Below are 288358 nucleotides of genomic sequence, written 5' to 3'. Positions count from 1 at the left end.
CGGCAATGCCTTTAATAGACTGAAACCTTTCCAAAACTGCTGCGTACTAACCGTAACGAACTTGCCTCAAAAATCAGTTGCGGTTGCCAAAACCAACCCGTAAAAATGGCCCACATGTTCGTTTGCATCTCTTAGGATCTCACCTGTATGCTGATGAGAACTATAATTAAGTGGAAGCATAGCACCCCAGCACACAGAACTGAACAGTGCCCAAAGCCTGGAAAAGGTTAGTGTTTGGTCATGCGTTAACCAAAGCTGAATTGGAAAGCGAATGTTTGATAAAATCTTCTCAACCGTTAACGACGACGGAAGGTGTATTTGCAAGCAAAAGCAGTTTCCGTTTCTGCGCGAAATGCGGCAGGGGACGTTAGGGGGACGGAGAAATGCGGTAAGGGGGACGAAAAAAAACTAACCAATGAGAACCAAAAATTCTGCTGACCATGGAACCATCGTTTGGCTCCATCATTTGGTTTGTTTGATTTGATTTTGATGCCAGGCGTTAGCTTCGAAATGTTTGCCCTTCGGAAGCCTTTTCCTCTTACAACAGTGTAAACAAATGTCAATGGAAATGGTCAAAGCGCAACAAGAAATAATAGTGTAATAGTGAAAATGACAAGATACATACGTTAAGCATTTAATTTGCAGATCAATCGTAAAAAATAGTTATTTCCTTTAAAAACAATTGAAAACGAATATTTCAATCCATGAATTAATAGATATACACATTTCAATATTGAATGCTACTAATTCCAGAAACATTTTTACGAATTTGATAAAGTATTTATAATTGTCCAGAATAAATGTAAATCAGTGCAACAGACATTTCCCCGTTGGATATTAAAGATCAATAGAAAATTGTAAGGACTTGGGCAGAGAATGCCAGGGATGATTTTTTAAAATGTTTCGCAATGTTATGTGTGGGAACCTCACCTCCCACATTTTTTTGTTTTTTTTTCTTTTAGCATTTTGTTTTTTTATTATTTATGATGACCTATCTAGATTTCTGCCCCACTCGAAACCGTGCTATATTCTTCAAGCATTTGACAAACCGTGGAAAACTATTTCAAGCATTTTCCCGTTTTCAAACTCCCCCGCTTTATCATCTTCTTCCGCTGGTTCAATGTTTTGCTTTTACAGGTTGTGAATAAAGTCGACTCGACTCTTAGTGTCACGGATCGTCGCCGTCGGAGTTCGTATACTAGCATAGGAAGAAAAAAGAACAAAACCAGATTTATATGTTTGTTTATCGGTACAAGTGCAGACTACCACTTTGCGAGTGCGAGAAGCGATTTGGGAACCGATTATGAAGCATGGCGCGATGTCAGAAGGCAACATAAATCCATTCTTCTCAGCTGCATTCCCTTGCCCTCCCCCCGTCCTTGAACCAACACTTCCTTGCCCTTTCTTTCCCCAGCGCAGGTCAAAAGTAATAGCCACCACCAGTCTAACACATTCAGTAAATTGTTCGCCTCACGGGAATGCACACTCATACACCAAGTGCTGTGAGTAGTAGTTCGGAGAGCAAAAATGTCACATCGAAAGTGATGTAACAAAGAGCGACCGCTTAACGAACGACCACCAAAAACAACGCACGTCCGAGCGAATCAAGGGGATCCCGTAGGGCACTTCATTCGATTTCAATGTGCGCTGCACTTCTGCAGTGACTTGGCATCTTCTTAATTCGATTCTTGTGGACATCATTGTTTGAGTGGAGATTTTTCTTGAAGAGTTTAAGCATACTCGAAAAGCACCGTGTTAGTGGACCCACCAAGATCGGAAGGAAACATTTCGTTCGATTGTTCTGATGGAACTAGTGCACACTTTCACATGGGAACTTTCTAATAGCCGTTGGAGATGAGCATAGATACAAAGATTTGCCCGAATTCCGCGATTCTTATGTATGTATTGTAATATTTTAATTTCCTCATGCGTATTCAAATCAAGTGAACCTTGAGGCCTTGTGTCAATTCTCTGTCGAAACGTTCCCCCTAGGACTCTAGGACTAGGTCCTACAATCTCATGGCATGTGAAAAAGAAATAAGCACATAATAATAAGTAGTAAAATAAAAAGCAAATAAAAGAAGCAGAAAACATTGAAAGCAAGATCTAGTACATCATAACCAAAAAGAGAGTATTGAGGAGAGATTTTAATGGGATTTATAGCACAATGCACAAAACCGTAAGTAAATATTACGATTTAAACAGAAATGTTACTGGGATTTTAGCAAATGAATTAACTACAAATAAACAGAGGCCCAAGACAACAAAAACAAGAAAGCCGGAAGCCTCAAGTATTCGTTTTCACGATCAATTCTGTTCAACGTACAATCAACAAAACATCATTTTTCTCATCCTTTCCATTCCATCAACAAAGACGGCATCAAATCCAGCAATCATAAAACCAACAAAAAAAATCATAAAATGTTTAACGCAACTTACCGTCGGTCAGAATAAATAATAACACCTGACGAATGAGGTTGCCTATTTATGTTATTTTCTCCCAAAACTCCCAAACGCGTCCACTGATCTTTATACAAATTCACAAAAGAAATCAATAACTTTCCTTCCGCGTATGATAAATCGTTTCCCCGTTCCCGGAAGAATGCTGGCAACTCTCCTACCACTGGCGAAGCAAAGATTTCCTTAAAAGCATTCCGAAAGGCACGCTTCAACAAAAGAACATGCCACGGGACCAACACACGTACGTTACACACATCTGGGTGAAGGTGACCTCCCAGCTCGTAAATCATTTTTTCCGCTTGCTACGAAGGAAATGATACATATTTTGCTTGGGCATCCATTTCCGCCCCATACTTCCGGTGGGATATGAAGCTATCGCTTGTTATTTTTTCCCAGGATCAACTACGATTGCTCTTATGGCGAAACGAATGTTGTTGAAAATAATGACACTAGAAGATCCCGCATCGGATCTGATCTGTATCGTTTGCGAAAAGAATTTCCTTTTTTTCCATGTGGACAAGCAATGAATTCTGATGAATTTCCGTATAATCAATCCATCTTATAGGATGTGATTTTTCCAATCAATTTCACTCATTCTTTCAAGGGCAGTGATTAAATTTCACCCGATACCAAAGTTCAGATACGAGTGCGATGGAAAATAAACAAAAAGTCGCTTCAAGCGTTACTGATGTTTTTACACACCCCAAACGTTCGCCTGGTAACGTCCGATCGACGAATTTCCATTTCAAGCGTGTAATCCGATCCTAAGTCTTAGTCTATGCTGTTCCAAAAACATTTCCCAACTATCCGGTCCAGCTTGGCCCATCTCACACCACTATCCATCACGACATCACGGGCAGCGTCCCGGAGAATCTTTCACCAGACATCCCCGATCCACCTCGGCGAGGATTACGGTGCAACCGAAAGTTCTCCCGGAACAACAATTAAACATCCGTCAAACTGTCGGATTTTAGATGGATGCTCGACTTGCCGAAGGCTTCATTGCGATCCCGGCACTTCCACCGACCACCGACCACGTACGGCGGCACGTCCATGACGCTCACCCAGTGAACAATTCGATGGGATTTCATTTCGACTCACGTTTTAGCAATCAACTTGATGTTTTGTGTAATGTTTCGCATGCATGTGCACCCTGGCTGGGATGCTACGGAGCTGCACACTCCATGACAAACGGGATTTACTTGCTGTAGAACGGCTCGGGCTTGGCTAGATTCGACTAGGCATCTCATACTGGTTAGTTAAAGCTGGAGACCATCGAAGGAAGGTTTCTCGGTCCAGAAGTTGCATTCATCAGGTTTGGAATCAAGGATTTGCCTCACTAAAGCTGTTGCATAATAAATTCACTCCATGTACACATGGAGATTCTGTGATAATTCTAGCTGTAGAGATTAAATTTATACGTTCCAGTAGTAGCTCGTATTTCCCATCTGATCCCTGCTGAGGGTATCGTCTTGTTGGAGATTAAACTAGTTTGAAAAATAATCAACAGGACACTTTGTGTCTTGTTGAATTACAACAGCACATCATGTTAGTAACGTACCTTATTTGAATTCATTTGCAAACATTAACACTCGACGCGTGAGCGTTATCAGTGGAAGAAGCCACTCCAGGCCATCCGCACTCGTCAATCTTTTTGCTTGGTTTGCTTGGCAAATGCTGGCAAGCCAACGCTTGGATGGATTTAAAGCTGGCATCATAAAAGTACTCCACAACACTCGCCCTAATCGCGTACTGCCCCGGGAGGGTTACAAATTACTGTTTATTATCAATTCCAATCAACCCGCACCGGAGCACTTTTTTGCGTATTCCCATAGGCGGTTCGGGGTAAGCCTTTGTCCAAAACTTTGCACGTCGGTGCTTTGCGTACGATGATGATGCGCCAGCAGTTCGTATACCGAACGGTTTGAATGGGGTTATTAAATTTTGTTTCAACCAACCGTAAACATCAAACGCATACTCCTTGGCTGAATCCGGGACGTCGTAAACGTTTTTAAAACCACCGAAACGAACAACTGACGGAAATTGTGAAAAATGGACACATTTGCAGCAGGTATCGTACAGGTGTGTTCCAACTTAAAGATGGAACTCAATTTCGAACCTAAAACCGGGCCGATTCTCCGGGGTTTTGGGGAAAATTTGAGCAAAGAGTTAAATGAAAGAAATGTGATAGAAATTCCACTCCTCAACAAATAGCTTTAAGGCATTCGGTCTTAATTACAAACGTTAAATGGTTTCGAGTAAAACATGTTCTGCTCCCTTTGGATTACAATTTATGTCACATAAAACATTAAACAATCCTATCCATATTGTCTAAAGCAAATGTCGCCACCCGTTATCGAACGGTCGGTATTTCTTGCTGGAACAAAACAAGAAATCATTTCCGTCCCACACAATTTCTCCCAGTCCACCCAAGACCAGGAAACGAAGCCATTCGTGCAATTATATTAAATAATAAACGGCCATAAAAATCACGAAATGAAAACACACACACACTTTATTGCCAACTAGGCAACTGCGAGACGACTGCGAGGAGTCGAATATCCACAATCACCTACACCATACACATCCCTTTAGTAACAGGGCAATAAAAGTATCTAGCCCACCCCACCGGCACCCCATGCACGCATTCCAGCTAGGTTTACACTTCAACAGTGTGCGCCAGCCTAGCACCAACCATTCACAACCAAAACCGAGCGACATCGAAAGCAGAAAAGTGAGTGTAAAGACAGTTATTAAGGTAATTAAAATCACCCCTTTTTCTTATCACCCGCGAGTATGACCTCTCGCGCATCATTGTCGCCGACACTGTTCAAGATCTATGGGACGGAGGGATTTTTAACGCCCTGGTGCACATTATCATCGACTCCTGAACCGCCTGTCTCCAACAAACAACATCGGGTGTCGTCGAATCATCGCTCCAGTTTTGAGGGGAGCCTATCGCTTCATCTTCGAACGGATTCCATTTCCTGTACCTAACAGTGCTTGGGGTATTCTCATTTTTGTGCCGGTGCTACTTTTCGCCGGTGATTTATGCTCCGGCGTTTTATTGTTTATGATTATTATTACTTTTTAATTGATTTTGTGCTCCACCCAATTGGGCCGCCCAGGGAAGTTCTCACCCTCGGGTTCATACCCTCGACCCAGGAGTGTGCGGACCTTTTGAATCCAACAGGCGATGAGTTCTTTTTTTCTCTTCGCCTAACGAACTTCAGAAATTCACTGTACATTACGACCAACTTTCTTCGGTCCCATCAAGACTAGCAAACAATTCTGAGCACCTCCAACCAACCAACCGAACCAATCGATCGTCGTCGTCTACCTCTTACCAGCAAACAGCATGCCCGTAATGGTGATGATCATGATGATTTGATTCTTTTCATGGCTGTCACCGAAATCATTTATGATTTATTTTCTCGCACCTTGTACCGGTGCGGCATACTTCTGCCGATAAATAACACACCAAAAAGGCAGCAGCCATTGGCACCATCTGGTATTGGTTGTTGTTCAAACTTCGGGGGATTCCTTCGTTATTCAGATATTCGGTAACTTTCCAACAATGCCATTTTCTGGCGAAAAGAAAAAATAGAATCACAAAAAAAGGGTACATCGAACAAACCTTACCGTTTGGCGCATTGATTTGACATTGATCCTTGGCAAAGAAACAGATTTTCGTTCACGTTTTCACCCGTATCGACCTTGGATGATTGAAGACGAAACAGCAAATCAATAAAGTACCCTGATTTTATCACGAGCTTTCGGGTTCATCACACTTAATAGGATAGTATTTGTTGGTCCAGCTCAAGTACTCTACGCTCCATCTTTTTCCCGCAGAACCTTTTTACATTTTTTCTTCGTGTATCCTTCGAAGCACTAACTATTCACCGTTCAACACAAACGGTGGGCTTAAGGTGGTTGTAAACTGGAACCTGATTCGCTCAGGTCTGATGACAATTCCTTTTTTCGATCTTATCAGCTAGAATGTCATCGAAAGAGGGCACTTTTTCAGCTTAACAACTATTTCGATGAATCTTGCATGTGGGACACTTCGTAAGGGTATAAATTCCTTTTTCATTTCCGTACCATAAACCGTTTCCGTTTGTACACCGGATAGGGGTTTGCGGCGAATCGTAAAAACATAAAATGTCATTTGGTTGAAGTGAGAACAGGAAGTGGTTGAAGTAAAAATGGAGTCTCAAATGAAATCTGCTTTAAATCAACGTAGAAACTCGTACAGATAAGAAATCATTCATTTTTTGCACCAAATTTAAGGTATCACTTCCACTCTTCTTCTTGTGCTGGAAAAACAAGCGTTCTCTTTCAGCTAAAAAAATAAATATTTCTCAATCAGATAGATCTTTTACTGGCCATAAACGGAACCAACCTAACAAGGTCTTTAATGGTATGGGAACATGTAACGTTAAGAAGAAAACTATAATTTTTGGCGGCTTTAGGAAATCTTTTGTTCTGAAATAAGATGTTTCGCTTTTAATTTCGCCCCATCTCCTAAGTAACCGTGTGTTGCTCCAGAAATTCCCAGGTCTTTATCTGTCGTTTAAAACATTAAATGCTGTGGAGCCGCTGTTAAAGCTTACTTGACGCTTTGTATAGCGCGTTACACGATTTCGGTTGATACGGTCAGCCGATAACCATTAACATCACCCAAATTTGGGCGATGGGGCGTTGAACGTATTAGACCTCATCAAAATTTGTGTTAAATAATATAAAAAGTATTTGACTCATTGAAAAAATTATACGAAGCACACCCGTTACCAAGTAGCAGACCAAACAACTCTAAAGTGTTTTGCGCAATTGCAAGCTGGAGATTTCAATTAGAAAGGACACGAACTTTCCTATTGATGCATTAGGAGAGTATGGATTTTTTTTTTTTTTTTTTCGTTAGAACGGCCTGGCCGTATCGACTATTTTACCACGTAGCCGGATAGTCAGTCCTTCCTACGGGGGATTGGCCCGGATGGGGTTTTGGTCCGGTCCGTTCGTGTGAAGACCGGCGTCGCTACCATCATGCCACCGGGCCGTCCCAAGAGTATGGGATTGTATGTAACACGAAACATAGGTAATAGAATTCCAGTTTCTGCAAACTTGCCTTTGAACAATAGTACAATAATTACAAACAATTATGTGTTGGGTGGCAAAAATTGTTCGAGTAATCTCAGTAAAAGATAGATATTCAACGTAAGAAACTGATTACACATTGTATACATTGAGAGATTAACCTACGATTCTTTATTGCAAGCTCCTCAAATCTAATGAAACTAGCACATTAACTTTTTATATACTTTAATAAATGCGGTTGAATCCCCGGACTAAAAATATACGCAGTGCTTGAATAGATATGGCCACATAAAACCATAATCATGAAAATGCATGCACATTTTTACTACACCAAGAAGTTTACTCGGATGTTAACATAGTCACTGAAAACAAAATCTATATCTTTCGTTGGCGCCACTTTTGCCAGACCAGTCCTCCCACAATAAGGAGAGAACTGCAAGATTGATAATTTGCATTGCAAAAAGGCATCCCTATCCAAATTCTAACCTTTTTCATGACGATTTTTGTAACCTTTTTTTGTAAAACAATTGTGTATATATATATTTACGTAGATTGAACATGATAGGGAAAACAAACAAAACAAAGGTAAACTACGCGTGTAACATGTGTGTGATTAACCAATTCTTACTATAGTATAATTTAACAAATTAGACGAAACCACATTGCCGACATTTACACAAATTGCAACACCGTTATTGCTAGTGATTTAGATAATATGATTTGCAAACAACTTCCAAACGGCTTGTACTGTAAAGTGTAGCGCATTGAAGTAATGGGTAGCGAGTTCCTAATCAAGATCATACAAGATAATCGTACGAGATATAATGACTTATAAAAATGTCAAGTGTATTAAACTGCATTTTTGATACATTTTACTACATGTGTCACGATTAAAATCATTCAAACTCAATATATTTTATTCATTACATTTTTCTTCATTTTTTTGATTAATTTAATTAATTTTCTTAATTGCATTTTGGTGTTTTAATAAAACTACGTGCTAGTTTTAAGATCTAATAAATCTCGAATAACTATAATACTTTTATACCTTAATAATACTTTAATTTTCATGTATTTGATTCATTTACACATTTATTATTATTCATTATGTATTGCGAATCAAATTCAGTTTTAAACAACCCTTTTATCGGCTAGTTCAAATAACTCCAAAATGCGATATTTACCAATCGGAAAAGCTAACGAATGTTTCAATATCCCCCAGATTTCGCAGTGGCCGGTCGGAACACGGATTTGGCACAAAGAATACGCACAAATAAAAACAAAGCAACCCGCAGCGAACATCCAGAGCAGGTCAGTATGTTCTGATTAAACATGTTCCATCGAGAATCTGGCTCTTCATAATTAAACATGCAACACAAGATCAGCTGGCCGCGGCTGACACCACCCCCACATCCTGTCCCACCCGGGAAATACACGTACGTTATTTAATCTGCACACCAAGGACCCATAATCCCAGCAGCATCGGGAGCAACAGCAGCAAGTGCAGGAGCACCAGCAGGCAGAAAGGCTTCAATCGGCTTTACCCATGCCGAATGGGCACACAGCTTTAGCGGGTGCGAACCGGTGGCCACGAAGCGATAATTTAATTGAAAGCAGATTTCATTCCGTAAGCGATTACGGAATGGCCGGTCCATCTGCCGGGCGGGAAAACGGTGGGAAATGAAATATCACACCCATATTAGCAACCGCATATAATTGAAATCGAATCACAGCTGGAACAGAAAATCCTTCGTACGAGGCTGCATTTCATAGTGGTGCAAAAACAAATAGTGGTATTATTGTGAAAACGGTCAAAAGTAATGGCCGATCGTGATGGTTCACTAATGACACTCCATCACCATGCGTGAATTATTTAGGTTTAAATTTTCCACTAGTTGCCATTTACGAGCAGACAATTAAAGAGTGCTTATCCTGCCACAAAACTCATTGCTATTTAATCACGTTTGGTATGTGCAAATGAAATTTAAAACTTACCTTAGTATCATCGTTTCTGTTTTGTCAGGTTCTCCTCGTTGGTTAGAATGTAGTTCTGTGGTTCAGAAATTTTTCTCGCTATCGAAAATGTGTCAACTATTTCACCTGCTGTTGATTCTATTTCACTTGATCGGCAAAAAACGCCTTTCGTTTAAAATTAATTTTCACCACTGTCATCCAATCGAGCGAATTGCAATCGGTTGGTAAGCACGATGGCACTGGAAACCGGGAGGGGGAAATTTAACGCTGGAAAGTTTTCCACAATGGCACACAATTCACTTTTTTCCGAATGACACTTCTACGTCCATTGAAGGACCATCGCCGCTGGGCACATATCGACGGGCCACTCCGGAATATATTAAATTTTCTCGATCACTTCACTTGTTTGGTTCTTTGCACTGTGACGGTAAATAAAAACATCCAACTTGATTATTTTACCAATGCACGATACTTGAACGGATAAATTGGAACGAAATTAAATTCGCTACTAGTCAAAATGGATAGCTTTTCCCGCGCGGGGGATTGAGGAAATACTTGAGAAAACTTTTTTCATTTCACTTGTCTTAAATTGTTTCTCACGTTCTGGACTACCAAGTTAAATAAAATTATCCTACTGTACACAACACTAATTTAATAGTATTCGAAACAAGGTTGACATATTAGGTGATAATGTAAAGCCCAGATGTAAATGGAATATGTTTCAACATTGTTATAGGAAATATAGTCATCCTTTTTGTTACAAGTTTAATCCGTTAACGAAATACTCGTAGTGCCGGAATTTTTTTTGTTCTACACAACTTGTGTGATGACACGTTCCAAATCGAAATAATTCTCAACAACAGTTTATACAAGATGATAAACATATCATCTTATAAACTAGTAAACTTATCCAAATCTATTTTATTTAGTGAAATTATTATCGTGATGCCCTAATGGAACGTTAAAAAAATGACTAAATGATCAGTTTTTCCCAACCGAGCATGCCCGGTATAAGGCAATAGACAAGTAGGAAATGCCTTGAGAAATTTGTACTCTCCGTAATCAATATATGACTGATAATACGGCTAAGAATTGTTATAATTGTATTAAATAAATGATCAGTTTATCTGTTTTTATATGTGTATATCTATTGGTATTCGTTAAATATTTGTTAAATTATCTTAAATATCGCTTCGTTTTTCTCAGTCGCATGCAGGTGTAAGAGGTGGGAGATTATCATACCAATGAGAATGAGTCTCATACATGTTATTCCTTCGTAAAGCCACTGCATCGTCAGAAACATGTTTGCTAACATACGCAAAAAAAATCCCAGTCTTCAGTCCCAGTCTATAGTCTCAGGCGATAACTTCGGAATCTCTTTGGATTGATTGAGAATTTGTCTTCTTTTGATTGAGAATCTTCTGCTGTAGATGTAGTTTCCTTGACATCTGTAACTTCAAAAGTTCTTCGGGGGATTTTCTTATAACTTCTTCGATGTAAATGTATTCAATCATAACTTTTAAACAGTTAACCAACGATACAAGATCATTAACTTGAAGCATTAACTGCGGCCCGGTGGCATGATGGTAGTGGCGCCGGTCTTCACACGAACGGACTGGACCAAAATCCCATCCGGGCCAATCCCCCGTAGCAAGGACTGACTATCCGGCTACGTGGTAAAATAAGTCGATACGGCCAGGCCGTTCTAACGAAAAAAAAAAAAAAAACTTGAAGCATTGCTGTGAGCAGCACCTCAACATTTCATATCAGGCCAAAGTATCTTCAATGTTTCAACTTTGGCACTGAACAACAAAAATACAAGAGTTACAGAAGCCCTAATGCTCGTGATGGCTAGCAATTGCTCATTGAAAAGGGTAGTTTTTGAAGCATTTAGATATACCAAAAATTGGTTAAAAGGTGTACTCGTTATGAGGGTTGGGTTGACTGTATTAAACTTTATGGACGTTAATACCAATATTTCCTTTATAATGCTTATGCTGATAGATTCTAACGCCTCGCGATTGAATTACGAGATAAAAATCAAACATTCGTTCTGCATTCCTTGCTGCAAACCAGGAACTGCTACAACCCCCGGACACACCTTTTTCTATGCGTGATTGGTTTAACTACCGATTCTAACGCAGATGGCCTAGATTCTCACCGGCCCATTTATGCTCCCAATTCGAACATCCATACCTGTCGCTACTGACGCTATTCGCTGATTGTCATGACGCTTCCTCGCCCAGGGATAATAGGCCCGGCAGCTGCAGCACAACCGTACGTACCACCCGATGCATGTCTAGCCGAGATTCATGGGTGATTATGATAGCTCTAACTAGCGTAATACGGTCTATTTTGGTAAAGCTCAATGGTGCGTTACCGATAAACCAAACTAAACACCCGCGCTGGATGGCGCGTTTGGGACACTCGCGGCAACCACAACAATGGTTTACGAGGCCCGATGGAAGCTGCTGCCCTTCCAAAAGAGTTGGCTGCAAAAAAGTAAAAAAACCCCGCGCAGAACCAGCAGCAGCGTAAAATATAACAAATAGTAGCGATTGACAATCGATCCCAATCGGCCAACAGTGCGTCAAAGGGGGCGTTGGCGAACTCGCAACGAACACAAGTTAGCAACCCACCGGTTACAATATATTCACCAAATTAATTGACTGTGATTAATTGTGGCCACGCGAAGAGCTATTTAGTTATGGGAAGTGAGCACTGCTGGGTTCGCATTCCCCCGGCCGGTTGCTGATGTTCAAGGTGCCCATCGTTGAGATGGGCCACGGCACAGTAACATCAGCAGCAACAACAGATATAAAACACCAAAACCATATGCTACATAAACAAAAATTCGCCATTCAGTCACGCACGCATTTACTCGCTAGAACTTTGGCGATTTCGTTTTTACTACGCTTATCGAACATGAAACGAACTCGCTGAGCCGTGTTTGGATTGGTAATATTGTAGCGATTCGGAACACAAAAGCAGTCAACAATATGCACAGCACATAGACAAACCGTGAAATTTGCTTATCTTTACGCGGTTATTATTGCAAACATTCGCCGTTTTACGACACTTGGCAAGTTATTTAGTGATTTTCTTGATTATTCACTGTCCACCGGTTACTTTTTCACATGCTTAGTCATGCACACTTCAAATAGAAGACTCCTTGGGTGGAAATCAAAGGACGCCACGGAAGAACAGGAACACAACAGTCGATACGTACAGAAACAACAGTGAAGCGTCGTCAATAGATGACATCATATGTCGCGCGAGATCAACTCAACTCCCAAAACTACGCAAAGAAAGTGATGATCGGAAAGCTACAGCGCTGCCATTCACACGCTACACTGCACGCGGCGAGATTTCAAACATAACTAAACGCCATCAGCCGCAGCATGGTCTTACGGAGCGGAAAACTTCCCGCCCGCTTTGAATTTATGCTGTGCATCGTTCGTACGGCAGAAGACAGGCCGGAACCAGCTGATGTATGTATGGCAATGTAGCGTGGCGTAAACTATCCGCATCGCGCGGGTTATCGCAGTGACGAAGCAACATCACCGTACGGTCGCACAAACTTGCCAAATATTGTTTTGAAATCTAAACTTTTTTTTTTGGTTACTGGAAAGTATGCTGATGCGTTCTTTTCTTAGCTAAATAATTAGTTAATAATATTCTGTGCTTTCCTAAAATCTCATCCATCGCTAACGCACGCAACTTGGCGTGTATATATCATGCATATTTAAAACGCTAACGCAAACACTAACTTATAAAAAAAATAGTAAAAAATACTATTTGGTACACCCCATTTATGAATGTAGTGCAAATATGTCTACCTGAAAATTAAAGATTCTAAAGCCGTTGACAGTTTTCTCTACAGAATGCAACGTATTCTTACCCATGCCTAAACAATTAGTCCTCTATATCCTGGACGATGCTTTTCCGAGGTTTATAGTTGAGCTTATTTAATTTAGAATTATTTAACTAAATATCCAAAGATTATGTTTCACCATACAATCAATCGAGCATGTAACCCGGACATGCCAAATGTAAGGAGGAAAACTTTCTACTAATTGTACAAAATTCAACACAAGCGTTGTTTATAACACGGCAAACGCATATTGGATATATAAATAAAACAAATGATAAATATTTTAACCGGAATTTCAATAGACAATTTGAATAGTACTTAAAAATGAAAAATGTAGAAAACTCTAGCCAATTTCTTTAAGAACTTCAAACTATATGTGTCTGTTATATATGTTATATATGTGTTATATGGTTTAGCGTTAGCGGTACGAGCTCCTCACATGAGAAGACAGCCGCGAGACATAAAATAGAATTTTATCCGATTTTCGGATTTTCAGATTTTCGGAAGATGTTAATAATTGCAATCATAAAGATTACAATAATGGTTTGTGGCAAATTAATTCCGTTTTTGTGATCATTACTTAAGACATTAACAACACAAGTAGTACAATTTTGTTGTAGCGATTATAAGTATATTAAAATGCTCAGCTGATATCTAGGCAGTTGTATAATTGGCTTATTTGTCGGTATTCAAACACGAATCCTCAATTATGCTTCAGTAGGAGATTCCTCTCTTGTTCGTAAACTGGTTCAATTTTCTTCCATGCCTGCACTACCAAAGGTGTCAAAAACATTATCGATTTTACACATCAAGCGTGGTTACACCTGAAGGGAAATTAAGAGGTAACACTCACGGAACATTACAATCCTTAAAACGGTACCTTTCTGGGGCTGCTCTGCTGTGGATCATATCCGCATCTTGATCTCATTTTGACTCATTCCCATCTTTAGCAGATAGTTCTTGTGCTGCTCTTCGAACACTAAAGTTATCTGCATGCGTTTATTGGCCATTTCCTGCAGGCGTTGATGTACAACATGATCGGCGGGAAATAAAGTTTTGAACGCCATTCGTTCAACCACGTACACTTGTGTGAACTCTACCGCAACCACACTGACAATGCGCTTCATGATGAACGGAGAAATCGCAGAAGCAATTATTTATTGTCGGCTAACACCTGCCAAATATCGGTCTGAGCGTACTTACCTTCTTACGAGTGAACATCGACACTTCACCAAAGTTATCGCCATCGGACAAATGACAAATTTCTTTGCGACTGTGCGTATAAACCGCCACCATGCCGACAATAATGAAGTACATCTTGTCCCCGAAAGACCCCGCTTTGATGATCTGCGGAAAAAATAAGAGCCTAAAATATATTTCTATTAAAAGCGTGCATCGGATTTTACCAGATCATCCTGGAGGTATATCTCTTTGGTCATTCTTTCCATCAACGGAAGTAGGGTATCGATTGGAATTCCATCGAATATTTTCACTGTTTTCAAAAAATTAGCTGCACTATAATCTGTGATTCGTTTCTTAAGAGTATCTGCCGAAAATAAAAGAAATAAATGGCTGGATATGGTTTCTTTCTTTTTTCTTCCGCATGGACATTACCGGACAAGCTTTCCATTATGATGTCCTCTTGGAAGAAACAATTCTCATACCGTTTGGCATAGTAGAACAAGAGTCGTTGTTTCATATCGGCTGTGTAAAGCTGTTTCGTACGAACATACGTTTGAAGTTGATTCGTTACCTCTGCGTACTTTCTATCCATGGAGCTCATTATCTCGACCAGCTTGATTATTTGCACTGCGGGCATATTTTGTTTAAATACGAATTCTTCCAGAATAATTCTCAAAATAGCATCAGCATGTACTTACGGAAGATGAAAAGCTTAAACATGTATCCGATCACGATGCAAGCCGCACTGAATGCCTTTGATCGAGCATCCGTGGGAATGTCTCGATCAATGAAGCTGTACGCAAACATGAACCAAGACACTGAATAGAGACACACCACATACTGATTGAACGCTTCCATGTACGACAAACCACCTTCAGTCACTTTGGCATCCCAATCGAATATCACAATTTTGTAGATGCATATGCACCAGTGCACTATCAGTATAGACGTCAGAACGATTCGAAGAATGTAATACTTCAGAAGATCTATTTTGTAACGCTAAAACGAAAATCTGCGTTTTAGTTGTGCTGCAGTTCACATTTGAAGGCAAAATACCTCAAAAACATTTTCCAAATATCCCCAAATATGTCTCAGAGAAATTATTTTCAACATGAGCGTGCCGTGAATAATGTCCATAAGCACTGTGTCAGGTACGGCGTGGTTAGAATTTTGGTAGTACACTCCCACTAAAAGCGTTGCAGGAAAAAATACTAGTATGTCGACGATCATATCACTCTTCATATAATTTCTGGAATTAAATGACAAAACAGTCCATAAACTGAGGCTCTCGGAAACAGCAGTACAACATTTACTCACAGCAGAATCTTTCCGTGGTGCAGGACGACTTCTCGTTTCGACCGATCTTCCAGGTAGCCCGTACAAGCTCGAACCGCAAAATCCAAGGTACCCATGAAGTTTAGAATCATCGAAATCACGTAGGCTCTGCCACGAACTCGCACCAGTGTGGTGAAGGAGAACAAGAAGGGAAATAGCGCGGCAATGGCGTAATAGTACACGATCAACCACATATCCCAGTAGAATCGGAACTGGCTGAATGGATGAATGATGTACCAGTACTCGCTGCGCACTTGGCGGGCCAGCTCGCGTCGATATAGGAAGTGCGAACGGAAATGCAGCGCGGAACTCGGATGATGTCTATCTATTAGAAATAAGCGGCGTAATCGATAGGCTAAGCTCTTTCGATTGGCGATGCGTTCTGTTAGTACGTGATCGTCATCTGAAATTGACAAGCATATTATAAGAGTTATATTTTACTAGAAGGTATCAACAAACTAATATCAACAAGCAAAGTTACCTTCTAGCTGATGTTCCGACACGTCGAACGCGGTTGAGTCGCAACGCTGAGATATTTGTTGATCCATGGAGATGTGTTCAGGAAAGATGTAAGCAGATACTCTGCTGTACCTGCAGATGTTCTGTTGCCGCATATTTACTGCCCATTAGCTTGTTAATCAAAATCGTAGCGAATTAGCTTTATAGCATTATGTTGAAGTGAAGATTTGCTCCAAGACACATCTTCAATTTCACCATGGTTACTATGATTATTGGAAAGTTCCCTACATGACTACAGAAAAAGAGGAATATTTGTTCACATCTGTTTTGCTCTTTTCTTTACTAATTTCAGATAACTTTTAGCAAACACTGCTATAAAATTGTCCGCAAGCATCCTACGCCTTTTTCCAACGTAATCCGATTTAACTGATCTTGGTTAGCCAGGTTCTCTTGACCAACGGGAACCGCTAGCTGCAGTAGGAAAGGCGCTGTTAATAAACTCAAAGAAAAATAAACGCACTAAAAACGATGCTCGTACACTTTTTCCATCCGCTTGTTTCATCGCGGCAACAAACTAAATTGCAATGACACCAAGTACCTCCAAGCAGCGGCGGTCATTAGAACTGCATAGCATTCTGGCAACAAAGACGTACTCCAGTTAAACACGCTTCTCCCCCATCATGATGCATTATGTATCGAAAGCAAACAGAAAAACATCGATCGTAATAATATTTCAATTACAGTTCCGGAGCTACCATCAACTACTATAAAAACATCGATGTCGCCTCGCCGCAGTTTATTGTTTCTGGCCGTTCATTACAAAACCTTCTGTTTTCCTGGGTCAGTCAACACAGCGCACCGTACCCGGGTCATCTAGGTCAGCTTGAACTATTTTTCCCGACTGCGCACATATCTCTCCCAAGATTGAAAACATTAATCTGTGAGGCTGAAGAACAGCAACCAGGCAACAAATCGACCTCAAAATCTTATCTTGCACTGCCGCCGGGTGAGGAAATTCAAGTCTCAAACATCTTGGGATCCGTTTGCAGTGCGCGCAGGAAAGCAACGGGTTGCACACTCGCACAAACGTACATAATTTGTTTTAAGATAAAAAGTGAAAACTACGCCACATTAAGTACATACATACAACCCGCGGGGTGGTGTGGTTGAGAGTTTCATCATCGACCGCGGTGCGATAGTAACGCCTTCATCATGATTCACACTCAGATGGAAGATTCTCAGTATGAAATCCGCCAACAGGTGCTGAATCCGAACCAGCGCCAACAGCTGGAGGACAGACGACGGATCAAGGAGCAATTACATCAGCTCGAGCAGGATAACGAATCCCCAACGCACATGTACCGGCGCAAGCTGAAAATATCGACCGATGTCGACTTGCTCGACAAGCACGATTCGTTCTACCACACCACCAAGAGCTTGCTGGTGTTGTTCCAGATCATGGGTGTGATGCCGATTATGCGCAGCCCGAAGGGTGTTGATATGCCCCGAACTACCTTCACCTGGTGCTCCAAGGCATTCCTATGGGCGTACATTATCTACGCCTGTGAAACGGTCGTCGTGCTGGTGGTGGCTAGGGAACGCATCAACAAGTTCATCTTTACCAGCGACAAACGGTTCGATGAGGTGATCTACAACATAATCTTCATGTCGATTATGGTGCCGCACTTTCTGCTACCGGTTGCCTCCTGGCGCAACGGTTCTGAGGTGGCCAAGTTCAAGAACATGTGGACCGACTTTCAGTACAAATATCTTATCGTCACCGGGAAGCCGATAGTTTTTCCCAAGCTGTATCCCATCACGTGGGCCCTCTGCATCGTGTCGTGGTCGTTGAGTTTGGTAATAATCCTGTCACAGTATTACCTGCAGCCTGACTTTCAGTTTAGTCACACCTTTGCCTACTACCATATCATCGCCATGCTAAACGGGTTCTGCAGTCTTTGGTAAGAAGCATCTTTCCCTTTTGAAGTTATCCACAATCAACTTCAACGTTGAATTATTCACAGCTTTCTCTTTATCAAAAAACGGCACTTATTTTACGACTGGACACGTTCATATACAATTATGATTCAAATTCCAACAGGTTTGTCAATTGCACCGCATTCGGTACGGCTAGCAAGGCCTTCGCCAAGGAGCTAACAAACGTACTAGCGACTGAACGGCCAGCAGCGAAATTGACCGAATATCGTCACTTGTGGGTGGACTTGAGTCACATGATGCAACAATTAGGTACGTACGCGTATGGATCTAACACATTCATCCCCATTCCTGGATTGGCAACGCATGCACAGAACTGACCTATTCGTTCGTATCCCATTTCAACGGTTCCATGCTATGTTTGTCCCACAGGTAAAGCCTACTCCAACATGTACGGTATCTACTGTTTAGTCATATTCTTTACTACCATTATTGCCACTTACGGTTCGCTGAGCGAAATTATCGAGCACGGTGCCACATATAAGGAAGTGGGTTTATTTGTCATTGTTTTCTATTGCATGAGCCTGCTGTTCATCATTTGCAACGAGGCCCATCACGCATCCAAAAGGGTATGTATGTGTGTGGTGTGCGTTTTTTAAGGGCTTTTTGCCCACATACGGAGTTTTGTCGGTCGGGTCATCGAGGCACGAAGACGCATGCAATTCATGTCGAAAAAGGTTAAACCGTGGGGCTGATACATTTTTGGTTTGGTTTGGTTTGCATTGCTCGCAACGAAGATACGTAATTACTGTAACATAATGTATCCTTTACCATCAGGCACAGAGCTCAATTCATAAAGCTGCATCTCCATTTACAGGTTGGACTGAACTTTCAGGAACGATTGTTGAATGTTAATTTGACGGCAGTCGACAAGGCTACGCAAAAGGAAGTGGAAATGTTTCTTGTCGCCATCGATAAAAATCCTCCCACGATGAATTTAGATGGATATGCCAACATTAATCGAGGGTTGATCACATCGGTAAGAAAGTATTTGCAAAGAAATTACAATCGAGACGAGAGTAGCAACTTTGTTGTTTTTCACAAAACTACACAGAAGTCTTTTGCGTATCGTTGCGTGTCGACTATCAACGATGTTAAAAAGATTAATTCACTATTATGATTTTTTCTTTCTTTCGCAGAACATTTCCTTTATGGCTACATATTTGGTCGTTTTAATGCAGTTCAAATTAACCTTACTACGACAAAGCGCTAAAAATGCTTTCATTTCTTCACTAAAAACTAACTTGTCTAGAATTCGCACTCTCGATGCAGAAAAACATAACACCTAGATGAAGTCGTTATTCTAACCGCACTAAAGGATTTGTCGCTATTGCTGTAATGCATAAGCAAATAATCAATAGAAAACACACTACAAAACTGCATACGATTTTAGTTGGTTTTCATCCTTTATTCCTTCACTCCAAATCATCCATCCATTCCTTGACGATGAGGCGAACGAATACCACACGCCAACACAGCATTAACCTTAGAATTTGCTGAACTTCTTCTTAGATCCGGCCATTTTGCTGACCTTCAGCACGTTGAAGCGCACGGTTTTGGAGAGTGGCCGACATTCACCAACGGTCACGATATCTCCAGCTTCGACATCACTGTAAGAGTGGAAAAGAAATTAAAACAACTATTAGCATTTCTGCAATCAAGTACAAGTTATTTGAAATATCATATCGAAAGTTTTTTAAATAATTAAAAAACACAATTAAAAATAAATGAAAACCGCTCAAATAGGTGAAATAAACTGATTTAATAAGATCTGTATCTGTGGAACAATAATCATTTGCTATTTTAAACCATACCGAAAATGTGCGCCTTGTTAAACAGACTGTTCAAATAAATGCATTGCGTAATAGCCCTTTCTATAATTTTAACAGGAATAGTTTAGTATTAGTTTTTCTTAGAGGATGTTGACTTTGATAGTTGAGTATCCATCCTTTCCTCTATATATCTGTCTTTGGGCCATCTTTTTTTTCTGGGTATGGTAGGATATGGTACCGATTATATTGTTTTAATGTTAACCCTGCTATGGCCATAGATTCCAATTGAATTATATAAATTAGTTTTAGTTAACTATCCAATTCTTCATGTGAAGGACCCCAATTGAATCAATATTTGCCAGAATGCTATTATAAAATATATTTTGGAACTGGTTAATCAACTTAAATTACGGGAAGAATATTGATCTTCAATCAAGATGTTCTGCTTCCTTCATTTTCTAGAAAAATTACAATCAATGAAAATCAGAGCGACAATTTTGATTTGATTGGTTTGACAGACATGACCTATAAGATCCTTTTGTCAAAAAAAAAAATGAATGTAGCATTTCTATTGGACAATATATCGAAACAAGAATAGATTTTAACAATTGATGACTAAATTTATCACATAGCCGATTATTGAGTCCTTGCTACGGGGATCGGTCCAGATGGGATTTTGTCTCGTTCCTATCGTGTGAAGACTGCTACCAAACTATGCCTTGTTTAGAGATGACAGAACTTTAAAAGCAGAATATACCTTCCTTACATTGCTGAGAAGAGGGAATATTTAACGTATGTATATTTTTGTCAACTGAAACAATTACTTTATCTAAAACAATCTTAAAATTCTTTGTGATACTACAAAGTAAAAAGGCATTGACATATTGTTCTCTTCTTCTTGGCGTAACGACCTACTACGTCATAACGATCATTTCTGGCTTACAGGGTTTCGTTTCATATAACATTTCAACCCTAAGGTGGTGTTTTGCAATCCATTGAAGGAAATTTTCAGTCGATGAAGAGATATTTGCAATCATAAAGGAGAAATGTGCAAACATACAGAGGAATTTTTCTAAAAATGTTTGGGAGAGCTATTTTTCAATTTTCATCATTACCACGATTGAAATGTTCCCTTATATGATTATATTAAACTCTGTACTAGACTTATTTTACCACGTAGACGAATAGTTCAGTTCTTGCTACGGGAGAAAGGCTCGGACGGTGGTTTTGGTGGTAATTGTGTCGCTTGAATACTGGGAAATAGACGATTTGTTTTTTTTACACAAAAATAGTTCATTTAAACAACTATATGCTGAGCACGGAATAATTATCGCTAAAAGGCAACGGAAAACAATCTGGATTGCTCGCTACGGGACAACTTTTGGGCAGACAGATTCCGTACATGTAATGTGAACCGTTTGAAACGAAATTTATGACATGTACGAATTTGGTGCATCTGAAGCTACGTTTCGTGAACGTCTGCCTATGCATTCCATGATTGGTCAACTCGTCTCGTTAGATACGATGTAATTCTGTTCGATAATAAGACACTTCCATTGAAGTATTCTTTAAGACACTTGTATGTTTGATGGACTATACGAAATATTGAATATAATAATAACAATAATACTATAAGTAAAAATAAGATCTTGTCCACCTTTCTAGCTAACTGATTCAGCACGGCATACAATATAATAAATGACCACATTGTACTGTAGCGACTTTTTGCAACGGTGCTATCACATGATAACACCGGGAATTAAATGCCGCCATATATTCACTATTGCAAGACTTAAATGGCATCAATCTATCCTAAGTTACGAAAGATGCGAAGTGCACTTGCGAACAATAAAAGCTGAATAGCTTACTACCAACAAGCAGTACGGCCAGCGCACTAAGTGTGACACAACACTTACCGGAAACAGGGAGACAGATGCACGCTCATGTTTCTGTGCCGCTTCTCGAAACGATCGTACTTGCGAATGAAGTGCAAATAATCACGACGAATGACGATAGTACGATGCATCTTCATTTTACGAACTACGCCGGTCAGAATACGACCACGAATGGAAACGTGTCCAGTGAAAGGGCATTTCTTGTCGATGTACGTACCAGAGATGGCCTAAAACAAAGTAAAAGGAATATTAATTTAACATTTTGAGCATACGCACACATATCACGCCATGAGCTTTGCACTTTCGGCTCAGATAACATGAATTGGGTTAAGTTGAAATGGTTTCCTCATTTTTGTATCGGAAGACCATCGTGAAAAGGTATCATCAAAGGGTGCGTCAGTTGATTCGATATTTTCCAGCCACCAAGGATGTGATACATACCTCTTTCGGGGTTTTGAATCCGAGACCAATGCTGCGGTGCATACGCAGACCCTTCTTCTTGGATACATTCTTGCGGTTTAGGTTGATACCCAACTGCTTTTGGAACGCGCGGATATTTTGCTGTGAAGAAAAGGGAAACAAAAAGTTGGGTTAACTTGGATGCCACTTGCTTGGAGGTAAACAAGGCAGAGTTGCCGCATAGTGTTGCGTTTCAATCGCGTTGTTCAAAGCACTGTCAGAAGCGATCATTATAAATTGGGTTATAATCTGACAATCTTCACTTTTGTCTCAGCAGACCGTCATGATTTTTTCATCAATTCAGTGCACATAACTCTATCAACGTTTCATCCAAAACTCACCGCAACCCGACGGCCGCCCTACATAGCACATCGGTTTGCCCGTCAAACAATCCCAACACATGGACATAGGATCCGCATTTTTACGCCGAAACTACCACAGCCAGTTGGGTTTCTTTAGCAATCTCAAACACTGCCGTTGTTGCTGAATGCGATGCACATCGGAAAATTTTGCTGGCAACTATTGTTCAACGAAAATAACGCTTTTCTTTGCCTTCAGCACAGAAACCTACCTGATCAGCCATCTTTACGTCGCGAAAAAGAGAGAAGGAAGACAGGAAGCGTGTCAACGAGAGTCGTTTGACGTTTGTCAATCTTGCGGAAATTGTAAACCATCCGAGTTCGGAACCGCTCCGATGCGGAACATACAAACTTCGCTATTCAAAACTTCTGCATTTTGAGACGTTGCATATGAGGAAACTATTTATGAATCTTAATTGCTGGACGTTCTCTTTTTGATCATTTCTATCGTTTATGCCAAGAACGCATTTTTTACGCAAGCTATTTTTATGCCATACCAAAATATCTTTTTATTTTGTATTATTGATGCATCCGTAGCAAAACTTCATCGATTATCGAAATAGTTCAAGGCATTAGTATTGTTTGAAATGTTTTTTTAACTATCCGAAGCATTGTTTTACGTAATTGTAATTGATTTTTGTTGGCTAGATTTATGATTTAGTGTTTAAATCAATTCTTCCTTTACCAACACACTAGGACTGTTTTATTAATTGCTTCAAGTTTAGTGTTGCAATTATTATGTATTTTTTAAAAATTGTTCATAATTGCTCTATCACAATTCCATTAATTTTATTTCTTGTCCTAGTTTACCGTTTATGAAAATGCGATTTCTTTCTTACTTTGTGTCCAACTATCTTTGCAAATTCATGACTGTGCGTTACGCATAGCTTAATAAAAAGTATTTGCGGCTCACACAGCATTTTTCTCCATTTAACCAAACGAAGAAAACACCTTAAAACAATACAATCATTTTAATAACTACATCGGTAGGGTTTATTTGACTATTCGCGCTTCACAATCATGTTTACGATAGCTACAACACTTAAAACAAATTAAACTCGTGTGGCTCGTGGATGTGCGATCGACATAAAATGATACTTTAACAAATTAAAACAACTAAAGCTGCCATACACCTTGTTTCGCTAAGGTGTCTTCTTGCTCAAACGTAATCTATTCGACGGATAAATTATTCTTACAGTAGTGTTCAACACGTGTTTACCTCTCTTCAACGAACCTAATTAACTGTTCACGGTCGAATGATGATCGCAATGTCGATAAGATAATCCCTATCAGAGCTCAGCCCCTTTGAAATGCTACTAAATGTTGCTTGCGGTATAAATGCAGTACCCTTATGGTGCATTAGTCCTTCTTCTTTTCGGCTATCGATTTGATTGCCTTGATGGGGTTATCTTTACATTCCTTGTATAGATTATTCAAATCAAAAGCAGCTTTCACGTTATCGGAAGAAAAGAAGAACTTCACTAGTTTGCCCTTGCTGTCCGCGTACGGCCGACGAGCGACTTCTTTGCCCTGACGAAACAGGATCACGGTGGGTAATTGACGGCTGAAGGAGCTGTCGGAGACGTGGTACTTTTCGCCAATCTTCGGGAACCTTCCGATGTCCAGCTTGCCAAATTTTAAGTTCGGCAAGGCGTATTCATTCGATAGTTCCGAAAAAACAGGAGCAAACGTCACGCACGCAGGATTCCAAACCGTGTAGAACGTTACCAGCCAAGTAACGCGCTTGTCTTTCTCGAGCTCCTCCTGCAATCCGTTCTCGGTACGGAAGTACAGCACATTCTCCGGTCCGGTGTACGTTGGTTCTGGCAATAGCAGTGCAACCAAGATGAAAAACACGAAGTAGATCATGCCCAGACGGATATCGTTGTAAAACCACAGGCCCAGGTTTGCGATTTTCGTGTACATGAAGCTGGAGGTAAGATAGTTGATCATTGTCACACTGCCTGTTTTCCTCGTCCGGATCATGACCACAATCAGCAGAAAGAACAGGATTTCCGTTTCGCGCCCATCGAGCTCGCACTGGTCCTCTTGTTGAAACAGATTAGTCCATAAATAGTCACAGATGAACGGTGCTCGTTTTGCGACGATGAACGAAATGCTCATCAGAATGTTGATCCAATAGTAGGGTTTTAGCAACAGCAGTAGGTCTTCTTTGAACGACATTTTTCACTTTCAGGCATCTACGGATGCCGTTGATTACGTTAACTTGGACTGTGATTATCACTAAACGTATGCTAATTAATGTTTCCTCCTTCGGCGGCCTTCTGCTTTTCTTGGCTATTATTGACTTGTCAAGAACTGGAACACGAAAAGACAATTGATTTCAAAGGGATCTAAAAAAATGCTGTCACAGTCAAAATGTCATTCGCAATGTCCGTTCAAATAACAAAATACAACCGTCTTCTTCGTTTGAATTTTGCACGAAGCGTTGCGTAAAAATGTATTTCATCTTATATGCAGATAGATTTCTTGTAACAAAACGTGATTAAATAAACTCAAACTTGCTTGTTACTACGGAACGATAGTTGCCGATAACTCGTTGGTTATTTTATCTTTAATCTCTAGTTCCACCAATGCTTTTGCTTGTTCCACAATATGCGCATTCCTTTCCATCAGAAATGATTTTTGCTCAAAGTATTTGATGATCGCTTTATCGAATGCTTCGGTTTCGGCAATGTAATTATCCACTGTTGGACTGTCAGCAGGATATCTTCGCTGCTCATCGCTCAAAATGGATGCATCGACTTTGTGGGATGATGCACGTAGCTGCTGTAATTTATGAGATTTGGTACGAAGCAAACTAGTCCATTGTTTTATTTCCAGCCGGAGCTGCTTCTGATATCTGAAACATAAATATAGATGTAATTCGTACTTCATGGAAAGCTATTTTTACCCCGTAACGTTTCCCGGCGTTAAATACATTTTCTTACTTGACTAGTTCATTCGAGGTCGAGCCGGAATCGCTAGCTGATGATGCAGAAGAACACATTAAAAACTAACCATATCTACGAGATGTTTGCCGTTCTTACCTTGATTAATAGAAAACAACGATGAGCGTCGACGAATAGAAGGAATTTCTTCCATGGTTAATAATTAATTTTTAATGTGAAATGCGAAATTACACCAGCTATGCGTGAACAGTGATGCCGAACCGCGCAATGTTTTGTTTATGTTGATGCACTGACAGCTGGTATATCTATATTATGAAAGCGATCTAAACATATTAGATACATTTCAGCCATTCTTGATGAATGTTTGGAACGGAAAAAGGTTAGCAATTATTTTAAATTTTATATACGAACAGAGTATTCAAGTAGAAATATTCGATAATGTTTGAACAAAATAAACGCGCTTTAATCTAACCAGCCAACGGATTCGCATGTATTGTTACACTGTTAATTTTTTTCTCTGCTAAAGGTCGGTAAGTTTTGGGATTCACGGTCAGTTTTTCCAGCTCATCCAATGCCTCAAATCCGTCAATGACCCTGGAAGTATGTTACGTATCGTTGTTTAGCACTTATTTGATAGACAGCAGTCTGAGAAATATTACCAACTCTATGTTACTTACTTGGCGAACAACGTATACTTGAGATCCAGGGCAGGCTGTGCGGCATACGTAAAGAAAAATTGACTTCCATTTGTGTTAGGTCCACTGTTTGCCATCGATACCATGCCGCGTTCATTATGCTTTAGATTTTCTTTAAATTCGTCTTCGTATTTCCGTTTCCAAATGGACTGTCCACCCTTTCCTGTGCCTGTAGGATCACCTGTTTGGACGATGAAGCCTTTGATATTTCTATGGAACAGATTCCCATTATAGTAATCGCTCGCACACAGGGCTAGGAAGTTTTCACATGTTTTAGGACAATCGTCGCAAAACAACTCTAACTTTATGTCCCCGACATCAGTGTGTAATGTTACGCTCTGGAAAACAAAAGCATTTGAATTAAAGCAAGGAATTAGCTTTGAATAATCTATAAGCATTTACCATTTTGCAGATTTTACCGGTGTTGTATTCACGGTCTGGAACAATTCTTCTGTTTGTTTACATCTTATCTGACAACTAGGCATCCAAACGATTCTGAATATGTAGCTATGTTTACACTATTACCAATCTTAAACATTTATTCCTACACCTACAGTGCATACATTTTTTACCGCCAGATATTAACATATTTGGCTTTCGTATTGTTCCATATTTTTATGAAATATATATGTTCCATGAGATTTTATGAAATTATTATGAGCTTTGGAACCTTCAAAAGTGCTTTAGAACCATGATGTCAATAAATCAAAGTAAATGATTTTTTCTGTAATACCCATAGCTTATTAAGCTATTAATAAGTGATAGCCATTTTTGCTTATAGGATCCACGGCCCAGTGTACTATTTGAGATTCATCTTCTTCATCGGCACAACCTCAAGAGGTCTAGGCCTGCAGTTTCTTACTTTCTTTCACTTTATTTACCCGTAGCCGGAAAGTCAATCCTGCATATGGAGGTTTAGTTAGAATAGAATTTTGGACCGGTCCTGTCCTGTAAAGACCGGTGCCCCTACGGTGGTAATTAGGACATCAGACATCAGGAAAACACTTGCTCGTCCGACTTTACGAAGCTGCGCTCCTGGTGCATCTTGTCCTGGAAGAACTGGGTTTGGAAGAGACGAACAACTTCCACAGCTAAAACGCATTCAATGTCATAAGATGATATGAAGATCCATTATAATGATCGACAGTATAAGTTTACCTGAAGCGTTTTACTACCAACAAAGCAATTAATCAAGACGTGCATGGAACACACAAGACATTGCTAATATTTTCTTGTACGATGCTTTTAAAAACTGCTGCCCTTTGCATTTCATTCGTCCGGAACCGAAGGACGAATAGCTTTTCCATTAGCCTCCATTACAGTAACATCCAGCCATAAACTTTAGCATTAACTTTTTTGCGCTACCCCGTCTACTTACTCGTGCTTTGGCACCAGAAATATGCACTCATTTTTATCAACCCAGCTCATCCCGACTACACCGCCACCGGGGCAATTTAAAGTTTTGCGATAGTTTCGTTCCTAGGTCTGTCGGTCTAAATGTACACCGAACCCGCTCGATCGAACAGATGCGGGAGATATTAAATATTCCTGTCACGCACCACACAAATCTCGCCAATATCTCGCCACCAGACAATCTCAACAGCGGTGTATGTGTGTGTGTGTGCATGTTTAGCTGACTTCACTCAGCAACTTTCACTACCGCTTCCGGTAAAGTAAAACGAATAAGAAGAGAAAGAAAAAAAGAGCATCACACGGCGCATGGGAAGAAAATATAAGCGCGCGGAAGCATGACGGATGGGAAAGGATTTGAAAAGAAGGAAAAAATATATAATACATATGAACATGAGCACGTGTATGCATGTGGGTAGTGCAGTCTTGTTGATGATAGGATGGCACTTTGCAAATCGTATGCAACGACCGAGGACGAAAGAAACGGATCAACGGTTGTGAAGCACAAACGGTCCGGGGATGCACATTCTCACCCCTTAACCTCAAACCACTGGCCGAGATCGAATGATTTATGCTTCAGCGAAATTGTGCACAAAGTAAAAGTGACGAGGAAGCTGGTGGGTGAAATGAAAGGTGGGGAAAAAAAATATCCCGATGCATGGCGTCGCATGACGACAGGTGAATAATGCAACTCGGCGTGATCCATGGTACGGTAGGTCAGTTGCTCTCAGGCACCTACATTCGACCTCCACCGTTTTCGAGCGAAAAGCGGATGATGGAGTGACGGAGATTAAGATGGACCATCTGCAATGGCGAAACGGCACAAATTTTTCACTCCTTTTGCTCGAAAAATTTGCAACCTGGTGTTAAGGTGTAACTTTTGCTGGCAAACATTTAATCTACCAAAAACCCCGCCGTGCTGTCGGCTAGGCAAGCATGGCAAGCAGCAAGGAACAATAAAATATGGTATCCATTCATTTTGTGCCCTCTTCTGCCCCAAAAGCCGGTCACCAAGATGAAGAACCTGCGATGTGCACCAATTTAAAACGTTGTTTAAGCAGTGCATAGTTTTATCAGTTGTAGCTACACTTTCTTGTGTCGATTTACTTCCACATGGCGCGGGGAAAACCCTACCCCATTTCATCCCCTTTCTGTCCCCCTCCAATGGTGGCCTCACATTCTGCATTTTCGGTGCATCCTTGCAACAACAAAAAGAAAAAAACGACGGCTGCCCGCTTTCGGTTGGGTTGTGCTGGCAAATTACAAACCACCCGGAACAGCACCGAACCACAACCGAAGAGCAAACTTTTGAACTTTTCCCATTGCAACGTTCGCTCATTTATCAAATTGTTAGCCACCAAAACAACGTACTTTGGCCAAGGGAGGAGAGAGAAAAAAAAACAATAAAAGAACCTCGCTTTAGATGGGAAACGGTGCCATAAAACACTAACACACATAAAAGGTCAGCGAGTGTGAGTGTACCGGTGTGGAAAAGCTTCCGCCCGGAAAGCAAACCGTCGAACGGACGGAAGAAGCTACAAATTGAGCGTTTTTGCAGCGAGACTGCCCCCACACAGCAGAGGCAATGAATCGGATATTCAATATTGAACATAATAATTTCCGCTATCGCATTGTGAAGTTGCTTGGCGAGACGGGATGGAAGGAGCTAACCTCGGCAGGAGTGTGACTGGAGCTGTTTCGCCCAGAAATGTGTTTTCAATTTGCTGGCCCACTGAGAGCAATTAAACTTTAGCTAGATGAACGGACTATCCTCCAAATTCGGGGTATTTGCGCTTACAAACCCACCCAGCGTCACAGATGCCAAGAATCATATCGAATGCACTTTTCAGCACGTAAGTGCACCGGAATTCAATATCCTTTAGCTGAGCGGGTGAATGGGGTCGGAAAAGAAGCGAGAGTGTGTGGCACAATGCATAGTGATCGTGCCCTTTTACTACACCCTAATAGATGTAGTGGATGGATTCCGGGTGTGGAAACAGTGCTATTTGGGTTTTGTGCAAATGGTGTGCATAAATTTTAACCCTTGCCCTTGCCAAATGGTCGGAATGAATGGTGCATCCGAAATGGACCCACCAGTAAGGTGAGCAATTTGGGGTGAGAGATATGAAGCAAAAGAAGAAGAAGTAAAAAAAGGTTCAGTCAGTAACGGGTAAGGAAAAATACCCAGATACATAATACCTGAAGTGTTGCTCAAAAGCGCAGGACCGAAAGGATCCTGTCCCTTGAATGGTCTACGAAATGGGACCTCCCAGGTTCGGACTGCATGGGAAGCACATCCGGGAAGGGTAACCACTGACAGAAATGAAAAAAGTAACGGAAAGATGCACAAAAAAGAAGCAGAACAAGAGCAAGGCCACTAAAAACGGATAAGCGAAATGGCAAAATCTGGCAGTGGTGCATTTGGTGGGACCAGTTTATGGCGTTCATGGTTACGTTGTTGGTTGCACTCTATCACTTGCTCGCGTATTCATTTACTGCCCGTCAGGTGATGCTTTCCGACGGTGCACAAAAGGACCATCGCCAACAAAAGGTTGATGAAGTGTGAACGTTTGAAAATGGTGAGTTTGGCCACAATCGCTCCACTTGTTCGTGCTTTTGAGGATAAAAAATTAGTTAAAAAAATCAATCTGACTGTTTTTAAAACTAGTCTGTTCATTCTGTCATTGTAGCTCGGGTATCATTGTTTTCCTTTGATTAATATTACATCTACGATTCACGTACACCTGTGGTACATTTGTCATAGTTTTGGATTGCAAATTGATACGAATTGGGGTTTTTTATTGGCTTTTATTTTTAAAAGGTTTTTGGTCCATAAATAGAATTTCAAACTCAGAAGCTAAAAACTGCAATATTGATCTCTTCTTCTGCTTTAGTGGTACTACAACCTCAAGAGCTCTAGGCCTACCATTTCTGGCTTCTTTTGACTTTATTTTCCCGAACCTGGATAGTCTGTTCGGCGTACGGGTGATTGTACCGGTTCTGTCGTGCGGAACCGGCGCGGCCATCAAATACTGCGACAAGCGATAAATACTCGTAAAATTTGTACATGTAATTGTAATTGTTAAATTAAACTAGAAAACGCTTTTGAAGACCCGTACAAAACTGTTGTTAATGTTAACTGTGGGATACTCTAAAGGAAATTGTGAAAAAAAAACCTCGAGGAATTTTATTTAAAAAAACTTAATTCAAATGAAGGAAAAATACAGAACTCAGGGAAAATTGTACGATATTCTGAGAAAACTTAAAAAAAAAATTGTGGCAAATGGCATTTAAACTCTAAACTCTAAGGTGGAAATAAGAAAAAATTCTTTACAAAAAATCCTTAAAAATTGCGGAAAAACTCAAATAATAACACTGGAAAACTAATGAAATGCAATGGAAATGTCGGCCCGGTGGTGTATTAGATAGGGACACCGGTCCAGTAGAATGTCATTTGAATGAGATATGTTGATTAATTAGCAAATTAGTCATTAATTAATATCTTTCGTTATTGTATTATATTATTATTCCGCAGTTTATTCATGATGAATGGATTTAATTGTTTGCTATACATTCAAGGCATTAGCATGGTTTTCTGTCTTTTATCTTTTATCTTTTGTGACAGTCAGCATTTTTTGTTGCTTCTCTTTATTGCCTAAAAGTTATATTTTGCGTTGTTAGTATCCATGATGCGATTTAAGTTCTTTTTTTTTGTCAAACGCAGACAATAAAGTCACGTTGAACTTACGCATAACTAGTCCAAAAACTGTACGCTCCAATCAACATAACTGCAACCGCATATTAACTACAAGCTGTTTTGTTTCACGATAGTACACCCTCGATGGAGCCGATACTGCCGTCCACCAGCCGGATTAAGTAGATGCAAATTGAGAAGGAAAGTAAACTCGATCAAACAATGCACGCGGCATGGTTGTATGCCATGCGCCACCAACCATGCATGAGTAACGCTAATTCAATTTTTATGTACCCACGCATGAACGATGGTAAGGACGCCAACAAATGGTTTGTGTTTGCACTGGCAAGATAGAAAAAAAACCGTTTAGATCGCATTACTCTCAACACCGAACGCTCATTCATTTCGTCACGACACAAAGATGTAACGGCGAACGCGGGCTCCAGCAAAATAGAGGCGCACAAACAGCATTGGTTGTAGTTGAAACTGTTGCTGCTTGCAGTTAGCTTCTCCTGGCTTTACTCAATATGTTTTTCTTTCTCGATAGAATAGAAGCTACAAAGAGCAAATCCGTACGGCAAACGCCCTTCTATTGATGGCTATTTCCATCGTTCATTGGGCCAGCGTCGAATGTATTTCTCTCGCATTTCTGGGCTGGTGGCGTACTCGTATGTGCAGCTTTCGTACGTACGGTGCATTGTACTGCCTCGGCAGCTCGTCAAAGGTAAATAGAGTTCGATCTGGTTGTGCGATCAAACGTTGAAAATACTAAATTGGATTAAAATAATCCATTTTCCCAGCGCTTCCGCTTCGTATGCACCCACACAAACACTGTGCAGATGCATACAAATTTCTCACTGGCGTCTTCGCCATAGAAATTTGCTAACCACATTAAAGCACGCACACAAGTAAAGAGTAAACGCCTTGTGCGATGCTAACCATTTACGCTAATTCTCATGTGCGGATCATATACATTCATGACTATTAGTGCGTAAATTCCTCGAACCGGATAACTCATGTGTTTTTATAAGGCATTAAAGCAAGCCAAAGGTTACCAACGCATTAAAAAAAAAGAAAACTGGTTTATCGAAACTTTCAAACAGTAGAAAAAGTTTACATACAGTAAGGAAAACTTACATAATTGTAGTATTTTCTCTCTATTTATTCTATTTTCTAGTACAATCATTTCCCGTGATACGCGACATTCAAGTTACGCGAATTTGAGTTAGGCGATTCTTAAAATTTTTACGGTTCGTGAGATTTTTTATGTGGAATAAATTTTTTTTATTTGACGATTTAAAAATTTCTCACAAGAATACGGAGCATTTTACTATTATAACAAATACTTTTGGCAAAATTGTGCTATAATTGTAAAATAAACGAATAAATGCCAATTGTGAATGTGCTTCGTAACGTGTAAAGAAGTAGTCGAGCCATAAATTCTATATAAAACCAGTATTATTAAGGTATAATCCGAGTTACGCGAATTTCTCTGGCACGCATTATTTGCGTAACTCCGGAAAGGACTGTAAATAGCAAATACGCAAAAAGCATTCATATTTTATATCAGCTTTTACAGCAACGGCACACACAAAATATATTAAAAATGTTTTTTGACAAAGCTGTGACACATGTCACGAAGCATAACATGTTAAGTGAATATACTCTTCCATTTTCATTAAATCTGTTTAGCGAATGGCCATTTCATCACATTATTCGCGTCATACTGCTACCATCCACATTCGAAAATGTGCATCGTGCAAATTTTAACGGAGTACCTACCAGAGAGAAAAAAAAGCATACTATCTTCTCATTAAGCAATGCCGGACGGTATGTTTTGTTAATGATTCCCAACGGTCTTCAGGAATCGTACCAGGTGTCTGTTCAGGAGCATCCCTTTGGCTATGGATCCCACTCGTAACGGTGGGCGAGAAGTATGCTATCACTGCGCTGTACTCCGGCTATTTGCTGGAAAGCTGTCCAACCCCCCGGGCAATACATCAACTAGGGACCATGTCCGAAAACGATGAGCCTTGCGATTTTGCCGTGACCGTTCGAGCGACACATACTTCTCATTTTCCCTGCATGGAGTAACGTTCCCTGTGGCCACAGAGTTTAGCCGGATGAGAATGACAAAGTTGGTAAAAGCTGTAAACAGCCTCGTGCCGTAAAGTGTAAAATTGATCTCCATGGATCGATCGAAAACCGATCGATCAGAATTGAGCTTCTCTGTCCTAGTGGGCGGTGAAGAGTTTGTTGACATATTGTTCGAATCCTAGAGTTTCATCGATATGGTCATTCAGTTATCATTTAGCTAGCTGTTTACACAGTAGAAACCCTAGATCTTTCTTTTCAAGATGTTTTTTTTAACATTAAACAAATTCTATCTAATTTCTATTAAAATAAATCTCTTGAAACAACTTTCGTATCTTAACCTCTAAGTTACGTTTTTATGTTGGGAATGTTTTTTTTTTGTATTTTTGTTTGTTTTTCCCTCGTTGATGTAATATAAAACACATTTGACCTTTAGTAACGTTGCTCTACTGTTTTATTGAGTAAATTGCACCTGTCGCCAGTTTTATAAGGTGAAAAGCATTCATTATTTTCACCTCCGGTTGTTTTACAGCACAGCATTACCCAGGAGACCGTTGAAGCTGTCGACAGTAACCATACCAAGTACAAAACCCTCGTATAAGCGGCACTAGCGACACATCGGTTGGATGGCCACAAAGTGGACGGTGTCATTTATTGGAAGCACTTGAACCCATAAAGCTTGACTTTCTGACATGCTGTTTTCAGCCGTGTACGATGCGGAAGTGTATCAACATCGACGACAGTAAGGTTATTTTATCACGCTACATCTGCGCTGGTATACAGAGGTTTTGTTGCTCTCCATGCACTATAAATGTTAGCTGCAAAGTGGTCACAATCGCCGAACAGCTACAAACAAGCAACACTTATACGAAAGGGAAAATGTGAAGCAGTTTGTTGACGAAAGCGCACTCTTACCTTTTGCACTACTTCTTATCCGTGCACTAAGAAGAGTGAACAACAAAATGACCACCAATCGAGTTTTGCCGGGTCAATTGGCACGTCTCCATCATTTTATGGAGTTGTTTTTGTACTTAAAGCTTTTTAGTAAATCGTCGTGTTATTGTGTTTTGCTACCATTTCTATAAGAAGAATTATATATCGAAACTATAGTAAATCTCTTCTGCGATTATACTATAACCTAGAAACTGATAATTATAACTCGAGGTGTGTAATGCTCCTCTTTAATTTTATACAATTTCATACAGCAAACCTTTAAATCTTGGTCCCAATAAATTTCTATCGAATCAATCCTTATCTTCGGTGGCCCACATGACAGCATTAGTGGTGGTTGTTGTCGGCCAATAGGCATTAATTCTCTTATGATCCCCGTGGTCGTGGTTCATTTGCCTGCATTCGAACGAAAATTGTATGCGGTATGCATCGACAACCACTACGCGCTTTAACCAATTAATTGTTAATAACGTTTATCGCCTGCGGTTCAATTATTTGTCCTCTGTCGTAGATGAAAAAAGGAAGGATCGAATTTAAATAAACAACAGCATGAGAGCTTTACTGTGGGGAACGGAAAAAAAGAAAACCCAAATACCAACGAAACCAATGAAACTGGAACAATACCGTACACGATGCTTAATTTCCTTCGCGCCAACTGCAGCGCACTGTGGGTGGGTGAAAATTTGACAAAAATAAAATGCTCCCTTGATTGATTTTGTATCGCTGCATCATGTTCTGATTATATTGCTTTATTTGATCGCAAAATGTTGCCCGATCGTACTCAATTTTATCCCCGAGCTCGGTTTTCAGCTTACGCTGTAGCGAAATTCCAGAACGAAGAAAATCGGAGAATAGATTAAATCCGTCCAAATAGTCAAAAACAATTCGCTCTACAGGTCGTAGTCGTGCATGGCCGGCAGGGCCGTGCATTTTTGGCGCTGCCGTTCACAACCGCTATTGTATGCATAATGTAAGGCCAGCAGGTATGGGTTATTATGATTTGAGATGGCAAACATTGTGTTCGGATTCCCCTTGCTCCACTCAAATTATGATCGCACCGAGGACAAAGGAATTTCCATGCCAAATAAAGAAACGATGTAACGTGCCACCTTCCTTGGCGCATAATTTAAACCGCACACCCATGTTCGTGCTGAGGTTGAACGTTTCACACGCGAAATGGAGCTATTATTATGAACGTTTAATACTTTTTCTGAGTTCATAAAACGATTCCATAGATATAAGTCCCTCATGTCTATCTGTGAGGGTAGTAGTTACAATGCGATAGCAATGTTTGCATTGCTAAAGTAAAAATGCTTATATCTGCGTTTGCTAAAATACTAAAAAGTGATCTATATCTCTGGTGTGTTCCCAACCGGAACAATAGTTGGTCAAACTTAAGCGTTGTCATGGAATTGAGTGATTTGATGCTATTTATATGTAGCTAGCATTATTAAAAAAGATGTATTTTATTACAGACTACGTAAACATTGAAAATGCCTACGAAAAAATGCCGAATAAGCAATTAAAATTATTTATCGACATGCCTATTGGTCTCAGTTGAACGCCAGAAAGTATCAAGGAGTTTGTTTATGACAGATAACACAATTTTACTGTAGGCTCCGAAATCTAAATCTCTGCTATTAAATTAAACGAAGAAAGCTTTATTTCTGTACGTAAAAATTTAAAACAATCCATTTTTTCCCAAAATATACCCCAAAAGTGCATGAAGCAATGATTATTTTTTTTTTTATGATCCACTTGCAGGAACTCTTAAAAATGATACTATGAGACTTTTCCCCGTGAAAATGACTAACCGTGAGAATGATATGAGGATTGTATGAACTGAAACGAATCTAAATCATTATTTGTGGGGAATTCTTGAGTGAAAATATTGATGTAATTCAACACTATCCACGATAGGTTCAAGAAGTTTACTCATGTGCTTCATTTGGAGTGAAGCAATTTTCTCGAACGTGTGAGATTTTTCCCCGCAAGAAATGACTAACCGTGAAAAATATGTGAGGGTTAATAAACTGAATGAACTAAACCCAATCTAAATGAATGGTTGCGGAGCAATTGTGAGTAAAACTGTTAACCTAATTCACGTTTGGTTCAAGAAGTTTACTCATAAGCTTCATTTGGAGTGAAGCTATTTTCCTGAACGTGTGAGAATTTTCCCCGAGAAAATGACTAACCGTGAGAGTATAATGAAGATTGCTAAAATGAATGAACTAAAACCAATCTAAATACGTGTTGCTGGAGAAATTGTGAGTAACAAGTTTACTCATGCGCTTCATTTGGAGTGAACGAATTTTTCTCCAGATTCACTCGAAAACTCACTGGATGTGAATGAATCGATTTCATTGTAAATTACTCATTGCGCCTTTTCACATAGACAGTTTTCTTCGTTTACATTCACTCACAAGCCTTTTCTCACGTTTCTGCCAGACTATTTGAAGTGTGAATTTATTTTCTCCTTCGAACAAACGCATGCGCAATATCCCCTTTAAGCATATTAAATGAATCAGGAATGACGGTTATAAGCTTCACAGGTACAAATTTAAAAACGTTTTTAAGATTTTGTTTTGTTTTGTTTCAATTTGAACAATGGTCATTTTATTTGATCGGATTTTTTAAACTAATTAAGTAAAGTTGAATTAGATATACGGCCGGGCCGTTCTTCAGATAAATAAAAATAGGTAAAGCTGAATTTTTCCAATTTCAAATAAATTATTGAATTTTTGTTTCACAATAAGTAAACTCTATTCTATTTTATTATAACTGTTTCTATAAACAACTATTTTTTTATTTTTCAATTAGTTTATAAATGTAGGATAAACTCCCAGTTTATTTTATTTATTTTGTTGATTCTATATTATGAAGCAATAAACATCTAAAAAACAACATTATTATTTCGCCCTTATTTTAATACAAATAAGCTACATTAATATTAAAAAAAAATCGTTATTTCATCATTGTTTTCCATCCTCATTACATCTTATTTTATTATATTCTTTAATAAACAATACGTACGCTTATAGACAACGACAACGCTTTACGTGTACTCTGTTGTGTCCTCACAACAACGTATCATTGCAATTGTACATCTATCCTTTCTTAACCCAATCCTGAATAGCGGCTTTCCGGCCATCATTTGTCTCGCTACCGGAAGATAAATTCGCAGATAATTTCTACCACACACGAGGTGAGGTGTAAATCCACAAAACCTGACACACGATAAGAAATGAGCACTGGCAGACATGCCTGCCTCACTCTCGAATAAGATTTCTTGGTCGTGCCTGCACGGTGTCAGTCATTGTCGACTAAAATACGATCTCCGTTTCGTTAGGCTTGTATGAATCATTCGGCTATGTTAAGCAAATAAACCCCCAGAAGCGCGTGATTCCTGGCACGGTCAAAAGTAACCCAGCGCCTTTCCGTCGAATGGCCTCACGATTCTGCAAGAGGCGGTGTGATGGCTGATGATTGTACGACTGGGTCGAAGCCTCACGGCGGACCGACAGGAGACTGATAATTACTCTCCCATTAACTAACGCTACCGCTGTCGACCCTTGGTGTATCGCATAATATTGCACGCCCGGGCAGGAGCATTAGCTTCAAAGCAGACGCGCAAAGCAGTCATTGGGTCGTGGCCCGGCACGCGGTACCGGTGAACGAAGCTGTTGTAGGATAATTTGCTTTTATCTAAACTGGAAACCCTTCGTTGACTACCATTTTTCAACCACGACCGTACGACCGCAGCACGTTTCTACCTTTCATCGTCCGTAATGATGTTGAGGGATAGTGATGTAAATTCATTTCATTTCCCTGCTTACCTTTTTTTTTACACCCCTTCAACCACCATCATTAAATTGGCACATTTCCCACATAGATGCTGCGTTACTTTCCTTTCCATATTTGCTTATTCGAAGCATGCTGAAGCTCCGATCACGTATCACTGGAGGGAAACCAACATTACAAATCTGTAACGTTTGGTTTACAAACAATCTTCATTCTTTTCAATCTTGTTCCTCGATGATGGAGACGCCTGGTTGTTTCTGGGATATTTCTTGAAGAAGGGCAGTGTGAAGAGAAAATGCAATGTAGTAGATATTAGACCGGGCAGTGTATGCCTATCGAACCATTCATTGTGCATTGCAGTATGTTAGCATCTAAAAGATTGCCATTTTCTAAATTGCTCTCGGTTGCTTTTACACGTACTATTTTTCAAATTCTTCGGTAGCCTGCATAAGGACAACCTTATTGTTGTTTGAATGATGAGGATGGTGCAAAATCTGTTAACTGTTCAACAAATGAAATCATGGGTGAATCTATTTTTCTTTAACATTGCAAATTATGCTGTGAACAAACAATTAAAGCTATTTCAAGCGCTGTTCAGGTAGGAAAATCTATCTCTGATAGTGCAAGGGTAAATAAATGGTAGTTCTGAACATGTAACCAATAATTTAACTAATCGTTTTCATTTTTTATAGAAATTTAAAGCTTAATTTAAAGTTTGACTGCTCAATTATAATCAGTAATGCTATCGCTGCGTATTTAATTCCATCTAAACAAAATATGAAACTATTTAAATATGCATTTATTTAAATTTGTTTTTTTTTTCTCCTAATCCTGTGGATATAAACTACCGACGCAATATTTGCGAATCTATTAGCTGGTTTCACAACCAACTCACCATATTTCAATTATATGCGTATCATACTGTTTTTATATCATAACTTGCTGTACCAGCGGGTTTTTTTCACTTCTATCCAACGCGTACAGAATGAGCGCACGTTTTGGGGAATGAGAATAATGGCAACAGCAATCAGTCAAAGAACCGCATTGCAAAACCACTAGCATCCAATCCGGTTGTTGTTATGCCGGCTAATAAAGCAATGCAATAATCTACACCACGCAAACAAAACGATTGAATTCTATTGACTCATTATTATTCCGTCAGTAAATTTTGGATCGCCGGGTCGGCTTTACCCGCTCCGCCAAGCGAGAAGCAAAGAGTAAACGTGTATTTCAAGTAGAGCCAATTAGTGGCCGAAATGCAGGCTAAAAATATGCGAATCAAGAATGTTGCCCTTTTCACCCAATATTTGACGAGTCTGATCATATATGATTATTTCCCGATCGAGTGCGGATGTTGGACATGTTGGATGTAGAGCATGTTATTTACTAGGCTAGGAAATGAATTCATCCTATCAGAACCTTCAAATTCTCGCAAAAGCTGATATTAATTGATAGTAAATTGAAACGGTTTCAGCAGATACATAGATGCACTCTTTGGTGCGTATACAATACGACGTGGGAGGATATGCGCTGCAAGGAATTTTCCCAAAAACCCACCATCGCAAGTCCGCTAGCCCTCTAATTCGATCAAGCTAACTGGAAAATTTCATTAATTATTAAATTGTACAACATGATACGAGTACGCCAGAAGGCCGCCACTCGCACACAGGATCACATCGGATGCAGAGGATGCAGTTTACACAACTCTGTGCCACTGCAACTAACTGTTGCAACCAATTTTTACCACCAACACACCATGTACGCACCGGGACGCGATTCTGCAGTGCATTATAAAATTGTCGGCAGCGAACAATTGGTGCATAATGCCGGCTTTTCCATTGCCGATTGACAACGGTGGCCCGTGGGTACGCATCGGGAATTTAATGAAAAATCATTGCAAGCAGACATAATGTAACGTACCGATCGGGTCCAATATTGTCCAACGGAACGTCCGGTTCGCAGGATTCAACGTGCGACAGGCACAAATCCTCTACAGCGAAAGATTCATGGCCCGATGGCCGGTGGGATTTGGTTGGTTTATTAGAATCTTCTGCTTATTTCCCGCAGTGCTGAAAGCTAAGCAATCATTTTCCAGGCGCATCAACCTTCAGGGGTAGTACTCGTTACATGCGGTTTTGATAGTATTTTTTCTGCTTGTTGTTTGCTTTAGCACACGAGGCTTTCCCATCGCCATACATCATGTCGGCGCAACAGCTGCCATCGCCAGATGGGAAACCGGACCACCGCCGGGAAGAGAATATTTGGCTTTGTACCGAAAGCAATAATATCGATGGGCTATTGAATTATCCCACTGACCCACGGCTATGGCCAAACGCTCACCAACCGATGGTGAATTAGATTATAAGCAATTGCGTTCATAAGAGACAATTTATGCGAAAATCGCAACTCTCATACTCTCATGTCAGAAGTATAAATAATCATGAATTCAAATATGATTCGGTGGATAATAGCGTGATTTACTACAATTAACACACTAGGTATTGTAAGAGTAGCATATTGGGATAGTTTGAGTTTTGTTGTATAACCCGTTCAGGCATATAATAAATAGATTTAAATTACATTACAAAAATAGGTTCAAAATTACTTCTATTTGCCTTCTGATCGTCTAAATCTCTCTAGCATCATACTATTCGTTGTGCATAGCATGTTTTAATCGAAAAATATATTTGAGGATTTGTATTGCATTATAAAATATTAAAGAAATATACATATCTGCCATCAGATAACGTAATACAAATCAGAAAAATGCACCAAATTATAAACAAAGCATGACACAATCTGTGTCATGAGCACTCATAAGTTAGAAAAAAGTCTTTTGAGAATTTTTAAAGATAAAAACATATTGGGGGAATCAAAAGTCTTCCCATGTGAAAGTACATTAATTCAAGCGTTCGTAAAAAGACATGCAGTGTAGAAAAAATAAATTAAGGTAACCCAAATCTATTCCTTATGCAAGAGGAATTTTAGAAATGTTCATTCCACGACGAAATGGCGGATGTTTAAAGTTAGAATGCAATTTTTATTCTTCTGACAGCTGTCATTACTCTTCCCATAAAATAAAGAAAAACAGTTTGAAAAACAAAAGCGTACGGAAGGCACTAGTAGATTATACGAAACATATATAGTGATAGTTTTGTATCAAATCTATACAATGGTCTTCTAGAAATTCTTAGTACTGATTTAACCTTAAAATACAAAATGTATTTGATCATTAGGAGTTTGCGTTTTCGTGAGGTAAAGAGTTTGCGCTCAGTGAATTGTAACTTCAGTGCATGTCTCAATTTTTCTTTTTTTAACGAACGACATAAAGAACGACAAGACTATTGGAATGTTAACCAAACGTACAATTCACATTAGTTTGGAGACATTTTCATCTCCAAACAGTGAAAGGGCGCTGCCGATATGACATGGCCGATATGTCTTCAAATAAAGATTTAAATTATTGAACAAGAGTTACTAAACTGTAAGCTTCACGAATTTACAATTTTTCGCAATTTTTAAAACACACTGACTGTGTAACTCCCTTAAAAGATGTTATGAACTTTGTTAAATAATGCAATAACATCGAGTTTTGAAACAATATACGAAAATCGAACTAGGTAATAAAAATCTATACCAAACGTGAAAATGGATCGAAGAATATAAGCAAAATTTTAAATGTGACACCAAGAAGTCTAAAGGTAACCTTGATGGCGGTAAGCCTTAGCTTAGCTTCAAGAAGCAGAAAACTCGTATTAAATATACAATCAGTAGGTACGAAAGAATTGGTGCTTCGTTCGTTGCGTTCCATCCATTCTTGACAAAAAAAATGATAATTTTGTTTCCGTTGGCCAAGCTTGCAAGCTGGGGAACTGCTCTACTTAAAATGAGTCTACATCACTTTGTTGCAAAATTTATTCCATGATTAAGCGTCATTTAAGTTGTGTGTCACCATTCAAAACATTAAGTAAATTTTGAAATCACATTTAGTTTCTTAACCATAAAAGTCAATTTAATAAACGGTTCCATCTTCACCAGCTCTTTATGCACGAAAAAGTTGCATTATTTCACCGATTAAATCCAAACAATGGAATTTTCGCAACCCACCATACTAAACGGCGTTGTTTCCATCAAACCGAACACTATAACGCTATTTCATATCAACCATATCCACATCCTGTCGTACGTGTCCTCCACGTACGAACATTTGTGCTCGACGAACAGTATCTGTTGCTGACCTAAAACCCGGTCTCTACCATCCAATTTCGGAGCGTCTGATAGTGAGACGCGACATAGAAAATTGATTAGAATCGATTAACCTAATGTGCCCCAAACCCAATGGTCCATACCATTGGCATACATCATGCGCGGGGCCAAAGGATGTGGCCCCTTTTGTGTATGTGCGTTTGTGTGTCTGTTTTTGTTTGGAACTATTTGCAGGGTTGCGGTCTTTTCGAAGGTTTGCTGTTTTTCTGCGTCTGTGCATGTGTCGTTCGGCGTGGTAAATGATGCAGATGGTTCACATGACCGAAGCAGCGGTGGTCGGGCATGACCAACCCAGAATGGACGCCGGATCGGTCGGTCGGTCAGTCAATGGTCCCATTTGCATCGTAACCGTAGCAAATATTCGCAATACCGATGGCTCTCTCGACGGAATGGAAAACAATTAGCCTTGGTCGGGAAGTTTTTCGTTTTTATCCAACTGTCTACTACCGGTAAACTCCGACACACGGGACATACGAGAGGAAGCGTACTATTAGAGGATATTTGAATGTAGTGCAAGAGGTACGGTACGTGTCTTGTTGATGCAAAGGATGATCATCAAATGGGTAGGATGTTGTTACTGGCAAATGGGCAAAACTGCATCATTCGGCACATTACAAACCGGTAGCCGGTCGTGCAGGCTGTGCCATTCGGTAGTAAAAGATAAACCAACTATCATCACGTATTATCACGAATGTGGTACTTTCGTGTCCCGGCACCGTTTGCAAGACTCTTTGCGTCAAACTGTTTTATACAGGACAGGATCGCTGCCTGTTGTACAGTCCCAAGAGAACCAGTACGGATTAAAAATAATTATGGTTTATCTTAGTTTCGGTACGTTGTGATGATAGTGTTGATTGTTGCACATTTGCTTCAGCAACAGATGAAAGATGAGATGGTACCGATGCATCTAGTGTTGGGTGTTGTACTTTGCATAGACTTAGGTTTCAAGACCTTGTGCACTGCACTATAATGAACTTGGAATTATTTACGCTTCTGCAGCTTCACAAAGGAAAACATTGAAACTATGAAGATTGAATTGCTGCAGGATCTAGTTTTGAAATGCAGATATTTTATTATTTATTTTGTCAACCGGAATCACAGAAGTGAAGATATTAAATATTATAGAAAGCTGCGCAATATCTCTAATATCACCGTGCAGCTAATGATAATAATAAATGTTAGATTTTTTTTTGAATTTGAATTTGATCTTGGATTTGCTCGCTCGATGTGTATTATAAAAGTGTTCTTGGAAATATGATCCATCTGCTTTTAATACAAAATTCTAAAAGCTATTTGATTCTTGTTCTTCAGCGACACAACAATCTCACGCGGTATACGCCTACCATTTCTGACATTCTTTGACTCTATTTACCCGCAACTGGATAGTCTGCCTTGTGTGCGGCAGATTTTTCGTCGTGTGAGACAGTACCTACCAAACTACCAAACATCACCACACCACCAAATCCGGTGACCTTTTTAAGCACTACATTAATTAAATGGAGGCGCCTAGCCTTCGATTCTCACTCAATATAAATATTATATAGCTGTACATTTTTCTTTATTCATGAAAAGCGACCCCAAAAGACAGTGTGGCTTAATATTAAGTTTTATTCAATGTATTATTCAATTCATTGCTTTTCATGCATATATAAGAAATAAATTACTTTAGTTTAAAAATGCCCCAATACGTAATCCACATTTACTACACCTCAGCGTTGAAGAAAATTTTAAATTGTAGTGTCCATTTTAATTCAATTGAAGTTCAGGTTTTTTGTAAGATCTTCAATACTATGATATTCCATACATCTACGTAACATCTAAACCATACATCTATAAAGCATTCACTCCCGAAATATGCTTAACTTAAATCGAAAAGCACAACACTTTATGGTAAAAATGCAATTTCCATTGCTTACAGATGGATCACCCGGTACTAGAAACTTTCTCGCAGGAAGCTTGTAAAAGCTCCATCTCTATGAATTGATTTTTTGGAAGCTCTTGTTGTAACTAGAACTTGTATAGAATGCAACTTTCTACATTTCAATCAACGAAACGTTCCACTAAGAGTATATCTGTGAGGAAAATTATTTGAATGTGAAGGCTTAAAGACTCTCACTCATTTGTGTTGCTGTTAATTGGAAATTTTATGTCAATTCTTATGGGTCCTTTTTAAATTATGTTCAATTAATTATGTTCGCATGAGTCGTCATATTATGCGTTCATAGTTCTAAAATTTTGTCCTGTACTATTATTGCCTTTCTTTGAGTAAGAGTTTTCCATGAGTAAATTGAAATAAACATACAACGGTCTTTATCGAAAATCAGGCAAACGTAGAAAAACTTCCCACCCAATTAAGCGCATTCGAAAGCAAATGAGCGAAAGAACGACCAGACGAACGGTTCTAAATGGCCGTGGTAACCGCTATACCTTTATACCGAAACGGGCAGTAAAATCTAAACCAAGATCACGGAAAAAGTTTTGTTGTTATCGCTCACACTTACATCGCAACCCTTCCGCGTTTCATCGTGCGCCTGCCTCATCGCCCCTATCGCTTCCGGGCAATGCGTCCACTTTTCGCTTGCATGAGTGTTTGTGTTCTACTGCGCTGGGATGTTTACAGAATGCTCGTTGACGAAAGCGGCACGGGTGGAACAGCAGAACACAAAACCTTCTGCATCCTTTCGTGTGGGCGCGTGAGTGTTCGATTGTTGACAAGCGAACGTCATCGCAACGCACGGGAACGTTTTGCCGGCTTTCCAGCGACGGCGCAGTAACGATGACGGCACACTTCACACAACTACAACGATTCTTCGGCAGGACGGCTTCGCAAGGATCTACCGAAGTCGGTTCGTTCATTCGTAGTTCAACGTTTTCCCGGAGCAGTTCAGTCACGCAGCTTCTCTGGCCCGCGATATTGGCCACTGTAAAGGGAAAGGGAAGATTTAAAAGTGAAGGCTACTAGAAAAAAAATACTCCAAAAGGATACACGCACACTGTTACCACCAGCAGTGCATTCATCGTTGAAAGTGCGACATTGGATAACACTGTGACCGAAGAGGAGTAACAGCAAACGCGTAAGAAAAAAAAATGCGTGTTCTTTGTTGAACAAAAGTGGTTTGAAGTGCGTTGTACTCTTGGCATAAAATACTCGAATCGTGAAGAATGGTTTATGATTACATAAAGAAATAGTTGCGATAAGCAAAGGGAGGTTAGTTGGTAAAATAGTGTGACTTACAGCTCTTCTATCAACATCATAAGAATACCACTTCGTTCTCAAACTAAGCTAGTATTTCATTTCTTTATTGTGGATTTTTATAACAATCTCTTAGCAGAAAGTAGATGCTAAAAGAGAACAATAACAAGAGCAGAGAGTTATTTTAGTGCTCTGTTATTAGTACACCGCGATATCAAAGTTGGCAACCGTGAAATTACGTCTTTCTTTTTGCGCTTGCACAGACGAAAGGTCACGAGGCAAGGAAACGCCAAGAATTTATCGGCAGCAGATTGAGAATGCCATCCGCTAGGACCAAACATTGTGTGGACTTTGCGTCTCCAGCTGCACAAACGTACCCGTCGCGGCCATCGCCGTCGTCGTCGTCGTCGTGGCAGCTAAACATGCGTAAGAGTGTGTACGTGCCTTTGTTTGTCTGCCTGCCTGCTCGGTTGGGCTGTGTTTGTGTGCGAGCTGTGTATGTAGTGACATAGATTGCGTGTACGAAAAATTTACCTTACCACGGAGGAGCAAAAAAAACTCTACAGCCCAAGCAGCGCACAGCTCTGCCTCCATACGGTCGGTGCTATTATCAACATCAACATCAGAAAGCTACGGCTTGCATGCCTTCCGCAACACAGGAAGTGCCGTGGAAAATAGTTCGTTTGTTTCAGAACACCATTCACGTGTGGGAAATGTGATGGCTTTGCGAAGAATTATGGTGCACACCAAAATAATGTCGGGCGTGAAAAAAGAGTACGGCGAGAAAATAGCGCCACACTACACCGTGTAGCCCTTCACGCGGAAGTGAAACGCCTTGACGAAGGTGTTTTGAAAGGCAATAGCGAGTGTTACGTGGCTTTGTATTTTGTTGTTGTTGTTGTTCACTTAATAAAGCAGATGCTTTTCCTTTCTACAGCTGGTAGTTTTAGTGCTTTTGAAGTGCGGTGCAAGTGCGAACGAAAATGGCGTTAGTGCAGCGAGGGCGTTCGGTTTAAAGCCACAAGCGCGTACCGTCCGTGTGTTTGCGTACGGGGAAAAAAAGATAATTTAAAGCGTCAAACCGATACGTGCCAGCTAAGCCCACACGATGGATCAGCAGCATCCGCTACTGATCGCTAGCGAAAACATCCACGACAGTGGCATCATCGAGGATGTGCACCAGGAATCGGAAGACACCGGAAACGAGGATTATGGTGATGAAAGCAACCTCGAGTCGAATCTGCGTCGGCGGAAAGGAAAAATTATTTCCTGTGTCGAAAATGGTAAGACGAAGCTCCGACATGGAGCGGTGATTATGCGTTTGGCGGGCAAAATGGCTCGCATACTCCCCAATCTGACGTGACGTTAGCTAACTACGAAGTAGTTTAACCGCGTGCATTCCAACGCGACCCGCGCTGCTGCTTCTGTGCATTATCGCAACACAAGCTAATATCTTCCGATGGCGTCGTGATCGAACACTTGTGACACAATCAGCGTACCAGTGCGTGTGAGGCAGCGAGAAACAGAGTTCGGAAAAGAAATATAGAGACCGAGTGTCAGAATAAACTGCTGACCAAGGCATGCCAAATTTACATAATCGATTCCAAAGTCATTATCCTTTCGCAGCATGCAAGAGAAGATGCTGCCGTGGGGGGTTTCTTTTTCTCACAGTTAGTTCACACGACACAGAAAAATCTGTCACACGGTTGGGTGTTCTTCTTGGGGAAATCTCGAGTGCGTGGTTAGAGTCCCTCGCGAACGGGCCGGCACCTTATCTGCCACCACACAAAGTTATCGATTTTTCCTAAATCGGCACTGAACGCCTGGCCCTGGCGTTCCGTACGTTCGCTGGTTTGTTGTTATGTAACTCTCCTCGGCTCTCCCGGGTACGGACGGGTTTGCGATACGATGATACGATGCTCCCCTGGTAATTCTCTTCCCGTCTTTTTTCGTTTGCCTTCCACGCTACATTGCAACGAGGTCGGGCTCGATGAGTATGTTGGGTTACACTACTGTTGCACAATTGCATTATTGCATGTGCCCGGCAAACTTTCCGCAAGCGCCCGATATGAACCGGTAAAATACTTTGCAGTTTAGTTCAATTTTCTAGCCGTTCGCTTCGCCTTCTGGAATCAAGCGGAATGGTTATTATTTCGTTTTTGCTCACCAACTCTGTTCAAATCAATGTGTAACAATTCCCATACTTTACGACTATGCTCCTTATTTTTGGTGCTGAAGATATTTGCTCTTGTTTTAAGAAGCACCAGCAAATTGGACAAACGAGAAATAACATAAACTGTTTGAAACTAAATATGCTGGCAAACATACTTTCTATCCTCCATCCGCTGCTAAACAAGACTTCGAAAAGATTGAATTCGAACCGTTTTGCTCTCCAATTGGATATTTCAAGCCGCACAAGAAGATACGCCGCAAATAATGAGGGAAAAGCAGATGGACACCGTGCCATTGGCTTCCTGAATTATGTTTACGGCAGGGTGAAGCACTCGCAGCAGATTGTCGCTTTGTTTCGCTGGCGTGTTTCGGTTTTCCCAGGGTATTTTTTTCCGGTGTACATTTCTTTCCGAACACTTTTAGCGGTTGTTCATTTCGACCCTTCCGCTCGATTATGTCAATTGTGCTTGACTATTCTTTTTAAAATTTTTTGCTCCTTTTGAAGGGAACATATTTACCTTGCGGTAACCGCAACCGCTAGGTACCAGAGGTGGTAAATTAATTCTTAAGAAAGCACAACATCACAAAGACGGGGACACCGTTCAAGCGTAACAAAATTCGATTGATTTTCAACGAAATTGTGTTTGCTCACCAAACAGAGCGTAGTGATTAGATTTGTTTGGTGATCGGGCGACTCTTACTGAGCGGACGCAAAGCTTTGAGAAAAAAAGAAACATAATGTACACAAATATCGAACCTTTTCTTAATTTTCTTTTTTCAATGTTTCTAAAATGTATATTTCGCGGGTTGTCGTTTCACCACCGTCAAAAGGTGTATTCGGATTCGTACAGAGGTGAAATAAATAAAATACTGGAAAAAGTGTATTTTCTTCATTGAGTCATTTGAATAACCTTTTTGCTGATTGTGCACCACATTTACAAACTCCGTTTCCATTTGTATTTCTGCAACATGGAACGAATTTTAATGAGGAGGACGCGTTACTCGAAATGAGCTTTCAACCCTTACACGACTAAAATACTAAAATAGAGCCATCAAACATTCACCCCCAATCCTGTCAGCCGAGTACGAGCCCAATCGAACGAACAGGTAATATTGAACCGTGTGTATCGGACGGTAAACATTCGTGCATAAAATTGATGGAGAAATGTTGTTGCGCATTTTATGCTGCATTAACAATTTCATTCGCCACCACAACAGCCACCATTCGTTTACTGCCACCTTTGATAAAATAATCGATGCCGGTTGGGAATCGGAGTGAACAACAATCGGTACCGGTTTTAGCTCCAGTTTTGGAGTGATTCTAAGAATTTTAATCCAATTCTGTATTTTTACAATGCCATCATAAGAAATGAACGTTTGTCCATTAGTTTTGTTTGCGATGTGAAACAACGGTATCGTTCGCAAGAGAAGAAATGCACGAAGAAACATTTCGGTATCGTGTAAAGAAACGGATTTGATTGGTCCCTTGCAAATGGTGACATTGATTGAACGATAGGGAAAACTTTTACCAATCGAAAAAGCCAGAAAAGTTGCCTTCCCAAACATCCATCCGTATTTCTCGACATAGTTTAGCAGCTATGGAAACCGACGTAAACTGTATGTAACACTTAAACGAGCACTTTCTCTTCCTTTGCAAGCTTGCTCAACGTCGAAAGTTTACTGTGCACGGTACGCGCAATCCTTCATCCTTAATGCTGCTGCATTGATCAAACATGAATGAGGGAAGGTTTGTAAATTTTGGCACATACGTTGATTATGACACCCACGGGAAGGAATATTGATGACGGGCTATTGTGCAACAAGCAAAGTGAAAATAAATTGTTGAAAAGATATTGTTCTCCAGATAGCAGTTAATCAATCACATTTGTAAACCCCTTTTCTAACATTTAAGACATCAATCGATCAATTTAAGTTAGTTATGGATTAAACTTTATAAAACGCACAATACTTCGCTATTCTCAAAACAGCTGTTCGAATGAGCGTCTTTGCCTACCTGGCGTAAAGACCAAATAGATCAGTGTTTGGCAAAGTACTCGAACTAAAGAGCATAGCATGATCTCGAACGTAATAAATATTTACTTTATTTTTGATAGCCAAATTACATAATTAATCATTAGTTTGCACTGTGATAGCAGAGTATTGGATTTAAGTGGATAATTTCTTGACAGGAAAAGATTCTTCAACATATTTGTACGTACTTACATTATTACTAAGTCTTAATCATAATTCACTGAAGTTTCAAAATATGACATAATCTAATCCATTCTTTCTTTTATTTTTACCGAGTTACATTGCAATTTCTTAAATTCTTAAAAAAATAAGGTAGAAGATTTAAGGTAAATGTATAAGGTATAAGGTTGTTGTTGCTTATATACCCCATGGGGGCTTCGACTTGTTATCGTGCTCACACAGTAAGTCTTCGTTCAATTGTCACACGTGGTGTTTAAAATTTTTTTTCACTTCTTAGACCACTTTTATCTCTTAACTATGACATTATTGCTGGATTTGTTTATATTTTGTTTATTTTAATACTATTATTTTCGTTTTAAAAAGAGGTTTTGTGGATAACCTTGATAGGTTTAGATAAAGATAAAGGACACTAGAAAAAAGAGAATTTAAAATATGAAACCTTTAAGCCTCGAGTGCATCAGACCAAACAAAGTATTGTGCGATATTTACCGTTTTCCCGTGCATAAGTTGCTGCAGTGTATGATACTGCAGAACTGACTTCGCTGTCTAACTTCAAAAACCTATTATTCCGAATCCGCAAATAAGAGTTACCAATTATCTCGGGGAATACTTTATTGTCTTCTTCGCGTAACGACCTTCTAGGTTATATCCCATTTCTAGCAATATTTTAATACGCAGCCCGATAGTCAATTATTCCTACGGAAAATGGTCCGTGTGGACTTTTGATAGGTCACGTCGTATGGGACCGACAACAGGTAGACCGTATTGCTAACTTTGTAATTCTCCTTTATTTTCATAGTACGTGAAATTAATGCTTATCAAAATTAAATTAATTATCCATTATGGTTCATCCGACTTATTTTTATATTTATATTGCCACTGAGGACATTGAGATATTCAAAGATTCGAACTGATTCCTTGTGGCGTTGTAAGTCGGAGTTTAGACCCTCACAATGAAGCAAGATCACTGTTGCAAACAATCATGACAAAAACAGAAACCAATTTAACTTTTAAAAGTTCGGTTTGCTTTTATTAAAGTAACATTCGTCCGTTCCAGTATATCTTAATTTAAATTTGTTTATAATTTATTTATATATAAACATTTATATTTATATATATAACATATTTATATAAACATTTATAATGTTTTGATGCTCACTGCTGACTTCAATCCTTTACTAATCCTTTCAATGGTTCATTTTCCATTTTACAAATCAAAGAATGATAACCGCAAGTTGCATATTTTTACAGTTATCATGGTTCCAAATAATCCATGTACAACAATCCAAAGTTCTGTTATGCACACCAGGCAATTCACCTTACAACATAATACAATTTCCGTTACACGTCACTGATCGGGGCGTTGATTCAATAAAGCTGCTTAAAGTCATTAACATGCACTTGATACCTCGTTCATATTGTCTCGTGCTGTATAGCGCAATGAAACCTCGGAGCAGGCAAACCGGAAGTCTGATATGGGCATGGTTCCACAAGACACTGTTGCATGAACATCATCCCACACGGATACGAGTGGAAGGAGAGAGCGTACGTGCGGTAGAGCATGGCCACCGTTTTGCTGATTTGCTAGCAATTTGATTATCTAATTAGCTGCCGATCATTCTCGCCAACGCGTTGCCGATGGTGTGTTCCCAAAATGCTTGTTGCACGACTTGCTGCCGTGCCGTTTTTATTGATTTATATGAAATAATAATCACATGAAAATTCATGCTGTCTCCACTGGGCCATTGATTGACGTGTCGGTTTGCCTATGGTTCCTGCTGTTCTACCCATGGCATCCAAACACACCATATTCACACAGCAATCACGCCGACAGACATACGTACGGACGAACCGTGTACGATCCGAATGGAAAACGGAAGTAGTGCACGGAAAAAAGGGTGTAAATAGCCAGCACAGCCAATTGTTATGGGAAGCGGGATCATGTTTCGGGATTTACACTTGGTTACTTGCCGAACGCGATGGCAAATGTGTGAAAATTTATGGCAAAAAAAAACAAGCATACACAGAGAGCGTTGATCGATTCAAGTGGAATAACATTCACAGTTTGCCATCGGGTCTCTGTGTCTTTACGTGGCCTACACTTATGCAGTTCTACTTAAATCGATTAACATGGTTTCGGAGCTTCTTTCAATTATTGACAATTTTCATATTCATATTGGACATAGTACTGTTTTAAACAGAAATCTAATTTTGTCTTTCCCTTGCATAACAAACGATAGGTATGTGAAGAATGTGCTTGCAATGTAGCAATTTGCTGGAAAGTGAAACCAAAAATCAATCTTCGTGGGGCTCTATAAATAAACTCTTCCGTAAGCCAATTTTCTGTAACCTACAACGAGGCTTAAAAAATGAGTTTTTTAAGCTAGACTAAGGCACAACCGTTCGCCTTCCACTTCTGGCGGAGTCTTTTCAGGCATTTGATTTCGTCGAAATGGATACCCGATGTACCTGATAAGTCTCTATTCTGAGTTTCCACTGTGTTAATTGCTTAAAAAAAGCGATTCTATTTCCTCCCACAACCACAACGCAACCGATGTAATAACCCTGGCCGTTGGTCGGTTAGCAGCGAACAATTTGGTTTCCTTGAACGATTTTTTTTTCGCTCGGATAGAGGGTGGAGAGTGCAGTTCGAACCGGTGTGCGTTGAGAGGTGTAGATGAAAAGGGATCGTCGTTTGACGTCAGCGAAAAGCGAATCCCGAATCGATTCCGACGTTAGTAGGTAACAGCTTGTGTGTCTATATTTTAGCGGTACAGACCACCGAGACCAACAGAGGTCCCGCCGTTGGTTCTATCGCGATGGTACGGTTCATAACACCGATTTTCTACCCAGTATGCCTTTTGCTTCAGCATAATATAGGGGCCACGAATCAAAGCGTTTAGACGCTGATGAGAGTGATGTTTATTAATTTCATTCGCTTCACGGTATGCTTCGCAAGATTTGTGGTGCGATTTATTAGACATCTTGTTGGTTGCGGAACCTTTACCTTTTAACCTTTCTCAAGCAGAAATTTAGTTTAATTTGTCAAACATTGGAGCTGAAAGTGATGCGGTAAATATTATTTGCTTTCAATGAGTGTGGAATATCCAATTTTTGGAACAAAATTGGAAAATATGACATTGTTGTCTGTCCCAAAACTCAAGACAGTTGCGACGGTATGAAAACAGTACTGCAAGAAAATGTAGATAAAGAAAGCACAGCAAATGATTAAAGCTTAGTGTGCAATAATAGTAATCCAGCGGACGGTCTCTCAATGTAATGGTTGCCTCTTGAAGACGGCACTGTAGATTGCACAATCACTGTGGAACGTTAAAGATTTTTTTGGTAGATTAGGCAATATGATATCCGTTTGCTGACACTTTAAAATAATGGTTTCTGAAGACTAAGTAAACCGTTTACTACTTAGCAGGTGTAATTGGAAAACGGAATTGGAATGAAGATAAACGATCGTTCGGTTGGTACAGGCGATCAAATGTTATTAATATAGATTAGATATATCTTTCTATGACTTGTATCTATTTACACAAACAGCATAACAGCTTGGATCCATAGCAGAGTTAATTATCACACATAATTAACGTTCGGTTATATAAATATTTATTTAACATTCGGTTAAACGTACAATGAAGTCATTCGATAATTCAATATAAAAATCTAATAAGAACTAAGTTATGACGATATCAGCAAAGATCAACAAAAAAGGTATTTTTATTGTATTTACCTAACCTAAACCGACAATAATTGCCGTATCAGATACGGCAACGGTCCGTCCATCGTCCGAGTCTTGGTAATAAATGTGACCGCATTTTCTTCATCATTGCCGTTCCGCTTATTTTTTTTTTTTGCCAGCCTCGAGATTAATTCGCAGACGTGTGCCTTGTGCTGGCCATTTGATGACACCTCGACGGCTATGGTTGAACAAAATTCCGACCCAGTGTGATGTGGTGATTGAATTCCCAGGTAAATACAATTACGACCCAAGCAACCCACCATCCGCCACTGTTCGTTCTCGTGTATTGGGTAAATCCCTCCTCTCTGTATATATCGTCGACAGAAGACGCCCCAGATGATGCGCTACGGTGGTTGCTAAACAGGATCAAAGCGAACCCTCCGGAAGGGTTGGGACTTTCGGCGATGGTACGAGCACACGAAAGCACCAAGCGTACCGCATTCTACATTACCGCCCCAATGAATGTGTAAGTAATCTGTCCCCGAAAGTCTTTTGTCTGACGGTTGTGATCTACAACAACAACAACAACAAAATACTCCACGTTTATGGCAAAAATGCATCCCAAGCAGTTCAACCGATAAGACAAGTGTTGTGAAAAGTCAAAAACTAAAACTTTCCCATCCCCTTTCCCAAACGGCATCCAATCTTCTGAAACTCGTTCCGTTTGAAATTGCTATCGCACGAATGTCGCCATTCGTAACCTCCCGCCCGTACGTCCATTTCACTTGCTCCCTTTTGCTTATCGCACCATAAAAGTGCTGCTTGGCCTCGCGTGTCGGTTTGATTGTTCCGTCCCCCTTCATAGATTATTTAAGGCAGCCGAAGATGCTCGCCTGCCAAAGCGACTGCGAACCGACCTCGGCGGGGCATTGAAGGAGTTCACCAAACGAGAAAGTCATTGCTTCGCCCAAACGAAGGACAACGAGGGTGCCAACAGTCTTTTCACGTCCCAGGAACGACAGTGGCTCGTGCTACAGGTAAGCGAACTCATCAATATGAGATGCACACGCGCTCGGCAGTAGAATGTTTGATGGTACGAATCCTGGCATTTCTGTCGCGTATCAGCTGATTTTGCTACCGTTCTGTCACGCTTTTAAGCGGTAAGGTGCCTGAGATCGATATTTTACTAATACGCTTCCATTACTTCCATCTATCATTGTCTGACGTTCTACAGGTCCTGCAGGGTCTGAGGGCTGGAACGCCAGATCTGAAAGCACTGCAAGGAAAAGCCCTGGTAGAGGAAGGCCAGAGCATCGGTAAGTGGAAAACGGAACAGGCGGAGACTTTAGGGACTGTTACTGAAACGTTACCATCATTAAAAGCACTCATCGTCAACTGTCATGTCAAATCATCATCATCAACACCATCGTTCTAATCTTTTGTCGTAATACTCTGGTGAAGCTGAACTTGACTGCAGCTCAGGACCGCAGGGTTTGGCTGGCACGAGCAAATATATTTGCCTTTATTTTCCCTTGAACGTTGTATTCTTTCTCCTGTATTTGAGCCGACACCACGAACCTTTATCCATCCAGCCAGAAAAAGACCACCATCGACGAACGGAAACTTAAAAGTTATGCCAACCAAGTGCTAGCAATGCTTGCACCATGTATACACACTTACTCGGAATGCTGTTGTTGTTGCACTGTGTACGACTCCTGGCCATTCTAACCTTTCGCATGCCACATGCTTGCTCGAGATGCCCGGAAGGTCTCTGGCGAATCAAACTTTCGCCCGTGTGTGTGTTTGGTTGGATCATATCTTGCAATAACGCCACTCGCCTTGGTTTAGAAGTGTTTTGGGAAGGATTTTGTTTGCCCTACTTACATGTGGTTCGTTTGTGCTTGCATGGGCTTTGCTCAACATGTGTTCAACATGCCTCAGGGATGTTTGGTCCGTTACTTGCACGATCGCCCACCTCACTAATCTGCTTTCCAGCAGCACCGAGTCCAGCTGGACACAGTCGACCACTCGGCGAAACTTGTTCCGAAAAAGTTTATTGTTGGCCAGCAAGTCAGGAGTCGTCTTTGTTGGGCGATAAGAAGCGTAAATGGGAAAATAAACCATCATCACTAGGATGTGCTTGGCGCTGCGAAAATGCTATTTGTAACAATTTATAATTCTTTTTACACAGGGATTTATTTACATTTTGTGCTTCAGACGGATCGTTAGATCCAGCTTATATGGATAACGATTTGAACAATGTAACAACAAGTAGACAAAAGAGCCAGTTTGGAACCAACCTAGAAGTATACTTAAACGTTTATGATAGTTTTATAAATGATATTTGATTTATTAAAGGATTCATGAATCAAAACATTGTTACCATTAAATGTTATTTTACTTTAAATATTTTCCATTACTTTGATTTTGATTTTGAGTTTATTTAAAATATTTTGATCGGTTTTTATTAAAAAATATTTGAACTTTGTTGAATTTGACCCATCATTTTATATTCACAATTTTATTTCTCCTTTTGCGCTACTCGTGCAAACTTCTTTACATGCGAATGAACATCGCGAACTTTTTCTGATAAACTTGTTATTCAGTTTATCACCAGTACGATGACATTCAACAACACTCAACAGAGTAACAGGACGTACAACACAGGACGTTTATGTTGCCACCTTCAGCCTTCCCAATTATGCTGACACCCACCTTAGTGCTAATCGATGTGACAGAAACAAGCGCCCGCGAATAGCACAAAAAGGGGCATGCAAACACAACACAACTTGTTGAAGATTGCTGTCGCTAATACACGTCACATTGTTTGGTAATGCGAACAAACCGCTCATAAACATAAGCGAAACAACAATCGACTAATTAGCACTAATCGATAAAACATTATGAAGAGCATAGTGTCACTTTTACCCGATCCTTAAAAGAAGGCAACTTTGAGAGCACTTTGAGGCTATTTTTGTAGAAGGAGAAAATGACTAGATCTTGCCAACTTGCTTGCACATTAGAAAACCATTTATAACACGCTTGAAGAGGACTTTGGTCTAGTACTTGAAGACTCGTTAATCGATTTTCAATTCAAATTTCATTGTGGATAGATATTTTGTTATCTGCTGCTTCTTCATCGTAGTGACCTTCAGGGTCATATTTGGCTACAGTCAACAACCTCATAGCAAGTATCTCTTTTAACGTGGTTTTCTCATCACTAGTGAATCTACATGCTATGAAAATTCCCTTTCAACGAGTAAGATCTCGCACAACTAACATTTTGGATCGTAGCAGTCTTTGCTTTGCTTTTGTAGCACTGGTCGAAGCTTACGTTGGAATTTTGAAGAAACTTTAGCTTGAAAAGAAACAGTTTGGAGCTGCTCAGATCAATGAACCACCAGGTATTGAACTTGCGATGTTGACAATAGTTTAAGATTGAGCATTAAAAACAATAACATCGAAGAATAGCTAGAACATGTAGAGTAAGTAATGTCAATGAAAAACTATGTGCTGCAATAGATACTTAAAAGAAACTTCTCAATCAACCAAAGACATTCCAAAGCTGACAACACTGAAACGAAATAAACTCGTTATAAGAGGATTAACTGTTAATGTAGAATTATAAAAAAAATTATAATTTATCACATATCAGCCATAAATAGCTACATAGAGGACGTGATCGGTAAAGATTAGATTCGAACCCATATCGTGCATTGAGTCTCAGAAAACTTCACCTACAACAGCTATTAATGTAAAACTGTTCCTGGAATATCTGAACAGTATTTCCATGCATGCACATGGGTATGGTTCACGTTATGCGCATTTAATGGTGTATCTCATTAGGTCAGGTGCACGTTCACTATCTCCAGTGTCGTATGAGCACATTTTTCCAGGACATAATTACTTGGGAAACATTTCAGGGTTCGCAGGTGAGAACGCGATATTACGTCGAATGTTAATTAATCTAAGACCCATGATATTATCTCACCGACTTTGGGATGGTACACAATTTAAAATCTTTGCTCATAAACTAACGCTCGACATTCGTGTGGTTTCAGTGGCCGCATGGCAAGAGCTGGGCCTCATAACGCAGGTTTTTCCGCTCCACGAGACGACCGCACTGCAGCAACTCCAGTCTAGCTGGGTACGGAAATTCTTCGCACCGCAGCCCCTAGGTAATAATTAATGTAGCTCGTTCCGGTGCTTCCACTAACCGGTGCCGGTATATTATTCCTCACTGAGTGGTAGCACAGGAAGAAAATTGTTATCCTTTAATTTGTCTACTCAGTGTTTATGTGTAATTCTTTTTTCGTTTCGTTTCTGTCTACCGTTTATATCGTTCATATTTATACTGTTCATTTCCAGACGATATAGCGGCATACTTTGGAGTTAAAGTGGCGCTTTACTTCGCCTGGCTGGGACACTACACCTGTGCTCTATGCGTACCGGCCGTGCTAGGCACTATTCTTTACGCTGGGCTTTGGGGTCGAGGACAGGTAAGGTAGCAAAATGTGCCGGAAAATACTCCCACAATAATCGACCAAGAAAACAAACCAAAAAGAAAGCAAACGAACCCGTGCCATGTACGCCGTGCGATCGATCAAAACGGATGTACTACAATACCTTTCACTAACCTCGACACGGTGTCCATCGGGTGACGTTGGACACATTTCCTTGACCGCTTATGGCTCGTTTCAGACGGCTCAAGACATTGGACACGTCATTTTCTCGCTCTTCAACGTGGCCTGGGCGTCACTCTACCTGGAAGCTTGGAGGCGGTACTCGGTCGAGCTGGCTTTCCGTTGGGGCACTTTGTCAACGCCACCCGAGCTCCTGGAACCTCCACGACCACTCTACAAGGTCTTTACATCCCATTGGCCCACTGTCAAGGACTTATTTAGCCATCCACCTTTCGAGCCACTTCACCCTTTTTACACAGTATCTCACGGATTTTTTTCTTTGTGTTTGTCCTTCTCTTCCTTTCTATTGTTTTCTTGCTCTCTCGTTAGGGGCCACTCGAGGAAAGCTCCGTAACTGGGCGGCTGGAGCCGAAGGAAGCTCCGGCATGGCAGCGGCGAGCCTTCCGTTATCTAGTTAGCTTTCCAATTATAGGGCTCTGCCTGGTGCTGGTGTTTATTGTGATGTTCCTGATGTTGAGGCTGCAGGTATTTACACGCACTCCCACGCCCTCGTTAACGAATCCTTTCATTTGGAACGCAAGCTTCGGCAAATATCCCGATCCGACATTTCGGTCGCGGTATTACGGTCTATGCTTTTTTTTGTATTGAACTTTTTTATGCGTTTAGCTTCTTGTTTTGATCATCATGCCTTTCCATCCCAACAGCTCTATACATTCTTGTCCCGTGTGTTTGGTGACACTTTATGGACCCGATTTCCACTAAGCATAAACTTATCCACTCATGAATATTCATACGCGATGACCACGATCTTTCCGTGTACATATATCCCTTTCTTCCCCCCTCTACATCTGGCATCACATTAATCACTTTGTTTTCCACTTCGTAGCCGCACACAGATACACAGAAACGTACACCTGCGAAGAACGCTCGCATTACATTTCGTTACTACTAATTTACAGGATTGGCTCGATCAACACTTACCCTATAGCAGTGCTGGCCTGTGGGAGTGCATGTGCATAGTGTCTCAGGTCTGAAATTTATGTTCTTTACGTTCTTTACCAACCCTTTACTGATAGCCTTCCCTTCCAAAACCCGTTTTCCTTCAAATTCATACCGCCTATGTGCCATACCATATGTGTTCCTCCGCTATCTGTCTCTAGTTAGTTGCTGTGTGTTTCAATGATACGTTGCGCTTAAGCCCATTACACTAGCACCGAAATCCAATAAATGTTCCACGATAGTGTAGTAGTGCTCCGTTGCACGAAATTCAATGAACTATTACCATGCGGATGACATCCTCATCATCATCATCATTATCATCGGCAGTAGAAAGCAGTCGTATTAGCAACGAGAGCTTTCGGGATGTGTACACATTGGCATTGATTTAGTGCTGTGCTGTGTGAAGCGACCGAACTTCACTTCTTGTAATCGGATATCTGGTCTTGTGCAGCGCAATGTTGCCATTCCTGACATTTATTGATCGTACTGGTGAATGGTACTTTTTCCGAGGGAAGCACTGAAAATCAGTGTCGTCTTTCCTTCGCCTTGCCTTGTTAAGACAATACACAATACACTGCCAATATGGACAAAGTAATAGGACTGTCAATATACTGTTAAACACGATAACATTATGCTGTACGTATTGCTCGTCCAAATATAGAATTCTTCAGCGCTCAATGATAACTTACAATGTGTAAAGTACAACGAGACGCTATTTTTCTGATGCTCCTTTTGTAATTCACGTATTTTTGATTTAATCTTTAATTATATTATTCGATGTATTCTTAATTACTGTAGCACAAAAAAGATTGTAGTGCTACACCGATTTTTGTTTGACACGCAGGTTGCGAGAATTAGGCCTCTATGAAAATATTACAAATAATTAGAGATTTAGATAAACTTATAACACTAGTTTCCGTGTCCTAATGGTTTATATGTTACGGATATATTAGTACGGATAAGTTGCCAAAAATGTTTTTGAATTGAATGAAACAATAATCTACCCCCAAACGATAATTCCTTCGATTTCAAATACACTGCTCGAAAAGATATCCTAATTATAATATCCCCCAAAACAAAACTAATTATTTATATAATTTTTAAAGTGTTATAACTATCACAATCAACAAACAAGATAAGTTAAATATGTGCGGCTAAATCTCATCTCAGTCAAAATTACATACTTAAGCAGAAAAACCTTTGAATCCAACGTGAATACGTATTTTATATTAGTATATATGTGAAGAATGCGTAAATTCTTGAATAAATTTCCCTACTATCACAATAAGTTATAAATAAACTTTAAAAAATATTTTTAAATAATAGTGTGATTAAGTCACCTATTTTGCATTGTTAATCATCTTATTTTTCACAAATAATATGGTTCTTTAAAAACACTTTAGACTCGCACTGCACAATGTGAGCAAATTAGCATATTAAATGTTCTACGTAGAAGGACACTTTATGCTATCAAGCGATTGGAGAAAACAGCGATTACAGTACAACTAAAAAACCCCTCATGTGTCTTGCCTATGTACAGCCTGGGCTACAATTTCAATCTAACAGAACAAATCGATTTAAAATTGAAGTTACACGGTTGCAATCATATTTTCATTCCATTTTACTACCATCACTATCTCTATGTCTTTCTCTCTTTCTCCCTCTTTCTTTCTCTCTCTCTCTCTCTCCTTCTTGCTCTCGATCAATTTTGTTCTCCATTTTACTCTGTCTGCTTGTGGTTCGTCCCTTGTCCTAACTCAACCCGTCGCAATCCGACCTTTACCCTTGAAACCTCATCGATACGGACCGGCGTCAATGCGACATCAACACGGCTAGGACTGGTGGGATGCCAAACTCCCGGAGCAGGGCGTTTTCAGCTGTTTGAGCGTGATACCGAAGGTCCTGCTTGCCGGCGCCATTACACTAATGGACGAAGCGTACTACAAGCTCGCCGTCTGGCTGAACGATAAAGGTAAGAGACCGCAGCGGCGGTGCAGCGATGGGCAGAAGTGCCCCGGACGCGCCAATTTATACAATTTATTGCACAACTATCGACAGAGAACTATCGGCTGCAGTCGAAGTACGAAAATCATCTCATCGCCAAGGTGGCCCTTTTCCAGTTTGTCAACAGCTTTCTTTCGCTCTTTTACATCGCCTTTTACCTGCGCGATCAGGACAAGCTGAAAGAGGTAAGTGTGCGTGGGAGGGCAAAGTTTTCCAAACCTAATTTTCTTATGTACGAGCCAAGTGAAAAACACACTGGTTTTTTTATTTCATGTTTTCCACCTTTAAACGTTATTTGCTGGCTCGTGTTTCGTGCTTGTGGCAAATTAAATTGCTAATATGCATCAATCGGCTTCTCTGGTATCGTGCCGTATTATTCTTGCGCTGACAGCAACTGGCTGGCTTGCTGATATCGCGACAGATCATCGGTAATCTTCGCGAGTCCGCCTGGCCGTACCTGGTGGAGCAATGGCGCCTGGCGAAATTAAGCTTCAAAATGTGGGGTGCGCTCAGCCCAACGCAGGAGCACCCGCCAAACATTACGACCTCCGCTTCCATCAGCTCCACCAGCACCGTTAGTGCTTTGCCTAGCTCATCATCCACGATGGGTGCCGGTGATGGGAAGCAGCTGGATGAAGGCAAAAGTCCCTCCGAGTACTCATCCTCCTCCACCAACACACCGAAGCGATCGATCGGGCAAGCTGAAATTGAAAGCTCCCTGTACAAGGTAAGTTGCCAAGCAGTTGCCAGCAAGACGGGAGAGAACATGTTCGCAATTGGATAAATTGTGGTGTTTACTCAACGGATGCGACGAAAGGAATTTAATTTGGAAAATGCTTCTCAATCATCGATTTATTAGCGACTCAGCTCACTGATTAGGTTTAAGTGTAATATTCTGTCGGTAAATTTTTAATTAAGTGCCCATGTGATGGGACTTTTATTTCAACAGTACGATGGGACATTTTCTGATCATTTGGAAATGTTAGTACAAATGGGATATGTAGTGCTGTTTTCCGCCGCATTTCCTCTAGCCGGGCTGTGTGCTTTGGCGAACAATCTGCTCGAGATACGATCTGATGCTTTCAAGCTGGCCCACGTGCACCAGGTAATAGCAAATTTCAACCAGCACCGAATACGGCAATCAACATTTAACGGATTGTCTTTTGGCCGCGATACTACTTAAATCCTTAGCGTCCATTTGGACAGCGCGTAGCAAACATCGGCACTTGGCAGAATGCTCTCGGAATGCTCGGACTGGCAGCTGTCATCGTGAACTGTGCCCTGATTGGGCTCTCCGGCCAGGTGTCCCGTCTGTGGCCTGGCCTAACGTCCACTCAGACGGTCATACTGATTGTGGCGCTCGAGCATGTCATGCTGGGATTACGGTCTGCCTTGACGTGGCTACTACCGGAGCTACCTTCCTGGCTGGCGGCCGAAATCGCCCGTGCAGAACACTGTCGACGCGAGATGCAATGCAAAGGACCGTCACCACGCCAAACGCCACCGTCACCACCGTCATCCACTTCCATCTCGCACCACGATCAAGATTTCAACAGTAATCAGGACATTTTCGACAAAACCGAACAGTCCGTTGGCAGGTAAGTGTGGAAATTCTATGAAAATTTAAAATCATGTTTCAAACGCCTTTCTGCGTGTGTGGCCCCCAATCGCGCAAGCGTGTCGCACGCAACTAATCGTCTTTTTAATCGTTCCCAAAAGATTTCACATATCTCCCAGTCACGACAATAACAAAGACAGCGAACTAGAGCGTGCCGCCAAGCTGGACAACCTCAGCATTCATCCCGTGTCCACGGTAGCGCAGCAATTGCGCCAAGAGCAGCACCAACAGCACAAAAACTCCCAGAGCAGCTGCGATAATATGGACATTTTTGCCATGGACACCCGTGACGTTTCACCGGATTCGCCGATCTCACAGGTAGTAGAATGTGTTTGTAGGCGAAAATTAAACGCCAACGATTCTTTTCATTTGTTCTTGCTCCCAATTCACTTTATCTTGCTCACCAATTTTGTAACAATTTAAGCTGCTCGACACATTCTTCTGTGGAAGAAATTTGTCTTCTTGGCGTTGTTTACCTTATGTCTCCTTGCAACCATGACGACTTTTATTGAATGCTTACGGACCGTAACAAAGGAACACCAATCGAATAGACTGTTTTGTTTGCCAAATGTGCCGTACTACGTTCACTTTTTTATATTATTCAAGAAGAACGACCAGGTGCTTATAACTAAGCGTAACTGAATCTAAGATACAATTCACATTCGTTTGAAAGCATTTCCTTCTCCAAACAGTGAAAGGTCACCTTATCCCGGGAGTACTCGACCGAACGACGTTAACAAATCAGAATAAAAATATAATTCAATTGTTTGAATTTTCCTTCAATAATACGTTCTTCTAGAAAATCCTTGCACAACTGCGGAACCGTAACAAAGACCGATGTAAATGTAAATAAGATCATTTAGTCTAACCAATTTTTGGAGTTATTGCTCCACTTGCAAAATATTTCAAACATATTCACTTATTCTCCACTAAAGAATCTTGAAAACGATGATGATCTTTAGTAGAACCATTATTAAACATTCCCTCTGGAAGCCCTTGTCATGGCTCAGAGTCGGGTCAGACTAAAGTACCACATCTTCCTTTGTGCCCAAATTTTCATTAATAAAGGGTGATAACTTTCAGAATTTACTTCGGACCCACGTACACGTTCCGAGATCAGCGTAAGTGCTGATGGAAACTTCATATCCTTTTTGCTGATGATCAATTCAACAATAAATCACCAGAAACACGGCGAGGAAGTTAACTACATTTATCTCCTCTGTTAAGAATTCAAATATCCCGGTCCACACTGGTCGTGCCATCGCTAGTATGAAGTAGGTCTCGTCTTCCATGAAGATCATATCGGTGGATTTCGTCGAAAAGAAATTGTTGAGCTGCACATTCAAACAACTACTTCTCAATAATTGTTTACTACTCCAATACGTCACTCAGGAATACTTTTCCATTACAATATCTAAGTTGTGTGGTTTTTAACACCGTTTCTCCTTTTGCTAACTTTACTATCGGTCTCCCTTCTTTTTTTCTGTAGCATATTGAGGACATGTCTACTACCTCAACTCGGTTGTTTACCAGAGTCGTTCGGACCATTCTCTTGAAAGGAAATATATTGTCCAAGTGTCTCGCAATAACCAACTTCTTTGCTCCTGGGTAGAAGATCGTTGTACTTAGCACAATAGCGAATCTAGAGCTCGTTAGCAACAATATAAATAGTACTTTAAGTAAACTTTTCATTTCATGTTCCTTCAATAAACAATTGTAAAAAGGACCTTTCAACAAAATCAACTGAATGTTATCGATTGATGTTCCTTTGCTGCAGTCCTGCTAAAGGGGGAGACGCTTCGAAACTATACAGCCTGTACATAGAACATTTGTACCATGCGCTCAATCGGTCACAAAATTGTTTGTAATAGTGCTCCTCCAACAAGCATCCATTTTTATCCACATTACTTTTATTCTTTTAGCAAAACATTATAAAATGAAAGAAAACCTATCGTACATCCAAACCATAGCTCTGCGTACAAGCTTCATACTTTTACTCATAACATTTTGTATTCTATTTTTTCTGATCTTCATATCTTTCCTGTTTCCTTAAACTGTTTTGAAACATTAAACGACATTAAACAAATTCACAACTTATCATGAAACAACAACGATTTAAACCTGAATTCTAATAACAAACGAAACCCCATCCTCTCTAGACAAGCACAGTATTATTACGACCTCTTCAAGATTCTCCTCTTAGTGGTCAATCTGCACAAACCGTTGCATTAGAATCGACACAAACGAATTCAGGGTATGATATCGAACTTTTTTCCCATACTACAACTACTCTCTATGTCATTTGCCAACTGTCGTTTGTTTGTGCGTTGCTCTCGTTCATTGTGTTCCATCTGTTTGTTCGACGTTTGTGTTCTTGTATTCGGTGTGTTTATTTTATCGTCATTTTTCAGTCTTTTCACTAGTCATCAGCCAATCCATCGGGATCAATAAGTGTATCTACTTTTTTCTTACTGTTACTGCTACCTTTGTTGTGCTGTAATGCATGTAACTTGTGTGTTATCGTTTTCAAATCAAATTTTCATATATTGTTGTTAGTATATTTATATGCCGTGCTTTTCGTTCTCTGTTTTGCACATTTTCTAAGTTTTAGTTAAAAAACAAATTTGATTTCTGTAACGTTTGAAGATTGGTATGAAACAGCTCGTAATTCCGTCTTCATGCAGGGAACACGCAAAACGGAGAGTGATTTGGTGCGATTGGAAGGACGGCTTGGTGAAAGGAAATACAAAACAAAACTCCACATGAGAGGCATGTGCTGCCCAAATCACTCACGTCCGTCAAGGTTTGTCGCTTGTTCCAATGCTTGCTGATGAACACACTGAACCGATAAGGTCGACATGGGAAATGACCTCAAAACCTCAAGTATAAAAATGCGAGATTTTATCGCAATAAAAAAGAAACGTTTTCCTAGAACTATGGCACAAATCAGATTATAATGATTTTAAATGCTTACTTGGATCTGCAACACTGAATAATTCAAACTATTTATAGCCAATGATATGTTTGTTTCATTTTGTTTTCCCCAATCCCACCATTTTTGCTACTCGCGTTTACCATTGCATGTTGTTTGTACATTGTTTTCTCACAATATGCTCATTTCTTCGTTATCATCGAATATGTGCATTGTTTTAGCAACACTGGTTCATTGTACTGTCCGCACAACATGTGGTTGTAAATATACTGCGATTTTTAGAAAATTTGCTCATATGTAGCGTTTGTTTCATAGTTGTTCCATAAAACAATAAAAAAAGCTTCTTTGAAAAACAAATTGAAAAAAGCCCTATCTTCGTAGCATTGTTTCGACTCCCGAACGAAGATGACGCGAACAAAGCTGAAACACACGTGTATTTTTCGATCTCTATATCATTTTTCCCGTCTGTTTTTTTTTATATTATCTTTAAATGTTTTGGTCCGCCCAAAACACGCCTTCCCACAACTTCTCACTTACTACTACCGTACAAATAGTGCATGTCTTAAGCAGCCAAGCATTAAGCTCGCCGACATACCGCCCTTCCGTGGACAAGCGATGAAGCACAGCTGTAGTATTTACGATAAGCGAAGCATCAACCTTGGGTACGGTTTGTTTTAATAATCCACCAGTTATGTCTTCCCGTCGTAGTGATCCGTGTGTTGAACGAACCTGTTTTGAGTTATTATTTCTACTCTCGCTTTTACGTGTGATTGGCATTTTTCACTCCCTTTTTCAACACTGTTTCTTTAACCAATATTGTTATGCTTTTCCAAAAATATTTTCCTAATCTCTAACGCAAAATACTTACTCTTACTTACCGTACATAGTCGTATTTTATTCCTTCTTAATAATAATTTTTAGCTTAGCTTTTCAATCTGGCAATTGGTCTTTAAACTACTTTTTTTCCATTTTCCACTGCCTAGGTTCTAGTAGTCCTGTTAGGGAGAACACACAAACATACCAATTAACAAAAAAACAAACAAAACACCAAGCTCTACTCCTTCCCACTGGTAGTAGTGTTCGGTTCGCGTTTAGCCATGGCCAATGATTTAATACCGTTGCTTTACTCTGCTCCTCTTTCCCCTCCTGCAGTGAAATATCGCAGAGCCCGCGGGTTGCTTCGAAACCGATCCAGATTCCAGAAATACCACCGTTCCGCAAACAAGCCCACTCCACGATGCACTCGCCCGTTAACCAGAGCCCGCAGAACCCAGCACACATGTCATCCGCCAATCCATCGCCACCGCGGATCGCCGAAATTCCGCCGTTCCGGCCGCGCAACCGCTCCAAGGAATGGATGCCCAACATCGAGGTGGGTCGACTGAAGGTCAGTGCTTACGCGTTCCAAGGCCAGTCGTTTGCTAACTGTGTGAATTTCTGTTCTTTTATTGACCGTTTCTTTTCCCTGCCCACCATTCGTCTTTCTCCAAACGAACAATAACGTCACTCATAACCACACTGAGTCAATCTCTTCATTTCGGTGAAAAAATAAAAACAATTCCAAACTTGTCCAAACACCTTGGGATGGGGGATTTGAATATCGGCTTCGGCGGATTCGTCCGTTTATCGCAACCGTGGGCCGCAACCGTTGAGTTTTTCATTTTTCCACTTCACTTGCATCGCTTTCATCATTTTGTTTTTTCTTATCCTTTCTGGGACACTTCACACGATCTTCACTATCATGCCGATCGATGCTTGTAACGTGTCCATCATTTCCCGCACTGGCAATACTCTCTCTTTCTCTCTCATACATCCCGTGAATCGGTATTGGAAAAATGCCCCAATGTCCTGTTCCCGTTCACCACCATTACCCTCCCACCCATTTCTCGTTTCTCGACATCATTTTACTTGCGTACATACAATGCGTATGCGTGTTTGCGTTTTGTGTTATGTCTGTCACTCACGTCGGCAATCGTAGCACACCGAGCACCATCTCACGATTGGCCCTAGCGGAGGGGCCGAATGGGCAAAACGCTTGAAGGCAGCCGATCCTTCCATCATTCACAGAAGTACCGACTGTATTGTAGCGAAGGTTGGTAGAGTACTACTTGCGCCACTCACAGGGTAGCCATCACCCATTCCTGACACTCCTCTCTCACACACGCGCGCGCCCATTTCTCACTCAAAGCCCTTTCCCATTTGTCTAGCAAACACACGATCTGCGCCGCGAGTCGCAGCAGCAGCCGTTTTGTCGCGTTGCATGAAACGATTGAAGAAAGCACAACTTTAACGATCACGTACAGATTCTAGTTGCAATGTTATGGAAGCATTATGTTTAGCACACCTAAATGTGCCCAAAAATGAGTCGGTTTCACGTTCGATAGTCGAAAGTTTTGCTGTTTTCAACCGTGCGCCCGAAGCTGTTTCGCTGTTTAGCTGTTTGTTTGCTGTTTCTTCCATTTAATTACCAATCCGGCCATCGTTTGATCCACGAGAGAAAAGGAAACTGTTTCACAATGTGTACGCAAATTCACCTGTAGCATCTTGGAACCGTTGTTTACATGAAATTCAAAAATGGAATCATCATTATCTCATTTTGAAACAGTTGCAACTATGTTAAAAAACAATCAATGTTTATGTACTGTTTGGGAGCTTTATCTAGCCTAATAATGTGCTTTTGATAGCCGTGAACCACAAGCCGTGCCGTAACATTACACTGTATCTGAAATGTTTTGTGGCTTACCTTCAACATGCTCACCCAACACCTGTATACTCACTTTGTGTCAGTAGGAACGCATGATTGCTGTTGCAAACCGGAAACATCACCCACAATCTTGTTCATTCTCCGTCCTATATTTGTTGTCCGTCCACGAATATTGTTCCTCCTGTTTAACATTTGTGTATGAAAACAAAATAGCTAAGCAAATTTTTAGGATTTTCTTTGTTGATTTTGTTTCAAAAGGTTCAGGAAAACTAATATAAACCTCAATAGAAAGTTATAAACAAGTAGAACGCAACATACTAACGATTTGATTTGAACTTAGTAATAATCAGTTCAACAGTACAACATGACAGGTGGGTAGATAGTGTTTGTCCTCAACCTATACATAGACAGAGCACTCAACGATTATCTCATCAGTAGACCAAAATTTCTTTCTAGTCAGCATACAGCAGCTCCCCGCTTTACGCTAATGTTTGGGACCGAACGCTTTAGCGTATATCGAATTTTCGCGTATTTCGAATTTCCTTAGAAAAATCGTTTATACTACATGATGAACAGTTGACATAATGAACAGAAAGAAATGACTTGTATAAGGGGTCACAGCTAATTTCGCAATAAAATTGCGTGGAACTAAGAGGAACTCGCATGTTTATCATATGTTTTACAAAAATAACTAGTAACGTATCCCTTTGTTCTATTTTCGCATTGTTTTTAGAACTGCCGTTTGAAGAATTCCTTTAATTATCTTTGAGCTGTCATTTTTCCAAAACGTCGCGTATTGCGAAATCGCGTATAGCGTAAAGCGGGGAGCTGTTGTATAGATAAAACAATACATGTGGAAACAACTCGAACCTCAAATCGTGCAGTTGCGCCATCGTTTGAACCGATTTGTTTTTGGTCGTTTGAGAGCTCACACGGCACCCATTTTGCATCCAGATGTCGAAATGTGCGTGAAGCATATGATGCACACGTTCGTTAGATATCGCAAGAGATCGTGTTATATCGTTCAATTTTATTTAACGTCGCTACGGCCACTTTTAAAGTTACAAAACCAATACTTGATATTGCAAGGTGATGGTGCAGAGTCCGGATAACACTTGTGAAGCCTTTTTTGGGGTTGAACAGTGTTTTTTCCTGTCAAAAAAGAGTGATGGATTAGCACACAAAATCGATGTTATCCAGGTTTTGCAATATTTGATATTAGTTAGTTGCTCCAAAATTTGTTGATCCACTCAAAATACCATATCTCATAATGCAATCAACTGATATTTCAAATTCATACATGTATGGTTGTATAGTTGGAGAAAAGACAACTAATTTTATTTAATTATTGTGCCGCTATTTATACATCAGGACTACAACTTATCTACCCACCTGTTAATACATAAAAATGTAAAACTTTGTGTTATATAAGTCATATTCTTCAATCCCTTTGTACTTACATCCACCCTTTGTACGTTTTTTTTTTGTTACTTTTTACATTGCGAACTTTTAGCTTACTTTTAAAATTAAGGTTTCATGGAAACGAACCACGAATGCGTACAGTGGTAGTCAGTAAAGTAAGATAGCTATATAATTAGCCAGACAGTTTTGATTTATGTTCGGAATATTTGCAATATAAATAGACAATTATATCAAATTAACAAAAAAAAATCAGTCCTACGACGCCGCTACTATCATGCCACCAGGCCGTCTCACCTTACAATTATTTTTTTTACAACATTCTAAAAAAAAGGAAAAATGTTGAAATTAATCAATTTGAAACATTGGTAGATGGTTTAATATCAATGACCACCACTGTATATCATTAAAAAGATTCCATTCCTGAATAGAGAAACAGTGCAATCGAATAATTCGCCCATTATCCAGTGATTCATGACTTAAGGTCTATAGTTTCATAGTTCTAATTATAGTTGATGTTTTACTCATGGAAAATATCACATAAATAAAATTATTTTAACAACAATTTCTTCTAATGATGTAATTACTAATTACTACTATTTTTTTATATTTTGTAACTTAAAAATGTTGTACTGTAGAATATTTGCTCTAGATCTGTCTCGTTTTTACATTTAAGTTCTAGGGTCTCCACATAACGAAACATTCATGAAATAAGAAGTTGTCAAATAACACTAGGTGTATCAATTTTACCGCGTTCAACCTACTCTCCCTTCTAACTTTATCTCGTATTTGTGTCTATTTATACTGTGAAGCGTAAAGACGTTGGTGAACATGCTGCTATATTTATTTTCTGTATTTGCTAATGTTGCCACCAGCCCTGTTAGTTTTCTGCATTTCATTGTCCGTTTTTTTATCGCTGTCTGCTGTTGCAAGCCTCCCGTCAACCGGTATCGCATGCGGGCGCACCATAATTGACCTCACAAACATTTATAATTACAGCAGCAGGAACTTGCTACCGGTTCGGATTCCGAGTTGCTCAAACCCGCACCATCCTGGACAAATGTGGCGATCAAAGCCGCTGATCAGCAGGCGGGTACAAGCAACAGTGCCCCGTCGGTAAAAGCTCCTACCGAAGAAGAAGCCAAAGGTGAGAGAATCCCTCGATGCAGTTGCCGTTGTTTCCATGTTTGATAATGTTTGATTTTCTTTACACAGCGGCCGAACTTGCCGCCAAAAAGTCGCGCCTAAAACAGAGTCTAGTGAAACGTGCCCGTTCAGTTGCCATTTTCTCGCTAAAACTGAAAGAACAGCGTGCGAAAAGGGCAGAAAAGATGGCTCTTGAAGCACTGGTTAGTATAGCTGACCGGCGAGCTAAATGTTCAATTAAAGTAAAACTGTTTCTCTACTTTTAATAACACAGGAAGCATTACCGGCACCACCACCGGGTGGGGAACTGTCGCTGATACCGATCGAGCAGTTGATCCAAGTGGACGATGTCTTAAGCCAACGAAATCATGGCAGCAGTTCCGGTCACAACAATGGCCAGTCGTAAGCTGCATCAGCACGCGTTACTTCACTGGACGTAAATTGTACTGTACAAATCTACCCTGAAGATATCCATGTTTCCAGTTCTAAATCTTGCCTCTTAACGCTAATACCCCTCACAATGGCTGACTTTTTTCTCTTTCTGATAGTATGATAGCGATACTGCAGCTAGTGCAATACCTTAGTGCGTGCCATCCTGTTCGGTACGATGTACAATTATCGTTTTAGTTCGACGTCTAACAGTGTAAAGCACAAATCTACACATCATTCGCCATACTTACCAAAACAAAAACGTTACCATTTAACGATCGAAGAAAGATGAGCTGCGATATGACGAAAAGTGTGAGGAAATTGTGCAACAATGTTGTAAGAAGCTTTATTGCTTGATGAAAGTATCTACTATTGTAACTCAATCAGTAGTACACAAGCAGACATTTGCCGACAAAAACAAAATTGTTTGTTTTAGAAGACAATATAAATCATACCAGCTTTAGTTTGTGTGCTTAAAACAGCTTCTCATAAAGTACAACTCATATCCGTTTGAGATACTAACGTAGTTCTGAAGTAGAGTTATTTGTACCCAAAACACGAAGCAAAAAGCGCAGAAGCTTCTATATTATACAATATGCATTGTTTGCTGCATTACAATCCGTAACTATGCACTGCCTTTCGGTTTGCGAGCATATTATTATATTTATTGGCGTTGGCGTTGAAACTTTATTTACCAGACGCAATGGGTATGCGCTTTAAACGAAAGATACGAGATGCTCTCAACTGAGCAAATAACCAATCAATCAATTCAATGTTGCGTATATACTACATTTACGTAAAGCGCAGCTAAAGCTTTAGTATTAGCATTAGGTTTTGTGCAGTAGCAGAGCCATGACAGCAAACTAAACAATAAAACACTTCATGTAAAACCACAACCAACCTTTACTCACAACGTAGCATTCGTTCGTTCGTTTGCGAGCAAAGTGCGATCGCCTCTTGAGTACAAAAGAGCAACAAATGAAAACAAAACATTAAACGGTAAAATTATCAGCAACTCCATGGAAACAGCAATCCGTCTTGTCAATTAGGAAACGATACAAAACGCCCGTCCAGGAGCGGGATCGATTTTACGGATAATTCAATAAAATGCGGGCAGCTTTTACAAAAAAAAATGCCCAACAGGAATCCACCCACAGGCAACACAAGTTATAGAACGAAGCAAAAATATAATTATTGTTTACAAATACCAAACTGGCACGGAACCCATTAATTATTGACAACGGAAATCAAAACTTCGAATGGCATCGAATCAAAACAGTTAAGAGAGTCAGAGAGTTTAGGAAAAATTCCCATTTTAACCGTGATCTAACGTTTGCAAAATCCATAACACTGTACTTTGACTTCGTTCTTCATCTCTAACCATTACCTTATGCAGATGTTAATCTTTCAACTAGGCGCTAACACCATCTGCACTCATTTACCAGCTTCCCAAGCCCAGGCACGCTCATTCTATCAACATTTATGCACCGGAAAAAAACTTGTAGCTAAATTGAATCTCCCAATCGAAATACCCCCGGAAAATCCGACAAAATTCTAAAGCTCTCGAAAACTTAGCTGTAAAATAATCAAAGCAAAGTGCTGCTACGTTTGTACAGTTACCCAAGCATATGCTGTTTTGTTGTTGTTGCGAGCAACGCACTTAAGGGCGTCAAGCCGCCAGTTAGGATTGTTGCAGTCTTACATACGTGAGGAATCTAGTTCAACATAGAATGCGGGTGATATCGAACGATGGAAAATACTGGAAATTAATTCCGAATCAAACCATAAACAGTAACGAACACAGTTGAACGAAAGGAAGCACAGCAGCTGCTCTGATTTTTGCATGCAGCTTCCGCTAAAGCGTTAGGTGTGTGGAACGGTTAAGTCTGTGTGTGTCTGAAATCATTAGCAACCGTTGGCAAAACGGAAGTTGGGAGCATGAATAAACTGTTCAGCTTTGAGTGGTTTTTATTTTGAGCTTGTTAGTGTAAGTTAAAATGGGTGGCCATTTACCGCAGTTTCTATAGCATCAAGCGAGAGTATGAACATGGCCGCGATGAATGGCGCAATCAAGCTGTACAAAAAAGGGGGGAAACAATTACTTGACAGCAAATCGATGAGTTATGGTTTGGTGAAGGATTTGGCAAACAATGAGCGCGTCAGCAAATAGATCTTGCTAGACACAACTGAAATCAATAAAATAATACAAACAGTGATCTTACACCATGTTAATGTTTCATGAAACAGCAATAAATTGTTTGGCGTTTTATTTTCGCATCAAAATGTACCTTCTGTAGTTCCATCCTCCCGGCCGGGCACCATTCGTCACGCAGCGTAACATTAAAGAGCACCTCATAAATTCACACGTTTCGCCATGAGACCGAACTGGCTCACAACATGGACACCGCCTTATGACCTAACCTCCCCACCGAGCTGCTTGAAGTGTTTTCCGGTGTCGATCGGTCCTACCGGGGCTCCTAGCAAAAAAAAAAACCTTGCCTTACTTATGTGGACGCATTTTTGCGTTGAAATCAAAACGATGCGCAAAATCGGCGTGCGCGCTTTTACGTCAATGTGGAGCCGTAATAAAATGCCTCTAAGCTTCCAGCTTCTCAACATGCAACCGGTGGCTCCGCTGAAAATGTGTAGTTTCTATTTAACCGTCGCCGCTATCTGGTCACTGATGGGAGAAGGACATTTCTAGGGTGCTGCTAGTCATTACAAATGCTTGCTTGCTCTGCAACAAAGCAACAAACATACATGAACAGTACGGGTGACCAATGTGTAGCGCATGCGTATACGACTTCTTCGAAGTTGTACGTAATTAACAAACAATTAAAAGAACACGGTGACTGCGACAGCAAGCACACGAACGTAGAGACGTATCGTACCCTTCCTCGGTGTGGAAAAGCAAGGGACAAACATAAAATGTCAACTAGCTAAGCTCGCACCAACCTCCGGTACCTCCTTTAGGTCACGTTCATCACCGACTGTGGACAGCCGTCAAATGCAATCCATGTGATCTCCGGGCGTACAGCACATACGAACCAGCCTCCATCTACCCCACTGTTCGTCATATTTAATGTAGAGCATAAGCAACAAAATTTCACAGCTTCCAACGGGTCCCGCGAGACCACAGTCCGGGCAACGCGGTGGCCATCCGGCTAACACATCTCATATAAATCAAAAACATAATTAATTTAATCGCCATAACATTTTAAGACGATAACAACACAAGGATTTTAATTACTCCGCAGCAAGGCGGCGCTCTCCGTTGGGTTCGGTTGGGTGCTCTGTTCAACGGGCCGGGTGACCATCATTACCTCTGTGTGTTCTTTGGGCGAAGCGTAATTCCGTAATGTTGTAGCAGCACGCAGATGCTGAACCAGAGACGATTGGACATTGCAACTAGCTCTCCCAACACGAACGTCATGCTCGCGCGACACATAATTTGTGGCAATCATAAAGTCATGCCATACTCCACACCGCGCCCAGTCAGTCTCCTCGTTCATCACCAAACGTTCTGCTGTAGGCTTATATCCTCATTCACGGTGCGACAAGTGTGCACCATTGCTACCCGTCGTCCATCCCGTACCCATCCAGCGTACGAAGATGGAGGAAAAGCTTTTCCTTCTCACGAAACGTAGCGACACCGGCCACAGGATGTCATTCGAATAGCTCGGAAAATGTGCAACGGACCCGTAACGTCTTCCATTCCGAGTGTATTCGCGTATCGAAGCTGGCTGAGATGAATGGGAAAGAATTGTCCTACAATCTAAGTTGCTTAAGTGGTGATGAAGCCTCTTGGTTCGTAGCTAAGGTGAGAAAATATTCATAAAAAAGTAACGACTGTTTGAATTTTTTTACACCGCAGGTGTTTTCATTCATACAAACTGAAATACAAATTATTTCAAATTTGAAACTAAATAAAATTGAAAACCTCAAAGTCCTGAAATTGAAAGTGTAGCAACAAAAAACAAAACGAAAGAATTTGCATTTGAGAATCTTTTTTAAAATTTTTATAATTTTGTTTTTAGATTTATTTATAATTCAACTACTTTGCGGTCTTGACATGCTTCAGCAGTTCTCTAAACCGCTCACCGTCGACTACCAATTCAATATACCGGTCTTGTTGGCGGACGCATCTATGCCTCCACTCCATCCCAATTTGGACCAACCACGCCTTCTATTGTCATGTGCACGATCTTACACGGCTTTACGGGCGACCTTGTCCGGTGTCATTCTAATGACATAACCAACTAGCGGAGCCTGGCGCGTATAATTCGCTGTACGATAGTGAGATCATCGTACAGCTCTTAGCCTTTGTCATTTCATTGTCCTGAGCTCCTCCATTGTCCTTTCAAGCATACGGGCCTCCAAATATATTTCTGAGAAAATTCCTCTCAAACGCAGCTAACATGTACCGTCAGATTTCGAGAAAGTCCATGTCTCAGAGGCTTGTATAATCTATAGGCTTGGCTTGTATAAGTAAATTATCTATAGCGTATAAATTCTAACAAAGGAATGGTTGCCATTATAAAGTCCTCTATCATAGAATTAGAGTCTAAGCTGGTGAGGAACCTCAAGGATTGGACGGTTATTCAAAGTTCATTAAATATATTCTTCCTGACATAAAGTGATACTATGCCAAAACTGCCATATACTAGCATATTAGATTTATAATTACAACGTTGGTGGATATGCAAATGCTTGCTAAGAGGCGAATGTCCATGTGATATTCGATCCACAAACTCCAATGTGTAAGATCGATCGCCAAAACCGTAACAAGGCCATTAATAAAACATAATGCTTGGTTAACGAATTATAGAATTAGTTTTTTAACGAATTATAATAAAGTCCAAACAGTGACATCAAGCTGAAGATCTAAGCTAAGATTTACCAAGTAGGTTTCCTAGACCTCATACTTCTACTGACGATAGCAAAGAAACTGATAACCACTCTTTACATGAGAGTACTTCTTTTTTTTCTTTTTCTTTTTTATCGTGCATAGTAAGATGTGCATGTAGGTTGGATACTTAAGGGGGATATTCTACTTATTTCTTTTACATTTACTGCAACTATGTATCAGCATTCAACGTATTCACCAATAGTTGAACAAACGAATAAGGCTTATGCACGGACATTTCTGGCTAATCATGATTTGGCGTTTGAAATGTATACTTGGGCTTTGTGGTTCTAATTTGTTAAAGAACAAGGAAAAACCAAGCCACAGTGCACTGCTTGTTATTTCACAGTGTTTTCAAAAGATTATTACGAACATTATGCTTTACTATTGAAATAATGACATTGACTTCAAGTCTTCCTACTATCATTTTAACGACTCCATATATTCCCTAATGCTTAAATCATGACTCGCTCCTCTAACGATCTGGACTGATCTGAATTTCTAATCAACCTCATCAAAATCTCTAACCCATGACAATTTGTCTAAAACTGTTTTTTTATCAATCCGCTCTCATGAACCATGCTTGCTGAAAGGATATCCATATCAGCCTATCAACGCGTGCGTAATCATTTGATTGGTCTTATGTGTCTCCGAGCGAGAAACTGGAAGATTGTAATCGGTGCCGGAGGTTGATTTGAATTTTGGCACATTCGGCTCGATCGGCATTCACGACAATGTTTCACTGGGCACTTTCTCTCCCACACGATCTCCCGCTCCGAAACAGTGTGTTTCGAGCCGACACATGGAAAACAGACGTGCGGCAGTGATCCAATCCATCTGTCACGCCGGTGAATCATCGGTTCCGTTCCGACAGCGTCAAACGGTACGGCACAACCGTACGACGATGGCAAATTTATAGTAGCGATTAACCCGTCTTCTTCTTCCCGTGCCGGATGACACGAATGACACTGGTCACCTGGAGAAGAAGGTAGAGAGATGGTGGTGACGATAGCAGAAACAGCAAAGGGTAGATGAAAGATCAACGTAGAGCTAAGCAGTGAGTGCTATGTGTCCATCGCTAACGAATCAAAAACATGCCATATCCACAAACAGTTAATTTATGTCTCTAGCCCATCTTCGGCGTAGGATAGGGCGGGGTGGATCAAGCGCAGTAAAAAAAAAAAAACAACCCACCCCGAATGCTTGTGTCAAACCCGATGCACTCATTTCTATGGTTCGGTTTGAAAAGCAAATCTCATTTATTCACACCACCAGCTTCCACCGTTTGCCATATCGCAAATTCCGTTCCGACGAACGCGTCAGCAAATTTTTGTCGAATCGAAGCGAATATAACGACCTATCCCAGTGTTGATATTTGCATAAAATTCCACTTCCACCGCAGATTGCGGCTGTGGCTGGCAGGGTGCCAGCAAAAGTGTGGAAGAAAGTTCTCTCTCGCTCGAAGACTTTTGCATAACTAAATGAAATAGCTCGGTTGAGGAATAATTCTATTCTCACTGCAGACAGCTGGTTGAATCACTGTCGTTGCAGATCACAACACTGCTAGCATGCGTGAAATACTCTAAGTGAAAGGCTCGGAAGTATTCTTCTGTCTGTTAAACTACTCGCAAGCTAAGAGGTAGAAACGAGCGCGGCATAATTTGTCACCTTCTGTTAAATATATGTTATTTATTCAAATTGAATTTGACTTCTCCTATTTGGAGAGACTCCCGTCCACCTTTCCAAACACCATCGAATCCACTTCCCAACACAAAGCCACAAAAGTCACCTCAACAACAACCCCAAACATTGTATGGTGATCACACGGGATCACCGATAAGTACGACCGGAATGGCTAATATTTTAATTTGAAAATAGTTTCGTTAATATTTATCTATTATTTATGACTGCGGAGCTCGTGGGCGACACGCCGATCGCGAGTGAAACAAGAACTGTGGTCGGGAAAAGTTTGGGTACGTCTGATCGGCACGAGAGGCCTGCAAAGGTCCAAATTTGAATGGAAATGGTCCACAGCAACATGACACAACGATCGCGAACCCCATCCACCGCACAGATCGAACTCGTTAAAGTCGTTGGTTCCGGCGAGCAAACGATCACAGCCCCAGCACCGTCCCGTGCGTTCGTACTCGACGGGTTTCAACGATCCCTGCGATCGACTCGCTCGCATATTACACATTACTGGACCGCGCTGGGCGGTATTGCAGCGTGCGTTATTGTAGCACGATATTTCGGGTTTCGTTACGAGCATAAATCTCTCAATTTATGATTCCCGCTTGTGCGTCCAGCCTGCGGAGATCGCATCAGTATGGTGCGATGTGCGGCAATCGTAAAACTGACATTGGGCGGTCAATCGACGATCGCCGGCGTTGATCTGGTGCGGAGTTTGCATACCTTTACCTACCACAGCCATGACGCGGACGATTTCAATGGACGCTTCCGGACCAGGAGGAAAATCCAATAGGGCGAAGAAAATCGTTTGCATGGGTAACGTTGGGCAGACATTAGGATTTGTCAGGTTGTTTTAACGCGCAGGGTGACAATGGAGCGATTGGAGAGAGGTTAAATACAGCCATATAAGAATGGAGCTGAAGAAAAAGGGAATAATACATATATGACTAACTAACGAAGACCATTTCAACTGTAGGTTACTGTAAAAAAAGTTCTTTTTTATCTTGCATTATACTTTTAATATATCAATAATTAATAACATAAGAATACATAATTTAGTGATAAACTACATAATTTGATGATAAACTACATAATGAAAAATAATCAATTTGATATTTGGTTGAAATGTTTGAGGCGAAGTTTTAAATTAAGATCGTTTTCTACAGACACCCTGTTCCACATCTCCAACCTAGACGTTCACCTTTGATTCCAACCATCCCAACCATCCCGAACCATCGTGGACTACATACTGATGTTCGAGCAAAATCTCTTGATAAGCATACGATATTTGCATAATTTGATGGATTTTTTTGTTCACGCGCCCAGTTCCTCGCTGAACCGTGTCATTCCGGCTATCAATATCGATGAGTGAAATGAAGTGATATTATAAACTAGCATTAAACATGCCTTTTGACACATTTTCCTCCCAAAGGTGGTCGTCCATTCCACGATCTGCCGTCAAGCGTCAATAGATCTATTTCATTCCGCTCAGTAGATATTTGTCCAGAGCAACTTAGTTTCGAACATTTTTTGTACAAGATCCAACAAGTGGCCATTAGTGCGACACACTGTTGGTTTGAGACACTTTTTCCCATAACAGTATTTTTACGGTGCCTCTTTTGGTGGTTTGCTTCTTCCTTGTCTCCCATAAACCAGGTGACATTTGAACTTTGGCTGCTGGATGAATTCTGTTCATTGTGTACTGGCACCATGCACCGAGAAATCAAAAGCCGTACCAGGAAGTAGACATAGCTTTATATAAACGGTAAGGTTCTATGTTCAAACATGCGTATTTAAGGTGTTGAAATCTGACCAAACGCATAAACGGATAGACACATTTATGCTCACATGGGTGCTCACTCGTTTTAGATCAGACGATAAACTGGATCTTCTCATTCGCCTGTCCACCGAGCAGCAGCCAAAAGCAGAAGCAGGGGTAATTAATTGCCACTAACCCGCGGTCGCCCTTGCCTGAGAAAACAACCCCATTTGAAGCATATCCTCTTCTGGTCGATCTGCGAACGATCGTTTCGTCCCACTTTAACGGCAGGATGCACCTGTACTGTGTGATGCTGGAATGGAACACTGCACGAGTTTGACCACACCGAGGGACGATTTTATCTCGCATCACCTAACCCTGACTTACCGAGAATTTTTTAACCTGCTCCAAAATTAGATCTAATTGCTACAAGATGTACCCGGTGGACTAATTGAAACATGAAACCTATCTATCTTCGCCTCAGGTAGTTTCAACTGTTGATGAATACTGCCCGTGGGATCATTCTACAAAGCCAGGACCTACCGCCCAGAACGAACGGAATAAGCTAACAGATGACAATCTTTGCTTCTTTTACATCACTTTTACTGTTGCGAGCTGTTGTTCACGTTATACGAAAGTTTGGTTCTACCGTCACAATATTAGATTTGAATGCAGCGTAGAAAACAATCCACCAACATAATAACGTCATGATGATGCTGATAACAAGGCCTTCACGTTGGTCATTACATTCTACTATGGGTTTGTTTGCGTTAAGCACCCACTTGTTAGGAGAACCATTTTCTATCTTTAGTCTAGACCATAAAAACAACAGGAAGTCCATAAAGAAAGGTGGAAGTTTGTGGGTCGTAAGCGTAAAACAAATGCTCACTGTACGATTAAACTGCAGTTATGTGCATTAGAAAAGCTAACAGCATAGTGTAATAAAGGCAGTTACTTACATAGATTTTCATTGGATCGACATGTATTTTAACGGGTAGCTCTGAACAATCCAACATTTTATGATTTTATTTTATAAACACACACACACACATTAGGAATAAAAGGAATAAAAATATGGTAGCGAAAAGACCAAACCGTATGGAAGGAAATTAAAAAAAGGAAACAGAATGGGTGATATTGAGAAACATAAGAAGAGCCGGACGTCTCTATAATTTCAGAATTAATTTAATCATCTAAATCTTGAAGATCGTTATAACTATTCAAAATGTGATTTGTTTAGGCAGTCAGGTAAATAGTAAGGTAGAGAAAAAACTACTTCGCAGCTTTTGACATTTCTGGCTTCTCGGTCCTTATTATCTTAATAAGTAACAGGGTCTCTGAGTGTTCTGGATTCTACTACAGCCCTCCGTACTAGACGCACTATAGGCAACACAACTCAATTACTTATCGGGCGTTAAAAACGCTTAGTGAACTTGACTTGCGACAGGATTTTTTTTTTCAATTGTTTATGGTCGATCGTCATTGTCTGCCAATTATGTATTCTCGTCTTTCTGACGGGTTTTCCAACGTTCCAACAACGTTTTCCGGAGTGATTTAAAAACAAGCTACCTTTCTTTGCGTAAAAACTCCAAGTACCTGGAGGATCACGAGGTAATTTTGTTTAGCGTCTGGTTGGTCAATGGCGTTCAATTGATCGAGATTCATGTACTGCTAATTCTCCCCCCGTTTTGTACCCCTCCAATCCCCTCTTATCGCTTCCAATCTCCCTAGCAGTTGGGAGTAACCAGGAACGTAATTGACCTTTTATTTTTGACCGTAATTGACCATCTATGGACACATTATCATTATCATTAAGTCTACAGTAATGAGTTTTCGCACATTCAGCCAAAGATTTCGAATTTTATTGTCTTCTTTAGACTTATTGTCTTTGCCCTTTGGAGCAGTTTGCCCCAAACTGTCCAGATAGTCTTATGTAGCTCGGTTAATGATATATACTAGAAAGTGCTACAAGAGTTCTTATGGGAATCATGAAAAGAAGTCTTAAAGAACTTAAAGAAGTCCTCGACATACAAGCTAAATTCGTTACACAATTTCGATCATATTTAAAATAACAGATTTACTCATGAAATAAATAAAATTGTCTTATGACAAACATTCGTTCCCAATGCACGATCAGTTGTAAATTATTCGGGGTTATTTGTTACTCACGAACATTTAAAATATATTCCAACATTCACAAGTTCCCCTTTATATCCTGTAGAGTGCGATTTGTATCTCTAATATATATATCAAGGCTAAAAATCAAGTTGCTCGTATATCAAAACACTCGTATATTTGGGCACTCGTAGGCTGTGGCATTATTGCATATCAGGACAACGATGATCTTTAGTTTCATTAATAATCTTTCGTTCACTGGTAATGTTATATGAGAACAGGTACTGTATGTTTGTATGAAAATTTAGAGAGATTTTGAAAAGTTGGAGTCCTTTTCATCTCTGAGCGAGAACAGGAACTGATGACCATCATAGAGGACGCAGAGATATCCGTTGTATTGACAAATGAATTCACAGATGTATGGCAGAGATGTATTGACTTCACTGATGCTGGGAGAAAAACTTCAGTTACGTTTGGTAATTGGTAATTTGTTGATCAGCAGACCGCTGAGCCCTCTCGATAGCACAACAAATATACATGGAACTTTACAGATCCGTCTTCATTAATGCACGAAGTACCTTAAGGTGTTTGACAAATACCGAGTTCGACAAACCAAGCTCGAAGACCTCATTGAAGATCCGGCACATGAGCAGAAACGGGTCGGACGATCCAAACGCAATTCGTCAATCCACCGGAAGAACCGCACACCTAGCATAAGGGCAGGAACGTAAAGGGTAACGGTTGAGAGTAGTGCAGGAGACTATATGCGACCATTTAAAAACCCCGCCACGAAACAATCAGCTGGCGTTAAGTACCCTTTCCTCGAGAGGCGTTAGTCCTAACATCAAAAATCTCGTCCTATAATCAGGGTGGAGATTCCAGGAGCCAGAGCGAAGCGAATAAACTTTCGCAGGATGGACTCAAGTCGTGCTAGTGACCACGAGTGGCGGTAGGACACCACATAACATTGGCGTACTCGAGCAACGAGGGGACAAGAGTGCAGTAGAGCGTCTTAGCGCAGAGAGGATCACGGATAAGATTGACAATCAAGACGATTGCCCCTGGCAAAAATCGCTCGGGCTCGCGATCCGCTAAAATTTATCTTCGCAGAACAGAGTGCCAAGGCATTACGTTTGCACCAGGAATTAAACAGCTCGAACGGATCATGTAATATGGCCTGATCGGCAGGCCAGCGAATAGAACGGAATATTTTGGGATCATCAGCGTGCAGGAGAAGGTTATTAGCTGGTAGTATTTTTGAAACGCCGTGGATGAAAATGATTAACAGCAAAGGCCCGAGGTTGCTGTTTTGTGGCACGCCTCAGGAAGCCAGTATGGTGCCAGATAGGGAATCACCTATCCGTATTGAATAGGAGCGATCGCTGAGGTAAGACCCAAGGGATGCCACTAACAGATTGGGAAACCCCAAAGCATTGAGTTTGGCCTCAAGTTTGGTATCAAACGCAACTTTTATTAGTGTAAACCGCATCAACTTGAAAGTCATCGTCCCAGGCTACCTCAATAAAATTTATATATAAATTATTCCACAATCCCCTGGAAAGACTCAGCGAAATACCTTGGTCTAACATAAGTTAAAAGACTGACGTATAAAAACCACATAGAAAAATCATGCATCAAATCTGGCAATATACTAAAATCTCTGTATCCTCTCCTAAACCGGAAATCCAAACTAAATTAAAAAAATAAGCTTCTCCTATACACTGCCTGTTTCAGGCCAATGCTCACATACGGCGCACAGATTTTTCTAAATTGCTCCAAAACTAATAAAAACAAACTACAAATAACGCAAAACTAAATTCTAAAAATAATTCTAAACAAACCAATATGGTATAGTACAAGACTACTCCATGTTAAAACCAACATGGACAAATTAGAAGAATTTATTTCCAGTATGAGCCTAAAATACTACAATAATTGCTTAGCAAGCGAAAATCCGATCTTACAACAACTAGTGCACTAGACTTGTTAGCATAGTATTCAAGTGTAAAAAGTTCTATAGTTATTGTTTAGGTTAGGTTTTTTCTTTTCTTTTCTTTTTCTTTTTATTCTTTAGTTATAAATAGAAAACAGAAAAATAATTAAGGGTTTTTTCTATCCTTTTTCCCTTACAATGTTTAATTAAAAATCACAAATAAATCAAGTTTTATTTTTGTAAAAACCAGCCAGACTGATTAGTTACACAACAATGAGGAGAGTATCAATATCGAACCCGTTATGCCATGGCAAAAAATAAAACTGTGTACCCATAACACAGAATATTAATGTAACCAATAAACACTACTTCTACTACTACTACTGAAAGCCATCGTCCATAGCACCATGACAATTTTATCAATTGAGATTAGTCGTTAAGAACTGTTTTGGCATGAAACCGATATGAGAAAAACACAAAAGACATCTAAAATCATTAACGTAAAAAGTAAGCGACAGTTAGGAAATATAAAACACATTTTTATAAATGTTAATACTTCATTATACGACCTTCAGTTCAATTCAGTTCTGTAAAAATATCAGTCGTTTGGTACCGATGGACAAATTAACTCAATCAAAGCAAACATGAAAAATCAATCTTTTATATACAAAGCATGTATACATCCAGCGATACGATACGGAAACATTTTCCACTATCCCCTCAAAGCAGTAAACCCGTCTTCGTCATAACTGACAATTGTAACCTGTTGCCCGTTCTGTGGCTGTGTATTGATTTTCCTAAAGATTCTATATGCGTTCAATCAACCGTATCACATCGATATCCTTCCCCTTGCTGGCCACACATCAGTTTGCCACACCGTTACACTAAATTATAACCTTTCCGCAGCAAAGTAACTTCAATAAGAGGAAAAAAACTCATCCACAGTACGATATGCAATTCCGCAGCACACAATCTCCACTTCCACTTGCAAGTTCGATCGCAGCCGTAGAAACGGTTGTAATTTGCACCGTCGACCAGCACGCGCAAAACGAAACCGCCCCAACCGACGCAGTGACACGGTGTGCTTTTCTTTTGCAGTTGTGTGCATTTTCATTAACGATTTCCCGTCATCGGTAGAACGATTAAGCCATTCGGCGTGTGCGTTTGCGTACTGTTTGCGACGAGAGGGTCGCATTTCGCGCACAATACGCCCGGGGGCCTTTTCGTGCCCATACAGGACACGGTCCTGCCTGGCAACGGCAACTTTACCATGCACAATCAATGCCGCAACGAACCTCGACTGGTAGAAATCGTACCTATCGATTAGAGGCTGTGAGGCTGTGCCAAGTCGACATCATGGCGACGGGCACCCATTTTTCATCATCTCCCTCGATGTCGTCGTCGATAAATGTTTACGTCCTCACCTTCGCCTTGCTGTTGGTGGATTTCAATCCACTCATACACACGCGCAACCAAAAGACTCCTAAAGCACGCCAATAGACTTGTACTTCCAATTCTCATTTGCCGTGTGGCGTTAATGGCAAGTGATGATATAAATTATTGTAATTGATCCCGAAAGCAATTACCGATCGCTCGTAATTATCGTTTCATTCACAGGTTCCCTTTTTTCTTTTGCGCGACGGCCTGTGCCATCTTTCGCGCACTTTCCTTCGCCACCGGTGTCTCGCCGGACTAGTTTCTTTTTCTCCTAGAACAAGTTACCTTTTGAGCTTCCCATTTGAATACTGCTGCAGCTGATGCTGTGAATGGGACGTTGGGGGCCCGCCGTGCGCCCCGAAGTGGCTCGGCGTTCGTGTAGTTGGTTGCTAATGATCACGATACAGCGTCAACACACCGAACGACCGGACGCATGTAGTGCCGATCGATACATGACGCCGCCACCGCGTGCCGCGCAAAAACATGCCACGCAGCATGACGATTGCCGTTCATCATTGTTGCACCTCGTGTCAGGCCGTGGGGCACTTCGGTGTACTTCATTAGTCGCCGACGTTATGCGCACAGATTCGTGTGGAAGGAACGTAATGAAGCGAGGAGGCTTGGAGGTGGGTTGGAAGGATCGTACCATCTCCAGACATCATAATCCGGGGCGGAGATTCGCCAATTGATACTACGAGCCCCGTGCACCACCGCCACTGTCGCACGGAACCCTCGACCGGCAGCGGGTGCTGATTTATGGAACGATCGGTAATCAATCATTTGCTACCGTGGCCACGGTGATGATTTGTGTGTCACCATACGCGCCGTATCGCGGGATCGCCCATCGGTAGCGCTCTTCTACGCCGTGTCTGTGTGGTTGTGAGTAAACAAATAATTTAACCTACAACCGTATTAATAGTGCGCCCAGGTGAGCTCATTAACATTTCTGTCGTTAATTTAATTACACCCTAATGGTGGTATCCTGTACCGACTGCGGGGGGATGCTTTTTGTCTTCCTCATCCTCCTCGTCTGATTTCATTTCACCACACTCGCAAACCACCTCCCCTACCACCCCATCGCCCAAGATCCTGATCACATGACAAGATCGAGGTGCTGCAAAGACAAAGTTTCTCGCATCATAGCTCGTCACCCCGTCAGCTCACCCGGTGTTCCGTTGGGTTGATTGACAAAGTACAGTTGTGCGTCTGCGTAGACGTAGCAATTTGCATAGATTCTGCAGCGACAAATGTGTGGTTGTTTGTTGCAGTTCCAGGCGAACGACGTCGCGTTCGCCGCGATGCAACGCCAGCATCTCGTCTCGGATTGGCACCAACGCAAGAAGATCGAGGCCGATGGAATATGACAAATGTGCTTGCATTCGCGTGACCACTCTTTGGTGATGTTCACTGTCTCCTGCCATCCTTCCTCCACTCCTCTTCACCACCCGGTGTTGCAACATAGTACACGTCCATAGCAGCAGCGTGCAACCTATCACCACGCCACACGCACCAGAAACGAGAAGCAATAAAACATTAAAAGCCACACAAAACTACGATGTTTGTTGGTAAGATTCGTGTGACGTGTCACGAGTGAAATCGGCGATGAAAACATTTTGTCTCATAATTAAGTGCATGATGCATGGGCCCGCTGACAAATTGTGGCGCCTTGCGGTTGAATCTGTAATGCGATATTTTGTAGACCGTTGGGCAACATGGAAACAAAACATGCGCTAAATAGCGAACTGGGAGGTTACGCTTTACGAAATGTTGTGGGTTTTTTTTCTTGCTTCCTTTTGGACACAATGTAAAAGTTAAAATTATTTTAAATTTAAAAAGCTTTAAGGGAGATGAATATACAAAATCGGCGACGGTCTTCACCTGTCAGGACCGGTCCAAAATCCCATCCGGACCAATCCTCCGTACGCAGGACCGACAATCCGGCTAAAGTAAATAAGGTTAAAGAAAGCCAGAAAGATTAAAGTGAAAGAAAGCCAGATTTTAAAACACCAGAACCAGAGAGATAATATAATATTTTAAGTAACTATAGATAATGCCAATACTCGAACCAGTTGGTTAAATTCAATGCGTAGTTCAATTAATATTCACTTTGTTTTATTTGAATATTTATCATTTCTAATTCCCCTTCTTCTCATAATGTCATAAATACTTTGACATTTTGGGTTACTAATCAAACTTTTGCATTAGAGCAGGGGTCTCCAAACTACGGTCCGAGCGCCGCATAGGAAGTTTCGTCAAAAAAATATCTGGAGCACAATATCTGAGTAAATGGCTCGTAAATTGTTAAGTAATTGCGGTTACTATGACTAATGCGTCCCGCGAGTTGAAAAGTATGGAGTATTAGCGTATAATAGCACAGAGTAGTATGTAGAATGTGTCTGTTTTTTCCTAGTTTGTCATATTATTGTATGTCAACAGAAACAAGAGTATCCGCTACTTTCGTGAAATGTCGAAATGGTCGATATTTTTGGTATAAATACTTAGAAAATGTCAGATTGTCTGGACGCATCACAATTAGCTACCTTGATTTATTAGCAATACTGTAAAAAAGCAATACAATACTGTGCAATACAATAAATACCAATTTTTATTACAATACATTGTGCATACTAGAGCATTGAAGTAGATTTTCACATCCCTGTAGGAAACAAAGGACCAATATCTACCACAATTTTAGATCTTTTGTAGGATTACTAATTTATTCTACCTCAACTTAAAACGTTGTCGGCTTACTGTCAAAAGTCTAAAAAGGTATATCTATCTGATGTAGTTGATTACCACAATGTCCACAGACTACTCGCCAAATTGAACAATATAGCAGTTCTGGGGCTTCAATCTCAGCATGCGTTTGCCTCTTTTTTAACAAACATATCTTAGTTTTCCTATGATAAGCGACCAAAGGACAAATCGTTATACTACCACCTTGAAACTAGGTATAACACGGACTCAATTTAACACGGCATAACATAATGAGTATAAAAATTCGATGGTTTAACGAGCATACATTGTAGTTAGAATTTTTAAACTATAGGTAAAAGGATGACTGTAAATTTTAAATAAAAAACAATAAACTATTGTACCTTTTTGGCGGACAGATCGAATTCTCAACCATTCACGGAACATAGCGGTAATGAATAATTCAACACAGAACTGAGAGATAACAAGTGATAAGGTATAATTGTAGATATGAGTAAGATTTGAACAGATAGTTGGTCAGGAAAAAAAAGATATTGTATAATAATTTGAATTACATTAGGAAATAGTTTTCCTCTCTTACTTTTTAAATAGTAATTGCATCTTAATCATCCTTGGTAACAGACTTACTAATACATCACGCTGAAATTGCTACAGCCACTACGCTCCCCAGTCCGCCGTATGATTAGAAACGATTTATGTGGCTTTCAAAAGCAATATTTGTTTTTCTAACCACAAAAGAAAAGCACGCACACACAAGTGTACACGCTTATTTACCCCCATGCACCTCAATGAAGTGCTGTCCGATGCAAATAGAGTTCATAAATTTGCTGCTAAGCACCGCTAGCGCCCATTTGCCAGATAAACCCCCAACGCGCACCGCGCAACTGACGCTAACGGCAGGAACCCCGCCGGGGCGAAATTAAATGTTTTATCGAACCGCCGGCACTTCAAAATTTCGATTCTGTTTTCGTACACCCATAGGACTTAACGTCCGGCAGCCATTGCAAACGGTTGGATTGCCCACCGGGGCAAGGGTGCCGCTTTTCCGGCCACGCTGACGGAAAGGTGACAAAAATCGACTTGGGTGTCAGCAGATTTTGACATCCGATACCACCAACCACGAATTTTTCGGTGACTCCCAGCACATGCTAGCACACACACGCTAATCGTGTCGTTTGCCTTCCTGTCATAATCGTAACGCTCCGCAAGATGCCCCGGACGGAATGCCAATCGGAATGGGTAAACGGGAGGTGACGGCTCGGAACACCGGAATCATCCCGAGACTTCAATAAAATAAACATATCTACAAACGTTCGGGGCAAGGTTTCACGGGTCTCCGGGACCCGCAGCTGGAGAACCCACCCCAGCAGCCCTGCTGTGCTTACGGTAGTATCATATTCATAATTTAATGTGTTTGATCGTTACCGGCGATGTTTCGATGCGTGTCAAATGCTCTGCCGGCAGCCCACCTAGCTGGAGGGATGATCTGCTCCAAAACACTACGGACGACAGATCGACGCTTCTCTTGCGGCGAATTCTCAATGAAACCGCACGGCCTAATGCTTAACATTGCGTGCAATCAAACCCAACGCACACACACACACACATTCCAAAATGTTCGATTAAGTGGGGAAGGTAGCAGCTCGCTAATTGATTGAAACGGGTGTTCTAGAGAAGTGACGGTGTCATGCTGTTCCCATAAAATACGCATGATTATCGAGTGGCATCTCCTGCACCTCCTTATCCAGATGCCTTCGCCGGACCGGTGTATAGGCGTAGAGTTGGAATTGGAAAGAAAAAATGAACAGTAAACATCTCCCTGTTCACGCGAGAAGTTATTGATTCCTCCGGGTCTCAAAAGTTTCAAAACATCGTCGAAGAGTCGATCACACCCGGCGGTACCGTATGACAGTTGAGATCGCACATTTAAGCAGCCGTTTTGACACCAACGCAGCGCTGGCTGTACCGTGTATGGAAGATGGTTCTTCCACTGATCTACATTTGCATAATCCAACCCGATGGCCAAAGCACACCTTTTCGGTTGATCTGGCTGAAAGCAAAACAGTGTACCCCGAAAGGCAGAGATCGAATAAGACGTCTTACCGGAGGCTGGTACCAACACGCATCCTTCACAGCAAACCGCACGTGTGGCATTAAAACATGTGAGCAATTCACACCGCTTACGACACCGTTTGTTCGCCTGCGCTGTAAACAAATAGAAAATAGCTAAACGGTTCGCCGTTCAAAATGATGATCCTGCCGGTTGGGTGTTTCGGATTGCCCAAAGTTCGACCTCTTGCGCGACATGCTGGGTCGAAAATTTTGGCACATTTAGCAGCTCCGTTGACCATGGACCATGCGCTATTTTGGGAAGCCACTGAGCTCCTGCATCGCGCCTAGCACAACAATCAGAACAATTGTTGCAGTTCACATAACCGCAACGGCGTGCCAGTTGGGCGTCAAGCGGAACGCCAACGTGCGTAAACCGCTCAACGCCAAAAACAAAAACCCCAAAACAACCCGTGCAGCATCATCTTTACCACCATCTCTAATTTAGTCGTCATTTTGACAGCAGTTTTAGTAGCATCACCCGCAGAAAGTGAAAGCCCCCGAACGACCCAACAGACCCACCGATTGTTCGCCCTGAGCCGGTTCGGTGTCTCACACTCAGACGGGTACGATGTACGGAATTCCGTGCCGAATGAATAGGTCAGGGCAATGCTGACAATACGGTCGGAAGAAAGGTGACAAAAATTATTTCATTAACATCGCGGCTCATCCGCGGAACCCACCAGTCGCCCGCAAAACTGGTCGATTTTTGGGGGCTCTTAGCACAATGGGGTTTTGTTTTATAGCCATTACGATGCCAGGGAATGTGGGTTTCGTTTTCGCGCTCTATCGACTGTGAAATACGATACATTCTCTCCGACCAATATCAAATTGTGCTTCTTTTTTTCTTGTCGACAACATTCCACCGGGAAAACGTATCCTTACAATGCAAGGCTCTGTCCGGTGACACGACCATATATCGGTGGCGTTCGAAACCAAATCCAGTAGGTCTTTGAATCGTAATTTTACGCAAAACGCCCCCCCCCCCCCCCAAAAGAAAATTGATCTTTCCTTTTAAGCTCGCGCTCGTTGGTACATAAGTAACACGACGGTAAAAAGGTGACTGCGCACCGCGGATCGTTCGTTGGCGGAACTTGGTGGTTCGGGTCGCCCGCCCCTGTGCCAGGTTTTGTGATTAGAAATTCCAAACGCTTGGACATTCGATAACATGACACAAAACGCATATGGGGCGCGCGAAAAAAAAAGCTCTCAAAATAAAGCTACCTCACGAAGCCAATAAATTGTGTTTAGCTACTAGATATACAAATTAGCTTCTTCACCCCAAGCGCGCTACACGAATACGCTTCCCATTAAACAATGGCCCCCGGGGTCCAAGCGTATCGGATAACCATTTTTCCACCTTCCAAGATAGGACATTGTTAACGCGCGATTGTAGAAGGTGTCAAGACATGGTCCGCCGAGCCGTGTTCCTATTAGGAGAGCGAGTAACAAATGTCCAACTTGATGTGACATCTTCTTAATAACCATTGCAAGATGGAAATATCCCTAAAACTAAACCAAACGTTCTAAAGTTTCAAAGTTAGTTAAAGAATTTTGCGTTCTTTTCCTATCAGCAACAAATTAAATCCTACCGTTTGGAACATCTGCGTCATAAAAATGCTTGCAAATATGTTACCGATGGACGCTCACCTGCACAACAGTGGCGGTTCTCCCTTCGAAGGCGGTGGCTTATCACTTATTTATTACGGTCGTTACATTTTATTTCCGTAAGCTCTTCCCGTAAGCTATCGTATAACCAGTTGCATCAGTTATCATTTCATTAACCGAGCGTAGTATCATTCGAAAGGTTTCCCTGCGGTGCGGCAAATGAGCGCAAATCGCATCACGCAAATGGATTTTTAAATAGTAATTTAATATGATCATAACTTAAAAGATCGTTTAATTGTTCACACATTCTATTTTCTACGCCGATAGACAACGATACTGTGAATACTTGCACTTTAAAATTCTGAAGCTTTTACACTTAAAGCAGCTTCGGTTCTATTCCGCGGTCGTTTAGTGTCGCGAGAATTAATATTGCTCTAGCGGCTGTCCTTCCCGATGATGACACTTTCACACTTGTTTGCTGATGCTGTTGTAAATTAAACGTAATCTTTTATCAATATGGATGACATTAATTTTTACGATGACACAGTATTTCTGGTTGTGTGGTCGGTTAAGATGTCTAGGTGTAAAATAAAAAAGAAAAACACCCCAATTCCAAATGCCATCCGAAGAAAGGCAACCACTTCCAACACAAACGCAAAAGAAGTAGTTTTGTTAAACTTTACAAACTGAAAAGATTGTTCATTTTTTTCCTATCTTTCTTTCGCTTTTATGTGTGTGTGTTCCTTGTATCAAAATTATAACGTCAAAATGAGATCATAGATCAATGGAAATATGCAAAGCGCGCGCGACGAACCGAAAGCACATGCCCGTTTGTTGTGTATACTCCACCAACAGTGTCGTAAAGCCCACGTACCACAACGGTTCACCCGGATGGATAACGCTTCAATGTAAGGCACTAAAAATCCTCGATGAGGTTGGAGCAAAAAAAAGGCACACACACACACAAACGTGCTACGATCGATCGCAACGTGTTTTCTTGATATCGTGGCCCGCGAATGGGACAGGCACACGCACCGCCAAACGAGCGTTCGATCAGGACGGTAAAGATCACCCGTCATTATCATCATCGTCACACCGGTACCGATCATCCAATCATGTTTTGACGATTTCGAGTGTCGTGCTTTCCGTTCGAATAAATTCATATTGAAACGACTCTTTCTTGCCTGCCTGCCTTCCTTTCCCCTGCTCCGTATCCAACCACCCATTCGATCGATCGAACGAACCGGGAGAAAAGCCATCATCGCACAAGAATGTCATCGAATTCGTTGACAAACGCGCACCAACGACCCACCGAATGGTCGGTTCAATCCTACGCAAACCATGTTCGTGCGCGTCAAGAGTAGAACGCATCCCCAGATATTGCTCTCACCTGTGCGCCTGTGGTCTTGCGCGGCTCGCCTCGCTATCAGCTGCAGGCGATACAAACGCGATCACGGCAAAACACCGCGAAGTGAACCACCGAACCGAAACGAATCACCGCTGTGGTGTCCAATCGTTGGGGAGGTCCCGCTCTCTGTCGGGTTCATTATTTTATTTATCCACACACAAAGTCGTGCTCTCTTTCTGCGTACGCATCGCTGTTTCCAGAAGCGAGGTGAGAAAATGACAAACGCAAAGGCACCTAGGATCCTAGAGTAAACCTCCTACAGAGAATAAATAAAGAGAAGAATAAAATAAAGACATAGTAGTAATATAAGAGTGAACAGGTAATAAAAAACACACATACAATTTAAGCACATTTTAGCTCATATTGTAGCACAGTTTAAAATCGGTTTTAACCACATCAATATAAAAAGTTACACTTATTTCGCTTACTTAATACTTAATTACACAATTTTTTTTAACCAAAAAAATGGTTAAATTATTATTTTACAAAATTTCCAAACAAATCAAACAATTTCGAAAAATTAAACTTTACACGCACTTGACATAATTCGAAAGAAAACTTACTTACTTATCCGACGCTACAACCGCTTCACGGCCTTGGCCTGCTGCAGAAGTCCTGTACACCGCTCACGGTCGAGCGCCTTCGTCTGCCAATCGCGGCCTTTCTAGCGGACGCATCAACGCAATCACTCCATCTTAGTTTGGGCCGTTGTTGTTGTGACGGTATTTTCTGCGTTGGGGCTATTGTTTATGGTGTGGTCGATATGAAACTACGTCTCTCTTTTCCGGAACCACCTTCTGTGTTCTTCGTTGATCGAGCCTTGACAACAAATCGGACTACTCGCATACAGCTATCAGTTTAGATGGACTACACGCATTCACCTATCAGTCTGCCTCCCTGTTTGTGGTTTGGGCGTTACCCTCGAAGGCGACTGTCTCCTCATCGGCCACATTCCTACATAAAGCCATACATAATTATCGACAAAAACTACATAAAATAAAGGATGGTCTACAAAGGGATATGCCAGACCGTTCTTCTTGAATAAAAAAGTTTCCTTGCCTCGTTTTAATTGATTTTATTAGTGACGGCAATGCTACCCGCAAAGAGACATGTTTCTGATCCTTGTAGTGATATAGGATCTAATCCATTCTTGTCACACGGCAAGATCCATCCTTGTCCAACAAGATCGATAAGTGGTAAAGGATATCAAATATTAGAACACAGTATAAAAGCAGTTGAATAGCAGGACATTAACTGCTATTAATCATACCTACATATGACTTTTTTCCTAAGCATTGAATTCTCACACAAAATTTCCGTCCCTCACAACACAATTCGACCCGATTGCGATACTTTTCCCCTGTACGCTTCAGTTACCAGTTTGTAGGATTCCGAGTTTCATTCATAGCGTTAGCGCCAATCTGTTCACGCGCAGCATCTTCTCTCGTGACACTTTTCTTCGTCCACTATCATCTGCGGCATCATCGGGTACGTCCAGCAGAGGCAGAACCGCGGTATCCAAACCGGTGACAGAGACAGCCATGGACGGGAGAGAAACCGATGTCCGATAATGCCGAAGGATGGAACCGACTTCATCACACGCTCGGACGTTGGACAGACAGAGCACACAGCATCGCACCCATTGTGGCCCTCCTGCGTATGTGTGTTTGTCGCGGTGATGCAAAGAAAAACCCACCGCAGCCTAACAGATGATTCGGATGGGCTTAATCAAACAGTTTATCTAGGTAAACTGACGTTAATGGTTGGACACGCGCGTATCGCTCCGTGCTCGTGTCCGTGTTTGGGTCGCTACCGGGATTGCGCCAAGCTTAAGTCACCGTTTGCGATCGTTCATTCTCGTCGATAGAGTTCAGAAAGGATGTTTAACAACGCAACAGTTTAGGTAGAAGACTTCCGAAATCGGGTTCGTCGCTTAATTCTCGCGTATGAATCTTTTGTTTTATAACACGCTTTGTTGGTGAATCATAATATCTCTCGTGTGTTTGTGTGTCCGTAGCGGCGCTGATAAATGATAGGAAACCAAGTTCGAGTGTTTTTCAGTTGATAGTGTTTCTGAGTGTGTGCGTCTGATTTTTTCGTGCCTTGCATCCGCCCAGTATGGGATTTAGTGACAATTGTAGCAAAATGAGTGATCTGAACCTATTGCCCAAAAAGCACACCAATTTCAGCATCGAGCGTATCCTGCTCAAACAAACGGCCACCTCCGCTGCCGACGGTGGTGGTTCACCCACGGCCATGTCTCACTCTCCCCAGCCCCATCTCGATCTGATCGAGCAGAAGGTGGACCTGACCGTTAAGACATGCCTGAAAATAGTTCAATCGGCCACCGACCGAACGGCTGCCGCCGGGGCTACTTCCGCCTGTACGGTGACCTCGAAGAGTGTCATCCCTGTTGTGGCCACTCCAGGCGCCGGAACTTCACTGGTGACCCCCGCTACCCAAGCACTACTGCTCGCCGGCCCACATCGGCCACTGAACCGCGTTCTAGACAACCCGTGGTGTTCACGGGGACCACTGATGTTCGATCCCAAGCTCATCAGTGCCGGGCCCGCAGCACACTTCGGTGCGGGCAGTATCAAACCGGCATCATCCCGCGGTGCCGTCGGCGATCCCGGTAGTCCCGGACTGTTGCCCACCACACCACCATCCCCCTCATCGTCCTCGACGTCGTCGCTCATCAAAGCGGAAGTCGAGAGAAAAGTGGTGCTAAGCGCGTATGCTAATAATAGTGTAATTGAACGAAACAGATTATCTATCAATTATCCTTATCCGGTTGGACTGTTCAATGCATACGCGTCGGCAGCGGCTGTCGCAGCAGCAGCCGCTACCGTATCATCGGTTCACCACTACCAGCATCATAATCAACAGCGAGTGACCCCGTCAGCGCCGATCGCCCCGTCCGATGCCCTCCTTACCGCCGGTACCGCCACGGCATCGATCGTGTCGCAGCATAATCAGCATCATCCCCGTTCTGCAGGTTTGTCCGCTGCTGCCCTATTGGCCGGCACTGGTACGGCTCCACTCGCTGCGAGTGCCGCACTGTTTAGCAGTTTCTATCAGCTGCACAAAAGCGATGAAAACCAGAACAGCATCTTCGATCAGGTTAGTGCAGAGGACGAAGGTGCATCGGACGGTGGCACTACGGTTACCTCCGGGGACGGTGGTAAGGATTCGAAAACGGATCTGCTACATGCGCACCATCTGCATCACCATCATCACCATCTTCATCGTCATCACGAGCCCGGCACGGCGGGTACTGCTGCCGGTGGCACACTCTGCACCCTCATGTTTCCCGAGTGTTCGTATCAGTGTGCGATTTGTGATAAAATTTTCGGCAACCAGGACACACTGATGGTAAGTGTTGTACTTCGCAATTGGGTAACTTCGCTGCAATTGACGTGCGTTTTGCCGAATTTGGTTTAACTCCACAATGATTTATTTTTTATTATATTATGACGGTTTTTCGCTTTATTGTGTCGCGTTTTTGGGTTGAACTGAATACAAAGAGTCCTCAAGGTATTTCCTCCTTGTATTTTTAGCTTAACATGCTCATGCTCGGTTGTGCCAGTGGTTGATGGAGTTATCTTCTCCTTCTTTAATTGACGGAGAACGTCTTGATTTTTTTTGCTCAATTTATTCTCATATTCAAACTTTTTACCCGATAGAGTGATTAAAAAGCAAAACGGTTTTGAAATGTTGTAATTATTTGAAACTAAAAATAGTATTATTTCATTAGCATACCTAAACTTAATAAATTTATTCTGACTCGCTTGATACTGAAGTGTATGATTAAATATTTCAATTTCTTTTTGTTTGATAAGTGAACTTCAAGTAAACAGAAGAATAATTCTACTCAGTCTAATTATATAGTCTTCGTTGAAACATATCAGTAACAGAACATTTTATATTTCTTTTTCTAAAATTTAATGTGTAACTTTTATTAAATAGCCTTTATTGAAGTAAACCGGAGTATATTTGTTGCAAAAATATTTTAAAAATTATTATGATTTACCTGCTTTATTCCAAAAATTTAAAATGCATGTCCCTTTGAAATCCCTTCTTTTGCGTAACTTTCTCAGGAATGAAAATAGACGCACAGTACACGGATATAACGAACCGATATTAACGATGTCACGACAATTTTACAAGACTCAAGACAAGAATTTTCACATCATGACTGATGCGTTGAAACGAAATCTTTTGCTATTGATTAATTTTGGGATACCTGACCAGACGGCGCTAGGGATTTAGTCCGGGCGATTATCATTTAGGATATAGGTAATTTTGGTTCTTAGACATAAGTTATGTTTGCCTCAGCCTTTCTTGCGCTGGAATAATTAAATAAATCCTATACATAGTAAAGTCAACAGAAGTAGAAAATGATTGTGTTTCGTCCTAATAATTCATTTGGAATCGGATTTTCTTTGGTTTCCAAAGGGCATCCATCTGATGATTTTGCCACCTATTCCAATAATTTAATAGATTCATCACTCGTTCACTATTTTAAATTCAAGTTTAGGATCATTATCGTGTTGAAATCTTCATTTTATTGATTCGTTCCAGGGAGTTGGAGGAAGTGTGCAAAATATTTTAGTAAATATTTTTCCAGGCTTGAAAAAGCGTAAAATAACACAAAGTTAAAAATAAATAATCTTCATATTCCTATGCTATGCTCCTATGTTTTGCTCCTTTTTCGAAAAAAGGCATGAAATTAAATGTAGTAAAATTTTTAAAAGTTTAGCTTAATCTTACTCTAACGAAACAATATCTTACACTTATTATCAAACATTCCATTAACGATTAAAAACGAACAAAATGTGGCACAAAGTCTTCAAACAAAGCTATGGATTTTTTATTCTCACAGATCTTACAAGTGGCACTTATTTTGACCCATTTTGTCCAATGTTATTTTACATAATATATTTAACAATCAATCTATGAAGAAAATTCACTCAGTCCTGATCCTGAAGGCTTAAACACAGGTTAGGATCATAGATCAGTGACCAAGTTAACCTAAGAAAGGGATATCAAGTCAATTTGTAGGAACATTTCAGTTTTTATAGTTTGTTTTCAATACCCACGACAATTACATGTGTCTTAACAACATGTAAACATGTTATAAAGCAGCTTATCACAAGGGTTTGGTTTTTGTTGAGTTTTATTGCACAAATAAGGAAACATACCTGATGTATTAATATAGTGCAAGATGACTGAAGAATCAGCAACATCTTCTCATTTGACACCAAAACTTAAATCTGCTATAACTTCATCTGATAACTAACCATCCAACTTCTGAGCTGTATCTCCCATAGTTAAATATCCAATCCTGCTTATGGATTATTCGAAATATTAATTCAAAACAGACGTTGTAGAGCAGTGTTCGTCCCATAATAGTATTTGATCGATCCTGAAACATTATAAAAAAATTACTTTTATGTGTTTAGATAGCAAAAGTTATAAATTTTTATGAAGAATAAAAATATTATCGGAAGTTGCTACCAAGACGAAAGAAACGCAAGAAATACTATGGAGAATTGCAACGTTCAGCGGACGTAAATAAAGGAGATTGAAAAGTGACGTACAAATTAAGAAAAAATGCAAACAACAAAGCATTGATTGAGTTGCACAGTAGTGGAACTGTGTTTCCAATATGATTAAATTACGATACCAATACAAAATTTAATAAAAGTACGCACAAAAAAAAAACACAAAGATGTACTCGAAATGTGTTCATACAAAATAAAAAAAAGACCATTGAGCTTGCTTGCGTGCTAAAAACATATTTAATATTTATTTCATACAAAAATAAAATAGTTGACTAGTAAAAAGTAATAGTTAACCGTAGTTTCAAATTATTTATATATTTTTTCTGCATAACCTATTTTCACATGTATCACCAAAGATTACATCTATAGAAGGTAAAAAACAAGTTTAAATTTCTTTGAAAAAGACAAATCTGCAAGTCTACCATATTTTTCCTTTTTTATTTCAATAAAGGTAGGCCACCTTACCTGACCCTAAGGCCTGCCATTCCTGGTTTTTACTCGTAATCCCATTTCACTCATAATATGTCTGTCATATTTATTTGTTTCTTTTTATCAATAGACACACGAAAAGAGTCACAAAACACCGCGCTTCGAGTGTGAAGAATGCGGTAAAGGATTTTCCCAGCTGCGCAATTACAAATATCACGTGTCGGTACACCGTGGGACGAAGGAATTTGCCGCCAAGTGTCCCGAGTGTGGAAAAATGTTCAACGACAAGGGCTACTTGAGCAGCCATCTGAAGATACATCGGAACAAGAAGGAATACTCATGCCCACACTGTCCGAAATCGTTCAACCAACGGGTGGCATTCAACATGCATGTTCGCATACATACAGGTATAAGCGTGTAGAACAACTTTATAAAGAAACCCCTATAACCTTATAAAATTCGAATTTGTCCTTTATGTTTTGCTATTCAGGTGTTAAACCACACAAATGCAACGAATGTGGAAAACGTTTTTCTCGAAAAATGCTTCTCAAACAACATCTGCGTACTCATTCAGGAGAAAAGCCTTACCAGGTATGAAAAAGATAAATGCACATATTTAGAAGATTCTTTCACTTTTCACTTCTCCTTCTCCTGTTCCACCAGTGTTCCGTATGTGGCAAAAGCTTTGCCGATCGAAGCAATATGACGCTGCATCATAGATTGCATTCAGGCATTAAACCGTTTGCGTGTCCCATCTGCCCAAAAGCGTTCACCAAAAAGCATCATCTCAAGACCCATCTCAACTATCACACCGGCTACAAACCGTACAAGTGTCCCCATCCGAACTGTGGACAAAGCTTCACCCAATCAAGCAACATGCGGACACATGCTAAGAAATGCCAGTTCAAACCACTAGATTCCGAATTCGTTTGATCGAATGAATTATAAGAGAGAGAAAGAGAGAGAGAGAGAGAGAGAGAGAGAGAGAAAGTGGGAGATAAACGTCCTTGCTGGTGGGTTGGCAAATCAGAAGTGATATTCTAGTTTAGCGCGATTATTTTAGTTCGGAAGATGTAGCAAATGATGCATAATTTATTTATCCGCAATAAATATATAATTGAAAATTTTTATAGTACCGTTGTGAAACACATAAAAGATGACACTCTCCCGTTTGTACGTTCCTTTGTCATAAAATGCATTTATTTCAAAGCAAAGTTCATAAAAACGAAACTGTTTGGTTGAACGGTTGAAGTTTTACTTCGTGTAATGTAAAAATGTAAAAATTGTATTTGTAATTGTAATTGTAATTGTCGTGTAAATTTAAAGGGGCACTCGCATGTACCAAGAAATAAATTCAGTTGAAACAATTTCAATTTTTGATGGCAATGAATATTCTTTTGATTTTTTTGAGCCAAACAGAAATGATGTTTTAAAGCAGTTTTTTAGATTTAAATTTAAATCTGTTTAGTTACGAAAAGGATTATTCAATATGAAGCAAGACATTTCTTTGGACACATGACTTTGGAAAGCCTGGTACGTCAGCTCCTTCGTGCTCATGCTGCACAAGTACTGCTGCTGTATGTAAATGTTTTTTTTTAAAGCTATTGTTAGTAGTAAGCTGTTAAGCGACGGCAGCGACTTCCTCCTTCACCGCTACTTCTCCATCCGAAGAGCAAACCACACCAGTGTTTGGGTTGGACAATTTTTGTTTATCCGCCGCCACTGACCAGGCAAATTCGAACGGGTATCGCATCGGTTTAAACTTTTCCGGCGTGTCGTCATCAACCATGGAGGCAATGTGGGCCGGTTCTCCCTTCATGTGTATCCGTTCCAGAATGGCTGCGTTGTGCGAGAGCGGATCCAATCCGGTTATATCGAAGAAAAGATCTTCCTTGCTTTTCACATCGCTCACGCCACGTTTAGTGAAGAACTAAAATAAATGAGAAAATTTGAGGTATCCCTAGGTGAATGATGCTGCTCGCAAAGAATTGTACTTACGGTGCTAATGTTATCGCAATCCCTCATTAAAAATTCCAGGGCGCCGGGATGGCCCGGTTCGACGGATTGTGCAACATCGATAATCCAGCAGTGATTGTCGTGCATGAGTATATTATACTCGGACAGATCCGCATGCACCAGGTGAGCCTCCTTGTACAGCTTGTGCATGATCTCTACGACCTCCAGATACGCATTGTTCAGCTGCAGATCTGTAAGCATGACCTCCTTTAGCTTCGGTGCCGGTATCATATTCTCCCCGATAAACTCCATCACCAGCACATTCTTCCTTAGCGCCACAATTTTCGGACATAGGATCCCTACCCGTTGAATGCGGTTCAAGTTTCGCAGTTCCTTCTCTGCCCACATGTTAATAACGGTGCGTGCATTTTGCTTCGAAAACCGACCCGCAAATCGGAAATCATCCTTTATGTAGCGATCGCGCTGCTTAAACTCATTCAGCGTCGTACTGAACACCTTGATGGCTACCTCCTTCGGTGGGATCGGTTCATCCTCCTTAAGGTTCGGATTGTAAGGATCCGTCTCGGCGTGCAGTATGACGGCTTCCTTACCGGTCGATATCACACCATCGATCGATTCTAGCAGCTGATTGTTAATCCACTTGTACAGTATCAAGCGCGTCGGTTCATCCAACCCCATCTCGGCGGTGGCAATGTTTTCCTTCCTGTCCTGTGCCTTGTGCTTCATTTTCGTCGTTTTCTTTGAGTGGGATTTGAGCTGGTTAAATACTTTGTTAGACAGTTTCATGTCGAAACCGGCTGCATCGCCGGTGGAAAACTCCGGTGGGAAAGACATTACTTTGCACGCGTTGCTGCGACCGTTAATGTCCAGGTTATGTTTCGTTAGCATTTCTCCTTGCTCATTCAACCGAAAGCCAACGCGAGGCAGCAGCTTCTGTTCCTTCTCGTTCGTCTCAAACCTATCCCAGTCCTCTTTTTGATCCACGGCTACATCCACCGGTTCTTCGTACAAAAGCTCTTCCGGAATCACCCGATAGTTTTTGTACGATACCTTCACCTTCGAGTCCTTGTTCCGATGATTTTCCTCGCGCTTTATTTGATCATCGTACTCGGCATCGAACTGTGCCTGCAACATTTGCGCTATGATTGCATCGGAATCGATCTCTTTCTGGTCCGCTTTTTCGATTTCCCACAACACATCGTCGGGAATATCGGCCAACCGTTTCTCCGAGTCGATTGCACGGGAACAACCGGCCACCGGTTCTTCGCAGGTATCCATCACCGGAACAGGCACACTCTTAGAAGTCGACGGCCCTGGTTCCGGTTGCGATATCGATAAAGACGATTGCGGCTGCTGCGGTCCCACTTGTGACGAAGTATATTGCTTCGCTTGTAGCTCACGGGCGAATTCTTCGGACATGATCTCTTGTAGATCCACTGTAGCGACGGGTTGAATTTTAGCCCACGGGGAAGACATTTTGTGTTGGGACGCTAAATGCTGACTTGCGATACTTAACAACGAAATAGTTACGTAGACTTATGCAAACGGTATGAATCAAATACACTATAGTTGGGTGTAAAAATGTGACGAAATAGCCTGGTACGTCGAAATGTGATGAATGCAAAAAAAGATGAAAACACTTATGACAAGATGTAAACAAAGCTATTAGCATGACACTTGTCTGGCAGCACTGTTTCCTTTTCTCGAGCTATGATTACACTACGCCGAAATGGGATGGAAACAGTTTTATAAATATGAAAATTATTTATAACATTTCATAAACGAACGCGATACAATTAACAGTAGAACCAAAAAACAAACAAGAAAGGAAAAACCAACAAAATGTAATCATGCTAAAACTTATAAATAATGGTTGATATTTTATTATTGATCGCAAAGCGGCTTAATGGAGGCTTCAAATGAAAAGATTGAAAATTTTAGAAAAGCTACTGGTTTACTAACCATTTAGACAGTATCAATCCCTTGGTAGAACATAGTACAACCGCTCAAGTCTACGGCCGTCGATAGCCAATCGTTTGTCCTTACCTTTCTGGTTGTCGCAAACACGTAATGATTTAACCTCTATTTGAACATTCCAAGCTTGTGTAATTACCACATGTTGCCAACTAGAAACGCGCTCTAATCATATAATCTAGTATATAAGGACATTTATTGTTATTAATGTTTTTTTTATATAAAAATCACTTCTACGCTTCCATATCGTTTACTCAACAATTTTCGTCCGTGTAAAATATTTTTACCACAAACGATTTGCCCATATACTTTCCTAACACTAGGGACAAACATTTGCGTTAAATTAATGTGTATGTACAGTTAAGTCAAAGTTAGTAAGAAGAATGGAAAAATGAAGATGTTAATCATAAAAGCGAACCACACAAAAGTGATGCAGTAATGCGGAGTAGTTCGACACCTGCTTCCGCGCAATTGCGCCGTGCGTGATGATAATTTTATTTCTTTTTCCGGTCCTGTGAACATTTCGGACAAAACCATTTTCCTTTCGGTTTTGTCGTCAATCCAACACACGCAAAATGGAACCATTCGATAGGGCACTGCAAAAAAGTAGGAGAGGTCGTTAGTTTTGGCGTTGGGAATAGGTCCGCCATTCATTGCACGCATACTTACGTCCGGATTATCGCAACCGATCATTTCTCCGTATGATACCTGGTGGCACAGACAGTAGGTGGGTTCATTCGGATCGACTGGCATATCCAGTACGTCGCTTGGATGTGGATTCACATGACCACCGTCCTGGGTAGCGTCATCATTTTCGACTCCCTTCTGTAAAGAAAAGCAGAACAGAATTGGGTGTAATTTTCCATACTACGTCTTGCAATAGTTGAGGATAAAATAAACTACAATATCGAACGAACCACATGCATGCAAGATGAGATGAATTTTGCCAAACCGGTTGAGCGGAGTGGATACGCTTTTTGTGTTTTTTTTTCCAAAATGCCAAATAAAGATCCATAATTTATGCCTCCGGTTTGCACAAACAACTACACCAAAAATGCTACTGTAAAGAGCACTATACCTAAACTAAGGTAATTTAAACCATTATGTACACGCCGAAAAGTTAAAAATAACAAAAAAAACAATTAAGCAACTCATACAGTTTGCAGTTCATACTGTACAAAGTAAAGAGTGTAAGTATTCAACAACAAAAAATACGTAAATCCAGCAAAGCAGTAAAGTAAAACTGATCACACACAACGTGAGAACGTGTGACAATGCTTTGCATGGGATGCGGGATGAAAGAATGATTTTACCTTATTTTGCCCTTTGCGACCTTCTTTTTCTTGATTTACCTTCTGCTTCTTCGTGTTTTTGCCCTTTCCGTTCGAGTTGGCGGCACCGCTGTTTGCCCCACTGTTGGTCACTCCTCCGTTGCCCGCTGGCTTTGTTTCATCTTCGGAGGAATGTGTTCGCTTCTTTTTCACCGTACTCTTACTGTCTTTAACCTTTTTGCGTCCCTCTGTAAAAGGCAAATAAAAGGTTGAATTGGAAGCTGATGATAAGTTCCTCATGCTCTCCACACCCTACTTACTTTTGGTAACGTTTTCTTCCGATTTTTCACGCGCATTCACTGTTTTGTCGTGAATTTCGCCCTCGAATCGAGCCAAATCGGAATCCAGGCGGCGTATATGCTTGTCCACCAGTTCGTACGTCTGTATTGCCAACTGCACCTTGTCGTCACCGTACTCCTTTGCCTTGTTGAACAGTTCCTGGATGGCCTGTAGCTTTTCCTTCTTTACGTCATCGGAAATGTTTTCCTTGGAGTTGACGAGCGATTTCAAGTATTCGTCCGCTTTTTCATCGATAGATTTCATCAGCATTTGTGCACGCGAGTCCAGATCACGCATCAGGGTAAAGTTTCGTTTCAACTCGTTCGGTAGATGCTCTAAACCTGCAAAAGGATAATTGTAAACGTAGTTGCAATCACCATTGTTTCGTACCGATACGGTATGATGCCCAACGCCAAACAAACTTACCATCTAAATAATGCTCTAAATACAATGCGGATGTCATGGTTTCAAAGTTGCGCTTAATTACACTAGCGCGTACAAGTTGTTAAACTGCACCAAGATCAAAATAACAATAAAAGATACAATTTAAATTCACTACAATACAAATGTGGTATGTGTATGTTTTTTCCAAGCACCGAAAGTGTTTTTTCTTTCTTCTCTATCTCCGTTCCCAGGTAACATTTTACTTTGACATTTGCTTTTGTGACAGTACGCACGATCTAAATCTCGAGCAGTTTCCATTTTACGTTCGAACAGTTTGGTTTGACCGTTTTTCGAGCAGTATAATTGTTTGTTTTTTATTCAAATCATGCTAAGAACTTAGCTAATAACAATCATTTTTTAACTTAACTCAGTTTTTAGAGTCTTACTTAAGGAAATATATGTTTCTTCGTTGAATGTACTTGCAGCAAGAGCCGCATCCTTTTGGCGCTCAATTTATCACACAATATTTTCGACACTCCATCTCTCAGAAGCGACAGCAAATTTTATTTTTTTATTACATTAAAAAAACATATTTAATCGTTTTTGGCCAGTTCTGCGTTGCGCAATGCCTCACGATTCGTGAAACCGTCCAATTTGCGAATGATGTACTGAAAGAACGCCAGGATGGAAAAAGACATTCCAAGTGGAAGATATGCAGCTTTGATCCAGGCCCACAAACTGTCGTAAATTAAAAAAAATACATACACACACAGCACAAAACAATAAAACGATTATAGACATGATCGTATTGTAAAAGGTTTAAACTCACTCGTAAGGATCATCTGAAACAGTAAACGTTCCAAGGAGCGGAAGATCACCACAATCGTCAATGATGACCGGCTTCACCGGATAGTCGTCCGTGTCCGTTCGCACTTGTTCCACTTTATGCACCACTCCCTGACCGTCGAGCACCTTACCGAAGATAGTGTGCTTCCCGTCCAGCCAAGGTGCCGGCATGGTGGTAATATAGAATTGGCAACCGTTCGTATTCGGTCCTCGGTTTGCCATCGCGATGAAACCCGAGCAGGTGTGGTTGATTTTCAAATTTTCATCGTCGAAATATTTGCCATACGTACTGATCGCTCCGTGACCATCGCCCGAAACAACATCACCACCTGAAAGCGAGGTAGGAATTTTTAAATTGTGTGAGCCAGAGCCTTCATTAGGATCCATTCGTTTCACTTACCTTGTATCATAAACTTCTGAATGACCCGATGGAACCGGCTACCTTTGTAGCTGAACCCATCCACATCCTTCGTACAGAGCTGACGAAAGTTGGCAACCGTTTTTGGGGCTTCCTCGCCGAACATCCCAATCGTAATGCGTCCTATTTTCTCACCATCAATCGATACGTCCAGGTAAACTTGTGATGTGACCGTAAATGTGGCTGCTTGAGCCTAAAGGAAATAAAGAATTAGTGATCATTTTCGAACCGTGTATCGCTTTGCGGCAGAACAACACGCGTTCTACTTACATTTTCCAGTAATAATGCACCTGCTGCTGCTAGCAACATTAATCCAACCCAACACCGCATTTTGAGTTTTTGCGTGTCTTTATTCTGCGTACTCCTGTAGCACACGTTGTAACACACAAACGTCTGGTAAGTAAATAGTGTGTCGTTCAAACAAACGCTTATCCATCCCGAACGAGGGATACCTTACAAGTTGTTTTCGATATTGATTTTTTTGGGCTTGTTGCACTTTAAAAAAACGAAAACGCCCCATCAACCGCGTACAGCGTGGAAAACAAGCAGAGGCCCCCAAGACCAACTGCTGGAAAAACGCAATACAAGGTTCGAGTTACATCAGGATTGCGTGTTTGCTATCATCACACTAGAAGTTATATCAGCAGCACGTGGCCGCATTTGATTTGTCGCCTTTTTCATTCATTTTCGCCTGATATCAAATGGATTGGGGACCTCATTTTGATCCCTTTACTGGATTACTTCACATTCTCTTTGATTGCTTTTCTACAGTTTGATGAGTTGATGACCGCGTGCCTCTAATCGATGTGATGTGCTCGTACCATCTTTGAAACAAGATGAAAGTCATCCGGAAAAGAAAGTTAGCGCTAGTTTGCTGTATTATCTTTTTATTTTCTGCAATTTTACTGTAATCTATATAATTAATTCATATTCATTCCGAGTTTGCTTTGTATTTTTCACCCATTACCTCCCACCTTGTATTGCAGAGATTTCCCCACCTTCACGTGCACTGTTGTAAAACGGATTCTGACGTTCCTTCCCTCTCTCTCTATCTCTGTCTCTCTCTCTGTCTCTCTCTCTCTCTCTCTCTCTCTCTCTCTCTCTCTCTCTCTCTCTCTCTCGTCGGCTTATAAAAGAAATTGCTATGTACAATATTTACAGAAAAAGGTACGTTCTTCATTTGAATTCTTGACAAATCACAATTAGTTAAGTAATAATAACAGTTATTATCCCTTTATTTGCTTCGACCAATAGCAACGGTTGAGTTCACTGATTTAACTAGCCTCTTTTTGCATGTTCCACCTATTTCGTTTTACTCCACACAAGCGTATGTTATTATTCCACACTGTTTTTTTATGTTGTGCCATTTTTATATCTTGCTTTATATGGTTTATACGTTTGTCAGCTAGTGGCATGTTATGCACTTTGCTCGCTATAGTTGTTACAGTTTAAAGGGTTCTACGGCTCTTAATTTTACTCACATCCTTTTATCTTTGTGTTTGAGTTTCCTTACCTTTGCGTATTTGTTCATTTCACTCTCTAGTTTTAACTACATTGTTCTATTATTGCTGACTTCCATATAACCACGCCACCATATGCAGAAGGAATCAATTGTTGTTTGTTTTCAATGCCCACCATCGTGCGCAAAATGGGTGTCTCCACTAAAACACATACTCATTTTGATGTAATAATTTCACTATCTAAAATCCCCATTTCCCGCCCAAAAACGCCTATGCTGCAACATTAGAGTGGGTATAGTAGCAGGAAAAAAGTCCATCCGGATTCATTCACAATGGCCAAATGGATGAATATTTTAAAATTTTATTGAAAAAACTCGCGTACACCAACCCTGCAAGAATATTTTCTATGCTTTACTTGCTAGTAAACTATGTACGCTAGTAAACTATGTACCTTTCACGTAATATGGAAGGTTTGGTTTACTACTCCCTTGTACCATTCCATAACGTTCGTGCAACATACCAAATGTAGTTTTTTTTTAAATTTATCGGCGGATGATCGTACGTTACTCTAAAGTGTATTTTAGTGTGGTTTGTTTAATGTTTTACATATTTCATTTATGCTTCCTTATATATAAGCTTATTGTTCGCTTGTTACCGTTACAGTTCGATGCTGGTTAGATGCTCAAAATCGGAGCTCATGTGGTGATGTGGCTGCTGTTTGTCCGATACAACGGAATAAAATGTTTGACAAACAATATCCCTCTCCTCTGCGATCGCCTATCTGATGACTCATCAAACATTGGCTTTCTTTCAGTTTTACTTGCCCCCGACCATATACACTTCTCTCCTCCCGCCAATATATTCCAACATCTCAACCTGCGCCCCTCCCTCCTCTCCCAATCACAATGCTCTCATTTGATTTTAGTTTTATTTTTGTGGGTTCGGATTTTATTTATCTCATCTTCGTTTAGAGTTTATATGTACAGCGAGTTTTTTATCATACGAAAGTACTTACACGTATCGCAAAACAAAAAAGGAAAATAATTATAACGAGAGTAAAAAAAAACAGGATACAGTGATCTTGCGTGACAGAGTAAAACAATCACTACCACAACAGCGAGAAACATGTTATGGTGTAGTTTTTTCTTCTGAATCGTGTTCGACACTATCCTCTGCTTCCTATAAGCTTATGTTTGCTAAGTATTACATAGTGTCTGAATATTTACGCTACGATCAAATCGGTTCTCTCCTGTCCTTTGTGCCCGGTTGTTGTTGCTGGAATTTTATGTGTTTTGTTTGTTTGTTTGTTTTTGTTTTTACCTTGCATTTACACATCAATTGCAGCTTATGCAACGGGACACGGATGCGAAGTTTCGGTCGTAATACCTCCACTACTATACCTAACCATATATCTTTTGCAGTATGTATGCGTTTTTGTGTATATTGTGTACGTGTATAAGAGTGAGTGTATGTGTGTGTGTGTTTTTTTTTTGTAAACTGCATCGGACCGTACCTGCGATAATAACATTATTATTGTGTTCAGTTTATACATTTTTATCTCCCATAACACGTGAGAATGATCGTTTGAAAGATGCAGCAGGAAAAAAAAACAAATAACTCGCCTCGTCTGACTCATACCAAACGCATCCCCCCCTAAGCCCTCTAACTGTGTGTCGTGTTTTATACAACCGCCTCTCTATCCCAACTGCACCTTTCCCACAATCTTAAAACACACGTCATAATGATATCCGTACCTTAGAAACTAGCTATTACCAATGCTTTTTGTTTTACCTTGGCCCTACTACTTTATACATTGCGATTTAAAGTTTATTTGTTGCCTCCTTAAATACTACTACTTCTTCTGTTTTCCATCGTCAACCACGTCAAAAGGTTTTGTATGTATGAGCGTAGTTTCCTTTAACTTAGTTTAGATACATCATCATCGTCATCATCATCATATACTTCGCATTGCTTTTAATGCTTTTACCCATATCTACGATGGGGTTTCTGTCCTCTTCTGTGTTTCATCAAGTTTTAGTCGTCAATCAAAAGTGAATGCGCCATTTATTACTAGTAAATGTGGTTTAATAATGATGATCATTGAGTGCATACGCATCCCACTGTACGGGAGATCTGGTGGGTTCCTCATCATCGTTATAAGATAGCAGGGAATTTGCTTTGCCATCAGTTACTATTCGTGAGCTTTACCAATCATTTCAACGTGCTAGCATTAGTAGCAGCACTAGTGAACAAAAAACCAAACATTGTTTTCTGTCCATTATATTTTAACTAACACCGCCGGTCTTTATTTATTTTTTTGTATATTTTATATTTGTTAAAACCACAATTTACAAGAAACAGCCAGTAATTCTTACACGCATTCAATGCGTCTGTCTGACTTCAGAAAAAAATCTCGTTGTTAATGTTCTATTTCGTGTCCAAACGATGATGTTATGTTATGTAGCGCAATTGAGGGTATATTTTCAGAAAAACATCCTGTGAATGCAAAACTAACAGGAGGATCATATGCATGCAGTTGCAACCAAATGGAATAATAGAAAGAAATACGTACGTGTGTCTACTCAATGTCTCAACCTAGTCCCATACAGCATTTTCTACACTGCATCACTGTTGGTACTTGGTATACTACATCGTGGAACGACAGCTGTGTCGCAAATTATGGCGTTTTAGGCCGTGGTGGGAGGTGGTTATTATCGGGAATAATACTCAAAAGATATTATGGATAAATCACATTTTGCGCGGAGGATTATCCTTTGGATTGTTATTAACTTTTTCTATGCATTTTGTTTAATAGCTACAACACTTTTCCCTTGAACACAGCTTACAAACACCTCTGTAAAAATGCCTAATAAAACCAGTTTAAATCTTCTCTTCGTAACGGCGTCACGTACTGTTTTGTAAATATGCAATTTCTCACAAACCTGCTGTTTTGTTTGTCTTTTACGAACACATGACATTTTCATGTTATGCTTAGCATGTTTTGCACTCGAAAGAAAATATATTATGCGATTATTTTGTTTGTTCTTCTTCTTGGCTGACGCGATCAGGCTCTTCTTCTTACACCGTTGCAATCACGATTAACAGGTACTGAATGTTTGCTACACGATGCATCAGATCCGGCGCAATACGGGCCAGATTTTCATTGGCAAACTCGCACGACGGGAATATATGTACGACGTACGCCGCCTGTGCGCTTCCCGGTGCTGCTATGTTGACGATTCCAGCTGCCTGTTTCTGCTGCAGGTAGGTGATAAAGCCAGTCTGCAGATTGTTCTGCTGTTGCAACACATCCATGCGATCGCGGCCACACGGTAACGCTAACAGCATGCAGTGTTCGTTGACCATCTGCATTGATACAAAAAAAAATCAATTAACAAATGTTCACTAACTCCTTGCAAACATCAGCATTAATAAACATACCTGCATCTTTCTAGCGACTCCATCGATCTGCGCCGGTTCCAAACGCATTCTCTGAGCAATACGCAACGGAGGTGTCGATCCATCGCTGTTACTCGGCAATGAGCTGCCTGCCACGTTCGGATTGCCATACACAAAGTGCATCTGTACAGCTGCGTGATCGTTTTTGAGTGCCAGCAATCCTTGCCACATCACCGGATAACGCTGAAGCAACGCGTCCAACGAGTCTTTCTGTACGGGTGGCGGTGTTGGAACGACGGTGACCGCTGGTACACCACCGCTTCCACCCATAGGCGCACCACTACCCCCACTGATCATTGGTGGCGTTGCCACTTGTATGCCTCGACCTCCAATAGCAACGGATTGTTGTGTCGCCATATTCGGTAGCATACCTCCAGTGTGAGCTGGCAGAGGTGCGGATGCAGCTACCGACGACGAACCATGACCAAGCGCAACGGGATGCAGCTGATCGGACAACTCGTGTTCAACCTCATTGCGATAATAGTACCCACTGCCAGCCTGAACCTGAGATGTTGCACGATCTCCAACCAAACGCTGACCGGAGGCTGTCTGCACAAGAGCAGCAGCTGCGGCGGCGACTTGTTGCTGTTGCTGCTGATCTCTTTCCCGTTGCATATGCAACATGGTCGCGGGAGAAGCCGATGGTGGCGGTGTTGGACTTGGCGTTACTGCATAGGGAACTCCAGGGTAAGCCGAAGTGGACAGATTGTGCGGGCGATGCGCAGGCGGTGGTTCGGTGCTCATGGCCCTCGATCCTCCACTTGCTGCGTTCGGGCCACCTATAGTTGGTTCGTAATAGCGCGCGTTCAACGAATCCGGATAGGGATGCGGAATTCGCGCGCTTCCCATATACACCTGTGCTCCTTGTGGTGAATCTAAAATAACAAAACATTCGATAGTATATCAATGAATAAAAATCTAATTTTCATCTTTATGCACAATTTTTTCATTTCAGCATAGCGCTAACTTACCGGTTACACGATCTCCAGGGCTTTGCAGACTAAGCGGGACGGCGGTTGTGCGAGGTCCGCTGGCTGGACGGCGCAATTCTAATGGTGGACTGGCAGCAATCGTTTCTTCCACTTCCATTTCTCTCATGGGAGACCTGCTAAGTAATGCATACGAAAGATTGTTAGTATCATCCCTGCTTGATGCTGCAGTAACTTTTTTCTCCTTTTGGTGAGGCTTTCCCAAGACTTACCTTGGTATAGGAATATTGTTACGGTACAAGTACTTTACATAGTCTCTCGGCATGCCACCACGGAATCCGCCATCAGGGCCCTGTTGATTAACATACCAGTGAAAGGAACCGAACCGGTATCAATCAGGAAGTGATCCGAAAGAAATGAAAGAAAGCAAAACAGACAGATTGTTATATTTATATAATGCATCTTACAAATTTTAGCATCATAAGTCGTATGTATAACTACAATTTTTAGAAACTAATTAGAACAAACTAATAAAACATGAAATAAAATGCTTTTTTCGTTAATTTCAGAACGATTATATCGTACATGAACCGGTGTTATTGGTGATGTTTGCTGATGTGCCGGCGGAGGACTCTGCCCTCGGTTGATGAATCCACTCAAATCACCACGCTGTGATATGAATGTCACACACACGAACGAAGCAAACCAGAAATATTGCAATGGCATATAACAATTTGCAGCAGCGTCCACAGATACAGAAGATAGAATACTCATTATTGATCAAACGATCATATACTAGATGATAAAATGCAACGACCAAATGCCTAAACTTTGGACTAATTCTAGTAGGTTTCCGACTTTAAAACTTACCAAATTAGCAGCTTCGTATACCGTGCCTTGCGGTGTGAGTATGTGCCGCTGAATGGTTCCTTGCGGCAATTGCGGATGTCCCGACTGTCCCTGTGGACTTATAGTAGGCAGGGCCACGCGTGTACTGCTCGCACCTGCAATATCAAAACAGCATTGAATCAGTGAATTGTGTGCTTATCATTATACTATGCAAACATACAAGCTTTCGGAAAAGAGATACATACCCGCAACAATCGGTTGCTGACTCTGAAGATGAGATTGCTTCAATGGAGGGCTTGCAACGGCACCAGTCATTATTTGTGGAGACTGATGTAGGAGCGGCGACAGCCCCTTCGTAGGTGGTTGTTGTTGCGATTGTTGCTGTTGTGCTGGTGGTGACGGAGTCGATATATGATGGTTTGTCAGCTTCGCTAAACCAATCGGTTGTAGTGTACTCGTTAGCTGTTGTTGACCGATTCCTGATGCTAGTGGACCCGCCGAGGCATTAACCGTTTGCTGAAGCTGCTGTGCTGGTACACTCGCTGTAGATTGAATCTGCACAACCTTTCCTACTCCAGTGGAAACCTGGTGGATAATTGGTGTTTTTCCTGCGATCGTATGCAAACCAATTGGTGTTCCATCGCCCGGTTTGTGCTGTTGTTGTTGATTGGTTTGTTGTACGAGTTTATGTTGGACGGTTGTAATTGCCCCTTTGTGTACGATCGTCGGCTGACCTGGTTGTTGCTGTACCGTTTGATAGTGCACAGGTATCCCTTGTGCTCCACCCGTAGCAATCTGTATCGTTTGACCTGTGGTAGGATGCTTGCTAAGTATGTGTTGTTGTACTTGAGTTACAATAGGGCCAGTACCACCCGCCGTTGGTCCTTGCTGTCCAGGACCACCCGGTACGGGTTGTTGAATCATTTTGCTACCACTCTGCAGGACAGTTGTGTAGCCAACAGGTATTTGCTGCTGGTGCAAAGTTGCAGTGGATTCGGTACCTGTGCCCGGCTTTCCACGATGTATGATTATTTGCTGCGTTGCCGTTCCGGGTGCTCCAGCCGTTTGAACTACATTGGACAATGGTTTGTGTTGTTGCTGATGTTGTGATGGCTGGCTTTGAAGTTGCTTTGCATTGGCTATTATTTGCTGCTGTTGTTGTTGCTGTTGTTGTTGCAAGCGTGGAGACATTTGCACGGCGGTTGCCGGATGCATGTTGGATGGAATATTGATCAACAGATTGCCAGTACCTGTATGCTGGTGGAGTTGTATATTATTACTAATCCCTCCAGCACTTTGCTGCTGCAGGGTTGTGCCTGTTGATGGTTTTCCGCTAATAATGGTTTGCTTAGCCATTGGATGTGACTGTGGCTGACCTGCCACTGCATTATGTATTATGATCTGTTGTGGCTGACCTATTGCGGTGGTAGTAATGGGTTGTGTTGTCAGTTTCAACGGACCCGATGTCGTTGTGGGATGCATCGTCTTCCCAGACTGGACAAAAGTGGTATTCTGCTGTTGTTGAGTTGCCAACACACCAGGTGGCGGCGGTTGTTGTCCTGGTTTGATAACAACTTGTTGTTGATGATGTTGCTGTTGTAGCGCTTGTTGGGAATTAAGAACATGTGACTTCAGTGTATGTGGTTTAGAAGCAGAAATAGTTAGCTGTTGATGCGGTGGATGTGATGACACCGCAGTAGTCGCCTTATTGGTCGTAAACAACATTCCTGCCGTAGAGGTCGGTGATGAAACGGAACTAGGCGTCGGGGCAATACGGTTCGAACCATTCGGTGATCCGCTATTACTCAGCTGTACGGGCGACGAAGGAGAACCAACATTTGATACGGTTCCAACCGATTTCAGCTGTTCTGCGGCTGCGACCGCACTTTGCACTGCAGCCGCCGCAATCACCTTTTTCAACGGTTGTGGAGCATTTGGCATTGGAACGTACTGGCCTTCTTTGCTGTGACGCACAACTGCCATTTCTCCCGTTACCGGATCGATCAAAGTGAGTGAATTCGGTTGCGAAACGTTACCTATCTCGGTAGGCGCCTTCGCTTCGTCTGTCGATTTCGATTTTTCCGACTTGGATTTATCCGCCACAGATGCTGTCTCGTTAGGGCGAGATGCTTGCATACTTGGTGTCACTGGCGTTGTTGCTGACAATGTGCCAGCGACCTGTTTATCGTCCAAAGCCTTTTGTTCGACCTGCGGTTTCAGGCCAATTGTATTTCCGGGTACAGATGATGAAACTGGCGGCTTTTCATCACTGCTATCAGTTGAAGTTTCGGAAATTTTACGGTCTTTACCCTTACGAGTACTTCGTGGGGATTTACGCATATCTGCTGTCCCAGTAGTTGCTGCAATAGAAACAAAGAAAAAAACAAAGTTTAACATCATTCTGGACACAAACATGCAACATATCGACTTACCGGTAAGAGCTGTTGTGTTCTGTCGAGTGGTACGACGAGTCGTGTGAACGCCTTGCTGTTGTTGCTGATCTGAAATAGCTCCTACAGCTCCACCAACAATGTGTTGCAAAACTACCTGCGGCTGTTGCTGCATCAAGCCTACCGGAGCTTGGTTGGTAGTTGTAATCGTCGATGGCTGTTGATGTTGTTGACCTACAGGAGGCATGTTCTGTGATTGTTGTCCACTCGATGGCAAAACAACACCTGATTGATGTTGCAATTGTGGTGGCAGTCCGCTTCCACCAGTAACCTTCGGCGAAGGTCCATTGCGTATCACATCTTCGATGATGTCGTCGATAGTGCTGCGTCCATCCTTCTCCAAAAGCCGTCGGGATTTTCTTGTGTTCGCTGCGGCGGCCACTGCAGCAGCAGATAACATTCCAACCGCGTTAGTAGCCATAGCCTGCTCATCTTTTCCGACATCCATCGTGTTCGACAACCCATGAGCTTCATCTGGAACTTGGGATGATGGCGTGTGTGGAGTTGGTTGATGTTGCTGTTGTTGATGCATTTGAGCCATCAAGGGCACGTTTGTAGCCATAATCGCCTGTTGTTGTGCTACTGGGGATGTGACGGTGGAAGCAGGTGTTTCCGAACTAGAAGCCACACTGGCATTGACTATCGTAGCCACTGACGGCACTACAGCAGCACTACTAGAGCTAGTAGTTATGGCGGTGGTTGTAGCTATTACTGTTGTTGGAGTACTGCTAGTAACAGCAGCACTAGTTGCCGTCGTTACCGCAGCTTGATTTTTGATGGTCAAAATCAACCTTGGACGCGCACCATCAGCTCCCGTGCCAGGTAAACTCTTTTCAGAGTTTGACACATCTTCTCCAGAGTCATCATGGAATTCGTAGACATCCGAAGAACCGGCTACTTGCATCCCAAGTTTTGCTCCACCAACCGATCTAGCCGTTCCTGGCGTCTGTGCTCCTGCTACCGTTAATGGAGTGGATACTGATTGTGGTGCACTTACCATACCAGCTGTTCCACCTCCACGTGCACCTCCACCACGGCCACCACGACCACGCTTACCGCCCGAAGCTTTGCCGCCTCTGGTTCGTGTTTGAATACCAGTTTCAAGCACAGTTTGTTCAACTCCCGTAGCTTTATCTCCACCAGTCGCAATTGAATGACTGCTTTCCGAAGTTTTACGACCGCCACGCCGCCCTCCACGTTTACCACCACGTGCGACGTTTTCCTTCTCGGTTATTTCACCGGTCACATCGTCACCTTCCTCTTCATCCATGACTGGCGGGACAGAAGAGGTACCACGTTGATTTGACACATCTTCAACTGGAAGAGATGACGTAGAGACAGCATCAGGCATTTTATTGAATTCTCCTGCAGCTGGGCCATCACCGCAAGTCGATGATTTGCTGAATTTGCTAACAGAATCCACATTCAATTCTTCCTTTATCAACGGGGGTTTGCTTATTATTTCTTCACCACCTCCTTTGGCCACCATTTCTATCGTGGAAGCTGCTTTATCGATAGCACTGATGTTGGCTACTGCAGCAACCGCCGCAATGGATTGGGAAGAAGATGAATCATCTTCCGAGCACAATGCATCAACTTTCTTGATAACAGAGTCTATGTTGATCTCCTTTTCAGACCAGCAATCACTGTCCTCCTTCGAATCTGTTTCCTGATCATCTACGTTAACAGTACCCAGCGTCGACGACAGTGGTTTAGAAACATCCACAACTGGCGTCTGTTTTGGGCTGGTTTCGGTGGATTTCTTTTCATCCAACTTGCTATCCTTTGCAGATTCCGATTTGATTTCCAGCGCAGTTCCATCGTTAACTGATCCTTTCATTGATTCTTTGGCGGCGAACAATGATTTGGCTACCGGTTCCGACGTTACCGCCGTAACTGGTTGATGGTTAGGATTCGATGTTATTGTTGAGATTGTATTATTAGCAGCTCCGAATATCGTACTCGTTTTGGTGTCCGGCTGTTTTCCCTTTCCAACAACAATGTTGGCCGAGGTTTGCTCCCCAAAAGATTTTTGGTACGATGCAGTTGTCGTCGTGGATTGACCCTGTGCCGTAACTTTGGCAGCTGTGACAGTCATTTGTGACTGTACCTTGGTTTGCTGAGCATGCGTTACCGATGTTATTGTAATAGGCTGATGAGTTACAATTGTGGTTGTCTTAATCGGTGTACTTGCAAGCGAGGGCGATGCTACAACTACAGTTGGTGAAGTTTTAGGTGACGAATCGATCGGTTTGGCAGTTGTATGCGTTGCGGGCATCGATATTGGCGATGTTGAATTGATGTTTGTCACATTTGTCATTATGTTGGTTTTAGTAGGGGTGGATTCTAATCCAACAGTGCCCACAGCTGACGGTGATCCTGGCGCTGCGCTGGCAGTTATGATCCTTGTCATTGCTACTGGGCTTCCACCACTGTTGAACTGTGACTTGATCGCATGTTGCTCATTTGATTTCGTTGACCCTCCGGTCATAGACTTCAGTTGTCCTCCGGCTAATGGGATTCGTGATCCCGGTGACGAATGTTGATGCGGCAGGTGATGTTGATACTGGTGCCCAGCTCCTGCCACTGTCACTGGCGTCACTGATTTTTGCGAAAGGAATCCTCCTTGCCCCACAGCTGATGGACCTGTTGCTTGGGAAGCATTGGGTGAATGTACTACGATATGTCCACCATGGTGAATAATCATCGTTTGAGGGCTGCCTCCTGTTTGCATAATGGGGCTAAGTTGAGGTGACTGACGATTAACGCTATTTACAGATTGCCTTATAGCAGTCGGCGAAGACGTTCGTGCAAACGGAGAATGTGGAGCGATGTGCAGTTTTGGCGATTGCACGCTACTACCACCACTATTCAATGATGCTGTCGACGGAACAACACCACGCGGAGTTGCATCAGTTGCTGACACCGGTTGATAGATGATGGGATGCTGCTCAGGAATAGTGATCGTAGGTGGTGTTTGCACCACATATTGGTGACGTATGTTGGGTGTTGAAGAAAGTTGCTGTTGTCCAGTAGGTGGTAAGGCTGTGGCTAGCTGCTGCTGAGTTGACTGCCCCACACTAATTGATCTTGGACTTTGGGAGGCAATTGGACTGGATGTGAGGAGCTTAATTGCAGATTGGTTCGATGACAAGGAGCCTGCTACGGACGTAGTCGTTGTTGCTGACGTCGTCGCCGTGCTGGGATCAACAGTTACAGTTTTTGATTTCCCGTCCAATATATTAGCAGCAGAGGATACGCTCAACCGCTCCTTACCAGTTACATTAACAGACTTTGGTATAACAACTTTTTGATTTTGTAGATTTACCGAATACACAACGTCACTTACAGCAGTCGTTACCTTGGAACTGGCGTTTACCTTCGATGTTTCCAACATAGTCGCAGCTGCTTTTGATGATCGCACACTGAGTTTGGCTGATTGTGCTAAAGTCTCATCAGATATAGCTTGCGATGGTGAATCACCGATCGTTGTCATATTTTTGCCTGGTGTATCGGGCATCTCTAATTTACCACTGGAGTCGTCCTTCTTCGCAGCACAATTGCTACTTTCGGTGACTGTTGTTGTTGCCACTGTTGAGCTCTCTCCGGGCTTGGTCAGTTGTGATCCTTCAATCAATGGTTTGCCAATCTGGCTCAAATCAACGTCAGGTGTTTTTGGTGGATTATCGAAGCGCAACAAACTGGACTGATGATCGTCATCTAAGTTGGCGTCTTCTGTGTCTGTGTCAATTTGCAAATCATGCTCCGACTGCGGTGTATCTGCCTCCTTCATATCCAGCTCTTCCACATTCAAGCTCATGATTGCCTTCTTCATCTCTTCGTCGTCCTCCTCCGGTATCTGTGGTGGCTCTTCCTCGACATGTAACTGAGAAGACAACTGCTCTTCCTCAACTGGGTCGCTGTACATATCGGAGAAATCGGGTGTGTTGGACGTACCGAAGCTTTCTCCTAGCAGTGCTGCTACGGCATCCTCGGTTTCCTCTTGTGAGATCACTACGCGCGATTTTTCTTCAATGAGTTGCAACTTCGAATCATCCAGTTTCTGCTTCTCGTGCAAGTTCTGTTTAGCTTCCTTACCATCGATTAGTGTTCCTTTTTCAGATTTGCTGAACTTTTCTGTGAATTCAACCGATATCGACATCACTGCTTTCTCGTCCAGTTTTTCATCAAGATCGTAACCGAAAGGCGGTACCGGTTGCGTGATTTCCGTTTGCTCCAGTTTTAGCTTCAAGCTGCCTACCGCAGATTTATCGTTAAGATCATGGGTATTTTGTGATTTTTGGACAACTGATTTCTTTTCCATTTCGTATGTAGGTGTAGTACCAGTTATCTCCCGCTTAGCTTCAGTAAGAACCGGCAATGGAGAACAAGATGTTATTCGTTCATCAGCACTTCCTGCTCCGGTCGATTCACGCGCATTCATTTGCGCTGTCAACTGCTGCTTATTGGAAGGTGGCGGACTTTCATCAAGCAGACATGGCAAACTTGGTGACGGTTTACTGAGATTGTGTTTGAAATCCTCTTGCTGGGCGGAGATGATATCGAGAGATAGCTTATTGATCGACGGTGTTACAGGAGTCGTAGTAGGAGGTTGTGATTTTGTGTGGCTATTGACCTGATTACCACTATTACCATTATTTTTGCTTCCGAAGCTCACATGAGGAATACCAGTACTTCCATCAGTCAACGGCCCAAGAATAGAACCACTGGATTCCATATTGTTACCGATTGCGTTGCTGGTAGCCGTATTGATACTACTGCCCAGCGAGCTTCCACTATTATGATGATGTTTGTGCTTCTCTTCTTTTCCACGTTTCTTTTTCTTTTTCTTATCTTTGCGATTGTGTTCTGCCGATGATGCTGCTGGCAGATCCTTCTTTTCCCCGTACGACATCTCCATACTGTCGTCTCCATCCGTATAGCGAAATACGTCCAACACATCCACCGAAGATCGTTTTCCACTAAGGGAGGCACTAGCAATAGTAGATGCTGGGGACACATCTTCCACCTTCTGATCGGTATCACTCATTAGTTGCGCTTCCAGCGCTCTACCTGCTTCATCCAAATCAACACTATTTTCTTCGTCTTTCAGTATCACCATCGAAGCGCGTAATTTCTCACGATCACGCCGTTTCTTTTCCTTGCTGCGTTTACGCGATTCTTTATCAGTGACAGCATCGGATGACGCGACGCTTAATAGTGTAGACGAAGATGTTAACTCCTGTTGCTTGGTACCACTATTTTGTTGATTTTCGGTTATTGTATTTGAAAGCTCAGCCATCAACGTTGGTAATCCCTCTGTATTTGCAGAACCAGCTCGATCTTTATGATCGGAATTGTGGTGCTGCACATCCTCTTCCTTGGATTCATCCGGTTCCACAGAACCTTGCTTGCCATGAGATCCCTCAGTTTCTACGGACGAGAGCTGTGACTCCTCGTCCGATATTGGCCCAAACAGTTCCATATCAAGGAATTTGCTATTAGTGCTGCCAGAACCATTCCCACCGAGGTTATTCGATGTGCCGCTTCCACTGGTGACTTCCTTATGTCGATTTTTCGATTTCTTTGAGCGACTTGAAGATGAAGATATTGATTTCTCGTGATCTTCTTTAGACCGATCTCGACGCTTCTCCTTCTTTCCGTTGCTATGCTTTTTCTTGCTGTAGGACGATGAATGATGATCTTCACATGTGGATTTCTTAGAATCATCGCTCATCAGCGTCGAAACCAACGTGACATTTGATGTTTGCTGACTTATGCCACCAGTTGAGGGACCCATCAAGGATAGATTACCGCTTTCACCTCCAACTGCTGATGATGTGGAGTTAAACGAGGCAACATTGCCAGAACTAGCTTCTGTTTCGACACCGCGAGTATCGGATATTTTGGGTGTAGAGGACATTTCTTTCTCCGTTTGTTCGTATATGCCACTTCCGTCGAGAGCTTTACTGCGTTTTTGCTTTTTCTTGTGTTTTTTCTTCGATTCACTTTGATTCGTGTCTGTCTTCGATGACAATTGGACGATCAAATCAGCACCATCGGAACCAGACTGATCGCACACATGTTGTTGGCGTTCTTTAGTCGACTTGTACGACATCAGACCGTCGACTGGTTCGCGCTTGATGGACGCCATAGTTGCTGATGTAGGCGTCGATGGGATATTTGAAATGGCATTTTGCTGTGTATATTCCGATTTTACTACCGTTTTCACGACATCATCGTCTGAAATATCACTGGCTACAAGTGCAAATGTAGACGGTTTGCGCTCATCTCCAACCAATGCAGGTTGTGTTAACCCATCGCCAATGTTCGCAGAAGATGAGAGCGAAAGTACGGTTTTCGTTATACATTTTTTATCTGCATCGACCGCACACTCATCCTCGCTTTTTACTTCCTTTTTGATCTTAACATCCTGCTCACCATCTACCGTTCGGTAGAGCTGTTCATTGATTTCGGAGTTACCAGCAAACATGCGCCCAATGTTATCGTTGATGTGATTGAATTCAGCGTCAGAAATCACACTATTCTCTAACCGAGTCACGCCTGCCAATGTCTTCATTTTCAAACGCTCACGTGACATCATATCGTCGTCCGATTCCGAATCTGATTGTATACGCGTAGAACGGGAATTCTTGCGCGATGACTTCTTATCTTCACCCGAACTGCGACGAACGCTCTTATCGTGGTATGCCTGTTTCTGCTGTCGATGGTGGTCTCGGTTCGATTTATCCCGCACATCACCAACATTGCGAAGCATCAAATTTCCTCCACCTTCACTACTCTCATCATCGCACAGATCGTTCAGTCGATCGCGATTAAACATCGCCGTACTTTGCCGGTGAGTATGATGGTGGCCTTCATCTGAGTCGGAAGCTAGTGATGAGCCTTTGAAGTTGCGTCGAGATCGAGGCGTCGTTGAAGCGTGATCTTCGTCATCAGTCGTTGTCACCATTCCGCTCTTGTTCGGGTCTTTGTGATTGTATTTGCTATTTATCGTTGTATCTGAGTGCATGGCGTCAGAATCAGAATCGTCGCCTTCTTCCCAGCTTTTCGATCTATTCTTACCCTCCCGTTTAGCTCTGCATTGCTTTAACTGGGAAAACTTGGCCTTAATTTTCTTCTCCTCTTCTTGTTTTTGCATATTCTTGCAAGATCGAGCCTTTACTTTGTCATACATGGATATATTGGGTCCATCGTCGGGAATATCGAAAATTGAATGCTTTTTAGGTTCATCTGAATCATCTGTATCGGAGCTGTTCGCTTTACGGCTACTATTCGATCGACACTTTTTCTTTTCTCGTCCTTCCTCGGCAGAAGATTCTGCTCGGCTTACGGGTTGCGACGATTTGCGATCTACTCTACCACCACCGCCGCTACTACTGCAGTTTAGCTTACTGACAGCCAACTTGTAGTCTACCCCATCCAGTCCTATTCCAGTATTTCCACCACTAGAACTGTGATGGCGCTGTTTCGCGTACTCCTGCAACTCCTTTCGTTCCTTTTTGTAACGTATTCTATTCTGCTCTTCTTCGTCACTTGTAGATCGGTTCTCACCATAGCTATCAGCAGTAAAATTTGCATTGAGAGTGTTCTCCTTATCGCGTGATGGATCGCGGTTTTTCTTTGACTTGTGTTTATCGTGATAGCGTTCCTTTCGTTTGTGATGATGGGATACTCCACCACTTCCACCAACACTGCTACCACCAGTACCAGCGATTGCTCCCCCTACAGCTGCACCAACATGATGATGATCTTCACTCGTCAACATGATCTCTTTACGACGCTCCTCTAACAAGTAAGCTTGTTGTTTTTCGGTGACGTGATTTTCCAGGTGCTTGGTTGAGGGACCTTTTTCGATAGAACCAACATTATTCATGGCTGACGAAGAAACAGCAGCATTACCGCCGCCACTAGCCCCACTAGATTTTGATGAGATCTTTTCCGAACGATGATTGTGACTACTGCCACTAGAACCACCCTCCGCTCGACTGCTAGCTTTGTGATGGTGATATTTGCTCCCTTCTCTGCGACTTTCCTTGCCAGTGTCTCGTCTATCACCACTCTTCGAACCAGTTCCACCGGAAGATGACAACGCACCAGCGGAACTCCCTTCTTGCGCACTGGAACGAATTTTTTTAAGAGATGTTGATTCCTCTAATGAAGATTCTACGCTGTCTTGCGAACTAAGACGTCGTTTCGATGAACTTCTTGCTGGTGATCCACTTCCAGACGAATTTACACGATCACGACGATCCTTATCCGAAGACCGTTCACGATGGTGGTGATGGTGGTGTGAGGATTCATCCTGATGATAAAGATGTGGATTTTTCGACTCTTTTGATTGTTCGGAATCGTTACATAAGCCACTACTTGCTTTTGTGCTTCGACGATCTTTTTCATGTTCCTTTGTGGTATCATCTCCTGCACGCTTATGATGTTCTTTACGATCTTTTTCACCGCCGTATCTATCGATGTCTTTTTCGCGTTGTTCTACATGGATACTTCCGCTCTCTTCTTTTCCTTTCCGCGATTCCTCATCGTTGTTTGGTCGCTCCTCTCGATCTTTTTCTCGGCGCTTTATCGATCCGGCTGATGCATGACGATCCACACTATTTCCCGGTGCTGCAGCCGCAGAAGCAGCCTCCTGCTTTAGTCTATCGAATTCATCTCTGTAACTGCTGTTCGTAGCTGCAGATCCACCTCCAATAACTGAGTGATCATTGCCAACAGACACATGATTACGATCGTGTTCTTTGTAAGGGTTTTTCCCGCTGTTAGAACCACTAGCGTTGCTGGCGCTGCTGCTGTTGCTGCTATTGCTACTAATGCTATCACTGTGATGACGATGGTTATGATGGTTACCACTGCTGCCACTATTCCGGTGACTGTGATCACTCGCAACATGATGATGGTGGTGGGTGTGCGAATTAGACTTCGTCGACTTGCTAGAATGTTTTGACGAAGCCGATACAGTTGGTGCTGCTGCTTCATCAGGTTCATCCGCACCAGTCAGCCCGCTTCCAGATCCAACAGAGGCAGGATTCGGAGACGATACTGCGCTCGACGAAGATGTCGATGAGGTAGACGACGCGGTGGATAGTTTTCGTCGATCCTTGTGATGCTTGCTGCCACTGCTTCCGATGCTATTGCTAGTTTTGTTGCCTCCACTAGATGACTCCTCTTTCTGCGAACCACTATTACTATTGGAATGCATAGGCGGTACTTCATGGGATGGTGTGTTTCCATCACCATTGCTATTCGGGCCCAGCTTAATCGTACCAACATTTGTACTTCCCGGTACGCTGTTTGCAGCTGCATTATTATTGCTGCTGCTGCTGCTACTCTTCACAACCACATTATAGTTACTAGTAATAGACGACTCTACTGTTGTTGATGGTGACGACGACGACGATGACGAAGAAGAGGTTGACGATCCCGATGACACAGAAGAGGACAGTTTCTGAGTCTGTATTTGTGTTATACTCGTTACAGTCGTTGGTGTTATTCCTGACGACGATACAGCCGCAGTCGTTGAAGACGGATGGTTAACACTAGAACCAGTACCAGTGCTAGCACTGCTACCACCGCTGTTGCTACTACTATTTAGATTATCACTATTGATTATTAAATTATTATTGTTGTTACCGCTAGCGTTTGTACTTGTTTTTTCCGTTAAACTAATACTTTTATTTAAAACATTGGTCTTTGGTTTACTGGTTGACGACGACAACGAAGATGATGATGACGACGACGATAGTGCAGTGGCGGCAGCATTAGCAACTGTTGTGATAGCCGTGATGTGATTATTAGTAGTAGCAATAGTCGATATTCCAGCAGCTGGAGTGCTGCCACTGACCAACGCGGCGGTTGGTACGCTGTTTCCACTGTGAGCTGTACTTCTAGTATTTGTTGTGATACTACTGCTATCTTTACTATTATTATTAACGGACGGGGACGATGTAACTGTTGTTGGGTCATTGTTGTTGCCGCTACTAGTACAGCCTGTGCTATTGATCAGCGGTAAACTAGTAGTATTACTACTTTTACTAGCCACCGTAGATGGATATGGTGCCATTGCTTTCATTTCGGTCGTCATTGGCTGCGAAGCGTCCGAGGATGATGTTACGGTCGAAATTCCAGTGTCACTGCTGCTGTTGCTGGTGGTTGTCGTTATGACAGCATTAGATCCAGAAGACGGCGATAGTGCTTGTTGAGCCAATGGTGGATGACTGGGAAAAGGATATTGAAGGCAGGATTTTACAGACGGGTTGGGACTGTTGTACGGCTGAGGACTGTTCATTGGCGATGCTGAAGCACTGCCACTAACACGTGGTATGTTGATTGGAGCTGCTGCTGTTGTTTGCGAAGCAACTGTTGTCGCAGCCGAAACTGTTGTTGTTACTGCCGTTGAAACCACTGATCCTACTAGATGTTGTTGAGATGTTACCGTTGCTGCTGAAGTTTTCACTGAACTTAGATGCACCGGAGATGCATTAGCCGACGACACAACACTGTTGACTGTTACAGGTGAAACAGTTCCAATCGCTACTCCTCCTTGTGCTATTGCTGTAGCACCGATCGCAGATGCGATACTGTTGCCCAATACAGTTGCGATTGATGCGGCCGAGGCCAAGGTGGCACTGTTCTTCGAATAATTGGAAAAATCACGAGGTTCGTATTTATCATCGATATTTTCTAGCCGCTTGAGATCTTCGTCAAAGATCGATTTCTTCGAAAGAACGGACTTGACGATGTCCGACGGGGGAAGTTCGTGTACATCGAGATCAAGAAACTTGTGCCGGTACGACGATGAGCCTGTGGTCGCTAGGGAGGAGGAAGAGGTAGACGATGATCCAACAGACAGTGGTGACTGCAATTGATGGGCAGGTTGTTGATGCTGGTGGTGGTGGTTTAACAAACTACTGCTTCCCGCAACATGATTGTGAAAAGATTGTTGTTGTTGCTGATGATGGTGATGATGAAGAGAGGAGGAGGAATGATGATTCGAATATCCCTTACTGGTCGAAGAATGTGAATAATGGTGACGATCGTTCAGAAAATGATGTTCACTGGAACTACTGCCACCAACGATTCCACCGCTGCTGTTCCCAGTGCTGCCAACAGTGCTCGTGTTACCAGTAGCAACACTGTTGCTTACTGCTAAACGTCCAACAGAAGCCGCTTGAGTACTACCAGACCACTTTTCGAACTTCTCATCAAGCGTCTTGATCCGTTCGTCAAGCGAAAGACCTAGATCACTCGAATCGCTAGAGGTTGAACTGACAGAAGAAGCACGTGGCGGTGGACTGGCTGGGACCATTTCGTTTGTCGTATCCAGCATCAATGAGCTGCTACCTCCAACCATATTAAAACTATTACTCCCAGATGTTGTCACTGATGTATGCATGGTGTTAATTTGCAAGGGCGTTTGTAGTTTAGACGACGCTATACCAATTGGCGGTGGGCTGGAAAGGGCACTATTATTGTTCTGCAGACTAGAATTGGACGCAAATGATGATGGGTGAATCTGGATCGCACTGCTTGAAGACAACGCTCCGGCAGGCGAAGATCCAATCGCAGGTGTAACGGCAACAGTGTTTCCTGTTGTTGTCATCTGTCGGTCAACCGACGACGAAGATGAAGACGATGAGGATGACGATGAAGACGACGAAGTCGACATCCCCCCGCTGGTCGAGGCTCCGGCAGACGAAGTTGTTTGTTGTTGCTGCTGTAACGCATTGAGTCGACTCTGTTGAAACACCTGCACCGCAAACCGTGGTAAAGGGAGAACGAGCGGTTCTTGGTTGTAGGAGCGTCCCGTCGGTATGCGGCGAGGTTCACTAGGCAATAGATTCTCCGGCCGCTCATCGCATAGCGGGGTCCCAGGACGGGAACCGTCCGCGCTCTCTCCTCCACTAGCCTCATGAGAATGTATGGAGTGCAGCTGATGACCACGACCCCGTGACGAATGGTGATGCTCGTTCGACGTTGTCAAACTACTCGTTCCACTACCTGCTGACGATCCTGTTGCACCACCACCTCCTACATTACTGGAACTGTTGTTTCCAGCAGCGTTACTGCTAGCTGCACCATTCGCAGTTGTACCGGATGATGTTGTTTGCATACCGCTGCTACCTCCACTACCGCTACCATCAGTAATCATTTTTCGCCGTTTGCTCAAATGATGCGAATATAGCGAGTGATTGTTGCTGCTGCCACCGTCCAGGTGTGATTGTTGCGAAATGGAAGCACTGATACCGCTACTGCTACTACTGCTACCGTGACGCTGATGTAACGATGTGCTTTCGGTGGACGGTCTCCTGCTATGGCTACCTCCTCCTCCTCCTCCTCCTCCTACTCCTGTTCCTGCTCCTGCACCGACACCACCACCAACTCCTGCAGCCACCAACGAGGAGGACGATGAGGATGACGTTTGCTTCGATGTCTGCAAATTGCACTCGGAAAGCCGACGCACTTCCATTGATTTCCGATGCGTCAGTGCGGATGATGACTGAATTCCACTGATGGACGATCCGCCAACACCGCCTCCGCCTCCTCCTATTCCTCCACTATCACTGTTGTTGTTGCTATGATGATGATGATGGTGATGGTGGTGGTGACTGTTGTAATGATGCAAGTTACTACTGCCACTGCTGTTGTTACTGTTGACTGCAGTTGTGCCACCTCCAACGCCACCCGCAACGGATGTTCCGGGCGACGGATCACGAAGATCACGGTGATCGCGATGTTCGCGATCTCGATCTGAGTCACTACCGTGATGATGATGATGGTGATGGTGGTGATGATGATGTCCGTCAGAATTGTATTTGATACGCTTCTTGGGGCTCACCAATTCATCGCCACTGGACGGGCATTCTTCTAGCTGTTCTAATATATGTACACGCTCCTTCTGCAGATAACGCATATTACTACTATCGCCACCTGAAATGATTGTATGCAGAAACAAAAGCGAACATTAGAGACCATTTGATATACTAAAGTATTCTTTAATACAAACATGAAGTATAGTGAATTTATTTGCCTACCTGTGCTTTTCTCGCTGCGTTTCCGTATACTACTACCGGTCGACGATGGTGATAGATCAACATCGCCACCTAGGCGGGATTGTATCGAGGACGACAAGCAACTACTTCCTCCTCCACTTGTCGCACCACCGGGCAACAGTGTGGACGAAGATGGCGGAGAATCGGACGACGATGAATTATGATGGTGGTGGTGATGGTGAGCACCGGACAATCGGTCTACGAGGCTGCTACTTCGACTGTAGCCTCCACTGGTGGATCCACCAACAAGAACACTACCGGCACCAGCATTATTGCTACTGCTGCCATTATTGTGCTCGTGGTGATCGTACCGTTCATCCTCGTGCGTCGAGCTGGTGGCTGATCCTTGGCTGTACTCGTCATAGCTACGAAACCTCCGATCACCACCACCACCTTCCGAATAGTAGTCTTCACTCGAGTATCGCACAGCTCTCGATCGCGATGATGATGAGGAAGCACCAACACCACCTCCTATAGACCCACTGTTACCGCCCCGTGAACTAACACCACCGACGCCACCGCCGGCCGCTGCAGACGATGCGGCGGCAACCGATGATGAAGATGACGACGCTAGTGATAGCGGGTCAACGCGGGGCGAGGCGCCTCCACTGACGACGCCAGCATTCACAACAGACCCAGCAGTGTCGCCTCCTCTACCACTGAGCGGGTTACCTGGTCGACTGAACGACGAAGCAGAACGGTTGCGGGTCGAGTTATTGTTGTTGCTATTACTCCCACTGTTACTACTGTTGACACTCGCACTGTTAATGCCACCAGTACTATTACTATTACTAACATTTCCACTAACACTATTATTATTACTAGCGCCTCCAGCGATTCCTGTAACGCCACCGAAACGGGGCGATCCGAACGACGCAGATATACTGCTCCCGGACTGCTGCTTATCTAACTTATCGAAGAACGCCTCCTGACACTCCCGAGATGCAAAGTCCACCTGCAGCTTGCGACCGCGCAACATCACACCGCGCATCTCTTTCACTGCCGCCTGAGCTTGCTGCACTTGCTCGTAATATATAAGGGCCAGTTTGCGCTCCCGATCGACGCTCACCTGCGACACCGTGCCGAAGTGATTAAACTGCGCCGCCAGATAGTTCTCGCTTGCACTGTCCGAGACCCCATCCAGCCACACACAGTTTGTTGGCATAGATTTGCCGAACCCGAGCTTAATGCGATTGTTGCCAAGATGCTCACCGTCCATCTTCCGTATCGCTTTCACTACACTCACTATGTCCGAATATTGACAGAACGCGTAAGCGCTCACACCCTGCTTCTTGATGTCTATCTCTATGATTTCACCGAAACACTCGAAATGTTTTCGCAACTCACTCCCGGTAATGTCCTTCTCGAGATTGCCGACGAACAGTGTCCGCGTTGACTTCGGATGATACTCGTCTAACTCCGCCTCGTACGGCCGGAATTCGTTGTCGTCCACGTCGTAGTAGCCCGCGTACGGTGCCACCTCTATCTTGCATCCGAAGAACAGCTTATCGTGGGACACTTCCAGTGCTTTGTCAACATCTTCTGGCTTTTTAAAGCAGACAAGCGCGTAGCGGTCGGTGCTTTGTCCGACCACCTTCACCCACGTCACTTTCCCGTGCTTCTTGTACTCATGAAACAAGCCATCCTTAAGGGAGGTGTCGGACGAACGGGCAGGCAAATTTCGGACACAAATTGCCAGCGGACGGTTATCTTCCGAATGGCAATTGATCAAACTCGTCCCACTACTGCCAGCGCTCCCGTTACAGAGCACCTGGGCACCTGTTCCTGGTACTCCGGCACTTCCGCCTCCTCCGCCTCCACCGCCGATAGTGAATGGAGCTGCGGCAGTTGTTGTTGCTGCTGCTGCTGCTCCACCAGCGGTCGACGACGTCGTTGTGACGCTAGTGCTTGCTGCTCCCCCGCCTCCACCACCACCAACAGATGCACCGCTAAAACTGTGTCTGGAACTGGTGCTACTGGAACTGCTGCTGCTGCTGCTGCTGCTACTGCTTCTGCCTTGATTGCCTGAGCCGTTAGCTGCATTATTAGCGTTACCGCCGTCCGAGCCGTTGCCACAGCCGCTGTGGCTGCTGCTACTGTCTATGTGCGTCGCGTGCGATGCTATCGCTGCAGGCGCTGTTGCGGCGGCTGCTGCTGCTGCTGCTGTTGCTGCTGCTACTGCAGCGGCCGTGGAAATAGCGGATTGCAGCAGAGTCCGTCCAACACTTACTGCTGCAGTTGTTGAAGGTGAGGAGCAGTTTGCAGCAGCATCGCCGCGGCCATAGGGCGTCGGCAGCGAGGGCAGCAGTCCAACCGATGATGCTGCTCCGGTACCACCACTACTACCGCTGCCGCTGCCACTGCTACGTCCCGAGAGGTTCGTCGTCGTGCCAGCTTCTCCAGATTGGTTCGGTGCCCCGCCGCCACTGCTGTGCGTCGAGGAGGAGCAAGAAGACGATCTGCTGCTGGGTGAACGTGATCGGGATCGTGACGCCGACCGATGATGCAGGTAATGCTGGTTTTGGTGATGATGCTGGTGGTGAAAATGTGCCCGTTCGTTTCGCTCTCCACCTGCACCACACGTTACACCGCTACCACCACTACTACTACTCAGTAGATGGTGATGATGAGGCGGCTGGTAATGGCCGTGCAATGTTGGATTGGACAACACCGGAGACGAATTCCGCGACAGCAAGTGATGATGGTGATGTTGCTGTTGTTGGCTGTGCGGGTGGTTGTGGCTGTTGTGGTTATTGGAGTGGTGCTGATGGGGATACTGGTGAAGATGGAGATCGTTTAGCGATTCCGACTCAGAACCGGATCGATGAGACTTCGGGAGTGATTGTTGCGATTTCTGCTGCTTCACAGCATATCCATCATAGCTGTTGTTGTTGTTGTTGTTGTTATTATTTATGTTGTTTACACTGCCAGTACTGTTGTTATGACTGGCTCCTATTCTAATGTCCGGCTGCTGTGACGATGCTACCGAACCAGATGGATGTTGATGGGAGGCCTGCGAGATCGAATTTGGGCTCTTATCGTTAATATTGGATCCGCCGTTGTACCAACTGCTGCTTCCACCTCCAGACGATAATCGTGGATGGTTGATCGTCGATCTATAAGATTAGATTGTGTAAAAGGATGAAAATATTAGATACTTAAAAGTCACGTTAACAGATTCATACATGAAATATCATGGCTAAATTAACAAACTAACATATGTTTAAGCAAGTCCCTCAAAACCCTCAAGAATAACATTAATTTTCCATTCCAGCATCGCATTTTAAAATAAAAAAATGTTTCAATCTATTATTGATATAATAATGACGAATTTTAAATGAAATAAACTGATCTTAAAAATAAATTTGTATTAAACTTCATTGACATTTTCACATTCATTTTCACATATCCTTCAAATCCTTCGAAATTGTTCTTCTATTCTTACAAGTTTTTGACATCATCTTCAATGATCATTTATAGTTGACACATTTTCAAACACAATATTATGTTAGTATTCGTAACCAGTACTTTTTGCATTAAATTTGGTTGTTCTATCATTTTTTTTACAAAAAGAAAATACCAGATTCAGTAAAAATCTCAATGAAAGAAACAATGAAAATTCAGCTAATAATGTAGCACTATTCCAAGGATGCAAAGCATAATTGAGAATATTTCAAACATAAATACATCTCATCCCCATCGGGCATTTTCATAATTTACTGAAAATCTCAATGAGTACACTCCCCAGGGATGAAATGCCCCACGGTTCAGAGAAGGAAATGTCTCCCAACTAATGATAAAGTTCATTTACGTGCAATAAACTGTAAAATATTGTATCATTAGATCGTTTACTGCTTTCAACAATGCGATCGAATGGTTCTGTTAAGTATCCACCACACATCAATCAATATTGATTGTACATGTCGCATTATTGGCATGTAGTGTAACTTCTTGAAATATTGAATTTTAGCTGTGGTCTACTATCTCAATAGGAATTTAAATTTATTCCGTATTACTTTGTTTTTAAAAACCAATCAGTAATGTCCTAATATCGAGCAATATTGATATTTTTTTTACGCGCGTGTATTATAGTCGCAGAATACCACAAGATCGTGAACACTTTTCTTTTCGTTTAATCTCAGTCTTTACTGCAACAGCTCACGGTTTTATCGTTTCGTACTGGAAAACACTTGTTCTTCTCACTAAAATTCCCACACAATTTAATCGTTTTGATTGCAGCTATTAACTCAACGTTATATAGGATCCTTTTGATAAGCACTGGTTCTTTACGACGGTGGGGGGGCTAGACAAAGGCGACGGTGATTAAAACGATGACAACGGAGGCGTTGATGGCGAAACGGAGTGGAGGATTTGATGGTGGAATGTCAGGAAAGTGACAACTCAAACACTCTGGGGGATTCTGCCACATCTGTTGGTTAGAAGAAAAAACGAGAGAAAGAGAAAAAAAGAGAAAAAAATATAAAATCTATAACTCACAAAACAAGAACATATTTTGACAATTCAACTTACATTGCAAATAATGAAAAATAAAACAAAGCATTGTGATTGGTAAGTGTAAGTGTATTTCTAGTCAAAATCAGGGTTCACTAATTGATAGTAAGTTTAGTGGTAAAAACACATAAAAACAACCAATAAAAACAAAATAGCAATAAATTTCCGAAAAAAAACTACAAATCAAACAAAAACAAACGAAAAACAGTATAGGCAGTTATATTATGTCGAACGAGGAAAGAAAAAAACAAACCTACACGGAACAAATAGACGAAACAATTGTACAAGAGCCACCACACAACAAACAAGAGTAGAAGATTAAATATTTATATAATTAGTATAAATGTATTATTCATACTTTAAACAACATTAGAATGATCGATCTACGTTGTACGAAAAACAAATAGTTACCATTTTACCACATTTTTTGCGTACCGAAACAGCATGAAACTTTTCAATATCAAAAGTGCTACATCCATAAATTGAGTAACTAGCCCATTTACCATGAACCATTCAAACCAAACCGTTTAAGAATACATCCTAAATCGAGGGTTTTGATAAAGTGTTATCAAATGTGTTTTGAAAATATTCGACAGTAAGCGATCTGTTGAGTAGATCAAGCGGGAATTAGGAAGACTTTTTATTGTGGAGGAGACCAATTGTACATTTTATCAGATACACTTTACTTTGTAATTCATTCTGATCAATTATATAATTTTCGAACTGCACGAACAAACAGATACTCGGATACCATCATTGTACATTATTTCAGTAGTATCTTACCAAAAAATGATGAATGTACATCGACTATTCTTACAACCTATCCGATTAATATAATGTCGTCGGATTTTTGTTCCCGTCTTTAAATGATAAGTGCATTGATAATGATATAGATGTAAATTTTGTTTTGATGCAACATTGTAATTAAAAACGAGTAAACTTTCTTGAGTAGAGGTAACCCGGTAGTGAATTGGTAGCGCCACCGATCGTCTCACGACGGGACCGATCCAAAATCCCATCCGGATCAATTCCCCGTACGTAGCGCTGAATAACCGGCTACAGGTAAATAAAATAAAAAAAAATGTTAAGCCTAGATCTCTTGAGGTTGTAGTGTCAATCAAGAAGAAACGTTCTTGTTAATGGTACAAACTTCAACTGATACTTTATATTTTTTCGATGTGCACAGAAACACAAAGAGTGTCTATAGTAGCAAACGGCAGACCTATCGACGACAAAGGCAATCAGTCATGCACAGTTCATCAAGAAAATTTGCAGTCCCTGTACGTGGGCTGCTCGTTACAAAAGTGTTTCCGAGTATCGAAGGGAATTTCCTTTCTCTAGATAAATGGTATTGATAATGAATAGTTGAGAAACAAGTTCCATGGTTGGTAAAAATGTTAAATATTACCTTTATTGCATGTTTTGCATAACTAGTTCATACGAGATATATGCGAAATCTACTTTAAATAAAAAAATATTGTACAAAACAGCAGCAGGTATTCTCAGATCCATGTACTGGGCTTAGTATTGATCGTAAAATAATTGTTAATATCCAGCTTCATTATTTAAGTGTAATTTTCATAAATATTCCTGGAAATCACACAACGAGACATTTATTCTGCTGAAATGTACAAAAAAGGATCATTCTTAAACTTTCTTCCAAAATCATTATTATCCAGCAAACATCTTCTGAAACAAAATAAACATTCCATCAAACTGACCACTTTATCGCATACATACAGAGGAACGAATATTTGCTTAATAGCAAATAGAAAAGAAAAAAAATAACAGCGTATCGAACCATTCGCGGGCACCAAAATCTATCGGGAAACGGTGAACTGCGCATGTGCGACTGTGTCACTGCCCAAAGCCCTTGCATTTCCCTATGGAGTGAGCTTTATTTCTCCGTCGATGTAAAAAGCCCTACGGCTCCATTTGCCTCACATAAATGGTGCACTAAAGCATTTTTCCTACGTATACAGGGGACCAACACAGTGTGTTTTCATAATCCGTTCGTGCCTGCCATCAAGCAGTGTAGCAACCGCCCTAATACTCTGCATCTGTAGTGGTGTGTACACACTACACCGTACAAACGGCGATGTGGGAGAACAGCCACCTTGACGTTTAAGGGACGGTGCACTGGGCACAGCTGATAAGAGATAATTGTAACCCAGAGCACGCGCTCCTATTGTATATTTAGAACTCCCTATATCCCTTACTGGCGCTTCTGTCAATGTATGTGTACGGGTGGCTCGAGTACGGCTGGAGCTCGGGGTCAGTGGTCCTGCGCAGTCGAAACCACCACTTTTCATCATCAACAAAACCTGGACGAGTTCGATACTTTTTTCTGCCGTCCCTGCACTGTGGTCTTAGCAGTAGGCAGCAGCATCCTATCTACTGGAACCACTTTTCTACCTTTTCTTCTTGGTCTCCCACACTTCCCCCTACCATACCCATCCAATATTTGCTGGAAAAAATGAAAGAAATTGTTCACACGGAACTAGCGAAATGCGATAATATGACGTCAGCCGGGATCCAGAAGTAAACATCATGTAATCGCAGAAACCAGCACTTGGCAGAGTTTTGATATGAAATATGGCAAAAGGGTGTTAGTAGACTGAATGTTGTTAAACAATAATGAAAATATAGCTAACGTTTATCTATTCAAAATATTGTCCCACCAACTGTCAAACTGAAATTCGTTTATGACAATTATGATTTCATTAAATAAAAATATGCAAGGCAGTGCAGGAATCAGTTGAATTTGGAAATTTAAATACTTGAAGTCTAAAACCCGAGTATCCGAATAAAAAACACCTTCAAAGACTCATCACAAAATACCATTTCATATGATTTTAGATTTTTTTTCTGAATGTTCCAAATATAAGTGATCCGAAATGTTGCGACACATCAACACTGTGTACACGGTTACGCTTAGGCACACAGAACTGAAACAAAAGCGAATCAAACGTCCTCATATCGATCCTTTGCCAAAGCCAAAGGCTAAGGGATTACGGAAACAATCATGGAAAGCACCCCGGGGGAATGCTCGTTAAGAACCTTAAGGGAGCTTTGCCCGCATCCATTAAATCCTATTTTATGGGACAGACCACCATCGCAATGACATCAGAATAAAATCGTCCGAGGCTGTCAGCGCTACGACCAACATTTAGCCATTTATTCAACTAAGTGTAACTTATTCTAGCAGCTACAACACAAAAACATATTATATATTAGTAGAATAACAGATATTTTCTGCTATATCTGCAACTGTAGTTTGTGATTTATTGTTGATGTAACATTCATTAGTTATTCAGATTTTTATAAAATAAATATGTATTCCTATACGATTCTAGCGATGATTTGTGGTTTTTGAAACAATTATAATAGAAACATCATGTGACGGACTAACCGTTACATAATAGGAAAAAAAAGATGATCGTATGAATCGTAATCGTATTGATAATGATGATTACTGATGATGCGATATAATAGTGCACACATATAACGACAGCAGCACAAATCACTTAATGTCAAATGTAACACGAAGGGATGAATTATAAACTGCACTATTTCAAAGTGCATTATCCCTCACCTTACTCTCACCCGGACCCTTTGCGAAAGTTTCCGTTATCCAGAATTTTCTCTTCAAATGTTGTGCAGTCGCTTTCCTATAGTTACATAGCTATTGTCATGGCCTTTAATGGGCTCTTACACATGACTGAAACGCATGTTCTGTGGCTCGGAAAACGTACAACATTTAGCAAATAGTGGTATGGAACCAGGAATCCCAAATTGATGGCTATAGAAGGAACATATAACCCTGCCTAGAGCACCGTTCACCGTTTAGTACATAAGCAACCAAGTTAAAGGGCGAATTATAGAGTAAACTTCAAACACTCACAAACGTGCTCTTTTCCTACTATTGACGATCCATGTTACACGGACAAAACATGAGAGTGATCTTCACTGAAACCCATAGCATTCAAACACTAACCCGCGCACACATTTACTCTCCAAGAGAGCTACAGTTTTTGGAGGTGTTCCGAGGTTAATACCAACAAATTTTTACATCCCATACAGATAACAAGGATTCTCACCGGTCGCAGCATCCTTTTCCAACCGACGCAAGAACTGGCAAAATAGTATTCCCACAATGACAATACGCTATGGTCATCGGAGAGCATATCGGAACTTTGAGAGAAACATGAACCGAAATTAAGGCTTTCGAGGAGAACATAGAGCGTAGTAAGCAAGATTGAGTTTACTATATGCACACATGCAGGGAAAACATTTTTCCCGGGTCGTACATATCCGAGTTGTTAACTATATAGGCGTTATTCTTCATCTGCAAGGAACGGATGCTAAATAAAGAAATATGGGGCCAAAACATCGCGTTATTAGCGTCTTGAACCTACACTTAGAAAAAAGGTACAACTCGTTTAGCACGACATTGCCCTCAGCACTATGGAAATTTTAGGAGTAAATTAATGGTCAAAAATTAATCACCTAAACGTAGTTTTTAACGACGTATTAATGCACAAGCAAATGGTGCTGGAATTCTTTTCATTACGTTAATATTTGGAAGGTATTGAAAATGAAATACATTTACTACAAAACATCAGGAAGAAACATTATGAAATATGGACATTAAACAAATCGTTGAAATTGATTCGTTGATTGAATTGGTTTAATTTTCACACAGCGGACATTTAGAAAATTCAATATTCATAACAAATGTTCTTTAATTTTTTTTTGAAAATGGGGTCAGGCCATTTTGCTATTTTAATTTTAATAAAACGTTTAATGAAGACATTTTTTTTTGTTTTCATTTGATAACTTTTCATTTTCAACACTGCTGAAATTATGCATGAATTAAATTTCGTTATTATTGTGATGTCCTTGATTTTTAACATCAACTAAACCACAATAGATTGTACTAAATTAGTCGTCTTATGTCGCGTAAAAACGTTCACACAAAGCGAAAAAGTGTGTGTCAAATGCAGTACGCCTGGTCCATGGACGTTGTCAAACACTGTAAAATCCATTCACCATACAGTGCCAAGGTAAGCCACATCAATGGCGATATGCTGTAACAGTGTGTGAGTCTCAGTGGTAATAAACGATCATCACAGAGCATGAATAGCCCTCATAAGAAAACGTGAAACCGGACCACCTAAGTCATGCTAGGCTAATAAAATGAGACTGCACCTACATGATCTCTTCTTCTTTCTGATCGCACGACTTGCAGAACCCTCAAACCGAGACGGTGAGTAACGCATAGAAATACCACCCCCGCTGTTTCAACTCCTTTCTTCGTTGCCTAACAGTTACCATTCGTCCTAAAGCCTGTCAAACGAATACGATTCATCGCGGTCAGCTTGCTCAGAGGATCGATCGAAAGGAACACATGTTGCAAAACCAGTGCCAGACAACGTTAGCGTTAGACGACTGCGCTGGGTCGTTGCATAGCTGAGGCCTCCGATAGCCTCCTTCTATTCGCACGAAGTTCAATGCACTCGAAAGTTGTCCAAGGCCTTTAAAACGTTGTTTGCTAGCACCTATCGTCGCTCCACGTTAGACCCCTACGCACACCAAACAATTTGTACCGTGTGCACGCTGACGTGCATTGTGTGTTGGTTTGCAGGCTCGAGGCTGCATCATAATAAGTCGAATCGGAAGCCTCATGGCCGGTGAACGGCCGGTGGAGAAGACTTCAACTGCCATATTGTTACAGTGGTGCACGGTGACGGTACCGTTTTGTTGTTGTGACGGTGATGCGTGCCAAGTGAGAAGAGTGTGATTAGAGGTAGAATGAAATACTGACCCCAGTCACGAAAGAGCGAAACGCAGCTATAAAGAGAAACGATCGTTTATGAATACGCTAATGATCTATAATCACATGCTGCACATGACACCAACAAAATCAATGCTGATGTGCAAATACATGCGCAAAGTATGCTACTACCTCACTGGGATAAATGAACATCTGTTGCATTTATAAGCTAAAACAACTTAATTCAAACATCTTTTCAATTTCAGTAACTTTAATAAATTGATTTAGTAAGGTAAATTAATTAATTACCTTAAATTCAAAATTATATGAAGTCTAGATTTAATTTAAACAAATAATTTCAATTTCTTTTCAATTTCTGTAAATTTAATAAATTGATTTAGTAAGGTAAACTAATTAATTACCTTAAATTCAAAATTATATTAAGTCTAGGTTTTAATTTAAACGAGTAAGCTTGCTCAAGAAGTGTATTTAAATTACGATGGAAACTACTACCTAATGATTCATATTAACAAACAATTTTTTTTCTGTACGTCGAAATTGTTTTCTCCCTACGTACATGTTTAATACTGCAAAATCGCAATAAATTTTAGACAACTTTAGGATAATTGGAGATATAAGAATACTTCTTACGTGGCTTCCATTTTATCATGAAATAAGGTAAGTTGTTTACATTAAATTAAAATAGACTATATAAGTGACAATATAACCTAACATTAAACACAATGTGATTCCGATATGCTATATCGGTCAAATGTAAACGATTCCTTATCAGCAGTCGATTGATTTTATCAAAATGAATAATTTTAATGCTGCGGCATTCATCTCTCACCAGCTGTCGTCCATAAAACATGCTATGCCGCCTGCTAGAAGAACACAAAAGCAAAGGTGAAAAACTATATGAACTCTAACGAAGCCGAGGACGGAGTGCACACAACGATGTTGGTGTAGATGTTGCAGGTTGCAAGACAAACATACTTCATTGCACATACCAAACGGCACCGTTTTCTATTGCCACCGCTCTTACAGAAACAACTACTACTAAACCATCACCGAATGCATACAACATAACGGAGCAATATGCACCAAAGCGCACAGCACACCGTCTAACGGAGCAGCATTCGGTTGGGAGCACGCGAAACGGCGTCTCGTGTGTTAAATCACGCGTCCTTCCCGTGATGCATCGCGCTACCATCGGGAGAATTGGGTAACACATGCGACTCGCAGACAAACACACGCTGGCGAAGGAAATAAAGCCACCATCAGAACCACAGTCAACTGTTGCAAAAGCGACACTGCGTATTCTGTCGCCTTCAGAAGCAAGGAGCAACTTTTATACATTTAATTGATCGTACGAACAACACACCAACCGGACAAAGAACGCTGTGTATGAGAGGACTGAAGTGGAACAGATTGAACGCTGATTGACTGGTTGACAGTCGCTGCTAGAATGTTCGCTCGACGAGTAGCAATTCACCGTGAATGTAACTCAAAAAGAACGTACGGCGAAGGGGCGCATCAACTGGCAAACAACGAGACTTCAAGAACACCCGTGGCGTGCTTTTGGTCATAATTTAAAACCATATCAGGAAATTCTTCATTTTGTCCGTTATCTATAGGAACATTCCGATTTCAGCGTTTCGTAGTATGCTTTTTCGTGCCTCGCCTCATATTATGGCGGTTTTACTCACAATGTTTGGTTCAAACACATCAGCTGTCGGCAGTAAACCTACCCTATGATCTTTTCGCTTGATTGTAGTAGTTCATAACCGATCAAATTCTAGTGTGTAGCCCACCTGTGGGACACACCCTGTGGGCGTATTTACACGGCATGACCTTTTGGCCATGAATATTCGGTATGGATGTAGATGATGGGGCATGTGTCGGAGTATCTTACGTTACCGGACGATTAACGTTAGCGTAACACAGCCACTGTTTATCGTCAATCACGATGAAATGTAAAGGAACCTTTCGTTTTTCACCAACAGGGTCATTTGCTCACAAAGAATTGCCTCATTTCTTATGATACGTAATTTTACGCACCTCCAGTATCATTCCCATTGCTTTAAAACGACAAGAAACATGCTTATCTCTTGATAAGAAATATCTAGAAATAGTGTTTGTGGCGGATCTTCATCGAGCATTGCCTCTAGTTATCGATCCTCAAACTTCTGTGGCTCTCCGGAAGGTTCTTCGTCCTCCAAAACCAAAGTTGCCACCTTCAAACAGTGCATCTCACTTGCGGTAGCCTGATTCGAGACTGGTAGAAACTATGTTTTATACATTTAACGAGATGGTAGATAGTGGAAAAGAAAGCCTAATACAGGAATTATTAGATGATAGCACAACGCAAGCGATAGCATTACAGATGATACTACAATCGCATCAGGAATAACTAAATAGAAGCACATGATATCACATTAGCAGAGTACTTTACCACAAGAACAGTACGACTACACAAGTTAAGTACGATCGGACGAGTGAAAACGCGCCCTAGGGTAGATTTTGATCTAAAGCCATTGCAATGTCATTTGATGCAATTGTTGTCTAGTAGCTTACGTACTGCTATCGTATAAGAAACTCTACAAAATGATGTTGTTGCGAATAAGCCAATGGCGATAACTGATATAAAAACGCCACGAACTCATCTGTACGCCTTATTAACAGCGATTAAAAATGTTAAATTTTATATTTAATGCTTTTAATCCATGCTTTTACCAACGCAATGCATATGAATATGTTTTGTAACGGTGCACACCTTAAATCAGCTGTTGTCTGCAAAATTTGCATTTCAACGCAATCACATATGTCTCCGTGCGCACATCGTCCGTTTATAAACCGATTTCCAGTTTTCAGACCAATGCTTACATACACATTCTCAGCGTGGTAAAACGCATTCGCCCGGACACCCAAGTGCAGCGCGATATGTGGTTTTTAAATGACCTAACCAGACGCGGCAAGAAGTGAAAAATATCTTCACCATACCATCGGTTTACGATCAGTTGCCAGATGCTGTATAACCCGAGGCGGCCTGGCGTCAATTTTACGACCCAATGATGCATTTACACACGGGATCTTCCACAAGGAGAAAACACCCTGCAGTCCAACTCCATGAGCAGTTCTCTTCCCGTTTTCAGCATCCATCGGGACGTGGATGCATAATAGCGGCGGGAAGAGTACGAAAAGAAGCAGTAGTTGTTCTCGTCGGTTGAAAAGGACCATAAAAATAACGTACTCTGCACCAGCCCAGCCGTTGAGAGAAGAATAATGAAAGGCACATGTGTACACACATTCTTAAAACAGACATTCAAAAACCAGCAAGGAAATCCCGGCACTAACGCAAGCAGTGGAAGCAAAAATTCAAGACTCATTCAGTTCAGTTGCATCTGTTTTGCACAATGCATAGTTTCTTCGTCCCGAGTAGATGTTGATGCACTTCAAACGGTTGTGGTGTTTATGTGCGAGCATAATTTAATTCCCATAAATCTTGTTCAATACGATATGGCTCATCCCGAAGTTGTAAGTTATCTTTTATTGCGTTTCAAATCGAAAGGGCAAACGGCTTACCCCCAGTTAAACTGACATGGAGAACATACTCTTTCTACAGAGGTTAAGAACAGGATTTATTGCCATACTTGTGGTTTTACTTTCATCTCATTGACTAGCGCCTGCGAATGGATTTCTACAGCTGATCGAACCAGATTAACGAGGGTCCACGGTTGGTTAAGGTCCATGGTTAATTTTATAACCCTTACCTTCCTAGCGATGAACAGATTTAATCTTATGCATAGCAGTCTGGCAGCTTCACATGCCGCAAGATCGAACAAGTTATTGAAGCTAACATAACGAAGCAAATTGGAATCATAAAACGTAATAGTCTGATTATTGTTGACACTGGAAATAACAGTAGGGCAACTGTAAATCAGCTGTATCACAATGGCGTATTGTATGTACGGCCTTTTGACTGACACATAAATGAAGAACTGCAGATAATTGAATCTAAACATTGGCAATAGCTATGAAAAGCAATCATTGTATTTAGCACGTTTTTCTTATGTGGAACATACTCAACAAAATGGTGATGTAAAATTGAATTCTTGTGAAGTACTAATAATTATTTATAACACGCATGGATCATGCAATCTTCATGATTGCATGATTCATGACATATCAAGATTAATAAAATTATAATAATAAACGACTTATTATTTAACGAACCCAATGTTTTAAAATGTTATGCTTAGAACCAAAATCTGGGATTTTATGTCCCAAAACAATATTTAAACAGAGAAATGGTATCTTGGGATAGGTTAATTCATTAGCACACAAGCAATTCTGGAGTATGAAATTTACGCAGTTCGCAATTTATTGGTTCCGTGGGAACCAGACTTGGAATATGGATCGAACCAAAATGATCCTCTTACAATCTCGAACGAATTTCCCTTGCTGTTCGAGCAAGCCGCTTGTGTCGGGCCTGAGAAATGTATGAACCTTGGACAGGAATTCGTCCATATAGCGGAATTGGGTGATGCAGAGCTTTTCGAAGAACCTGGTTAAATTAACGATAGACGAAGTAGCGCCAGTGGTAGGGGGCCCTCAGCAAATTTTCCAAAGAGCTTGATCCGCCTCTGACCTTGGAGAAGATGTATACATTAATGCGTATTTCAAATATTCCAGAAGAAGAGATATACAGAGATTTCTTTTAAACAAAGTTTTCAATAAGACACAATAAAACTTCAAATTGTCCTGTAGATCTTTTAAAACGATTGCTTCAACACTTCCAATACATTTATGTTTCAAGCTACGATTTGTTCTTTCCTGATACTCAATAATCTTCAAATTCAATCAAATCGTCACACTTATTTGATCAGTCTACCAGTACCGCAAATAAAATATGAGCCTAGCTCACCACTATTTCCTTTGTGTGGGCTTAGTCGTGAGTTACAGATACTTTTAATTAAATGTAACGCTGGTATACACAAGTCATAGAAACTTGCTACTCGTGGTCGTTACACCCTAAGCAGCAACATTATTGAATGTAACCAACAGAACCTAAACTGGTGACCTTTGCAAAGCACCTTTAGTAACAATCAACTGCAACCTAACGGTACATGTAACCGAACATCATTACATGATCAACACCTAGGAGAGTTCATGCATCCCTGCGAGTAGTTTTCAACACGAATATGTCTCACCACGACGACATTTGATCTTCTCATTGTTGCATGCCTTTCATATTATGGTAGCACTGCACCGAATGGTTCTACAATGCGCCATAGTCATGAAAGCTTGTACACACTCCTACTGCAACCACACGTGAAGATCTATAGAGCCACATGTCCGTCAACAATTCATGACAGTCTGGTTACGTGCAATGTGAGGTGTGTGAAATGTCAAAAGTGACCAAAGTCAACGAACCTTTTTTTCTGCCGGTCATGTTAGAGCATTGCATCTTTCCAGTGTTTATTGCTGTTGGCTGTGTCGGCAGCAGTTTTCGGTAAAGTTTCTCGATGCTTTACGATCAGGCGCTTCGAAACGGAACAATTTTTGCGGCCACTGGCTAAAGATCGTGACCATAACTTGTAGCACATGCAACTAAAAGGTCACCAAACCCATACGCGACCAGAAACGTGCCTGAATGACAATGCCGTTAAGGAGGTGAAACGTTTCGAATCTAAACATGTGTTTGCTGATATTACACACACAGACTATACTCTGACAACTATATTATAAATCAAATGTACAATACATACAGAGCAAAACAGATACTAGCTTCGTGGAAGAGGGTTCATTATAAAGGTTTAACAAATGTGTCACCATAAATATGTGTTCAACTTTAATAACTCAATCAAGAAAGTAATCTGTATGCGTTTAGTTTTTAGTTAGATTAGTACAGGTAAAGACAGAAAAGGTGATCGTCTTAAGAAAACTTCTGAAGACTAATGATTATTTTTTACTGTGGTAAACACCATCTAAGCAAGAACATTATTTACATATACCGTATACAGTAATAAAACCCGTCACAAAATTCATTACAGCGAAATGACTAAAATATAAAAACTTTACACGCCAGTGACTAAAGAAGGACGAATGTACATTGTCTCATATTATGCATTAATTTGGCTCAGTAAATATACCTCTTTTCAATTGTTAATAACATTTGTTGAGTAGAATGTTGGAACGTATGTAAGTACCTGTAAAGAAAAGAAGAAAAATGACACATTAGTATCAAATTGATAATAGAATATGTTGGGTTCCGTTTATTAATATCGAATTAATTTTTAACGTTCTGTTAACGATTCGTGATGTCCTGATTTCATTTTCCTTGGTTTGAAAAACAATCTAAAAGCTAAATCATTACAAACGAATATCGAAAATACAAAAAGAGTTATTGCTTATCCAAATGTGCTTAATGAAAGTAACAGATAAGCAACGATAAGAGCGTATTTATGATGCTAAATTTCATTTGTTGTTACAACAAAAACTACATGTTTTGAAATTACATGGCTTCTGGACAAAGGTGACGAAAACCACGAAAGCGGTCGAGAGCAAAATGAACAGAAGAATTTTTGGTCCCATATGCGGTCCCATATGTGGAAGTAGTGACTTAAATTTACATTTAAAAAACATTGAACATCAAATATTGATTTCACTTTGAATTGTTGATTTTTAATATTTTAATCCGAAATATACCGATTTATTCTTCTTTCAAATAATCTGTAATATAAGGTAATATTAAAAATATCGATATTAAACCTTTTAATTTCAATAAATGCTTCAAAATTATCATGCACATATCATTAAATTGAAAGAAAAACACTATTTAATAAAACTCTACAAACAAAACATAAAAATATTAGTCAATAATCGAGAGTATAGTGTACATCTCACCGCCCAATATCAGTTATTGCGTAACGTTATGACCTAAACTTGAAGACGCACACACCTTATCACCCAAAAAGGTATTTCCCTAGACACGTAAAGTTTTGTGCAAATTGAGGTCGTAGGAAAAACCACAACCCAACCCTAGAAATGTTGTAAGTAGGAACCAAATTATACATTGCGATGTTGATGGAGAATGCGATGCGATGTGAGAAGTAAGAAGCACGTGTTTGTGATGTCCCGATTGGGACCTAGAAATGATAAACACTATGTGTGTATTCGCACGTCCCTCCCATGCTCACTGATTGCACACGATCGCTTTGTTGTTAACTGCAGGAACCCGCGCACACTGCTGTCGGTACCAACAAAACTCTTAAAAGCGCCATAATCGGTGCCGTTATCAGGGAACCGGCTGCGAATCAACCAGTCGAGGAAGGAAACAGGGCACATATCATGTCTCAGAGGTCATCTCGAGATCGCTGCTTGACGACAACGTGTTGCTTTAGTACTCGCGCACAATGCGTCCACTTTAAACGCAGAGTTTGTTATGGTTTAGGAAGGGATCTCGTGTTGGGGAATATAGTCGAACACACTCGACTACACGGCTGTAGTCGGCTTACTTACACTTACACAAACAATGATTATATCCTGAAGTAGGTAAGGTTGTAGTCTGGTTTTTCAAATAAATAGAAAACACCCGAATACTTTCCTATAAGTTACGGAAAATATGTAAGTAACCCTTCATTTTCTTCCATTTCTAATTACAAAGAGCAAAACATACACAACGCCGGCAGTTGAAGTAATACATAGCTACCAACCACAGCTCATAAACGTCATCTAGACGAGCCCATATATACGACGAATAACAGTCCAAAGTCATGTTTGAATTGCCCCTTCATGGTATATAAGTATCTCGACGGCAATAAACTCGTAACTCTTACGAAGTGTTTTTATCTTGACAGGTGAATCGATTAGCTAACAAATTAGAACTTGTGCAGGGTTGCGATAAATATATATCCCATCAAAAGTTTCCATATGGTTACAGCAGAATCATACCAAGCACAAGAGCTCCTTTATCGATTGTTAGAATTTTTCACGAACTTAGTTCGCATGAAGAATTGTTTGATAATGCATCTTAAGTGGAAAATCGTCTTTTTCCACCGATTCTTAAGCTCATAAAATATATTCACTTGCAACTGCTTCAAATAGAAATTGTATCATAAAACTGACCATTTGCGATAATTAAGGAATCTTTTTGACGGTCCGCCAATCAATTTGATATAAATAAAAGTTCATTAACCAGTTCTATGAGCTCATTCGCCAGTTTTATGATAAAATTCTGTAATACGTGACACAGATAAGAAAAAATAGATTAAAATACAAAGTGTAAATGTAATATTTCTCACAACTTATCCTAGCATCAGCTGGACATACAAAGAAAATAGATGTTGTATGCGTTGCACTTGATTTAAACTGTATTCGACGACCTGCCCCACCCACATTGTAATAATCGGTAAATAGGACATGTAGTTTTTCCTATGAACTGACATGGATGTTATAACATGGATATATCCATGTTAGCCATAGTCCAATGAACGATGAATTCAAGGACTTTAGCGTTTGCACAAACTAGCCTTACTCTAATATTGCGAAAATTTGAACGTTTTTATATCAATTAGCAAACATTTATAAACAAAAACTAAACCTACATATCCAGCAAATATTTAAATTTAACACCAGGAAAACATGAAGAGGCAGCTATATTTTTTTTATTTGCAATTGAAAACATCAAAATTGGCATTCCACTCTCAATCATTGGTTATATGCAAACAATCCAAAACCACGCATGAAAGAAAGATGTTTAAACAGCAGAAAAAGAACAATTTAACATCCCTTCAACACCATTTCGTTCCGTAAGTAACATGGAATCAGTTGACAGCTTCAAATTAATAGAAAATAGTTGCCTCCAAATATCGAACAAAAACATTATTGTTTTTATTATATTATAAGGTGACGATGTTTTTGGGAACAGCTGAAAATTTATAAAATAATGAACCTAAAATGCATTCTCCTTGGCTGTCGTCGACAACTGGAAAGGAAGCCCAACGAATGTGTGTTGACTAACAAGAATCGGGTTTTGTTTTATATGTTGCCCACTAGTTAACAAGGACATCCGTATACTGCAGCCAAACAGAAGAATGCATTCGTATGGCTGCGGAAAATTACATTCACTGACTTCGTGTGCAGTAAAGCATGCACCGGTAATCCTTTACCGTAACCCAAAGAGTTCGAGATAGAAAATTCCACTAGCCATACCACAAATTAATAACACTGTACGTCGCTGATGATCGCAGCTAAGAACTGGACATAAAGAATGCTAACAGAAAACCATTTATTTTACCTCGTCCTACTGAAACTTAGCTAAAATATGTTTGAAATGGTCAGACGAATGAAGAATAATCGCTTTAATAGTCTGCACATGACGGACACTACACAAACTAATGGTTGTTCAGTATTTCGTATAAAACAAACAAAAACTGTGTTCAAGATGGTACTGCCTTGTTTTGCGAGTCTTTTGTTCAATTGCCAAGCGCAGAGTATGTATGAGTATGAGGCGCTTCAGACATGAGCGACATTCACAAACGAACACAAACCAACATGGTATGGGCAAGATATCCGGCTGAGGAAACTTGTTCGACCGGAAACATAATCCCTCTTCCGTAGGAATCCCTACAACTGGCAAGTAGAATAGAAAACAGCCTTCAACCAAAAAAGCAAGAAAATAACTGTCTATGCCTTCACAACCGAATAATCAACAAAATGAATTTCAACTGATAATGAGATAGTAATTTTAACTGAAGTTTAAACACGGAGTGATTTACATAATTTTTGAGATATTTACGGATTAAACGATTCAAAATTTCAAAAAATTCTTTACAATTCCTGGTTATTTGCAATATAAATCATAGGATAATTAAGCGAATCGCACATTTGTGAAAAACAGCAACATGCCATCGCTGGGGCGGATCATACTGTAAGTTAGAAAGCTTAAATTAAGTTTGCAGCCTGTATCAGTCAAATAATGCATAGACCGGGATGTATCATTCTGTACATATTCGTAAAGGAAATAATAGCATAAGGGATCATTTTTGCGGAACAACATTTTGAGAAAAATCGATTAATATTTAGAAATTAAACTTTAAATTCAATTCAATTGAAACATTATATAAATTTGATTATTAAGATAATCTTCTTTAATTTTGTTTTCATTACAAATTTTTGTTTACTTTTTTTTCATACGGGAAACATGACCTAATCTGGTTAAGATCTGCTAGAAAAAAATGGTTTGATTTAACATTTGTCGAGCAGCTGACTGAAGCTTTCATAAGGAAAACGATCGAATCCTTTTTTCCTAGGCTTAACATGGCTTGTCATTTGTACGGGGAGCTGTAAGCGGAAATAAGCCCTAAAACATAAAAACGCATACAATAAAATCTGGCGTAGAATGTGATTCCGGCCTATATCAACATGACATTAATTCGAGATGTTGAATGACAGAACACGATAGGATCTCATTTTAATGTAACGATTTCGAACCATTATGTTACACCTCACCCGTATAACATTTGCCTGAACTTAGAACACCATTTGGAATGTTCTACTCACGAAAACCATTCACCCAATGGTTCGTATCTACGTCGTTCACTCGTATGACAGCGATAATATTTCAAATACGTGCCATTATTGGCACTTCTGAAACAATAATAGGCAAGTCATTGACACAAATGTGCATGTGTGTTCATGATGGTGATGTTAAACTCGATGCCATTGATGCAACATTCATGATAATACTTTTAACAGGCCCATGCAACACTATATTACGGTGTTGTAAAAACAACAAATGTAAACAAAAAATGTACAGCTTTAATTATATAAAACTTATCAATATATGACAAACCATTTCTGAACACATATACTGGCTATATCTTATACATATATGCGTTTCCCGCTTGTAAACGGAAAACTAATATAACTTTTATCAAGTCAATCAAATAGCAAAATCGATAATTAACAACTAAATCACAGCTAAGTTTGATAAACTCCAAGACAGACAGTTAAACTATCAATAGTGACCGTCGTTAAGCTAAAGACACGTCAATTGCCTAAATAATTTTCAATAAATGCCTAAATAATTTTCTTGGTTCAATAAAAAAAAATCTTGATTGTTTGTCGCGGGTTTCTAAAAAAAACAGATATTGTTAACCTATACGCAATTACAAACACCAATTCTTACCCAGACTGTTCTCCCAACATCAACGCAATTAGAGAGCAATAAATATTTGCCATATTCTGTTTATACATTGTCAGGTTTATAATACTTTTCAAATTTATTACGAAACATAAAAAAACACTTTAATAAAACTCTGGGGTGATCCGTTCATTGCCTCCTCATATACATTCCATACGTGGTATTTAATTTTGCAGTACAGTAAGTATGTGTAACGATCAAACATGTTTTCGAAACTGACATATTCAACCAAATCAACAATTTGCTCTACTGACAAACAAGCTTAAAATGCAACTACAAAAATGTAAGGCTATCGGGGGAATTTCCGTAGTCATTTCTCGTTAACTTTCGATACCGATAGAAGAACATTGGTATACACGTTCCACCTTGAATTCTACATTCCAAGTTTGCACATTGTTCATTAAAACCAGCCAACCAAAGAAAAAAAACTGATGACATTTAATTGAACCAAAGCCTTGGAAACACAAGAAAGGACGAAAGAGGTGTAGCTGTAAACAATCACACAACCATAACGTACCAACCTTGTTGAGTAGATTTCCCACCATTTTCAGTTGACCACTCGCAGACCGTCATCATCACCCAGGGTGAATGGACATGACGATCAAGTGATGATGGTAAACAAACAATTCAAAAACCATGAGATGATACACAAACACATCTCTGTCGTGTTCCTTTCAATATCCAACTTGAAGCTCTGAACAATTTTCAGCAGGTCAATAATATTTTAAAAGTCTTCTGTTAGTTAGGAGGAAACCTTTGGAATGAATTTACAACTTTTGCATTTATAATGGATATATTTATGATTAAAAATCTATGCTTCTTTATTGTATGCGGACATAAAAATGGGACCAACGTCATATATTATCCAAACAAAGCGACTCCAAACTGCTCAAACATTACTATTTGATGATATATGGTGTCATCGGCCAATTCAACGTGGAATGGTAGTAGCAAACCTTGTTTATGTAAATATCACTTTCATTCCATTTTCCACACCCTTTCTGTTTGTCTAAACAGTGGGTATTATACTCCGCGGTATGCAAAGTGAAACCCACGAAACATCGTAACACCACAAACAGATTGGTTTGCAAAGGCACGAAACTTGCTGCGTTTCTTATATCAATTCTACAGCTGCTACGTGCATCCATGTCGAGCCGCATCGAACCAGGTAGTAGGCAGCACTTGTTATCGCACAAGCCAGTGCGGAATAAGGGATAGTTGAATGTTTTGATTTGTTGCGACACAAATCCCACGCACAGTCGTGGCGCGCACATACGACCTGACACATGATTGCTCAAGGGTCTATATTTACTATGGACAGTGGTAGCTGGTTGGATACTTTTGTCACACCTATCGTCACAAAGCTTTGAAGCATGCATTGTAGTTGTATGAATGAATGGCACAGTTGGGTTCGCTGATATTTGGTCAAACTCCCATTCGTTTAAGTTAGGAATATTTTAATATCAAAAGAAAATCCACCATCTCAATCCAATATTGGGGTTAGTGGCGAGACCTCAGCATCATCACATATAATTCAATATTTTCGTTATCGGAAGTGGAACCTATCTGGTTCTAATTCTATATCTCCACAATTATTTGACGCATGGTATCTATTGGGGCAGCTCAGTGGTGCATTGATAGTTTTCACACGACAGGACCGGACCAAAATCCCATCCGGACCCGTACGCTGGACTGACTATCGAGCTACGTGTAAACAAAGACAAAGAAAGCTATAAATGACAGCTATAGCATTTGAGGTTGTTGTGTCGATAAAGAAAAAGGTCTTTAAATTTTAACATTCTTACTTGAACCATCATAGAACTCCATAATTTTAGCAATTCTTGTTCTTCTAAAGTATACATTAAAAATATGAACAAAATTGATAAAAAAATAGTTTTTAAAATAAAAAGTTATAAAGTTTTCATGAATAATACATAATAAACTACCGGGAAAATGTCACGCCTAAAAACTGGACTGCCTGACGTCAGTCAGCCTTGGCAAAGGTTATCAAAACAAAAATTATTTTAACATTTGATTTAACTTAACCGTGATCGCCTACAACCATCACTCTCTGTGCATCTCGAAATTTTTAGATTAGATTATCCTTTTGAGGATTGCTTTAAAAAGTTCTGTCCCATAGTATCTGAGCATTGTTTGGAGAGTTTGCTATTTTCGGTAAAACATTATTCTAAACCACTCGGAATAAAATTTTGCACAAAAAACTTTAGTCGCACCTGTGGTAATGCATGCTGCTGATCAGATGCGACAAACCTCCACTGATACCTACACAAAACTCGCATACACCGTTCGGTAAATTGCTTTAAACGCCAGAGAGAATAAAGAGATCACTTTGCCTTCGATCTTCATATTTAGATTCTGCAACAATTTAATATATGCCATCAAGCATCTCGGTATGAAATTCACCAGACAAGCTTTTGGATGCCAGACGTTTCCAGATTTAAATTTTACAATTTTCGTTTAACTTGACAAGTCAGATAAAGTACTTGGAAATCATTTATAATAAACAAATAAATCTAGGACATGTTGGGTAAAAACTATCAGGATTTCAACGAGTACAAACCAGTTATACCTAGAAAATATTGCAAGTTTCAAAACAGGATAACATTATTGAAATATGCCTCCTTTGCATTCATCGCTATGCAATTGTTTCCTCAATTTAATGATAATAGATATTACACGGTTACTTATCCTGTACTAGATACAGTGTTTACAGATTTCCAATAACCGAACAGCAACATTCTAATTATGGTGCTTCAAGTGGTTAGTAACTTCGGCTTGGATATAAAAAAGAAAATCGTAGAATGCTGCACCATCATTTTCAATGCATCTAGCCAACAAAATATTCATTTTGCACAACAAATTGAAAACGACTCGAAATGTTTCGTCGATCAAACGAACAGTGGATTAGCTTACCAAAATATTTTTCGAGAAATAACAAAAGAAACCAAAACCAAGCCAAATATATTTTCCAAACGGCCGGATGTTTATTAGCGCGTGCCATTTTATTGCATTTATACGTCATAAAACATGTGTACTTTTCATTGTTTGCGACTGACAACGAGAGCTATAGCACCGGGGACACAGCACAGGTCGTCCCAGTGCAATCCGCTGCCTGCCCAAATGATCAACGCCGATCGTACGGTGAGACAAACGGGGCAACGGGCACACGCAGGACGAAAGGAAGAAAGAAGGAAACACAATCCACCCAACATATTATTGCTCGGTGCGACGTTGCTTTGGCCGCAGGCAAAGGTGCGCCTTTGTGTTAGTGTGTGGCTCACGATCAACAACAAATGGATTGGTGGACCTGCTTTCGAAGAGATAGTTACGAACGCGCACTAAAATGGGGCCACTAGAAAATAAAACAACGTAAAACACAAAGCCTCACACACACACGCACACATACGCATTGTGTTTCACTATACATAAACAAGTCGATCTGTCGATTTATAACAGTTTGCACGCGATAGAGAGGATACATCGAAGCACCCCGGGGGTAAGGAAAGGCATCAAAAAGCAGAGAAGAAAAACGCTGAGTTGGGTGAAAAATTAATGCGAAAAATATAGACCGAAAGAAAGTAGGCGAGAGATAGCAACACGGGATGAAAAAAGAAAGGAAGCCCAAAGTCATCAGCTGCACGATAGAGACAGAGCTACACTCACGCACGCACGCACACTCAGGTGCATTCAAAGACCGGCGCACGCGAAGCGAACGGAAAGGAGACCCACATAGAAGGAGGGCGCACAGTCTGAGACGGAAGAGACAAAGAAAAAAATAAATAAAACAAGTTCGTACAAGGTTCAGTGACCGCCGGCGCGTCGCACATATGATGATGGAGAAGGCAAACAGTGTTTAATTATGCTAATATGCTCAACAACGCCACCAAGAGAAAGGTGACGGTTTGTATAGGTGTGCCAAAGGAAGATTTGGTCTGAGTTTATAAAACCGACAATTACAGGATGATTTCATTTGCCCTACGCCTTTCGGTCAAACAGGCGAGAAGTATTCAGAATTAAGATCATTGGCACATTGATTTTATTCAAGTGTTAGAATCCCTACACACCAATGTGACTTTGATCTACATTCACCAGTAGGCATCGCGTAGAATTGTGTCACTGTCACAGTGGCTTTCACATATTTTCTACAAGTATAGTACAACAAAATCCAAGACCATGTGCGACATGGCAGTAACATGACATCGGATCAACAAAGGAAGCACACCAACTCTAATTTTGCATCATGCCAGTACACCAACAGCAATCCAAAATACATTCACCCCAAATTAAATTCATCAACCCAATCAGTTCAAAATACACATCTTCTTCTTCTAGGGTGATATTAGTAATAAAAAGACAATCCAACATTTCTGACAATCGGACAATCAACATGAAAAGCAGTATTGGGCTTAATGCATATTTTGAACAGTCATTCTCACGAATCTTTGGACAGGAGTCATTCAAATCAGGAATCAACTCTCAAAAGACTCATAAATCCTCAATCCTCTGCAAACATGATTCGGTATATTTTTATTGCTTCTGCAATAAGAATTTATACACAAATTCAATAAGTTAAAGCACTGACAGCATTTGATTGCGTTTGCTTTGCTCTATTTAAGGGCAAAACATCGTATTAAAGAAACAAAAATAATACAGATAAGCCAAATGTTTTTTTTCTGTAGAGAACCACTAATCTATAAGGTTTGAAAACCTTTGAAACAGAGATTCAGATTCAGATTCATTCATTCATTTCATTCATTCAAATGCATGAATCTGAATCAGATTCACCCAACACTATACACCTAACGCGCCTCCACCTTAAATAAAGAAGGCAATCGCCTAAGCCTGCTCCGACAGGATTTATGTTTTCCAGATCTATGAATAATGGAAACATTGAAACCCTCTTGTAATCACTTGACTCAACGCGATCGTCGAACGATCGGGTAGACACGATGCAAAACATGCGCAACTATCTTCTCCGCCCATCACACATCACATATTGCGTAATTCATGAACTACACAAGCACCACCCGACACGCACACCATCAGCAACACGTTTTCATTGATTTGACCAACATTTACGCAGACGGCTTGAGACAGCTACTTGGGGACACGACACGCAAAAGTTGCCTATTTTCGGAACCCCGAACAAAACGTATCGATCTTGCGTGCTGAAAAACCAATCGATATCCCTTCCTCGTGTCGAAGTGAACGTATGTTCTAATAATTTGAACAATTTGTAACGATGCTCTTACAAGAACATAATAAAATTGTATCTTTATAGCAAAACTCGAAGTCAAATATGTTTAAATTTATGCAACAGTGACACGAAAATAATGCTGTGAGTTTTAACATTATTTGTGGGATCAAAGAGAAATGAGCAGCTGCTCCAAATTTATTGGCTGTTTGGTGCAATCCGGCGTAGAAACCCCGATTCGGTAGACAACAGCACTCAAAACTGAGGTCGAAGAGAAAGGTGGCCTCCACGACCGGATAAGCAGTAAGGGGAGCAGCAGAAGCTATACCATGACTACCGCTAGAAAAAAAAGGTCAGTGATCTCCACGAAACAGCTGGTGCAAAAGTGGTATGGTGGTGTGAGTCATGATCGTAACACGATCTCACAAAATGGTAGAGTAGAGGAAAAAAAAAACAATAGATCGGTAGATGGTTGCAGAGCGATACATTTAAATTGGAACAATGTTTCGTTGTTGGTTCAATGTAGCATAAGGAACTGCTATCGCATACCTGGCTAATATGGGGCAATCTACATTTCCTCCACCGTGTACCAAAAGCCGTTTGTTGTTTGTAACAAACAAAAGAACTGTTTGTGTCTGGTAGTTTAATTAGCATTCTTATCTGCCAACAAAACCGTACGGTTAAGTCCAAATTACACTCGGAATAGTTCAATAGTTACGCGTAGCAACAATTGGATTATTACGGACAACACAAGACCTCTGGTTGTCATGTGTTAATCCTACTACAACGAGCTCATTGCAGTCTGTTCAGTTGAGATGCCGTATTACGAGGATATGCACAAGACAATTAACTGATGCACACTGTCAAAAAGTGATGCAGACATTATTTAGCGGCAACGACTGTATAGACTCGATGCTTCAAACTCATAGCACATTTATGATCAACACTAGATACAATACCAAAATGTACTAAACTGGGTCATCGTGGGTCTTGTAAGTAGAGTATAAAAACGTACCGTAGTGTGGCATCGACAATAACAAAAAAGACTTCTTTCACAGTCATAAACTCTGATTCAAATTACAACTGTGAATCCTGTTTTCCTTAGTAATAGTAATGACATATTGCATCGTAATCTAAAACCATTGTGTTAACTTTATAGTTACAATAGCCTAATTTTTGTTGTTGAGAAATACTTTAAAAAATCACAATTCTGAAACAAGCTGCTTAAGAAATGGTTCAACTCACACAATTCGCGAAAATCACATATTACGTCTTTTTGAGCATCATCGTACATACCTAGAAGAAGAAAAGGAATGGAAAAGATCGTTAGTGATAATTATTGGAATTTCTCGTTAAAGGGTATGTCAGAGGCAAGGGTAACACGATAAATGCGTGGGATGATGCTTCCCTATTTCTAAATACGCCTTGTGCGCTTTTCCAGAATACTCCTACTATTAAAAAAAATAGAAAGCAGCTGCCATCAGCAAACAACAAATGGTGCTATTTGCATATGCGATTCTCGAGTTCGAGTCTCGAGAATTACTTTAATATATGACAAATAAACATGACAAAAAATAAAATAAAAATCGAGCGACCACTGCTAAAGCTACAAACACTCTGAACTTCCAAAGGAGACCTCAAAATTATGACAAACGAACACCTGCTTTTTTTTACCCATTTTACGTCAACTCTTATCGTTTTACTCATTACGTGAAAAAAAAATAATATGAATAAGGCATTTGACAAACTCAAGAAAATTCTATTCCAAAAAAACGACAAATTAAACTTCAGCAGTTTTTAGGGTGAAGGTATATTTATGTAAGATTGAAAAAGGTTAACATTTGGCATCACTGCCAAATGCACAAAGGTGAATATGGATAACAAGCAAGGAATCAGAATCTGGAAGTCAGATTGGAAAGAATTGGGAGTCGGATCAGAGAGAAATTGATGAAAATAAAATAGAAAAACCAAATGAAAATGGTAACTATTTCTTACATTTTTTAGCGCATTGATGCTATAACTGATGTGTGCTATGATGTTAAGAACCTTTTTTTTTGAAAATGCATCAAAGGCAAAACATCATCGCCGACCACAATCCCAATACATACACGGCAACAGAACTTCCTAATAAAGGAACTTGCATTTTGATCTGCTGTTAAATGGCCGAAACGGATTTCCATGAAGAACCGAAGTAAAATTAAATTATTTTTACAAACGATCAATTTAACCAAAAAGATATTGTTTTGATATTCGTCGATGAGTCGATCGAACATTTTATTTGGAGCAAGCACCTTTTTTATATTTTGTTAGACTAATTAAACTTACGAGTTTGTATAGAAATCTACAATCAATCACTAAACGTCAAAATGCATGCAAAACCCCCGTTGGTAGTGAAATTTGTAAGCAAAATTGCATAAGTTAAAAGACGCCAACACCAACTTTTGGCTTTCCCCCAGTCATCCTCAAACACCAACCGAAAAAAGGAAGGAATCCAAAAAGGAAAATCTATACATCTGTTTCTCTTACTGCCAAATTCATCATTAAAAACACACACAATCACTTGGGTGTTTCGTCACATGGGTGTCCTTCGGTGCCACATTAAAAATAAATGTATGAATACCATAGTATTTTCCACCTCTTAGCGTCGTGTCTGCCAGAAGTCAGACCCTAAAAACATACTAACATATGCAGTGATCGTTATTATGGCTAAAAATATGCAGGAAAATCTAAATGTTCGTGCTCCGTGATAGGAATATTGAATGTACTACAATCAAAACGTCAACGTGGAAAGATATCATACACGATCTTCGAGGAAATCGCGTTTTGACTATTGAGCATCATGACTCTTATTTAAATTCGTTCAATAAATAATGCTTTACGTGTTTACACATATAAATTAGTGACGAATTATCAAAAAACCATGTCTTTTCTGTTCATATTTCACTGACATGTTCCGTACTTGTCTATACTTGCCAACGTTATTACACATTGATGAGTGTGTGTGAAACCCCAATGAGCCCCTAATGCCCGTTAATATGCAAGATACTTGTGGCAGAAATAGAACAAATAGCATACGACAGACAGAACACGTGACACAGAGCACCACACCAGACCCAAACCGTTTTTTAAACCTTCGGCGAGGATATTTGCATAAATTAGTATGTGTGAGTGTATGAATGAATTCTCAAAACTGTACCACAAAACACTTGGAAGAAGGAAGGAAACTTAAAAGTATAATTGCATTATCAAAGGGGTGAGAATTTTCTTTCTACCTTTTCATTTTTGTTCTATTTTCAATGTTGAGTCCAATGAGTACCGTTCTAAGAATCGTAACAAACATATAAATTTAGTGGTGATATTTTCTGTCCTATTCCCTCGACTGTTTTTGGCATAGTTCCAGGAAAAAGCAATGGAAGCAATACGCTCTGAAGCACAACGTTTTACATTGTAATATTTTGTTGAATTTCAAATCAAAATAAAACACTCATTCATCCAAGCCTATTTAAGTTATATCATGTGAAATGAGCTAATTTTAAATTATTCCATGGTGTGTCCTTAAGATTTTCTACATGACAAAATTATTAACAAAAAAAAAAATATTTCCTTCTTAAATGAACAATACAATCCAATTTTGTACAATACACCTTTTTCACTCATTTAATTGGAGCTGATATAGACAGACAACAAAGGTATAGGTAGACAACAAATACAGATCAACAAACAGAGATCGCGATCAGCTCAGAATATTCAAACGTTTGGTTTCATTTCGATTTAACAATTTAACCCCGTTGTGTTGCCACAAGCCACGCTGCTGTTGCCACCAAAGTCGCAACAGAAGATCTGACACACGGGGGAAAGACAACGTCGATGACTCCACCAAGGAAAGCAGATCGGAGCAGCAGATTTTTGAAGACAACAAATTTCAAGAAGATCACGCATACAAAATAAACCGTGGAAAAATAACGCAACAACCAACCACTAACGCTGCGTAACGTAATGCACTGAAGAAACTAACTTTGTTGCTGTCATACTCTTGGAAAAACGGAATGAAAATGGTGTTGATTTTTTTAAGAATTACAACCTCATGAGCTCTGCCATTTCTGGCATTCTTTAACATTATTTCTCCGCAACTCGTCATTCCTGCGTATGATCACACTGATGGTTTAACAATACGCTAGTATCAAATGATTGAATCCAAGGAGTACAATGATTGAATCCATAGATGGGTAACTATATGTAAACAGCAAAGCAATTTTAATTATTTTCTGAACAAAACAGTGATGAACAATGGATTTGATCACGCACCTGCAATATGAAAAAAAGATAATAAATTTTCCCAGCCTGTAGTGTGATTTTATCGCTTAACTCAATCTCTCAGTAGACAGAGTGACGCACACTCACTAGATACTCATTGTTGGTACTTTTGCAACGTAAAAACATACGACTTTGGATTTGGCCACTTATACGGGACCGGGAATCTATCGTCATCGGATTGGAATGATGTTTATGAAGAGAAGCTTAGCATTTACAATGTTTAGTTTCAACATTATATTTATGACGCGTACAAACGTATAAAACATAGTAAAAATAAAAAATAAAGCAACAATTCTTAGAATATACCATCATATTTTCGTGTGTGTGTCACCTGTTGTACCCACAACTTGTGTATAAAAGCATAAGTTCAACGCTAGGTTGGTACGAAAGATTGCCAACCGGTTATTTCCTTAACCTTTAAAAACTTTTCCTATAACAAAACCTATCGATATTCAAATCGCTCACACGGTCAATGGTTAATATAACACTGATTTAGTCTTAGTATTCAAACCAGCTTCTGAGGTCCAAAGTTGACATAAACAACTTAAACACACTAGAGAAGAAGGCATTTGTTGCCCGTATGTGCAACAGGACAACGGTGAATACTACTTCACTACTTTTAGGTATCGCCAGGCTCCGGTGGATTGGTCATGTTGTTAAAACTAACACTGGAGAACCCAATTCGTATGTGGATTTGAAAAACCAATATAAAAAAGGTTTGGTTTACGATGACTCTCAAAGTTTTCTGGCACCTGATCTTATCGTTACAATTCTTGTAGAGGACCAAGATTGTTGATAGACGACGACGGCTAAATAAGTAACCAGGATGTATCTAACCATGTTGACGGTTGTATTGCTCAGAATAGTCTAGTTTGTTGAAATAATTTAATGATTTTACAGCAAAAGTTATTCCATTTGCTCCTGAACACAACAATAGCAACAGAACGTGATAATGGTCTACAACTCCCAATGGCATGACTGCTGTTAACACCGAAAACGAGCGAGAATCTTGTATATACCTGAAGTATAAAACTCAGAAATCAGATCCCTTAGAAAGGGAAGATCCTTAGAACATGATAAACATTTATCAATTTTATAATATTCAAACATAGACAATCAGTTTACCCATTGAAGAAGAATTTTTGCAGATATAGGAAAATTGAAAATTACAAGATGAAAAACACTGAAAATACTTCACGTATTTTTAAACGTAACACAAACGAATACTGGATGAAACTGCACTTGTCGTTTTGGCAAGTCCAAAAGCAAACATCATTTCATATGTTTCTCTTAAGAATTCTATCGTTTAAGGCCTACCATTTTCGCGGCCAAGTTTGAAAGACAAACCTAAACGAACCATCCACACAACAAAAACCTTATGAGAAGTTCTTTCCACGGATAGGTAATTTCCATCACGATACAGAAGAACCGTGAATTCGAGGCCCCCCCGTATACCTAGTCCGCGTGTGTACATCAAAGATGAAAGGTATGAACGAACCGAGCAACGTGAAAACATCCCAGAGTAACGCAGAAAGGAAAATAAACGAGATTTCTTCGCATAAATATAATTGGCTCATTAGATCCGACAATAACCATCCGCTCAACCGACGTTCCCGGGCCCGGTTTTTCGTCTATCCATCGCAATGTTTCGCTGTCACTCTTTCGAACTTTTTGCAACAAAACAACCTAGCGTCATCATCATCATAATCCTCACTGTAGGGCTGTCGGGTGTACCGTCGTTCCCACCTCGCGCCGTGTTTCAATGTCGGGGATTTTTATTCTTCTATTTATTTATTATTTTATCCACTGTACCGTTGCCGATCTCTTTCTTCATTGTACGTACCACCTCTTGGCCAAACCCTGGCTCCACTTCTGGAGTGCCAGAGCACGTCATCCTCAAGCGACTTGCTTTCATTCTTTCGCTCCCGTCCGTCATATAAACCCTATTATCGTCCCAGTAGAACGACGTAGTAACCAGCCAAAGAGGAAGCGATAGGACGGCGAAGAAGATCACCGTCGTCAACAGAGCAGCGATGTACAAAGGGGGGAAAAACAGAAAATAAACCCAACCATACCAGGCGAAGATGAAACTGCGCGTATACGTAACGATCGTGGCACACGTAGAATGAGTGTGCGTGGTTGTGTGTGAGTATAAAATAGTATTTTCCCTTCCGTACAGTCACGGTCTTGTGTGTGTTGTGTTTATACCGCCGAACGACTGTGGAGCAAGTGAAAGAAAAACCACAAGCTCTATCCTTTTTTCTCTCTCATCCACCAACGCTAGACGCAGAAACCAAGCAGAAAAGCATCTCCTTACACACCGTGGGCAAAACAAACAGTAGGCGATCGCGCGCGCTATTTCAACGGTACCACTCTACCTTAGCACCGGTCTGAACGTGTGTGTCTGAATGAGTGAGAGCAACAATACCCATTGCGCTCACGCTTACACTGTGGAGAGAACAGCGGCAACAGCAAAAACTCTCTACCCACTAAAGCATCCAGCCAAACCTTCTCACACGACCAACACAACAGCGGCAGCAAGTTTGGCAACAGCGCATATACGGTGTGGCACTACACTGCAGCGCGCGGTTGCCTGCTTGTGAAACGTGTGTGTTGTGTCTCTCTTTCCTGTTTGCGAAATACACAATGTACCAAAGCGAAACATACACACACTTAGCTACGCAGGCCACATGCAGGTTACACCGTTCGTCCGCGCTCAGGGCAATCGAGGCGAAGAAGCGAAGAAGAAACACTGAAGAAAGGGTGAAGATGGAGGAAGGGACACCGCCCCAAATGAACACTCAAGGCAAGCAATCGCACGGTTTGCTGCTGTTGCTCGACGAAAGCAAAACTTGGCAACAGTGCGCACTCTCGGCAACACACCACACACAGCTGGCTGTGCTCGCGATCCGTGGCCGTCGTCATCGTGTGGAGCTGCTGCTGCTACCAGCCCAACCACGCGGGATTTTTCTTGCCCGTGTTCCCGCCGTTCCGTTTCGCGTCTCTCAAACCCGCATTTTAATGTGCATGCTTGGAAGGGTAGACGCAATGGTGTAGTCATCGCCACAGTTGGGTTGAAACAGCCGGAACTTGCTATTCTCGCCGGTGGCGCGTTTTAGAACGGTTTTTCCACAGCAACATTCTTCAAACTAGTTCCATGCGGAAGTGTGCAAAGCAAAATTATTCGAATGTTTTTTTTTTTTGTATTTAATTTTGATTTAATCTAAACACCATAAGCCACATGGTACACGAGGTTTGTTCTGAATGATATGCTTCTGTTTATCGATTCACATACCGATCTGTACGGGGCCCAAATAATAGCTGTCTAAACAGGCTTCTATATTTAAGATGATCTACCAAGATCCTCCCTACGCATTAGATGTTAACTCTTATTAAAAAAAAGTAGTCTCAAAAAATTTATTCTTATAAAGTGCCGTGACGAGACATCGCGAGTTTTACACGTGACCAAAAATTCCTTTGAATCGATGACGTTTACTAAAGCACGTGAGTAGATGTAGACCCCACAACGTCTACGATCGTTCTACTGCGGTAAACCACATTCTCTCAACAAAATTCCCTACCAACCAGGTATATTTATCAAGCAGTTGTAAACTTCAAAGTTTAATACACGGAAAAAAGAGGTTTGTGTACGAAACAGCAGGACCTCGGGTGATCATTAGTGAGCCAAGCGCACTTGTCATCTAAGACATCCGCTGTGTTGACACCGCAAGCTAAACAATAGATTCTAGGATAGGCAGAGAGTACGACAATCATTGTTCTGTGGTAGAACAAGCATAACCACTCTCTAGATCTTTTTTGTTATTCAGAAGGATTTTTTTGTTAATTGCTCTCTTGAAGATTATATGATGAACATGATTACTAACAAAAAAATCCCATCCAACACTTGTTACAAAATAATGTTTCAAGTATATTCCCTTACATCTTCCTTAATGCGTCTGTTATCAACTCGTCTAGATTCTAGAAATGGAGTTTTATCCTACAATTCCAAGTTCCACAAAGTCATCTAAAAGTCTAAAGATCGCTCTTCAAAACCTTACAGAATTCTAACTTCGCATGCGGTTTTATGAAAAGGCAGAGTGCCATTGCTAGCTTAGATATCCATCCAATAAAACGTACCATAATCTGCATTTCTCATATGCTGGCAAATGTCAGTGTCAGTCTAAAGGCTCGAAACTATAGGAACTCAACAGAAACATTTTTGGCATAGTTGCAGGCAGAAATGATTGTTGTTGCGGCTTAAGTTGCCTGAAAATTCACACGGAATACAAAAAAGTAACAGAGATAATCCGGCCCATGGGCTCGAAAAGAAGATCCTTGGATCTTTCAAACTCGAGTTATTTGTTTTTGCTGCCAGTTTGAACACTGCCGACCAGATGTTATAATAACATTTCCATTTATATGCCGAACGCCATGGAAATTTACCAACGGCAAGCGACATTCGAAATCCCACATTTCAGTTCCAAGCTTAAGCTAAAATAGTTTTCCAAAATGTTAAATAGTTTGTAACTATAATAAAAACATATTCATATTTTACAAATTGATACAATTACAACATAAAGTACAATGTTTTAGGGGAGAAATGAATCTCTTATTACTAAATATTTCAGTGATCACATATCTTTTGCATGTGTGTCCCAACAATACAGAGTATCTATACTTCTGAAACCCCCGCATCTCTTCCCATGTTGACCAATTACTATTTAATTAAAATGAACATTACAGCGAAACCCCCTTATCCCCATTCTCGCCCGTTTAGCCACACACATACCTCAGCTATCATTATCAAAGTGGATATCACAATTATTCTTACCACCCCCTTTATTGCAATCAAGCGTCGATGCTTTGACGATCGATAATGATAATGATGACGATGCGTTAAAGGTGTTGTTTTGTAGGCAGATTGTTGGGTCCTATTTTGTTGGAGGGAATGGCTATTCGTGCATTGTGGAACATTTATTTCTTTTCAATTCCGCATTTCCCGTGCTCAGTCTCAGTGAGATTCCATCAATCCAGTTCAAGCATTGATGCAAAAACTGCTCTCAAATTCCTGTGAACGTGAACAATAGACCACAAACAGGAAGAACTGCGAAGTGTGTCAAATGTGTTTCAATTTTTATGCACTTATAAATTCATGAAATCTACAATTAATTTTTGCGTATAAAATTCAAAATTTTCATATAAAATTCCATGTAATGACTCTGGAATATAAAAAAAGATTCATGCTTTTTAAAACATGATTCATAATTCATGATAACAGATTAAATTGATAAAAACTTTAAAGAAAAATGTAAATATTTCAATTCTTGTTTCCTATACATTTGAAGTTGCTGTTCCGAACTAAAATTCTCTCCATCAGTGTTCTACGCTTTAGAGTAAGACTGTAACAAATACAGTACCACTATAATAGAGGCCCCCATTTTATGCTGAATTGCCAGCAATGCCGCTTTTACCGAAGACACCAACTACCGATCTTCCAACTCTTATCTAACGCACCTCTCCGCTTCATTCTCCAATTCGGCACTTAGGAAAAGAAAAAAAGGAGAAGATAGCAACAAGAGCGAACAAGAAAGGAGCAAACTGGCCCCGCGTATGGGGCCATGGGCGGCTTGCTTTATCCCGAATTCATGCCGCTGTATCTCTGTGGCGGACCGCACAAACATGATTTCGCAATTTGCAACTTTGTTGTCACTACGCCCCTGCCTCCAACCCTTGGGAGAACAGCACAAATTGTTGTTCGGTTGCTGTTGCGATGGTGCTGATGTTTTGGCACAGTCCTGTAGTTCCATTCGTGTTTCCCATTTCACACCCACGTCGGTCGGTAAGTATCATTTTTGCATTCGTGTAATAGAGTGTACGCTTCCACTGGACAACTTGAGTTTCAAGTGAATTCTTTCTCACTCACGACGGGCACTCAATGGAGATTGATTGAGATACGGTTGCAGAAAAGGAGAAATTATTGGATTATTCTGCAAATAAACCCCAGTGCTGTACCCAATGGACGTATGTCGTAATAGACAAGTCTTTTTTCAATAAAATCTAAATCTAAGTGCTTACTTCTAAAGACAATTCCTCCATAAAGAGTCGACATAAGTGACTTTATTAACAATTTAAGTGAGGTATACTATACAACCTCAGTCCACTAAGAGCCACATCTAAAGAATTGTTTCCATCTACCGTATTTTAACGTGTACGAACGACCCTCTTGTATAAGAGATCCCCCCTTTTCGGTCTAAGAAATCATTCTGCTCTAAATTGGCATTGTCCTCTATGCCATTCATGGTATTGATAAGTCTAGTAAGCCAGAAATGGGGTAGTAGATCATACCAAAAGTTAGAAAGCTTATGCTTTAAGCCAGTATTTGTCAAATAATCCAGGTAGCGGGCTGTATCATTCAGTACAGATTCGTAAAGGACATAGCATTTTGACATAAAGAATGACACAAGGGATCATTTTTGTAAACTACAATTTGGGGAAAATCGATTTAAGTTTAGTAATTTAATTTTAATTTCAATGCATTTCAAATAATATACAAGTCTGTCTATAATATACAAGTTACATTTTTCGCACACGGGAAACATGGCGTAGCCTGGCTTAGACCAGCAAGCAAAATTCTTTATTTTGACATTTGTCGAGCTTGGGTTTTGGTTACTTGGGTACTTTCATTGAGAAACCAATCTAATCCTTCTTTCCTAGGCTTAACTTGGCTTGCCATTTTTATGGCGATGTGTAAGCGTATGAGCCTGGAAACGTCTAAATGCATACAAAATACTGGCTTAGAGTATGATTCCGGCCAATTTCAGACATGAACTAGTAGGTCGATACGCCAAGAAGAGAGAATAGTTTGTTCCAAATAAAAATAGTTTGTTCAAATAAAAATGAAAATTGATCAAATTTAAAGCCAATTTCAAATAACTCCTTTTACCCTTCGTTGACGACTTTGATCTACAACTTTCCAACACGCACTTTGAAGCAAATGCAGCGTTAATCCATTAAATGTTCTAGAGATTACGCAGCTACATGCACGTATCGTTAGTCATACCCTAATTTAATGGCCATGGTGAAACGGCTATATCGTCAGAGAACACTAGTGTATATTTTCAAGAAATAAAAAGTCATAAAATCTGAGGCAAGATCGAACATTACGTAGAACCTGTTGATTTGCGAACCATATAGCTTAAACCATCGTAAAAAGCTCTTCTTGAGCTTTAGCATGTCTATCAATTGGATAACATCGGTAAACTAACCCATTCGAACCATAGTAAACATCGCAAAGAAGAGCGAAATAAGGATCAATAAAACTATCATTGAAATTCACGATCATCCACTGCATCGTCCCGGGGGGTAGTAGGTTTAACTCACGTAACCCAAAAGAAATCGGTAGCGGCTTGCTTCCTTACCTGAAACGAATAGAGAGCATAAAAAACAAACATGAATAAAGACGAATAGAGATTCGTTTGCCTAGATAAAGGTTAGCAAACGGTTGCATGTGTAAGTAGAATTGCGAACGTGTGAAATGTGAAAAAGCCAGGCGGAACATACCATACCGCAGCAGGACAACAAACACGTGTATACTGCGCGCTACAGCCGGAGACGGAGTGCACACAACAAAGCACTCACAAAAAAAAAGCATTGCGGTATTTGCACTGCCCCAGCATTGCCACCTAACAGAAAGTGCGGGGTGCCCGCGCGGAAAGGATCATCGTTTAGCGAAGAGTTCAGGGCAGGGCCCTGGGCGCCTGCCAGTCACGACTGAAACATATTTCACTCCGTACAGATAGATGTACTACGAAGATATGTACCCGATGGCATTCATTTCCTTCGCTTCATCCTCTTCTGCGCTGTTAGTGATCTCAGAAAAGTCATCTTGGCTTATGGCTGCCGTTGGAGCTGCTGCACATACAACGCGGCACAACGAGTTTTGTCACGTTTCCTGCTCGTGTATCTTACTCGCCCTTCCACAAACCCTAGCCACCCTCTTACCAGGCGATCCCAGCGGTTCCTACCACATAAGTAATGATATTTAAATGTCATCTCTCGAGCATAGGAAGTTAACGTAAAACAGACCGAGCGCACAGACAAGGCAAGGCGTTTATTTCGGACGCACCATCACCATATTGGCATCATCAAAGTTGTTTCACTAGCTAGTACGCCACTGTGTCATTCTAACGTCGCGAAGATTTAGAAACGTGTACAGCAAATCGTATAGTGATTCCTTTATAGGATCTAATTTCAATCACTGCTGTTGTTGTATACGCCCTATATTGCCTCATCACTAATCCGTCTTGCTGCATTAGCCATATGTCAAAGAAAAATAAATAACAAAACTATCTACGCAAGACATTTTTGAGGAATCAACATAATCGTATGGAAGCCTACGTAATGCGTCAAAGATATCGTTTAATCAATTTGTTTAGTGTTGGGCGAATCTTATTCAGATGTATATATCCGAACGACTCTCTGTTCTAAAGATTTATGAATCCTTAAGGTTTCTTTCGCCTTCAACCCTACTAACACATCCCAACTTACGCAGGTGAGCGCACTTTCGTAGTCGACCAAAATTGCACCTATCTTGGGTAAACACTCAGCACCGACAATAATATTTATGTTGAGATACGTTTTAGGGTGTTGGTTGCCAACTGGTCTGTCTACAGTCTCAGGAAACTTCTCCACTCAAAACACCTGTCGCGACGAACGAAGCATTATACAGAATTTATGCAGTTCCAGTACTCACATACGCCTCTGAGATATGGACTTTGTCCAAAACTGACGAAACCCTCTTAGGCGCGTTCGAGAGGAAGGTGCTCAGAAGGATCTTTGGCCCCGTATGTGTGGAAGGACAATGGAAGGAGCCGCTACAATGACGAGCTCTATGAGCTGGTGGGCTGCTCACGTCATGAAAATGATACAGGACAACCTCTCCGTAAAGTATTTTTAGGTCGTCCACATGGACAGCGGAGGCATGGCAGTCCCAAATTCAGGGTTGGCGTTGTTACGTCCGCCAGATAAGGTAATGGATAGACAGAAGACGGCGATGGACAATGAGCATGTATCGGCTTTATTCGTAAGACTGTATTGTATAAAATATTTGTGTAAAAGGAGATGGTTCCACAATATCATCCGAGACCCGACGTACAATGTACCTCAATTGTCGAATTATCTGGCCCTATCCCTCCAGATAGGTTGCTTCCGAACCGAAGAGATCTATGTGTTAGACGATCTACTTTTCAAGAGCATCAGTACATATTAGTCATCTTTTCAGTAAGTTTTGAGACATTTATCGAGGGAAAATATGCTGATGACTCTACAAAAGTGCATAAGCAATAACAAAAAAAATATATTATTTCCCTTTGGAAAACATAACGTTGTAATTCGTAGGAATCGTCAAAATTATTGTATTTAATCCTTCTTTTATACTCTACAAAAAAAATAAAATTTCCTCTCATGAGTGAGCTTATAGCGTGCGGACAAAGAAAGACGGGAAGTTCATTGTTACAGACGAACAGTTGTAAAAAAGGCTTTCTTATATATCTTTCTTCATTTGCTTTTTCATCTTTACAACCCTGCCAGGTTACAAACGGTAAAGAACAGAGCGTTCAGCAGTGCGGAAGGAGAATACTAGAACCAGAAACTAGAAGCTATTTTTTCCCTGTCTTGCATCCCAATCTTTATTCCCGTTCACTTGAACTGCGGCAAGTGGCGAGTTGAAAGCGACCATTCAAAATTGAAAATTACTATACATCACTTTTATTGTTTTGCCGTCACAGAGTGCCCCCCTTCGTAGCATCATGGTACGGTCGATGACGAATGCCGATAGAAACGTTAAAACGTCATAAAAACCAGAATATTTATATCAAATTTAAAGAACGGTTTATAATTAAAAGCTAGTTTATATATATATATTCTTTAAACGTTTAAGCAAAACGACCGATTGGCAATACGGTTGTTATTTTAGACGTCCAATTTACATGCCAACCGCGTACAAAAATAAAACCTGTCTAAAAATAAACCATGCCTAAAATGCGATCTTTGTGAAACAGCAGTCTTTTATCTGTCATAATAGCTGTTTTTTTAGTATTTACTTTGTTTTTATAGTTTTGTCCGTACGTAAAGAGGAAACAGTGTTTATCTGTCAAATGCCCCATTTGACAGATAGACGACAAAATTGTTTGACAGCAAATATCTCATTTAATCTCTACATAAGCCGAAAAATCGGATCTTTCTTCGCCAAATCAAAACAGTTGGAAAATATAGAAATATTCTATACAAATTTTAACAATCAGCTACATAACGCATACACAAACAAAATAAATGCCTTGTACAACTCTCAATAAATACCCAACGCTAGCGACGCTGGCAAAACGGCAAAATGCATAATCATTGATGATAAAAAAACTAACTAGTAATACAGTAGTTAATAATACTCCTCTTAACTAAATAATATTCAATCAACTATCACCATGGCTTTTAGTCCCATTTCTGTTAAATCCCGAAATCTTAGACGAAAGTTGGCCTTATGTTTTGAGGATATCCCCAAATCCAAGCCTTATGCGTTATCCCCAAAACCGATGGAACTATCGGTTACTAGTTTTTACAGCGAATCAGACTCGCCATACTCCGGGGGGCTGATCATGTCATTACAATGACACCGGACGATCCACAAGAACAAAGGAGACGCCTAGGCCCAAACAAAGATGGAGTGATGGAGTTGATGCTTCCACCAGAACAGCTGGAATAATGGATCATCTGACGATGGCACTCGACCCTCAGCGTTTTAGAAGTGGATCTAGCACTATGTAAGTAAGTAACTTGATTAGCCAGACCTTATGCAATGTAACGAAAGAGGCACTCTTCTGGTAGTGTACTAAAAGGAGTTTTAAGCTCAATAATAATTTCTGCGGGGATAGTTTGGAAATAATAAATCGTCACCGCACAATGCACATCTCTGTTTATTTACAACCATGAAAAAAGACTATTAGTATACTTGAATCAGCCATACTAATACCACAAAATGTAAATGTTGCAATATAAAAAAATATGTGTTATTAGTAGTCATTAAACATATAAATAACATAATGTTTCCTTAACATTAAGTTTTTCGTAACTGCTGCTCTATAAAATATTTTTATAAGAAGGCATCAAACACATATCAGTGTACGCACATCATTCCTGTATTGGTTGACACACCAAACAACCTATTTTCAAACATACTTGTCCCCCGGCAACACAGTGCGAGGCATGCTGACTATACGCGTATGCGGAACAGCGAGAAGTAACGTCAGGAAAAGGGTTCCAATCAAATCAATCGACCTCGCACAGCAGTAACATATACACACACACAGTCTGTCACACATACGCGCTATCCGACCACTACTGTTCAACGTATGCGTTGCGTTTGACCATTTCAAGGACTTTCCACGGTCCAACCCGGCCAATGCAAACAACGCAAGCGCAAGTAAAAACGCACTACACAAACAACAGACAGAAGGGGTCTTGAGCCTCAAGGGCTGTGTCTGGATAAGGGACGGAGACTGTCGTGTCGTGGGCTGCCAGGCGAACAGGAAGTGCAACACATTCTCACCACACTGCCTGCTGCCCCCGGTACACACTCATGACGCGTCTATTTCCCCAGTCTCGAATATGCCCCTTTCGAAGCAAAGTGTCACTCAGTCGGGCATGAAATTTAAATGCGTCACAATGCGACGCTATCTAGAGGGGCAAAAACATTGCTTTCACCTGCTTTTCGTAGACAGCTTTACGGCACACACACCCTAACCCCCTTGCAAACCAAGGGACAGTTTTTATTTCGATTGTTTTTAGTTTAACAAATCTAACATACGTGCTGTAGATTGCACTTAAATAGAATATATTGTTCTTTGTTGTAACACCTTTACTCTGGTGGTGTTTACATACACTAATAATATATTGTGTGATGAAGCACGTCGCAAAAACCGAAGGCTGATATAAATGTTGTTCCGCCTTCATCAACGATCTGTCGTGAGCCACGGTAGGGAGCAAGAACAAATCATGACAGTGTGGGCGGACTGGAGTTAGCAAGTGGCGCCTTTTTAGTGATTCAGAGGTAGAAAATAGCACTACGTCTCCGAGACCGAAAAACCTGTTAGCTCCCAGACTAGTTACCGGTTTGACCTAATAAAGAGATAAAGTAGGTAAAGCAACACGTCGAATATCATGGTAAAAAAACCACCACATCATGATCGAGTTTGCCCGAAGAGTTGGTTAAAAAAGGCTTAACGATCATGCCACATAAAATCGTTTATACAGATGGTTGCACAATTGCACGATTCTTTCGTCTTTGTATACTTGAATTTCGAACATTGTCAATGCTTTCCAGCAACTCTTTAAGATGCGTAAGTTATGCACATTTTACCTGTACGAAATTTTTCATTTTACCCTAATTTATTAGCGATACCGGTGGTGTATTGGTAGCGACGTCGGTCCTCCCACGACAGTACCGATCCAAAATCCCATCCGGATTAATCTCGCGTACGTAGGACTGACTATCCGGCTCACGGGTAAATACAGTCAAAGAAAGCTAGAAATGGCAGGCTACTAGACCTGTTGAAGTTGTTGCGCCGATAAGGAAGAAGTGCACAGAGGTGCTTGAGGCACACATTAATAAGTCACCTTTGGACCAAATCTTTGTGGCCTGTGAGCACCTTTTGAAATTCAAAAACAATTCGCATTTGCTTTGGATATATCTCATTTCCTTAAGTTCTCTATTCCCGGCAATTGCATACCCATTAAAAATTGCAGTGATGTCTCAGGTGTATATTATAAGAGAATTTTCAATAATCCTTGTCATAAAATGCTGATGAAAGATTCATTGCTTTAGTTCCACCAATTCTTTTACTTCTTCACTTACTTGAAATACGCAACACATCGATAGACTAAGCTATTCTAATAAATAATCAAGAACCGTCTAAATTGACCATTATTGGGACTATGCTTTTGTAATCTTTTCTCAACTTTTTATAACATTTCTGTGTCCATTTCAAGTACTTGCAAATAGTATTCTTCTCACACATGTTAAGTAAATTAGCGACTTAAGCACTCAACTTAATAGAAAAAATCTTTTATTGCTTAACTCAAATGTACTTAACTTGATATACTTAACTTTCTTCATATTTAAGCAGTGAATTTAAAACTGAATATATCAAAAAAGGTATCTTCCAGAAATAAAATTAATAATTTTTTTTCAAGCAGTTCGTCTATTCTTATGGAAGTATTTAAATATTGTTAATAAAAAATTCAACAAATTACGCAAAACAAGAAAGAAAGAATTTGTGAAAGAATTCTAAAAAATCTCCTCTGATTTTTTACTTTGATTCATTTTGATGATTTTTCTGAAAAATCTGAAAAAATCTTTTGTTTTGGTTTTTAATCGTGGAACTTTCTGCCAACCGATACTATCAAAAATCTGTCGAATTGCATTTCTTTGAATAAAAGCGGTTCGTAAAACCGAATTGGACACGCCCGTTTGCCTGATCTGCCTTGGACAGGTGTTTTTTTGGTGGCATTTTTATGTACTTTTTGCATTGTTTGCAATTAATACATCCATGTACGTCTAGAGCAAATATTTTATTCATTTGGTTATTGAAGTCCAACTCCCTATTCCAGGCAACCGGCTATACGAATAACCAGAAACTATGGAGGCTTGTAACTTTAGAATATGTAATCCAATATCGATGCAATGTTCCAATGAAAATTAAATTAACTCGTTTAGATTCCATGGCTGTTCATAATTTCCCGTAACTCCCAATGGTTTTGATGTTATACCTCTGCAAAATTGACACGATTAAACAAACGGTAGAACGTCAAAAACAATTATTTAAGTGCTTTACATAATGTTCACAACAAAATGCATTTGATAGATTATTAAGAGCTGTATAGCATGAATCTGAAGTATGTTTTCAGAACTTTACTGCAAGTAAGTACAAAGTTACAGGAGTTTGAATTGGTTCTGGAGCAATATAAACAATGTCAGAAATGGTATCCTTAAAAATAGAGTTAAATTTCCTTTCCCGTTGAAAACTAAAAAACTACGTCACACGAACACCGTTGTCGTGACTAACAGGGTGTAATTATTGCCCAGAAAACAAGTAGTTCATTTCAGTCAGCCGTTTCAGAAATAGTCAACGACTTCTACATATCGTGAAACCAAAAAGAAAGAAAGCGTAATGGCACAAGGGGCACATCCCAAAGCCAATAATAGTAATACGATTTAGCTGTACATACGGAAATGCCCAAATGAATACTCACACCATGGAACTAAAAGCGTTGTGGACGGTTTTGGTACGTTAAAGACGATATGTTAAAATCTGTTCAAGAAATAGTACTTCGAAATGACAAACCTTTAAAAGGTTTTTTTAACTTTTTTGTCTTTACAAATAAAGAAATTCGTTATACGCATTGAAAACATTGCAAAAGCATATGTTATTCTAACTACTAATCATGCATGAAAAAAGAAATATTCAAACATAAAACATCCCCGAAATTGCACGCGCTAGTTAGTTCTAGTGTTAAGACACTAATAAAACCATTTAAGTTAAGATGCTTCATGATTCGAAATGTATTCCCGAGTTGCAACTCAGCTTGCGTAAGTCAGCAAACCGAGAAAAAGATCTCCCTGAAAAGTACATTTCTTGTAACGGCAACGAATCTACAATCTCCAGGTACATGGCAAGCGTTTCCCCACCCCCTGTGTTCCACAGTATCTATTCTTGAATTACAACAAATGGAAGACGGAATTGGGATCGGATGGTACGATATGGAAAATTACGACACACCGAGAGCTGCACAACACAAAAAGTGCCTTCCACACTCTAATAGCTAGCAAACATTACTCAGCGCTGGGTCTGCTCGCAACACAGAAATACTACTGTTCCCGTTGATGGTAGTGGTTTGCACTAGTGTAGTAGTAATATAGTTCCGTGTCGCTAGTGCGCTATGGATCGTATCGATTGGTGCCGGTCAAAAAAGCGAAGTTAAAAAAACAACTCACATCCTTACGAAATGGATGGACGACGGGTAAAAAAAAACATTTGACAGCAGGAGAGAGAGCGAGACAGCAAGATATGGTTTCACGCTGCTCTAGCCAAGTGCTTCTTTTCTGGCGTGTTGTGTGTGCTGCTGTTGGTTGCGCCGCTCCGTGCGTTGTGCGTGCCTCATCATCAACGATGACGGTTGAAGGGCGTTCAAATAAGACAAAACGCGCGGAGACGTAGGGAAACAAACACACACACACACACACCGCTACAAGAAACGACCGATTCGTCCATCCGTCGAATCTAAAAGTAGAGGAGGAAAAATAAAACACAGAATAAGAAAACAACACACTTAAAAAGATGAAACTTCTTTCCCTCGCTGCACACCATTGCCGCTTTTCCAACACGACAAACTCGCGTGCACGCATACAAACACTCACACACACACACGCGCATCATGCGTACAAAGAAACACACGCGCGCAGAGGGCTGCGCTGTGCTTCTTCAGGTCGGTTGGTGCGTCGTCATCGTCCATCAAATGTGTTGTTGCCTCATATATATATTGAAGTGAAGAAGAATACGTGCGCTTCTGATTGTAGGTAAGAAAAAAAACGGAACACCCCACATGCAACAACACAGCAAAAAGAAACGGAATGGGGAGAGGATGGGTAGACGGAAAACAGCGAGGGGGTGCTGATGTTGGCAAAAGAAGGCATCGAACGAAGTGCGCTATGATCTTGCTGCTCGCTCGTACCCGTAGGTGTTGTTTGCCCTTTCTTGCTTTCGCTGTCGCGTCTGGAGGCTAAAAAGCATAGCAGCAGCAGCAGCAGGCGGGTGAACACACCGATAAAATCCCAGGGATGACGACGCGCGATTGTCTCTCCGAGCGAACGAGTCACTGTACGCACGAGAGCACACACACCCGTGCGCCATGGAACACCCCTCACCAAACGATGGAGCCAAACGCCAAAATCAAACCCGGGCCCGTGTGTGTTCCCAGCCATCCAGTGGGTATTATACACACAACAGAGCGCCAATGTACATCTCGGTCAAATCCTTTCTCTCAGTCGCTCTCACGTGCGCTTATACATTCCGCGGGGTTTTGTGCGCAAGCGCTCGCACGCATCGGCGTTCAGCTCTCTCGCTCGCGCTCCCTGCTTTTGACGGGCGTCCAATTAAAATCAATATACTAACCCTACGGAAAACATTGGTCCACCGTCGGAGAGAGCGTTTTTTCCCATTCCATCTGCCCCGGTTTCGCCTAACCGTGCCACACACTAGCTGGCCTTCTCGCTCTCTCTCTTGCTTTTGCTCATTCTCTGTGTGCAGTTAAGCAAGGAAACGGGCTAAAGAAAAAAAAACAACAAGCACACTTTGCACAAGCACAAAACTCCATTCTCCCCTCGCACTCTCCGAACCCATCTCCATCCCCCTCTTGCGCTTTCCAAAAGCCAAAACCCCAACAATCCTTGTGAATCGATTCAACCACTCCATACGAAAAACGCAGCACCACCACTAATGCATCTCTCTCTTTCGCCTTTCCGTCTCTTCTTCGCACACACACGCACGCATACCATCGCAAATACACATTGTTTTGACGCTTAAGCAGCGCATAGAATGTACGATAACCCCGAGAGCAACAAACAAGGAAACCATCTCGTCTTCTCGCTCACTCTACTCATCGTCGTTCGACCCATCGTCATCATCATCATCGCCAGGCCGGCTATTCCGTCGTTCGACCACGCAAGCAAACGTGTAGCGTTCACTAAAACCATGGCTCACGTTATGACGCAGATAACTGTGAGCCTCCGGGAGCGCTAGACCTTCTTTTCTTTGCGGGTTTTGGGGGTCGAATTTTGGTCCTTCGGCACCGTTGGTTGGCTGCTGGGCCCAATATGGGCATTACAAAACGCATTTCAACAGCTCTGTTAATACAGGGTAAGGCACATCTCGCCTCTATTCTAGCCAAAACTCGTGTTCAACACACCAACTGATCAATGGTCGGGTTGACAATAATAAAGAATGAAAAGAGATGGACATAGAGAAGGAGAAGGAAAGCCACCTTCTTAGTAAGGTAATAGGGAGGGGGTTAATCTTGTGTGGTTGTGTGTTGTGGCAGCCAAAACGCATGACGAAGCGCATCCGGGAAGGTGTAAAGCACCACACCATTCATATGCCCAAAAAGACCTATCCGCAAGTAAAGCCACCGGCGACATTCAAACGATCAAGAAACAGGCGATGATGAGAAGGATTTCGTTTTCTTCTCTCTTTCGTGGGCACAACTCTTCAGTCCGCTGCATGTATTCCGCGTGGGTCAGCAAAAAAACCGTCCTTCTAGGTGCTTTTTCGTAAAGCGACGTGAACAAAAACAACAGACAACCCACCACCCCCCACCCAACGATGACGACCGAACGGGTTATGGCGTTGTTCATCAACTTAATCTTTTACTTATTCGCCATTCCTTGGCACTCCCCGATCAACCATATCTACAACCGGATTTCTCTACCGCAGCAGCATCCGAACACAACACAGGCACAACAAAACAACTTAATCGAGGACAACAACAATAAAAAAATACACTACACTACATTTTCGCTTCTCCACCTTGCAACACAAACACGAAGCAGTTTTTCGTTGTCGTTGTGGAAAAGGAAAAAAAAAAAGGAATAATCGTCAATAGCCCCCCAACGAGAGAAACGAAACGAAAAATACAATTTTTGTTTGGCAGCCCCAAAAAAGCCACATCAAGATTGACCGCTTTCACAGACGAGAGGGCCGGGTGTAGGTAGGTGGCAGTGGGGATGGTTCCTTCCCTTTTTATAAATGCGACTTTATAAACAACACAACAGTATGCGTGTCGACAATCCTTTTCCTACAGCACACAACACAGTAGCAGCAGTAGTGGTGGTGGTGGTGGTGGTTGTTACGCTGCCTACTACTGCTGATATTTGATATTTCTTTAGCCACCAATGTGCGCTGCAAGCTCAATGTCCAATCAAGCAAAGAACCCGTAGACAACGGCACAAGCACAATTTTAGCGCTATAGGCACGTTTTAGAGACTGGCCACGAGACGACACAACCACTAGAATTGTGTGTTCTGACAGAAATCAATCCAAAATGATGACATTTCATACATCTTAACAACTAACTATTTGAAGACGTAAGGGCATGCAGAGACAGTAGTCTCCCTTGTATAGTTCATTCTCTAACACAAACATTCTTGACAATCCTGTCATATTTAATACATGAAAAGACAATCGAGAAACTGCTTAAATGACCAACTCTCCAAGCTACGATCAACTCGCCTATCGAACATCGAACTATTCTCGTCAGTCATTTCGGTGGGCATGGCCATGTCATTAAAATGACACTGGACAAGCTAATCTGTAACACCATTTTCGGTCGTCCACATTGAGATGGTGTGATGGCGTTGATGATTCCATAAGAAAGTCCGGGATATTGGATTGACATATGACAGTATAGGAGACTCCTGCAGCAGGTCAAATCCCAGCAGTTGTAGCTACGGATAAGTGAGTATATCGTGCTTAAGAATGTGTTTGATTCTGCTCAATACTGATGATGCGTTTGACGACCTTATGCAGTAGCTTTCCGTGTATGTACTTCTCAAGAAGTTCCTTCAATTCACAGGCCAAGTTGAGCAACCTCCTAATGTCAAACCGTATACAACACTAGCAGAAGATATCGAAGACCTCATTATTCACAGTGAAAATACACCGTAATAAGGATATGATAACAACACTGAATGACATTCCGGCCTATGAGACTATCGAATTGTTTTATGGATGACACAGATATTTTTACCCTCAAACTCTTGTTATTCTTAAGGTTGTTACAAGAGTTCCTGTTTTCTTTTGATTGCTGCTACAATGTGCAACATTCTATGCAAAGAAGCTCTGGAGAGACATTACTCTCAACCAGAAACCATTAAAACAAAAAAGACACCATAATTGTGCCTTCAGAAGGAAGTCTGCTTTGGCCGCCCGATCCCGGAGAGACAACCCCATATTCCGGAATAAGAAAAAGTCTCGAGAGGCTGCTGCTATTGAAATGTGTTTGAATAGCAAACACTCCAAAAACAAACACACATACGGCGGTGGCTGTATTCTCTGGGTTGGAAGATTTCTGAGGACGCAACTTGGTAGTATCATCGAAACAGACAACAAGAGAAGACATTTCTTGCAGAGAGCAGTTTATAGAATCACGTCATACAGGTCTGTACAAGGGGATACGCGAAAAAAAAACGTACCGCTTCTACAAACCAATGTGATCTGGCGCAAACTGACGAAAACCGAAAACCGGAGGAACGTGGGACATCATGTTGGATGAGGAAATACTTCTTGAGTGAATGCGTGAGCTATCAACTACTGTAACAAACTATTCTTCATCGTAATTTTTCGACATTCTTTTTATGAATTTCTACTTTAAAATATTATCATACCAGATCCCTATTCATTTTATCTAGAATACTGTTCCCTTTCTATAAATACTATTCCAGTTACTTGCGGGATATCAACGAACCTCTGGATTAGAGACAGTTAGTATGAAAAGATGCTTTGTAGTGCCTCGTTCCAATTATTACGCAGATCGAATAAGCCAGGGAGCGGCGCTATCCAACGAATAAGAGGGGGAAGCCAAAAACGAACCACACTCGCATTAACAGGTGCATCTCCCACCGGTAGCGTGAGCGAGCGAACGTAAAAAGTTCTAACGTACGCTAGACAGAGAAGGAAGAAGGAACCAACGAACAAGGATTACGTGTACAGCGTAGAGAGCAGTTCCGCGGTATTCGCTATGCCCTGCGTTCACCCACCAACAAACACAGTCCAGAGCAATATGGCGTGAGCGAACGTGTGTGGTGTGTGTGTGTGTGCAGATAGGACATGGAACCAAACCATCGCACATGAAATGCAAAAAAAAACTACCGTACCGGATGGATAATGGTTAAAGGAGAGAAGTAATAAAAAAAACTCTCCAGAATAAGAAACAATCGCATCATCCGTAAGAGACGAAGAAAACGGTTCAACTGTGAATATACCGCGCAAAATTTTGCTTCGCCCTAGGTAAGAGTGAGAACGGCTCTATCTTGTAGAAAGAGTGTTCTCTCTTTCCATTCCAACATTTCCTTTCCTGGCGAGCACTGGTGCTACTGTGAGCAAAGCGAAAGAATAAAAAAAAGTAGCAGGCTTTGAGCTAAGACCAGAGATACGAATTGGGTTGGTGTAAGTGGGACTACCGTGTATCTGCATGGAGATAGATTTCGTACACCAATACTACACCACTCGACCGAACCTGGGATCGGGTTCGGTAGGAATAACAGTACAAAACTCGAATGTTCACAACTTAAAGGAAATGAAATCAAATGTTCAAGCAGTGTTCATATTTTTGAATTAATAAATCATGACTTATAGAAAATTATTATTGCGTCTTCTTCGTACTGCATTGTTCTTGAGTATATGGCTGCTTCTTTAAAAGATTCCCATAAATTTCTAGTGCTAAAAGATGTTTGTGTGGGAAAGAACGAGAAGGAAGCGAACTTAATACGCGGCGAGTCGAAAGAAAAAGGCAACATGAAGCTCGCACACACAGATGGAGTATTTTCTGCAAAACTGCGATTTACTACCCATCAGAAACATACGCACACACACACTCCATACTCCCAATCAGCTCGGGCATTCCTGGGACTTTTTCCTGCATTCTTTTTCTCTGTTTTCCATTATGCCACACCAAGGCTAGTAAATTATTCCCATTTCAACAAGCCCTCTTCGCGCTCGCATGTTCTTAACGACTCAGCCTTTTCAGGCGCTTCCCATCGCGTTTACTGTGGGGCTGGTGCTGGCCTATCTTATCTGCTGCAAATGCGAACATCAGCGCTCACACGCACACCCCGAAAGACCAGGGGGCCGCCCGTGGAAAAACACTCGAAGCAGCGCACTGATGAACAAACGAACCAACCAAGAAGACTACAACGGCCGGGAATGTAAAAGAAAACAAAAAAAAACAGGCTTTGCCCTGTCGTCCGGACGCCACACTGTGAAACACATCTGTAATAATACACTTTCCTGCATGCTTGTGTGTATGTGTGTTTTTGTGTACGACGGTCTCATCTATTTTGCTTTCATTCTGGCAACCGTCCAAAGCTACCCGATCTGCTCTGACGCACAACACAGAGGGTTCTCTAGCGCTCCGTGCGGTATTCATATCAACACTCACACATCAGCAGCAGCAGCAGCAGTGCTAAACCAACACAACACTGTGGCAAATGCTCCGAAGCGAAGCGATGACTTGGCTGCCTTTTGCGCTTGAGTGAACGAGAGAGCGGGAGAAAAAACGCCGTGTGTGGCAGAGCGGGAAAGCAGTTACCCCGAACCGTACGAAACGAGAGTCTAGAGATAGTGAGATACAAATAAAATGTACTAACCCTACGGAAAACATCGGTTCATGCTATTACGTATGTGCCTTTTTTTTATTCTCCACTCTTCATTCAATTATTTATCGATTTTCAACTCCAAAATTAGTAAAATTGTATAATTTCAATATTCTTTTGCACAAACCACGGTAAGAACGGCATACACGGTTAAAGCTCCCGTCGACCGGAGCTCAGGGAAACGAAAACAACACTTGGGGGTTGGTTGTTGTTTTGTAAAATGCAACATAACAACCTCGTCTGTTGGACTGGATAGTGCGGAGATTGACTAAAATTGCCCCAGAAATAAGCAGTAATGTGTCTACTAAGCCACAAATATTCGATGTATTCTTTGTAACTTGTTTTGATTGCTTGGTTTTCAAAAGGTAATCATGGCTTACATTTTGTTGTTGATAAACAAAACCGATGCCCCGGTGTGAGGACAGAGGTCGAAATATCCCTGAAACCCTCTACACTACAGGATTCATTTCTGCACGTTGTGAAATTCAAAAGCCTTCGAAAACAAAAGGAAAAAAGACATACAGAAAATTCCCCGCGATACGCTGTTATTGCAGAACGCTCTAGTCCAGGAAAGTTCCGCGTATGTCGAAGCCTGCTGCAATATCGTTTATACTTCAAAGTTACAGAGTCGACTTCCTTATTTTCTCTTTATTTATTCAACAATCCAATCAACTGTTTGGAAGACAACATTAACAAAAATTACACACAAATGTTTCATATAACAAAGGAATGCATTTTCAACCAATTTTTCGCCTTTTTGCCTAGATTTTGTGCTATATAAACCAACCAAATTGTCAAATTTCGAAAACCGCGTATATCGTAATCGCAAACGTGTATCTCGGGAACTGCCTGAACCATGACTAACGACATATACAGACCTGATTTAATCGATGTCATACATCGAGAAAGATCACACTGTTGTAAAGTTAATCAGCATTGCGAATAAATTGTACTGCAAAACGAAGCAGAACACAATTAATATTATTGCGAGATGCCGTATCCATAAACTTCTTTGCAAATATCAAGCGAAACGAGATGACAAACGATGTGTTGATTTGAATGTCTTTATTGCCTCTCCTTCGGCACAAGAATGTCTTTTACAACCTGCAGCTTATATTGCGAGCAAGATGGAAGCCTCAATATCTGCATACACTATATTGCTATGCAATTTGCTTTACAACACACATATATATAATGCACCCTCGCCCCTAGAAGCTTAACAAGAAGGAGCAGCACAAAGATGGAGTTTTATGTTTATTGAGGCAAGGGGACACACACGCTTTTATAATACAGAACTGCATACTGGTATTGGCATATCTCATTATCCGCACGGACTCCTCTCTCTTCGCATACGCGGTCAAAGCAATTCCGGTTGCATTTATTGGAGTAATATTGCCTTTTCTTTGCGAAAAGAAAATTGCACCGCATCAGAACTAGCATTGAATTCGATAAACGGGTCAATACGCCAAGTTAAGCAGAAGTAATACCATAGGTATGCTCTTTTGTAGTTTTTTTTTATGAAATAAAACCTCTTTGAATAGTAAAACAACCAAATTATTCGCAGTTATGTAATACATCTCAAATCCGTCTATGAAATTCTCACGAATATATTAGTATATAATAGTTAATTATGTACTATGCAGTTATTTCTCAAGGCACTTCTATTCTCGATCAAGAATTAGTCGTCAAATGATTAATTTCATTAGAGCGCCTCTTCTCTGGAATAAAATATATTTCCCCTTCAACTTCCAAACTTTCGTTGGATGGGAGTTGATCTTTTACGCATACCTTTTTGCCCAGCAAAGCGTTACCCTCTTCTCTTTTCCAGGATTATAGCATGTGGGCATTCCTGCACTTCTCAAGCCCTTATAGTGCATACACTTGGGATATTGCCTTCAAGTAAGAGGCATCGTTTTTGAGGCTTATGGATAACGAGAAGAAAATAGTTTATAGATACCCGGGGGTTAGACAACTGAATCCCATGGCTGCATAAACGGCAGCTGCAGAAAGCTTGATACGCACACATATTCGACACCGGTAATCGATGCCTACTAGGATGGCTAGGTAAGGGTTCCCTCTTAGCTAGGCTACCCCCATACAATCGTCATCACGATCACAAATCTGGGTAGACGAGAAAAAAAAGGCCTTACCTAACGCAAACTAAACCGTTCATCATATGGCAAACATTGCAGGCGAGGTATTTCAATCCAACCCGTCCAGGAATATCGAGAACTGCTCCTCGAATATGTGAATGATGCAGAATCCAGCTTATGTGACTCAACAGTCGGCTGTGGTTCAGTGGAAGATTTCTACATGAAAATAGGCTCACGAGCTAAAATGAGTTTGACATCACTGGCTTAGAACGTTCAACTTCTTTAGTGGCAACCTCTGGCCTGCAATTTCTGGCTTTTTTTTACCCGTAGCTGGATAGTCAGTGCTGCGTCAGACATGGGTCCGGATGGGATTCTGCACCACCGGGACCCGCCCTCAATTAGCTTAGAGTATTACTACATTGCAAATACCTACACGACAAAAGAATTAAACAATTTAAATGAAACTTACCTTTTAAAATGTTCCCTTAGCTTATCCTCTCGTACAGTTTCGGGCAAATTTCCAACCCACAGATGTCGAGTCTCGCGTACCATTTTCTAGCCTCTGATGCTTCATGGAGGCGGATCTCTCGTGCGGGCGGCGGTATGCTCAACGCGGAACGACAATGCGTGGGGTGGATGAATGCGTGTACGCGGTTGTGTATGCCCTTTTTGCGCGAGATGAGATCGCACCAACCAAGCTCTTCTTTTACCGTGCGCAACAACACACCCGGTGTGCGTGTGGGCTAGAGGGATTTGAGAGGACTTCTGGGACTTCTAAATTTGAAGAAACCTTTCGGGGGATCTCTAGTCTATCTTGTGGTTTGCTCCGCTCAGTAGGAATCGGAGGTTGTAAGAATGGAAAAGGTCTCTTGTGATGGTTCAGGAAATACGGAAAGATTGAGGCTGTACACAGCTTATACAGTTGAGGGGAACTGGGTGAAAAGGATTCGTCGTTTTTAGAGTGGTTCACGTATTTTTGCTACTCGCAGATTTGAGTTGAAATCACTGTAACACACGCAATCGGATGCCTGGATCGTAAAGCCAGGCCACTGTGTCGCATGGGATACTGTGGCGAAATAGAGAGTTGTGAGCTTAATCCTTATCGTTGCTCGTTATTGCGCGCGCTTATTATCTGATTTTCATTCCAGCCCCCTTCCAGGGTGCCTCCGGTAGTTTTTCTTGACTTGGTAATATTGGCGGCTCACTACGATTGTAACAATTTGCTCTCTTATGCTTGTAGCATTCATCCTAGGATCAACATGCCTCGACGCCGGCGTCTTTTGGCCGACGATCGTGACGGGGCGCGATGATACACACGGTCGACGATCCTTTTGCTTTTCAAGGCTCTCCACCGGCGCACACAGTACGAAGGGCACATTCTGCCCTCATCGTCGTCCCCGGGTGCATCTCCGGCTTCGTCTCGGATGCTTTTATGCTGTCGCTTGTGTCGCTGCAGCAACCCACCATCTCATCAGTGAGCCACGGCTGCTTGAGCAACGCACAACGTGGGAAACACGATATCAAATCATTCACATTCTGACGCAGTGATCACTATGAAACGCACACACACATACACAGATGAAAAGAAACCAACCACGGCACGAGGAAGAAGGATTAACTTTCGAAGGACGATGCGATTCTAGGAAATATGCTCACCACAAACCCGCTCTTATTCGCTCTCCCCCTCTTGCTTAACCTTCTGCCCAATTTGCTTTAACTTTTCCTTCATTCGCTTTCACAACTTTGCTTTTAGTGCGGATCAGCAGAAAAAATGCACTTTGCATTTGAAACACCACTACTTTTCCCGGTTTTACCACCACACGTACATTTCGACACTTTGCACCTACAAACCTTTTTAGTGATAAAAAAAAACAACAGGGTGAAAACATGAAAAATGCAGCTCAATCGATTTCGCGCACTTAGTATGCCACACCAGCAGCGCGCGTTCACTCTACGCACAGCACACTACATATGCCCCATAAGCGCGAACACACACGCAACACACACACACACATCCGCTGCATCAAAACGCACACTCTCGCACACAGGGGCACAGCAGCGGCGGTTGTGTGTACCACGCTGATACACTTTCCCCCATCAGGGTTGCTGCTGACGGTGCGCTGGTGGAGGACGAGATTGGAAAGGACGAGATATCGCCCGGCGCGGCACTCTTTCGCGGGATGATGAAGAAGGAGATTTGATTCGACCGAAAACGATGTATACTTGGACAGCGAAAAATACGATCGCGAATAACGATGATGATGGGTGTCAACGGTGCATCACACCATTATTACTCGCGGAAGGAAAATCGCTTTTCCCCAACCATTCCAGGATATACAACAAGAGCGCTACACGACCCGGTCCGCGACGAACACGAAAACTCACGGCGGTTACTTCTTTCTCGTCCTCCACGCTTTCCCTTCGCTTTTGCTGCTATGCTGGTGATGGTGTGTGAGAAACCTCCTCCAAGCTAATGAGCACCCCCCTCACCAACTGCTTAAGAATAAATAACACACCCTTTTTTCACGCCACTTCCGGAAAAAGACTTCCTATCCTTCTTCTTTTTCTTTACTTTCGCGCTAGCACCTAGCTAACACTGGAACAATTGGTAATTTAACCACCACTTTCTTACAGAAAAAAACCCATAAAAACCCTTTGCATATACACGGGCTGCACCACCTCGTTTGGGCTTTACCTTTTATTCTCGCTCGAATTATTTGCGTCGCGATGATTCTCTGGCCTGCGGCTTTTGCTTTGCAATTTCCTTCTTTTTTTTGCTCACTTTAGGTTACAATTTACACTTTTTTCTCTCTCTCTTTCTCTCTCGCTGGTTCGAGGTATTTTCCGGCCAGATAGAGCAGCGGGCTTTTCCTTCCCTGCTGCTACTATGCGTAGCTGTGTAGAGTGTAGCCAGAAGAAACAATTCACACATTCACAAAACTGCTTGGATGATTCTCCTTAAGCACAAGAATGAACACATTGCATCTGCTGAAACCACAAAAAGAGGCGAACATATTAGTAAAAGCGTAATAAACTGTGGAATGAAAATGGGCAAACTGCACTAGAGAGGAGTCCACGACGCCATTTGACACAAGTAACCTTAAACATATTAAATTTGTTTATATAAATTTCCTTTTAAATGTTTTATTTTTTCAGGTACTTCTGGCGTACGTGATGAGGCAGTGTTCTGTAAATAAGAAAAATAAGTAATATCATGATATTAGGTAAATGAATAATTTTGCAATAAATGTTAACGCTATTATGAAAGTTTATAAACACACAACCTATTACTGTTAGGATAGGACGATAGGACAATCAATAAGAGCATGGCCTGCTGCAAGCTTATTAATAAAACAATATGGCCGTGAAACTTTGTCTTCAATATTTAATTAGCTAAAATACGAGTTCTAAACAAACTTGCGTTATTAGAAATATTAAGGGTCATATTGTATTGAGCTAGTGCGTTATTGACAGTACACTATATTTAATTCCTGTCCTTTACTTTAAAATGTATTTCAAGCGCTCGTTTTTCATAATGTAATATGTTTTTACAGAAGATTGTTGTAAAAATTTAGTGTAAAATATTAAAAGGAACTTACCAAATCAATGTAAAAGAGGACAGTTTTAATACCGCACAAAATTGTTATACTGCTTCGAGAACCCATCATTACATGCATTTTTCTTTTTTTCCAAAAATACTCACACACACACACACAACACACTCCGTTGTTTCTTCATTCTCATACACACACATATACCCTCAAACATTTTCGCCCGAAAAACTACATTGTATGAGTGGCTTCACTTCGCCATCCTCTTTTCGTTTGCTTCCCTTGCTTATTCCATCTTTTTCTTTTGCTACGGGCATTACCGCGGAATTTGGCATAATAAAATCAGTAAAAGAATAATTGTAGAACCGTATAAATGAATTTAGGCGATACAATTGTTTCGGTTGCTTGCTTTTGAAGTCCACAGTGGAAGTTGTTGGTGTAAATTTCCACGTAGATGATGTGGGCCAGCATTCGCCACAAAAAATTACGGAATTACTGGCACATTTTAGCACGAGTTTTCTCCACAGAAGTAAGATTTTCCATACTAATGACTGTTCACAGCGATACGCAAACACCCTACAACGAATCAGTAACACACACGTATTCTGTTCTGAGTGCTACGGTGCACACGGCTTCCTCAACGCCACAGCTAATGAACCTCACGCACGCACGTACACATCTACACACGCGTAGCCATACGCACCACAGAAAAGAAAACGCACGTACGAAGAACCCTTATCTTTGCCGAACTACTCATGATCAACGTTTTCGTATGTAACTTTCGTTTCAACTTTTGAACACTTTTCACCTTCATTCAATGCACTGGAACACACTCGTTAGGTAGATTTTCTTTTTTAAATGTAAATTATTCAAACTTCACGCGAGCGAACGACACAGCGCCTCCCTGCTGCCATGTGAACGCAAGAATAACAGTGAAATCTCGTTTATCCGTCGGGCCTCGCATCGACCCCGAACAATCCGAAATGGTTGGTTGAAACTATTGAATCACCAAGGTGATGCAAAACTTTACTTTTGACGTTTGGGTGTTTGACATAAGGGCACCATGTGCGGAACTTTCTTGACTGCAGTAAAAAAAAGATAATTTTATTGCAGATTTTATAAACCATTGTAATTTTCATTTCAATAGCATCAATATTTTAACATAAAACGGAAGTATTATTGCACGCTAGTTTCGAGTGAGTTTACTTCGTGCGTTTGTAACATATTGCTGCAATCAAGCAGTGCTGCAATAATAATGATCCATTCCTGTGGAGCAGACAAGCCACATCCACGATCTTGGCTTTGTAATCAACATTCTCGATCCGTACTCTGTAAGTCAAAGAATATTAAAGATCCAATCTCCTTAAAGTCCATATAATGCAGTGTCTTTCGAGTCAAATCTGCCTATACAGTTTGTTTGTTCGACTGCCCACAACGATTTATACGCTCCCATTACGACCGCGTCCACGCTTAAGAATTTGCCCACAACCGCATAAGCAATACAGATCACCCACTAACTATATAGAATGTAAGAAATAAATGAATTTTATTTGCAATTATTTTATTGACACAATTCTTTAGGTGGTGGTACCGTTGGTATTCGTCCTAATTGAAATTGACCCGACTTGAAGGCAGCTAAATGTTCCGCCGTAACTGTTTCCATATTGCTGTATATAGTAGCCGATTGTGGTACGGATTGGCCTAAAGGTGCTGCAGAAACACCGAATGCGCTTGAACCCATCGAAGTGCCGAACGGAGTTGCCGTAGACGCGGGAAGAAATAAATTTTGTGACGATGACGCATTGACTGCAGGAACAGCTTGCATCGGGGATCCAAACGAACCAAAGGATGCACCTGTTGGCGCACTACTGCCAAACGAAACAGAATTAAATAATCCCGTGTTCTGCTGCGGTTGCGTCGCAATCGTTCCAAAACCACCAGCTGCCGGTGCCACGGATGCCGAACTGTTACCAAACATATTTCCACCACCAAACACGGAACCACCTGCTACCGGCTGGGCAACGCATGGGCGAATATTCATTGAATTTGTGAACATGTTGCCAGCACCCGGGTTCGGTGCTGTTGTTGCACCACCAAACATTGGCGCAGCACTTTGAGACGGTTGCTGAACACTGCCGAATAATCCTCCACCCAACGTGGCAGGTGCCCCAAACACGTTGTTCGATGGTTGGGACATCCCGAAGATATTTCCAGTGGACACTTGCTGAGCAGGTTTAGCGAATATGCTGTTAGTCGTGGAAGTAGCTGTGCCAAAGATGTTACTAACTGGTTGTGCTGTTTGGCCACTTATTGAACCTCCGCCGAATATGCTCCCGGTAGTGCTAGAGCTAACACCGGTCGCGCCAGCTCCGAATCCCGAGCCGAACGCATTGCTATTGTTGCCACCACCGAAAATGCTCGATGCTGTTGCGTTGCTCCCAACAGAACCTATCGATGCGAAAGGGTTCGATGTAGTGTTCGACGGTTTGGCGCTGCTTTCCTGTTGGTTATAAATCTCAACCAACGTGTTCAGGACCTCCCTGTTCATTGCCGTGAGACATTGCATCTTCGTTTTGGCATCGTTTATCATTTGTGCAAGTTGCATCTGATGGGCTGGTATGTTGTTCTGCATTTTCGCTTCTAGATACATCATACGAATTTCTTCGAAGCTTTGGTCTTCGATAAAGTTGGGGATGCAATTGCGCTCTTTGAAGGGACCAAAGCACGAGAGCGGCCATTGATTGCCTTTCAGTGTTACATCCGCTTCGTTTTTAACAATTGACCTAAAAGAGAAAGCACACATCGTTACGACTCACCTTTTGACTCGCGATTGACTTTCATTTGTTACCCAATGTCTATATGCTCGTTATTACATCTGGAACCGAATCGGCAGTTATTATTAAGAAAATACGTGCAAAGGACCATTTTGTAGGCCGTAGCGTTTTATTTTGCTAAAGGAAATCCAACTGGAGCTATTTGTTTGGTTTTTTTTCACAAAAAATTGACAGATAGTTTTCGCTCGATTTTCGCCCTGTGCGAAGCAACCGAAATTTGACAACCGGTGTTTGACAGATTTGCAGTGAACTGATTGTTTTGCTTTGCCTTCTGGAAGAAAAACAGCCGCACCATGTCCAACTTTATCACAAATGGTAATTTTTATCTAATTTCCTTAGTGCCAACTCATATCATATTCCTACTGATTTGCTTCCTTCGCAGCTCTGTTACAGTCGCGCAACCCGTTGCTCACATTTCGTCGGTTCCGTGGAAAGATCAACATTCAGCGACCACGGCAACCACATTACGAAAGAGCCCGCGTGCTCGAAATTATAAAACCGTACTACAAAAAACCCGAATTTAATGCTCCGTGTATCGATGCCCAACAGATGAAGCAAAGTAAAACGTTGGACAACCCGTACGAAACAATCATTGCGCGGGAAGCCCGGAATTGGTTCGAGCATAGCAAACTAGTAGCGCTGCTGCACGTGAATTCGATAAGACAAGAGGATATGTTTAAGATGCAGGTAGCACTCCATCGACATAATATCTCGGTTAAGGTGTACGGTAAATCGATCATGCGTAAGGCGGTAGCGGACACGAAATTCGAAGCGATAATGCCACTGTTTGAAGCTAAAACTGCAATCATCTTTAGTCCGGAGGCGCAAAAGATTAAGCAGGTGCTGAGCGTGTTAAGGAAATCACCACAACTCATCTTGATGGGTGGGATTGTGGAGGGTAGATTGTTAAGTAGAAACGAGTTTATGGCATACGCTACCATGCCTGACCTTACTACGGTACGGGCACAGTTTGCTGCGGTGTTAGAAAGTGCTGGTGGTAAGATTGTAGCAGATCTGCAATGCCACCAGAGCCAGCTAGTAAACATGCTCGATGCGTACGCAAAGAACGATTCCCAAACCGATAAGAGCCGTACTGTTAGTGTTGCTGACGAAGAAATAGGCAGTTGAATCAAGGAGCATTTAGTTGGGATAAGTAAACAGTAGAACAAGAAGCCGTAAAACAATATATTGAGTTAGTACTACTCACGGATTTCTTTATAACTCAGATATTAATGCATCACGAAATTTATTCAACTCTCTTTCCAGTCGTTTGGAGCTTATGACTTTCAGTATTACCTTTACAATTTCATTATTCCCATCCATTTTTTTAAGGTAATACCATGCTCAATCTTATCCATTGATGTGTTTTTATTAAGAACCATATTAATGGATCCCTTGTCCGTATGAAAAGATCGGAGCATTATCGTACGGTTAACCCGGTTGCAAGGAAACGGTCCAGGTTACGGTAAAGTTCAGAAATCAGAGGATCTTGGGAGGAAAAAGATCTGCGAATGTAGAAATGTATTACGAGCACTTATTGAGAAGTGACTACAATTTCCACGGATAATGCATTCAATGAAACTAGTCTGTTCTGCTAGCATTCGCTAACACTATCACCTTTTATTGTTCGAACACGTACCACATCTCATTTGCTACATTTGCTGCTGCATAAGTTAAGGAATGCGCTGACGTAAATTATACTTCCAACGTTTGTTTTTTAGGTCCACTTCTGGTTAGGTGGAAAATTTGGTTCGAAAATTGTTTGCCAGCCTCGTGAGCGCTTCTGCAGCATCGAGTTCATCCTTTTGGTGTTCGAGTGTACCAACTGTTGTCGTTGGCTCGCTATAAAATGGTCTCGCATAGGCACAACCGTTATCATCACCGGTATCAACCATGCCGTAGTAGTTGCTCTCCGAATCACACCGTTTCTTCGTTGTCGATTGTTTTCTGTGTTTTAGGAGAGAAAAGAAAAAGATCATTTAACTTTTTTGAAGGAAGTGTTACTCTCGTATTGACTCCAGATGTTCCCTCCCCCTACCCAGAGCATTCCCAATCGATGTAATTGTGTTTTGACGGTGTGAACTTTGCAGCACTTTCCAGCCATTTCGATAATGAAGGTGGTCCTCGTAATACGGCCGTGTCATAGCCCATCGTAGGTTGCGCTTGTAGCTGAAGTTCGTGGTTACGGGTGTGGCCACAGTGTTTCTGTTGAAAGGGTATTGCCGCCATTAAAACCGGCACCATGGTTGCAGACTCATCCGTTGGCACATCCGCTGGTTCCAGCTCGCCTAGATCGCGAAGATATTTCTCCATGATGCTGCTTTTGTATTTGCTCGAACGTGATCTACCACTGGTGATTGCTGGAGTGGCAGCGGGAGAGAGTGTAGTTGTTGGGGTGAGATAGAGTGTTCCGCCAGTGGGAACTTCCTTCGTCGCGTAAGGACGACCATAATGGGCAGGTGTGGCAGTTAGAATGAGAGGCTCAAGTGTTGTCCCACTCTCCGGATCATAGCTCCCATCGAATTGGGTGACCTTTGGAAGGGAAAGGACGAATGTTAATATGAAACACAAAACAGGCAAACAGGTCGATGTACCTTGTAACATCTCGTTTCTTCCGGTATGCCAAAGACGGTTTCGTAGTTGCGTGGAGTATAGCAATGATCGATTCGAAACGCTGTCGGTGGATAGCTATCTCGCAGATCTTCACTATTCGGACAATCCTCGACGCTGCCATACTCTGGCAGTACTCGCAAGTAATCGGAATACGTCCTGCAGTCTACATTATTGTTTTGGCACGATTCGCTATTGTTATTCTCGCCTCCTCTACCACCTGTATCGGTGTACGCTGGGTACGGTTTTCCAGCATTCCTCTGTCCGTACTGTGCACGGGAAGGACTCCGCTGCGGATGTTGCTGGTTGTGCCTGTAATGATGGCGACGATGACGATGTTGATGATGGTGGTAAGGCTGCTCGCCCGAAGAAGATGTACGGGAACCTTGCGAGTCTTCCCCTTGCTCACCCCAAATGCTATCATTCGAACATATGCTAAACTGCTCCACATTGCCACGCGCATTGGTGTTGTAATTCTTGATCAAATTACCCCACGTCTTGCGAATTGGATCATTGCCCGAGTTTTTGAGTTTTCGTCGCCAGTTCGCAAACCAGTTACATATTTGAGTGTACGTCAAACCCGTCTCGGTGGCAAGCAGCTTCTTTTCGTCCCGGTTTGGGTATGGGTTCTCCCGGCGCCGTACTAACCAGTCCTTCAGCATACGCTTAATTTCCGGTGTAAATAATCGTTTCACCGGCCGGTGGCTATCTCCCGGTGGCCATGCTTTCCTGGAATTGTATATATATGTATATGTATATTAAGAAAAACACACACACCCATGTTGGCGATTGGTTGCAGGGTACTTGAAAACATTTGTTTCTAACTTTGTGTGATCATAAAGCGAGAGTTTATTGTTAGAACCGCCAGAAATGGCACAAACGCATAAAGTGCTGCGCATATTACGCACACGTTTGTCACGTCAGTCACGTGGTGGCAAAACATAATAATAATAGCTGACCAACAATTGTGCCGCGTACACAATTCAGAAGCGTTGTGGCGATTTTCAATATGGGAAGGTTAGTGTGTGATTACAAGTCGTTACTAGAAGTTCGGGCAGAAGCACTAGTTTGGATGTACGCAATCAATTCTTCTTCGTACAAGTTAATAAAGCTATGGATGATACTTATGTTGCTTCTGCTTGTGTGTGTGTGTGTGTGGGTGGGGGAACAATATGTTGGAAACTTTCGATCACTCTCACTGCTTATCACACTCGTATCACACGGTCACACGCAAGACATTCGTCACGAACCTACTGCGCTTACGATTTCGCACCGGACGCGACGGTTTGTCCATGTTTTATATTTCTGTTTTCTGTGCGTGTTTTTCTTTTGTTGCTGTTTCTTCGCTACGCTGACGCGCGTCGCTGGTGAATCGAGCGTGATCGTGCCCGATCGTACCGTGGTCTTCTTCGTCTGCACAGTGTATACGTACGCTAGCAAAAAATCCTGTTTGCAGGGATCGATCGAGATAGAAAGAGAAGAAACACAGTGGAAAAATAGGCATAAGAAGGTTTATCATAACTGTAACCCATTTCCAGTGGGATGGTATAAATGTTTGGTACAAAATCTATAGTCACGTTGACGGCTTTGCCGCAACACGACAGAATGTTATGCTGGGGGTGTGCAACCCATGCCCCCAGCCAACTGTGTTGATGGTCTGTGCCCTTGCTTTTTAAACAAATTCACTGCCAAATGATATTTTTAGATGAATAGAATAGTTCGCACTGGTCCGCTGTGCATCGGGATATTTTTCTCCGTTTTTGCTCTTCCCCAATACCGCAGTCGATTGGACAATACGTGAACGTTACACTGGCGTTACGGTTGTTACCTAAACAGTTGATAGTTTTGAAAAAACAGCACTCTTCTCTTGATGTTCCAATACAAAAAGAACGATAACACCTTGTGGTAATATGAGGAAAACAATTTGCATCGAGATCTCTGCTAAGAGTATGAAACACAAAAACACCTATTTAAATAACGTTCGACACTAGTGGACACAGCGACAGAACGGACATGAACGGTAGAAAACATGAAAACATTGCCCCGAAACACAACGGGCACTACTCTGCTGGTGGTTATATTTTCAGAGGATAAAGATAGATCTCACCACCACTGGCGTTTTCGCACAAAAAACAGTCGACCTTCTCTGTTGAGTTTGACCTATTGGATAAAGCAGCTCTCACCATTGGTCTTCTAGCCGATAACGATAGAAAACATTTTAACATAATCTTTTACCTATTTACAATAGAATCTATAGCTCACTTCACTTCTATTTCATTGTATTCCAATTTCCCGCGTTATGACACCAGCAGCATACCGTTTGATGGAGGCAGTGCCCAAGTGGGCAGATGGGTTTGGGACACGATTTGGGTTGCGGGATTTTTGTTATTTTTAGCACATCGTGTGGCGCACACCATGTAACACAGCTTTGCACCCTACGGCAGCGCTCGTCTGATCGTTACGAACAAAAAACAAAAAAAAAAACATGATCTTGTAAAGGCCACCCCTCTTGGGTGGAAGGATGCGCTTGTTTTGTGTACTCGGTTTGTTTGGTTCACGCGAATAAAAGTTTGATTCGCTTACTCACACACGAGCACACCCGTTTCAATGGTACCCGCGAGTTGATACTGCGATATTTGCGGTGGGAAGATTCTCTCTTCGGTGGAGGATCAGCTGCTCGTGCCATGGACAACGAAGTCAATGTCTAAACTTGATTGCAAACATTACATCTTGGTGAAAAAATCGTGATCCCTTTTTGGCAAATTGATGTGAAAAATGGAACTCTTCAGTGTTTCACTTGTACACTAACACACCTGTCCAAACGCTACGGAGCACACTGACAAGGGCGATGAAGATCGAGATAAAAATAGTCCTTTTTCTTCGCAATAGACCATTACCGAACAAGAGTGCACTGGAAGGTGGACAAGATTACGTGGAGATATTTACATCCCCCACACTTTGTGAGAGATCGAAACCGATCGCGATAGGCAATCGAGGAAAGATGATATACTGGAGAACGTTGGAATATCCAATTGCACTGGACACGTACCACTACTAGTTGTGTTCGGGACTTCCTAAAGCTGATGCGTCCAAGGAACCAGGATTGGTGAAAACACACCAAACAGCTGCAAGAGTATCGAAATGGTCCTTGCAATGGCGCAGGAGATCTTCACTAGCACACGATCCGCTTCGACATCGGTAAAACATCTGACTGCAAAGTGCTAACTGCGCGTTGCAGAGATAGATATATCGCGTAACGATCACATCTCACCCCAATTGAGATTTATCTCAACATTACCGCAGTCTCTTAATGTCGAGAGGCGGAGAATGAGTAGTATGTGTGACACTGGTACGACCACCATCTGCCCGCAATGTCGGGGTTGGTGTTGTTATTGTTGCTGTTGGACACGACGAAAATTTGCTCCTCCCGATCGGTGCCAATGTGTGAATTACATATTTTCGTATCATTTTTCGCATACACTAGTTGCTGCGGTCAGCACACAGCATCAACGTGGGAGATTGGGGTTCTGTGAATGTAGCATGTTTGCTGCACTGCGTTTCAGGATTGCTTTCCTCCCATACACTCGTCCGATGTACTCGAACAAAAACCAGCTGTACCATCAACACACGATCAACAGTTGTTTTCTGATGGAAACGTGTCTGAGACAGAGAAGGTATAACGATGCTAGTCCTTCGCTTGGTGTGATGGTGTGCATGACATGAAGCTGCGTTCTATTTGGGTAAAGAACGCTAAACAAGAGAGCGTCCAATATTTATAAATGAAAATACACCATCGGCGAAAGTGAGAGTGGTTCAGGCTTGGCACCAATCGATGAAGGTAGACAACAAACAAATATCTCGTACCATGTTCCGACAGCATTAGAACGCTGTCTCGCGAGCGGACTGCGATCGTGGAAATCGTGATAATAACGTCAGTACTAAGTACACATGCGCAAGAATGCGACGTTTTGTTTCGGAGAGGATATTTAAAGCATAGAGAATAGTCGCAAACAGGTGATTTTAGTTAGGTTCACTCCAATTACCATAGAAGTAACAAAGAACAGTTCAAAATCTCTTATGCTCACTCCCAACAGAGTGTTATGATTGTAACGATACATACCACCCTGCACTTTCGAACATTCGGTCTATAGATATTAAACATTCAAGGGCGACCCGGTGTTTAAACGACAGGACCGGCATCGGACAAATCCCTCGTAGCATGGATTTGGCTATCCAGAAATGATGGCCAGAAATGATTATGATGATCTCCCACTTTTTACACCTGCATGAGACTGACAACGACGAAGCTATCGTGAAGATAGTTTAAAAACTGTTTAACGCGACCTAAGTCGAACGAGTGGAACCAATGTGGACTAACAGAGTACAGAAGGGTCCGTCGCTCATTTTGGTACTAATGCATGCACACGCAATTTTGAGACTTCAGAGCAAAAAAAATGCTGGATTAACACTTACATTTGAATCCTTCTGAGGCCTAGCAATTCGTATCTGTAATGGAGTAGCGACTGGCTGAAATTGTTTCTGATCCAACAGAGATTTTCATACATTAAGATTTTTGCGTTTAAACTTGGCAACTTGTTTATTACGCAGCCATAGATAACAATAACATAAAACTTATTAATTACTACTGCAACCGGCAACAATCACAACTACTCTGTGCATCTCAAAACGTGTTTGGTCGGATCAAAAACACGTGTGATCGCGGCGGTCTTCTTGATCCTTCCGGTTTCTGCTGTCAAATAGTTCTGGACGGAACGACCTGCTCTGCTCACAGATCTTGTTCTTTCAAATATCCGTTAAAATGTTAGCACCACCATGTGGGGGTCCTAAAAGAAAGCTGTTTAGTAGGAAAGAGTGTGTAAATTGTGCTAGTAAAGGACACGAAAAGCGATGCTTTAACCCTGCTCCATGTGGTAGAGGCAGTACCGAAGTGTACAACAAGGGGCATTTAGAGAAATTGGAACGCGACTCCATCCAACGACTTTTTATTTTGTCGAATGGGATTTTATCTCGGGCTTGTCAAGCGACGACCGGCGTCGCAACCAATGCATCAACATAACTATTTTATTTGTAATTTATTTTAACTATTTTATTTTATTTTTATTATTTTATTCAAAATTCTTATTTCAGAAGCAAAAAGAATCGAAATAATCTTACACCATGTTCTCGGTGAGTTTCATAAATCTATGAGGATCTATAAATCTTAAGGAGTCATGTGTCGCGTAACTCGGGAAAAGACTGTACATTAAAAATATGCTTGTTTATTCAGTTATTTATAAGAAAACGACCAGGCCATACACCGTATGCCATTATTGGATTTATTACACCACGTACCTGCGTAGTCAGTCCTTACTATGATGGAACGGTTCGGATGAGATTTGGTCCCGATCTTGTCGTGTGGAACCGGTGTCCGGGCATTTTACTGAAAGAAAGGATTTGCCATATTTGAAAAACGTTTAAATTCAAATTCAGTTTCATTATTACATGAAAAAATTGTAATGAAGTCAATTTTACTCTTTTAAAATTACAACAAAAAAAAAATTGTGACGTTATTTTCATTCTAATATTTATTCAGACGTTATTTATTTATAGTTTATTAAGCATCATTAAGCGACGACCGGCGTCGCAACCAATGCTTCAACATAACTATTTTATTTGTAATTTATTTTAACTATTTTATTTTATTTTTATTATTTTATTCAAAATTCTTATTTCAGAAGCAAAAAGAATCGAAATAATCTTACACCATGTTCTCGGTGAGTTTCATAAATCTATGAGGATCTATAAATCTTAAGGAGTCATGTGTCGCGTAACTCGGGAAAAGACTGTACATTAAAAATATGCTTGTTTATTCAGTTATTTATAAGAAAACGACCAGGCCATACACCGTATGCCATTATTGGATTTATTACACCACGTACCTGCGTAGTCAGTCCTTACTATGATGGAACGGTTCGGATGAGATTTGGTCCCGATCTTGTCGTGTGGAACCGGTGTCCGGGCATTTTACTGAAAGAAAGGATTTGCCATATTTGAAAAACGTTTAAATTCAAATTCAGTTTCATTATTACATGAAAAAATTGTAATGACGCCAATTTTACTCGGTTAAAATTACAAAAAAAAAATTGTGACGTTATTTTCATTCTAATATTTATTCAGACGTTATTTATTTATAGTTTATTAAGCATCATTTATTCTATAAATCCCCGGTCGATGGGGAGTATCATATCGAAAAGGGTTGGCACAGTTTCAGATTTTATTAAATCATTTTCAACCATTACTAAATACAAATTTCAAATGAAGCTATTTTTACTCATGCCCAGATGGATGTTTGCAAAATATAAAATAATACTACGCATCGTGGAAAAGCAACAGCAGTGGTTGGGTGGAACCCCCCGTCCGTCACTGTGTATTTGTTCACCAATGAGCAACACAATGCAAGTACACCGCAGAAGATTAGCAGCAGTGGATGGGTGGGCGGTAGCTCTCTTTAAAAATCAAATACAAACATAATTAAATGCAATGTTGTAATGAAGCAATTTTTACCCAAATAAAGATAGTGTTATAGATTTTTGCATTGTAACAAAACCGATACGCAAAACGTTAGTTCGTCACTGTGTAGTAGTTTATCAGCAACAGTCGTAAGGTGGCGATACTCGTTACCCTTTAGCCGGTTTGCACGTGAATGACTCGGGCAACGCAAACGTTCTTGTGTGCTTCGTACGATTGGGAGTGGCACATAACAAATAGTCACAGTGGTTGTGTACGGACGTGCACTGTAGTGTGAGGGCCTAAGTGCGATAGTTGATTCGTCATACTGGTTGAAGCTGGTAAATCCTGTTCCATGATGTATATCACATTTATAATGTTATATGATGTTTATGGGTATCTAAATATAAATGTTTCAATAGTCATGTAAATGACATCTATACAATTAACCGAACATGCCCGGGATAAGGCGACAGACTAGGAGGAAATGCCTTGAGGAATTTTCTTAATAAGACTAACAGCCGTTATAATTGTATTGTATTGTAAATAAGTCTAATAATTCCGAAAAAAATGGTTAAGGTTTTTAAAGCGATTTCTCAAGTTTAATACAACTATTAAAGCGGCAAAAGGCACTGAAAATAGCTGTTAAATTTTCAGAACTTTTTAATTCAAATTCAAACATAATGAAATGAAAAGATAAATTTTACTCAATTACAGATGGATGTAAATAATTCTCAAAATTTATGCGTTATATATACAAACAAAATCACGTACGCTAAACGTTTGTCCGTCACTGTTGGTTTTGTTTATGAATGAGCAGCACCGTGCAGCAGAGCATTGCACGGTTACAAACGCATCGCAGTAGAGCTTGCGGCATTCGTTCGGTGGCAGCTCTTGTAATTGTTACGCGATTCCGGCACACGCGTCACGTAGCGAATAATGGACCAGGAACGAAAGATAACCAAGAACCTGGTGAAGCTGCCGATTGAGGAGAAGGAACGTTTCTTCGACTCATTCGACATGGTCCAAACCGACTGTGATGGTAAGTGTAATGTGTGGTTAAAGTGCGTTTTCTCCAGCGGAATATATGGTGCAATATGTGTTTTAGGTGTGCTGTGGCTTTTGTCAGACCCGTTCGAGGGCGTTGAACGATCGATTCGTGCATTGCGAACCAACGGCAAGCGGGTGGTGTTTGTGTCGAACAATAGTGTCCGCACGATGGCGGACTACCGGGCCAAGCTGGAGAAGCTAACTGACCACACGCTAGACGACGAGGACGTGATTCATCCGGCCAAAGTCGTTATTCAGTATTTGCGTGCGAGAAAATTTGATGATGCCCTGTGCTACGTCATCGGTAGCACCAACTTCAAGAACTGCCTCAGGGAAGCCGGCATTCAACTGCTCGATGGTGTAAGTTTCAGCCTTCGCATTGTAATAAGTTGTGAGAGTGTGCATTCGTTTTATTTTGGGACATCTTCTCATTGCATGACTGAAACGTTTTCTGGCCCGTAGCCTGATGAACCGTTGCCGGAATCGATAAGAGCAGTGACAGCAGCTATTAACGATAGGCAACCGGTAAAAGCGGTAATAGTGGACTTTGACTACAACATGAACAACATCAAACTGCTCCGTGCTCAGCTGTACCTGCAGCATGACGCCTTGTTCATAGCGGGCGCGATGGACACGGTCCTGCCGCTCGGTCCACGGATGCGTCTCATCGGTCCAGGGTGTTACGTGGAAGTGCTGCAAAAGCTAGCTGACCGTAAGCCGATTGTGCTCGGCAAACCGGGGCGCGAGATGAGCAACATGGTGAAACAGATGTACGCGATCGATAATCCACGCCGGGTGCTGTTCGTGGGTGATCAGCCCGAGCTGGATGTTCAGTTTGGACACATCTCCAACTACCAAACGTTGCTGGTCGGTACCGGGGGCGTCAAGGAGGATGATTTGCAGAGGTTGGCAGAGAGGCCCGAATTGGTTCCCGACTACTACATTGACTCGTTCGCCGGTTTGGAGCAGGTCGTGCGTGACGTCATGGTGTACAAGGCGCGCAATGGAGAAAAATCTGGCCCCTAGTTACGATTGTAAAGATGACATGTTTACTAGAATTACTTTTCTATGGTTTCTAACACGGAAGTTAAGGCTTGTGAGGAGAGTGCGGAAGATTATTACAGGGTTTCCATATATACTATGTAGCACGCGAGTGGGTTGGTTGGGCTGAAATAAAGGTTGGTACAAATAAACATCTTGATTGCAGTGGCTTTATCATGCTAAGCAGGATTTGGCTTTCTAGCGCGAAGCTGTTTTATTTGTTTGAGTAAATTGGTGCGATACATTATGCACGAGATGACGCACACCGCCTCAATTGTTTACTATCGCTTACATTGCGTACAGTATTTGCTATCTTATCTCATGGACTTTACCTAGCTCTAGTGCGGAACTACATGTAACAGCTTGATGTCGTTAATGTAACGCTGTGAAATCTAGCCACTCTTGGTCCTATAATAACTTCCTTGAAAATTGCGTCAAAATGTCGGAATTCCATTGGACGACGACGTCCATAGACAGCATCCAATTAAATTAGCTTCATGCCCGGTGGCGCGATTCTTGTTCGCCGCGCGCCATTTGCACAATCGGGCGTATCTCGAACACATCCAACGTGACTCGACGCGAGCAGAGAAAGAGCGAAAATGTTACGCCATCAACAACGAGTCACCAAATCACGGGAGTGCAGGCGCGGAACAGGTAGCTCGGCTTGGTGCTGGCGCTGGTGCTGTGTTGCCGTAATTTCGACGGCCCATCTGGCCCAGCACGTGGTGCTTTCGGGCAAAAGTCGCGCTACACTCGTACAACGCAGGCAGGATTCGAGCAGGAAAAGTATGCGGGTTTCAGCGTTCGAGCAGGAGACGCAGCGCTCGCATGCAGCTCGTTTCGCGCCATTTCTGTCGATTTCCGACGAAGCAGGCCTCACGTAGCAGGCGGCGACTGCTTCAATCGCGCTCGACGGCCCCGTTGCCAGACTGCGACGCGGAGTTGGATTCGTTTTGTTCGATTCATGTTTGTGCCGTGCGTTGTGCTTTTTGCATCCCGCACCGATGTCGGACATTTGAAGTGAATCATTTTCGTCGCAGAAAAACCATGTCTTGCTTATCGTTGTAATGAGTAAAGCCTGTTTTAGTTAAAACAACAAGGATGGTTTGTTTGGTTTTGCTCGCAAATCCGTCTCAACCAACGCCGGCTGGCAACCGGGGACGATTGCGATCTACCCGACGCGCCGGCGAGAGAGTTGTCGCAGTTTTCGAACCGAGATTATACCGTTCTAGGTTCCTTTTATGGACAGGGACGCAGCAAAACCGGCAGGTGACGGCCGTGTCTAGCTGGCTCCGTCGAAGAAAGCGTTTTCGGCACGGGTCGCGCACGTTCGCGGTCAATTCTGGAGTGATCAATTTCAATTTCGCGCTCGAACAGGAGAGCATCACGATGGGGAGGTGCGCAAGCATAACTGCGCATGCGCCCGGTTCCGTGCTCCATCATCCCTCGCCGGTGAACCAAAACCACCACCAGTTACGCACGCACACATCGGTCCCAATGTCGACAGGCGAGGGTTTTCAGCGTATCTGTTGCTCCGGTTGCGGAAGTTCCGCAAACGTGCTCGCGTGGTACTTTCAAAACTTTTCCTTTCACACCAAGGGCGCAGACGCGGCGAAGGTCGATATTCGGGCGGTGGTGGTGGATAGCGGATGATGGCTTTGTTTGGCTGTCCGCCGCGCTGTCGGTAAACAAACACACACACACTACAAACAACAACGCGCCATTGTGGTCGGTTGGTGTGCCTTTTCTGATCAGATTCTTTTTATCGCTACCAGCTTCGCATGCGGCGGGAGGATTTTCCAACTGTGCAGGGGAAGTTCCGTGTGCGACAGTGGGCAAGGTACGGGTTATCGATGGACAATATTATTTACTGGTTGGTGCTTACAGATTCTCAGCTTACATTTTCCAATCATTGTAATTTATTTTTGTCAAACATTCTTACATTTTTCTCGTCTCGTTCCAGTGAAGTAAAATGAAAACCGTTCAATAATGGAGAAGTTAGTTTTTACTGAAAAAAAGGACTGTTCTTGGACATCAATTGGATGTTTCCCCGAAAATCAGTCAAAATGAAATGTGATTCAGCGTAAATGTTTACTCAATGTTACGTTTTTGGCAATATCGTCCTTCAGATAAGTATTTTGCAAGATATTCAGTAAAAAAGCGTACTCTTTTGCAGAATAATCTTTGTTCCGGTTACTGTGGTTTCAGTAACCTGTGTTAACAGTAACCATTAATTCATTGAAATTAGTACTGAAATTACTGCAGAAATATTAAGTTAAACTTTACTTAAAACTTCTCAAAACTCGAATTTATTTATGCTTCAAGTTTGCAATTTGTGTTTCTGTTGATGCGAAAAGATCGTTTTGTCCATAGTTTTGGCTTGAATTATCCTAGCGTTGCTCACTGTCCCAAAGCAAATTGAACAGAGGAGAACAAACGACGCAGTGATACCAGCGTTGCCATAGCATCGGGCTGTCAAACAACCGCTGAAGCAGTGAGTTTTGGCGGGAAAGCAATCGCCTGGTCGCTCCTGGTATGAGTCTTCCACCCATCGGCCATGCTGCGGTGTTGCGTAGGTAGCGGTCCACGCGTGTACCGGATCGCGCGCGAACGTTTGCCGGCGTATCAATAATGGCAACACTTTTTTTGCATTTCAATCAGGTGCACAGGAAACACAGCTAGCAGCAGCCTCGGTCGAACCTAGCCGGGGTCGAATCGGGTTCTCTCTCTATTTCGATGACGATGATCCACGCAGTCGGAAAATGGTTTCGATTATCGATCAGGTTCGCAGACCTGCAGGAGGCAACGATGCGAGTACTGCGTTGCCGCTCGGGCACACGATTCGCCGACAACGTACGCGCGCGCTCGCCGTTGGGCATGGTCTGCGCCCGTCGGTGTTCCGATTTCGATTCTTGGCCCTCGAATTCGGTGCACTGACCGAGGGATCATCGTTTGCCGGTCGTGGTCGGACGCTGTTCGACAGGATTGCTTCAGAGGCCGTCAAAATCGGGACAATGGGACGAATTGTATCCGGAGCACAGCATCGCGGGCAGTGGATGTTTAATGCTCCCAGACGTGTATGGAAGCGTTTGTGTTGGCTGGGTGCGTGCGATCTCGCCGTGTTGTCACCCCGTGTACGTCAGGAAAATACATGAAGCCATTTCGGATCAAATAGATTAACATTTCAATTACAATAAAACAAACGACCTACGTGCACGCTTGTCGGTTGAAACGGCATACTGCATCGTTTAGTTTCATCATTCTGGAAAATACAGGCCCAATGTCGGTGCGGGAATGGTTCCAATTTTTTTACAGGCCCCGTGTTTCGAAAATCACTTCAACGATGTGTTCGAATTGAGCCAAACCGTTCACGAAAATCAACCGGATCCGATCCGATTTCGCTCAGCACAGACAGGATTCGGACACAGTTTTAACCAGGAGCACACGCGAACGAAGAAGCGCACATGCTTCCGAACTAAGCACAAAAGTCGGGTGTCGGTGGTGATGGCACACGATGGGTTGGACTTTTTTCATTGCTTTATATGAAACGAATTTCGGTTTGACGGCGTATAAAATAATAATAAAATGAAAAGATATTTTATGTCGCAAGCGTAGAAATGATTCTAGCTCAATTATGCTTCAAATAATTGATCCAACCAATAATGCCCAAAGTATTGAAAATGCCCAAAGTAAATTGTTTTCATATAACTTCATTTTTTAAATAAAAAGGAGAACGACCGTAGTGCCAACATCATGAATTATAAAATAATAAAAAACAGGAAATCGAGTCCGGTTCCAAGTAAAGATTGGCGTGAACAATATGGACGGAACACTACAAAAGTTCTATGAGTGGATTTCCTTTGTAAGGCTTATGTAGCAAGAAATCAAACAAAGATGTTGCCGTGTACCGTCCACTTCAGCATCACACTGCTCGAGTGCAGCAGTTTTGGGGCTGTCAAACGGGCTAGAAGCAGTGTTGCCATATGTGTACACAACACGTTTTCAAATTTGATTTTGAATTTATTCGTTAAATTATTTGTGTTGTGTATCAATTACACTAAGTATTGCACCAAAAAACATGAAAAATATATGAGAAATACAGTGGTTTAAAAAATCACAATTTTTTCTTTGAAATTAAACAAACATATTATTTTTTTAATTAATTTGATGTGGTGCGTTGATGTTGGTTGTGCGTCAAAAACAATAATTGTAATTTTATGGGAAAAAGTCTTCTTCTTCTTCTTTGGCCCGCTCTTATTGTTGAGCACGTCGTGCTGACATGGCCTGGTCACCAATACGTTTCCAGGAAACTCGATCCAGGGCTGCCGCTCTCCATCCTCTGCTGCACCCGATCTCCGATAGGTTCTGCTCCACCTGATCCAGCCAACGGGCTCGCTACGCTCCTCTGCGTCTCGTGCCGAACGGGTCGCCGACGAGGACCTTTTTGGTGGGGCACGAGTCCGGCATCCTCATGACGTGCCCCAACCAGCGTATCCTTCCGGCCTTCGCCACCGTGAGGATGTCAGGTCCCCCAAACAGCTCAGCAAGCTCGTGGTTCATTCTCCTCCTCCACCCGTCGTGCTCCAAGATACCGCCAAAGATCGTCCTTAGCACACGGCGTTCGAAAACACCGAGTGCATTGGCATCCTCTGTGAGCATGGTCCAAGACTCATGCCCATAGAGGACAGCCGGCCGTATCAATGTACGGTATATTGTGTATTTCGTGCGCAGGAGAAGGTTTCTGGATCGTAGGAGTTTGTGGAGCCCGTAGTAGGCACGATTCCCCTGAACAATGCGCCTTCGGATTTCGCTGCTTACGTTGTTGTCCGAAGTTATGATCGTACCGAGGTAGCAGAACTCCTCTACTACCTCGAGATCATCGCCGTCGACCGATACGCTGCTTCCCAGCATGGCCCTATTACGGTCAGAGCCTCCGGCAAGCAGGTACTTTGTCTTCGTCGCATTGATCAGCAATCCAATCCTTGAGGCTTCGCGCTTCAGTCTGGTGTACGCCTCGCACACCGCCGCAGATGTCCTTCCGATGATGTCGATGTCATCCGCGAAGCCAAGGAATTGGATGGAACGGGTGAAAATCGTGCCCCGCATATCGAAGCCCGCGCTTCTCATGACACCTTCCAGAGCGATGTTGAACAGCAGACAGGAGAGTCCGTCACCTTGCCTCAATCCCCGGTGAGACTCGAACGCATCCGACAGCATGCTCGATACTCTCACCTTGCACTGCACCCTGTCCATGGTGGCCCTCAACAGCCGCACCAGCTTTCCCGGAAAGCCGTACCGCTGCATGGTGTTCCATAGCTGCATCCGATCTATGGTGTCGTAGGCCGCCTTAAAGTCGATGAACAGGTGGTGCGTGGGGATTTGGTGCTCTCGGCATTTTTGGAGGATCTGCCTGAGAGTAAAGATTTGGTCGGTCGTCGATTTTCCTCCAACAAAACCGGCTTGATAGCTCCCGACGAAATCTGAGGCAAGTGGGGCAAGTCTGCAGAAGAGAATTCGGCAGAGACAGGATCTTGTAGGCAGCGTTCAGGACTGCTGGGAAAAAGTAATCGACTTAATTTTTTTACAATTAATGTCACACTCTTATAAAATTATTGGCAAGTTCCTATTATAAAACTACATTTTTTTTCACGGTGTGGAGTTATACTCGAAAATATATGTGGCTGTTTAATTGAATAATCAACGACTTATTTCTTATTTATTTCTTTACTTCTTGTAATAACATTAACCGATTCTTACGAATTCAAATACATTTTCCTCCAATTTATATTATGCATTTCATATTCAATTATTTGTAAAAATAAAGAACAATGCAAATTATACAACTCAGGACCAGTTTTAGAGCACCAACAGATAGAAACAGGTATCCCATAAATGGATTTCGGGCACCCATCCACGATGGTGAGCTAAGAATGATTGATTTGCGTCCACCAAACGATGCCACCGGGTAGTTGTATCGGATGTGCAAAGTATAGCTTCCACTCGGTATACCATCTTCAAAAGGTGTAATCGAATGGTCGACACGTCTATGTTGCTTACGAAACGTGGATAGTGCTGCCGAGCGCATCCAATTGATGAGATCCTCGTTCTGGAAACCGTTGTTGTCGGGATTTTGGTCATCCAGTTCCCATAGTTCACGGGACCAGGACGGAGGGCGGGAAAAATTGGTAAGCGCCTGGCGAAGGTCACCCGGAGGATTTCGGAACTTCAACCGTCGTTCGTGTGGCCAAACCGATCCTCCACCGATGAGCGGCACTAGTGTTTGCTGCTGATACAGGTTAAATGTATCGTTGAAGATAGCGTTTGCGATTAATCCACATGGGGCAATAGGCAGCGTTAGGTTGTCACGGTGTACGTAATCCAACGGATGACACCTTGGAGAAGGTGTTTTATCGACATTCCCACGAAGCTGGCCATCGTCACTGGATATTACGAACAATCGATGATTTTGATAAAAGTTTTCCAGCATATAGTAGAAGTATACGTCCTTTGGGAATTGTTCATTCAAGGTGAAATTAACGACACATTTGCATGCGGCACTTTGATTCCTGTCGACGATCACCGCACAACTCCTGTTTGCAGCATCATCATACGCCTGGCAGTAAGTGTAATCGAGCGAAAATTCCGGAGTACTGTAAGCCACATGCTGCAAACCAAACCCAATCGAAAGGAAAACTGTGCCAGAGATGAATAATACCGGCCAGAGGTTTTTTGGTGTCAAGTTTGGTCTCCACACTGCTAGGTTCTGCTGATAGAATGCACTTTCGGTTGGTCTTCGACTTTTGACTGGCGTTATTACACGGTCATCTCCACGATAATTGATCATTTTACTACTAGGTTTCTAACGCAACAGGTATCACATATCGCCACGGATGAATCAAAACTGATTCCACCAGTTGCTTTGATGTGTATTTACATATCATTCGCTCTATAGCGGCACTTGATGATTCACTGGCTCAAAGTAAACGGAGATGGACAATTTACACCACAGACACAAAGTCGAATGAGCTGACCAAGCTCTGGCGACTGTCTAACTTCTATGCGTTACGCTAGACATTATCGCTGGCCGGTTGAACTGTATCTGTGTATGTAAGCGACAACACGAATAGTATCAAAATTTCGATGCGTTATCATTTGTCGTAGTATTGGTTCCTTCGATCAGCCGACAAACGGTAAGTTTTTTTTTATTAGTTTCGGTTCAGAAATTCATTGTCGTGCACTGGTATTTGATTAATCTTGAGAATCAATAAAACACCGCGAGTGTAGCGGGTATAATAGCATTCTACGCTTTGAGGTCAATGGGAGCTAAAGTTGGATATTGGTTGGTCAGTGGGTTGGTGTAGTATTCCATTGTAGTTGTAAATACAGTTATAAGTAAATTGTATAGAAAACCAAATAGGTTAAGAAATTTGTTCCATACAATCGAGCGTTACGATGATCAAAACTCTTCAGGTTGTGAGACCAGAATTTTGCAGCCAGGATTGACTTTAATAAAACGTCGCACATATTATTACATTAGGTAGACATGATAATGATAATTTGATAACATGGCGAAGAGTAGTCATAATGTAAAAAAAAGCCATAGGATATTTAAAATCAGTTTAAAAAAGACGTTTCAATGTTTGGCAACAAAGCAAAAAATGGTTGTCGCATTTGCTTAAGTTATGTTGGCCAGCATTATTTATTTAGTCTTTATGGCACCGATTTTTATTGATATTGGTTTGATGTTTGATGATCTGTCTGAAGCTATCTTCCCATTCTGCATTATTACACATGAAGTGATTACTCACTTGCTCTTGCTCGAGAGTTTTGTTCGTTAATTACAAACCGGGGTGGAAACTGGATGTCATATGCTCAGTGTAAAAAAAGGGCGACAGGTTGGACTGTGCTAATTTCCGAGCCATCACAATCTTGAATGATGCCTATAACATCCTGTCCAGAACACTCTTCTGCAAATTTATGCCCCTTGCTACAGATTTCGTCGGAAGTTATCAGACTGGGTTTCCCTCCTTCGAGTCAAATTGACCACCGACCAAATCTTTACTCTACGGCAGATCCTTCAGAAATACTGAGAGTACCAGATGCCTACGCACCACCTGTTTATTGACTTCAAGACCTACGATACCATAGATCGCACCGAGCTATGGAACACCATGCGGCAGTACGGATTCCCTGGGAAGCAGGTACGACTGTTAAGGGCCACTATGGACAGGGTGCAGTGCAAGGTGAGGGTACCGAAAATGCTGTCGGAATCGTTCGAATCTCACCGGGGTCTGAGGCAAGGCGTCGGACTCCCCTGTTTGCTGTTTAACGTCGCTCTGGAAGGTGTCATGCGAAGCGCGGACTTCGATATACGGGGCACGATTTTCACTCAATCTCTCCAATTCCTAGGTTTCAAGGATGACATCGGCATCATTGGGCGGACATCGGCAACGGTGTGCGAGTCATACACCCGACTGAAACGCGAGGCCGATAGGATTGGAATGAGGATCAATACGATGAAGACGAGGTACCTGCTTGCCGGGGGCTCTGATCGTGGTAAACCCCAACTCGTAGGCAGAGTATCAGTTGACGGTGACGATCTCGAGGTGGTAGAAGCGTTCTGCTACCTAGGTCGTTACGATCGTAACATTGGACAACAACGTAAGCAGTGAAATCCGAAGGCGTTCATCGAAACTGTGCCTACTGTGAGCTCCACATGTTTCTGCGATCCAGAAGACTCCAGCAGCAGATGAAATGCACGATATTTCGCTCACTAATACACCCGGTAGTTCTCTACGGATACGAGCCATGGACTATGCTGGCCGAGACGCCATTGCCCTCGCTATTTTCGAACGGCGGGTGCTACGGACTCCCTTTGGCGGTGTGTGCGAGCAGAGAGTGCGGAGAAGAAGAATGATCCACGAGCTCACGGAGCTTTTCGGCAGAGCTTATATCCTGACGTTAATTAAAGTCGGAAGGATACGATGGCTGAGGAACGTGATGAGGATGCCTGCCTCATACCCTACCAGAAAGGTGCTCGTCAGCGACTCATTCGGCACGAGGCGTAAAGGAGCACAACGAGTTCGGTGGCTGGATCAGGTGGAGTCGAACCTGTCGGAGATTGGATGCAGCCGTGGATGGAGGAATGCAACCCTGGACCGAGTTTCCTGGAAGCGGATTGGCGACCTTGGTCATATCTACACGACGTACTCAGCCCTAAGCAGGCCAAGAAGAAGAATTACAAACCCACGTGACTAATGTCCAACGTAATTAGATGTGATACATATTGAAAATTCTTCAAAAGTATTTAAAAATATCTCAAATATACTTCAGTGACCCTAAGAGCCTATAGGCAGTCTACGCTTCACTGGTACGCTCAATATTGGAATATAATTCTGTAACCTGGACGCCACATTCCGCAGTTTGGATTAATAGACTAGAGTCGGTACAGCGCAGGTTTACTAGGCCTGCACTTCGTAGTGTTTCGTGGTTTTGTTCTACAAGTCAAATAAGTTACCTTGACCGCTGCTCACTGCTAGGTTTACAGCCACTATATCACAGACGACATATAGCCCAGGCAACGTTTGTAGCACTGCTAATTGCCAATGAAATTGACGCCCCCATACTTGTTACAGAAACTTAATTTATACGCACCGGAACGAACGCTTAGAACTAGGGAATTATTAAAAAATCCCATTCGCGAACAGAAACTACACTTATAATGCCCCAATGATCGCTATGTGCAAAACTTTTAATGAGTTCTGCAACCAGTATGATTTTCATATAAGCACAAATGCATTTAAAACTAATGGGTAGGATAGGATTTATTTAAGATTGTTAATGTAAACATAAAATGTAAAATGTAATATGTAATGTTTGTAATCCATGTTCCATTAGACATACGTCCATTGAGCAATAATAAAATAATAATAATAATAATAACAAATAGATACCCATGGAACATATCCAACATAAATAAACAATCAAAGAATAAATGGCTTAAAATGTAACATCTAACGATTGATCAAGATTTAGTGTCTACAAATAGTCTCTAGTTGTTTTATAAAATTCGTTCCATTTTTAATATTTAATTAAATCAGTCGTTAGTCGATAATTTAGTTAAAGCTACTAGTCTGAAATAAAGGTCAGGTTTATCAGAAAGACGATAGGATATTGCAAAATTATTAAAGCAATATCAGTGTAGATCTCTTATTCTTAAGAATAGTAAATAAAAAAGCTTCAGAAACAGCAATTAGCTAAGATACATGTACGGAGCAACAAAATAGAATAATATGGACAATCAATTAGAATTAATCGCGTTTCCAAGGTTTGAACAAGTATGGTGCACCCAATAGTGCTGTAAAAGGACCCACCAGCAGGCCCGTATTACCTTCTTATGGTGCATTTGGCAATTCATCTCGCAGACTTAGCAAGAGGTACGTTCTCGCGTGCTTATGCCGGAAACCAATCTTTACATTGTAGCTACAAAGTGGTGCAAGTGCGCCGACTGGCCAACCATCGACCAGGCACCGGCTGCTCGATAAGGATTCGGAATGGTTCGGAACGGCACGGGAAGCATCCGGAACGGCATGTTCAACCAGACGGAACGCATCTGTTAGACGCTTTACATCCGGGCCCGATCGGGATGCTAGCGCGTAAGGACAGGCCGGGTGAAGGAGGGGAGCAGTTCTGGTGAAATTGAATTTTCCGTCCGAACAATAAAACGAACCACAGGAAGCCGGCACCAAGGAATAAGGTAGCGCTTACGTTACGGTAGACATGGTGGGGCGTGTTCTGGGTGCGATACAGCTGCCCCTTGGGGCAATTATTCTCGTTCTTATTTACACTTTGTGTCGATGCGCGTGGCATAGCACCGAGATTCCGGGGCGGCCCAGTGTGATGTCGCCGACGACGACGAGCCCTGTGTGAAGTTCCCGGGGCCGGTTTCCCGGGCCCTGCAGGGAGAAACGGTGGTTTGGGAACAAAAAATCAGCAACGCCAGTGGAGGAGGAGGGGGTGGGGGGAACAACAGCTCCAGTTGACGTTGACGGATGTCTAATGGCGCGCGAGGCAAAATAAAGTACTTGGGGAAGCCCTATTAGCGCTAGAACACAGGCAAATGCAAGTGTTCTGTGTTTCTTACCATGCACGCGTTTATATTGTGTGTAGTGTCACACGGAAAGCACCGATTCCAAGAATTAATTGAGCTCAAATTTACCGTTCAACTCAACAATGTCAATTGATTCATACAATGTTGGCAACTTCGGGGAATTGTAACAAAAATTGAAAGAGTAAACATTATTTTGTTTTAAAGACAATTTAAGCAAACAATCAGTTTTCCCTATTATCAAAGTAATTCTTTGGAACATTTCTCTGTATTCATGGTATAAATTGCTTTCATCATAGAGTAGAGCTAATTTTGGAGTGCTAAACTGTAACGTACTCTCATACTCACCATGTGATGTTTCTTCATAAGGTAGTGACACACAGGGTAGTAAAGGATAGCTGCAAATTTCCACTTCCTGTAACGGCTCTGAGCATGACTCCCAAGACGACGGATGCTTTGGCCGTATCGTGAAAGCTGCCGTACAGTAAAGACAAAAAAAAACAAAACAAAATAAAACCGTAATAGAGCAGAAACGGTTGGCAAGTGTAACCACGGCCGTGGCCACTGTTAGCGTACTAGTCGGCCGCCAGTTGATGAAGTGCACATCTGTTTCATTTGCATAAAGTAATAAGCCAAGAGAAATGGCCATATTAAAAGAACGTTAATTTTTTTCTTCTTCTCTTCTGCAAACTCATTTGGTTTACGGTGGGTAAGGCCGGCTGGTGGTGCAGGGTTGTGAATACTAGCTGAAATACTTTTGCGTCACCAACTCGTCCACGTTAGTAGCAGTGTGATGGCTAGGGAGGCAAGGAGAGGATCTCTTTCACTGCCAAGCTATCGTAAATCTTATCTGAGTTTGTGTGTTGATAAGTTCCTGGGGACAAAATGAGGTAACAGCCGTAATGTCTTCCACTCACCTTCCGTATGCCCCATGGCTGTATCAATGGTGATGATTGATTGATGGTGGAAGTATCTGCAGTTATCGTAAAAAAATGATTCAGTACACACCACTCAATTTTAAAAACAAAAAATGTTATACTAAAAGAATAACAGTGAGAACACCAAGTGACAAAATTAGGTAATAGCAGCGGCGGATTCAACGGTGGTCGGAGTAGGCGGTCGACCAGGGCATCGCCGTGTGGGGCCGCGAAAAAAAGTGTCTTAGTAGAAAGAAATGTATGAATTATACCACAAATGTGCACGAAAAGTGTCGCTTTAACCCTCTCCGTATGCTAGAGAGGGGCCCTTGTATCACAAGGGGCCTCTGGAGATAGTTTTTTTTTTTTAAATTAGGGGCCCCATAATCATTCCGCCAAGCGCCTCCAAGAGGATTGATTCGCCACTGGGTAACAGCCATAATATCTTTCTACCACTATCCATGTGCTTCTTGGCGGCATCAAAGGTGAAATGCCATGGTGGGTTAATAGTTTGAATGATTGTCTCTGAAGATTTATTTTAAATATTTAATTTTTTTATTTTCTAATAAATTATGTTGTACTAAAAGCAGATAAAATAATCTAATTGCAGCTTTTGAAGTTTAATTTAATTTAGTATTTTTTTTAGTTTCTTAACTAATTTAGTGAAAAGTTATTACTCAAGACCTTTATGGCTGCTTAAGGTCTCTTCTGTAGTGGAAGGAGTACAAGACACATCTAAATGTTAGGAATTAAGTACTAAGATCTCAAGACTTTTATAGTAATGCTTTATATAATATAAGGCAGTCACGGCCCAGTTACAGATATATTTGGTTATCTGAAATGTGTATGTTTTGTTTCAAATTATAAAATGCAGTTAGTGGTTTAGTGGTTAGTTATTTAGTGGTTTTTATAATGTAATGAAAACTTGCAAATAACAATTCACCACTTAGCTGCAATTTACAAGCACCATTTCACCACCACCAACACCATCATTCGGTATGAAAAATGTACATAAGTTTTGGTTGCGATCATCAACAAACCAGAATCGTTCTTTTGCCTTTGATGATCGCAGACGAAACTCTGCGAAGCTGTGTGTGAAGGTTTTATTCTACTGTTTGCACCTATTGGCACAACTCTGTGTATGGTTGTGATTTTGTTTTTGGTCATTCCGGCTGAAATGCGACCGAAAACAAGAAAACAGGGTCATGCCAAACTGTCAAGCAAACTGATCCGCTGTTTATCGAAATAACTCTGCGCCGCTGATTGCGTGCGCATATGTGTGTTGGAACGGGTGTTCGTTATATTTGTTTTTGCATTCGTTCGTAGCTTCTGTACGGTGGGTCGCTATTTGCGTGTTCCGTGGTCACCTTATATTTTGCTAATGGCCACTTGTTTCACCATTCGGAAGCTGATCAACATCGGTGCACCCGGGAAGGTAGGAGGGCAAAAAATTGGGTCATCGTGCTTCCTTCGTACCGAGATGGCATAAATACGTTGTGTTTGTCGGCCACCTTCCAAGGAAGAGCCGTTGGTGGGTTTTGAGCGAGCGTTTAATCCGATTAATTTAAAATACGATTTACACAAAAATCGTCAGTGCAATCAATATAGCCGAAAGGTTTCGACACCATCGAAGGAAAGACCTCGGGTCAAAGGCGATAAAGTGTTCGTATTCTGTTTGAGTTGTTTAATTATTTATGCTGGTTGGTTATCTGATGCTGTATCCAGTGTTAGAATGGTCTTTTTTATTTCTTTCATAGTCCTGAAACAAATTTAATTATTTTTTTTTCGTAAAAGCATAAAATCAAATCATCAAAAACATCAAACGTAACATGCAATGAATTACGACTCTTTAAAAACGGTCCATGTTGTTTGCTAAAGTATTCAAATTATTGTGTCTAGTTTATGAGCCATACATTGTATTTTATTTCTGAAAATTACATACCATTTTTAATGTCGTCAACATTCTAAATTATTACTTACCAATGATAAAAGCGTTGCCCAGCAATGAACATTCCTGTGGCCAAGGTGTAGCCTCTATTTTATCGCACCTAATTGCAGTCGCACGCATGGCACCGTATCTAAGTCCCATTCTAAGGCGTACACAGACATCGATCGATTCGTCCGCATGCAGATAACAGGCGTTGCATTATTCACGTAACAAATTTGACGGGCAAGTATCTTATTAGATGCGTTTTAGTTTTAGCAAGATGCTATCACCGTAGCGCAAGATGTTGAAGAGCACAATTGCACGGCTAATGGACCGGTGTGCACCAACTCCACTGACAGCTGACACTAGGGACGTGCTAATGAAAATAAAAAACTAAGACAAATTCCAAAAAGGCTGCTCTTTACCGTGGCCTCCTCACCGGGTGCATTCATGCCAATGGATGCACTCATAACCTCCGGTTGAAGTCAAACGTTTACCAAAAAATAATTGCACACTGTGCGTCTCAGCTGATGATCAACAGAGGCGTGATCGGTGCGCACTTGAAGTGTCCAGCGTTTGATCATATGCGGCCCTTCTCCTTGGGGCGCTTCATTCTTCGTCTGGCTGCTTCGGTCATAGTGCCGGCAGCGTGATGCGAAAGTGGATCAAAAATTAGCAGTATGGTATGGCATGAACACCCGGCCGTTAAACGGAGGAGGCCGTTCTATTGGGCAGACTAATACACGGGAAGTTTGCAAACGATCGCTGGATAAAAGTGAATTTTAACCGCATTACAAAATAATACTTCCACACGTCCCTGCGTTATCGGTCGGTGGTAGTATGCGGTTCGGTCGTCCGTCTCGCAAATGTCTGGCCATTGAATGGTTGAGCATTTGTACTTCCAAACGTGCCCTTCCGATGACGCAGGGTTCTGGCCTCCTTTCGAGTGCTCTTTCCCTTTCGATAACCTAGTAATTACGCGGGACGTGCCGCAGCAGGTTGCTCGATATGTTAGCGTCTGGCGAAGTGTAGCAGAACGGTTCCAGAACACGTCACGCCTCGTTTCACTCCTTTCCATTTCCACGCACACATCCCATCCTCATCTGAAGGTAAAGTAATTGCTACATATCAGAATGCAAACGTGCGACAAAGAATGCTTGATCCTTCTTGATCCTCCGGCGGCTATCAGCATGCACCATGGGTTACAATTTCGTAGCGAGAGCGCTGCAAAACATTAGCGCACGAGTTGCATTATCGTTGCCCTTGCGTGTTGCGGCCATTCTAATGATGCGCAACATGCGCAAGGACGTTTCGGTTTTGATCGTTGGCCAATTGAAACGTACCACCTTGAAATAATTGCATTTACGTCAGGGGAAGCACCCTATGCATCGCAATCACCTACGGTTGAGGCGTGTGTTCGTAGGGCTTTGACAGCAAGTGAAGAAAAATTAGAGGAAAAGGTGTTGTGTATGGCAACCAAGCCCATGCTCTTGGGGATAGTTTGTATGCGGCGTTAGATGCAGACGCACGAGGGAGATGTAAGGAAGGATCACAGAAACGGGGAGAAACCCTTTCGGTACCAGCGTTTGGGAGGGGGAGTAATTTGTTAACAGATAATGATAATGATTACTACCTTCGATCGAATTGCACGACCGTTTGCATGCGCTTGCCCGTGACAGACCGCCAAACAGGGGACCAGCGTTAAACTTATGATACACATTTTGCAACAAAAAGGCTGCAATTTCACCGAACAAAACCACTCGAATTGCGCGGTTGCTAAGGTTAAGTGTTTTTAATGAGATGCCCCATCATTAACGAAACAGGTGATGGCTGCACCAAGCGTTCGACAAGGGCGTCCTTGCATTTGCTCTCGGAAGTGTGTTTTTTGGCATTTTATGTCGTTACCGTGACGGTAGGACAGGGGGAGGGGTGGGACAAAAAACACATTGCGGAAGGGATGCCAATTTGAAGTCAAATTGATATGCATCGTAAAACGCATCTGGGAAACTGTAACACCGGCGACAGACGCTTACGGTTGCACTTCTGGTGTTCTGGTACACCCGGGCTCGTCTAATGAAGATCGCGGACAATTAAAAGAAATGCTTACGACTTACAACGCCAGCCGGTGCTTGTTTTATTAGTAGCACATGTTTAAGAACGATGTGCACATGCTGTGACGCGTAGATGTCGGTAGGTAACAGACTAATCGTAGAATTAAGAACACTTAGTGTTTATGAAGGCTGTTTCAATTAAAGGTGCAAGAACATGTAGCAAATGAATGCAAATTCAAGGAATTAAATGCAAATCAATAGTTATAATCTTTTTTTAATTAAAGTATTCTCAATTTCGTAATTCCTATTCCCTACAAATTGTGTAAAATAATTCAGTTTTGTTTATACTTAAACTGACCCTTGGATATTCCTTACATTCAAATGTATAGTCAAAATTTTATTTATATTTCAATATTGTTGATTGGTTATGTAAGTATTTAACAAAGTTATTTGCTTTATTGTATTCAGGCTAAAATAGGGATGTAAATATGTAATATGAAGTTAAAGAAAACATGACAAATACTTTTATATGGGCTCAATGTTTTGAGTCTTTTTATTGAGGGAACCTTTTTTCTATTTAATTTATATAATAAGAGTGTCCTGATTTAACATTTTGCATTGGGATGCGTGAAAATGTTGAAAAATAGAAAAATCTTTCTTAACTATTGATAACAAATGATCTCTTAGTAAATGTGATGATAAACTAAACATTTCAACACTAAAAATGCGATTCTCAACTACAGAGAACGCAGATCAAATGTCAAATAATAACAGTTTCAGTGGTGACGCGAGCTGTGACCCACATTTCGTCGACGACCTTCCGCGCAATGGTCACGGAGTAATGTTACCTTGTGCCGGAATGTGTCCATCGATTGGCCACTTTCACTGCCGGCTAAGATTCTCACCGTACGACCTGCTCTGTCATCACGGGTCATCACGACGCTGAGAACACGCACGGGAAATGAAAGCCAATGACAGGAAGTCACCCAGGAGTCGGACTACGTCCACAGAGCATGTTGGTCAGCGCGGTTAAACACATTCGACAACAGGCGTTAGCGGGTCGTTTGGTCTGCTCACCCACAGCGCTGGTGGCTCACTCATATTGCTTGATTTAAATCCGTTCAACGTGCGACGAAAAGTGTAATTCGCGGCTTGACCGTTGTGCAGTTGCTCAACCGTCGCTTCGAATGGCGGGAAGCGGTAAAATGAAGAAAAACACCCCTAAACCCCACCTCACCGCGACCTCCGCGTGGGTCAGGTCTCGCCAGGATCGTTCATCGTGCGGCAGCCAGAATACGTGCGATGACAGTTCCCAGTTGTCACAACTTTGCCGTGTCTGCGTTTCCTCGGTGATTACTCCAAGACGTCTGCGAGCCGTTGACAATGACACACACAATATTACCGCGAAGATAGCGGCAGCGTGAAACCAACAAAAAAAAACTCCCACATCCGTACTTTCCGCGAGACTGACTACGGTCTAGCCAGTTGTGTAAGGCGGGGTATCGGCGGCGGACATGAGGCCACCCCCGGATGGGCTAAACCACAACGGACCATGATTCAGTAAATTAAATTTTCATTTGAAACGAAAATAAAATTTTTCACAGATGTTTAACGGCACGGTAAGTCAGCTGCGGCGCATGTTTAACGACGGCCGTTGGCGATGCGTAAGTGCCACGGAATGGTGTGACTTTCGCCTGCAGATGCTGACAGGTTGGCGAGGCAATATGCGCTGCTTGACGAATGTTGTATCAGTGTGTACGTAGCGTGTTACTAATTGTTGTAAACATGTAAGAAGAAACGGAATTTCAACCAGAGCAGGTAAATACAAACATGATAGAATATACCCTTCCTATCATGTATATTGCACACTTAATGTAATTAATTGAATTGAAAATATAAATGATTAATTGAAATCAATTGTTCAGAATAACAGAAATAACGCGAAATTATACACCTGAAAACAAAATACTCCGAAAATATAACTTAAATATTGCAATACGCAATATAAAAAACAAAATTGTGTAATTTAAACAAAGCACAAGAAGTTAAGACTATCGCATTGTTTATGTTTTTCACTAAAATCAAAATTAATATGTCAACATATGAAAAAACAGAATATTGAACAGTAAAGAAAAAGAATAACAAAATGGGTTTGAATGTTTCGATAAGAACGAACAAGCAAAAATAAAAAGAGGTATTTAACAACTAATTAACTGCCGTATTGCAAAGCACAATGTGTTTCTGTCATTTGAATTCTATTTTTACCTAAATGATGAGGGTTTAAATAAAACTGGACATAATTTAACATTAATAATACGCTAGAACAACAACTTCCTACGAAAATTGCCGTGCATGCAGATCTGGAAACGAGTACGAATAAATTTAGCAGATAATTTGTCAGCACCCAGCCATCTCGCTCGGTGGTACCACACACGCCAAGACGGTTCCGTAGCCGTATGCCAAAAACCCGTCTAGCGCCTCATAAGATTCACAAACATTGCATGGTGCATGCGTGGTGAAAATCGTTTTGTTATTTGCACAATGTATCCGCCACTTCACATCACGGCTCGGCGGTTTCGTAAGTAGGCTAATAAGAGCAGTGAAAAGCCATTAAAGCGTCGCGGGTGCATCGTCTGGGAGCGTGCAGTTGTCGGCATTCGCACCACGCTGCCGGTGGATCCTTACCGACACGCTTTACCATCCCGAGGACATCCCGCGAATGGTGGGTGTCCGTGCCACAGTACGTCCGCGGTTCGTTTGCATTATTTGTGCTTATGTGCGGTGTGTCTGGGTTTCCTCGATCTTTTGCCCCCAGTACGAGTCGGAGACCAGTCCACGGTGGTCGTGGATGCGTGGAAAGCATGCAAGCGGGATGTTTCAAATTCCCAAAAACGTCAACGAACCGTCGGGTGGGTAGAAGCAAATGCGAAATGCAAAGAAAAGAAATGTCAATGATGCGTCGCAAATGTTGTAAAATAAACATACTAATTTAAATTTGGCTGGCTCCCGCACCAATTCGGCAGCCACGTCATCGAAATCAACGCGTCGAGTGTTGTCACTTTCATTAAACAGGGATCGGGAACGGGGGACACATTTTTAACTGTTACAGCAACAACAGCTTCGGTGTCTTATGCCGCTCAATACGCTTTATCGCATTGGCTGCTTTGGGTTGCGTATGTGGTCTTGATACCGCGTCCGAGCAGGTTACTGACTTTTTACGCGGGGATGTTCCTGCGCAACTACACACCTTGGACAGTTGCAGCTTGCTCCTCACCAACGCCGCCGGGCATTTAAATCTTCTGCTACGGTTGGATCATTATTTTTCCGTTTTGATAAATTAAGTGAATTTTAATCACCGCCGACAGGATGAGTTATGGCGCTCGTAAAGTTGTGTACCCGTGCTGTAGTACAAATTGGCCACGGAAGCCAAATCGCAGGAAGGATGTAGCGCGGCGTTGGGAAAACGTGGAACGGATCGAGCATACCAGTAAGCGAGGGGGACACTTTTGGATTATCGTTGGGCAGTCTGAGAATGGTATCAGTATTGAGTGCGTTTTTCTCGCACATGTCTGCAAGCGCGTTTGATTTTCTTTCGAGCGAAAGTCAAGGTTAAGCAAGTTTATCTCAGCATTTGGCCCAGAAGGTTACCATAAATTATGTGTGTGTTTCAGCTAATCATTTAATTGTAGGATTGTGGGTAAATATAGACACGCTCCAACGGTGTGTTGCTTTACTGCTTGAGCAATAACGTGGCTATTTAAATATCATAAACTTTTCCCAACAGATTCATGTTAATACCTTTATAAAAGTGCGTAATTGCTTAAGCACAGGGAGGCCCTTCCACTTGTGATTAGTGGACTTTCTCAAGGAAATTGAATTATGTAATCCAACCGACGACCCTATCGATTAAAAAGGATTTTAGAGAGTACATCCCTCTCTGATCGCGTTTAACGATAAAAGTCCATTCCAAAGCCTGGAAACCCCCAATTGATGAATAACTCTTATCTGAACGAAATTTGATCGATTGTTGTTATATTACCCAGAGATGGTAATAGTGGTTTAAAATAATATAAGTGAATGCATTACGTTTTCTCAGTGAAGTCTCTGTGATCGATTGACCGACGGTCATTCTTGGTTCTCAAGATATAATATTCCATCCCATATCCCAACTTAGGTTTGAGAAGGAAGGTATTATGAGCTACAAATCTTTTATTTGAAAAGTGGTTGTACGAAATTGTACATCCGTCCAAAGTGAACAAGTCTCACATTCTAATTAGCACATTAACTTGATATTAGTGAAGTCACTCTGATGGGTTTATCTTAAGCCGTTTTTAGTTCTGATGGTGTGATGTACCTCTAATCGATATTGTTTCATTATTTTCCAGCACGTCCCTGCTTAAGATCTGGCCAGTTTGACTGATCCTGATTGGCTGAGTTTCTGCGCTTTCAATCAAAACGTTTTATTGTTTATTTCATTCAACACCGTGTTACGTCTACTTGTAGGAATTTCTGTAATCTAAAGTCAAGTGGATCAACAGAAAGCAAATATATAACGAAAAATAGAAACGATTCTCATTTTTTCTCATCCTTAACTTTGGAAACTTCATAATTCAAAGTTAAGGATGACAAAATAATAAAATTCTCGTAAAGAATATATTTTGTTTGAATGCATTCAAATCTCTCTAAAAAACTCGAAACATGCAATTTTTCGATTTTTAAAAGAATAACTTCTGCAGCTGTTTGTTTGGTAGTATTGTCCCGAGAAACTATACACATTCAAAATAATGCAAAACTGAACATAAAGAAAAATTATTTTCACAAGAATGCCTTTGAAGTGGCAGTGTGGCCTTGTTTTTTTTTTCTTTTATACTCCACGAGAAGATCATTCCATTTGTATTCTAACAAACTATTTGATATTCTAATAGATCATGTAGAAAAACTCTATTCCATTACTTTTCCACCCATTTACTTCCATTATTACTTACATAAATCGTCGTCTGAATAGGAATAAAAAGTTTAAGCTTACGCAAGAATATAGTTCATTGTTTTTAAGAAATGTTCTCAAACAAAAAAACGATTCTCTGCAATGCAGTAATATATTGTGCATGACAAAAAGAAGACGATTGCACCATACCGATTACGACGTTGTAATTTATTCTTTTTCACCTTCTGGAATTTCAGACAGGCTCGACGGCGACCGCTCCGTAAATCCGGAAGCCAGGACACAATGGCATCGAAAGTCTTCGGTAGAGAAGGTCGTAAATCATGCAATGGCTGGTTACATGAATGCTTTACAGCTCCGATCCAGAACCGGAACCGGAAACAATGTCTTAATCTGACTGCTACTGTCGCTGCGCTAGCGACGTTATGTCTGTAATGGAAGACAATATACTGTAAGGTGTTTTTTTATGTTCCCTATGCATTCACACTAGACGTGTGCGTGTGTGTGTCTGTAGCTAGTAGAATAAAATAAAAAAGTCTAGCACCAGTTGGAAGGCGCAAAAAAGGGAACGAAATGCAATTTAAATAAGCATCTATGTATAGCAGCTAGCGCTATCCATTATTTTTTATATCTTCCCCGGGTGCATTTTACGATGCATTCTTCTGTGCGTGTGGTTTTGCTTCACTGTGCATATCTCACTTTCTTTCTGTACCGTCCGGAGTGTCAACATTTCAATCGACAGCCGAGACCGCACCAAATGGGTCCCATCGGAACAGGTCCGTCCCACCGCGTACCGGATCCGGAGTAGAGATTTTCTTTTCTTCCTCGGTGTTCTTCACCATGCAGTAAAGGAGCATCCGATGCACCGATCTCGCACTTGTGTCGGGGTTTTTTTTCTTGAGGGAGGGAAGTTATAGACACCAAACACACTACTGTTCTGTGTATGGGTAGGGATGTATAAATATATTTCTGTCGTTACATTTATTACACAACCTATTACCGATGTTCTCGAATTCTAAACGATTTCTCTTCGTTCCTCGCTGCTTCCGTGTGTTGCTAGCGCCCTGGATCATGGATCATCGATCTGGTGCCACACGAGCGGAAGTGTGCACCGTTTGTGGTTCGTCCGTTTGTCACTACGGTTCGTATGACTTTAAAGAGCACGTGCCAGGATCTACTGCACGGTACGGTCTAGGCCAAGATGATGATGCTCTGCCATAGGCACGTTTTGCAGACCGTAGTACTTGGTGTTGGCTTCATTCAGATCTTCTTCAAAACTGCTGCTTACAGATCCTTAGAAATGGTTTGACCGACAACAAACCCGTCGCACGGCTGGTTGAAAAACCGTCGAGCACTGTTTGGAAATATCCATCATCAAGGTACGCGCGCTCGCGCTCGTGTGTATGTTACTGAGACATGCGGTATGCGCCAGTGCACAGACATTTCCTGGCGTTGGTTTTATATTTAACCACCAAATAAGGCACAGAAGAAGTCTGGGCAGTCTTCCTGGCCCTCGACCTGCCGGCACCATGTGACGGATGTGAGAGTTGTAGCAGTTGCGGCGGTAGCAGCATCTTGTCTTGTGGTTTTCGTCAACGGCTTGGCGGACCAGTTGTCGGGGACACACGCATGGGTATGTTATTCATTAAAATCTATTAAAAGTCACCACCGAATTCAGCCACACGCTTGTCGCATTGCACCGAACCGCTGCTTGTTTTACGCCAATTTTAGAAGTAGAAGTTCCTACTACTATCTGCTCGCTGGAACCGATTTTGGCTGAATGAATTATGTTCTTCGCTTCGATCCACCCAAGAGAAGAAGCGTTGGGTGTATTAGCATTGGGAGAATTTTTTAGGAACTATATGATATTGAAGAAAGGACACTGACTGCTTGATGATCTGAAAACTGTAGCTAATATTCATTCTAACAATTCTCACGACTAAAGGGAGTTTTTGTTTGTTGATTGGTGTAATATTAACAATCCTAAACTTTATCCTAGTTATCATTCTTCACTGGAGTGTTACAACCATACTATTGCGTGACAGGAAGTCGTGTCTGAGTGTTTTCCTTCCTCAGTTTGCTTACCACTTTTAGGCACTCCTCAACATCCCGCTTCTATCATTAACGGCGGAACTGCTTTCTAATGCGTCATATTATCTTGCGTGACGATCATAATCACAAGTCTGGCACCGTTGGTAGTTTGCATTTGCTCTCTGTCTCCGAGATTCGAACGGTTGGTCTATTTGTTTAACCGACGTGATGCGCCATAACAGGCAGTTTGCCAGTCTCCAGCTACGTACAGTTTTGCGTTCGATTAAGAAACCGGCAAAGGAGACGAAGATATTTACGGAGACGTACACTAAAACATGACACATATGCTGATTCTACCATTATACCGGAGAACCGAGAATAAAAAAAAACCTGGGGGAAAAACAGTTCCACAAAATATAAAGAAAACCCTTTCTTCGAAAAAAGGGCCATTTTGTCAATAGGGTGTGAAACGGCCGGGTTGGGAGAAATCCGTTTCGAAACACGATGTGTGTATGCCGTAAAAATAGTGCAGTGCGGGTAAGAGCCAGCCCAAGTCCTGCTTGCGCTGTGTACGGTAGCAGGCGGTGAAATGTTTAACAGATGTTTCCCGTACTCTTCGATCAAGTCGTCTTTGCCGATCGATAGCCCGATCGCTCGTTGCTGCGCCCGAGCACGTGGAAAAGTGAAAGGGTATGCAGGAATGCTCTGCACCGGGCACTCCCGGGAACAGGGAAACAGTTCGAGAGTGGAAAGTGTTTTTCTTCCCCGACCGGGGCCGCACGCCACATGGCTCGGTCGGCTTGTACCGATGTCTCGTAGGATCGATTACCCCATTCATCAGAATTTTCAACGGATGGTTTCGCTTTCCCCATTGCGTGTGGGGCGGAAAACTCTACCATCGGTGTTTCCGCCTCCGATGATCAACCGCTAAACCTTTGCGGAGATCACTTTTCTCGGTTCATTTTTCACTGCATATGGCCGGGCGGCGGCACAGTTTTTCCCCGCTGGGTGCCGCTGGGTAATCCTGTACCATTTGCTTTTCCGCCTGCATTATCTCCTTGCAAAGGGGCGTTAATTGGTATGTAACAAAGCGTCTGGAATGTGTAAGAAGGCTGGTAAGTGCAAGATGTCTTCCCTTTTTTTTCTTTACTGGGCCACAGATCGCACCGATTATACCATCGTGTTGGTCGCGATGATGTAGACAACGGTGATGAATGAATTCCAATTAATGCTTGTAAACTTGTATAAACGGACTGCGCACGTCGTACCGTTTGGGTGTGATATTTGGTTGGTACCGTGCCGATACGCGTGTTTTTTGTGTGTGTGCTTCCCTTGTTCCTTCCCTGCCGTGAATTATTACAAAAAAATCAGTTTCATATTTATCTCCGCTTTCACAGGCAGACTATCTGAAGTTACGAAGCAGATGTATTTTCTCTCGTCTTAAACAACAAGACAACAAACTGAAGAACATAGCACTTCTCACGCAATTTACGCGCAACTCTGCATCTGTTCCTTCAAACTAAGTATGTGTGTGTGTTTTTTTATAAGGCTATAAAATAGTATTATTCGTAGAACGAAAGGCATGTGCTCAGCAATTGACTGATAATTAGTAATGCAGATGATATTGCTCCGCCTAACGCGCTTCCCGCAACGCTTGCAACGATTTGACAAATTACCAAAGAAACTAAAGAATATTAATAACTTTCCAGCATATAAATCATGCTGAGGTTTTTTGAGGAAAAATTTGCAATGCATGATATACTTTGAAATTGATTTTTACTCGGTGCGACCACATCTACGATAAAAGTTAATTTTGAAGGTGAACTTTTATTGATTTTAATTGGCGCTAATGAGGCTCATACTGCGTACAAAAACACATGGTATTATACAATTTTGTTTCTTATGTTTTGCATTCCATCCCATTCTAAGCATTTTATGATAGCACGTGATCACCATCACCGAATGCTCGGTGGTAGGTGCAATCTTCCTGTCTTCCTGTGGACATATTCTAATCACTCCATTGCGAAGAAGGCAACACCGACTTGCACCTTGCGGCAATAAAAGACGAACGATGCAACGGAGCATTCAAGGAGTAAGATACGATAAAAGATAGGCAGAAGTCTTCTGGTCCTTGCGGGTAATCGATTCCAGGGCAGTGTTTCATATTCATCAACTAATTTGATAGCACGATACGAGCTGGATCGATTGTTTCTGACCATGGTGGTACCATGTTCACGGTCTTGGGCACCGGAATAGAGAGCCCGATGATCGTAAAACTTTGCCAATAAATTCCAGAAGTTGTGCGAAACAAAAAAAAAGGCCAGCACGACGTGCCTATACCATTTGTGCTCTGCGCTAAGGCTGTTCATCTCAATTTTATGACGTCCATCTTCTGGCAAAGCATGGTGTGCAAAAGTTAAGCATTAGTAGTTAGCCCCCCCAAAAATGAAGATACACTTATGGCAGGGTTGTCATTTTTTTTGGTTACGCTTATCCTGGGTAGTTGCCGGCGTGCAGAGGAACAGCTCACAGGTGGAACAGCTTGTCATGGGCTTTACGGAGGCTTCTAGCAGCTTGGAAACAAAATTCGGCAGTAGAACCGGGCAGGTTGATCACGAAATTAAATATCTTATGTAGTGTGCTAAAAGTTCGACAACGATCGATCAGTGCGCTGGGTGTCGGCGGTACGCCCAGCACAGTAAAGAGAAGAAAAACGGAATACAAAAAAAACAACGATACAAGGTACAGATGACCAACCGGCCGACGGTACATAAAAAGATCGAACGATGTACGTTTTTATGGTTATTATTGCGTGGCGTAAAAATGTTTACGCGCCCAGGCATATAATCGACGTCCGGTGGCTGCTGCTGGCGACGATGACTGAACGATTGGCCATCTTTTATCGTTTCAGGGGGGAAGAGGGGAGGGGGGGGGGGGATTTTTTTTTCGGCCGAGTATTGTCATCGTTCATCGAAGAAGTGAAGTAGTGGCTGTGCGAGGCTTCTATCCGGAACTAACCTTTGGGATGGACATCGACACGCGAAGTTATCGTCGCTAGTGGAACGCCAAGGAATGCAGGGCCGTCATTCGAAAATTTATCGAAGTTGATGAGGAAGATGTATCGTTTGCTGTTGGCGATTTTGGCGAACGAGCGCTAGTAAGCGTATCCAGACGTACGCATGAAGGTTAGGCATCTGGTTGGTAGCGTTGCATTAGGTTGATCATCGCAATTGCAAAACCATCGTTCAAATCGTCCACCACGGTCAGGCTGCAATTAGACCAAAGTGGGTCCCTCCTCAGAAGACGCGGGGCGAATGGAGGCAAATGGTTGCATCGAGGCGTAAGGAATTCGAAACGGAAGTATCGCTAGATCGTACTTGGCGACGCCGCATGATGCAGTATGAATGCACCCTCAGCTGGCACCGATGAGCAGATGAAAGACATCAAATTTTGCTCAACGTGATCCAGCTGCGACCAAACTGTGGGTAAAGCGTAACCCGTGGTACGCATTCGCCCGTCTGGGTGTTTTTTTTTGACTATCTGGTGGGGCTGGTTTTTCTTTCATTATGTTATACTTTATTAGGCTTTATGAAACCATTCGTTTGTGGGGCGCGTGCAGTAAAGTTTGGGTATTGCTTCGGTGAAGTCGTAATTAATTTGGTTTTTGTTTTTAACCGTACATTCAGGTGTTCCTCCCAAAAGCAACTCAAATTATAGGCCTCTTTTCATCGCGTCAATTGCGTTTTATTTGTAAATAACTCATGTGAGCTACGAAATTGGACGCTTTCCTTTTGCGTTTTCCTTTTTTGCCTGATTAGCACACCATCGCTTGTTTTCCTAAATTATGGCACTGTTTGAGAAAGGTTCAAAACTTCGACCGATAGTTATATGTCATATTCTAATCTGCCTTTGTTTTGTGCTGCTGCGTGTTTCTGCGTTTTTTTTTTATATAAATGCAAACATTTGCTATTTCTTGTAGACAGGACCCGTTTCCAAGAAGCGCCATTGACACGGTTTTCCAATATTCGATGCAAATATTGGTACATATTTCTCCAAACGCAAGGAATTCTTAGAAAAGGCTTTGAAGTGTCGAATGTGTTGTGCCAACTGTACAAACTGCTCGGGCAACATTTTACCAAATCTGTCTACCGTAGGGCAGGGAGGTCCGGGATACACCTTCTGCTCGCTGTCCAAGGATGTGCGCCGTTGAAATATGGATGCGGGTGTGGATTTTTCTGGTTGTAGTTGTTGCCTTACCTTCCCGTGTTTATTTTTACAGCTGGATCTTGGCAAAGTCTCAAACAATATACAATCTTTCGATGTGAATCGGCGGTAGCGATAGAAATTTTCCCGTTTTCTTTTGAGTAGCTGCCTCTCGTCCCATGCCCGAGTACGGGCATCGACACTAGCTCGAAAAAAAAAGCATTAAAAACAAAATTAGTATCACCATCAAAACGCACACGGTGGCGGGAGGTATGCAGCTGTAGCGTTTAATAGCCAGTGAACCCATTCATGTACGTTCACAAAAAACTCACCACCTCTTGGGGGTCTTGTATGGCAAATTTCCACACCCCATAGAACATATTTTCCCAATCGCGTCGAGCGAGGAGGATGTGTTTTTCTCCCCCCGGTGCTTCCGACTGCGGCGGTGGCATATGGAAACGATTTTCACATGTGTACAAACGATGAGTGGTGCTCTCTGGGAAAGAGATCAGAAGCCAATCGCGTGAAACACCAATTAATCAAACTAGATCAAACAAACACCCGGTCCTGGTGCCGGCCGGTCCGCCGGTCTGGTTACTGGAGCGCTGGATAAACAGAACACGGGCTCGATACAACGAAACCTTTGGGCGGAAGTGGGTCTTGCAAGTACCATCAGTATTGTGTGTGTGTTTGTGAAAACCCCGTTCCCCTATTCACAAATCATATTTAAAGCGCTTTCCCTTCTGTAATAGCTAGGGAGCAGGGAGTCAAACGTCGAGAAAACAACTCGCGCCAAAAGAAGGTCAGAAATTGAATCTTTGAAGATAGAATTTCCGTAATGCAAAAGTCTATTGGAATTGAAATTTAGTATTGCTTTATTCGAAATTGGTTGAAATTCTAGCTCATTCAATGTGTTTTTCAAAGAATGTTCAAATAACTTTACTGGAGGCATGTGTTTCCTTCAAACTGTATAATATATTTAAAAATATAATCGTTTGATTATGATTATTTAATCTTCCTCGTCAGGTAGAGCGTTAAATGGAATTTCACATCGTATGATTACCCCAGCATGCAGTGTTGCCATAAAGTATTTTTAACAGTCGGCATTTTATCCATCCGGAATGAAAGTTACATTCACGGAACACTTTGTTCTCTTGATAGGAGATGATCTATCATAAAAGAACACGGATGTCCATGCCGTTGGACAACGATTGTTGAAGATGGGACAGATTGCACCCAGCATGGTAACTCAACAAGCAATCATTGACGTCAACGGGTATACGATGGTGGGCGTTAAACAATTTCTGGCAAACTTTTAGAACATGGACAAAAGGCTGCACAAAACGCAATATAATGGTTACACCATTCTTTTATCCGGTACAGTTGGTGTCTACGAGGTGGTCGGTATCGTCAACATCGTCACCGTAACAATGCCCTTGACACAGGTGCTCTGGCATACGTTTCAACAGCAGTATGTCCTGTTCTGAGAAAATGGATTTGTTAAACATTGCGACCGACAACCGGTGACAGAGCGGTCGACAGTGCAGAAAAGAACATATGGATTAAACAGCTGTGCCTGTAACAATTCACCAAACGACATTCCGCACTCAAGAGAACGGTTAATTGGCGTACGCGAGACGAGACTTTATTGGAACAGGGGTCTGCGTTGCAATGTCTGGCCCCATCCTTGGTGTGGATTGCAACACTGGCAGTCGGCAGCATTGACAACAAGCAAGATGGTAAACAATTCCGCAAACAAGCACCACTCAGTCGGATTTTGGGGATTGTTTCATCATTCTCTGAACAGAAGCTAAATCTTATCTTCAAAGTTTGTAGTTGGTGTTATGGATGTCTTAATATTTATGGTATAAAATTGCCTCAACATTACCTTCATTCATTGAGATAATCAATAATGCTTATGTGGATTTTTTTTAGCATTTGAAAAGAAATAAAAAAACAACTCGTATAGTATTTCAAGCGTTTACAGAATTAGAACTAAACCAACACAATTTGTGCAAGTATATGAAAGAATGGAATTAAACACGCTACGCAGAACGTGCTATCCCACATGACACATAAGAAGTGGCAGTGGCAGCTATACCCGCTGCTGGTAAGCTGGGTATATTTATATGAGCAGGTGGTAGCGAACCATTTAGTCTCAGGGAACAATCGATTGTTTGATTGCACAGTTTCATGTCGCTGCTGTGTTCGTAGGTGAAAACGATCTATTTTCTTCGTGCGTGGCCCTATCCACTCACCACAAAACAATCCATCCATAGCCGAAGGACATACGCAAATGCTAAATATAGCGAAACGCCGTCCCGGGGGAGGTTGAGTTTGCTGGAACAGCTGGACAAATAGGACGATGCTGGTTTGTTTTTACGAAAATGCAAAGCGTCTTAAATCGCTACCCTGTCTGGTTGTCAGAGGTGGTCAATGCGACGGGACTGTTTAGCAGTCATAAGAAACATAAAAGCAGCATCTCAATGACAGTGGCGAAAATGATTAGAGACGGACCAGCGATGGTTGAATTGAGTCTTGTTGGCAGAAATGAACAGAAAGTTTACTTACAGTTCGTAAGATGAAATTTTATGAGGACTAGAATCCGTATCTTTAATTCTTCGTACTGTGGTTCTACCAGATATGACGACCTGAACTATACCAACTGCCTCGTGTCTACGTCATTCGCAGTATGCATCCAATCTAATGGAGATTCATCATTTTAGTGAGCCCTGCATTACCAATTATTTTGAATATCTTCGAAGATCATAATGCTCCTAAAGGGCGCCCAGTGGTGTATTGGTAGCGGCGCCGATCTTATGATGACAGGACAGGTCTAAAATCCCATCCGAACCACACCCCCTGTATCAAAGACTGACTATCCGGCTACGTGGTAACATTTAGCCTAGTAAACCAGAAATGGCAGGTCTGACCTAGAAAGTCGTTACGCCAAGAAGAGATAGAGAGAGAGAATGTTCCTAATACCTTAGGTCGTGGATTTCTCCACGCATCTGGTCTTTTTCTATTCCTTGTGTATTTGCTTCCTGCAAAACCTCAATAGTAAGCGTTATAAATACCTTACTCCATGTATCATGGTCATATTGATATTGAGGTGAAGCATATTTTTCTAAAGGATATTACTGCAGGGCTAAACTATATCTCGAATTTGAAGATCCTTCGTCAGTTTAGTAATCACTCCACACTTTTTGGCAACTTTAACTCAGTCCATGTCAGAGTTGCTTGGAATAGTTTATGCCGAAAGAAAGAAGGTTGTCCAACCCTCTCCGATATAATATAACAGATAGAAAGTAGTACACTAGTTTGAATTCGTTACAGATCAAGGCTCTCCAAATGTTATAGCTTCCGGGACGCATTCGTTGAAATTTGCTTAGTTTAAGTAAGGTTGTGTCAATATGACAGGGGGCTACTTAAGTAGCCTTACAATAAGCCTTTGTAATTACACATCAACAATGGGGTCATTTAGTGTCACATGATTTTTTATTGAATTTATACTAAATAATCGTTTTAACTGTAATAATAATTAATAATTTATCAAGGTTAAACAGTGCAATATTACAATTTTGTTTGAAGACGACAAATTCTTATGATGTTGATATTAGCAGTATCATCGCGCCGCGCTGGAGGCTCTCCAGATCATGCGTCCCGCGTTCCGTAGTATGGAGACCCAAAAGAGACCGGGTTATAGACGATAGGTAATGAATCATCGATGATGTTGTTCACTTCAATACAATATAATAGACAAAGGGTAAGAAATAGTGATAATCTTTCTCTATTCTTATGTGTTAAGAAGTTGTGGGAGCATTATTTCTGCAAAGTTGTTTCACGATTATCTTTCGACAATAAGAATTAAAAACTGATCAAAAATATGTTACCTTGTGCAAAAATAATGACCAAAGTTGTTTACTATGAAGTAGGTGAAGTATATTACATTAAAAAAATACATTACAGAATGTTTTGTATAGTGTATGTGTTTTGTATTGCGTACAGAGTAAGTTGCATAATATTTTAAGCAGAGCGATGAAGGGGTTCGAAGTGAAAAATTTATCCTTTTGCAAACTTTAAAACTTCCAAGCAAAGATGTGTTTCACTATAATGCACTTGTGTTTATCCTGGGGCACCATTTACAGGCATCAAAATCACGCTCAACGCAAAGATTGTTTTCCCGGCACCGTGAAACTCCTTTTTCATTAGTGCCGCCATCGCTTGGCCCATCCTAAGCCGAAGTAAAGGAAACCGTAGGCAGAAAAACGCATCTTTTGCAGCACTCTTGCAAATCGATGCCGAGAAGACAGAATGCGCTTGAGGGTGTCACGATGATTTATCGCTCGCTTCGGTTTATCTTCACCTTCGCCTTATAAACAGCACGCACGGCCCTGTTGGCATCGAGATTACCTTTACAAACCACCAATCGGTTCTCGGTTTCAAATCCTCACTATTGCACCGTACACTTCATTGCGTATCGTTTGGGGATCGGATGGTGTGTTACAACTGGGGTCGACCATTGGTTCCCACCGTCGTCATCTCACACAGTCCAGTTGTGCAATTTTAATAATCGTTTTCGGGACTCGATGAGCCGAAGCATCGTTCCCAGACCCCCAGCTGGAGAAATTTAGCGTGTCTCATCAGCACTTGTGCAGCGTGGTGGTGGGTTGTAAGATGAGACTGAGGGACACGGGGAAAGTATAAAGACTCCCCCGCTGGCGATTTCGGAAAAAAGGGAACAGCAAAAGAGATTCCTGGTGCGCCGTTGCAATCTGGACGTCTTTCGTCTGGTTTCGCATAATGTATGCAGATCTTGTCCCATTTGCTGAGTAACACCGATGAAGTAAGCAGCGGTGGGAAGGTGCGCTGGAGAGCAGGAAAGATTAAAACACAACCACCGATGCCTCACCGATTGATGATTAAGATAATTGCCCGATGGCGGCATGGCGAAGCATGATAACTCATTATTGGTGCCTTTTTATTTGTCTTGATTGGCTTGCATGGTGTGTTACCCTTGGAGTGTGGATATCCCTTAGCTTTTACGACCATTGCGATCGAAACCGAAACTCACCAGTACAAGCAACTAACAAAACAGATCTCCAAATAAAGCTGTGGAACTATGGGATGCTACAACGAGCACGGTTGGTAGGTGCTGCCATAAAGGCAGGCGTCGCGAATACGAGAGAAATCGATGAATCGGCTTGGTCTAATCCGACCACACCTGACCCGGTGGCCGTTCGTTTGCCGTACGCGGTGGGAACAGTGCCCAATTTTTTCGTTCCACTCCTAAACGAGGCACATAAATCAATTCACGTACCGCGCTGGATGACGACGATGGTTGGCGCTCGACTTTATGTGTTTCGATTTATGATGGCTGAGTCGTGATGCTTATGGGTCTGTCTTTCCGGTATGGTATGGGATCGATTTCCGTCGCTGTGCCATTCGATTACAATCCCTGTTTTGATGGCTTTGATCGGGTGATGGTCACCCGGTCACAAAGTATCGTGCAATCAAACGGCGCCTCGGAATTTGAAGCCCGCACAACCGGAAAATCGTGAAGGTTGTGAGTAGTTCGGCTTCTAATTTGGCGGCTAATGATGTAGTAAAGCACTGATGAGTGTTTGTATGTTTCTGTATTATGTGTGGCAGATGGTGCTGATGCTGATGATATCTCATGGACAACTGGTATTCATTCGATGGATTGCTTTATCAGTGAAAGGAATGCATTGAGCAGTGCCTACATTTTTATGATCGAAAACCAGAGATGAAATAGTTCGAACAGTAGCTGATGTAGACTATTAAGTGGCAGATGATTCAGGGATACGACGAAGATTTTACGAGCAAGAAATATTTAATGCGTAGAACTGAAAAAACACCAGTAGTCAAACGATCAAATGATGTTCCCGCTTCCCGCTTATTACTCTTGCGCTAAGGAACACTGAATGTTATGAACCAATGAATTGTTACACATTATTCGGATATTCTTTTGTTAAGTTCATTTTAGTGCAGTATTCCAAGATTGTAAGTTTATTTTGTTTGTTTAAATGTTACAAATGTTTCCATTTTGGTTTTCAATAACTGTGACAGACTTTCAAATGTGATGGGTGGCGACGGTTGCACACAACAGGACCGGTCCAATATCTCATCGGAACCATTCTCTCGTAGCAGTTTTTTTTTCGTAAGGGGTTATATCTTGCAAATATATAAAAAATAGATAAATGTCGATAAAGTTGAGATTTTTTAAGTACCGTAAATATGTGTTTCAGTGTTGAATTGCAAAATGTGAAAGAAAGAACTAAATTTAATTTGGAAAAAAGTAGGAAACATGCATTTAAAAACGGGATCATCGCCGCCGATTAACAATAAATCTTTACCAACTGACTTATAATATACTGTACCCAACAATCATGAGCAAATATCATGAAACGTTTAAAGCTACAAATTAAACTGATTAGCAAAGATTAAATAAATAATTGGAAATCACCTCCTAACGGATACATTTGGTTCATTGAGACGGTTCTCTTCTAAAGGATCTGCAACATTCAATTATATGCCGAAAAGTCATTCATTTGCCGCATTAACGTCGTCGGTTTGGGCACCCATTCGTTCGGTTCGTGCTGATTGTACGGCGCTTATTAGGTGAATTGTTGCCTCAACCCGATCGAGTGGTATGGTTCGATTGGCATAAATCGAATAAACGTTCCAGCCGGTGGCCTCCCGGTAGCTGTCCCCGCCAAATTGGTTTCCATTCATTAAACCGATGTTTTCACATTATCGTTTTTCGGACGGGCCGCTAATAATGGACCCAAGTACGTTTTCGACCGTCCTAATCGGTAGTCCGATGTTGCTCTGATGTTGAGATTTTAATTCCTTGCGGCAAATTCTACGAAGTGGGAGGGATTGTTTTTTTTTTAAACAAATTTTAGCCAAGCGTAACATCTTCTATATGGCTGCTGAAAGGATATCATAATTTAATACGATTTAAATTACAGTGCCGACTTGGTCGGGACGGAAATTCAGTAGGCACGTTTCGCTTTAGGGTAACGGCTGGTCAAAGGATCGAATATCTCAAATCGCACGTTGATGTTCAGCAATTCCAACGAACAACAGACTCCCACAAATCCGAGTGCATTTTGATGATTAGTGATCGCACTGTGCTTGATCAAGAGGCGAGGGCAGACGGTTTAAAAGTTAATCAAACGAAAGACTTAAATTAGACTATTTTAAAAGCTAATTATGGCTCTCGCTCCACATCAAGATATCCACATGCTGTAGACTGCAAATGAGGATTTGCCAAAGGTTGCAGTTTCAGATATAAGCTGGTACACCAGCCTCAGACGGTGCAATAGCGATCTGATTGGCATTCCCGCTAATTAATTTCATCTTAATCGAGTGGTTTCGATTTCGCTGCATTGTAAAAGTTGCAAGACTTTGGTAGAAAATATGTTTGACCAGACTACCTTATTACAATCTCCATCAGCCGAGGTGCATCATTGAGAAATGAAGCGCAGTAGCAGGAAGTCGTGTTCGTTCAACGTTGGACAGAGGAGTCCAGCTCTCAGATCGACACGGTCACGAGTTCCCGTGGGCGATCTAGTTCGACATCGTTGCGTAGCCGTCGCCATGGTTGTTGATGTTGTGGTCGTCGGCAGATGCAGTTGGTGCAGTGATTCGCGGTTGCTGTTGTTTGTGATCTTCTTTCGCAAGAATGAAGTGGCCAAATTGGTCTTTGATTGTGGGAAGATGGAATGGTACCTCCGTGACGTCCCGCTCGGAGACCATTTGCCTAAAGGATTCTATTTCGCTAGCCGTTTGCAAGCAATCAGCCGAGACTGGATAGGAAATTGCATGTTTGCGTGTGGACGGCTGCCGGTGGATTATGTATACACTGCACGGTGGGAATTTTTTGGGTTGGTTCACCGACAACAACCATTCCGGGTTGCAAACGTTTGCTAGAAGGCATCTCGAACATCTGAATTAGGGTCTGGCCAGAGCCGCTCGATTAAGCTTCTGGTGTGGAGGGAGCCCGACGCATAGATGGCTTTTTAAAACGATGCATCTTTCATGATTACCATTCGCAAATTCCTTCAAAACAGAACAACAACAAAAAACATACCTGTTTCGGACATCTGAGTTTGGATTCGGGGATTTTGCTCCTGTCCGAAAATGCCTCGGGTGATGATGTGAAGGATTGACGCACTGGTTAGTTCTTGCAATCGAGATCTGGTGACGATGGTGTACTACCCTTACCCAGTGAGTGGTGAGGGCTAAAGGTGCACCAAATAATCGTCAGTATCGTTGGTGCTTCTTTCCTACATGAAGCACAATAATTAAGCACGGGGACCCGCTTAAAGGCAAGCAGATGTTTGTGTTATTGTTATTGTTGTGCTTGCCCATCTTTTAGAACCTGCAGCGGCCCAGAACATTTTTGCATACATTTTAGCTACATTTAAAGCTCGATTAGACAGTCACAGTCGCATTCTTCCAAGCGACACCAGATACAGACGATGTTGTCCTTCAAAATGAAGCTGAACGAAAATGAAATGAAAAAAAAAGATGGCAAGAGCTTGCAAAAGGCACACGATGATAGAAATTAGCCCAAGTGTAAAGCAGAAAAAATAGCCTCTAATGATGAACAGTCACGAACGGTGAGTTTAAAAATTGTTTTACACTGAAAGGTCTACCATGGTGTTGCTTGTTTTGGGATAGGATGTAAACCCCTGATGCCACCATAGCAAAAGGACATTTGCATTCAATTATATGATACAGATTTGATGATTTTTCCCGACATGATTTTTGAACATCCTGTGATATAATTGCACCAGAAGACGGATAGAGTAAAGGTTCGGGTTCTAACTGTAACTGTCAGAAAATGGTTCTGGACATTATGATAATATCATTGATTGGAAAAATATTGCATAATGATTTGTTGGAGCATACTGAAACAGAAGAATTTCTGTGAAATATTTATAGTTTTCATTGATATGCGTGTCATAGAAGTTTAAATATTTTAGGGATTTTGGATGATTATGATTGATACACCGCTATGTCACTTGATAGACAGAAAATATTCTGTGAACAAGGTTTCATAAGGATAGTTTTGATTGGCATTAACCAATGACGATATCCGATAGGCTTGAAATTACGTGTTTTAAATGTTATTATGAGTTTGAAGTCGGGACCGACGGCAGTAAATTTCTTGAAGATAAATGCTAATCGTGGCCTTTTACCAGAAGGTTACAGAAGAAGAGAATTGCTGAAATGAAAATTGCATATATAGAAAAAAGTTTTTCTCTACAACAAAATGCTGTTTCGTCCTATGCATCCCGTTAGACAATCTGTTCTAAACGTTTAGCTCTTTTTTAATGTATAGTATTAGCGGTGTTATTTTGTTTTCTAACGGTATTGCTCAACTTAAGAATTTATGCTTCCCACACACTCATCGATTCATCAGATCATCCCACGTTTATCCCGAGGCATTGGTTTAGGCTTTTTGGACGGTAAATTACACGTTGCCTGTCCAGCCACGGCCTACAAAGGGATTCCAATGAAAGGCTTGCAAAATACTGGTAGCAAAACATGTTTTCTAATTCTACCTTCGCCGTGCTGCTGCACGTCCTAAGGCATCCTAAGTGTATCCTGTAGTTTGTTCTCAAATCAGCCAACTTAAGCAACCTGTGGTGCGGCACAAATTGGAAGCAAGATGTTTTATGTGTATTTTAATCCTTCGGGCAAATCGATAACGTATGGCTACAAACCGGAATATATTTTTGAGGTTCCTTAATGGATAAACGGACACGAGCAGTGGTCCTGAAATGCAGCAGATTGATCGTCCAAGTTAAAAATGTTTCCATCACAACGTTGCTGTACCGTCCCGTGTGCCCATCATTTACGATTGCGAACACAATGTCCCAATGTTAAAATATTCTCCAGAGACTTCCATTTCATTGGACTTCCTTTGCTGCTTGTTTACGACAAATTTCGGCAAGTTTGGCAAGACACAGTGCAACAAAAGCGCAAAACAGGAAGATCATTTGGCGCCGCAGCAATTTAGCCAATCAGGTCCCGTCTGGTGGTGGCCCTGGGGGAGTTTTGCGAAGGTCGTCCTGCCACACCGTCCTACTGCTAGAATACACCGTCCAACACTGTCCTGCGAATGTACGAGACCTTCATCCATTTGATTTTTTTTTATACTTCTCATAATCACTTTCGATCGCTTTCTACAGGTTTTCGCGTACCTGACACTTTGACGCCTTACCGCATGGGCCCGGCTGGTATCCTTGTGGGTCACTCGGTTTTTGCTTGGGTGCTTCTTCCGTTATGTGAATATTTGGTTGGTTCGTCAGATGCACCTTTTTTCCTTGCGCCTGTTGCAATCTAATAAGTAGGTTAAAAAGTTAAGTGGCGATTTCTTCTAGGCTTAGGGGTGCACAACGTCCTGCCGGTTGGTCGGTTTTCTGCATTCTCTCTTTTCACTGTAGAGGATGATAACATTTGTTTGAAATGATGTTGAAGGGAACTGATGATTCGAGCAAGATAGAGAGCGTGTTGATGGATAGGGTCAACCTGTTCGGCTGTGAACAGCCGGCGCAAAGAAGCTTGTGGAAGATACGGGCGGTTCGTGCGGACGTCAAACTCCTGCTCGACTGGTGTCCGAACTAACGGACCGAATCGGTATCATCTGGTTTTAGTATTTCACAACCGCAAGTACAAAACCACTGGACTCGAGCAACAGCTGTTGGACGTGGATAGACAAGTGTCCCTTAAGGGTAGACGAAATTCCGGCACGGATGACAGAAATTCGTCCAATGCAATACGGGCTAGGTGCAGATCAGCTGGAACTTGGACTTGGATCATGTTTCATGCTGGAACGTTAATAATTCTATGCTGCTGTCAATTAGATATGGAGAAGTTGTGTGAAGATAAATAGCAACACTCGGGCTAATGGCCATTTTAGAAAATGAAAGAGAGGTACAAATCACTTGAAAGGTGGCAATCGATGAAATTAAATACTTTACACAGGGTGACTGCCTACATCCATTTATATGTTGCATCATTGCACGAAAAAAAGAATTACCTACTTTGAAACTAACATTTGCGCAATTTTAGATAATTCTGTATATTCACAAGCAGAAAATTATTATACAATCTCGCTTAATAAATTAAAAATGATTTTTAATTTTTGTTTCTTAATTGATTTTCGCTGACTATGAGGATTAGTGTCAAGATATGAACTCGGTTACTAAATGCACATTTATATTTGTTTATTAATTTATTTAATTTGTATGATTGACGAGTTTACTATATTCATAAGGCGTACCATTCCTTGTCGTCGTTGCCTTATCACGGGCATGCTCGGTTATTTGGTTTTGTTTCAAAAGTTTATATAACATTTGCGTTACTTGTACGAATGATCATTTCTATTTTCCAAGGGAAGGAACATTTAAGTGTTGTGCGTTATTTTTTTCCTTAACTTCTGGTTGATAGCGTCGAATTTTATCCTTGAAATTAAGCAATTGTGTCATAAGGTTTACCCATCCCACGTGAAATAAAAAGTACTCTCCTCGCAGAATACTTGGTTGGTAATACTGTCCCAAACTCAAGTTGCAGAACAGCGCAGGTATGCAAATGTACAATAATTAGGGATGTATTCCTAAACATTTCGTCAGAATTGACTTTAGTGTCTTTTTATCCAGGCGCACCCTTGCTCTATCCTCTCTATCCTTGTGCGTCAATTAGATCTGGTGCTATAAATCTAAAGAAGCCACTGGAATAACTGTACCATTATTAGACCGACCATTTTCGACGCTAAAAATCATTTCAAATCGCCTCTCACCAAACGGGTAAAGCGCCAGTCCTAGATCATGACAATGGCCTAAGGTTACCATAAAAAGGAACCGAAACCGGGTGCTGAGAAATTTCAAACCCCATAAATCAATCGTTTTACCATTGCAGGCGCTCGTGTTCGTTCAAGGGCTCAGGGTTTGCCATGCGTTTGAACAAGGAGACACGACCGACTGCAAATACCTCCACCCGCGGTGTCACTGGCGCCAGAATCAATTCCGATAACCAAATGAACCGTCTGAGTTTCGAGACTCAGGTTTTTTTTGTTGTTGTTGTTGCACTTTTTCACTTTTAGCCTGCCCCACTGGAGCGGAAAGATGTTCCAAGTCCCAAGAGGACGGGCTGCAATTCGCAGACGGCATCGGTTCCGAATGCCTCACCTTCTATGCTTCTTTCATCGTTCCTTCGGGATACCGACGCATACGCTTCGAGGTCATTCCTACAGGCATGGCACACACACCCTGCCCCTGACCTCTGGGCTACCGCGATGTGTGATAGGAAATCTCACGATCTTTAGCTCGGTATGGTGAGTTTTGCAGAAGGAGAAAGAATGCCACAGCCACAGGGACTCTCAATGCTGAGCACTACCATAAACGTAACTAAAACAAATTTCTTTACAACGTACCCTTTCGGAAACGACCGTTCCGGGATACAGTTCACGTCTCGATCCGATCCGATGAAATGAACCTTCAAGAAAAGTGATGTAGAAAGAGAGAGAGAGAGAGAGAGATCTCGAAGGAATGGAGTTCAATTTTGACTGTGAACCCAAAACTGAAAACAGAAGAAAGGAAGCTTGAAAATAAATTGCTCTTTTCTTTTTCGCCATTGTCCTTCTTTGGGATGCGCCAGGGTTTTGGAATCGCTCATGAACCTTAACGCCACCATCACCAACCACCAACACTTTGCCCAATGCCAATGTCCTGCGAAAGACACGCTGGGGGTGCTCCTCGAAAGATCCTTGGAGTCTGCACCATGGATGGTCAACAGTCGACGATGGGATGCCGACTTGAAGATTGGCATCGCGACAACGGCGTGGAAGAAACACCAAACGCTGCCCGTAAATGGCAACAACCCAAATTCTGCACTCAAGGAACCGTGGACAGAATGGTCGGAAAGGTGCGTACAACGCTGTCGGCAAAGGTCCAGCTACATTAGCGTGGAGTTTGTTCGCAGTTGGACAATTCGTGTGTTGCCTTCTTTCTGGCAGGCGTAGGGGGTGGTTCACTTTCACAAGTTTTTATAATCTATGTACATTCATTGTAGTCAGGCTCAAAATTTCCACGTCCAATGCGAGGTGATTTCGGGGAAGAAACAAACACAACCACAAGGTCACAAACAGTTCGCGCGATCGATAGCCCGAGTATCTTGTTGGTTTGTTTGCAGCCCACCGTATGTATAATCATTGAACAATTGTGCAGAGTATTGTCGGTGGCTGGGTGTAGGTTTCAGATCCATTTCCAGTGTTCACTGGGGGGTAACAAACTCTTGCACATATGTTTTCGCTTTACCAGGAATAAAATCACCAAATATAGCACCATCTGTTGTAATAGAGTAACAACGGATTTTCTCACAATTCTTATCCCTAAACATGTCGTCCGACCTTCAGCAGTGTCTGAAGGATGAGAAATGTGTTCAACAAATGGTACTGGGTTCACAATTTTCAACAAGATGTGTCGAATGTGTATTCTGAGGCTGTGCATACGATTTTAAAGCATCGCGTTGAGCGTGTCATTGCCCTAACTGACAAACGTTACATTGTTGCACCCAATAAGCAATTGTGGGAAAGCTATAAGTTGAAGAACATAAAATAAACGTTAAAATTAATATAAGAAAATTGAATGACCCATGAATAATATCTAACACAACCCAAGAAGATGAAGCTATAGCAATTGCCACGGTTGAAATACAGAAACATGACGACGGAAATGCCTTCATGTGTGGGAAAATAGAATTCTAGTTGTATTTCATTTCACCATGTTAACTCTTTGCGTTACTTTGTGACCAACAATGAGGAATATGAGAAGGCGATCGAGGAAATGACGATAATTGAGCTGCGATTATGTAGGGTATACTTTGATGTTGAGTGAATTTGATTCAGATTCATAAATTTGAATGAATTCATGATACTGAATGAATTACTCTTTATTTATGAATCCTTAGAGGTTTACAATTTTTCATGAATCTTTTTGAATCGACGCATGATTTGAATGACTCTTCTCAAAAGATTCACTAAGCATACCTCTTTTTGCATTAGAAGGACAGCACAGCTGTAGGAAAGAAAAGATAAATCAAATGATTTAATACAATTAAATTATTCGTAACTACAAATACACCAATGACTCGTTCAATTGCTTATTATATAAAGGTGCACCTTATAGTATTTTATTGCTTGTGTTGATGTTTTACACATTTATTATATACTTATCATTTATTAATTTCATTTTAAACTACTTCTTTTAACATGAAGACAAGATCAACATTTTTTTATGTATGAATGAAGTTATTACAAAAAATGAATAGTTTTAGATATTTAAAAAGATAATCATTGTGTTTTTACGTCATACTTTCAAACCGAATATTTGGGCATAGAGGCAATACAAGGACATCAACGGAAGAGCCATCTGTCTTTGCTAATGACCTGGCATCTGGCATGGATAGGCGAAAGGATGTATCGTGGTACAAGCAAGAAAAACGCGTCGTCCGTACATCACACTTCAAGAGGTTCGAATTTTATAAAGCTCAAAAGACGGATGCCACTTTCTTCTGAACGGCGGTTCTACTCGAGCACCAAGAACCCATCTAAGATCGACGAGGCGGACTACTTAATTCGTAATTTAACTTAATGCCAACCTCCATCTGGTTAGAAACACGTCGAAAGTAGACATCCTTTTGGGGTGTTACATTGCGGCAACATGGAAAAGAGAATGGAAATGATACCGCACGGCAAAACCACATCTGGTTTGGTACGCAAGCCCCAGGAAACACGGTTGTCTGACGAGCTTCCCGTAAGACGATTTGTCGCCATCGTCACCCAGAAGCCTTCGAGTGTTGCGAAGAGATGTATAAAAAATGAATAATGTAGTCATTACGATGCGTTCGGAAAAAACGGGAAATGCTGCATTATGGAAGGACGTTTACGCGCGTAAGGACGAAGGATAGAACTGGTTGCCGAAAGTGCCGTTACTTAGCGATACCGCAAACGAGCTCCCATTCTACATTGTGGCGATCATCTGGAACTGTGTGCAAGGGGTGCCACATCGGTGGTGGAGTTTTTGCTTTGTTTGTAACCATTAAGGGCACTTGTGTTTAAACACTGCAAATAGTTGAATGAATTGACCGTATCGATGACACTTTGGCAATGCGACGAGAGCATGGGTTTTTGAGTACAGGTTCCTGTTTGTCGGTTAACGGTTATTTTACTTATTTCCTTCATCAGCCTGGCACAACTGTTTTAAAGCAGCGTTTTTTTTAACAAAAACGGAAGGGAAGCACAATTTATGCAGTTTTAATTTACCAACACAGTGTTTCGATGGGTTATTTTGGTGAAACGCAGTGTACAAAGGGGAACGCATTCCCACTTAGAATTATTCGCTGAGCACGTGTTTCCTTCTGTTTTTATAGCGTGTTGCACATTGTTATAAGGGTACAGGGAACGGCAATGCATGTTTATTCAATTCCACGAACCAAAAAAAAAAAACCAAAAGGTCGCATGACACAAATGTCTTTCTTCTCAAATGGAAGGTAGCAACAGGTTAAATGTTTTGGTACACACACCAATCGATGGAATTTATCGGCCTTCTGGTTCGCACTGCGGTTGATGATGGGTGCAAACGAAGCAAACTAGTTTGCGTCAATCTTTTTAAGGTCAATCCATCATCGCCGTACCCCGGACGAGATTGCATTCGGAGAGTTTTGGCAAAAATTTGGCAAATATACACATCCAACGCGGCAACGATGGCAGCTGTTCGCTTACGGCTGATGGCTAATGGCTCAGGGCTACCGCCAAAGCGCACGGAATCTCTCTGACCGGCGCTGTACCACATTTTTATTAGCGCTAATGCGAGCTGCTAACGGTCACAAACGCAATATCATAATTAAAGACGCTAAACCGCCGGCAGCCGGGCATCAAACCTACAATTAACTAGCGCTCTGGTGGTGTCTGATCGCGCACATGGACATGGCCTAATGAACCGCCGTATAAATGGTGCATCCGTTCGTAGTGCGCTAAGGTGGACGGATTTGCAGGAGCAGCAGCAGTGTGTTGCCTCGATGCATCAGATGCATCTAGGCAGCTAGTTAGCAGGTGCTTGGCTACCTGTTGCGGCCAGTTGACCTTTTTCGCAAATTTCGATGTGCTGTTTGGTACAGATGGAGTTCTAGGAGTATTGCGATCCAAAAGGGATGGTGAGGGGCTGGTCATTTAGGCGGATTCCAATTATGCGCAGAGCTAGATGAGTTAAGTGATTCATACCATTTGCAAGGGTATGCTTATGCGGTCTGGAACTATTCCAACTACTTGGTGGAGTCATGGTAACGAATGGGAACAAATTGTTCGTTAGAAAAAAATACATTTAAATAACTAGGCTATAAGTCTGTTTCACAAGTTCCTAGTTAAAATGGACATAACATTAGTGATGAGTTAATATGACTTACTTTCTTGAGTCTAAATGAAAGACTAAATGAATGATCCTGAATCTCTATTCTAAAAAAGCATGGCTCCTTAATTATCAATGAGTATACATTATTAATATTGATAGTTGTTACTTAAAGAAATTCAGTTAATTAGTTGATCTGATGCTAGCGGTATTTTTTCCAGGGGTTCTGTAAAGATATTGGTATTTCAGAACTTACAAACGTGAAATCATGAATAAGGAATGATTAGCGATTCATGTGTTTTGAGGATTAATGAATCTTTGAGGAATTCCTGAAAATGTTGAAAGTCGACGCGTGATTTGAATAACTATTCTCCATTGTTAGGCACAACATTGCACAGAATTTCAGATACGGTGGAATTTTGTAAACATTTTTGGGATATTTACAATATATCAAAAATTAATTTAAATAGATTAAAATTAAAACAGTAACAACTGAAATAACTGTAAATATACTAAAAGATATAAAAAATAAAGATAAAGATATAAACTAAAATAATGCCTGGTCGCAGTTTTTATTTTTGTTTGATAGACGACTCTTGATATTCATTAATCGAATGTGTTAATATTATGAAACAGATCGTCTGTAAACAAGGGCAAAATTGAGCAAAACTGGTTCATTCATGCTCGGTGAACACAAAACGGTTCCATTGTTCGTGATCACGTCAAGTCTTTAGCGTTCGAAAGAAATTCCACAGAAACACTTCGCAACACAGTCATAAAGATGTACCACCTGCTAACCAGCTAATGCCTTTCAGATACTTTGACCCAGTGTTTTCTTCTCATCGTGTACTGTTTGCTGCCCTAAGTCACGTCTTAGTTTTTTACTGCCCCTACCCTGTACCCTTTACCGAGTGATGGTCCAGTTGGGAAGTTGGGAAATAAACAAAAAAAAGTACATCACTAATCGAACCACTCTGAATGCGGCTTATCGGGTCCCATAACATCACACCGGACCAGTTGCTTCCTAGTTTCATTGCTTGCCGGCAACGATGTGTCTGGCAACGATCAGCTTCTAATATGATCCCATAATCCATTTGTCCGATCCGGTACATTTTGGCGCGAGTTAGGGTGCCTTTAACGCAATCGATGGGTTTAGTGTATGACGACATACGTTGAAGTTTGAGGGCCAGCGGCACGGCACCATAGTTACGAAAAGGAAGAACCAAACATCCTGATAATATTAATAAAAAGAATGCGGACGCAAAAGGTGCACACGTGAACCGTTTTAGGACCTTTGCCGATCGTGCAGGAAACGCACCGATCGCGAACGCACCTGATCGACGAAAGGTGGTCGAGTTTTGTATGTGCTTATAGTTCGGTCCATGTTATGTGTGAGCTGCTTTTGTTTAGCTGCTGTGGATGGCGTCGGTTTAGCAGATGATTCGGTTACTGTATTGCCCGAAGGTTTCGTTATTAGAAAATTGATTCATCTTGCGCAAATGGACTGGTGTTGAAAGACATGAATAAATATGCGAGCAAACGTCAAGTATTGTTTGGGTGCTGTTAGTTATTTATTCAAAGTGCTGATTTGTTATAGAAACATTAGTATATCTTATTATTTATTACTATCAATTGTTTATTTTAAAAAATCGGTACAGTAAAAACAGTTTTAGTTTTGAATAAAGACAACGAATTGTTACAGAAAGAATTTCAATTTAAAAAAAATCATTTTATAACAAATCTAATTAAAAATAATAATAATAATAAATAATAATTTAAAAATATAATTTACTACTTAACTACTAATTACTACTTTGCTTTATTTGTCTAAGAATATTGCAAAGGTTTTTACATTAGAAACTATTTTACTAATGCTTTTACCCTAAAAGAATAAAAATAAATTGTAGTAATATCTGCATGTTAAATGTACACACTATTGCTTCTATTTTGTTGTTGTATGTGATGTCTTTTCATGGCATTTTTGTTTCTGCCATTATGAATGTTTTTTTTTAAATACACTTTTTGCTTGTTTTCCGGCAAATTAGTGTTTAACTATTACCATTCCTTCCACACCGCTCTTTCTCTTTTTATAGTCTGTTACAATTTGTAAATACGCTAGCACATCTGACGAAAGGAGCAACTCACCTGAAATAACAGCAGGCGTGGAGTCGGTCGGTGATGTAATGACTGATATCCTGTCAAACTTTATGCTTCGGCACCGGTGCCATGATACACTTCCTGCATCATCAAACAACTTCAAACGGGGCAGAAAGATGTGTTTTCTGGCTAGCGGATGGTTGGTGCGTCGTAAATATATATTTATAAATTTATATGCTAGCGTTGCTGTCGCTAGGTGATAAATGCGGTTCATCGGAAAGTGGGGTCTCGATGGGGTGCTCAGCCAGGGTCAAACGGTTCGTGCGTGAGGTTCTTGGACCGCATAAAAAAGTCACACATATAAATTAATAACGTTATGGAGCAGAAAACAGATGTCATTGGTGTGAGCGCGCGTGTATGGCGCGCAGGGTGTAGCATGATGTTGAGAAAGTTTTGCATTTTTTCCAATACATACACAATTACAATACATCGAAGTTAGTCTGTTAGTTAGAAGATAAACGATACGATCGAAATTCTATGCAGATCGATAAGTTGTCGCGTGTTATCACAAACAAATGTAATAGTAAAATTGTTAAAACCCATCAAGCTTTGTGAGTTCAGATGCTTGCTTTACTTGATGTTGATTTAGTACGACAGATGTCTGCACCTTCCAATGGTCTGAAGCAAATCACTAAGTGGAATGAATTTTTAGTCCATGATTGACGAACCACTAAAATGAAAACATTTATCACTTGTCGTTCTAACAATTTTCAATTTATTCCATTCCACACGCTAGTGACCATTAGAGCTCGTTAGGTCCTTCCAAATAATGAGCATACAAACTTATTTGGGTAATAATTCTTTCCCATCAGCACACTTAGCAGCGGGCAAACATATTTCCTTTTCAACAACTCAATCGCTCAAAACTAATGAACAATTTTTGGCCAATTTTCAGCAGCGCCCTCGTTTTGCTGGCGTCTTCGTAGAGTTCCAAATGTATGACATTTAGTCGCATCGCCTACAGCTGGCGGTTGGCGAACGAAGTGGAGCAAATGTTACGATAAAACGCCAATCCGCGGAGTACCCTTAGTCTGATGCGCATTTGTTGCGATAATTAATTTTAACGGCAAGCGAAGCTTTAGATCGTAACACAACAACGCGTTTGTGGAATTCGGTCTGCCAATGTCATTATCTTGTTGTGAGCCGGTGTGCATTGGAATCCTGCTGCAGTGGCGGCACCCGAGCTCGTAACTCCGTTCCCGGATTGCTTATCCGCCCAACGTGTCCAATCCGATGTATCTTATAACGCTGCCCAATAAATTTGCTACCTTCGTCTGCCCAAACGGGGATGCCATGTGGCCGTTGGACAGAAGTCTTCTAAATATGTCCATTCATTGCTGCCTTGCAGATCTTGTACGTGCGTGGTGGGTTCCAGCGGCATGCGGCGTGGTGCCTTTTGCGATTAACACCTGCGGCAGATTCTTCCCAAAATTACCCAATCGAAACAGCGCATCTGAAGCTCGGGAACGACTCGGCATGGTAAAAGAAGGTGAAGATAAATGACGGCGAAACCCATGGCCCAACGAAGACGAAGCGCCGGTTACGGGAGCTGGCTAAACTGTAGATACCTTTTGCAATGCAGCATGCATAGGAAGTGCATTAAAGATAATGCATTAGTTCGGTTATCATGCGTTGAAACTGGTTTGCGAGCATGGAAGTGAAGGGATGTAGAGTTTGGATTGAATTGCCGTCAAATATTAGCCACTTTCAGATAGCTACCCATTCGTAGCGTTGATGGTCGTTCCTGATGTACAGCGTCCACAGGATCAGCAATAAAGTGGACGAATAAGAAAGATGATTTGGAGAATATTAAAACATCATTTGCATCTTGTTGCGCCATGTAACCGAAAAAGAGACACCGGATGATTTGATGCTGAACGTGCTGGGTCTGATAAGTAATGCAATGTTTGCTTTGTTTTGTGTACTTTCGAATAAGATTTTGGTAAATTAAATTAAAAGCATTTTTCAATTGTTTGGAATGATAATAAAATTGCTGATTTATAGTCAAAAATGTATTTTAAAAAGAGGTTATTGATATGTATGTAACGGTTAGGCACAAATGATTAGTACACAAATATCATTATTTGAATTGCTATTTTGACATTCCATCATGTATCAATTTAGTTATAAGATATATTGCTTAGAAAACATACATAAACTTGTTATTGATTAAAAAAAAAATAGTGTAGAGATATTTCAATTTCAATTCCTCTAGGTGGATAGTGATCTCTTGGACAATTTTGTTTGCTTCATGTTAGTTTTAGATTCTTTCGCAAATCATGCGACAAATGCAGATGCAGAAATTGATAATGACCATTCTCGTGGCTTCTGATGCTGCTGCTCCTTCAGCTATCAGCCACTGGTTTGAGAGTTTCTTCTTCCCTCGCATCTTCTCGTCCGTCGCTTTCGAAGTGGTCATCAAAGATGGGCCCAAAACTGATGGCTATGCCTGTTGACGTTATAAAACCATTTTCTAATTACTTCCTCTGCCACAAGAGCAGCTACACCAACGAAGAAAAAACCGTTGGCATGAAATGAATTAGCGGTGAAGGTCGGTATCCTGCTACTTCCTATCTGTTCCCTGTCATTCATGTTTTTGCAGGTTCACGTTTCTGTTTCGGCACAGCGGCATGAAGGAGGCTTTGGTTTAGGGATGTAGCAAAAACATGCCTCAGTGTCAGCAAAACGGAACAGAACACATGAAAATCGAACGAAGCGAGAAGAGCAAGGCATTCAACACGTCACCTTCTCCGGTTTTCGTTCCATTGGATGCATGGTGGAGCTCTCAAAGGGGAGCACAAAAATCTAACCTCATCCATAAAATGGCCAGTCGCCGAACCGAGCACGAATACTCCCCAAAACAAGCGGATGCAAATCGGTGGTATAAAAACAAGCCGCTGCTGAACTGCCATTCCAAGACGGCCGCGAAGCACACTAACGCAAAAGGCAGATGTGGTTCCTAATAAATCATCGAATACGTTTCAATTTCATTTCGGGCGCTTGTCGGTTCGGGATGGGGCCGCCAGCGAAGCGCTTGCCATTTAGAACCGGCAAGTGTTAGAAAATCTCCCCGAAAAACAGCAGATGAGTCTTTACGGAAGGACTCATCAGCATGAGAGCGTCGCCGGGATCGAAGCAACGCGTGAAGCCAAAATTGCGATTCCGTTAAAATGACTCATTAAGGTTTTGATGGTTTGAAAATAAAACGGAAACGGCTGGCACAGTCCAAATTAAGAGTTTGGTTTCACTTTTGACGATGATGCTACGCTGTGTTTGGCATTGTCAAAGCATTTGTTTGGCCTACGGAAGGACCCCATTAAGAGGGCACCACATCGCACAAACACGTGCACGCGAGTGTTGTTGATGAAGTTTTATTGCACATGGTTATTTAGTAGTTTCGATTTTCTGTTTAAATTGCTTTTACTCACACAGGCGGCCCAACTAGCCAATCTAAATGGTAAATGTGCATCTTTGCGAAATTGGGATCGTAAACTGGGTTTGGAGTGTCTGGTGTATTGGAAGAAGTTGTTTAAAAATGAATTAAACGTTAATAACAGGTTTGTTGTTGGGGAATCTTACTTAGAGACGCTTTGGATTTATAATGCATTTGTGCAGTTGCAATGCATCTGCAGTATTGATGAAATGGTATGTAAAATTAAACCAAGGGCGAACTAAATGCGATGAAGATTCGATTAAAGAATTGCAGTAAGACTTATCATGTAAGTAGTTATAATTTTATTGAATTAATTTCAGATTTCCTTTATTATGAATTGGTTTGAAATCACCCTATAGGCTTTTGTGTTTAATTTATGTGATATTAAATACTTCCTGCATGTGAAGCAACTATTAAGATTAGTTGTAAGTGTGCTGTAATGAGGAAAATTGCTATAAGGAAATAGATTTGAATAGATATTAGGAGCAATAGTGATCTGAAAAGTCGATTCTGATCGACCATGAAATTATGAAATGGTGCTCATTTCTGGTATAAGTGTCATGGTGCTGCAGTATGAAGCGCATTGTAATTCATTCTTACTACTATAAACCATGAAAATTCAGAAAATCTTAAGATTAATATAACTCTTTTTGACTCTTAAATATTGTTCAGCAGGTATACTTGATATAAAAATAGATCAATGTTTCAAACACGATAAGTTAACCTACCATTTCCATGTGTGCTGAGCATGGTTCAATGACATTTAAAGTTATTCCTACCATTTTCCTTCCACAATCGATTCTCCTCTTTCGTTTCAGGGTGGCAAAGGTTTGAAAAACAGAAAAAAAGTGTCCCAACACATCGTAGTGTCGCAGCAGCTTAACTCCAGCGAATGGATGACAGCATGATTCATTGGAACGATGCCATTATTAGATAACCAGATGCGGTGACACATTCAGACGATTTGTCCCGCAGTAACCCAACATTAAAACCATCATACTGGTCTCGCTTTTGGTAGGGTAAGTAAACAAACGTCTCGAAACGATATCAATTTGAGCGAGCGGATCGTTCCCGACAGTGAAGACAGGGCCGGAATCAACCGGAACTAACAAACATTACATCGCGCAAGGAAGCACTAGGATAAGATTTTTAAGATTTTGAGTTAACCCCACGATGTACTGAAAAGAGATTCTGAACTGTTCTCAACTCTTGAGCGTATTACCATGCAGACGGTAACCGAAAACGGGAAGAGAAGCGTTTGGCTCGCTATGCACTAGGGAACGTTTTGTTGTTTTTGAGCAGAAGTTTCGGTGCAGGGTGGCAGTAACGATTTGCGGGGTAGTAACTTTTCCACGCGCAGCTGGAGATGAGTGTTGTCTGGTGTTGTATGTATGCATATATGGTAAATATAGATGTTCTGGCGGATCTGGCATCATCGGCGATGTTAGTTGCTTCCTGTGTCATTTACCCTTCCGGTGTGACCGTGGCAGATAGTACACCAGACATAGGCCAGCTGCAAAGAGGGTTTACCGTAGTACCTCGAACAAAAAAGCTAGATCATATAACAGCATGTTTTTTTTCTTATGCTAAATGAGAAGATAAAAATGATAGAATAAGCAGCTTTTTAACCTTATTTCAATGATTTCAGATAATGGTATCTTAATTTATTCGGATGTTGATAATAATTAGGAATGTTATAGAAAGCGGTTGTTCAAGTTAAAGATAGCCGAATAATGAATTCTTGTTGACGGGGTGTAACTATAACACGAAAAATTCTTTTCTGCATAATATTTAGCAAATGCATAGCAAATCTCAACACAACATCGTGGGAGTTATTTTTTTGGCACTGTCTTGTTTGATAAACAAACAGGGTATGGCAGTGCGCGGAATCTTGCAATCCTAACGACCATTAACAACGCTTGAAACAGGCGGGATATGAATTGGAATTGTAAAGTACGTATGTTCCAAGTTGTGGGATGGCACCTCTTTCCTTCGTTGTTGCCAAGGCAACACAGATCAGCGTTTAAGTGCAGCGAGAGGAGAAGAAGCCACCAAAAAGGGTTCCATATGTGTCAAATGTTGCGATGAAACAGCGCAACCGGAAAACCCGAAAGCCCGAAGCATACAACAACACACCATGTGCACGTGTTCGGCTGCAAATATGATCTTCTCGTTGAGCACCCATAGCCGATGATGAGATGATGAAGTGTTTACGTTTAAGAAATTGAAGAATGGGCCCATAACTCCCTATTCACTGCATAGTGTTGCAACAGGGCTTTCCTTGCTGGACCGTGCGTTTCCCTATGATCATGTTTATATATTTGTACATCGATTCTTGCGTCCGATCGTACATATGGTTCAGAATAGTCCTGCCATAGTGAACGAATTTAGCAAATTTATGCAGCTCTTTATGGGAAAATGAAGATACACGAGAGGTAAGATAACGCTGTAAACATATGCCTAACGTTACTCTTATGGTTGGTTTTGTTAAGCGTAAGATTGGTTGGTGCTGAAAAGGATATGCTTGGTGAGGAATGTACTGTATGCAGCTTGAACACATGCGGACATGAGCAAAATGACCAAAATTTAGCTTACCGAAGAATAGTAGCTCTGGGCTCAGGGCGCTGTCCACCGATCAAGTAGAGTGGTCACATTCACATTCACAGCCTACTAACCTGTGATTCGAGACAGGAAAAGGCTGAACCATGCGTACAAAGGGCGTGAGAAGTCATTCCAAAGGCAGTGAAACATCGACGCTTGTCGAGTGGGACAAGCAGTCGATGCGTGAAATAAATGAGAGATCGCAAACGTCCCATACTGTAGATGTGTGTTTGCTAACGAGTTTTTTTCCGGTGATAATTCTCAAGAAACCGACCACACATCTGAGTCAAAGCGAGGGGCTAGCCACTTGAACGATGCTTCACAAAACGCTCAACACCAGCGGCATTTATCTATCAGCCGAATTTGGCTTGCCGTACGGCTTGGATTGTTGGGAAGAGGCAAAACACACGCACACGTGGAGAGCAATTATGGCGCAAGGCTCGCAATCGCTGGTGGGCCCGCAAGAGTTCTTGGGTCTTCATTTTCGGTCCGCGCAGGCGTTGACAAGATCGGTTGATTTCAGGGCGACATAGCGCTTTGGTTGAAGTGTGCGCCTCAGTGCGATTTAATTGTTATAAATTATTGGACCCGTCAGATTTTGAACGAGCTGGAAACCATGTTTGGGGCAATGGAGACGCTTCAAAAAGACATTCACGGCAATTACAAGGGAGAAAAGAGCAGCCCTCTTGTATGGTAAAGCAGGGCGCTCCGAGTGGCCACACTTGCTTTTAAAGATGGAGGCTGTGTTCTCAAAGCTCATCTGAGAATTTCGGTCGAATCAACGATCGTTTGTGATCAAGTATGGTGAGAACGGATTACGTTGGACGACTGTCATCATGCAGGTTCTGGTTTCGCTGTAGAACCTAGTTTTATCAAGTGGACTCGGGCAAGTAGGCTGCGGTGAGTACTTGAAATATGCGCACTGCCTATGTTTCCCAATTTTCTCGTGAAGGCGTTGAAAAAGTTCAAGTGTTTTCTGTTTGGGTCGATCGAACTAAAATGTCTCGTTTCTAGAGAAATGTTGCTCCCTGGGAAATGTTTTTAAAATATAGCATGTACAGTTTTGAAATTAAAGTTCAAAAATACCAATACGAGATTGATTGTAAAATATATAGGATTAGGTTCATTTATATTGGGTTCTAATGATATCTTCTCACAGATATCACAAAATTGACGATTATAAACTACACCAAAGAAAACATAGAACTTTTCATTCAAATTCCTGGCTCTTTAATATTTTATTTTTCTTACAAAACTTGACAGTCACGTAAATTAGTTTCCAATACAATTGTATAAGGTCCAGCTCACTCAAGATCACATCAATAATCTATGTTATGCATTAATCATTTACGGAAAAGTTCGTTATTAACTATGAAACTAGTAACCTGTTATAGAGCTTTAATAACAAATTTAAAGTTTGACTATTCTAAGATTTACAGAAAGCAAGGTTTTGTTTCGTGAGTTTGTGTAAATGACGGTGCTTGTCAATTTTATCATACAAGTCGTCTGTAGACCACCATCATACCGTGCAATCTCGAGGACCTCCATAAACCATAATCCAGCTTACCATTCGACACACCTGGGCCGCTTTTGTTAGCACAAAAGAGTTTTGTCAGCCAAAGGCGTTTCCTGTTCATTAAAAACACCCGCTCACTGCTGCGTTTTCCTCAATCTTCCCTACCAAATTACCTTTCACAGAACGGTGCGCGACGATAAATATCTCATTTACTTCCCTTTGCGCTTTCCGCACCCGTGCCAAAGCGACAGAAACTGCTCGAAACCCACAGAAGAGCGGGCATGTTTCCTGGGAGTGAAGCAAAAAAATGTGTCAGTGCGAATGTTTATGATTTACAACTTTTCATTGGACCATAACCAGCACTTGTTACGCTTTTCCACCGCTTGATGTCTTTTGGCCATTGTTTTAAGAACGCCTCTCTGCTCGGCAGCGTCCCTCACATGCTCATCCTGGGCAAGTGCTGGGATATTTCTTTGTTCCCTAATCCTAAGCAGGCAAGGACAATCGTTAAAGGACGAGATTTCGGAGGCGCACAGGTTAAGGGCTTGTTTCCAACACAATCCTCGGAATGGACAGTGAAACAGCTTGATTGTTCAACATGCACCCTTAGCCAAATTCTTGGCACTCTAACTTTTATCATCCCTCTTGAGTTTTGTTGGTTCAAGTGGATATTATGATAGATTTAGGATTATGGCATGCATGGACAAACGGGTAGGGTAAACGAATATAGCTGGTCAGCTGGAGGATTATAAAGAGGACTATTGTGTGTACCTGCGTCGATGCAACCAACTCCATTTCCTGACGACACTTGGGAACTGTCATATGAATATTTTTGGAGATAGTTGAATAATCCGGTGGAAGCGAAGCATTAGTGTTAGAGTAACTTATTAAACTCTATATATTGATTTTTTCAACTACGAACAGAGAATTTTTATACCGATAACCCTGCAGGTAGGAGTGTCTATTCAAATGGAGCAATACTGTGCTGAATGCAACTCATGGAATCTCCATCCTGGGAATGTGTACCGATCTATCTTCCCCAAAAAGACTGAGCCGCAACCGGAAAACATGTGTGAACACACTTGAGCTCTCGTTTACCACTTGCCACTTTTCGTTCGTTGTGGGTTCGAGATGAAATTTTAAGGCATTTAAGAAGGCGCTGTAGTACGACAATGCCAGCAGCGGTTTTGGAAACTGTTGAATATTGCGCCATCGAGCTTCACTTGAACGATGTGCTGGGTGGGTCGTACGAATACTCTCAACCCAAAACCCAAAACCATATGCAAGTGGTTGAGATTTTTGCTGTGTTTTCTTCCCAAAAAGCTTGCACTCATCGACCGCCTAGTGGCGCAGAGGATGAAAAGAGTCACGGAGCCGAACCATATTCGGTTAACATATCCGGTGTCCGTTTGTGTGTGCTTTGGTGTAGCCGGTCACTGGCGTACAAGTGTGCATTAAACTTATTTTACACTGTTGTATTAGCAAGTGTTGTTTAGGGGAAAAAAATGAAAAAAATCAATATTTGCCAGTTGAACAGTTCCCACTACCGGTTGGTTTAGATGCTCCGGTTGCAGCAACTTTGCCCAACATTTCTTACCAAAGCATTGGTCCCAGCCCTTTGCGTGTGATAAATGACCGGCCAACCATTCTGCCGACCGAGACAGACATTTTTCTGCTTCATGTAGAGTATTAAATATCAGACTAATGATGCCGAAGGCTGTGCTGGTTAAGAAATAAGGCAGACGCGCTGCACATCCTGAGGAAAGATGAAAATTAGCTGCAAGTGGTGATCTTCCAAACATCTGTACAATTCTTCCTTCGGGACTTTGTTCGGTGGATGGTTTCTGGGATGGTTTGAAGAAGCTGACGTAAACAAGGCATAAAATATAAACTCTCACCGGCCATACCCACACACGAGGTGGCCCGAATCGCGAACCTCCGTTAAGATTTTCGACATGTTTTTTTGCAGAATTATGATATGGAATGTTTGTGGATCGCAACGTGTTGTTGATGGATTTCTTTTCGCTGAATTCTTTCGCTTTAAACGGGAACGCTTTGGATGGAAACATATGTGCTAAGCTCCTTGAGAGATGTTATGAATGAAATCGGGATCCATTCTTTGGATCTCCACTCCACTGGCAAAAATGTAACATTGGTGATGTTCTTTTGTAGCTTTGTAAGGATAAATGGTGGACTCGTTTGTTTGATATTTCAGAATTAGATGAAGGTTTTGAATGAAGTGCATTAGGGCACCACAAGGTGAAAAGGGAAAGTCAAGTGGAGAGCGATCACATAGCGTTCTACTTCTGATACCAGCTGGCAGCGTTAAATACAGGAAAAAAAACACGGCACCGAAGTAAAAAGTCAGGTGTTTCAAAAACAGACCTCATCGTAAACATTTGTACGGCAGGATGCCACAAAAACATCCGTTCGTCGTGACGCCTCTAAAGCGTCTGGAAGTCGGCGAAAGTAAGGAGAAAACAGAACATTTCAACGATCCTTTTTTGAGGATGCGTGTTTCGTATGATGCGTTGTGGGTATAGTAACATAAAAACTACACACCACCGGTAGCATGATAACGGTCGGTGTTGCGTAGAAATGCCAAACGGGGCAGGGTCGTTTCATGCTTAGCGATCCGACAGGCAGGCACGGCGATCGCTTTCCGCTGCATCTGGAGCACCTTTAAGGTGAGGCACACCTCGGTGGTGAAATTTGCCACCGCGTGCACGGTAGAACAGGTGTGTAAACCGAACGATCCTCGGAACTTTGGGTTCTACACCGTGCGATCGCTCAACGTTCTTCGGGGATTACAGCGGAAAGCAACGGTGTGTCCCCAGAGTTAATGATGAAATGTTAAGCGACGAAGTGCAGTGACAATGTCGATATGGATCGCATGAAGAGGCGCAGGGTGAAAAAAAAACTGTCGAAACTATTCCGGGGAACCATTTGTACCCGGGGAATTTCGAACTTCGGGGATTCCGTCAGGTGCCCGTAGAATATCAACGGTCCAGCTGATGAGGTGCATCAGGTGCAACATCGGTATGGGTAGGGAAATGTTTGCTTGAAAAACACCTTTTACCCTGGCACCTTTGAAATACGGGGTATATAATAATGAGGTAGAACAAACAACAATCTTCGTAAACAGAATAACATCCTGTCGATATAGGATTGTAGGTGAAGAGTTTGAAGATGCTGTACCTGAAATTCGCTATACAGTTGAAATATGGAACAACGAAACAGTAGTAGCAGTTTGAGTCTATGTACGTAATGTTGTTTCAATAGTTTCTATGTTAACCTATTATGATTTATGTTTCTATGGAAGGTACGTTCCGATTCAGAACGTTCGGTGGGGTTTCCCTGGGTAGCATTGCATTGATAAGTTCGACTGACTCTTTCCACGTTATTTACGATGTATTTGTTTCTACAAATATGTCACATACACCACTCCGTAGAAAGCAAATGTAGGACTTTCGTTTAATGGACCGTCAAATGGTCGATTTGCTTGTCCAGGATGGTTGTTTGCGTTCAGAAGGCGCTTTAACATCTGTGGCAAACATACTTGCCTGTGAAGTTGATACCGTGCACCATCTTTTGACACTTGTCCGTGGTAATGCATCGAGATAAAATGTGCACCATGTGTTGCACTTTACACCATTTCTATGAGGTTGTGACGCATCGAGAGGTCTACATAATTTGAACCGTTAGAAGGAATCTTTCATGTGGACCGCGTATTTCTTTACACGGGTCATAGATGAACAAATTCTTGTAACCCAGATTAGGTCATCTCAGGTTACAAGCGCAGAGAAACTAGTGTCAGTTACCCGTAGTGTGTCTCATTGAGCCTTGGAAAGCATAATGAGAACAGATGAAAAGAATGAACTTGTAGAATCATGGTATCGCTAGAAAAGAGACTGGCTACTTTGTTGGAATATTGTTCAAGTGCATATAGGCGCATGGTGCCGGATGTGTCATTCGACAGGAACATTTTTTTTATTCCACAAGAACGGCCATATTGCTAGCTACAATTTTTTTAAGAACAAAAACAAATTGTAGAGAAATAATGAACTGAATATTCGTGTAAGTGACAAAATAAAGAATTTTGCGTCGAACCAAACAACCTCGCCACCAACGCGCTGAACAATATCAGAGATGTATTCGCTTGAGTATTTGTTGACATAAATGCGGAGAGTCAGTGTACCTAAACATGTGCGGATTGTGCTTTGTACAGGAAAATGCAAAAAAAAACATTCACGCACTGTGTATGTAAGAAGCATATGCTCATAAAGGGATGGGATCCAATATACCCACATACGCACAAACACCTTGGAGCGGCAACAAAACAACAGCGAAAGAAAAAAAAAACCCTTGTGGCAACTGCTGAAACGCCCGATCGTGGCAGATGAAGTAATCGCTATGAACGAGGATCAAGTTCGGTGTTAGCGACAGCCAAAACAGCAGTTTGGCGATAAAAACATCTGCCCTTGGGGTTCTTTAGAAGCAGCAGGAGATACGCGCAGACAACTGGTGCTGTGCATCGATGACGGCCGCTGCATCGCTTCTTGCTCCGGTTTCTAATGAAACCATTAGCGAAACTAATTTAAGACGCAGTAACGCCATGAAGCCGCACAGGCAATGCAGCCGGATGCAGGATGTGATAGCAAATTTCCGGCGCCGGATGCACTGTTGATAGTGACAGAACATGGTGCGAATTCGAAGTCCTGTAAGAATCGGAAGATGAACGAAATATTGATGGATCTGTTATCGGAACGTTGAGGTAAAAATGGTGGAAGTGATTGCAGAACATACAGAGCTCGGTATCAAACTACACGAAAAGCTACTTTACTGTACTGAATGTACAATATTTGCGAAAAAAACAAACACATTTTAAACAAAAAGACGTTTGCGATGTTGTAAATCTAAAACAATGATTGATTGCATAAATTAAAGGTTGTGGGGTTCTTTGAAACTTTTGTTTTGTGAACTGTGTTGTTTTCGATATGCTGTCATATGATTAAGATGTATTTTTTTTCTTGTTTATGTATTCGTTTTTTGTCGTGTTACTGTATAAGTCTATAAAAATTATTCCTAAAATGTTGTTCGATAAACGCCTCAGAATTAGATACTCGTAGCGAAGAACAGTAAAGGCTACAGCTTGCATTAGTTTCGGGATCATTTATCGTTGATTGATGAGAGAAATAAAAGACTTCATAAAATATTTGTACCATACTTTACTGACAGAACTGAACAGGCTTTCAAACTCTGTGCACTAGCTCCATCACGGTATATCGGAAAGGTATATCAAGTTGCAGGCAATCGAAAAAGCTATATTGATTGATCAATTTGTATCTGTTTGCTACGTGATGATTGAAATTCTCCACATTCCGTTGTAGTGGAGCGTAATTACCAATTAGATAGCGTAAACTGTTCCCGTACAGTGTGTGATAATTGCCGATCGCCACCCTATAATCACCGTCCTTGTAATCGCTGCTAAATGGTTTCGTTTCGATTTATTCAATTACACTCTTACCCCACGAAAACGGTATAGCATCTGGCCGCACGCGGCACATTCCAGGCGTTTTGGGGCACGAATGCGATACGAGTCGAACGAATTCTTGTTTGCCCAACGGGAAAGATCAATTCCGTCCAACCGATCATCAACCGAATTCAAGACACCATAATTACCATACCCGGGCCCGGCTGTTATTTGCGTATGCATGTGTATGTGTGTGATGTTGTGCGCTTTTCCATGTCCAAAATCGTATTTGCCTCGTGAGGGAAGTCTGACAAACGTTCCGCAAAAAAAAATAAAAAATAAAAACGATGCGGCATATTAACGCGCCCGTCAGTTTCCTTACGCGTACGGCATGGTACACCCGCACCGCAATCAAGCCACAAACATCATCTTTAATAACAACCTTTCCGAAGAGTCTGATCGACACCACCGGCTGGGTGATCGTTTTGGAACGATGTTTATGGGTGCGCACGCTGCATCCCATCGCGTACAGCCCGGGCACTGTTTTGGGAGAGAACTCTTGGCTAGCGCGCGTATACCGTTCTGTAGCGCGTTTGCATCATCCATCCAGCAACTCCACCAGATTGGTCCCAAAACCGAACGTGTTTCTGTGCCTCACTCCTCGCGGTTCCAAGCTTCAAAATCTGAAAGTGATTGGTCATTAAAGCTTGATCGGGAATTGACTGCGGGGAGTAACCGGCACAAGATGGCAAACAAAAACAGTTCCCTGTAGCTGGTACACACATGTCCGTGGCAAACGTAAACGTTTGAAGGATTAGATGATCCCGATCGATGGCGGCAATTTGAAGGCAGGAACGCAATCTCAACTCCTTCGCAATCCATTTTCGTTCCACCTTTAAGTTCGATGCTTCGAAGACGTTTTGGTGAACGAGAATGTTTCGTAATTCTGGGACGCTGATCGTGTTTCATTCGCATGACGAGCGTACAAAGCCGGGAAGAATTTTGACGGGAAAAAAGCATCCAAATTCCTATCCCAGTCGTTCCCGGTTCGCAAATATCCGCGATCTGACTTTATTTAGGGGAGGTAGGGGTGGCGGTAGTCTGTAAAAATTTTAACACCGTGAATATCCTCCAATTATATTGTACTGCCACTTATCTTTAATCAAAATTTGCCAATCTCATATATTCATGCTTTTGCATTGGATGTTTGCTATTTGGGCTCTAGAACCGGCGAACTTCGCAAAACTTAAGTGTGAATGTGGTGCAATAAAACACATACATTTACTATTTTCCCAGCTTCTCTCGCTCCCTGAAGCTAAAAACTCATCACCGAAAGCTATGTTTGTCCGTGGCAGATGTCCAGACCCAGATTTGCCTTGGTACAACGATAATGACGGGCCGACAGTGTTTTCGCGCTTGTGTCCAAATGCATGCGGAGGGAATAGGATGGAAGGTTAATACATAAAACGCCCTCTCCACAAAGTCACACCCTGATGTCCCATGGGTACGAGATTGAAGAGGTTAAATACTGAAGGTGTTTTCAATCGCCCTCCTACGGGCCTATCGGCGCCATAAACTCAACGCTCGTAGGGAATAGAGCACGGTTCGTGCACTTTGCGTTGTCATGGTCGGCACTCGGAAAGCTCTAGCTGGCTAGCTGCCTGAGGCAAACCTAACCCGGTACCCCGTGCACTGACTACATGCCCGATACAAGGTGCGCTGTACAGGACACGCCACAGTTTCCATTCCTGTATGGGCACTTCACACTTGCGTCGGTAAACACCTGAGCAAAGGTTTGATCTTTCGGAATCAGTGGAAGGAAACGAATGTCGACCACTGAATATGACCGACAGGAGAGTGTTCAAAACCTTTTTTTCTTCTATGCTGCCGCCAAGATGAGGATGAAACTTCTGAACTAGAACTAAACCATTTCTTATTTGATGATTTCACTCGTGACATCAGACATGTGATGGATATTTTGTCTTGCCCCTTGTTGATTCGGTTTGAACACCTGCAGTCAGTAGAGCAGGTACGGGGGTGTCGGTCACCGGGAACTGAATGATTCGGTGACGTGCAGAATGTGCGTAGGTCAGTTTAAAATTAGATTGCAGAATATTGCGGCTGCTGTGGCGTGTGTTTTCTAGTCACGTGTTGTGCCATACAACATGTTGGGTAGAAATCTTATCTAGAAAAAGTGATTTTTTAAGAGAAATTTTCATTGGCCCAATATTTCCTTGAGTGATTTGGACAGATGATTTAAATTAACAAACAATAGTCATCGTGATTATTGCCTCTTCTGTTTTGCACCCTTAGCAGTAGCCATGCACCTTGGACCGAAGATTCACCATCTCTTTACATTTAATAAATTGTGATCAAATACGATCGTGGCTGCCTCGTCCGTCATTCTCAATATGTTCTCTACGACATTTCGCTAATTAGCATGTTCCTCGGTCCCATCGCACCAGTTGCTCATTGAAGAGGAGCAATTTGTAACACTCTTCTTAATTATACTTGACCGCACCGTATCGAGTTTCACCTGTCCCAGTGTGCCATGTGCGCTTGGCGTTGTGCGTTGTTGTTGGGGCACATGTTCGGGCGTTGTTGCGTCCACTCTTAATTTTATCGCCCATCGTCGCCAGTCCAAGTCCTTCAATGGTAAAAGAAAATGTTCGGAAAGCCCAAGAAACCACCAAAAATAGCACACACAAATGCGTGCGACACTGACGTCCCTTTCCATGGTTAGAGGCGACGTTATGTGTAAGGTATGAATGCCGGAAATAAGCACGCAACCGGCAAGTAGCGCTCTGCATCTCTTCACCCACCATTACCGATTGGCTTTAGAGCACATTCTTGTGAAGCATAAGTTCGGCCAAGCGACGGACACTCTGTCGTTAACAAAAATGAAGCGTCCGCGCTGACCGCACTCGTGTGACTTCGACACGTTCAAGTGACAAAACTGACACGTTCTTGCGTGCCAGATGGAAAAAAGTGGACGCATTTCATATCGGGTACGGGCCATACGCCCTGCCCGTATGGTGCAACAGTCGGCGGAGCTTGGAGTTTCGACGTTTTCGTCTAATTCGAGACGCGTTCCGGCAGATTCTCTGCGCGATCGACGGTGGAACAGTTCGTGTTAGGTGGGACGTGTGAATTGAAGATATTTCATACCAATTATCTTCACCAGCCATCGTCGAAGGAATTGTGTTGCTGCGAATCTGGTCCATATGTAGGCTGAGGTGTCCGTTGGCCTGTTTGCAATTCTGTATTCAAGTTTTTTGTTTTTTATCAAACGTCACTTGGCCCAAAACTTATTGCGGTATCGCATACTGTCGATCGCCCGTCAACTGGTGGGCTTTTGTGGCCGAAAATCGTTAATGTACAGCTGCGACCAACGCAGGCTCGCCCTCTCCGTTGGAAGTAGAACTCATTTTGACTTTTATGTAGCTGCGGGGCGTTTTTTGTATGTTTTCTCTCGCATTGCGTTTCTGGACCCGCCGCAGATTTTCACCGGTTGGGCGGAATCGTCCTCATTCCGAGGTAAAAGCGAGCAGGCGTGAACGAACCATTTTCGTCGCGAAACGTCACATTCCGTAACGTATTTGAACGGTGTTAAAATGCGACCGGAACGTGTGAAACAAAAACACCAACGGGCGGATCACCATCTCAGCCAAGACCGCTGGAAACCGTTGTTAAAGGGCCTCAACAAATCACGGATTGCTATCGAACAGACGTGTAAAAAAGGATATTTTGGGCAGTGCAGTTGAGATGGGAAACCGGTGGGCGATTTGGCAGCATTCGATGCATTTGTCGATTGTGCTTTATAAAATTGTTGACATTGTTCACGAAAGCTCCGGTAAAGGTGTGATTAAAAAGTTTGTTCAAAATTCGAAGTATGCCTAAGGGATGAGAGCAGCGAGAAGGATTGCTAGATCGCTGCCGTCAAGAATATTGTTCTTGAACGCTTATCTGCATTTTTGATGCGCTCCGAACACAACTTTTGAAGGTCATTGTGTTAGTTATGCTATTATTCGGTAGGAATGCCATGTTGACTGCATCATAGTGCGTAGTTGTTTTGGTCTGAAATGATATTTATATAGCATTATGGCAATATAGTGACTCATTTTATTTTTTTAACTGGCAGTCGGAAAACAAATTCCATACAAGTTGAGGTGAAAGTTTTAAAATATAAAAGACAATGAGGATTGGCGGCTGAGTTGTGAATTAATTAATGCATTTCTTGTCTTGTGCATTGAATTTTAATAGAGAAGAAGAAGTTTAACAATGAGTCATATGTCATCTTCAACTGTATAATACAATAGTGATGAAGTCATCATTGCATAAAAACAGGTCGAACAATTTGAGAGTGTTGGTGATGAAGATTTGATTATCGATTCACAACTTGGTCTATTCTCCATTTCTTACAATCGCATCCAATGTTTCGGGTTTCGGATACGCAGCTGTTAAATCTTGTTTGATCTACTAAATAGTGGCGTACTCTTCTCGATAAGTAGTAAATGATTTTGTGTGTATGCTTCTTGTAGCCGTGTACGGAAAGCCATGCGGATGCGTTTCTCTCGATCGTCAAGATCGAACGGAAGGGAAACAATTTTCACGGAAGCAATAAACGCTTGTTTATGAAGCGGTACGCCCGATCGCTGACAGCAGTCAACACTCATCAAATGAATGCCGCGGATGGTGGTAGGAAAGATAAATACTGCTCGAGATGTGTGTGTCGGGAGTGTGTTGGAAGCCCCATTTCCGAATGGCAGGTTGGAAGCGATCGAACACTTTTACGATGCACCAACGGAACACCAACGATGGGCCAAACATAAGTCCCGGACACCACGGGCACACACATCTTGCAGCAGGTTTCGAGACAGAACAAGCGATGGCGATGGTTGCGACCACGACTGCAACGACAAAGCAGATCAATTCGACCCTCGAAAAGGCCGGTTAATGCACATATGAACATATGTTTTTCATAAGGATATTAAGCCATAAAAAGCCGGTTCCGTTCAGCGTAGGTTTGGGTCTTCTTATTTAAGCTGCTGTCTATTTTTCCTCCCCCGTTTTGCTTACTTTTCCCTAGCGCATCGTCGAACACTGTTCCGGCCCGTAAGGAGTCAATTTTTGGCCATTTTGTTCCCCTGCACGGTTGAGCCGTTCTGCGCAATGTGTTGGCAATGTGGTCTGCAAACGAATTGCCGTTTCGGAATGTGTGGATGCATGCGCATCGGAAGTCTCTATTTATTTGCCTGCGGTAGCTGTGAATGTGAAAAGTGAAGTTTGCTTTGCTTTCCATTTCAGGACTAGCCGTACCATTTGTGAAGGGTTTATGCTTTCTTCTCGGAAGCAGTGCCACACAGCTTCACAAGAGCACACATATGGTCGGAAACCTCTTTGCTGAGTAAATATCTAGCGCCTGTTCTTTGGACGGGAAGAACGTCAAACGTTACGTGAAGGTGTTTAAATAAAACGTTACACAAGGATCTGCTTAAAAACGTTGGTAGCAGTTCTCAGTAAACAGATATGTTTCATATAGTAGCATGTTTGCTTCGGACTCTTTCTTCAATATAACATCTGTCACTGTCTTTACAGCGCAATTGTCGCAGGTAGGCAGGTATAAATGCATAATTGATATTCTTACGTGACGTAAGATCATCGTCAGGTTTAACGGATTGATGTCTCCTTGGTGTCACTAGTTCTGTTAAATGCTGTGACTCACTGTCACTCACAAATGGGATTCACGCTACAAAATTGGTACTTTCCCTAAGATTAGCTTCAATCTCAACTAGATTGGTTGTTATGACTCGCGCTCATGATACGCGTGGAGTAGAATCATTTCGTTTGGAATTATCTTCCAGATATTCAACTTTTTATTGTTACATACATATATTACTTAAGTTCCAGCGGTAGGTGTACAACAAATCAATATCAAGAAGTATCAGTATCAATATTCTTCATTAAAGACTTAACACTGTAACAAAACGGAAAGGATTTTTCAGAAATCCTTCCGGCAACGCCAAAGGGGTTTTTCTGATGCAGAGATCATGTCTCTGCTGTTTCGTAAGTTTCGTAAGGAAAATGCAACAAAGTGTGTATAATTTTCTTTCCGTCCCTGGCCTCAAGTCACATCGTCGATGGTTATCCTCACATGTGAGCCAGCTGTTCACATTCTTGCTCTTCGTCCAAATGTCCGTCATTAGAATCCTACCGTTTCCTTCAAACTGTTCCCAAAACCGTATTTGGACGTCTGTTAACAGTCCGGTTTGGTTTTTGCATATGGGTACATGTGCGAGGAAATTGACCGGAGAAGCAGACCGCTGGGAATGTGGGAGAACGGTAAAAAGCTGACGCATTCGCATCCGTTTCCTCCTATGATTTGTTGAACAGCAACGCAATATGCATCAACAAGCCGACCGTCAGGACCAACCGTGTTAATGCGCTAAAACCACCCCTAAAGTTCACTCGGTATTTTTACTTCCGAAACGTGGCAAAACTGTAGATGGGCCAGTCGTGTTTGTGCTGCTTCGCCCCGGGATTCCGACGAAGCTCGGTCAACAGATGTGGCCATGCGGTGAGTGTTTATGAGTTTCTGCATTGTACCGTTTGCATTTTTGCATGCGAGAGGAAGGTACGGAATCTGGGTGTTGTATGGAACAGACCGAGCAGGCAAACCGGTTTGCATGTTAGTTTTCGGCGCATCTAAGTACAGAAACACATGTACAATGTTACGCAAAATGCATTGGACTGGTCTTGGGAGTCCTTTGGATATATTGGTGGTATGGTCAATATGCTACCGACAAAGACGAATCATGCCTACAAAGGACAGGCGAAGATGTGTTGATCACTCTGACAACATTGTTCTGTCAAGTAGGACAATATTTATAGCCTTATCTGTATTGACTTGCATGAGAAAATATTCTTACCACCAGTATATTCTTCCCCTTTTGCTGCCTATAGGAATACTGGACGCAGTCAATCAGCTATTGAGTTTATGGAATTGTAAAGAATTTCTAAATCCTTAGAAGCCTTCAATAGGTTTACATTACACGTTGCGTAGCTTTACTATCAGTTCAAACAGTTGAGCTCACGTTTTTGACCAATGAACACGCATTGGTCAGTCGTAGCATGATAAATAATTCCATTCAAAAGCAAATTTGTTTCCGTTTTTGGTCAACTGCCCCCGGAAGGTGTTAACAAATCTCACAGACGTTGAACCTATGGAAAAGTACCAGATAAAGTATCAGATGAGGGAATTTTCCACAACGTTTGCAAAAGTTTGGAAATGTTTATCTGCTTGCTTAGCTGGACACATTTAGCGTGCGGGCGATACCTTTGGTACGATTTCGTCGCCAGCTGAGAACAAACGTGTCAAATGTTGCCACGTATCGTCGATGAGTTTCGATAACAAGGCCCCATCAAAATGACTGTCGACAAGAATGTAAACATCGTTTTGTCAACAACAGCTGACTAAAAATAGTTCCTTTTCCAGCCCTATTTTTATCGTTAGGCTATATTTAGCTTACAGGTGCTAATCGTACGACAGAACAATACGAGTGATTCAATAAAGGAGTTCTCTCCCTTCCATTCAGCGGGTTTGTTCGATTGATTATTTTTTTGAAAACAAATTTCTTCGACAAGCGAAACATTTCATATGCGTAATGCCGTATGCAAACATGCTCATCTTCGCACAAACGTGAGTCAACGCATCGCAATCTACATTCCGCTCGAGCTGACCGGCGAAGGAAGCCGGAAAGGAAGCGAACAGCATAAAAATTATGTTCTCTCACACCCGGTGCTGTACATGCGGTTGGCGCTCTGCACCTGAGCTTATGCACCGGTCCATTGAAACAAGAGGAGAATTTTCCGGACCGGCAACAGGGGACCTACAAACTAAGTAACAAGTGCAAGCGAGCGTAAAGTACGAATGAGCGAGCAAAGGAGGTGCGAATGCACCCGGCAAGTACATGTGAACTCTCCGTTGAGTGAGAGAAATGGGTTTATTTGCGAGAGGCAGCGTGTTGCTGTGAGCAGCGATGGTACGCGGTTTCTCTCTAGCAGGGTTGTTAGGTAAGTTCCCTGATCATGTTATTTTTTCTGTTTCGATAAGTGAAATTATATTTTTATGAGAAAGGTAATAAAAGGTAAGGTTAATAAAGCTTATTTATTTAAGAGGAATTGCCAGGCCGTTTCCTGTAAATAATAAAGTTTAACCGATGAAAAAGATGCTAAATTAGCAAAGCGCGTATTGTTAATTTAGCCGAGCTGTAAAAAAATGAAAAACTTGCCAAATTATTGTAATCTTGTGCATCTTAAAACGTTCACAAATTTGTAAATGTTTCCTTACAAATGCACGAGGCTACTGACAGTTTTTATTAGAATTTTGATAATGCACAAAAGACAGTTAAAAATGTTGTTTTTTTCTATATTAGCTCATGTGAGTTGCTGTAATATTAGAAAAAAAGTAATGTGTGACTATTTATTATGCTCATTTGAGAAGAGTATGTTACGAAACGGCGCGTGTGAAGGCATGAAGCAGTTGTTATACAACTTCTATATTTAATTTACATTGATTGAATATCGATTGTTCGCTGTTGAACTTAGAGTAACCTTCATAGCAACTTAAAAATACTAAAACAAAAAAGAAATTTGATGCTTTGCTTGAAATAAAATGACTAAAAAATTCTTCGATTCAGTTTGTTTTCCAAATGAAGAAAAAACAAGATGTACGCCACTTTAAAAATAACAAAACTAGAGAAAGAAACTATAACCGTCGAACCCTGTACCTCGAAACAACCCGCAGCATCTCAACACGGCTTCGTGGCCGTTCACAATGTTGTTGATGTTGCAGTTCAACTTATGCTTTCGTGTCGGCCGGTAGCAAGCGCAAGAGCGTGCTTGGTCGCTTTCGATCTAAAGGAAGACAGTACGCGTATCGCATTTGGAAAGATCCTTCGTCTGTGGATTATGTGAGAGTTGTGTGTTGTGCTGGAAGTATTTAATTGTTGCGTGAAACCCGTGTAGAACGGAAACGAACGAATTTTTTTTTCCGGACGTGCACGTACTGCATAGTTTGTGTATGAAAGTTGTCCTGTTTAAATTATATGTCAAACATATAATTAGTCGTTCCATGAACGAAGAGGAGAGAAAACGTATGAAATATTAAAAGTGCATTTTTAGTTGACGATCAACACCAAGCGGTTCGTAGCGGTGTAACTTTTGGAACGCATGTGAAGGATAGGTCGGTGAATAAGCATCGATAAATCGGCGAAAGGATAACTACAAACAACACAAGCCTATCGTGCCTTTTATGGGCAAAAGCACAAAATAATTTAAAGTGTTGGTCCAGTGAATCACCCTATACTGTAGGAGCGTGCCGGTGTTTGCCGTACTTAGTTGACTTACTTTGTGAGTGAGAGTGCATTTGTACGGAAAATACGCGCTGTTTGTTGGCAAATTTTTTTACCTCTGGTATATCCGGTCGGAATTGGGAGGCAAAAATCATTCCTCCGGTCGGTGAGGGTGCACAGCAATAGTTAGTGATCCATGGTGACTTGCTCTATGCTTAATGGGCACCGAAACCAGTTCTCTGTGTGTGAATATGTGAGCGAAGTTTTTGAACGGAAAGCAAGAAAAGTAAGCCAAACAGCCGAGCAAGAAGAAGGAGAAGAGATAAAAATAAAGCAGGCGATAAGCAAACAACGACAGATAGCTAGCAAAGGAAAAATCTAACGACGTCAACGGAACCAACATCGACGCTATCGCGCTGCTCAAGTGCTGTGACATAAGGGAATCGAAGGGTCGTTAGAAAAAGGCCCAAGCATTGAGGTTGGGAGATAGTGAAACAAAAAAAAAAACCGCTCAAAACGATCTGGAAGGAGGGAAAGTTTTCGCAGCAAGTGCAACGGTGCAACATTCTTGCTAGTAAGAAGAAACCACCGAAGGTGGAAAACACAAAAACAGTCTTAACAGCTGCCGTTTAAATGTGGTCCGACGCAATGAGCACCTTGGCAAAAATGTATCCTAAGTTAAGTGCAGTCGAACTATCGGCGATCCTAATGAAAGGTAAGTTGAAAGATCACCAATTGTGGAGATGTGTGTTACCTTGATGATGTGTATCATTTATTGTTTATATATTTTGTCTAATATATTAAGAAGAAAGAGTTTTTTTATTCATTCGATACGACGCAGGAAGGTTCCACAATTCATATCGTCTATCGCTTTGGGGGCGAAGGCAATAGGTGGCTTTATTTATCTTCGGTCGGATTGAGCGGAAGCAATTAAACGCCTGCTCACGACAGCTGCCACAAGTTTCACTCATCTTTTTGCCGTTTCCCTCAGCATCAATAGCGGGGTGGATATCGGTGGGCCGTTCAGAGGGAGGACATAAGTATCCAATGTACACCCCATTCACACATCCCACCCTGATGGCTAGTGATTGCCACCCTAAAGGCAGTGATGGCGAACGACGCAGTTCAGCTACCGGGCCAGAGAACTGAGCTGTACGTTGTAATTATGTCATTTATTAGTGGCGCCTTTTGCGCTCGGATTTTAATTGGAGAACCACATTCGCTCGCGACTCCAGTGAAATTAAACGTTGACCAGGGGGAAGGTAGTACGTTCAGCAGGAATGCGGGAGCGGGTAGCACCACTACTTTGGAATGTGGGAAAAGTGCGTCCCGCATGTGTCCACACCTCGCACGCTCATTCATAAATCACTCAATCCGCGCAAATCGCTTGCAGCTGGACCTCGAAGATTACCTCGTCCGACAATTGTAGGCGACGAAGGAAGTTACCGGACTTACCCTGTGTACACTTGAAAGCGAGAAGCCAACCGATACGTGCCTTTGGTGATGGAGAAGAAATCTGTTCATCAAGACGATATGGCGAGCGTGTGACATTTGATGATCATGCGCCAGCACGATCGTGGACGTGGCGGTTGCATTTAATTAGAGCCAGTAGGAACGTCAACGGACGTTCATCAGCGGTGGGCCTTAAGCTGAAGGTGTTAGTCTTAAACCTTCTCAAGACAAAACCGGATGCGTACATCAAAGAGTAATTAGTTTTGCAGTGACATTGGGAGAGGTTCTGTTTATCAGAGATACAACTCCTTTGGGAATTGTACTTTAAGTAAGGGTGGGATTCGTGTAATTAGAAATGTAGACTATAACATTCTCGTCATAGACGCCTTTGGAGGGATGTGCATAGTGGATAGATCATCTTTTACCCAAAGTGTATTTATAGCTATAGACCGGATGTTAGTGACTGCACCGCGTGCGCAATTAATTTAGTTTCGCCCGCAGATTCTAAGAATGAATCCCATCAAGAATATAGCCCTATTTGATACCTCGCACATTGTTAGTGTGTGTGCGTGTGTATTTTTTAATCCTTCCGCCGCATGATGATGACCCACGAAACCATCTCGTTCCTTAAAGTTTTGCCTGTGGTGGTTGGAGTATTCTTGGAAGGTGCAGCAACCGCCGCAGTCAGCTAGAATCGCCATTCTTATGAATGGGTGGCACACATCAGACTTGGTGGACGTGTATCAACCCGAGACTACGGTGTATAATTATAGACCCGTGGGGGGCGTCCCGAATTATGGTCGGAAAGCGGACGACGACTCTCCAGTGATGGGTTTTGAGAGGCAGTCCGATGCCTGCCCGTCGCTGGCTTATGATCTACACCGCGGACACAGCTGTGAAATGGAGAGTGCCAAAATGGAACTGCTAATAAGAGAAACGATCGTGTGTTTGAGTTTTGATTCTGAAAACGTTGCAGTTAGGAGCTATAAATGAAATTATGGGGTGCTTTTTTGGTTGTTTGCTGTTTGCAGCAAACTTCCGTAGAACTGGGAATATGGGGATGGCTCGTCTAAGATGAATGATATACCTTTGTGGGATGATCGTTTTTTGGGGAAGGATATTCAACAGTCCGCATCGGAGTACGGATATATACTTTCTCACGCCCAGTAAAACGAGATTTTAAAGCATATAATGATGCGTAAACGTTCGTTTAGGAGCCAACACTCTAAAAACCCATGTGCACATATATAAGTCATTCCGCTGGTTTTGTTTACACAAGATTTATCTAACGACATAAAATTGCCGAAGATTTCAAAAATAGCCTCAAGGTGTTCGATTTCGTAGAACTGTCGCCTGGAAATAGTAAATCGCACAATAACTGGCCTATGCATGGTAAGCATCTACGATGTGCCGGGTGTTTAATTCCGTCATGCCGTCGATGTAACCGTCTCAGACGTAGAAAAAACCCCTCCCATAGTCATACTACCCATTCGTCTGTAAGTGACCTTCTATCCACACGTGCTTCATCCGCTCGATCCGAACCGTCCAGATGTTCAAACAACGCTTCGCGCTTATCATTTGTTTGCACATTTCCCAGCGTCGAGCCACTTCGCCGGAACACTCTCTCCGTTCGGGGGCGCCTCGGACGGACTTTCTGGGCTACGATTCGCACACGATAATCCGACCGTTGCGTGGAGGGCATGCGATTGGAGGGGAGCACATGGTTGTCATCATCGCCATCTGGACGTGAGATGGATGAGTTGCTCGTCCGGCCGTGTGGGATTTCGATTCCGAGACAAAGCGTACGCGTTGTTACGCTGAGAGATGGCATCCGGTGCGATCGGTTCTGGAAGCGAAAGGGCAACGACAAAAAAAAACATAAAACGATACACATCGATGTAGTGTCTGACGTCATTTTGGATGCGTTGATGGTGTGGTGAGTAGTTCCATTGCCGGAGGAAATGTATTTCCAGCTAGAAACATACTTACGGGTGACGAAAGATCGCCCGAGTGTTCCGAAAATCAAACAAGACATTGTTATTAGTGTGCATGATTTGAACGAGAGTGAAAAGTTGGGTTTGTGATTTTGTGTTATAATCGTTTATATGATTTATAATTCGTCTGTACGATCTTCAAGAATATTATTCAAATTTGAAAGTAGAAACTACCCAAGAACGCAAGACGCAAGTCACTAAGAACGACATACTCCATCGTGAAATCATTCCTTCGACGGTGGATGAAAGATCGACTTTTATAAGCCATGGCGCCATCGTTGACCTGAGCTGTAACTCTGCTTGATCTGGTGAATAAATCAAAAATGGTTATCTAAATCTGTGTTAGATGATTTGGTTCGGCATTTTTGCTTCTGTCCGGGAATTAAAAGAATTCGGTCATGTGTTTTTTAATTCTATTCTATTGCCGGTCGAGCTTAAATCATCCGGACGTTACACGATCCATCGTCAGTAACAATTTGTCATTATGTCACCGGTAGAGTTTCCTCGAATTGCGCAGATCTTGGCCACGAGGGATTTATTTTACTCCGTCCCTACGATGAAGATGTCGCCACTAGCGAGAGAACTTGTCACCGATTGCTTTGTTTACAAACTCTTCAACGCTGCTCCATAGTGGGATGTGCCGCGAACGGTTTGGGATGGAATTAAATCACATGTTTGATAGTGGGGCCTAGTGTGGTCGTGTTGGAGAGCGCTTGATGGATCGTCCTCAGGAACGCCATCTGTCACGTGAGACAACACCTCGAATGGTCGTAGGTGTAAGGCGGATTTTCTACTCGATCCACTAGTTTTGACAACGTTGGAATGTCCACCGACAATCGGACAACGAGGGTCGTGTTGTTTGAATTTTCCGGTGAAAATATTTTCTTCCCCTCGTCCGCGCCAGGCGCTGGACCCACCTTCTTGACAGTTAGGGGTCTTAGTGGAAGAGAGAGATTTTATGGCCGCGTACGATCGTGCGTTCGAAATGTTTTCAAAGCGCCGAAGTCACTTGAGTGGGTGAAAATGGCCCCTAGCAGCAGTCTATCTATCTTTCGTAGAAATGTTTTGATAGTCTTACCAGCATGAATGGTATTCCCCAGATTGAAAGCATTCACCTCTGTGTAGCGTGGCGGCAGCCTGGCTCAAGACGGATGATAAATAAGTTCATCTAATTTGCCTGCTGCTTTACTACGGAAACAACCGCAACAGGCATGAAGGTGTGGATGCGGTTCCCTACTTCTACCATTCGATCGTGTTCCATGTGCACATGTGCATTTTATCGCTAGAATGTCGCCAGGCGCCGATACAGCAATCCCCGGTAGTATAACAGCGCCGAGTGTAGGGACAGATGCGTTAAGCGTTATTAACGAAACCGCGTTAGCCATGGTGTGCGGTGCGCGCAGGTGGCACATTTCTACGCGCGGAGATAATTTATGGTATGTGGCCGCGGTGCTGATGCTCGACGGACGTGGAACGATTCGCTTTTACCAGCGCGAGGGTTAATTAGAATACGGCCCTGCAGGGGACTGAGATTTACTCTCGAATTTCTTGGTACGCTGGCAGCGTCGTGGTAGCATATGTCGTCCGCAAGACTCTCTCGCCTCGGGAAAACTGTGCACTGATTACCTTCGTGGCCAATAAAACCTTTATGGCTCCATTATGGATCACAGTTTCGGTTTTTGCGACATCGGAAAAACGGGATGGCATCTAAAGGCGAAACGGTGCATACGGTTTTACGATCGACCTTAAATCTTCTTCAAAGCGAGATGATTATTTTATTCGCAGTAAATGTTACAATTCCCACACGTCCCATCCTGCACAACAATTTGCATTTCCTGTGGCTAATACTTTGTTCCACGTCGTTTGTTCGTATTTAATTAGCCGAAAGTGGTAGCGAAATGTGTGGGTGTTCTATTTGCGTAGCGCAAAGATGTGGACAAAAATCGATAATGCGATTAAAATTAATGTGATTAGAGGTCTTGGTAAACATTCTTATACTTTGTCACAGTGGCAATATGTCTCTGAATGCACCGTTGTGGGGATTTACAGAACCCGAAATGTTTCACATTGAATTGTCGACATCTGTACCATCTTGGAGCATCAAAGAGTGGCGGTAAAGTAAAGCTCAAAGAATGAAATTAATAGCAACCGAAGCGGAGCTGGAGCTGCGCCATATTTTAAAGCCAGACCAAAGCAACAAAAAAAAAAGATGTTAAGGGTCGGAAGTCTTTTTTTTTGTTTTGTTTTCGGGTACCGGGTTCGCTCCAAATCGAATGGGATACCCCGAACTGCATCCTTTTTCGGTGCCGGTTTTGAGGCGCCAATCTTCTCCCCGGAGCCGGCAAACAGTAAGATAAAAGCTAGCGATAGCAGTTTTCGGTAGAATCGTGGCCCGGGGTGTGCGTATACAGGATGCTTCTTTATTTTCGGTCAGGTTCGACCATTCCCAAGGGAGATAAAGGAACGACAACGATGATGCGTCGCCAAAAACCACAGAATGCAAAAGGTGAGCATAGGAGGAGAAAAAAAAAACACCGACCGAAAAGACAAAACCCGAAGCGTAGTCACTTTGCCATTTTCGGGGCCACGGGTTTGTTTGCGGTCAGTGGTTCAGGTTTTTGACAGTGTGCCCTTTTTGTGCCCTCGGCATGGGTAAACTGGACCTGGAAGGAATCGTGGACTGTGTGTGTGATGGGATATGGTTTCTGATGCTTCCTTTTTGACTCGTTCTGCACACTACACCGGAATGCAATCAATCGCACACATAGATCTGCATTCGACGAATGTGTGCCTTGGTTGCGCAAATTAAATTTAACCCCACAGTACTTTGGGGGTACGAGACGAGTAGGGATGGTTTACTGGTGCCAATAAAATTGGACAACAGTATGCGCTCAACAGGAGATCTGGATTGTGGGGGGAAAAGGAGAAAATCCAAAGCTTCTTAAAGACATGCTCTGAGGGTATCGCATCCTTTTTGGGTGTCCTGGACGAACCACGTATCGGTATCTTCCGAGAAGTAACGGGTCAGCCACCAGCGGCACATCCAAGTCACGGCAATCACGGCACTGAAAATAGGATTTTGGGGAGGATATCCCGGGAATTGCCCTTTCGTCTCATCGTTCACGTTCCGTGTGTAAATCTCTCCGTTCGTCTCTATGCTGCTGAACCGACAGCACACAGATGGCGCCAGAGCATCGCGACGTAATGTTGCCATCGAGATTCACTCACCCCGTTCATACATACCTTCCCAGCACCAGCTAGGAAAGGGAAAGAGCAAGCGAAAACAGTTCAATGTAACGAATGTTGAACCGACACCCTCCGCCATCGTTTCGCCGCATAGCTAACGAATCGTTTGCGTACACACATTGGCTGCCAGTGCAGCTCGCGTCGCTCCGGTCGCCTGTCAACGGGCCAATCTTTTTCCGGCTTGCACTTGCACACCCTGCTGCCGGAGTGGCCAACATATGGCGTCTCGTGCAGTAAACAGCAGATCGATCCGGGAATGAGAAACGGGGCGTTAAGTTACAATTTATTTTCTCCGTTGCCACCTTCCGCTGTTTTGTTTCCTCCGTTTCATCACTATTCGCTCGGCGCTTGACGATGCTGCAATCCAATACTGTACCATTCTTCACTCTTTGTTACATCTTGCCCTCCAACAAACTGCATACACATATACACACACGCATATGGTTTGCTTGCTCTCCGGGCACGCAGGAAGCTGATTAAGTAAATATAAATACGCAAACAAATTGGCAGTTTATTTAGCCTACTGTTGGACGGCCGTACCATACGTTGCGTTAAGCTGACCGGCAGCATAATGCTACGGAGTGTGCAAAAGAGCGTGTTGTGCGTGTTAATGATACAGCAAGAAGTGTTTGCCCCCGGCCTGGGGCCTCTCGATTAGCCAAATTCAGTAACGATGGCAATCCGATCGATGCCAAATTCAGCCAGATCTTTTGTGTTTATATAGTTCACTGGCGCTACAGCGTAATTGGTGCATTAATCCGCTTTTGTTTGACACGGTATTCTCTTCCTTTTCCGTGCATCTTTGTACATCTTTAGGCAGAGGGCAAGCATTTTGCAGCATCACACCCCTCCAGCAATAAACAATAAACCGCAAAATGATTGCACCGTGGCGCCGAGTAATTCTGGAAGTGAGAGTGGATCATTTGAAATATGCTAAGCAAAATGCAAAGGCGCTTACCCCGGGTTTATTGACAACTCAATACGGCCATCCGATTGTTGTGGCGGGGTTTGTGTTTTAACCACCGGATTTGGTGCAGTCTATTAGGATGCATCGAGTGCAGGAAAGATGTTTAGAATCGAACGGCGTTCGAGTGATGGGGAAACGCCACTGTAGCACCATTAAAAAGGCTCGACTCGAAGCGGCTGGAACACGCGATTGGGGCATCGCAGTAGTGCAATTTGCATTGTAAAACAAATACGATACTCCTGTATTCGCCGTAAAGAACGGGTAGCAGGTTTTCCTTCCCCGTTTGCTGTGTCTTTCCTGCCCCGCGACACACAACCGATTTGAACCGATTCCGAACCGCATTTCCAATTCCGTTATTGCACATTGCACCGGCGTACGCAAAGAGAAGAAAAAAAAACTATATGCGCTTTACAACAAAGCCAGCGGCAGGCCCGGTATGGTTGGCGCGGAATAAATTACTGTCAATTTATTAACATGATGCAATTTTCACCCGTAATTGCTTGAGACTTGTGGCCGGGAACGAGGTCGCGACGACGTGACCTACTGCGTATGAGGGGATGCAGATCGCTTCGCCGTCGTTTGAATGGGAAGGATGAACCGGCGCGTAACGTGTGCGTTACGGCGTTACGCGATAGGTGTCCGATCGTGGTTGTTTCGATACGTAGTGCTTCCGGGGCTACTGGCCCCAGTGTGTAGTGTCGCCGCCCTCGACCACCTATTGCATAACGAGGCACGTGCACTGGCCCGGCTGTGGGGGAATAATGTGAAAGACAAGAAAAATTGATGGAATTGATTCTTTATTGGTCGTATGCAGTGCAAAAACCGGGGATCATTTTGAATTGAGAGCGTATTTAGTGTTCATCATTGCTTTAATTAGTTAAATCAATTATTTTCGGTAAAGAGGGAGGCTTCTGATCCAGAACTGACCAGATGTTTTTGAGACAACAAGGAAGTTGAAGATGAATTGTAAATTGGGATCTTCACAGCAATCCTTTCCGGACACCGGAGCACATAATGAACTTATTAACATCCTTAACGACGAGAACTGAGCTGCAACTAATTAGGAAAAAAAGGAAATATTAAAAAACTGTTAGCAAGTGTACAGGGACAGAGATTCGTAGCGCCCTCGAAATGATTGTTCGCTAAAATCCGCCACAAATGAATGATTGGTTAGAATCGTCCCATCTTACCAGGCCGATTAATTGGGATGCTGTTGTTGCGCCAGTCACAAATGCTCGTGGTTTTCTAATTAATAGCTAGCAAATGATGGAAAATGTGAAAACGAGAGTGGGTTAACTGCTGCTATCGGTGTCCATGTTTGGCTCCTCCTCGACGCATCCCAGAGTGATCTAGTGCTCTCTAATGGGTTTAACAGCGGAAGCAGTGAAAGAAGTGCCACATAAAAATCGCATAAAAATGCGACACAAATTGCTTTTTCCCGTTCAATCAACTCTCCTCGCCTGTTTTTTTTTTCGTATGCGGTACGTTAATTTAATGTTAAATGTGTGTGTTTGTTGTGGCGCACATCACCACCCTGCTCCATGCGGTAGACAAAAGGACGAATCCAACGAAGCAATACACAAATTGCAACTCTTGGTGTGTTTTTTTTTGGTCCGGCACAAGAAGTTTGGTGCGGCAAAATGTTTGAGTTCTCGCTTTCCGTATTTGCTGGAAGCGTTGGTTGCATTTTGAGGTGGAGTAGGAGTTGAGGGGTGGGGGATTTTGATACAATAAGGGAACAGAAAAACTGAGCGGTAAGGTGGCGTTGCAAGCGGTACGACGGTTTGCGTCGCCCCGAAAGTGTTGATCATTATCTGGACGACGACGTGGATGACGACGACTGCGAATGAATGCAAAATAAGTGCAGTCGCCAGTTTCCATGCACTGATTTGGCGTGATTGGGGAAGCAACCGGTCTGGTTGGTAGAGGACAGCACACAGCAACCGTGCGGGAAAGCCATTGTAGCAGACGACAACATTCGGCGATTATTTATGAACTCCGAAATCCGACCCAAAACCCCGACACCACCGAGCCTGGCCCGGGACAGGACGCCGGGACGCAACGCAGGGAAGACGTTTGATTCTGGATGAGTTTTTTGGGTGGGTGTCACGGAATGTGTTTTGGTAAAGTGGGCGACTGCAGCATTACAGTCATTTTCAAGTTCAGACGCTCCGTACACCCGAAGTTTCGCAAAGTTTCCATTTTGCAGATGCTGTTTTGTTGATAATAGTTACTCCGCTCGCCGTCTTCTAGCCATTCGCGTCTGCTTATGGCTTATCCTGGGCCTTCCTGGGTCCATTTAAGGAGGGCACGACGTGAAACCGTCGCACTGTGCGCCCTCTGCTGTGCCATTTGCAGCGCGCCAGATGGTTCGATTGTCTTTTGGGCAAGCTAATGGCAAGAAATAACTCCAGCACACTTTCGGTGCAGGAGCACGCCACGGTGGAACGCGAAAAGCGAGACAATCCCCGGCACAATCTGGCGCCGGTCGCTTAGCGCGATATAGAAACAATAACTTTTGCCGCAACACGATACAGCGCGGAGGCTTGGAGTGGCGGATTATGCGCGGTGCAGAGTTTTATATTCTTGGAGACTGCTTTCCTCGATGAGGACATTGCCTTCCACGGAGATACGATGATGTCCAGAATGCAATCGGAGTCTGTGTATATGGGGACGGGGATCTTCAAGGCGAGAAACAGAACGGTAGAATCCGGTTGACAGCATGCACACTAGGCAATGGCAACCTAAGCGCCACCGCGGAACGCATCATATAGCGGTTGACCAAGCAACGACACAAATGAACAGATGGGCCATAAAGCAATAAAGAGAGCAAAAAAAAAAGGAAAAGCATTTTAAAATGAAGGCGAATGAGGAAGCCGGAGAAGTTAAATGATGATGGAAATTTAAGTAATATACATCGTTCGTTTACGGAGAATGCAGCGAATAAATTATGCAAAAAATTGTGAAAATGAAATGCACTTTTCAAATATCTGTTCTAAGTCGTTCATGCATCAAATAGCTTCCGGCTGTCTCTCCGGAGGGTCACCTCGAAGATTGACCAGGTGATCCAACTCTTTGTGTTTATATAATGATTAACATTCACAAGTTAATTTACAGCAACCACCGCAAACACACGACACACCAATCAACACGATGGAGCGGTGGTGGTGGAGAAGTGTCAATAGGGCAGACGGAAGGCAAATGAAATTTATTCGCGTTTGTTACAAAAGGGATTTACTCCTTTAAGTGGACACCCTGGGCGCTGATGTGTCATCACCGGGATGGTGAAGGTATTGTGGTGCGAGTCTCGAGAGTGTAAAAGGCCAGCTGTTAGATGCGGTGGCCACACAACAACTCCTTAAGCACACACACGGTGTGCGAGACAGCGGTGCTGTTTGTTCTTTAAGCCGGGGGTAATTTATATGCACTCGTGTAAACGTCGTCCCTCCCAAACGCGCAGATTGCAATTTGGACGCTTGATACGCTTGCTGCGTTCCAATGCCCTGTGCATGGCGCATCGGCGGTGGTGCGTCTGCGCCACGGCTGTCTCGCCAGTGTCTTATTAATAACTTCATCGTGCCGCCGCGAAGGGTGTTGGCGCTGGTTGGCGTGACTATCAGATGTGGTTACTGATGAAAATTAATTACTTACACATAATTCAATCGATGCGCCCCTTACACCCAAACCCCCGCTAGAGTGTCGTACAGCACAGGAAGGAAGTGGCCTTTGTGGGAACATGGGTAGACATTGGTGGGAAGGGAGACACGTTTATGGTAGGGCCGGTGTATCGGTTAGAAGAATGATGTGTTCAGCGAAAATACAGCTGGCTGGTATCGTGATGGGTTCTCAAGATTACGGACGAGTTCCGCACCGTCGACGATCGTTTGATGATGATGCGTCTGTGGTTTTTCAACGAATTTGTCAACGAAGCAACCGAAAAGCAACAAAACTAGCGAGAAGAAACGATTCTGTGGCCATATGGAGCGTTGGTATGCGTGCGTTATGATTGGTTTCGCTTATCTCCGGCCAACGATCTTCACGAGACTGCATTCCTTCGATCGTTTGACGATGGTGCTACGGCCACAAAGAAGTCGTCTTTCGCGCTGCGGTTGTTGTTGGTGGTGGTTTCATTTGCATAAATTTGCGTGACGCCACCGCTCTTCCCTTGCCACCATTTCGCGGGGTTTCCTCCCACTCACTCCCCTCGAGGTAAACAGAAGGAGGGGGATGATTTTCGTGTTGCGTGTGTCGCCACTGCGAACGATATCTTCGAGTTTCAAGCTGTGTCTTTTATGGCGCTTTGGTGCGAATGACAATTTCTAGCTCCATTGACAGCTGTGCGCTTAAAACAATATGCGCACCGGTGCGGTGTTGGAAAGGCGACTGTCGGAACCGGGTGGCGGGCGACCGGCTATAAAGAAAACATAAACAAACATAAATTATACTTAGAAGCAAACGTTGCCCGCTCCCTGGGCAGCTTCCACACGCTTGACCACGGACGAACGACGCGCTGTCGCACAGACTTAAAAGACTAATTAGAGATGGAAGCGCCGGTCGACGGTTGGGCAGCGCCGGCGTTGCTTGCGCATTGGCGCTTGACACTCCGGCCTTAACACAGTCTGGCCTATCAGATCCGCCTCAGATTAGGACCAGATCGCTTGGGGAAGCTTAAGTCTTGGCAATTTTTTTCCATGCACCAATGACAGTTTTTCCCGAGCTAATCTGCCTAATAGGTGATGTGCTATTTCTTATGCTAAACTTACAAACACGATTGTGCGAAAAAAATGTGTCATCAGCTCAATTAATTTTAGCGCGCGATTTTGTTTATGGCGCGTGTGTTTGGAATGTGATATGGACCCTACCAGCAGGGATAAAAAGGCATATTATCTCCATATCAACTCCTGGATATAACCGATAAATCTTGCAGTTTGCGTTTTAAAATCCATTCTCACAGCGATAACTCTCAGAAATAATGCTTGTAAGTTGCTGGCGCCGCATGGTGCCATAAATTTGAGGTTAAATATCTGAATAAAGTGAGCAGATATCCCCAACAAGGTGTAATGGGAATCGAAATGTTATTATTTTCTTGGTTCACATTCTTCCGCCGTATGAAGGTTTGCGTACTGTTGAGAATTTACACGTGCGTCATGACGCAATTGTAACCCACCGGACATAGATGAGATGTTGCGGTGTGTGGTCGTAAATAGAAAAGCGGTATTATTGGCACCACTTCCGGTTCATTCGAATACACCACTTGGATGCACTAGGCGTGGTGGTTATTTTTATCGCCCCATGTTCACCTGTGCTCAGTCTCAACATCCGTTTACGGTTTGGATGTTTGTTTGGATGTGAAATGTGGTGCCGTTAACGAGCAGGAGCAGGGTAATCGAATGAGCACACCTGTGTGAGAAGTTCTTAAAAAGGCATTATAAACTGTTTTCTTCTTGAGCCTTGGCACTAGCTGCAGTTGGACCTGGTATCTAAATCTCGCCCTCTTTCTTGTCCTATTTCTTCTCTACTCTAGGGGCCGCCATGTCCGCATCACTTGAACGAGATTCTGGATTCAACTCGGGCAGTTCGGAACATGAGGATGATCTGAAGTCGTTGGACCAGAGTTCGCGCGATGGATTAATCAGTCCTGAGAACAGTTCCGAAGACTCGGTACCGGAAGCGAAGCTGTCCGCATCGACCGTGGTGACGACGCAGGCTTCGTCGTTGGTTAAGAACAAGCGCAAAAGCACGGAACCGTTGCGTGTTGTTGCCGAGACGGAACTGTTGGCACCACTAAAGAAGCGCATCCGTTTCGACGATGAACGGAAACACGTTGAAGATCTGCACCATCATCGGCAAGATCGCGAAGAACTCGACACTACCTCACCAGTTCCTTCATGTCGCACGGCAAGCAGCCCATTTCGTCCGTGGGCGCCATCAGCAATGGCATTGGAAGGATCTGCCGTCCCGCTCCCGGTACCCTTCGTACCTCCGTTTCCCAACCCGGCTGATCTGCTGGTGCGTCATCCGGCGGTCACGACGCTACACCGGGCAGTTAGTATGAAGCCACTGGAACAGCTGCAACCTCTAGCCCTGGTGGCTAAAAAGAATGGCTCCTCCTCTGCATCCATCTCAAAGAACCAACCACCCCTGCCAAGCCCTCGAGCGTCTTCACGTTCACCGCAACGCGCACCCCAAGACTGGAAGGAACTGCAGGAGCAACATGAACACCTTCACACCCATACACCACCGTCTTCGCTCTTCGTGCAGCCTCGAGCACCTCCGTCCCTCGACGACACAAACGACTCGATCCCGGACCACGAATCGTCGGTTCCATCCGGTGGGCATGGAAAATCGTCGATCGCCGGTGGTGTCGGTTCGCAGACGCGCAACTACAAAAACATGACGCGCGAAAGGCGAATCGAAGCGAATGCACGAGAGCGAACGCGTGTACACACGATCTCGGCCGCGTATGAAAAGCTACGGCGTGCCATCCCGGCCTACTCGAACGCACAGAAACTCTCGAAGCTGTCGATCCTGCGTATCGCCTGCTCCTACATTCTGACACTCAGTCGAATGGCGGGTGAAGATTACAGTGAGGATGGTTCGGAACCGTCGATTGCGGATTGCGTCGAGATGGTGACCAAAACAATCCAAACCGAAGGCAAAATACGTAAAAAGAAGGATGAATGAGAGGATCCGGCGCTGCGCGTCGAACGGTGCTGGGGTGAGATTCTTCCGGTGCAAAGTGTTGGCGGTGTTTTCCGCTTACTGATCACAAGAATGGCGCAATGTTTAGGTTTGTCATACGTGTCATACGTTATTTTTCTGCATTTGTTGTGCTCCTTTAAGATAGATTATGCTCTCAGGATGGATGTAATGAGCGTCAATTCGCCTAAGCATAGCGGTAATGTTTTTTTCTGTTTTTCTCCCTTTCGTGTTGAATGTAATTGAGCAGTATGCCATATTTATTTTTGTAACTTGTCTTTGATCAGGGTATATTAGTTTTGTAAATTACATTTGAAGTAAACGCGTGGGGACGTGAACACTGAAGTACAAATGTAAGCTTGAAGTTTGCAGTTCAAGTAAGATGAAGTTCATAAGTAAAGGTGCCACAATTGTCTTAAAAACACACCAATGACAATAAATATTCGCAGTTTTGTAATGAAGATGAAGATAGTTAATACAAGCATACATACAAGTGGTACATCATCCGCAGCCAGCAGAGAAAAAAACACAACTTAAAATCAAAACCAAACCAAGCGCATCCACATGTTTTTCGGATGGCAGCCAAATGCACAAGTGCCATACAAATGTAATAACGCGAAAGTGAGCAACACGTACAACCAAGTGGCATCTGCGTTCTGCTAGATGAGGGTGGCATTACACATATAAAAAATACAATACACATTTACGGTCGGTTCCGCGTTCCTAGGAGTGTTGGGTGTCGCTGACGAGTCATAGTCCACGGGGAAGAAAGTGCATGCACGGGAGGAGTGTCATATTATGTTAGTAGCTTAGCGCCACGGCCGTAAATAAAGTAGTCCATAACGCCCCATTTAGCGTCTCAGTCATTATTATCACGTTTTTGAGGTGCAGCAACCGCTGCGGTAACTATGCCCAGGGCCTAGGGTGAAAGTTTTGGTGGTTTGCGAAAAATCTCGGCCGTACAATTTTGTGTTTTTCTTCATACAAACCACTGTTGACGCATGCACCTCCTCAATAAACACAGCCATATTAAGTCGTAAGTGGATCTTCTGCGGTGAGGAATGATCTGTGAGTCATGTGTGGCGTTTCATAAGCCAGGTTTAAGTCTAAGGTTCGGCATATAAGTGTACAGCTTTGGTGGAAAAGAAGGCAAAACTAGTTTGGACTATTTTGTACATAAATATTTGCAGTATGTTTTAGAAACACAAAGCATCAGATTGATGAGCATCAAAAAGGCTTACTAAGCCTAGCGTTTTAGCGATGTAAGAGTCTTGTTTTGTAATACTTACAAACCAACTGTACCTTAGATGGTTAAGGTTAAACTATATACAAATATTGTGATCGAACAGGTGAAAACGGAATGATGATCTACGAAGCAACTACAAGTTTGTGAGATACTGAAAATGGGGAAAAAATCGTGAAAAAAAAGGAATAAAATATTTTTGTATGCAAAACATTAAACAAACAGTGTGTTATTTCTCATTTTTAGATTTTTTGTTTTTTCGATGCATTATTTGTCGGGGTGTAGTACTTTGATTGATGACAAATGTAGGAGGGCACTAATGAAGCAAATCGCTGATCATTCCAGTAAGCAGCTCAAAATGACAACTTATCTGCATACGCTTAAATTGTCCCACGTTGATAATTGCATAGCTGCACAAGATGAAGATACGTCTCCGACAGTAGAATGTTATCAGCTTTTTCCCAAGAAGCAGGTCAACCAGTTGATGAATGCTAAATGACAAAATTTTAATTGATGGTACGATTGTTATATTGCGAAAAATCTGGAAATGGCACTTTCGAGATGTTTTTTTTTTTGTTGCGAGAACTATGAAGCTGTTACTTTTCTCCCCGTGTGCAAATGCGTCCGATGCGTTACACTGCCTGTGTTTCATCGATCAACATTGAACGGGTCGATGGGTTGGGTGGTTGGGAAGTGGATGCATTATCGCGGAAGGCTCGTCGTACAAAATGAAAGACATTGGTAAACATTGCAAACAACAAATGTTCACATTCGCAACAGTGCGATAAGAGTAGTGTTTCGGCGTTGTCTATGCTGCCCCGTATCAGTGGCACCCCTTATCGTGGGTGATTTGGAGTGGCTTCGAAAACACCTGTTACGGGGTTTTCACTCATCGGCCCGGTACTGTAGAATGGCTCGTGGTTTGTGGGGAAAGGCTCTGTGTGGAATTGCACCTACCATATGATGCACTTTACATACGCCGCAGTGTACAAGCTCTCACTGCAGACGGGTGTTTATATTTTTGTTGAATTTAAATTACTTATAGAATGATATAAGAAAAATATTCCGCGGAAAGAATCGAACGATTGAAGTGTCTTTCCTGTCCGATCGCATCTGGTACCGACACGATGAGCCCTTAATCATCATTGCTTTATCACATACAGAGGTTTTACTGCGTAAGGGGAGGTTGAAGATGTGGTATGAAGAGGTGTTGTAAAAGGTAAAACAAAACATCGACAAGCATCGCGAACCAGTTGCTCGAGTGAACGGTCGGATATCGCGCACAGGTGTGATAAGTCGCGTAAACTCTGCCAAGTGTCGATTTTGGACAGCACGAAGAGAAGGCACATACAAACTGGGGGGTTGATAAGCAGAGCAAATTAGCCCTGTGTGTGCTTGCCGGGAGTGGAACACTTGTGCGTTATCGCGTTCGTGTTTCTGCTCCCGATGGGTTACACCTCGGGTTCGTGTGTCCGTGAGTTCGGCGTTCAGGTGTACTGGCTTGAGTGCAGCTATACCTAACCCCGGACAAGTACATATGACCTCAGGATCAGGTTTCAAATGTTATACTGTAATATAATTATAATTCGTTATGCCTCTAAACTAAGGAGATAAAGCTGTTGAAGCATTGTTGCACTTGCACACTCAGCGAAACAGTTTGAAACAGTTCACCTGTCGCTCAAGAATTCCTGTCCGAGAGCTCTAATAGTTAACAGCTTAATGTGAAGAGGTGTCCGACTTAAAGCACAACGAACTAACACTGAGATCTAAGAGTCGGTAAAATAGCAATCAAAAATATCTCACGCTAATTGACGAGCACATCGTTTTGGCACCTTTCGGCATACAGTTTTCCACAGAAACTTACTGCATAGTGAAAATCTTTGCTTTTCTGTTGAGTGACAGCCGTGTCACGGTACGTGTGTGTGTGTGTGGAAAAGGTCTACACTATAAGGTAGGTCAAAACGAGTACCAATGAAGATGAAACTGAAAAGTGCACCTATGTGATTGCACTTAGCATCGATTGAGGGCAGTTTTGTTTGCCCAGTTTGTGGGGCGTGTGACATGCAACAGATGATGCTATTTTTCACCACTTGCAATTATGTGCGCGCTATGGTAAAAAAGCTGACAGATGGAAGCTGTTGATTCACCTGTTTACAAGATGGTACTAACTCGTACGCTGCTGATGATATGACCAGTCTGCTGGGGTTTCATTTTCATGGTAAAATGATGTTCAGCGAGATGCACTTTGCATACAAAGTTGTGGTACTGAGTGTAGAATAATGTTCTTCGGCAGATTTACTTTTTTATGACAGCATAACCCCCGATGTCTACGGCTGACAGTTCTGGGGTTGCTTGACTTTTATTTACCAGTAGACATCGTCAGTCAGTCTTACTTAACATGACATTTGATACCGGACACAGGTTTCTGTAGTGTAAAAAATCACCGAATCTCTTTCAGACCGATGTTTTATAACTGGCTTACTTATCATGCGCTACAACCGCTTCGTAGTCTTGGTTTGCTGCAGGAGTCCTCTAAACCGTTCACGATCGAGCGCCGTCGTCAACCAATCCACTTTTCCTGGCCTTTCTGGCGGACGCATCAACACCAAAAAGGATTCTACAGGCAGGGTAGTCCGGCGTCATTCTCATGACATGTGGCCATGAAGCCTGATGAGTCTAATTTGCTGTTTAGAAGGTAATTTAATCATACTCGTGCTCGTAGAGCTGGTCATTGTAGCAGCTTCTACATTGTCCATCCTTCTCCATCTTCCTCTTGAATGAGGTTAATAAGGTTGCGTCATTTTTTGGGCTGAGTCCATATCTCAGGCGCGTAAGTGATTATTAGAATCGTATAAGTTTATTTTATTTTAATTTATATGTGATATGTGATTTTTCATAATTCTTATGATAATATGACATCTTTTGCTTCAAGGGTTATACAATTTGATATAATCCTATAGGAAACTAGAACTAGAAAAAAGCTGGGTAATTAAAGCGGTAAAATCATTTTTTTTTTTAAATAAAAAAAAAGTTCTATTGTGATATCAATTAGGGTAGATATTAAGGATTATTCTTGGTAATTGCATTTGTAATTGTTTTGTTGTTTAGTATTTGGTGGGATAAAGCATGTAACGTCTATTCCTTAAAGTACAACAGTTTTAGTCGTAATCATTTAGAAGCATTGAAAACAATTAGGAAAATATATTTTTTTTTATTAAATTTGGGAATGTATTAAAAATTCAATTAAAATAAATAAAATAAAATAAATATAACAATAATTCAAACTTATTTGTTTAAATGTTAAGAATTTTGATGCAATTTTAGACAACTTATAGAAGTGATTTTTTAAAGACATTTTATAGAAAATTGTTGATTTTAAAACATTAAATAAAATAAATAAAAATAGGAATTGTTGATAAGTGATTTTTCAAGATTATGCATGTTGATCCCTAGAGTATGGAA

General features: G+C 41.9%; 17 protein-coding genes across 18 annotated transcripts; 6 read left to right on the top strand and 11 right to left on the bottom strand.

Annotated features, from left to right (window-relative positions):
- Nucleotides 1–14307: 14307 nt before the first annotated feature.
- LOC128711851 (potassium/sodium hyperpolarization-activated cyclic nucleotide-gated channel 1-like) lies at nt 14308–16533 on the bottom strand. Its single transcript, XM_053806737.1, has 8 exons — nt 16401–16533; nt 15902–16322; nt 15641–15833; nt 15283–15583; nt 15017–15211; nt 14809–14948; nt 14606–14749; nt 14308–14523 (listed from the first exon to the last, which is right to left on the bottom strand). Exons 1-8 carry the CDS (start codon nt 16531–16533, stop codon nt 14308–14310), a joined length of 1743 nt encoding a protein of 580 aa, XP_053662712.1.
- Nucleotides 16534–17590: 1057 nt separating this feature from the next.
- LOC128711852 (gustatory and odorant receptor 22) lies at nt 17591–19662 on the top strand. Its single transcript, XM_053806738.1, has 5 exons — nt 17591–18339; nt 18480–18625; nt 18746–18942; nt 19191–19352; nt 19513–19662. Exons 1-5 carry the CDS (start codon nt 17591–17593, stop codon nt 19660–19662), a joined length of 1404 nt encoding a protein of 467 aa, XP_053662713.1.
- A 167-nt stretch (nt 19663–19829) lies between these two features.
- On the bottom strand, nt 19830–23116 carry LOC128715124 (40S ribosomal protein S11). Its single transcript, XM_053810004.1, has 4 exons — nt 23071–23116; nt 22482–22598; nt 22062–22267; nt 19830–19983 (listed from the first exon to the last, which is right to left on the bottom strand). The coding sequence occupies exons 1-4, from the start codon at nt 23080–23082 to the stop codon at nt 19860–19862; spliced, it is 459 nt and encodes a 152-aa protein (XP_053665979.1). The 5' UTR covers nt 23083–23116; the 3' UTR covers nt 19830–19859.
- Nucleotides 23117–24217: 1101 nt separating this feature from the next.
- Nucleotides 24218–25042, bottom strand: LOC128714752 (thioredoxin-related transmembrane protein 2 homolog). The gene has a single exon (XM_053809632.1). It carries the CDS (start codon nt 25040–25042, stop codon nt 24218–24220), a length of 825 nt encoding a protein of 274 aa, XP_053665607.1.
- A 348-nt stretch (nt 25043–25390) lies between these two features.
- Nucleotides 25391–25963, bottom strand: LOC128715064 (uncharacterized). Its single transcript, XM_053809947.1, has 3 exons — nt 25909–25963; nt 25810–25846; nt 25391–25721 (listed from the first exon to the last, which is right to left on the bottom strand). The coding sequence occupies exons 1-3, from the start codon at nt 25961–25963 to the stop codon at nt 25391–25393; spliced, it is 423 nt and encodes a 140-aa protein (XP_053665922.1).
- Nucleotides 25964–26237: 274 nt separating this feature from the next.
- On the bottom strand, nt 26238–45221 carry LOC128712560 (peptidyl-prolyl cis-trans isomerase-like 3). The gene is made up of 3 exons (XM_053807452.1): nt 45183–45221; nt 26448–26803; nt 26238–26364 (listed from the first exon to the last, which is right to left on the bottom strand). The coding sequence occupies exons 1-3, from the start codon at nt 45219–45221 to the stop codon at nt 26238–26240; spliced, it is 522 nt and encodes a 173-aa protein (XP_053663427.1).
- Nucleotides 45222–46982: 1761 nt separating this feature from the next.
- On the top strand, nt 46983–71819 carry LOC128715863 (anoctamin-8). The gene is made up of 23 exons (XM_053810781.1): nt 46983–47157; nt 54128–54238; nt 54333–54474; nt 54814–54985; nt 55183–55264; nt 58010–58126; nt 58317–58447; nt 58650–58811; nt 58961–59116; nt 59551–59619; nt 61427–61562; nt 61649–61779; nt 61986–62321; nt 62544–62699; nt 62786–63192; nt 63314–63530; nt 65372–65466; nt 66699–66806; nt 67297–67531; nt 68123–68236; nt 71267–71414; nt 71483–71616; nt 71688–71819. The coding sequence occupies exons 1-23, from the start codon at nt 46983–46985 to the stop codon at nt 71817–71819; spliced, it is 3666 nt and encodes a 1221-aa protein (XP_053666756.1).
- A 23820-nt stretch (nt 71820–95639) lies between these two features.
- LOC128714234 (zinc finger protein 142-like) lies at nt 95640–100450 on the top strand. The gene is made up of 4 exons (XM_053809109.1): nt 95640–96896; nt 99648–99924; nt 100008–100108; nt 100181–100450. Exons 1-4 carry the CDS (start codon nt 95640–95642, stop codon nt 100448–100450), a joined length of 1905 nt encoding a protein of 634 aa, XP_053665084.1.
- A 688-nt stretch (nt 100451–101138) lies between these two features.
- Nucleotides 101139–102970, bottom strand: LOC128714509 (serine/threonine-protein kinase RIO3). Its single transcript, XM_053809384.1, has 2 exons — nt 101516–102970; nt 101139–101447 (listed from the first exon to the last, which is right to left on the bottom strand). Exons 1-2 carry the CDS (start codon nt 102968–102970, stop codon nt 101139–101141), a joined length of 1764 nt encoding a protein of 587 aa, XP_053665359.1.
- Nucleotides 102971–103962: 992 nt separating this feature from the next.
- LOC128711391 (inhibitor of growth protein 5) lies at nt 103963–105541 on the bottom strand. Of its 2 annotated transcripts, none has more exons than XM_053806260.1 (5): nt 105505–105541; nt 105060–105419; nt 104782–104987; nt 104138–104293; nt 103963–104064 (listed from the first exon to the last, which is right to left on the bottom strand). In XM_053806260.1, exons 1-5 carry the CDS (start codon nt 105539–105541, stop codon nt 103963–103965), a joined length of 861 nt encoding a protein of 286 aa, XP_053662235.1. The 2 variants fall into 2 exon arrangements, with proteins under 2 accessions (XP_053662235.1, XP_053662236.1); XM_053806261.1 differs by having other exon boundaries at nt 104821–104987.
- A 514-nt stretch (nt 105542–106055) lies between these two features.
- On the bottom strand, nt 106056–107056 carry LOC128711441 (peptidyl-prolyl cis-trans isomerase, rhodopsin-specific isozyme). Its single transcript, XM_053806317.1, has 4 exons — nt 106997–107056; nt 106709–106919; nt 106292–106637; nt 106056–106200 (listed from the first exon to the last, which is right to left on the bottom strand). Exons 1-4 carry the CDS (start codon nt 107054–107056, stop codon nt 106056–106058), a joined length of 762 nt encoding a protein of 253 aa, XP_053662292.1.
- A 4208-nt stretch (nt 107057–111264) lies between these two features.
- Nucleotides 111265–184101, bottom strand: LOC128712279 (protein split ends). The gene is made up of 10 exons (XM_053807174.1): nt 184019–184101; nt 128941–132074; nt 115856–128836; nt 113669–115783; nt 113445–113578; nt 113160–113243; nt 112847–112926; nt 112617–112753; nt 111628–112520; nt 111265–111552 (listed from the first exon to the last, which is right to left on the bottom strand). Exons 1-10 carry the CDS (start codon nt 184099–184101, stop codon nt 111265–111267), a joined length of 19929 nt encoding a protein of 6642 aa, XP_053663149.1.
- A 4560-nt stretch (nt 184102–188661) lies between these two features.
- On the bottom strand, nt 188662–190025 carry LOC128710945 (uncharacterized). Its single transcript, XM_053805809.1, has 2 exons — nt 189949–190025; nt 188662–189883 (listed from the first exon to the last, which is right to left on the bottom strand). Exons 1-2 carry the CDS (start codon nt 190023–190025, stop codon nt 188662–188664), a joined length of 1299 nt encoding a protein of 432 aa, XP_053661784.1.
- A 202-nt stretch (nt 190026–190227) lies between these two features.
- Nucleotides 190228–191062, top strand: LOC128710946 (39S ribosomal protein L10, mitochondrial). Its single transcript, XM_053805810.1, has 2 exons — nt 190228–190249; nt 190317–191062. The coding sequence occupies exons 1-2, from the start codon at nt 190228–190230 to the stop codon at nt 191060–191062; spliced, it is 768 nt and encodes a 255-aa protein (XP_053661785.1).
- A 605-nt stretch (nt 191063–191667) lies between these two features.
- LOC128710944 (uncharacterized) lies at nt 191668–193838 on the bottom strand. Its single transcript, XM_053805808.1, has 4 exons — nt 193763–193838; nt 192529–193274; nt 191973–192466; nt 191668–191881 (listed from the first exon to the last, which is right to left on the bottom strand). The coding sequence occupies exons 1-4, from the start codon at nt 193836–193838 to the stop codon at nt 191668–191670; spliced, it is 1530 nt and encodes a 509-aa protein (XP_053661783.1).
- A 6152-nt stretch (nt 193839–199990) lies between these two features.
- LOC128715223 (uncharacterized) lies at nt 199991–201127 on the top strand. The gene is made up of 3 exons (XM_053810104.1): nt 199991–200093; nt 200160–200461; nt 200564–201127. Exons 1-3 carry the CDS (start codon nt 199991–199993, stop codon nt 201125–201127), a joined length of 969 nt encoding a protein of 322 aa, XP_053666079.1.
- Nucleotides 201128–269928: 68801 nt separating this feature from the next.
- LOC128712048 (transcription factor Atoh8) lies at nt 269929–283638 on the top strand. The gene is made up of 2 exons (XM_053806943.1): nt 269929–270010; nt 282479–283638. The coding sequence occupies exons 1-2, from the start codon at nt 269929–269931 to the stop codon at nt 283636–283638; spliced, it is 1242 nt and encodes a 413-aa protein (XP_053662918.1).
- Nucleotides 283639–288358: the final 4720 nt, after the last annotated feature.

Source organism: Anopheles marshallii, chromosome 3 (genome assembly GCF_943734725.1).
Source record: "Anopheles marshallii chromosome 3, idAnoMarsDA_429_01, whole genome shotgun sequence".
In the NCBI taxonomy this organism is placed as follows: domain Eukaryota; kingdom Metazoa; phylum Arthropoda; class Insecta; order Diptera; family Culicidae; genus Anopheles; species Anopheles marshallii.
Note: the sequence above shows the minus strand (reverse complement) of the source record. Positions and strands in the feature narration are given on the sequence as shown.

Bases quoted from the DNA above. Each gene is read 5' to 3' on its own strand.
- LOC128711851 (XM_053806737.1), bottom strand. From the start codon at position 16,533: ATGCGGCAACAGAACATCTGCAGGTACAGCAGAGTATCTGCTTACATC. The intron at 14,949-15,016 runs GTAATGTCCATG...TATTTTCGGCAG, and splicing joins CATAATGGAAAGCTTGTCCG to ATACTCTTAAGAAACGAATC. The intron at 14,750-14,808 runs GTAAAATCCGAT...TTTTTTCCGCAG, and splicing joins TATACCTCCAGGATGATCTG to ATCATCAAAGCGGGGTCTTT.
- LOC128711852 (XM_053806738.1), top strand. From the start codon at position 17,591: ATGATTCACACTCAGATGGAAGATTCTCAGTATGAAATCCGCCAACAG. The intron at 18,626-18,745 runs GTACGTACGCGT...TTTGTCCCACAG, and splicing joins TCACATGATGCAACAATTAG to GTAAAGCCTACTCCAACATG. The intron at 19,353-19,512 runs GTAAGAAAGTAT...TTTCTTTCGCAG, and splicing joins ATCGAGGGTTGATCACATCG to AACATTTCCTTTATGGCTAC.
- LOC128715124 (XM_053810004.1), bottom strand. The intron at 22,268-22,481 runs GTATGTATCACA...ACTTTGTTTTAG, and splicing joins GATTCAAAACCCCGAAAGAG to GCCATCTCTGGTACGTACAT. The intron at 19,984-22,061 runs GTAAGTGTTGTG...CCACTCTTACAG, and splicing joins CATCTGTCTCCCTGTTTCCG to TGATGTCGAAGCTGGAGATA.
- LOC128714752 (XM_053809632.1), bottom strand. From the start codon at position 25,042: ATGTCGTTCAAAGAAGACCTACTGCTGTTGCTAAAACCCTACTATTGG.
- LOC128715064 (XM_053809947.1), bottom strand. From the start codon at position 25,963: ATGGAAGAAATTCCTTCTATTCGTCGACGCTCATCGTTGTTTTCTATT. The intron at 25,847-25,908 runs GTAAGAACGGCA...CTGCATCATCAG, and splicing joins GTTGTTTTCTATTAATCAAG to CTAGCGATTCCGGCTCGACC. The intron at 25,722-25,809 runs GTAAGAAAATGT...TTTATGTTTCAG, and splicing joins ACCTCGAATGAACTAGTCAA to ATATCAGAAGCAGCTCCGGC.
- LOC128712560 (XM_053807452.1), bottom strand. From the start codon at position 45,221: ATGAGGCAGGCGCACGATGAAACGCGGAAGGGTTGCGAT. The intron at 26,804-45,182 runs GTAAGTGTGAGC...TTTGTTTTCCAG, and splicing joins AAACGCGGAAGGGTTGCGAT to AGCGTAACATTACACACTGA. The intron at 26,365-26,447 runs GTAAGTAACATA...ACATACTTCCAG, and splicing joins AAGTATACGTTGTTCGCCAA to GGTCATTGACGGATTTGAGG.
- LOC128715863 (XM_053810781.1), top strand. From the start codon at position 46,983: ATGGATCAGCAGCATCCGCTACTGATCGCTAGCGAAAACATCCACGAC. The intron at 63,531-65,371 runs GTAGTAGAATGT...CATCCTCTCTAG, and splicing joins CGGATTCGCCGATCTCACAG to ACAAGCACAGTATTATTACG. The intron at 67,532-68,122 runs GTCAGTGCTTAC...CGGCAATCGTAG, and splicing joins TCGAGGTGGGTCGACTGAAG to CACACCGAGCACCATCTCAC.
- LOC128714234 (XM_053809109.1), top strand. From the start codon at position 95,640: ATGGGATTTAGTGACAATTGTAGCAAAATGAGTGATCTGAACCTATTG. The intron at 96,897-99,647 runs GTAAGTGTTGTA...TTTTATCAATAG, and splicing joins GCAACCAGGACACACTGATG to ACACACGAAAAGAGTCACAA. The intron at 100,109-100,180 runs GTATGAAAAAGA...CTGTTCCACCAG, and splicing joins CAGGAGAAAAGCCTTACCAG to TGTTCCGTATGTGGCAAAAG.
- LOC128714509 (XM_053809384.1), bottom strand. From the start codon at position 102,970: ATGTCTTCCCCGTGGGCTAAAATTCAACCCGTCGCTACAGTGGATCTA. The intron at 101,448-101,515 runs GTAAGTACAATT...CATTTATTTTAG, and splicing joins ATTGCGATAACATTAGCACC to TTCTTCACTAAACGTGGCGT.
- LOC128711391 (XM_053806260.1), bottom strand. From the start codon at position 105,541: ATGACATCCGCATTGTATTTAGAGCATTATTTAGATG. The intron at 105,420-105,504 runs GTAAGTTTGTTT...ATCCTTTTGCAG, and splicing joins TTTAGAGCATTATTTAGATG to GTTTAGAGCATCTACCGAAC. The intron at 104,065-104,137 runs GTAAGTATGCGT...ACTTTTTTGCAG, and splicing joins TCGGTTGCGATAATCCGGAC to TGCCCTATCGAATGGTTCCA.
- LOC128711441 (XM_053806317.1), bottom strand. From the start codon at position 107,056: ATGCGGTGTTGGGTTGGATTAATGTTGCTAGCAGCAGCAGGTGCATTA. The intron at 106,920-106,996 runs GTAAGTAGAACG...TATTTCCTTTAG, and splicing joins GTGCATTATTACTGGAAAAT to GCTCAAGCAGCCACATTTAC. The intron at 106,638-106,708 runs GTAAGTGAAACG...CCTCGCTTTCAG, and splicing joins TCAGAAGTTTATGATACAAG to GTGGTGATGTTGTTTCGGGC.
- LOC128712279 (XM_053807174.1), bottom strand. From the start codon at position 184,101: ATGGTACGCGAGACTCGACATCTGTGGGTTGGAAATTTGCCCGAAACT. The intron at 115,784-115,855 runs GTAAGTCGATAT...TTTCTATTGCAG, and splicing joins GAACACAACAGCTCTTACCG to CAACTACTGGGACAGCAGAT. The intron at 112,521-112,616 runs GTAAGTTAGCGC...TTGTTATTTTAG, and splicing joins CCCTGGAGATCGTGTAACCG to ATTCACCACAAGGAGCACAG.
- LOC128710945 (XM_053805809.1), bottom strand. From the start codon at position 190,025: ATGGTCCTTTGCACGTATTTTCTTAATAATAACTGCCGATTCGGTTCC. The intron at 189,884-189,948 runs GTAACAAATGAA...TTTCTCTTTTAG, and splicing joins AACGAGCATATAGACATTGG to GTCAATTGTTAAAAACGAAG.
- LOC128710946 (XM_053805810.1), top strand. From the start codon at position 190,228: ATGTCCAACTTTATCACAAATG. The intron at 190,250-190,316 runs GTAATTTTTATC...CTTCCTTCGCAG, and splicing joins GTCCAACTTTATCACAAATG to CTCTGTTACAGTCGCGCAAC.
- LOC128710944 (XM_053805808.1), bottom strand. From the start codon at position 193,838: ATGGACAAACCGTCGCGTCCGGTGCGAAATCGTAAGCGCAGTAGGTTC. The intron at 193,275-193,762 runs GATACGAGTGTG...TATACAATTCCA, and splicing joins TGTCTTGCGTGTGACCGTGT to GGAAAGCATGGCCACCGGGA. The intron at 191,882-191,972 runs GTAGGGGGAGGG...CCTAAAACACAG, and splicing joins ATCGATTGGGAATGCTCTGG to AAAACAATCGACAACGAAGA.
- LOC128715223 (XM_053810104.1), top strand. From the start codon at position 199,991: ATGGACCAGGAACGAAAGATAACCAAGAACCTGGTGAAGCTGCCGATT. The intron at 200,094-200,159 runs GTAAGTGTAATG...TATGTGTTTTAG, and splicing joins GGTCCAAACCGACTGTGATG to GTGTGCTGTGGCTTTTGTCA. The intron at 200,462-200,563 runs GTAAGTTTCAGC...TCTGGCCCGTAG, and splicing joins GCATTCAACTGCTCGATGGT to CCTGATGAACCGTTGCCGGA.
- LOC128712048 (XM_053806943.1), top strand. From the start codon at position 269,929: ATGTGGTCCGACGCAATGAGCACCTTGGCAAAAATGTATCCTAAGTTA. The intron at 270,011-282,478 runs GTAAGTTGAAAG...TCTCTACTCTAG, and splicing joins ATCGGCGATCCTAATGAAAG to GGGCCGCCATGTCCGCATCA.